This window comes from Thamnophis elegans, chromosome 2 (genome assembly GCF_009769535.1).
Source record: "Thamnophis elegans isolate rThaEle1 chromosome 2, rThaEle1.pri, whole genome shotgun sequence".
Classification (NCBI taxonomy): Eukaryota; Metazoa; Chordata; class Lepidosauria; order Squamata; family Colubridae; genus Thamnophis; species Thamnophis elegans.
Window position 1 is genome coordinate 58774170 of NC_045542.1, and position 288358 is coordinate 59062527.

The 288358-nt window shown below is 38.4% G+C and overlaps 4 protein-coding genes across 15 annotated transcripts; all 4 read right to left on the minus strand.

The window, feature by feature from the left end:
- Positions 1–5791: 5791 nt before the first annotated feature.
- GAS7 (growth arrest specific 7) lies at positions 5792–146342 on the minus strand. 3 transcript variants are annotated; one of them, XM_032209962.1, is made up of 14 exons: positions 145956–146342; positions 77923–78043; positions 36723–36800; positions 32586–32671; positions 26447–26500; positions 20782–20871; positions 17183–17298; positions 14593–14667; positions 13262–13340; positions 11891–12019; positions 10308–10431; positions 8275–8354; positions 6670–6768; positions 5792–6279 (listed from the first exon to the last, which is right to left on the minus strand). In XM_032209962.1, exons 1-14 carry the CDS (start codon positions 146172–146174, stop codon positions 6166–6168), a joined length of 1464 nt encoding a protein of 487 aa, XP_032065853.1. In that variant the 5' UTR covers positions 146175–146342; the 3' UTR covers positions 5792–6165. The 3 variants fall into 3 exon arrangements, with proteins under 3 accessions (XP_032065853.1, XP_032065855.1, XP_032065854.1); XM_032209964.1 differs by lacking the exon at positions 145956–146342 and adding an exon at positions 85293–85380; XM_032209963.1 differs by lacking the exon at positions 145956–146342 and adding an exon at positions 84944–85218.
- Positions 146343–178556: 32214 nt separating this feature from the next.
- On the minus strand, positions 178557–201048 carry LOC116503068 (myosin-1B-like). 4 transcript variants are annotated; one of them, XM_032209220.1, is made up of 38 exons: positions 200845–201048; positions 200282–200425; positions 199800–199956; positions 198218–198245; positions 197778–197895; positions 197592–197684; positions 197438–197501; positions 197212–197310; positions 196999–197102; positions 196761–196899; positions 194662–194780; positions 194428–194577; positions 193793–193963; positions 193296–193587; positions 193079–193149; positions 192534–192621; positions 192325–192442; positions 192074–192197; positions 191853–191989; positions 191451–191706; positions 189831–190073; positions 189572–189748; positions 189337–189482; positions 189154–189244; positions 188683–189072; positions 187286–187412; positions 186436–186554; positions 185534–185730; positions 184009–184192; positions 183722–183887; positions 183251–183375; positions 182701–183009; positions 182406–182609; positions 181853–181978; positions 181593–181763; positions 181390–181494; positions 180229–180324; positions 178557–178709 (listed from the first exon to the last, which is right to left on the minus strand). In XM_032209220.1, exons 1-38 carry the CDS (start codon positions 201046–201048, stop codon positions 178557–178559), a joined length of 5805 nt encoding a protein of 1934 aa, XP_032065111.1. The 4 variants fall into 4 exon arrangements, with proteins under 4 accessions (XP_032065111.1, XP_032065113.1, XP_032065112.1 ...); XM_032209222.1 differs by having other exon boundaries at positions 193079–193132; positions 193291–193587; XM_032209221.1 differs by having other exon boundaries at positions 193079–193132; positions 193285–193587.
- Positions 201049–207752: 6704 nt separating this feature from the next.
- On the minus strand, positions 207753–235741 carry LOC116503069 (myosin-1B-like). Of its 4 annotated transcripts, none has more exons than XM_032209226.1 (38): positions 235538–235741; positions 235312–235455; positions 232402–232558; positions 230220–230247; positions 229405–229501; positions 229188–229280; positions 228985–229048; positions 228810–228908; positions 228604–228707; positions 227932–228070; positions 227327–227445; positions 227080–227229; positions 225850–226020; positions 225240–225536; positions 223874–223933; positions 222703–222790; positions 222493–222610; positions 221139–221262; positions 220792–220928; positions 219764–220019; positions 218971–219213; positions 218698–218874; positions 218463–218608; positions 218288–218378; positions 217810–218199; positions 216927–217053; positions 216425–216543; positions 215723–215919; positions 215221–215404; positions 214934–215099; positions 214213–214337; positions 213408–213716; positions 212888–213091; positions 210157–210282; positions 209903–210073; positions 209709–209813; positions 209389–209484; positions 207753–207908 (listed from the first exon to the last, which is right to left on the minus strand). In XM_032209226.1, the coding sequence occupies exons 1-38, from the start codon at positions 235739–235741 to the stop codon at positions 207753–207755; spliced, it is 5781 nt and encodes a 1926-aa protein (XP_032065117.1). The 4 variants fall into 4 exon arrangements, with proteins under 4 accessions (XP_032065117.1, XP_032065116.1, XP_032065115.1 ...); XM_032209225.1 differs by having other exon boundaries at positions 223874–223935; positions 225245–225536; positions 229384–229501; XM_032209224.1 differs by having other exon boundaries at positions 229384–229501.
- Positions 235742–241514: 5773 nt separating this feature from the next.
- LOC116503067 (myosin-1B) lies at positions 241515–268307 on the minus strand. 4 transcript variants are annotated; one of them, XM_032209216.1, is made up of 38 exons: positions 268125–268307; positions 267860–268003; positions 267613–267769; positions 262992–263019; positions 262779–262896; positions 262597–262689; positions 261249–261312; positions 261078–261176; positions 260874–260977; positions 260488–260626; positions 259892–260010; positions 259157–259306; positions 258864–259034; positions 257998–258301; positions 257837–257898; positions 257345–257432; positions 257131–257248; positions 255533–255656; positions 255315–255451; positions 254953–255208; positions 254123–254365; positions 253850–254026; positions 253615–253760; positions 253439–253529; positions 252961–253350; positions 252492–252618; positions 252187–252305; positions 251741–251937; positions 251110–251293; positions 250841–251006; positions 250320–250444; positions 249682–249990; positions 249386–249589; positions 248577–248702; positions 248320–248490; positions 244474–244578; positions 242665–242760; positions 241515–241670 (listed from the first exon to the last, which is right to left on the minus strand). In XM_032209216.1, the coding sequence occupies exons 1-38, from the start codon at positions 268305–268307 to the stop codon at positions 241515–241517; spliced, it is 5790 nt and encodes a 1929-aa protein (XP_032065107.1). The 4 variants fall into 4 exon arrangements, with proteins under 4 accessions (XP_032065107.1, XP_032065105.1, XP_032065106.1 ...); XM_032209214.1 differs by having other exon boundaries at positions 257837–257933; positions 258021–258301; positions 268098–268307; XM_032209215.1 differs by having other exon boundaries at positions 268098–268307.
- Between the last annotated feature and the right edge of the window lie 20051 nt (positions 268308–288358).

The following is a 288358-nucleotide window of genomic DNA, read 5'->3' on the forward strand; positions in this document are numbered from 1 at the left end:
AACAAAACAGGGCAAGTAATACAGATTTGTCATTCCATATCTCGCAAAAAGAGCAAATAGTGTACCGAAAAGCTAATCCAACTACTTACTGATGTCTCCCATTTATTTACTAAACATTTTCTTTTAATCAATCTGATATTTAAACAGCTCAAACCAAACTCCTTCACGGGTTAATTGCTTGGGTTATTTTTCTCTTGTGTTATCTACAGAATGACTTTTTTTTAAAAAAATCATCTGGCTATTCTGAGACATTGGTCTTGTCTGCCACTTTCCTTTCTTCCAATTTTCTTGAATGGTGGAAACTTAAAGATGTTTTTATGCTGGCCTTTCTCTCCCACTTTCACATCCAACCCTGGGTTAGTAACAGAATATGCCAGCAGGAACCAACTGTGATGGTAGTTGACTACAATGTTATCAAAGTCTAGAAGAAACGTCCATTTTCTTTGATGGCAAGCAGTAGTTGGCTTTACCTTCCCATTTCTCCCTAGACCTGGGCTAAACAGAGCAGAAATGTTTGCTGCGGGCAAGAAAACCTGATAGAAGAAAATGCCCCTTGATAAGATTTAAGAATCTTAATAAGAATCTTAATTTAAGAATCGTCATTCCTGCTGCAGGAGATGAGGGGAAAGAGAGAGGTGTACATAAAATTTGAACTTTTTCATATTTTTATCAGCCTGGGAGAACAATGCCTTAAAAGCATAAGAAATGGTTCTGATTGCCTCCAAAGGTGTGCATCTTACAGCGGGAATTTCAGCATGCTGTGTCATTAATTTAACAACAACACTGTTACTTTTTCCTTCCTTATGAGCCATAAATATTGCCTTCTTAAAGATGAATTCAATTCCGATACAGGAAAATGTAATTCTGAAGAGCAGGTAGGGTAGCACTAAGAAAAGGTAATCTATTTGCTTAGGCTTTTTACCTGTAATAGAACAGAAATAATTTAAAGAAACTTATAATGAGAAACCATACCTATTTTTGACCTTTCTTCACTGAATTCAGGATTGGAAATTCAGTGTTAAGTTTGCTTAGCCCCATTCACAACATGGACATAATATTGAAGTAGGAAAAGCCGAGGTATAGTGTTATATTATGAAGATCACAAGAGAACAGAACTGAGATTACATAACAGAGAATTTGCTATGGTCAGTAGATTTGCTATGGAAGAACCAAACAAACTCTGTGCTCCAGATCTGATCTGTGACAAATCACACTGACAAGCATTGTGAACGAGCTAGATACTAACTAGTCAGCAAAATAAAACAATAAGGATCAGCTATTCATTGTAGGGGCACAATACAGGATGGAAATCCAAACGGAATCCAAAATACCACTTTCTATTTGGATACCACAAAATCTTTAAAGAACATTGTCATATATGAGGAGGTTTCTCAACTCTATGAATATCAATCCTTATATAAAATGTCACCATCTATTTTCAGGGCAGAAGCAACAATAGATTCACGGGAGCCTCCAAATTTCTGAAAGTGCAAAAGTATTTATAGCAAACCTTTGGGAAGGAACCCTCCAAATAGTTTAGTGAGAACAGATTATGTCCACTGAACATGTAATCATGATTGGGGGGGGGAAGCGTGGCATAGTCACAATATTAAATAAGAAGTTCTTCATACTACAACATTACACTGTTGATCTATGCTTGCATTCATCTCTAAAGCTGACATGGAACTCAAAATATGCCAAATATCGCACTTCTAATTTCAGTAATCCAAAGTGCTTCCTTTGCAAAAAGAAAAGCAATTCTCTCTTAATACTTTTCTCTCTAAAATACTTGGTTAGAAAGAGAATTTCACAAAACATTACTATCTTGTGAATCCTGAGAGGAGAATAAATCAAATCTTGAGCATTGGGAATGTTTAAGGAATGGCAGTTATGTAATTAAGAGAGATTAAGCAGCTAGAAACCACATTAAACAAAATCAGGTTGTAAACGTCTGGCTAATCTGATGAAGATCCAAGCTAAATATGAACGGATATAAACATTCCGTGAAGCAAAAGGCACAAAGTACACTTGCAAATCATCCCACAATTGTAAGTCATACCAAAATGTCATGTAACAGGAATGCAGTGAGTAAGATTTGCAAAGAAAAAAAAACCCAGTGGCAAATCCACTGCAATATAAAAGGGTTATAATAACAGGCATATTTAAAGGCAGTGAGGTGTTGAACTTCAAAAACAGAAAAAGAGTCTCACAGGTCTGACATGCTAATCCTCTTGTTCCTCTGCATCCCTAATGGGCTTTCTCATTCTACCTTTTGGAGTCAAGGAAGTCTAGATGTAGACATATCACTAGTCCAAAACACAAATCAGAAAGCAACTGAGCGGTGGAATGTTCCAAAGAGCAAAGCTTAAGAGAAAATATGCAGGTTTCACCCACAACTGCTTTCCATGGTGAAAGAAAACTTCAATGAGACCATTCAAATGAGTTATATCTTGTCCTAGAAAAACAAGAATGGAAAAAGAATACCAAAAGTAGCACCAGTGATTTGAGTCTGATGGGCCAAATAAATTTGAAAGCTCAATGGTTCTGAAGAAGTTGGCAAAAAGACTTCTACCAAGCTAAAACAAAGGGATTGGTGATTATTTTCCTTGAAATAACTACAGGTAGTCCTCGATTTGCAAGTTCATTTAATGACTCATTCAAAGTTACAACGGCACTGAAAAAATGACTTATGCCCATTTTTCACACTTATGACAGCTGAGCATCCCTATGTTTGTGGGATCAAAATTCAGATGCTTGGCAACTGATTCATATTTATAATGGCTGCTGTATCCTGAAGTCATGTGATCCCCTTTTGCAACCTTCTGACAAGCAAAGTCAAGGGGGAAGATTCACTTAACAACCATGTTACTAACTTAACATGCCATGATTCACTTAACAAATGTGGCAAGAAAGGTCATAGCATGGGTCAAAAACTCACTTAACAAATGTCTTTCTTAGCAGGAGAAATTTTGGGCTCAGTTGTGGTCAGAGGTGAAGGATTGCCTGTAATGGATCCCAAATAATAGTTTTTTTAAGTAGAATTGCAAGGAATGCTATTATAAGACTGAAAGCATCTGAGCTTTGCATGTCACATTGAGAGCTGAACTCAAAAAGTACTGAGACCATGGTGGCATGAGGAGTTTTAAGTGATGCAATTAGCATCTTAAGCAATTGCAAGGCTTACAGCCCTGATTTTGGCCCTTAATAGCTCATAGGCCCTTAAAAGACATAGAAATGGTTCCAATATTTTCACCAAAACCTTGAGGAGCACAAAAAGGAGTCTGGTGAACAATGTGTACTTTTATCCTTCATATAAAATAATAATGTTTAGAAGGCACGTAGAACTTAAAAGGAAACATAGATTAAGCTAGTCAGAGAAATACACTGTAGTATTTGAAATAATAACAGCAATACAAATCTATTTACAAACTTCTTTAAAATTTTGGGGATTTTTCTGCAATCAAATCACATTTTGCCATCACCAATCACTGGAGCTTTCAATGAAAGAAGAAAAGAGAAAAGCGTAGTAATGGTTAAGATAATCATGGAAGATAAAAAGAAGAAAAGAGACAATTGTTAGTTGATAGAAAGCAGCAGATAAATGAAAATCAAATGATCCAGACAGTGTTTTACATTTACAATTAAGGTGCTTTGACTATTTTTTTATCTAGAAAAATAAGATGGGTATTTTAAATTCAGTCAGATTTAAAGTGAATCTTAAAATATAATTTGGAAATAGCAATTTTCGTAATATGCCACAAGCAGTTTGCTTGGTGATCGTGAAGAAAGTTGTAGTGGAATGTACAAATAATTGCAGTCCATTTTATCAAAAGAACATATAGTTAAACAGTATCAAGTATGGAAAACAGAAAAAGCCCAGAAAATCAATGGTCAACAACTGAAGGAAGTTCTGAAAACAGACAGTTAGAGAAAGGTTGCAAAGAATACTGAAATATCACAAGCTTCAAAACAGGAAAGGAACTAAATAGATGCCTTAGAAATTCTTTTTTTATTGTTTTTGATCCAGGCCTTAATGTACTCACACATACCAGCAGGATAAATTGTACTTTTTGCAAATCTTGACAGTCAGCTTCTTGGGAAAAAGACAATATATATATATATATATATATATATATATATATATATATATATATATATATATATATATATATATATATTTATTTATTTATTTATTTATTTATTTATTTATTTATTTATTTATTTATTTATTTATTTATTTATTATAAACCTGTGATGCCCTTGGAGATGAAAAAGAGGATTTTGTTGATAATAGAAAACAAGCCGAAGGGAAAGGGAAAAGAATCAATCAAATGAGGGCACATTTGAGTGGTAATTAACTGGAATAGCTTTCTTCATACTGTGTTTAATAATGTAAGCATCAAATAATCCAGAAAAAACAATGCCATCTCTTATCCCAAATTTCCTCCTATATGTTTTTAAATGTAAGAGGCTTAGGTTATCTATATTACATTTTTGTAGTTGCAGTTAAAACCATTACTTTGAAAATAGAAAGGACAAGAGTTATAGTGCTGATGGAAAGTCTGGTAAAAAAAACCCTGACAAATGTATTCCTGGAAAAATAAAGATTTAAGAAATAATGAAATGAATAGTAGATGTTTGTGACACATGTTCAAACAAAATACTTGGCAGTACCAAAAATTTTTTTAAATCCCTGATACTTGAAGCAAATAGTTGTCCTGTACAAACACCATTGCAAGACAAATGAAAAAAGGAGGGGAACAAAGAACATGGTGGTTTTCCCCCAACAGTTTCTGAAATACAGGAGCTAAGGATCAATTGGTAAAGCCTTGAAGTACCATCAAAATAGCTGCATTTCTGAAAATATCTAGCTGTATAATGTGTCTTTGGCTGGATTCATATAGTCACTTCTTAACTCACTTGTGCTGATTTTTGACCATCTGATAGTTTTATAACGAGACTTAATATGGCCTGAACTCTGTTATAAAATAAAACACTTTTTTAAAAAAATAGCTGCCAGAGTGTGGGAACTCAAGAGCCAAAGGCTTGCAAAATCTTCCCCTGTACCTAAGTTCCATTAGAATTTTGCTGTTGTCATCAGTGCAGGGATCTCTGTGACATGAACACAAAATTGGAAATCAGGGAAGACATATTTGGCAGAGTCAAGATCCTAGCCTCTAAATAACCTAACACTCATGTAGGGTTATTTTGCAGATGGAGATGCACTTGGAATATGGTTTCTTACACTCTTCCAAAGGCTCTTGAAGCACACAGGATAAGAGGCAACTGTGTCTTGAAAGTGCTCTTTTTCTATTGGGGGGAAAGTCAATAGTTCCAATTCTCTGATCATTTCTGCAGATCCTGGAGAAGTCAAAAGATCACAAATAGCTTGAGGACTGCAGCCAGTTAAGTACCTGAGACAGTATAAAAGAGGGCCAACCCAAGCGTATTTCTTTGGGTACATTGTCTCCTGACCCACGGCCTCCTTTTCTTTACTCAAACAAGCCTTTTCACTGTAGCCTTGCAATAGTATTTGCAGTTATAGGAGACAATGGTTGTTAAAACATAACACTCTACAAAGATATTATCCTCACAACATCCCTGTGAGGTAGGTAAGCATTATGAACTCCATTTCATAAAGTGTAGGTGGGAGAGGAGGTGGAGGGGGGGAATTTAAAACCACCTCCCCACTCCCGCCTACTTCAGTGGGAACGTTCAGGAGGATCTCCCTACTTCCAGAATCACATTCAAACTCATCCGTCCATAGGTTTGGCACAGCCTTATTTGTGTCTTAACATTACGGTACAAAACAGAGCATCATGCAAGGGGAGTAGCACAAAATAGATAACCACAGAATAGCAAGATTCTTTTTGTACCAGCAAACAGACCCAGCCATTGATCATAGGAGCTGCACGTGCTTGGCTTCTAGGAGCCAGTTTCAAAAAGAAGGAAAAAGAGTAGCTTCTCAACCCTGGAATGTTGGATGTTTAAGGCATAGCACTATAGGAATGGAATAATGATCAAACATGACAGAAATAGTCCCTACAGACAATAATAAATAGATATGGAAGCTGACAGTGGAACATCTCTCCTGTTCCTCCTCTTGAAGCTTTATGGAAATCCCTCGAACTGGGTGGACTCAAAAGCCCACCTGGTCACGGAAGTCTATATCTCCATATCCACAGGTCTGATGTTACCGGTTTTGTGTTCTTTTACCCACAGTTCTCTGTCTTTGGCTGGATCCACTTTCTGAAGCAACTGATCCACAGGTTCCACTGTCTGAAAAACACAAGAGCCACGTGCCATTGTTTTCCCGTATCTACAAATGGATGCCTGGTAGACAGTTAGGAGTATAATATACAGGAGCCCATTTATTTTTCTTCTTCAACATGCAGATCTGCTCTTTTATGTTTAACTTTATGGAATTAGGCATTATAAATGCCCACTTCCAATATGGGTCTTGAATCCTGACCTTATACTGGCAAGAATCTCATTTCAAGAGTGCCACGTGACTAATCCTGACTCAAAGTAAACAATACTTACTGGGAGAGCTATCTGTTTTTATGCAGTCACGTACATAAGCACACAAAGGATTCTATATAAGTTTTCAGATTTCTATAAAGCTCGCCAGTACAGCATGAGAAAGGATTCCAAGATAAGCAGACTCACACTTTGGTTGAACATGTCTGTCTCGTGTCGCAACTGTGTATATTGGCAAAGGTGCTGCCGAATCATTTCCACCCTCTCGACTTCTAGCCTCTCGAGTTCCTGAAATGAAAGAATGAAATACACTCATTAATGGATAAGGAATAAAGCCCCACCACTGTGAAATCAAATATAAAGCAAATGTTTATTCATTTTGATCTGTTTGGGTACTTTGTAATTGCTCCCTAAAGCAAAGGTGGGCAATCCACATAGTGGGACAATTGTTATGGCCCTTGGGAGTCTCAAAAATCATGTCATCAGAATTTGATGGCAAGCCAGGCAAGGTATGATTGTCAATAAAAAAGTAAAATAAAATCAGAAATAGAATATCAAATTCTTTGATAGGTTTAATCCCTTAAAATATCTTATTTTACCGAACTCTAACTTTTAGCAGTACAAGCAAAACAAATCAAAATTTCTCACTATGATACACTATTGTGACTCCCTTTGAATTTTTTTTCCTTTCCTTTCCTTTCCTTTCCTTTCCTTTCCTTTCCCCCACACTTCAAATATAATCCATTGTTCTGACCTGAGTAGACAAATAAATATTTTCTCAAAAATTGTAAAATTGAAGAAAGGAGTATATGTGCTAAATGAGTCAATAATGTGAAAAAAATAGAACTTGTTTTTTGTGTGTGTTTATGTTTGTGCTTTTAAGACAGCTTTTTGATTCCCTGTGACTGTCTAGACTAGTCTCTGCAGTTTTCTTGGCAAGGTTTTTTGAAAGTGGTTCATCACTGACTGATTCTTAGGGCTCAGAGAGTGACTGGTCCAAGGTCACCCAACTGGATTTGTGCCTCAGACGGGACTAGAACTCCCAGTCTCTAGCTTGGTGGCTTAACCACTACACACCAAACTGGTTCTGATCTATTTTACCATGTATTTATTTAACATGGCATCCCACTGGCTATCAAGATGTCTCAGCATTTTATAATATAAAACAATTTTAAAATCAAGACATTAAAACAGTTAAATGGCAATTAGAACAAGCTAGTTGAAAATGTTAGTCATTGCCTTACAACAAAAGAATATATTTTAAAAAGCTTTTTAAAAAAGTTAATAAAAGTGCCAGGCCCCGCAACATTGCAGGCCATGCATTCCAAAGAGCTGAGTTAGCAACCAAAAAGGCTTAATCTTGGCTCACCACAAGACAAGGGCACAGCAACTATTGACAAACCTCCTCACGTGACCTCTTAAAGCATGGAGGTTCATATAGGAAGAGGCATTGCTTCAAGTAGGGGATCTACATAGTGATATGACATAGAGCAATTTCTAGACAGAAGACTAGGAAGTGTAAATGGTAAAGATACAGACTGTTTATAAATATGTAATGTAAATTCATATGCTTCCAAAGGTAGCCCCATTATTTTTTTTAAAATAAGATATTTTAGTCTAAGGAAGGGAAAATATACAACCAAGTTTGAACAAAAATTCAAGTACAGGGATTTTAGTATTGGAAACATGGTTATAAATAAAGTGGGCTAATATATGTAAATTACATTCAAGGTGAAAAAACAACACCTTATTTCTGAAATATGCACTGAAGGACGAGGCTAAAATTTAACTTACCAGAGAGGTGGTTACCATTTCTTCAAACCATTTTGACTGAGCTTGGTTATACAAATCCACACAACGCATGAGATCATCTCCTAAAAAACAAATTCCCAAACCATCATGTGAGTGCGTCTTGCAATTCATTCACCTACCCAAAGGTGCTTTTCTATTAATGTCGGTGCCATTATGATTTCATTTTCTGATCTTTCCTGGGATTGTATTGCAGCTATGCATAATTTTTGTGGAAGACGCTGCTGCTTTAAGGAAATGCTATGTGACAAGACAGGTATTACATAATTGCTTTCCTGTATATCCAAACATTTTTCCTGCCTTTCATATGAAGCCCTGCACTACACAGCCCTGGTAGCTAATTCTAATTAATTAAGAAAAAAAGCAAAAACTAATCTCTTCATCATTAGTAGAAGTGAGAAAGTCACTAAGAAACATATTGCAAATTCAGCTGGCTGGTTGGCATGTCTCATTAACTTCATATTAAGAACATTTAAGAGAAGATGTAGAAACAAACTTCAGTTCTATTATTGCCTACCCCTTTCCCTCCTTTATGGAAATCTCCCTGACCAAAGAATAATGAAAAATAATATTTGACTACAAATGAAAAATTATTGTTTCTTTCCTTTGGAGATTCCAATTTATAAATTGCATTCTAAAGGTTTAGATACTAGTGATCAAATTATACTTATCATAGAATCCTTTGGTGAACAGCGGTGATACAGCTTCCCACAAGGAAGTTAAATATAAAATCCTTCTGAGATTTGATTGCATACTACCTATTTGTGTGTAGTGGATTCGAATTTGAAATAATGAAACAGCCAGTCAGTACTTTATAACACTGTTTCTTAGGCAGAAACAGAAATCTTCAAATTTCTTTTGAAATTTCTTCCCATTCTACCTTGCAGAATTGCACATACATAAATTGTAAGGATGTGTTCAGACTTGCAGAAAGATGTCCTGTTTAAAATTGGACCTCAGCTGGATAAAGCCTGTGTCAACTTCTGTTCACTTCAGGATTCAATGAAACATACAATTTGACCAGCAATAAATAAACTTTGCATGCAGCTGTAAACAGAGGAACACATCAGAAAACTAAATGGGAGGATAATTTAACCAAGAGTAGATGAATCTTCACACAGCTTTGCCTATTGGCAGTTTTGCTGACAGAAACAAACACACTTTTCAGTGGCTTTTGTATGCTTGTTTCTTTCTAACCCAGTAATTCAATGTCTCAAATTGTGCACTGAGATAGAAGAGTAGGATCTATATTAATCGTATACAATAATATATATGTTTTATTGTAAAGCTGACTTAGGTGATAATTTGATTATCTGTCCTGCCATCTACTGTTCAATGCAAGCAATATTTTTTTTTTACAAAAGCAAATATAAGTAATTTCAAACTGAAAAAAATCTAAAGGTTAACTCCAATTCTGTTTGACACACGGTTCAGATAAATACATAAAAAAGAGAAATACTTTAAATTGATTTATCTCTATAGTGAACCAAAATGTCCACATGATTCAATTTAAGAAATATTGGTACAGTGAGGAGATAGGTGGCTTGCCTTCTGCAGCTGATGCTGCCCAAGTATGTTGGACACTCTCAAATCCATTTGACAGGAACAAGGAGGCCTTCCTGGCTGGAGGTATAAGAGATGGTCCAACCCAGCTGAAGATTGTGCTGGACTCATGTCCTCTAATACTGGCTACTTTTCCTTAATTTCCTTACATGCATCTTAAAAGTGAAAGTATGGGATAGCTATAATGGTCTTTATTACAAAGGAACTAAATCCTGGAAACAGGATCAAGATGGCCAGAAGATCCAAACTGGTTTTTCATATATGGTTTATCAGACAAAATATAGATAAAAACAAAGAATGAAGTTTTGATCAATGCCAAAATTTAATGAATCATGCTCTTCTTCCTAGATAAATCAATAGAAGGCTTTTTATACTCCATTTCCCTTTGACATTCAAATTTCCTTGTTTCTGTGTCTTTGTACTTTGCACAGTGTCCTCATTCTACATACACTCACCAGCTTGAGTAGACTTCCGCCTGGCCTTTTTAATTTCCTCTTCTGTCTTGTTGCTCAGTTTTATCTCCAACTGCTGTGTTTTCATCTCTAAATCCTTTTGCCTCTCTGTTAATGCTTTTCGAGCCTTGAAACAAACCAAGAGTCATAAATTTCTTCACAGAAAGAAATATCTATCTGCCTTTTCCTTTCCATAAGATTTATTCTTTTACAGGCTAAATCACTGCAAAAACAGAGTACGTGCTAAGACTTTTGTAGCTAGAACATCAAGGAAATGAACTGGTACTCTATCTCCTGGATGAGACCTTGAGCACCAAACTATTGGGAACCAAAGTACCACCAGTGTCTGAAAAAAAGGTGGTATTTAGGTGACACTATTGAGGAGCCCTAGCGGCACTGTGGTTAAATGCAGTATTGCAGGCAAGCTCTGCCCAGAGCCTGGAGTTCGATCCTGATAGAGCTCAAGGTTGATCTTTCTGAAGTCAGTAAAATGAGGACCCAGACTGTTGGGGGCAATATGCAAATAATGCTAACATTGCAACCCACCCAGAGAGTGCAGTGGTTTTTTAGTCTAAATGTTACTGTTCTTTGGAACCCTATTTTATTTAGTCACTTTAAATCATTGCTGAATAGATTACATTGTATTTTCACAAGCTGGGTCTTTTCAAGGCCTCTTGCCAGCAGAAGCAAAGGATAAAATTATTGACCTATTCATTTCACTTATCAAGTTGTCCAAACTAGTAGCTAAAAATATTCAGTATTGTTTATAGGACACTAGGACAGCATCTTTCGTTATACCTTAGGACATAGGGCATAAAATATATACTAGACAACATGTCTCTATCCTGGCACTTACTTTTCTTCCCAGTGTGACTGTCACTCCACTAGTATAGCCAACCAGACCACTTGGAGTGATGGCTTACAATTTGAAGAACCATATTTTTCTTACAATCACATTACATACATACTATTTTTTTCAAATATCTTCCTGCCTGCCTCTTTCTATATTATCTAGCTATCTGTCTGTCTGCCTGTCTGTCTGTCATCTCTCTCTCTCTCTCTTTTATCCATCCATCCACCTCCCCAGACCCTCCCCACCCACTTATCTATCTATCTATCTATCTATCTATCTATCTATCTATCTATCTATCTATCATCTATCTATCTATCTATCTATCTATCTATCTATCTATCTATCATCTATCTATCTATCGTGTTGGTGCAGTGGCTAGAGTGCAGTACTGATGGCAGTTCAAATCTCACCAGGCTCAAGGTTGACTCAGCCTTCTATCCTTCTGAGGTTGGTAAAATGAGGACTGATTGTTGGAGGCAATATGCTGACTCTGTAAACCACTCAAAGAGAGTTGTAAAGCACTGTGAAGCATTTAGATATCTATCTATCTATCTATCTATCTATCTATCTATCTATCTATCTATCTATCATCTACCTACCTACCTACCTACCTACCTACCAACCAACCAACCAACCAACCAACCAACCAACCAACCAACCAACCAACCAGGATTTCTATGACAAGCTTTTGAGCATGCACACCAGTTTTGCCTTATTTATGAAGAATTCTTACCTTTTCCACTGCTGCATATCTACTAACCAGCTGTTTTCGCAAATCAGCAATATGATGGTCATACTTTTTCATATCTTTCTTGAAGTTTTCACGGAAGTTGAGTAGTGGTTTCTCCACTTCTGCCTGGAGCTGGCATAAAGGAAAAAAGAAAAAAAATATGGTTTAAGAGGGGTGGGGATGGGGGAGAAATACTTGGATTTAGAGTAGGAGAAATGGGAGGAATTCTTCTTCCTTTCTGAATTTTAGAGCCAATTAGTTTCTACACATTGTGGGGTAGCAATAAACAATCTTGGCTAAATACTAAGATAAATCAGTCAGATTGGCTTGTTGTTAAAAGCCAGAAAATATTGATAATATGAACTAATAAACAAGAGAGTTAAAAAAAGTCCAACCTATTTCTATCCTCCTGTCTAGAAAACTATATGGCCTATATGTGCCTGAAGCTATTAGGACTTGAAGTTTACATGAAAAAAAAATGCTATCCCTTTTGCATGGGAGGAAGAACTGGAAAGTGCTGTAGAAAGTTCTGAAAAGTAGGAAAAAGCTAAGTGATATAATCATGGATTTCATATCTGTTTTGATCTTCAGATATCTGTGTGAAGCAAACACTTCAAAGCAAGAGAGGAAGAACATAATCCTGAAGATTTCAAAGCAGTTGCCACTTCAACAATGAGATATATACGGATTTTCTGTTTCTCTCTCTATGTTGAAGGTATGGGGGAAGGGATAGTAAATTTTGAAACAAAAAATGAACACTTAAGATACAATTCAGGATTTGATTCCTGACACTTAGAATAGCCTATTCTAAAATTTCAGCATTTCAGAAAGGAATCAGTTACTTTCTTAACTGTAAATAAGTTACAATCCAAATTGAATGGTTGTCCAAATATCATCAATTATAAAATATTGGGATTGCAATCTTGTATGTGATGATGAAAACAGGAGTTGCTTAAGTAATAAGTAGCCAGTTTTTACTACTATTACCACTACGATTAATATCTTGATGAGCGCTAGGATATTAATTTTTTGGGGGGGGAGGAGAAACTGAAGTAATGATATTGTCCAATCCAGGGTATCAAACTTGTGGTGTTACGTTTTTGCCTTGTGATGTATTGTGACTCCCCCCCCTTTTGCTAAAATGGGGGTAGGCGTGGCCAACGCATGATGCATCTGGCCTGCGGGCCATGAGTGTGACACCCCTGGTCCAATCACTGATAAACATTAGCACATATTTAAATTTATTCTATCACAACCAATAACTTTTCAGAATGAAATTTTGTCAAGATTGGTAATGAACAGTATAATTTCAGGTAATCTCAGGCCCATAAAAACATGATTACATTTGACAACTAAGAGGAAATGATTTGATACCTTAGAGGAAAATTTAAGATGAACCTCTGCTTCATCAGCCATGCTTTTTTTTAGCTGAGACCAAGATTCACCGAGTGTCCTGCAATGCATAAGCCTGGTTAATAAGAAATGACTTCTTCATTAGGATCTGAAACTCATCATTACCACAGCTAATGGGATTAGCTATTAGCCAAAGCATAACGTTTAACATTACTTTCAATAATTCTCTCTCTCTAAATTGAATTCAGTGAAGACATAATCATGATTATCTTTAGAAAAATCTCATCCAACCCTCAGGGTTAATAAATGAAACTCACAATATAAGTCTTAAAACTAATGTTTATTTCAAATAAAACATCAACTTTTTTGTGTTCTTAGTTTTAGATTCAGAAGATGAAAATAATGAAACAGGAGAAATTACAAATCTATGGACTCAAACTTTACCTGTCATATTTACATATTATAACATATCAAGCCAAGAGTTTAGCATATGTGGAATGTGCATGATAAATTTACCAAACTATATTTGAGCACTTTTTACACATACAACAGATGGGTAATTTAGAATAAATATTTCTATAGACACTTAGAATACTTAGGAAGACTATCTTTATTACAACATGTTGAGTAGGCCATCTGAATCCACAAAAACAACAACAATCACAAGTATATCTAGATTAGTTTAGAACCTGAATGGGAAATCATATAAGGAATCAACGCAACATCATGAAAAGAAAGATAGGATGTAAGTGATAAATACATTTCATCCCCAGTTTTCTCCTAAAATGTCTAAACAAGAGCTAAGGATAATCTACTCACTCTGAAATGTAAAGCGCCTTATTAATATATAAGCTGTATATTATAGTACGCCAGTATCTGAAATTACTCAAACAAATTATATTCACAAATATTAGTGTGTCTCTGTATCCCTCTCTGAAAAGGGATGTGTGTGTGTGTATTGCTACTCCATATATGACTGTCCTAAAGGGTTTGAAAGGGTTTATAGTGAATGCTTTTATTTTAAAAATTAACTGCGAAAGCCCCAATGCTTTCACCATATTACTGTATAAAGAGTGACCTTGGGTCAACTATCTTATTTCAATTGCAGCAAATATGAGAACTTTGGACATCATTTAAAAAAAAACCCAACCATTTTGACTAGTTCAATATCTTTGCCATTTCAATTCTTCCTTCATCTGCTATAATATACAGCTTACATATCATAGCCATATATGGAAGAAGAATTAGACAAGATTCATCTTCTTGTAGAAGAAGATGAATCTCCTAATGTTATCAATTCTAGAGCAGGCTTTAATCTGGCAGGTAATTAGAATACAAAAATGCAAATTTACCCTTCTTCCTGGGCAGCCAGGGAGTTCTGTGATAGTTTAGATAGGTTCTTGGCATATTCTTCTTCAATTTTTATTCTGGAAAAAAAAACCCCACCAGTGACATCAGCCAAAAGCTATTATGTATTAGAAATGTAGTTTGTAATAACAATCAAATGCAGTACATTTAGCAACTCGCCTCTTGGAACCTGTATTTTTTATATATTTATAGGTTTACCCACAAAGTTTGCCAAGAAAATTAATGATAATTTAACAATTTCACTAAACTCATGGATTATAATCACAATCCTATATAGGATATCCATGAGTCTAATGAAATTATATAGGTCTGAGTGCTATTGCTGTCCTATATACCTCTGTTAGTGGTAATTGTTCTGTAGTTGATAAAGCAGTGATAAAGAGGGAGGAATAGAATAACTCTTAAATTAATACACAAGATTTGTATTTACCCACTTCTTTCCAAAAGTTTCCAGTGATACTTATTTGTCAAAAAAAGGTCCTTGCATTCATAAAGGAAGAATGAAGAGCAAAGCAAACTTAGATTTACAAGGTCTAGCAAGTACAACCAAATTTCAAGTTAAAGAACATTCCCTGTGCTCTGAAGAGTGAAGATTTGTTGATGCCCACATTTTGTCAAAGGGATGCTAAACAGTTTTTATACTTAAAAGCTCCCTTTGAGTCATGAGAGCATTTCACTATTAATTTGCCAAAGTATAATTGTAGGAAATGAACCGATGCTGCAGCCCTTTTATTTCTCTCTCTCTCTCTGATCAGGCAGACAAGTCCATTCACGGAACAGAATGTTCCAATCGCCACTTGCAAGTTGCTCTCCCTCCTATTATGTGGAAAACGATTTAGAAGAATGCTCTTTTTAGAAGAAAAATGATAAATACCGAGGAGCTATAAATAATAACTGTTTATCTTTTTCTCTTGGTTTATCCTTCCATGTCACACAGACGTTTTAAGTTATTTAAATGACCAGAGCTAATGTGAGCATTTGGGTGGAAGGAGGGGGGGTGGGGGGGGGGGGTGGAGAGATTTCTGAGATCTGTCAAAATCAGCAAGAAGCATGACTCATCTGGACTCGGAATGAACTCAAGCAAATTGTACTCCTCTCTTGCTGTAGCAAATATTTAAATGGGTCCTTCGTAATTATAAGAGCTCTTTTCCGATTTAAAAAAAAAAAACACCTGAGGAAACATAGCGCTTGCTAGTTTTTAATCCATCTGGCCTGGAGCAATGACATTATGAAACAGAGCTCCTGAGATTGAAATTCCTAGGAAAGAGGGGGCTATGGTTTTTGCTAACTCCCTCCCTCTCTCAATTGCTGCACTCCCTGAAAATCAGAAGGAAAATATCCTTGGAAACAATATGAGGATATTGTTGAAGATATTGTTGAAGATAATGGAAATTTCTTAAGATTTAGCATATTTCTGTTGCTACGAACTTTTGACTATTGGTATTTTGCTACATAGAAAAAACATTTTGTTTGTTTTCTCACTGTATATATCTTTCTGTATATAAAGTGAGAGGGCAGAAAATGAGGATATATTTCTGCACACGACAGCTGTAATTTGTTGAAGATGGAGCTGCTTTTGCAGACCAGCCAGAAATTTAAGCTGGTCCAGTATGCAGCAACTCACATCTCACTGATCCATCATGATACTGCTATCTTACTCCATTGCTGTTGCAGATGGATTGGCTACTACTAGATCTCCAAGTACAATTCACAGTACTGGTTGCTATCTTTAAACCCATTAACGGTTTAATGGCTATATATTTCAGAAACTGCCTTTCCCTGATCAAATTTTCTCACCAGATCCTGCCAATCATAGAATACCTACTCAGGACTCTTGGGTACCGTGACAGGAGGAACCCTGCAGGTGGACATTCTCTTTGATAGCTTCCCTCCTATGAAACCCTCAACACAACTCTGGGTCATCCTTACCCTTACACCCTTTCTAGCTTTTCTAGAAGGCCTTTCAGGACTGATTCTGGAACCCTGTATTACTTTTTATTATAATGACACTGATTCTATTTTATAACTGTTTTATTTTTATACTATGTTTTATTGTGTATGTTGTAAACTACATGCAGTTTGTTTGAATTGAGGCAATACACAGTGGGTTCTCAGGTTACAATGATAATTGGGACTGGAATTTCTGCCACTAACTTATATGGCTGCAAAGCAGGAGTGGGCGGCTACGGGTTTGCCTGGGTTGGGAGAACCGGTAGCTAACGTTATGGCCGGTTCAGAGAACCTCCAAATCCCAACCCTGGCTCTAATACCCTTGACCTCATGATGCTGTGATAATTGTAAGCCCTCTGTTACAATGTGAACAGTCACTGAAAGAATGGGTGTAAATCGAGAACTACCTGCATACATTTTAATAAATAGATACATGAAACCATTAGAGTAAAAAAGGGTAACAAACCCGCCCTTCCATTTGCTGTCTAATCTCTGAACATTAGTTGTGTTTAACAGAAAATTCTCCACTAGACTTGTACATGGATAGAATCAGGAGTCTCATTGGAACATAAACCCAAACCACAACAGAGTCAATTTAGCTCATTACTGAGTTTTCTAAGTTACCTTTCTCGAATAAACTCTGCCATTTCTTTCTGCATTTGCTTCCCTTTCAGTTGTTTCTGCAAAAGAATTTCGAATCCCGAGACTGTACTGTTCCCTTGGGGGTCCTTCTTATCAGTCTAAAGAAAATGAACAGCAAAAGTAGGGGCCAGGTGAAATGCGTTAAGAAAATGCAATCACATCTTTATACTGTAACAGGCATTTGCAAATATGCTGGGAGATATCCAGCTGTCATAACACTCTTTCCTCCGTCCTAATAACAGAGATATAATTGGTGCTAACAAATCTGCCAGGATTTCTTAAAAACAAAAAAGGCAAGTCGTGGGTACCTGAGCTTGTTCTTGCATACATGAAACAAGCAATTCAATAGCAAGGGACTTTACAGTCACAAGAATTGACAATGACTATTATAAAAAGAACTCATAATGGGGTGATGGGGATTGTGAGATTGAGATTTGAGATTTGTTTTATTTATATGCCGCCCTATTCCCAGCGGGACTCAGGGCGGCGAACAGCTCAAGGGGGAAAGGGAACACAAAAGTACAAGACAAGCATTTAAAATAGCCAACAGCCACACAGGTCGAGAGGGGAAGGGAGCTCATCAACCCCAGGCCTGCCGACACAGCCAGGTTTTAACGGCTTTTTGGAAGGCCTGGAGAGAGGTGAGGGTCCGAATCTCTGCAGGGAGTTCATTCCAAAGGGCCGGCGCTGCCACAGAGAAGGCCCTCCCCCGGGTCGTAGCCAGATGGCATTGGCTAGTAGGCGGAACCCGGAGGAGGCCAACCCTGTGCGATCTAATGGGTCTTTGGGAGGTAATTGGCAGCAGGCGGTCTCTCAAGTACCCAGGTCCAATACCATGAAGGGCTTTATAAGTGACGACTAGCGCCTTGAAGCGTATCCGGAGACCGATCGGTAGCCAGTGCAGCTCGTGGAGGATAGGTGTAACGTGGGTGTACCGAGGTGCACCCACAATCGCTCGCGCGGCTGCATTCTGGACGAGTTGAAGTCTCCGAATGCTCTTCAAGGGCTGCCCCATGTAGAGCGCATTGCAGTAGTCCAGTCTTGAGGTCACGAGGGCATGAGTGACTGTTGCGAGTGCCTCCCGGTTCAGGTAGGGACGCAACTGGTGCACCAGGCGAACCTGGGCAAATGCCCCCCTGGTCACAGCGACAAATGATGTTCTAAGGTCAGCTGTGGATCCAGGAGGTCTCCCAAGTTACAAGCTCTGTCTGAGGGGCGTAAAATTTTACCCCCCAGCCTGAGTGATGGAATACTAACCAAATTTTTGGGAGGGAAACACAACAGCCACTCGGTCTTGTCTGGATTGAGCACAAGCTTGTTAACCCCCATCCAGACCCTGACAGCCTCCAGGCACTGGGACATCACGTCAACCGCTTCACTGAGTTGGCACGGGGCGGACAGATACAACTGGGTATCGTCCACGTATTGATGGTATTTTATCCCGTGCCGTCGAATGATCTCATCCAGTGGCTTCATGTAGATATTAAACAGGAGGGGGGATAGGACCGAACCCTGAAGAACCCCATATTTCAGGGGCCTAGGGGTCGACCTCTGCCCCACGACCAACACCGACTGTGACCTGTCCGAGAGGTAGGAGGAGAACCACCGAAAAACGGTGCCTCCCACCCCCACCTCTCGTAACCGTCACAGAAGGATACCATGGTCGATGGTATCGAAGGCTGTTGAAAGGTCGAGAAGCACTAGGATGCATAAGCACTAGCTCTCCAGAGATCATCGGTCAGTGCAACCAAACGGTTTCCGTGCTGTAGCCAGGCCTGAATCCAGACTGAAAGGAGTCCAGATAATCGGTTTCATCCAAGGACCGTCGGAGTTGAGAGGCGGAGTTGTACAGGTTGAAGAACTCCCCTGAGGAGTTCAGGGCTCTGGTTAACTGGGAAATTGAAAGAACATTCTGGAAAAAGGCAGTGGCAAACCAATTTAAATTAACAAGAAGTCTCTCTAAACGCAGTCTCCAATTCAAGATATTCTTTACTTTCTTCTTGGAGTTTGCAACTTCTAGGAAATTCTACCTTTTTTTATTATTACAAACATCTTCACCTTCCCTTTTCAAAAGTTCAAGAATGCTTACAACCTGGCATTAAAAATTAAACAAACTTGAAACATGTGGTGAACTCACATCAGGTGGGCAAGTTCAAATCCCAGTAAAGAGCTGAACATACTGAGCTCCAACCTACCTACCTAATGAGGTTATCTATGCCAGATGAAATGCAATAAGAACAAAACTGGTTGTATAGTCCCCCTAGTGGTCAGTAGTGAGTATAAACCATCAGTTTGAATATAGTGAGGCTTCTAATATGAGGCTCAGACAAATTGACATTCATAGGTCATTAATCTGGGAGTTCAAAACAAATGAGAAGGGAGGTACACCATTCATAGTGCATTTGGTAAATTTCACTTTCTCTGTCTCTGCGTCAACCAAAAATCAACCAAGAGTTCTTGATGCTATAAGGTAACATGAAATTGGTTACTTGATTGAGAAAGGTATCAACCTAGACTTATTATTTTATTCAACCATTTAGGCATGATCATGCATATTTAGACACATACTCTTTTCTTACTATAACTGTTTTGGAAACAATCTCTAGTGAATAAGATATAAGGCAAATGAGTTGAATGATACATAAAACACTCTCAGATCTATATGGAATGTTAGGCTCAGATATGGCTAGACACATTTTTATGGCTACAGTGATTACAGACTGGAGTTCATTATCCACTTATATGCAACCACTGTCTCTCAAACATAAACACACACACACACACACACACCCTCTTATCTGGGTCATATGGTGAACAAACAGAACAAAGAAGCAAAAAGACTTTTGCAGGATCCAATCTGGGACGGTTCCCGGGACCAGAAATTTTGAGCTTTCAGCGAAAGGGCTGGAGAGAAGTGCCCCGAAGATTGGCCCCAGCACAAGTACAAAAGAGAAAATCTCTGGTCTTGGTGACCGACCCAGATCCTGCAACATTATCCTGGGATATGTATATTTGGCTTCATTTGTGAGAAAAGACTTTTGACTACCCAATATAAAGCAACTTTCAGATTACTGGTTTTACACCACGGGAAAGTGAGGAGGGAGAATTTATGCTGTGCGAACTCAAAGATGCTGCTCAACATTACTAGATAACACGTGTTCAATCTGTGACTTTTGAAAGGAAGGCTCCTTTTCTCTTCCCCCTTTTCTTCCCTCCCTCCTAATAATAATTGTTTCCCCCCCAACCATTGACATAAAATAGGAATCTGCTGAGTGATCTGCTGCCTGATAGGTGGGGAAATACTTTTTACAGCCTTGAAATGCCCATCTCTTGTTTAGAGCATTTCAGGCTGGAAGGCCAGGAAGTGATTCTGCTTCATTCCAGTCTTCTGGTTTTAAGAGTATAATGATTCTGCTGGATTTCATATGCAAAGAAAAAAAAATAACTTTTTCAGTGTCATGTGCATCAACTTTTAGGCTTGGATTTTATCATGTTTGCTATCAGAGATGTTAGCAATATGTCTCATCCTTTGTAAAGCTCAACTGCTGCAGTAAACAGCATATGGGAAGTTGCTCACTTACCCAGAAATAATCACAGTAGCTCCATTCAGAAGGTTTTAGCAACTGCTGTTCTGGCATTGTGTCAGGATGGGGAAAAGTCACACAATTTATCTAATAAAGAAGAAAGTAATATAAATACGCTGGACATGCAAAGCAATTCAGAAACAGAGAGATGCTACATATGTAGAAGCTGGAAGCTTAAATAGGACATAGATATAGGTAGTTATTAGAGTGATTCTCTCTTCAGCCAGAAGATGTCATCAAAAGCAGGTAGAAAGGGCTTCCTCAGTCCGAATATCTAGAAAAAAGACCCCAAGCAAGATAGAACCACAGTTTGAATTCCTTTTTTTTCCTTCCGAAAAATCTAGAAACCCTTCAAGACAAAGCTATTGCTTACTTACAAAAAAACCATATGTCCAGAACTATTCAGGTAAATTAATTCCAAGAACAGTTAAATCCAAAAAGATGGCATAACACATGAAAGTTGCTTATCAGAATATATTAATCGCAAACACATGGTTATTAAGGCATATTATTCAATTATCCTAACTCAACAGGGCACTAAATTATCTCTGAAAGTTGCTAGGGTATTAGTATTTTCTGAATCCCATGGGTAGATAAAAAATCCACATATAATCTCTTTAGCTGAATGATAAATGCAATATCTGTTTTATGTGATTGTTGATGACGATCTCACATGAGTTATGCATAAATCACTACAGGGAGGTGACTTCTAATCATTTTCAGATATACAGTATATTGTGGATCCTTCAGAGAGAGAGAAAGAAGAACAACTAGGGGTTTCATTCTCATGCTTATTTTTTCTAAAGTATACAACTGATCTCGTCTGGAAAATGTTCACCAGTTAAATTTATGAAGCCTACTGAGAGAACATTTCTTTCCTTCATTTCAGAAAAAAAAGTATACCAAAAAGAATGCCTACGTTTCTAATTATCTTTGTTTTAGAGAAACAAGCTTTGATGAACTTTCCAGAAATACAAAGTACATCAGAATGGTCTTTATATGCCTTTTGAATCACAGAATTATAGAACATTGGACCACTTATGAAGTGGATCTTGTAGATTATCTTGTCCAATCTCCTCTTCAATAGAGGAATCCCTTACAATAGACTTTCCTGCAGATGGCCATCATACCTCCAGCAGATAAGAATCCATCGTCTGCCAAGACAATCTTGTTTCACTGTTAAACAGCTTTTGATATTAGGATGTTTAACCAAATACAAATCCTTTGTATTTAAAACCCATTGCTTCCTATTCTGTCCTTGGAACAACCTGAACAAAACCTACCCCATTTTCTGCATGACTTCCCCCCCCCCCCAGATACGTCAACATAGCTGACAAGTCTCTTTGTTGTCTTCTCTTTCCAGAAAAGAAAAATGCAGGCCTTCTCCATATAATGGAGAATATACTGATATTATCCAATGTTATCAATAATAATTATGCAATTTCGACACTGCTCCAACCACATATGATTCTATGTAGGATGGACATGGAATACAGATGAGCGTTTTTGCACAACAAGAAATAAAAAATGTACAGATTATTTTTGTGAAGCAGCAGGCCTGGTTATTGGAGCTGTCTAGTGTTTCAAGACCTGAAATGTGTGAGCGCGAGGACACTCAAGTATCACCTATTCGCAATTCACCTTTTTTCAGGATCATGCAACAGTGCTCAACTGCAGCACAATCTCAAGAAAAAATTAGCTTGGTTACAAATCAGTGACAGATAGATGCTTCCTGTATATTTCAAAATTCTCTTTTTGCCTTGAAATTCAAAGCACCTAAAAGCCCAAGCATTACCTTCTGATTCTACAGGATGCAATAAACCCAAGATGGTTGTAGCACTTTTATAAGATGGAAAATTTTCCTTCAAGCAGAATAGGCTTTTTAAATCAAGTATTGGAGGAAGATGGATAAATACAGTGTTTTAAGAAAAAAAGGCATTTTGTAACAAATTGCCAAAGAGATGCACCATTGTTCTATTTTTGTAGAGTTATAAGAGTGCCCATGCCCATAAACATTTTTTTTAAAAAAAATGTAAAATACTTCTCAAACGTATCTTTCTATGGTGGCTATATATGCTATGTGGGCAGCATCTAAGAAGCATCTCTGTCCTTCATACTCAACATAAGTGTTTCTGCTTGTAGTGGTACTGCCTATGTTTCTCAGGTTTTAAAAATGTTTTCAAGGACAGAAATGCTACAAATTTGCAAGAAAGTTAGATTGACCAGAATTAGATAGGCAGAAATAAACAGAAAATTGTAAAATTGTTAATTTTAAGACTACTCTTACAACTCTGAACCTACGAAAAATCATTGTCTGTTTCCCACCTGAAAAATAACATCATAGAAAAAAAATAGCACAGTAGCTGGTTATTTTCCTTAAAATGGTTATTTTGCTGTTTTAGGGAAGGAAAAGAAGAATATGTGAAGATCCCTGAAATGAAGATCAAAATCATAATGAGTGCTTCATTCAAGCCTCAGAACAGCATCCTTGGGGACAGTACACAAGCTGTCTAAAAATAGTATCCAAGGCATGTTCTGAAAGACAACATCTTGTCCAACATCTCTTGCTCACAGTTCCTCTCATGGGGATTCCAAGAAATATTGAATGACTTCATTGACAGCCACAACTTCTCTATGAACACTTGTTGGCATCTGAAGGACCTGGCTGCCCAATGAAACATCAGTTGGCCATAATGTGGTTTGGGGGCATTTCCAGATTATTTAAATACCGACTAAATCCTTTTAACAGAGGGTCAGTGTTGAATGTGACCGACTGCCAAAAGCACAATTTCCTATGAACTTGCTGGAGAAGCAAATGCTGAAAGTCACAGTTGCATACCTATTTGGAATGTATGTATGTTGTGCAGGTGTACAACATACATATTGCAGGAAAATGCGAAGGGAATAAGAATAATCTTTATATTCACACATCAAAGGATCTTTGCTGATGTTACTTTGAAACGTTTGCCTAAAGTTAACACTGTTCTGTGTGAAAAAAAAATTGGGCAAGAGTCAAGATATTTCAAGTGTTACAGATTCCTGTTAGCATATGAGTAGGAGGCTGTGTTGTTCCACCTCCAATACTACATGAATAATTTGATTCTTCTTTCCCATTTTCATACACTGTGCACCAGCAGGAACAAGGATAAGGCCTTCCTATCTTGAATGTTGTATTTAACCTCTTAAGGTTCAAGAATTGGTTGCATAAAAAGGCACCTGGTTTGGGACAAAGGATATATATCACTGTTCAACAGCACTACAATGAGGATATATTTATAGATATCTGATTTATCCACTCCATATCTGCAATACTTTAATTGAAGGGATATTTTTATGAGATTATAGTAATGGGAGAATAGGGAACTAATTTTTGACCACAAAAACACTTGCTGGGAAAAATCTAAATGAATTGGTAAGTACTCTGTATTTTCCATAGAAACAAAATAGCTGTTTTCATACCATATTTTAGTATTATGGGAATGAATCCAAGGATGACACCTCCTCCTGTAGGACACCAAACATTTGTACAACCTCTGTTTTTCTTCAACATCGGAAACCCAAATAATGGTTTGTGCCTACCTGGAGACACTGCCATTATTTGGCTGTTCTGATACTAATGCCAACTTATATCTTGTTGATATGCCAAAGTCAGACATTCTGAATTGTGATATACAGGGAAGAAGACAAGATGGAGACAGACAAGTGAGCCTAGCAATAATCAGAGTTAGTACCTCTAGTTCCAAAACATGATTTCGTATTATTTATAAGCAGCATTCTCTGAGACTTTTTGAAAGTCTCCTGATCGTCTGATATATTTTAATATATTTAACAGATTAACAGAGTTTGAGGGGACCTTGTAGGTCATCTAGTCCAACTCCCCCACACACACCCAAGCAGGGGACCCTACACCATTTCTGACAGATGGCAGTCCAGTCTCTTCTTGAAAGCCTCCAGTGATGAAGCTCCCACAACCTCTGAATTTTTTATTCTGAAGCAAGAAAAATCAACATATAGTTTGTGGATTCCAGTTTCTGGAAGTTAGAGGTGAACATCTAAGATACCCAGAAGAACAGAGTTGAAAGAGACCTTGGAGGTCTTTTAGTCTAACCCCCCCCCCCCACCCCAAAAGAAGGAAACTCTGTGCCATTTCAGACATTTTCTTTAGAAGTGATGATATTTCTCAATGCTGATTTTGGAACTTTAGAAAGGAATGGAAGAAAATCTGTAGTACTGGGAGGTGCAAAATCAATCTACTTCAGGAATTAGGATGAAGAATATAATAGTAATAATAAAGTAGAAATTTTCTTTCGTTTCATTTGTGACTTACTGTGATTATTCTGACTTTGTCAGAAAATGGCATTGCTTCAGGCAAATCCAGGAACAATGACTCCAGAAGAACTGTTCAGTAAAGTTAGCCGAGCTGACTTTACTAAACATTTATTCTGGTGTAACAATTCCTGAAGTAGTCTAAAGCACAAATAAACAACAGAGTGAAGGCAACCAAATAAGAATGAAAACCCTTTGTCAAAATTTGGGGCTGTTGTTTTAGTAACCTGCTAATTGGAAATCAATGTAAGGTATTTAGTTTGGTTGCTAACAGTTTCATTGAGAAGTGGAGCAATCTGCCATTCATTCAGTAAATCTGATCCTATTGCAGCCCTTCATCAAAACAAATCCAAAATCACTGTTCCACAATAGAGATGTATTCCAAAATCCAAATGAGCCTGTACTTTCACAGCCCCATTGTAAATCTTAAAAGGTGTAAGTTGATAAAACACTAAAATTACATTTCAAACCTATAAAAACTGAATGGCTATCAAAAGGGAACATCAACACCTATATAAATAATCATTCCACCATATACTAGTTCCCTGGTGGTTCTCTCTCTTACTTGATCAATTGAGGGATGTCATGTTGCTTCAACAGATTTGTTTCCATTATTGTTTGCAGCAAAAAGGCAGAATTCAGGCTTCAACAGAGAAGCATTTATAGCTTTTAAATCACTGCATTCAAATTTTGTACATGTAATCCATTTTTATGAGCGACAATGGAGTGAAGAATAAGTTTACATTGATTTAAAAAACAGAATTCGAAATAGAACATTTCAGCCATCCACACTGTATGTATGTATACTAGACAAAAATAACTGTGTAAACAAATGCACACACACGCACACACAAGCACACACACATAGACAATTGTTTTTCTCTAGCCACTGAAATCTGAAAGGTAAGCCATCGTAGAAAACAGGTTTCATGAAACCTTGGTGTCAACTTTTTCCATTGTGTACACTGTTCACAGGAACACTCCATTCTTTAGATGACTTCACCAGTGATAAATTGTTTGAACTGAATGAACGAAAACTGCTCCAACTGTAATTTAAAAATCCCAGCACACAGAAGGGTCTCCCACCCTCTTTTTTGCTTTCTTTCCTATATCTCTGTGTAACAGGCTTTTTGTTAGCTTCAGCCTTTTAAATATGGCTTCATTGCAGCTACCGCTGAGGAGAGGAAGAACCATGTTTACATCTGGAAAACATGAGGCAGACCCCAGCACACAAAATCCTGTCTTTACCCCCCTCCAGCCTGGCCTGCAGTGCTACTGGCTGACTGGATCACCATAGTAACTGGATTGGTGATTATCACTCCAGGATTCTACTTACCGTAAAGGTGTTCTCCTTATTCTGCTTTCGAGTAGGTGATGGAGACCCAGGACTCTGAGGAGAGAGGCAAGAGGCATCATCAAAACTGCATTCCACATCCGACATGGTATGTTTCTTGAGAAATTGTGTGTGTATATAAGGATATGTGTATGGAGGTGGTGTTTGAAGCTGAACGCAAGCCAATTGTGAGCAGAGTCCCTTCTGCCTGATTCCTGGGTTAGCCTTTTCCCATGTCTGGAAGTGTCACAGCTTGGCAGCTGGGCTTTTGCATGGGAGAGTTCTGTACTGTGATCCTGAAGCAGCACATAAGCTCTGTACAGCCAGATAATTCATTCGAAAGAGGGTGACCCCTCCCCTTCCAATCAGTGCTTTGCTTTGGAATTAACCCTTCAACTGCACGCCAACGCTGGATTTGGACTCTCTCAGTACTAAGTCTAAAGAGTTACCAGAAACTCCATATGTATACACCGCAGTTGATGTGTACAAACAATGTTTTGATTGTAGGTTCAATCACCTTTCATTTTCCCCCCTCCCTTTTTGACGGCTTGGAAAACTCAGTCAGAAGAGGTAAAGACATATTTCCTAGGTAGAGATAGGGAAGCAATTCATTTAACACAAGCTTATTTTAATTTGCATTTTCCAGAATTAAAATCTGCACTGTTTCAATGTCAGGATACAGCTCTCCAAAAGAGTGCATGGGGTGGTCTTTACATTAGTGGAATGATTTGTACAGAAATGCATGCATTAATACAAACAAAACAAAATCCAACACATTTTTAAAAAACAGCTGCCTTGAAACTAAATAAACACAGCTAGCCAGCATTAGGGAAAATATGGTCTTCTAAAATGCAAACTGTTATGAAAATAAGTGAAAATGAACAACATTAAACCCTGAACAAAAGTAACTGCTTCATCCAGCTATAGCTGTCTGCATGTGAAGCTAAAATCACAATGCAGCTGTCCCTCAGGCTTCCTCTACTTATATTTGCAAAAGACTAAAAGCTTTACAAAGCATCCCTTGCATAAAACTGACAGACACAAAATAAACTAAACAAAAAGCACTGGGTGCAACGTTCTATCAAGGAGGCAACGGCTATGTTTTAAGATGATATTTGCTCTGTTACTCCATCTCAAACCCCATGCAATAGTTAACAACAGCACAATGGACATATCTTGCTGCATCCTTAATTGTATCCATTATTCTTGAAAGGTTCATTTATTGTCTATATCTCTTACAAAATAAAGAAATAAATGTACATTGTATTAACCAGCACTACAGAGCAACAAAAAAAATTCAAAAACAGAACCTAACCATCTTGTTTTGAACTGCATAAGATTCTTTAAGGGGCATATTCCCCAGGTTAGAGCATCTCACCAATCCATCCTTATTTGCACTATAGTATAATCTGGAATAGAACATCATCTATCTGGAATAGAACCTCCTCTCTGCTTTCTGGGACAGAATTTCTGCTTTTTCCTTCAAAGCATCCTTATGTAAGGGAATCAGCTTCTCTTAATTTCATTTTAAAACAAAATACATCTTTTATCAATCTTGAATCCAGGATGAATGTGAGAGCCAGGAAACATTTTAATCTCTCACACATTAATATCTTAAAATGACTCAAGGGATTTTTTTTAAAAAATAACACTGTTAGCATTAGTTGTTCACATGTGCAGAAAAGGAATCTCCAAGCAGCAGACCAGCAGTTCTACAATAAAATTAGGGCTGATTGCTAATTTTACCAGGAAGAACCATATAATGAAGAATTCCAAATCCTCTGTTTTCTTTATAATCATTAAGAGCCAGTTTGGGGTAGTGTTGAAGATGTTGGCCCAGAAACAAGAAGACTATGACTTCTAGACCTGCCATAGCATGAAAAAATGTCTGGATGATTTTGGACCAGTGATTTCTCTCAGCTCAATCCACCTCACAGAGTTGTTGGGGGAAGGATACATTAGTAGTATTAAAAAAGGCAGAATAAAAGCAACAACAAAAAAAGATTTGCTTTAAAGCTACCAGCTTTGCCTATATGGAATGCACTTTCATGCTCAATAAACTGCTAGCAGCTTCAGTAGTAAACTTAAATTATCTGAGCTTTCAAACCTGCAAATTGCTTTGGTTAATATCAAAACTTCTTTGAACCAACTATTTGTATCACATTAACTAAGGATATTCCGTTTTCCCAATTCTTTCCAGTTGGCTGACTGGGTCGAGTCTTGCATTTCAAAGCCAGTATAAGAATAATCACTTGAGCCTTGCATGAAAGTATTCTGATGACTGTCTGGCCATTTCAAAGCACCTACAGCTAATATGAATATGAAATCTATGCACTGTATATATAGAGAATAATGAATAATCTATATAGAATAATGTGCTCAGAAATCACCTCATTCTGTGCCATTTAGATATAATCCTCAGTAAATCCAAAGGAAAGACCATTAATTTACATTCTTACATCAAGACCAGATGAACTCAAAATAATCACTATCCTGGGTGCTACAAAACAATGACAACAATGAAGACTAAGATAGACACACGCAAGAAGCATCTACAGAGCAAGGTTCACTTCCAAAGTGTTCAAAGTGGTGAGATTTTCCAGAGACAAAAAGGAAGATATAGAATTAAATTATCCTCTCAGTTTTCACATTTAATTGTTTTACACAACTTCCATTTGTCACTTTCTTTTTCCTATGCTATAGTAGCCATAGACATTGTAAACACTGAGCATAAGAAGCAGCCCTTGCCCTTGATAATTTGGACTGTCCATTGTGTTTACAAGACCACTGACCTCAATAAAGTTACCCAGTAGAAAGGAGGGGGAGGGAATTTGTTTTGATGCCTCAGGAAGGTAATGTAAAAAAAAAGTGTGTGAAAAGCCTGCTGTGAATTGAGTCACATTGTGAAAGGCTAAACATCAGCAGAACCCCCCCCCCCCCCCCCCCCCAGTACCTACTCCAAGAGTTATGGAAAGAAAGAGAAGGGACTAATTTTTGTTCTAAAAACAGAATCTTCATTGTTTGGGATCCATCCAATAAGCATCTTTAACATGCTTCATGCTGCAAAGACAAAATTAATCTATTCTACAGTGACACTGCAAACATTAAAAAAAATACTTGATAATGTTAAGAATAAAGATACTGCCAAGTATTGGAAATCTCAGCTTTGAGTGGTGCCTCTGCTTTTGGTAGCACTTGTAGGGGAAAGACAGAAAAGATTGAGAGGAGAAGAGACTGAGGGCCCATGCAGTGTGGAAGGCCAGCAGAGCTGTTTTGACCAAGTTCTTCGTGTTCTAAAAAATATGACTTGCTGACTCAATCAAAGCTTACAGTAGCATTTTTTTCTGAACCACCATCCTCTTAACAAATTAATTGTGTTGGCAGCACATACTTTCTCTGATTTGCTATTCTACAAAACATTCAAGGGGACTCACAAAATGTTGATGATGACAGTGAACCTTTCAACAACTTATAGGAGCTTCCTAAAAACTGGTGCTTCCTAAGTATACCTTACAGAAAGTACACCTTGCAGATATCTAAGAATTTAACAATGGAAACAAGACAGCTAGTTTGTTTGTTTTTTACAGGGAAGCTTAGGTTGATACTGCTATTTAATGATGTAGCTAGTCTAATTATCCTGAGCAAATAATATTAACTTGCCTACTTTCCTGAATAATGCTGGAATGCAAATATTAAACAATATCCATATCTGTAGAGGAAAGCCAGGACAAAATAAAACTAAATTCTATGAGTTGGAAAATATTGTGTTGGAGGTAGTAGCTTAGACTGATGGTTTTTTTTGTAGTGTTTGGTCTAAGATTGCTGTATCATTCACACAATGTAAACATTTGGTAGATGTAGAACTATATAAATTTCCCCTGACATTTGTCTGACATGCTGTTAATAAATGGAAAAAGGAAGAAATGCTAAGATGCATATCCTAGTCAACGTAGCTATTTATTGAAAGAACATGCAGAGAAAATGCAAAAATCACTTCAAGTACCCTTGTGAAATTGGCCTGCAAGTTCTTTTCATTAACATTTGGGAAGGAGTGACCAAATAATACAATAACAAAAGGATCTGATAGGCTTTAGGAAGAGGTTCATAATTAGATTTCTAATATGCTATTGTAATCTGTGATGTAACATTTCCTCCATTATCACAATGTGAGTATTGTAAATGAGAAACTGAAATTGACACATAAACTTCCAAAATGGTTTTGCAATGTCATGGTTGGAAATGACCAAATGTATTTTATTTCACACAGGTGCAGAATGCAGATTTAAATTTTGGATTCATTGCTGCATTCTAGAATACTGGGTCTTTATAATTCAGCTATATTTAGTCATCATGTCTCACCTTTTAAGACATGCAGAACATTCAAAGCAATTTCCACATCACTCTGGAAATATTGAAGAGAGTGACAGAAGATTCCTAGAATTTGTACTTTATATTTTTATTAATCAGTTGGATGACGAGATGGAATGCAACTGATTAAATCTGCACAATACAATATTAGGGGAAGGGGAGATGGCCAGTATTGTAGAAGACAAAAATAGAATCTTGTTGTAGTAGACCTATGTGCTAAAAATGTTTTTAAAATGAAATTTAACAGAGACTTAAACAAACCTATATACTTAGGAAGCATACATTAAATGTATAGATATAGTTTGGTTTATGTATGGATATGTAATAGTACTTAAGTATTTTGGAATAGTTGTTGATTACAAGTTGAATATGAATCAAGTAGTCTGATGTGGTTGCAATAAATGTTACTACAATTTTAGGTTTCATGGGTACTACAATTTTTACTTTATTCTAAATCGGTTGGCTCACAGTTCAGGCATTGTGTTTAAAGTACTACACTTTAGGAATTCAGATTACCGTAAGTAATGCAGGGTCAGAAAAGGGCAACCAGTGATATTGGGGGACTAAAAACAATAATTTCCATTGGAAAAATTGGGTATATTTAACCTTGAGTAGATTTGAAACAAAGAAAAATAGAAGCGCATTCTCCAAATTCCTGAAGCATGTCACACAACTGAAGGTTAAGACCTGTATTCTACTGTCTCAGAGTGAATGACACAATGTAATGGATTTAAATTTGAATTAAAATGTAAAATGATTATTAGGAAAAAATAGCTAATCATTAAGAGCAAATTTTATGACAATGGAAACTATTATTATCCAGAATAATGATGTCCTTTCCTTTGCTGGATGGGTTCTAGGCAACTACAGTATCTGCCCTAGAAGCTTTAATTTGGATTCCTGCAATTAGCTGGTGGGTGGAGCTAAATTCAGTGGCCTAAATGTCCCTTCTCATTCTGTGATTTTATAAAATCAATTGGAGTTGTTAATGAATAACACTTACAAACATGGCTAGAAACTACAGGGAGCACTGAGTTGCAATTTAGAGATGCAGAGATCATTTCAGGATGATCCTGGTGTTTAGAATGTAAAAAAGTGGAAATTTCTCAAAAGTCTCCTAGCACAGCGACATGCTGGATGGGTGTCAAGGACTGTCATTATCACCACACTGTTATACTGAGCACAAAAATTATACATAGAATTATGAACCATGTATGACCTAAGGATCTAAACCATGTATTTCTGCGAGAAAATTTCAAGTCATCTTTCAACATGCTCTAAAATAGCAATAAAGAAGGCTCATGGAGGATTTCGAATACCCCCACTTCCCGAGTTCACACATATCATAAAAAATGTGAGAAACATAGATTTGATAGTGTAATTGCAATTAAAACATGGACAGAAAGAAAGCACATTGCACAACTTGCCTGAAGAACTTTGTGCTACCAAATGATCACAGATGGCCAAAACTGAATAAGATCAATAGGAGCTTTGACATATAAAAACAGCAGAGAAAGAAAGATGGAGAGAGATAGGAAGTCACATACACAGAGAGTGGTGGCGGGGAGGGAGAATGGTGTTTCAGAACTATAATGACTTTGAGATTTACAGAACAAGCTTGGACTTTGCTGTGGAATAATGGTGATTCACAATTTTTAAATTAAAAAAAAGCAATTTCCAAGCTTCCTTGGACTGGAAGTTACCACGAAACCTGTTCCTAAATAAAGCTAAATTTATTAAGGGAGGAACCCTGAAACACATTATGTGAGTTTACCTGAGGGTCACTGCTGATTTTGCGGAGACTCATGTGGCTTGGCTCTAGCTGGGATGCCAACGTGCCTGGTATGTGATATCCGTTCACTGTAAGAAAAAGACATGAAGTTCAGACCAAAAAGGCAGGAAAGGAGGGGGTGGCTTTTAAGTCACTCTGTTCAAATCAAGTATTTTACTTGACCTTCCCAATGATGATTCACATATTATTTAACACTCTCCAGCACCAATTCAGTAAATGAAATCGTGACCCGACAAATGCGCGAACGCCAAAAGCGCGCCGACAAAAACGCGGCGCTAAAACCGCGATGTCAAAAGCGCGCCGACAACAGCGTGCCAACAAAAGCGTGCCGACAGAAGCGCGATTTAAGTTAAGGTAAGGTTTAGGGTTAGGTTTAGGGCTAGGTTTAGGGTTACAGCGTGCTTCTGTCGGTGCGCTGTTGTCGGCGCGCTTCAGCGCTCATTCGTCGCCGCGCTTTTGTCGGCGCGGTTTTGTCACCGCGGTTTTGTCACCGCGGTTTAGTCAGGCGCGCTTTTGTCGTTCGCGCATTTGTGGTGGAACCAAATGAAATACAGTATTCCACAGATACTATCAACCTCTTTGTTAAATGAAGAAATATTTATTTTATTTTATTTAACCTACTCTGTGCATGTTGGGGGTGGGGAGGAGGGCTCCCAAATGTTTTTTAAACCTAAAGCAGATCACAATTATTACTAAACTAGGCAATAAATAATCCAGCCATTATAAATCAAGTAAAAAAAAAGAAATGTTTTTCTAGATTTTCTAAATGATAAAAAAATGGGGGTTAACCCAAAGGAACCCACAGGAGAAGATTGCATAGCTGAGGAGAAATGAAGGTACTAGGGGAAAGTATCTCTTCAAAAACATTTCCTATATATAACCTGGGATTTGAGGGGTTTTCAAACTCTATTATGAGGGGTTTTCAAACCCTATCTATCAGGCCTGCAGCCATCTTTTCATCTATTCTACTATACCTTTTCTATTGTGGAAAAATGGGAGGGGGGATTGTACGGAGTTAGATACTATGTAGCCATAACAAAATTCTTCCTAGAAAGCCAAGGTCATCCTTTGTCTTCACACCTCTGCACTTGACTGGAACTGTATGGTGGAACTGCCAGCATGGCAGTGGAAGATTGGACCATGTGATGGACTTGTGGGTGTGGGGACAAGATATTGAACTTTCAATTAGGTGTGAAAACGGGGAAGCTTTCAGATTCGGGTTTTCCCAGATGTACCAACATGGATCTCTTAATAAATTAGAACTTTGAGCAATACTTTGCCTTGGACTCTGATTTACTTTTGGGTGCTATGTGGAACCCTGATACTATAAGGATCTGAATGGCTTCTGCAGAAATAGGGGGGGGGACCTTTCTGCATGGAACTACACAACAGAAACTCTTGGCAAATGAATAAGGCTTATTCTCTTGAACAGAGAGGGTTTTTTTCTCCTTAGTCTTTTGAGGAAAGGAGATTCCCCACCCCACCCTTGATCAGCCACTTAGAAAAATTGCTACAAATGTCGCTGAAAAAACAGCATCGAGATGAGAACAGATGACTTAAAGCTCCCTGCAAGGGACTATGGGGGAAAAAAAATTGAACGTATTCAGCCATCCTATCTTACCATGAATGCTGCTCTTTGGGATACAGTGGAAAGGTACAGCGGAAAGGGTGGGACTTGTCAGCTGACATTGAAAAGCCTCACCCTTCTTGATCAGGGATTTTTTAAAGAAAAAAAGTCAAACAGAATAGCAGCTGTCCAGGGCTGCATGTGGCTTATGGGATGCGAATTGGATATGCCTGTCTTGGTATTGAAAATCGTTCCTCGGCATCACCAACAGAACATTGCTGAAATATTTTCAGATTTTGAAACAAAAAGCAACATTAGTTGTTAAAACACACTGAATGGAATGTGATTATTGTAGATAACTCCTTTACTCCCTTTAAAATCGTATGGCAAAATTAGGAAATGAACTGACACACACAGACATGTGTCTCTCTGTGTATGTCTAGCTATCTGTGCATGTAATGTGTATATATATGCATATATGTATGTATGCATAGGGACATGGTGGTTCAGTGACTAAAATGTTGAGCTTGTCGATCAGAAAGGTTGGCAGTTCAGCGGTTCGAATCCCTAGCACCTCATAATGGAGTGAGCTCCCGTTACTTGTTCCAGTTTCTGCCCACCTAGCAATTTGAAAGCACGTAAAAATGCAAGTAGAAAAATAGAAACCACCTGTGGTGGGAAGGTAAAAACATTCTGTGTCCCTTTGGTGTTGAGTCTTGCCAGCCACATGACCACGGAAACCTCTTTGGACAGTGCTGGCTCTTTGGCTTAGAAACGGAGATGAGCAACGCTCTCTATAGAGTCGGAATGACTAGCACATATGTGCGAGGGGAACCTTTACCTTTATGTGTGTATATCACACACACACACACATCACACATATAAATAAACAAATACACTTACATATAGCAATAGCAGTTAGACTTTACTACCTATACACACACACATATGCTATATAATATGTGTACATAATTATAAAGTGATCTCAATTATTTATAGAGAAGAACTACCGGTAAATGTTAGAAAATAAAAATGAGGTCTGGAAGTATCAATAGAAAGGGATTCATTATGAATCCCAGTTCATTATGATTTTGGACTTTCCTTCATGGTTTATTGTTTCGTATCTCTTATAATTTAAAAAGTGGAACAAATGGGGTAGGGAGAGTGACATGAATTCCAAACACAACATTCAAGTATCTCAAATAAACCAAGAACTCAAGCACCTTGCTTTTAGAGACAAAAAAATGAAGGCAATTTATTAAGGATTTTCCAATGACGGAAAGGATTAAAATTGTCAAAGCAATGATTTTTTTTTTTACCAGTAGTAATGTACTGCTGTGAAAGCTGGACACTGACACAAAGGAAGACAATGAATTATGGATCTGGAGATAGTTACTAAGACTGTGAATCAATTCTGGAAGGAATAAAGATTGAATGCTCCTTTGGGAAAATTGAACAGCAAGCACGTACTTTGGTTCAGAAGAGTGGATAATGGAGTAGAAAAAACACTCGGCAAGGAATAGAAGAATGGAAAGGAAACATATAAGGATGGATAATCAGGATCAGGGATATCATAGGAAGATCCTTGCAAGATTGCAGATCCAGAATAGGTCAAGGTGGTAGGCATATGCAGTGGCAATGCAGAAGTCCATTGGTATTTTGAGGGGTTTGGTGACATATTTTGATTTCTCATTCATTTTAAGAAGTCGAGAAGTTTAGACTTTGTTTTGAAGTAACCTGCCTTTTTACTCTTATTTACTGAATAAAAGAGAAGGGGTAGGAGGGAAGGAGGGAGTCTTTATATAGCTGCAAACCTGTGAAAGTCATATGTAACCTAGTCAAATCCAAATCCATGACTATAAAAGGGCCAGAGAGTCATGGTGTCAGGTTTTGATAAAAAATAATAATCTTGGAGTTGTTGTTGTCGTTTGTAGAGACCCTCTGTACAAAACCTAACACTGGGTACTGTGGAAATTGGAGCCTCTCTGCTCTCATGTTTAAGGAGCTCCTGGTAGCTTATTAGAGACCTCATCTTGTTTGGTATATATGCTTTTTATCTTATGCTTTTAAATTTATTTGAATTCATAATCTGATGGTGAGAAGCGAAATGTCTTCAAAAGAAAAAAAAACAAGAAAGTCCAGTTGTTTCCTGAAAAAGCACCTTTGGGACAACCATGACCTGGATGACTGAGAAACTCTACAGACTTTGAGTTCATAACAAAACTTAAAAATCTCTTTATTCGCTTGTGTGCTTATTGTCTCTGGACCCAAAATAACCAACTGACTGGATCCAAAATCACTGCCCTGACTCTTGACAAAACAGCATACTGCATTCAGCAACCGAAGTTTGAACCTGATTTGATGGTACCTAAACATTATTCATATCTCTGCCAAGGAAATTCTGAGCATTCTCCTAGTACTACCTTCTCTCTAACGATAGGCAAATATATCACCGGGATTTTCCCATTTAATGTAGATAGTAAGAGCTTTTATGATCCCTTTCCCTTTTGGAGAAAGTAACTGCATGTGCCTGTGGATGATTTGTCCCCTACCTGTAGGCAAGGAGTTCTTCTGGCTCACCGAATTCTTTGGAGTTCCCGGAACACTGCTTGGTCGCTCCCAAGTAGTCTCTGTTAAAAAATAGTAACAATATCAGTATCAATAGTCACAATCACTAATAAGTGCATGTAAGGCCTTTGTTTTCTACCCCACTCCTATACAACTACACATAATGGTTCTTATAAATGCCAATCAATAAATGCCAATCAATAAAAGTGTTAATTCATGAAGAAATGTGCTCTTTCATATAGAACTGTTCAATGCCAGTTCTTTCAGAGAAAAGGTATTCATTAAGATCCCTTCAGGCAGTCTTCCCACTTAAAGGAGGAAGTTGCTGTACAGGCTCAACAGCCTACTGTGATTCTAGTCAGTTATGTGTCAGATTGAAACACCCTACACGTCTAGACTGTGGAAGTCAGAAAAGCTGGAAGACTACACCTCAATGCCTATAAACTCACAGACTGGGATTGTTTATATCTGTTGTTATATTAGCCAACCACTAACGTTTTCTACAATATGTCAACACTCATTAGAACTGAGCAATCAAACTGTCCTGAAATATGCAAAGGAAAGAGCTTAGGTAGAGTGCATTTCCTGTACAACTGAAGAATCACAATTACGATGTCAACAGACTTTCTTTTAGAAAATAAAATAAGGGTTGTCTGGTTGTTTAGCAGCAACCATGTCCCTTTCACTGATGTACAGTTTTTTTCCCCCCTACTTCAAATCAAGCAGTTTTGTTTTTTTTGGCTGAATGCAAAAATGTGTCTTTATTTAGCTCCTGGAACATGGAAACATTATGTATTTCATCATGCATTTCATAACATCTGGGCTGAGGGAGGATGGAAACAAGTGTTAAGGAATCACTGCAGCTGTTTCCAAATGATAATTGCAAACAACATCTCTGACTGTAGATGGTGCTATCACTTTGAATTAGCACAGACTGCAGCTCCACCTTCCAGGTTATTTTTGCAGATCAGGAGTTGCTGCAAGTATAGATGATTTAAAGCATCTACTTACAGTGTTTGTATTGAGAAGCTGCATGCTTGCTTTCTAAGAGTCAAACAGGTAATATTCAAAGAAGGGAGCAAATCTATATCAAAAATCTACATGTGAAAATGCTACAAAAAAATTAGGGAGGAAAAGCTTGGAAGAAAGGGCACTGATAAGCCAACACACATAATAATTGATTACAGACTACTGAAAAAAATGGAGTTAGATACCAGCAAGATTTGGTGGATGATGGCCAATGGCATTATCCAAAAATATAAATCAAATACCTGCATAGTGTAATACTACACCAGGCCAGCAAAATACTATGCTGACTTGTATTTCTCCTATTATTTTCATTTTAAAAAAAGATTTCCAGTTATTATTTTCTCAAACTTCCTTTTTCTTTGGACACTGATGGATTTGTGCTAATTGCTGATCTGTGTAGCCTGCATAACCAGCTTAGCTCCTGCTTTGTAATCTATCTTGTGGCATCATAATATCAGGTTTTGTGTGTCTCACTGGTTTCACATAATAGTAAACTATAAACATTCAGAATGTCTTTCTGTCAGATCACACAATGTTCACATGGAAAATGGATAAGTATCACTCACTGATTGCACGATTTGTTCTGCTTCTATTGCAACAATAACCCTGTACACTATTTTGCAACTGAATTCCCTCCAAATATCCTGTCACGTATCATAAACACCATCTCCTAGTCCACATTACATAAACGTGAATAAGAGGGCATTAAAAACACAAGGAAGAAAACCATATTAGCTATTGAATACCACTTTCTAAGCTGCTACCTTTTAAAAATATATAAAAGATAAAATCCTTTTAATGTAGATTTTAATACACATTCTACTTTTTCAGAACAATATATTTTAACTGGAAAATCTAAGATTTCATGAAGCAATTCCACAACTCCACTTGCTAAGACTACTGTAGAGATGACAAAGCGTCAATATTAATCATGATACCTATAAAAATACTGCACAGTGGCACTGCCAGTTACATATTGTCCTTTATCTTAAGTGATAAACAAACGATGTGATAACACAGCATAACTAAATCAAAGCTACCATAAACACAGCACCAAAGAAAAGCTCTATATGAATATGTCTTACGTGATTATTCCCATGGTTCTCATGCTTGGACTTTCTTTTCTTTCCAAATTATGTTTGTGGTTGATGGATCACAATCATCCATCATGAAACATTACATTTTAGTATGCTACAATTAGAAAACAGATCTCTGGTTCACATGAAAAAAAAGCCAAACTTTTCACTTGTTTCCAGTGATTCAGATTATGAACCCATTCACCCAGTTAATGTACAAAGATAGACCATAGTTCCTATAGTCATCGTGTAAATGGATGCAAAAGCTGAATTGTGGCTGTGTTAATGGATAAATGTGTTGCCTTTCCAACATTCTGGCTGAGAATACTATGAAGTGTAATACAACACACTTTTATTACTGAGGTTGCCCAGTAGTGGAAGATTCTATTGTATTATATATTTTGTTTGACTGCAGCTGTTTCCCTTATAATATTTGCATTATTCTTAACATATATAACAACAATAGAAATATATAGGAAATATAGGATGGAATGGTCCAGTGGCCTAGAAGTGGAGCTCTTATCTCACAATCAGGAGTTCGATCTTCAGTAGCGGCAGATATTTTTCTCTCTGGGAACAATGAGTAATTAGCTGCTGCATTGAATCCCGCATTTGCGACAGGAAGGGCATCCGGCCAGTAAACACTCTGCTCCATTCAGTTGCCCTGACTCCACCCCAATTTAATGGATTACGGGGTTATTAAAAGAATGTATGTATGTATATGTATATGTGAGTGTGTGTGTGTAACTCTGTGTGTGTGTGTAGGAAAGTTAATTGATCTACAGTCATCTTCTTTCTAGGGCTACTTGAGGCTTTCAAAAGGGGTGCTTTGCAATGGCAAGGAGCACATACAAAACACCTTTTCTCCTATCATAAAAGAAGGTATATAATGTGCAAATCCCAGTTGCTTCAGAAGCTTACCTAGACCTCCCCAAATTGTATGTGTATGCACAGCCCCAGTTTTCAGTACTAGTCATTCAGCAGCCAAACATCCATCATTTTAGTCAGCCTCCTGGAGCTCTGTTAACTAAACACTCTTTTTAAAAAAAATAAAAGCATTGCCGCCAGTGATGCAAAAATATTCTTGGCCCAAGCATTCAAGTGCAAATTATTAGCCTCTGCAGGTTAAAACATAAAATAAAACAGCACTGAAGGCAAACAATTAGCAAGTGTAATATTATTAATGCTAAAATTTGCTTGGCATTCCATTTCCTATTTAACTGTCTGAGTTAGCAGCTTTTATTTTAGACTTGTTTGGAATGTCTGCAGAATGTTGAGATGGTAATAGTGAGTCACAATAGGTTATTGCAGTGCAGAATACAAGTAGTACTTGATTAGCTGTGGAAGCTTTAGCACTTTGTGGGGATGTATAATTTGTGATTTGAAGATGAAAGAAAAACACTGAATAAGTTGTATTTAAGGAGCCTGAAAAATCAACAATTCGGTCTCTGAAATCTTAACTTATCCTGAACTATCTGCTGAAATCTCTACATTCTTCTATTTTCTGCTATTGCTATTTTCCCTTAATTGGATAAAATTAAAATATATCTAGCTATTTTAGGATTAAATTTTGAATTTTTATCCTTTCTGGGTAAACTATTCATCTTATATGTATTTATACATTTACATATGAAGTTCTGATTGCACATAATGTATTTGATGTTAATAAAATGGAATTTAGATATGATATGATTGATAGATAGGCAGGCAGGCAGACAAACAGAAAGACACAAGATCCATTCCAGCAGCTCCTTTCGTGATAAGAAAGTAGATCATACGTTCATGCTATTAAAAAATGGTAATAATTGTTCTCCATGGAAAATTGTAAGGCTATAGCTTTCCAGTTACTCCCAGAAAACATGTCCTTTTTTTAAATAAACAAATATTCAGTCTTCCTGGATTCATAAAGAAAACCATGAGAAATGCAGAGGAATTATATGCCACAGTGGTAACATGAGCAACAAACACTTCTACTATTGTTTTAACACCAAGGGAAGCTTTTGGAATACTCTTGAGAAGTTAATTCTTTGAGAAAATACCCATCTCCACAGGAGAGAATGTTTTGAAAATTGAATTGAGCAAACTACTTATGTACCTCAAATCTGGGGTTATTCTGCAGAAGAATAGTGAAGAGAGCTCTCAGGAGGATCTACCTACTATATGGTATTATATAGGAAATAATGTAGCACCTGAAGGATGTTCACAAACTTTGTAGAACACTTTTCGACCCACAGGAATGGGAGAAGGTAACTAGTTTAGACTTAGATTTACTAGCCAACAAGGAGCAATCCTTTCATATTTTTAAAGGATATATGATTTTGAAATTGTTCGCAAAATGAAACTTGACATTTACACACTGTGATAGTTTTGCCTAGAACAACTAACTGGAAGAGCATCAAATGCTGACAGGATGAAGATCATTAGAGACTCAGAACTGATCTGCATTTTCTGCATGAAGACAGGTCACCCTACAATTTAGGAATGGTAGAAAAGAATGATGTCATCCTCAGCTTGTTGCTGGGAAGGTGACTTCCATCTAATGGTACTTATTCTGCATCAAAGGTAACCTTCTCTCCCTTCGGTCACACATTAGGAAGCCAATCCACCTATTGCACTTCATTCCATCTTACACCAATGCCCCAGTCTCTACTATAGAGGCTGTGCCCTTCTCCAGGTTCCCGCTCTCTACTTTCATGACCATTTCATATGAGTTGTCTGCCTTGAAAGGGTGGACTTTGTTTTTTAGGTTAAGTTGTGGGATGGTGACATGCTGGTTTTTTCTTAATTGGCTGAAAAGTGAGAACTGTTAACAGAATAAAATAGCAATAGCGCTTAGACTTATATATACCGCTTTCCAGTGCTTTTCAGCCCTCTCTAAGTGGCTTTACAGAGTCAACATATTGATCCCAACAATCTGGGTCCTCATTTCACCGACAAAAGGCTGAGTCAACCTTGAGACTCGGTGAGACTTGAACTGATGAACTGCGGGTAGCCGGAAGAAGTAGCCTGCAGTACTGCATTCTAACCACTGTGCCACCATAAAGTTGGAAGGGACTTTGTAGGCCTTCTAGTCCAACCCCCTGGTCAAGCAGGAGACCCTATCCCATTCCAGATAAGAGGTGTCCAGTCTCTTTTTCAAAACCTCCAATAATAGAGCATGTACAATTTCTAGAGGCATGTCGTTCCACTGGTTAATTGTTTTTACTGTTAAGAAATGTTCTGGCTAGATTCTCCACATAACTCTGGTGACTGATAATTGGTTCCCCCCCCCCCCCAATCAGTCCTCAAAGGACATACCACAAAAAAGTGAATGTGTGCTTGTTTTTCTAACATGAGTGGGAGCAGAAAGGGAAGAAAGACAATTCACCATTTAGAGGCTAAATCAAAGTGTGGCCCAGAAGGAAGAAGGGGTTGAAATCTGGAAAGGGTTTTCGGAAGCTGGCTTTATTTCAGCCAGTTTAATTTTATAGAAGGCAAGTTGCTAAAGGCTGAAGTGGGAAAACCCACATGGAAAGAAGAAAGAATTCATCTTCATTTTTATGATTGTTGAAAAAATATAAGGCTGAAGTAAAACATTTAAGTCCTAGCAATCAATTTTTTTGTCCATATTAGAAAAGATGTGACAATTCAAGCAATAAGGGTTGTTTCCCCCCCTCCGCCCCTGGGAGGGGGGATAAATGGTGTGTAAGGGTGAGCAGATAGAATGAACTTTCCTAAAGAAGTTTTGAAAGTTATTTGGATACAGATAGTCCTATTAAAAATAATAAAAATCTAACTTCACATAAGGAACTGCTCGAATGATATGCCAGCACTAATGCAGTGTTCACATCCATGGGAGTGATGACAGTTTTTCAGTGAATTTCATTATTAAATAAATAAATTGGGCCAAGCCTGGTTATTATTTTTTAAACCTTTCACTATTGAATGCTGATCAGTTCTTAGTTTCTACATTCTGTCTGTGTGAATGTGTTTATGATTCAGATCTAGACCTATTGATTTTAATATAGTTGTTGCTTTAAAAGAAGTCAGAAATATTTAACAGGAGCAAGCTCATTTTCTCTTCCTAACCTTAAGGAAATGAATTGTTGAAGGGAATCATAGCACTTTTGTCCCTTCAGAAGTAACATCTTGTATTTTCATGCTTTTACAGAAAAATAATTCAGTCAAACATTCTGAATTTTACACATGAAAAGATGAACTATACTGCCGCTGCTATCGAGCTATTATGTAACCAACAATTCCATGTCAACCTGCAGTGTTACACTGCCGAATAATGGCAGGTACTAAAATAACAAGGCACTCCATATTACATATTAGAAGAATCCTGCTTTTTTTTAAAAAAAGGCTTGTCAAGCCTTATAGAATGATTTTGCACTAAATTATTGTATTTAATTGACTTAACAGCCAAACCCAAGTGAATTATTTTAGCTTGCTCCTGAATATTAGTAAATTTATTCAATATACAAGATGGTATAGTGCCATATAGCACGTGAAATGAGCACCTTGTGGGAAAGGGGATTATGTAAGATGGAGTGGAGAAAAGTTTAATGGCAGAATTGTAAATATAGAGGGAAGTGGGGGGGGGATCCCAGAAGAGACAGGCATGAAAAATATCCAGAGAATCATCCAGCAATTTTCAAAGGAGAGATATCATCTCTACAACACGGCAGACGCATGGTCTCATGTTCAAACTTCGTGCCACTTGTGTGTTGATGTTACATGTACAGAAAAAAGTGGCTTAAACTATGATGCCATGCCCAACAATACAGATTTTTGTCTATCCCCATGCATTCCTATGCCACTCCTTATACTTGGGAATATGGGGAGGACAATCACACTCAGCTGGGTAATTACATATTCCAGTAACTATGTTGACATCAATAAGAATAGGTCCTGTGTGTAAAGATATTCTCCACATAAACAGAAATTTTGTTTGATTTTAAGATTCCTCTATATACTGAGACTTTTATATATATAGGCCTCATTTTGGTGACTTCCACATCATATAGCTAGTGAACATAAGAAAAAGTTGACCATGGAGAAAGGGATTTTTCAGAAACTGTCTTTTATCTCTATGTGATCCATACTTACTAAAGTGATTTTCATCACATTAATCCATGGCTAAAATAAAGCTCCTCTGGAAAAGTGGCAGATAAAACCTCCTATCTCTACTGTGTCTGCTAGTTATAATGTAACCTCACAATCTTTTCAGCAACTTTGTCTGCAGTTATTTAAATTTTTCACCCATTCATGGCTTTCAATAGCACCTTCTGTTCTTCTCAGTGAATGTAACATGACTCACCTCAATTCACCAGAATTTATTTTAGGGAAAAAACCCTAATTAGATAAACTTGACAGATGTGATAAGTGTCAGTAATAAATAATATTAGTACTCCAGTAAAGTGCTACATGCTACATTCAATAAACTGCAAAACATATGCACAATTATAAATACTGTTAAATATAATCCATAAATTGTCTCCTGACAGTGATAAAACTGACAGAATAAATGATTGGCTGAAATTTAGCAGTTCCATTATTCAGCTTAAATTGCTTAATACAATAACAAGCCAAGCAAACCTTCAACCCCTTATCCCACACATTTTTTAAAAAAGTCACCAAGATGATTTTATTCCTTCGCCTTTTTAGCAAGATATTGAAACTAATTAATTGCATGATGTTGCATTAAATATACTTATGCACAGCAACAGCCTCCTCTAAATATTTATTAAATGCAAATAAATCATTATAAAAAAGGGAAATCTCCCTATCTAGATTGGTTAAGTCACTTGCTCTTATTATTTAAAATACAACTCCAGACTTTCAATCATGTTGCTTAACTGTTTACTTAGAACTTTTATACTACTATTTTTTTTTATTTTTTTTTTGCAATTAACTAACTTTGGTATACTCTCCCCCAGTGTCAAATAAGATGGAATGAGTTACACTGTAAAAAGAAAGAAGAAGGAAGGAAGAGGCAATATAGTTATTGTACCTTTTTTAAAGTGGTTGGTCATATAATGTAATGTGGAACACACATATATGAGATATGACAGGATGTGTCTCCTTGGAATCTTTAAGGGAGACTCTAAACCATGTAGTAACAACCCTGCTTCCCTCTTCCCAAAATTTCTGGGAACAGCCTTGTCAGTCATGTTTCCACCAGCCAATTTTCTCCAGAGAAACCCCTCTGTATCCAGGGAGAAGACAAGTGGTTTCTTCATTATAATTTACCCAAGGTGGGGGTGTGACTTCCCCAAGAGTAGTCTTTCTCCAGAATAAATGTAACTGATTTGTTAAGGCCATATCTTTGTTGGGTGTATCAGGGTTAAAGAACAAAAGGACATTGAAAAGGCACCAAAAGCAAAGAGGAAAAAGGAAGAAATGAACAATGATGTCTGCAGCATTAATTTCAATTGCTGTTCTTTCTTACAACTCAAATTGTAATTCATAAAATAAAATCCAGTCCTGATCTGCCTCTAGCCTTCTGATCTGCCTCTAGCCTATGTGGCCCTTATATTTAACCCAGAGGTGATAGAGTTTATTTTCTCATTTAGCTTTCAGCCAGCCAAAAGTCTTCCTAAAAGCAAAAATAAAATGAAGATTGTCAACCTCTTTGATAAAAATTTCACTTTATCAGGATTTCATTTAGCTGACTTCTGGTTGATGTCGCGGTGGGATCGGACATGCAGTATGGATATCCATGCTCCCATGCTGAGTCCTCTTCATCAATGGGCTCTTAAAGGACCCAAAGTCGCCCTGTAGGGGCAGTGAATAAAAAGAAGGGTTCCCTGAGAAGTCACTGAGAGTCGTAACTCTCCTGCCTGACCCGGGGTTTTCTTTCCCTCTCAGCCACAAGGAAAAGGCAGCCTAAACATGGCTGCCATGAAGCTGGGACAACCGAGGAACACCTCAGACTGGTGCTGAAGGGGAGTTAGTGAACAGTGATTGGAACTGGGTAAGAAGATTCTTTTTATTCATGTAGTCCCTAAAATTAAAGGGAAAAAGAAGAAAATCCAGGAAAAGAAACTCCTAGACTTACCTTTTTTAAAGTGGCGAACAACCATAGAGAGAAAAATCCTAGACACAAATAAAGGAACTAAGGGGAGGAAAGCTAAATACATTTTAATGAAAGAAAATTGGATTTTAAACTGGGCAGGTGTTGTTATGGAAAGGCATTAAAATGTACCAGAATTTATTTGAGTATTTAATTTTGTCTGTATAAACTGAATTAAATTTGGATTTTAATTTACCACATTTGAAACAATGCTGAAACCTCTGTTGATGCTGCCATCTACTGGTGAATGGAATATATTACACCCATACAAATCTAGGAAAACTTTGACAAAAGAAACAAGTAACATCTTTTTGAAGGATTGTGGTGATACTAACTGTCCTATAATTAATTACTTTACTATTGTGAGAATAAAGAAGACTTTTAAGTGAAGTAAAGTACCTTTTGTTGTGCAGAAACTGTTTGGACTATTTAAATGGAATTGATTAATAACCCTGAGATGTAAAGCGCTATGATTATTGAACTCTTTGATGAGCAAAACTGGAACAGGATATATTGTTTGTGGATTAAAAGTAGACTTATTAAACTAAGACAATATGCCCTTTCAGGGGAAAATAAGTGAGATTTCAAGAGAAATGGTGTGGGTATTTCAAAGCATTAGGGGTACCATGACAAAGAACCAAAGAGAGATAAAAGACTGAATCCCAAAAAAACCTGGATGTTTTTAAGAAAAGACTGGACAGCCACCTATTTGAAATGGTATAGGGTCTCTTGCTTGAGCAGGGGATTGAACTAGAAGATCTCCAAGGTCCCTTCCAGCTCTATTATGATTGAAATATATTTTAAAAATATATTTTGCACTGAATGCAAAAAAGGGCGAGCAGGAATGTCTGTGGCTAGCTTCATTCCCTTGACCTATTGGCTCAGCTGTGAGTGAAAGAACTTACAACACTTTGATATTTATTCAGATTTCCCCAGTAGAACAGCAAACTTTCTATATTAAGGTGCTTTATATAAATGCAATTGGTTTCTTCTGGAATAATCAACCATATATTGGATCAGAATTATTACTACTGTAGAATGAAAAGAGAAAATATGACTTGTATGCCTTGTCTGCTCCTTTCATAAACTTAACATTTTCAACAATGTGGTTCCCTAAACTAGATAAAGATGAATGTTTATCAAATGCTGAATTTTTAAAAATATACCAATCAGTTTAAAAAGAAATCTATAATGAGCCTCCCTTTTGCTTTTATAATACAGCCATACTATAGATTTGTGATTTGCATTATGATATTAAAAAAGATTGGGTAGCTTTTAAAATTCACATATTATAGTTTACTAAAGAATACCAAACTGACTGACTTTTTTGCTATGACAAATATTTTTATTTACGAAAACATTCCTACTCCATACTTTGGTTAAAATGCTATTTGCAAAAATTTAAAATCCATATTGCAAAAGTAAATCATCAAAACCACACAAATTAAATAGCTTGAACACAACAGGAAATTGATAACTAATTAAATTCAGCAGCAGGAAACAAACAGCGGGAACAACAAACCACGAAAGTGTCAAATTCGGAAACTCTCAACAGTATTTCTTAAAAGTTTGGCATTCAAAGATCAGGAGGGGAGGATGGAGAGTAGAATAAACGTATCCTAGGAGAGTGTAACCATATATCAATACCACTGTGAAGATAATCAAATCCCAAGAAATTCCAAGCAATTGCTGGGGAATTTGGAGGAATAACTCAGAAGATGATTTCAATGGACAGCAGATTTTTCTTTTAAAAAAATCTTAAATCCATTTTACACTTCTGAAAAGACAGGAAATATTGCAGAAATTTGTCTGTGTATGTGTATATATATATACACACACACAGAGTTTCTGATTATAGCAAGGTTCTCCACAGATTAAAAGTATCAACAAAAAGATCATATGGCATCTGCTAAGCTATCAAAAATCTACAAAGCAACATCAAGTTGGTGTGGAAAGTGTAAAAAGAAAGAGAGGACTTTTTATCATCCATAGTGGACTTGTAAAAAAGGAAAGAAATTTAAGATGTAAATTCATTCAATGATGGAAAAGATATTAAGGACTAATAAGGTATTGAAAATGGAATTATTTCTATTGGGTTTTATGGACCCTTTACCGGAAAAGAAATATAGGAAACTAATACTGTGAATAGTAACTGTGGCATTATTCAATGCATAAAAACATTAGTAGACTGAATTATAAAATTACAGATTTTGCAAAAATTGTAAAGTTTAGCAGTTTGGTCAGGGAAAAAATGATAAAAACTTAAGAGTGAAAGCCTTATATGGGCATTCGAAAAAAGAATGAATTTGGGATTTTGGGATTAAAGAGAGTTAAAGAAGCTGAGAAAAATGAGAGGGCAATTACTCATGTGAAGAAGGGAGAAAGTCATACTTCTTTTTTCACTTTTTTATTTCTCTTTTTTGTATTTTTTTTCTTTAATTGTGCTGAAAAGGTTTATTAAAATATTTTTTTAAGTAAGATAGTTTTAACAAAAAGAGCCACATAGCCATACGTCAGCAAATATAAGTTTAACTAAGGGGGCATCAAATGCCTAACAGACTTAAACACAAGACTGACAAATATAAAAATGATTGTTATCACAATGCTCAAAACTTTCTAAAATCTAAATAAGGAAGGTTTGACATTAGTCTAAAATTATTGGATCAGCAGGTTGAGAGAAGGATAATTGGTTCCTTCTTTTCTTTTTCCTTCTTCCTTTTTTAAAAAAATGGTCCCTCCACAGCCTATTATTTCCTATCTTAGAAAATAAAGTACTTCCAATACCGTTGAACTAAATCAGAGCTCTTCCATGAGATTGGCTGCATGGACACAGCACAAGGATCATAGAAGTCATGGGTACTCAAGATTTTGTCTTCAGACAACAGTAACTACTTGATGTAGTTTACACATAATTAAGCAAAAGAAGCAGAAATTGTTATCATCCCTCACCATTCCTATGCTTAGTTAGGACTATTGTGAATTATGGTTCATGACAAATGAGGAAAGCTACAAAGTCTATCTCCTGAAATAGCTTTAAAGGTATGTGTTAGTGAATATCTGGTTTCTTCCTCCAACATTTCTCAAACTACTATTACTACTGTTCCACCACTTCAAGCATCTCAATGAGCCAGGAGCTACTCACAGACAAAAGCATATGAACTTATAATTCCTGGGTTACATGTAACATATCAAGAAATGAATTATGGCCTGCTATATGGCTAGTAAACTTTAATTTAATGCTTTTAAGTGTGAAATTTTGCAGAGAACCTAGAAAGGTGCAGAACATTGAAGGTCAGTGGTAGTTTTATATATTTAATAACCTAGTTACAGACCTATTTAGTGTAATGAGTCTAGTCTTGTTCATGAAAATGAAGGAATGCTTCATGTTGGTCTGAATTGTAAATCATGTGAAATCTTATTCAAAGTAATAAAGGGTGAATCTTGACCGTGATGGGGAATTTTCAAAAGTAGTTTTTGTAAATGCACTAGAAACATCTCTAAGGAGCAACAAGAATAGAATCAAACTGTTTTATGGGTGTTTTATGAATTATTTTTAATGTGAGAAGACTGAACCTAGAGCAGTGATGGCAAACTTTTTTTTAAAGGCATGCCAAAATTGTGTGCACATACCCACACCTCAATGCGCACCGCCCAGCTGTGCATGTGCGCATGACCCCCCGCCTCACGCAGGAGGGGGGTGTTTTCACTCTCCCCATGCTTTGGAGGCTTTCCTGAAGCCTGGGGAAGGTGAAAACAGCCTCCACATTCTTCACAGCTGAGAAAGCTTCTACCCATACAAAAATACCTCCTTGAATGGGGGCAGCCTGCCAGTTCATTTCAGGAACAATGAATGTGGCCTGTGCTGAAGAGATCATCACCAGACTGATATGTTTCTATCAATCTTCCTTTTCCAGGTTTTGTGCTTTTAGTTAGAAAGTTTAAAAAAAAGTTTTCTCCTCAACTCTAGTGCTCAACATGGGCAGAAAGTAGAAGATACTACATTTGTATGTCACTTGAAAGTGGAATTCATATTTCTATTAGGGCTCTTACACTCAAGAACTCCAGAGGCAGAGGGCAAACTAGTGACCAACACATAGCTCTAGCAGGTTAGTAGAAAAATAACCAGGTTATGAGTAGTATCTCATAATCTGACCTACAGCAATTCATCAAGAAAGGAGTTGGACAGGATCTAGAGATCAATGTTGCATCCTTTTCTGGATCACAAGTCACTGTGTCTAGTGATTCATGCACTGGTTATCTCCCAATTGGATTGCTGCAGCACCCTCTATACAGGGCTACCCTTAGGTGTTCAAAACTAAAACTGATACAGAATACAGTGGCATGACAGTTATGGAGGCCTGTCAGGTGCATATATGAGATCACTGCTATAAGAGATGCATTGGTTGTTAGTTTGCTTCTTGTCACCTTTAAAGACCTGTGTTGCTTGGGACCAGGTTAGCTGAGGGAGCATCTTTTTCCAAGAATTTCTACCAGTTCAATCCTATGCAACAGATTGACCATGCTGCAAATTCCCACCAGCCAAAGAGTGTCAACTGGTGGAAACTAGAAAATGGGCTTTTTCTGTTGTAGCCCCTGCCTTATGGAATATTCTTCCTTCACAGATTAGAATCTGGGTTTTGGGCCATCACACCCAAGAGAATTAACCCTAACATAGGGAGTCAATTAATTGGTTTTTGAATTGCCCAACTTGGCCAGTTTATACTGCCCAACTTCAGCCATTATGGTTACACTACTGAGCTATAACTTTGTCTACACTTTGTGCTGGAAATAGGAAAGAAGCCTGGCTAGTTAGATTTTTTGCTCTCTCTTTTCTTGAGATTTAATCTGATTTCCTTTACATATTTCTTTCTGGTCTTCTGGCCATCCATGGTCAGTTTCTCTTTTTCTCTCTCTCTTTCTCATACTGCCTATACTGGAATAGATAGAGCAATGTAAAACATGTCATTGCTATCAAAAGGGGGAAAATCCCACTCTAGCAATTACAAAAAAAGAAAAAAGAAGGAAAGAAAAGAATTGGGCAATTCCACCAAAAATTGCAGTGGAAGTAAATTTGATGTTTAGAAATTATACAATTAAAATAATTCTTAGTTGCTGTTGAAATAAAACCATAGAAAAACATAATTTGAAAACCTCCATCAGGAATTCCCTTCTCTGAACTAATACTCAACTGTCTATTTACAAGCACTTCAAGAAAAAGCAGAATCATTGAAAGAATATTTTCATTCTCCAAGTGCATTCTTGTAGAATGAGTTCTTTATCAAGAATTACCCATTATAGCACTATACTTTGGAGTCCTTGGTGCTCTCTGAGCTTGGTTGTTTGCTTGCAGACATTTTATTATGCCACTAGGTAATATCATTAGTGCTCTGAGCAAACTGCACCCTTGACAGGGAAAGCTACTCCATATAAATAGGGAGCAAAACCCACACCCACCAGCTTTGATGATGTTGTCTAGTTGGGTAATGAAACATCTGCAAGCAAACAACCAGGCTCAGAGAGTACCAAACATACCACAGTTGGACCTTGAGCTCTATATCCTATCAGAAGATTTGTCAAGCTCAGTATTTATCTTAAAATTACAAAGTTTATGTTTGTCCCTAAGGCATCAGCAGGCACTGCTTTAAAATGATTTGCAATTGAAGTGTGAGCTCTGATGTTTACTACAGCATAGTCCCATTCCCTTGTATTGTCTCATCTCATTTTTGGAACTGTTTACCTTCAGAGCACAAATTCTATCACTCATTCCTTCACAAATGGATGGATATAAAGAAGAGACACTTCTCTCTGGATCATAACATTTAAATGCACTCAAAATATTGTTTCATTGCAATTTATTGGTGAAAGTGGTGTACATTCACTGAACTATATCTTTCAGAGATCCTGGAGCACCAGTGAACTGCCAGAGGACTGGAAAAGAGCTGATGTGGTTCCCATCTTCAAAAAAGGAACAAAAATAGATCCAGGAAACTACAGACCTATCAGCCTGACCTCAATACCAGGAAAGATTCTGGAAAAGATAATCAAGCAACGAATTAGCGAACACCTAGAAGTAAACAAAATAATAGCCAAAAGCCACCATGGGTTTGTCAAAAACAGATCATGCCAGACTAATTTTATTGCATGCTTTGACAAAGTGACAAAATCAGTGGACCAGAGGAATGCCATCGATATAGTTTACTTGGACTTCAGTAAGGCATTTGATAAGGTAGACCATAACCTACTACTAGATAACGTAGAAGAATGTGGGTTGGACAGCATCATTACCATATGGATTTGTAACTGGCTGACCAACCGCACTCAACGTGTAGTCCTCAATGGAACTGCATCTACATGGAGGGACGTATGCAGTGGAGTACCCGAAGGCTCTGTTTTAGGCCCAGTACTCTTCAACATCTTCATCAATGATTTGGATGAGGGAATAAATTGGGAACTCATTAAATTTGCAGATGACACCAAGCTGGCACAAATAGCCAACACTCCAGAAGACAGGCTTAAGATACAGAAGGATCTTGACAAACTTGAACATTGGGCACTATCTAATAAAATGAAATTCAAGTGAAAAGAATAAGGTTCTATATTTAGGCAAGAAAAATGAAATGCACAGGTACAGTATAGGTGGTACCTTCCTCAATAGTAGTTAACTGTGAGAGGCATCTTGGAGTCCTAGTGGACAATCATTTAAATATGAGCCAGCAGAGTGCAGCAGCTGCCAAAAAAGTCAACACAGTCCTAGGTTACATAAACAGAGGGATAGAATCAAGATCACATGAAGTGTTAATACCACTTTATAATGCCTTGGTAAGGCCACACGTGGAATACTGCATTCAGTTTTGGTCACCACGATGTAGAAAAGATGTGGGGACCCTAGAAAGAGTGCGGAGAAGAGCAACAAAGATGATTAGGGGACTGGAGATTAAAACATATGAAGAATGGTTGCAGGAACTGGGTATGTCTAGTTTAATGAAAAGAAGGACTAGGGGAGACATGATAGCAGTGTTCCAATATATCAGGTGTTGCTACAAAGAAGAGAGAGTCAAACTATTTTCCAAGGCACCTGAAGGTAGAACAAGAAGTAATGGGTGGAAACCAATCAAGGAGAGAAGCAACTTAGAACTGAGGAGAAATTTCCTGACAGTTAGAACAATTAATCAGTGGAACAGCTTGCCTCCAGAAGTTGTGAATGCCCCAACACTGGAAGTCTTTAAGAAGATGTTGGATAGCCATTTCCGAACGGTATAGGGTTTCCTGCCTAGGCAGGGGGTTGGACTAGAAGACCTCCAAGGTCCCTTCCAACTCTGCTATTTTATTGTATTGTATTATTGTATATTAGCATAGTGTCTTGATTCCCAAATAAAAGGCCCTGCATGATTAACTGTAACTATTATTTCATGTATTGCTCTTTACCTAGATTACAAACTGTATAGTTTTGAGAATATTTATGACAACTCTGCAAAATAACAGTAAAACATTTTAAGATGGCCTGCCAAGATAAGAGGAATACGATAAATAATAGAAGTCTATGGATTTGGCCCTCAATCAACTGTCACCAACAGATGCAGTTTCACTACCAGGAAATCTACTAAGACAGATTTAGATCACTGATTCATCAATTCTGGGTCTAAATAAATCTTCAACTAGTTTGATATCAAGAAGCTTGGCCAAGTAAACTTTACTTTAAGCTAAGCTTTGCTCCTGGAGCAGGGGTGGGTTTCAGCCAGCATTACTACCGATTCACTCATGCGTGCTGGATGCGTGCTGCTCATGCATGCATAATTCAATGCAAATTGTTCTGCCCATGCACAGAACTAAAAAAAAGATGGCAGCGGCCAATTTGGGGGGCGTAGCCAGCCTGGGTCGTTGCCGGTTCTGCAACCCAGATCAGACAGGTAGGAGCCCACCTCTGACATGGAGACTACATGAACTACATCCACATTGCTTGCTTAGCAGTAGTTCAGAAGTTACTACCATTTTTTTTTTTTGGATTAAAAACAACAACTTTCCAGGCTAGCCTTTAGGCCTGCATTTCCCACCTATTTCATTTCTTTGAGACAACTAAGATTGACTAGGTTTTTGCCAGGCATTGCCAACTCCTATGCAGGATTGATCCTAGTTATTAGTAGAATGGCAAATCAGAAATATATTTGGCAGTAATCCTAATACTATCTGCAACATTTTTTTCCTGTCATTATGATCCCAAGAGTTGCTGTTGACAAGATCGGTAAATTATTGCCTATTATTTGCACTCCTTCATGCAACAGGTACTCATTACTCAAAGAGAAAAATAAGTGGTATAAAAAAGGTGACAAACCACCCCAAAAAATTATTTAAAAATTTACAGATCTCCTTTGACACAAGATGACAATATTTTGGAAACATATTATTCCCTAAGTAAATGAGGTGTTTTTAGGTATTACGTTTGAAAACGTGCATGTTTTTCTTGTACAAAAAAAGGTAGTATCTATCCTCTTCCCTAATGAGTAATTAGTTCCTTGTATTTATTTGAGGAAAACCATGCTTTTTATCATCTCAATATGGGTCTGCTTCTAATGAATCTTCACAAGTTAGGAACAAGTGCTACCTTAGTCTTTCATTTATCAAATGCCAGAGCAACCACTTTGTTCTGCTTCTACAATTCAGCAACATCTTATAACATCTTGAAAAGCCTGAAGAAGGAAGGTTTTGAAGAATACTTTTGTTAGTTGATAATATGCTCACCAAAGAAGTGCACTTTCAAATAAGAAGATCACTTGAGCAAGACAATGCAAGCAACAAATATAAAAATAAACCAAAAATGTAAATGCAAATTGCACATGGACACCCTTACTAACTGTTATTAAGATAATTTTGCCTCATTTTACAACTTTTTTTGCCACTTTAAGTGAATCACTGCAGTTGTTAGTAAGTTAGTAACACAGTTGTTAAATGAATCTGGCTTCCCCATTGACTTTGCTTGTCAGAAGGTCACAAAAGATAACCATACGACCCTGGGACACAGCAACCATCATAAGTGTGAAAAACGGTCATAAGTTACTTTTTTCAGTAGTGGTGGAACTTTGAACAGTCCCTAAATGAACTGTTGTAAGTTGAGGGCTACCTGTACTATGGAATTTAATAGATATACCAGTCATTCAATGATTAGCATGCTAGCATCAAGATACAGCAGATGTATTTGCTGGAAAACCAGTCATGGATCCAATTCAATTTCATACAATACAAACTCTTTACCTGCAGTTGATTAAAGCACCATCTATATTTCTTTGGATAGAATTTGTATAAATAGAAACTGAACTAGCAGGAAAGTACTGGTTTAACCAAATAATGTAAAGAAAAAAATAATATCTTTCTGGCAATAAGAGCCAGTTTGATCTAATGGTGAAGGCACCAAATTAGAAAGCAGGAGCCTGTGAGTTCTAGTCTCACTTATCCATGATGTAAGCCAACTGGGTGACCTTGGGCCAGTCACTCTCTCTCAGCCCAACTCACCTCACGGAGTTGTTTTTGTGGGGAAAAATAAGAGAAGGAAGTGTGTTGGATATGTTTGCACCTTGAATTGTTCACAAAAAATAATAAAGATGGGTTATAACCAAGCAAACAAACAAATAAAATCTTGATAATTCAGAATCTGAAGAGAGTTTCAAGCAAGCATTATTTTCCTAAACTAACTGTTTTGAAAGAAAGTGAATGATGAAAAAGACAATCCAATTTCTCTAAGTTAAGCTAATCTGGAGAAAATGCAAAAGCAATCATTTCATTTAATGTAACTTTAATTGCTTTAAGTTGAGACATAAAAAGATATAGTTGCTATGATGAAGCTTAATAATCAGATAAACATATAAAACTTCAAAATGTGGGGAAAAAGAGTAAGGAGGGTAAAGGAGATAGGACATATGCACATACTTTAATATTAGCTCTGAATCAATGCCATGGTGAAATAAAACAAGGAAGCAAAAATCTGAGTTTATGTGATTTTCAGCAAACTCATTTTTAAGGAGAAAAAAAAGCTTTCTTCTAAATATTACTGGCAATGGATTTGAGGAAAAAACATTTTAGCAATATATGTTGGAGTAGCTGGCTGCTTGCGACATTTGGAACACCAAAAGTTTATGCAATAGCATTAGTAAGAGAAACACCCCGTTGCATTTGTACTGTCTAGCAAAACCTCCTGCAATATAATTCTTTAGACTGAACCAGAGCCAAATACAGACCTAGAAGACACTCCCTAGCACTGTTTAATACACATAGCTAACAGTCAACAGGAAAATCCTGGCTAGCCTACAGTCCTCCAGAAAAACAAACTGTACCAAATTAGTCTATATGAACAGATGGGGGTGGGGAGAATAATGATAAAAGTACCTAGGCAACTCAGAGTAGTAGTATTGATGTACTTTTATTCTTCATGCCAGGTTTCGGAGTCAGAAAACACCCCGACCCATAGGAATTGCTTATAGGGAAGATTTCATTAGTCTTTTTATGTAACATGACATCCTGGTCTCACAGAGATAAGCCTTGTGGGTAGTATCCCTATTAGTGCAAAATGAAATTTCAAAACTCTCTTTAAGGCTGAGAATTGCATCTTCTGAGAACAGTTAACGATGAGATTTGAGTTGCTTCATTAAAAAAAAAAATAACTTGCCGTCTTGCCTCAAAGTTAGCTGGCAAAATGTATGGCTCTTTTAACTTCTATTTCTTTATTTTTAAATGGGATTTTAATATTGTGTGTGTGTGTGCGTTATGTGTTCTATCTTGTGTTCCACAGAGCTGGAAGGAAAATATTTATTTATTTAAAGTTAAAGGCTGCCAATTTCTAGATGACTCTGGGTGGTATTCGCTGTAAAGTCAAAAAACAAAACAAAAGAAAGCAAAATATTGAAAGCCTAGACAAATACAATGCTCCCCCCCATTAAAAAAACCCAAAGAAAAACTAACAGGGACGGTAGCTACTCTATCTCCAGACTCAACAAACTGAACTAAAGCATTCTACCAATATTTAATGTATACAATACCTTTTTAAGTATTGTGATTTACATTTCCAATGGTCCAAGTAATTATTTTTCCATTTCAGACTGTGAGATGATAAATGGGGGTGGGATGGAGAAAAAGAGGTAAAAAAAGGTGGTATTTTCAGTTAATATGACTATCTTAAATTTTTTTTTAGTTTACTTTATTGCCATTGCACCTCGTGCAACAAAATCAAATGCCATCTTCAGTGTACATTATAACTATATAACTATAAAAATAAAACACAACACACATCCTTCACATTCTATACAATTGAATTGAAAACCCGATATTGCATTAATATTGCACTATACCGTAGATTTCAATATAGTTACTGCCCTGGGATAGAAGCTGATTTTCAGCCTATTTGTCCTTATTTTTATTATCCTGTACCGTCTGCCAGATGGTAATAGTTGATGGATGAGGTGAGATGGATCTTTAAGAATGTTTTGAACTTTATTTTTTTAAAAAATATATATTTTTTCCAAAACAAACACAACACAAAGAATCCTCCTTCTTTACATACTGTAGAAAGTGGATCAGTTGGTTACAAAAGACTTTCGTGCATCTCTTTCACAGTCATCAACCATAATTTATATTAACTCAAGTATTTTAACTCAGATACATTTATACATATTACCATCATCATACCTCCATTTTCATTTGACTATAATTGTTTAAATGTTGACTATAATTTTTTATATTTTCATAAAATATACCAAGATTTAAACATAACCACATACTGGCATTTCATTTGCTATTTCTAATATCCTCCAATCACACTAAAACCTTATGGCCTATTTTGGCTAAACATCCATAATATTTAGTAACAAAAATGTCTAATCCTCCTTTCCAAATCACTGTTTACAATTTACATCCAATTTCCTTATGTTGTACCCATACATATATATATATGATGTTATCATTATCCCTCCTTTATTTGACTATATATTTATCATAATATTTTCCCTCTAATAATCAAAACTTAACTAAATTTAACTTACTGTATATACTCGAGTATAAGCCTAGTTTTTCAGCCCACTTTTTGGGCTGAAAAAAGCCGCCTCGGCTTATACTCGAGTCAGTGAAAAATTTGCCCGAAATGGAGGAGAAAAAGGGGCGGGGCCATGCCGCTGGGTGACACTCGTGAATGGCCCAGTGCCCCTGTGAGTTTCCCCTCCCTCTGTGTCAGTTTGCCGCGCAGCGCGCACCGCACCATCCCCCCTCCTCACGTTCTAATGTAATGCAGGGCTGTCTTACGATTCCCCTTCCTCCCCCTCCTGCCGCTCTGCAACGATGTCCCACCTCCTCCTTGTTATGGCAAGCAGCCACATAGCGATGTCCCACCTCCTCTGGTACAGTGATCCAATGATAGGAATCACTGTGCCGTGTGTCATAGGAGGCGGGACATCGCTCCCGTGGCTGCACGGGACATCATCATCACAGCGGGACATCAGCATCATGAGGTGAGTGAAGTATTTCATTGAATACACCGCTAGTTTACTGTTTTTCTTTGAAATAAATATTCAAAAACATTATTGGTATCTATTTTTATTTTTGAAATTTACCGGTAGCTGCTGCATTTCCCACCCTAGGCTTATACTCGAGTCAATAACTTTTCCAGTTTTTTTGTGGTAAAATTAGGTGCCTCGGCTTATATTCGGGTCGGCCTATACTCGAGTATATACGGTAGTTCTTTTTTATTAACCTTTATATATAACCAAAAAATTTCTAATCTTCCTTTAATAGGTATCATTCAATATTCATATCCAATTATTACTTATCATAGCAATATGTATGTATACATTATTATCATTATCAATTATTTAACTATATCTATTGTCACTAAATTTCACTAAGTTTAACTAGTTTTAGATTATACACTTTCATCTATCAACCTGTATCTTTCCAGTAGTAAAACAGTCTCATGTCTTCTGCCATTTGTGGTAACAGTCCTCTAATCATATCCTTAATCAAATTGCATGAACTCCTCTTTGCAGCTCATTGCTTATTAAGTCTCTCATATAATTTCAATACCCTTCTTCTGTTTCCTTGATCAGCTTATCTTTAATTTTCCATGGTGTTATCAATGATGTTACTGATAACATTTCTCTCTTTAAATCCATAAATTATTTTGTTTTTTCTTCTTCTATCTCTTGCCATCTGGGGTAGAGTTCCCATCCATTTAATTCCCCTTTCCATATTTCACTCTTTCCATTTCCAGACACAAACCATTCACCACCGATGTCAACAGATTTGATTTCTTCGTGATCATTTTTCTCTTCGGTGTTTAGGACTCTAACCTCCACTTTTTCCACTTGATAAACATCTCCAACTTCTTCATCATATTTTGCTGTTAAATGCTCTAGATTTTCCAACTTCTTTTCTATTCTCTCAGATGTATTTAATAATTTCTGAATTTCAAACATGATCTTTTGCAAACATAAAGTTTCTTTCTGCTGTTGAAATTGTGCCATTATCTCCAGCTGACAAACACTGCTGCTCTGGCTTGGAAGGTTTTTACAAGATTAAGCATAAATTCACAATAAGGTCTTGTTTTCACTTTTCTCTGGTTAAAGATATACTTCAAAAGAACATCTGTATAAACAATTCGTGCTTTTCTTCTTATCACTCTCTATAAACAAAAAGTGAGAGTTTGAAGTGCCTAGCCAGAATGATCGGTGAGGAAAGTAAAAGTGTTTTGTTTCCAATACACAAATCTTCAGCCTCCGAGTAGCAGTGCTGTCTTTCCCTCTGTTGTTTTCTTTGTTTCCTTTTGTATCTTTTTTATATTCCAAATTTAAAAAAGTCAAATTCTTGAATGAAATAGAGAAGAAAAAGGGAAAAACACACGCAGTAATGAAGAAGGAGAATTTTAGTCCATAGGTTGCAAAAATAATTTTTAAAAAAGATAAAAGAAGAAAACTTAATCCATTCGTTTTAAAAGGCTGGCATAAATTCCATCCATGAAAATAGCATTTAAAAAGTAAGACTCTCCAAAACCATATAAAGCTTAATTCCGCCGCTTATTTCTTCTGTTCTCAAATTTAAATTAACTTTAAGTTTTTTGTAGGCAGCCTCTTTTAAAACGGTAAAAATTCCTCACCATCTGAAAACACTTTCTCTTTCCATTTCCTTCTGTTTTCGAGCCGTCCCAACTTCATCAGCCATGGGGCTGTGCTTTTGTCACTAGCTAGAACAACTTCTCCTGGATCGATCAGGGACTTTGCAGTGTCCCTGAGATCAGCAGGACGTAATTTTTCTGTTCACTGTCTCAGCAGCAAAATTGTCAGCAGCGATCTCAGAGCATTGAGATCGCACGTCATCTTGTCATGACATTGGCTTCTCCTCTCCTCAAGAATGTTTTGAACGTTCTTAAGGCAGTGGGAGCTATAAAGCTCTTCCAAAAAGGAGCGAGGACAATCAATGATCCTCTGGGCAATCTGCTACTGTGCAATTGGCAAACCATACACAGATGCAAGTAAGTTAAAAAACTCTCTGTGGTGCAGCGGTAGAAGTTCTTTATTCAGTTGTTTCCTGAGAAGTCTCAGGTAGTACAATCTCTGCTGGTCCCTTTTGGGGCAGTGTGAGTGCTCCAGGTCAGGTCCTCCTTTATGATAACACCCAGAAACTTAAAACTGGCCACTTGTTCCTCACAGTCTCATTATTACCATATTCTTCAGAGTATAAGACGCACCAAGGTTTTGAAGAGGCGAAAAAATTTTAAAAAGTTTTTGCACTGTGCAAACCTCTCAATTAATATCTGTAAAATTTGGGTGCATTGTCCTTTCTGTTGAGTTAAAAAGGTGCGTTTTATACTCTGAAAAGTATGGTAACCAAAGACAGGAGCAACCTAGAACTAAGGAGAAACTTCCTTACAGCAAGAACAATAAACCAGTGGAATGGCTAGTGCTCCATCATTGGAGGCTTTTAAAAAGAGACTGGACAACCATTTGTCTGAAATGATATAGGGTTGAACAGCTTGAACAGGAGGTTAGACTGGAAGACCTCCAAGGTCCCTTCCAACTCTGTTATTTTGTTCTGTTAAATGTAAGGGTCAGTCTCTGCTCAGTGCAAGAATTGCTTGTTCACCATGGCACAAATGGAGAAGTGGGGTACAGATATTCTTTATACAAAACACACACACACATACACACACAAACAGATACAGATACATATACATATATATGTGTGTGTGTGTGTGTGTGCGTGTATGTGTGTGTGTGTTATTTTTCTACAAACGTTGTGTAACCAGAGTTACATTTTTGTACAAATAAAACAATACTCTTAACAATCTTGTAGACTTTTAGTAGTAATACACATATTTTGTTGAATTATAATCTTTCCTTAATTATTCAATATTTCAGGGAACACATATTCTTGCTGTCTCTTGAGTAAGGAGGCAAAGTCTTGTCAATGTCACCCTGTATCTTGAGCTCATGCACTCTCCCAACATTTAACTTCGTAAGTCTCATTCGGAGAGGTTCAACAAAAGCTTTATTACTGTTGGGGATTTATTCTTCACAATTATTAGGAATAGGTATGGGGTTTGCTTGTTTTCTTGCTGTACCTGCCCACACATACACAGAAACACAGAATACTCTTCTTCCCCTGCCCTTTCTTCTCCTTGCAGCCTTCTCTTCTTCCCTACCAGCTACCCAGCCTTTTGTCCCTCCACTGTTTCCTTGCTTTTATGTCATTAAAAGCTAGGAAGCAAGAAAAAAAAGGCCCACAATTTCACCACAGTCCTTGTTAAAACAACACATGAAAACAAAGAAAGATCTACCACTCCACTAATTTACTACTGCACCATGAAAGGAAGGTCCACAATTTTACTGACTGAGCAGCTCAGAACAAATAGCCATGGAGGCAGTGACCAAGCCTGACCAATTGGGATACAGATACTGTTTATTTTGAAATAGGGCAGACTGCACAACACCAGTTTGGCAGCAAAGGTTCTGCTGCAGATAGATTTTGCCTTTGTACTGGACTAGGGAGCAGGCTGAGAAATTCTCTAGAATTTTTTAAGGGGGAGACCACTATACCTTTCCTAAGGAAAAAAAATCTCTATACAGCCACATTGAATAAGGACAGGATATTTGTTGTCAGAAAATGTAAAGGGTATGGAGATGAAAGGTTAGCAACCAGAATAAAAGTATTTTGTGGGAGTAGAAGAACTTAGGTTATGGTATTCAGAAGATAGGTAAGGGAAGCTTGAATGCAAATCATCTAATCATTTTTGATTCAACTGATTGAGTATGGAATCAATTACCTCCTCAAGTCACATGCATGATGTATCAACTCATTAAGAATAATAGATGCTTAATGAACAGTATGAAAACTGTGTGCCATCCCAGTTGTTTGAGATGAACAAAAGGCAGGCATTCAATAAACCAGACCTCAGAATAGCAAAATAAAACACTCTTGGGAATGGCAAAAAAACAACTATTTTTTGTCTAGAGACAGAATGAATGTGTTCTCTGAAGGATTTATCCCTCAACTGTATAGCGCAAGGATCACAGCTGTATTACATCAGTAACAACTATAGGAAAGTCCTCTAATGCAGAAAAATACCTTCCAGCTGAATACACCACCCACACTATAAAAAACTGTAGCCAGCTTCCTAACGTATTGGTCATAAGAACACTTTAACCACTTCCATTCCTTTATTAGTGGACCATGAGAGAAGGAAGTGGGAAGAGGAATCAAATATAGTTTCACTAACTAAATCAACTCAACCACAGAACTAAATCAACTCAACCTTGAATCAGACAATTGTTTGTTGTACTTTAATTAACTACTGTATTAACTTCCTTAGTGTAGTAATCATATAAAGACATAGGCTATCTGGAGGAGACATCAGATATCATTTCCAAATATACAAACAATGAATTATTAATCCACTTTGGCTTTAATCTGAAATTCCATGAATTCAAACAGGTCTCAATGGATAACTGGTCTATGGGAATCTCAACAAGAGGAAACATGCAAGTCAACTCTTGCAGAAATAGTTGCCTTTATTTGTTCTTTACAATGGAAGATAAAAGTGTTACATAGCAGGGAGTTGATGGAAGGTCTGGTGAGTTAGCAGTCAACAGCTATTATCACGCACACCTACTGTATTTTCCACAGGCATCAAACAATTGGATTTGCTCATTAGCTCATTGGATTAGATATAAGAACTATCTATAGTCTGAGGACATTTGGCTAGAATTTCAAGGGCAGGAAAGATAATGTAGCCTTACCATTTTACTGTTTCTACAACTGCCTGTTTTGCAGTGAGAACAATCATGCTTTTCTGCTGCAACAGCTGCACTTGGTATTTTCCCTTGAAAACACATTTCTACAACATTGCTACCACAGCAAACTATCATTTGGAGAGATCCATTGGAGAAAGATCATGGTCAACACTCATTTTTTCAAAGAATCCTGTCAGTATGTATACACAAGCAAGAACATCTTTGATCAACAGTTCCCAGGAGTATTAACACTGCTGTCAGAGTTTGTGAGTTTTCACTGCCCCCCAGTGTTCTGCTTCATCTAGTGCTGAAAACATGTTCAATTATTTCTCTTTTTCTCCACCTGTGAAATGAGTGAAAGTGGGGTGGCATGCTTCATGTTGTGTGATGTTGAAAGCTCTAATCCAAAAATGTCTTATTTATTAGATTTGTTTATATCAATAGACTCTTGGCAGTTAACAAAACCAATGCAATACATACATACTATGATAGATCCATGGTACAAAACCAAAATGTAAAAATAATAAATCAATGTCATAAAAGTGAAGCAATAATAAAAGTAGATTGCCACTTCATTTTCCACGGGGTCTCTGAAACATTTTGTGTTTATGGAAAACCTTATGGAAAGCTTATGGAAAACCACAGATGCCAATCTCAGCTCCTGTGGGCTAATGCATTCCCACTGAGAAGAAGCACCTGTAAGCCTCAGTCTTTCTCACTTATGGAGATGGGGAATGACTAGCCATTTCTCTTGCAATAAATGGACTATATAGTCTAGGTCTATTTTGCAATCTGTACCTGTTTTACACAGACATGACTGCCACTTGCTGCAGTTTTCAGTAATTGCCTTAAGCCAAAAGATATGTTTTTCCTCTTCTGGAAATGAACTGAGATTTTGCCCTGATGCTGATCAAAAGATGTTATTGCTTCATAAATGTGGTTTTATATTAGAAATGCATAATTCTTTGACATGCAATACATAATTAAGTCCACTAGTACTGACAGTTAACATTTATCTCCAATTTACACTGAAGTGTCTCAAAATTCTAAGTCACCAAGAATATTGGACATTTGGAACAGGGCTAGGACACATTCACTGATTTTTGTCCATTAACTTTGCACTTTAGAGTCCCTCTTAAGACATAATGAAAAGGAAAGAAAAAAACATATAGCTCAAGAAAGGTCTTTGGTTGAACCTACCTTGTTTCTCTCTTCAAAAAATGGTTTATGTTGAAATGATCTGACTTCAATCTCAGACATCAGCCTTTAACATTGGGTATTTAACTTCTGTCTCACAGAGGAAAACTATCTCTATATTCATTCCTGCCATTGCATTACGTATGTGCTGTGTCAATCTTGATTTGCTCACAAAAGGACAATTTTCGCAATCTGACCAGTAAAACTACTATTTTACTGAAATTCCAGTAAAGCAGATTTAAATTTGGAATCCCCAACTTGACATAAATTGGCTTGATTCACCCAAAAAAGGAGCCACTGATAATGGCTAAGGAGTTACTTAAAGACAACACAATATCTATGTGGCCCCAAATGATCTCCAGACAGAAATAACACAAGCCACCGTGTGTGTGTGTGTGTGTGTGTGTGTGTGTGTGTGTGTGTGTGTGTGTGTGTATGTGTGTCATATTGAAAAAAGTGTTTTGGGGAATGTAGGATATATATCACAGTGAACTTGGAGAACCTGTTATGGCAAAAGCTAAGGGAAATAATACTTTCGAAATTATGTTACAGGCATGTGGAGATGTCAAAAAGAAATTCCAGTTTATCTTTCCTCTCCCTGTGTAAGACAATCTAAGAGGTGTGAGATGGACAGCAGAAAATATTGTCCACAAATATAAATATAGATGTAGTGTATGTAGGGTTTCCAAAGAGAAACTTCCAGATACTCAATAATACAATTGTGGGATAAATGGTCTTTGATCCTCAGAAATGGTGCCCCAGCTTGTTGCTTATTCTGTACAACCAAATTCTGCATTTTCTGAAGTAATTTTTCTTAAAACTGGAACCACCTTCCTGCATAAGTTGTCCCATCAAAATTCCATAGCAGGTTGTTTCTGAACAGAGGTGAGCCAATTCTGCAGCCATTAAATACTTAAAAGAGGTTGCCTATTTTCAGTTTCAGAAGGGTCATATTAAGGCTGATATTGCGATTGCCATACATTTCTCCATGCTGCTTTCTGCTATTTTCACAAAGCTCACTGTGGAGTGGCATAAATCAGGGACAACTGAAGACAATTTTTCTTCCTTTCAAAGAGCATAAAACACCATATTTTCTTGTAGGAGAAATGGCTGTTTGGCCATCTGAAAAGTGATGTCTACCAAAACATACAGAAGCTAGGAAACAGTTGCCAAAACAGAAATAGGAAAGCATCAGGTTCACTTGTATTAGGAGCAGTTGACAGGAGGACCATAGCTTTCTTTTTAAAACAGGCAGATTCTGCCAGTCTTCCAAAAACTGCAAAAAGTTGTAATTTTTTTCTAAAGGCCACATTATTCCAAGGTTAACAACACAAGATTGAGAACTCCTCATTTTCAAAACAAGCAAATCAGTGGTGGGTTTCAAAATTTTTTTAGAACCTATTCTGTAGGTGTGGCCTGTTTTGTGAGAGTGGCTTGGCAGTCATGTGACCAGGTGGGCATGGCCAACTTGGAAAATGTGGTAAAACTCACTTAATGATGCTCTTGCTTAGCAACCAAAATTTTGGGCTCAGTTGTGGTCATAAGTTCTTTCTTTCTTTCTTTCTTTCTTTCTTTCTTTCTTTCTTTCTTTCTTTCTTTCTTTCTTTCATCTCTCTCTTTCTTTTTCTTTCTTTCCATTTTTTTCTTTCTTTCCTTTTTAATTTCTTTTCTTTCCTTTCTTTTTCTCTCTTTCTGTCTCTGTCTCTCTGTGTGTGTGTGTGTCTGTCTGTCATTCTCTCTCTGTGTCTATTTGTCTGTTTGTCTCTGTGTCTCTCTCTGTGTCTCTGTCTCTCTCTCCTCCCTTCCCATCAGTCATTCTGTGTGTGTGTGTGTGTGTGTGTGTGTGTGTGTGTGTGTCCCACTCACTCTGTGTGTCTGTCTGTCTATCTGTCTCTGTCTCCCTCCTTCCCTCTCTCTCTATCTCTCTGTGTGTGTCTCAGTCTCTCTCCCCTCCCTTCCTCTCTCTGTCACTCTGTGTGTATATGTGTGTGTGTCTGTCTGTCTGCCTCTCACTCACTCACTCACTCACTCACTTAATCACTCACTCTCTGTGTGTGTTCTCTGTGTGTCTGTCTGTCCCTCCCTTCCTCCCTCCCCCTCTGTCTCTCTGTCTCCCTCTGTGTGTCTGTCTGTCTCTCTCTGATTCCCTCCCTCCCCCCTCTTTCTCTGTGTGTCTGTCTGTCTGTCTCTGTCTGTCTCTGTCTCTCTGTCTCTCTCTGTCTCTCTCTCACATACACACACACAGTGTTCCAATCACAGATTAAAAGTACCTGGCAGCGGCGTTTTTCTCTTTGGGGACAGGCCCTCTTCAGAAAGATGAGGCCCTGCTGGTCACCCTCCAATTCCTCGTCTTCTGGCTGTGGCTCCACGCCATGGAAAACATAGGTGCACACACAATTACAGCCCGGAGTAGGATCAAAGCCCCTCTCCCAACTGTTTCCCGCTGTTACAAAGTCTCCGAGGTTGTAATTTATGGGGTGTGCATATGCGCCTATGTTTTCTACGGCGTTGAGCCGTGGCGAGGCTCTGCGCAGCTGGTGATGACTCCGGAGCCCATCCGGGAAGACGAGGAATGCGAGGGGGCCCCTTTCCCCCCGTGGATGGGCTCCGGACCAGCGGAGCCTCATCCTTCTTTTTAACCAGGTGGCTATCAGAAAGAAGAGGGCAGCGCCCGCCACGTGGGCTTGTGCAGCAGCTGAAGAACAGGAGGCGAGGATTCGGCTATTGCACAAGACCATGGGCACATGCTGCCCTCTTCTCTCTGACAGTTGCCTGGTTTGCTGAATCTAGTGCAGCGGTAGGACTGCTCCCTTCGCTGAGAGCTTTGCTGGCAGCTGCTTCTTGCCATCACCGCCGTGCCGGAAACAAGCCAGTCTTTGGAAAGAACCTTCCCCTTCAGAGAGTCCATGCCAGGAGACAAAAGGGGGCGGGCTGGTTTGAATGCAGGTGAGTGGGCAGTTTGGGGCCAGTACCTCCTTTGCTCATTTGGGCAGGCAGAGAAAGAAAGGAGGCTTGTGATAAAGCACCCCTGCCACCAAAGGAGAAGGGAACCACCTTCGCCCTCAACTATTGCATACCTCCTTTCTCCACCCGCCCGAACTAGCAAAGAAGGTGGGCCACTAAACTGCCCATTCGCCCGCATTCAAATCAGCTGACCTCCTCTCTTTCAGCATGGGCTCTCTGGAGGGGGACGGAAGGTCTCTCCCAAGACCTGCTTCCCTTACCTCATGATGCAGTTCTGACTGGGACACATTCTGGCAATGGGGGGGGGGGCTTTCTTGCATGCCTTTGGTGTGCGAGAAAGCCCCCCCCCCCCCGCTCGAACGTTTGAATGAAGGAGGCTGCAGGCTCCTTTGCCCTCGGTTATGCGATCTCCTTTCATTCTCTGCTGCCCGAACGAAAGAATGAGGCAGATGGAGAATGAAAGGAGATCGCGTCGGGCAGGGGGAGCGAGCCAAGTATTCCGGTACTATGCCACTGGTAGATTTGTGAAACCTCTTCTACCGAACCGGTTACAACCAGCAGAAACCCACCCCTGAAGCAAATACATCAGCATTGAGCATGAGATCACCACACTCTGTGAAAGGAGTGTCTTTTCTTGGGTACAAAGCATGTAAGTTTCCATGAGAGGTTCTGATACATCAGAGACAATTGTGTCTATATCATGTACAGAGGTGGGTTGCTACAAGTTCACACCAGTTCGGGCAAACTGGTAGTGGTATTTTGGCGTTGGTCACAAAACCAGCAGTGACCCAGGCTGGCCATGGCCCTGAACCATTTTCCCAGTTGCCACTGCCAGCATGTTTTTTAGTAATTTTTTCATGTTCTACCCATGCGCAGAACAATTTACAATCAATTGCACATGCGCGCAGCAAACTGGCAGCAATGCCGGCAGCAACCCACCTCTGATCATGTACTATTAGGTTCCTCAATAGCAAATATACAAGTAGTTCTCAACTTATGACTGATCGTTTAAGAACCGTTTGGAGTAACCTCGTGCTTTTTGGCCCATAAAGTACCTCTGGTCATAAAATGTCACACTGCCCCCATTCCCCCTGGGTAGTCACATGCCTGTATTTTGAATGCTTGGCAACTGGCTCATATTTACAAGCATTTGCAGTATCCCACAGTCACATATCTGTTATTTGTGAGATTTTTATTGCTGGTTTATGGGGTTTTTTATTGCCAATTTCCAGTAAAAAAAAAAAAACAGTTGGGAGAATGAATTTATTTAATAGTTCCCTTAACCATGATTCCTTTAAACATGTGACTTGTACTTACAAATGCCTGATTTACTTAGTAACCAGTGTAAAAAGAGTCACAAAATCAGATTCAGTCATATGGATGCCTCAACTTATGAACGCCTCAATTTACAACTGAAATTCTATCCCCAAATACGGTCATAATTCAAGGATTACCTGTTTTAGAAACAAAGACATGCTGGCAGTAGTTTCAATGCATTTGTAATATAAGGGAATGTGGAAGGAAAATAGATGTTTGGAAATATGATAGAGAAATATTTCAATACACTCCATCCCTTTAGATTTATATCATATGTCAAAGAGAGAGACTCTAGTTTGGACCTCTTTGCCAAGTTTGAAATAACCTTGGATTAAGAAGGAACAGAAAAAGAACATTAGATTATTTCCTTTTTCAATCCTTTAAACACCCATGGCATGCTGTGAGGAACAGATCTAGCATTCTAGCCCTTTGCCAAAAAAAGTAAAATTTTCCTTTCAGTGCCTTTGCAAAGAACCAGAAGTCACTGAAAACATCCCACAACAGCAATAGACCAGGAACATGAATCAAATTCCCACCAGCAGCAAAGTATATTTTGTGACGGAAGACACAAGGAACCAACTCTGTGAAAGAATTTGAAAGTCTTCCTGTGTGACTGTTTGAAAAGTGGGACACACTCCAGTGCAGCAACATCCATGTAGTATTTCACCACAGGGACAAATTTTATGGTACAGGGCCTTGGTTGAATGTGCTGAAGATGAAACTGTCTTTCAAGGGTTGTTCAGAAACCCCATCTTCTCCCAAAAGGAATAGCCTGGTTTTTAATAAGGATTCATTCTTGGGGACATTCAGTACCTTCGCAAGCAGCAATGTTCTAAGATTAAGTCTTTCCCCAGCTCAACTGAGAGTGCTGATACGACTTTTATGAAAACCTGGAATTAACATACTCTAAGGTTCTCCTCTGGAAGCAGCTCTCAGTAGATGGCAAATAAGAGTTAGACCATAGCAGAATCAAAACAATTCACTTGTCACTGCCCCCAAAACAATGCAGAGAAATCCACTTGTATTTTCTATCTAACAGCTGCTTATTCTAATCATATGGAAATTCTGATTATTGAGCTGAATGGCCCCTGCATTTTCTATTGCATCAATTTTGGGTATTAAAAAAAGCTTACTGCTTTTATATCATCCTTCTATTACTAGCACTTAGTTTACTACTATCAATAACTTAATAAAATCTATCATCTGAGTTGTACAGGTAGCCCTTGATTTATGATTGGTTGCTTAGCAACTTTCAAAGTTACCACCTGCACCAGAGTTAGATGATTAAATGCTCAGCAACTGGCCAGCATTTACAGATGTTTCCAGCATGCAACAATTAGGTGACCACAATTTCTTTTCTTTCTTCTACTGGAAATTGGTGTTTATTTCCAGTTTGTAGCAAAAAAAAGAGAAGAAGACGACGACGAAGAAGCCTTTTGTGGACAATGGATTTGCTTAATGACCATGATGTTTGCTTAACAACTAGTGAAAAAAGGTTATAAAAAGGTTCAGACCTGTGGTGACCTGCTTACCCTGCTGGCATGCCTTACAACCATAATTCAATTATGGTTGTAAGTCAAGGACTACCTATATTATCAAACAATTCAGTATTTATGAATTTAGAATTAAAATCTAGAATATACAGGTTTTTCAAACCCCCATTCTGCCTGGATGCAAGAGGGCAAAGGTTTCTACTTTCCAATTTTGCATGGAACTCCGGACACTACTTTAAAAGGTGCCTTTCAAGATACATCAAAGCTTACAGTTCAACTTCAAGATTTATTTCCAGCAATTCACATCTCAAATGAATAATATTTATAAAGTTGATTTTCAATGCGCCTATACTTTCAGCTGTTTGTGATAAAAGAGAAACATAATTACTGTTAAAAAATCCAGAAATGAAGGTAATATTTTAATTACAGGTCAATGTGAACTCTAAATTAATTTTCAATGTGCTTACACTTAAGATGAAATCTCCAAAACGTTACTACACTGTTCATGCTAAATGGGTGATAATTGTTGCATCTAATATTATTCCACCCGGAATTGCTAGATCTCATTAAACATCAGGCCAAAAGATTTTGATACAGTAAGAATTGCTACACGATAATTTTGCAATTTATGTTTGTTGTTATCCAGCTTTAATTTACAGCAATTTATAGATTTCACTTAGAGCAGCTCATAACAGGAGAACAAAGTAATGCTCCCCAGAGAAGAAAAGATCTATATTTGTACCAGTTAGGAAAACCAACTTCCCTTTTCTCTTTTAAAATCTTAAAGGAAAAAAAACCAAGTTCTCGTTTATACATAATTTGTCTTTTCTTCCCTTTCCCCAGCCTCTGTATTTATGTTTCAACCAGTCAATGCAACTTTTAACCAGTCTAGCATATTGAATGCCAGGCTCTGGCTAGGAATAACCCCCTAGAGCAAATACATTCCAGGCTGACTCCAGACAAAGTCATGCTTAGTGTGTATTGATTTAAGTCCATGGGAAAAGTTAATCATCACTAAAGTCCCACTAGTTTCATTAGCTCTAACTTTAAGCATCACTTGGCCCGAATTCAACCTATTGTTTGTAATGCAGTGCTATAATTTTTTTTTAAGTGTATAGCACATATTTTGTTTTCCTCAGTGTCACAGGGCACTTCTTCTGAGGTAAAATTCATTGGATGTTTTTTTAATTTTAAAGTTCAAACCTCTTTGAAAATAAAGCTACATAAAATCTGATAAAATATATATTTCACTTTGCAATTATGAACTTTGTTCCTGACTAGAAAGTCATAGTTAATTTATAGCTGAAATGCTGTCCCTAACCGTAGTTGATAACCCAAGAAAATCTGAAAAATGGTCTTATCTTAACAAAAATTTGGGGTGGGAGGGGGAGTAAGCTCCCCTCTGTATAGTCTCATGTTGCAGTCAAATATTTTATCCTCTTAAGATTTCCTTCAAGAGATAAGCCCACCCCCATGAAAGTGACTGCATTTTAGGAATACAGAAAGGAGCCTATTGTTCACTTTCTTTATCTACAGATAGTCCTCGATTTATGACAAAAATTGGGAAATGAATTTTGAGATTAAGCAAAGTGGAAATCAAGAACTCCTCATGTGACCAGATACAACATTTTTACCATATTGTTAAGCAAAACAGGCTTACCCTGGTGACTTTGCTTACTGGAAGTTGGCTGGGAAAGTAGAAAATTATGATCATGTAGCCACAAAATGCTGCCGTTGATTGTAAACATGATCACACAGCTGAGGAATGGTGCAAGAGTTGCAACTTCAAGGGCAAATCACTTTTCTCAGTGCCATTGTAATTCCAAACCATCATTAAATGAATAGTTCTCAATAAGGACGAACCTGTACTTCTATTTGAACCAAATTCAGACACGAATGAAGGCAAATATATGTGTCCTAGGATAATGTTGCAGGATCCAATCTGGGTCGGTTACTGGACCAGAGATTTTGTCTTCCGAGATTTCGGATTCATGCAGGAGCCCATCTTCAGGGAACTTCTCTCCAGCTAGAGAGAAGTTCCCTAAAGATGGGCTCCAGCATGAGTCCAAAAACTCGGAAGAGAAAACCTCCGGCCCGGTGACAGACCCAGATTATATCCTGCAAATTCAGATAGCTCTTTTTCCTGACAGTACATACATCCAGAAAGGTTGTGTATGTTGTGTTGGCTGCCACTATCTGATGTATGGAATCATGTGGCCCAGATTTTCTCCTCCTCAGACAAAAGCTGAGCAATTGTCTGTGTTTAGGTGAACAAATGAAAAGCTATCTCACACTCATTTTCTTTGGTCCACAACTTTTTTTCATATCCCTACATCCCATTATTATTCCACATGAAAATAATGTAGCGATACTTTGAATTTATTGCCAAGATAACAGTATAATCTTTGCTCTTCATTTTTATCGCCGGTGATGGTCCTGTTCAGGGCAAGTATGTTTCTTATCAATGCCAGCCTTGATATATTTTATTATAACATTTCATTGATTTGGTGTTTTAGGAAGGTTATATCCCATCTCTCTATGCACAAATGTTGTCCATCTCAGATAGAGAATCAGAATTGTATAATAAGGATTGTAATGTTTAGAATGGGTTATACTTAGAGATACCTATTTTTCTATATCAGGTACCCACATTGAAAAGCATATTTATTTTATTTTATTTAGTATTACATTTGGACTTTACAGAAGGAAGTAAAAACTAATCACTAATCAAAACTAATGAAAACATTTTTTCTTTACCTTTGATGGGAAGTTTATATTTGCTTAGAATAGGAAGTGTTAGGTGTATAAAAGCTAACATTTCATATGATTCCATTCCAATGAAAAGAAACATCTTTGGCAAATATTTATGTAGCAATAATTTATAACAGGCTTCCCTAAAATTCGAGACAAGATTAATCTGGTTGTTGCAAGACTGAGATGAAATCCTGGAAATTTTCCTAAATACAGCTAAAGATAGTCCACAAAGCAGAATTTCCACATAAAATGAAGATTAGGGATTTGTCTCATGTTGAAAAAAAAATCTTGCTTGAGTATGACATTTAATTTTGCAGAATGGAATCTGATTAAGATACAAAACAAGAATAAATACTTCGTAAAGAGGGAAAACCCAAAAAAGGATGTGTTAAATTTTTGCCTGCATTGATGCAAAAGGAACTTGTAATTACAAAATATCCTTCATTCTATGGGATAGATGATATTTCAACAATACAACTATAGTTGCAAAAGTTTCAACACCACACTTTCCTTATTTCAGGTCAACTGTTGACACTACTCCCCTTTTAAGGGGAAACTTCAGTACCTGGTTTGATTCAAACTTGTAGTCTTTAATGTCTAATGATAATTTACCCTCAAGCTGTAGTACATCCTACTGACTTGTGCATTGTGTTTTCTATGAAGCATTGTTTGAGAAGTTTCTTTGCCATTGACGACATTAAACTAGAATAACTCCCATATTTTGATTTTGTTTCCTGTTTTTTCTCTTTATTACTTTTTTTACTTCCTGATAGCATGGATGTAGTTTTCTTTGCAGTAATATATATGGAAGTGATTTCCCATGGTTTTATTTCATTTTTTCCCTAGGCTAGGCTATAGTCCTGGGTTTTTCTAGTGGGGTTTCATTCATGTAGTGATCAGCTCTGACCCACTTAGATTTTTCTAGATGTCTCGGAAAGGAGAAAGGGGGGGGGAAGAGGCGGGGAAATAGAAGTAGTAATAGTAGTATTACAAGTTGAAATAGAAGAATTAGTTCCATCCACACTCATTTTCAGTGAGAGAAGAAAATAAAAACGAATACATTGCATTCTGACATCTGCATATAACATGAAGAAGGATGAGACTCACAGATGTTACATGGTCTAAAATAAGTATCTCCCTTTTTTTTTTCTTCTGTTCAACTGTGCCCAGTTCTCAGACACTGCTTGGGCAAGTCCCTGCAGTTTTCTTGGCAAGGTTTTTCAGAAATGCTTTGACACTGCCTCCTTCATAGGGCTGAGACAAAATGATTGGACCAAGTCACCCAGATAGTTTTGTACCGGGAAGGGGGGGGCCTCTAGAACTCCGTGGCACGACAAAACCGCGGTCCACTAAAGCGTACCCGATTAAAGCGCGTACCTGATGTCATCAGCAGTGCGACAAATACAACCGCGGAGAAAAAAGGGCGCTTTAAAAAGCGCTTTTAAAGCAAGCCGATTCACGTAAAGGTAAGGGTTAGGTTTAGGGTTAGGGTTAGGTTAAGGGTTAGGGTTAGGGTTAGGGTTACGTTAAGCGTTAGGGTTAGGTTTAGGTTAAGGGTTAGCGTTAGGTTTAGCGTTAGGTTAAGGGTTAGGTTTAGGGTTAGGTTTAGGGTTAGGTTAAGGGTTAGGTTTAGGGTTAGGTTTAGGGTTAGGTTTGGGGGGGGTTAGGGTAAGGTTTTTGCATTAATTTTAACTTTACCGCTCACAGTGTGATGTTTTCGTCGCGCTGTGATGATGTCAGGTACGCGCTTTCGTCGAGCGCGCTTTAGTCTACCGCGGTTTTGTGGTGGAACCCTAGAACTCACACACTCATGGTTTCTAGTCCGATGTTTTAGATGATACAACAAACTGGTTGTCTATTTTGCCATTTTATTTAACACTAAAACTGTTCCACACATTAATAGCAGTGTGAAGAGATATGCAGATGTTGTTCCTTTTTTACAGTGTTTCTTGAGCTGTAAAATGCTGTATGGTCACATAGTTTTTCAAGAGAGCTGTAAATCTGTGAAAATGTGAGATATTTCCGATGTCGAAAAATATAAAATCCATGTACTGTCATTAGTTTTGTATTTATTATGGGGAAGCGGGATAGGGCAGGGTGGCCTAAGTATGTGAGACCCAGAAAACCTGGGTCCAAAGACTATGGGGACCCAGCCAGATAGGTAAGCCCAAAGGATTCAATGATGGGGGATGGGGGAAGGATAGGCAAGTGTGGGCAGTGTCCTTGTGGTCATTCGTAAAGGTAGGTGATTGCCAAGCACCCAAAATGTGATCACATGACCATGGGAGCAATGCAACAGCCGTAACTTTTGTCCAGTTCATAAAGCCCTTCATTCAGTGCCGTCATAATTTCAAATGGTTGCTGAATGAATGTCTACTTGTATACTGTACATACAGTGCAAACCTTTGAAACAATGTGCTCCAAACATGAGGAAGCACATAAAAACTCTTTTTTCCCTGCTCTATATAGCAACCGTATATTTTTTCAAATCCATATTGCTGTTTTGGAAATAAGCATGCACACCACTTTGCTATGCTGAAGTCTAGGAAAAAAAGCATATGCTTTAATGATTCATAAGTACTGTCTCGTATCTACTCCCTCATGTATAAAAAAATTGCTGAAAAGTTTTGCATAATCCTACCTGTAACTTCTTCCATCACTTTGATGTGCTAATCCCTTCATTAATTTACCTGCCTTGCAGCAAACATAACTTCTGTTTCCCCATTTTTTGTAATGGGGAAGTGGTGAATTATTTTAACTTTCCAGGGAAAAACAAAAACTGCTTCTGTGCCTCCAAAAAGCTAAGAGAGATGATTACAGATGAACCATGAACCCAAAGAGAAAGGAAAGAAAGGAATTAAAGGATTCTGAAGTTTTTAAGCTCTGTCCATTATGAAAACATTCCTAAATTCTTTTTAACCAGTTATTTCAAGCTCGTTTTCATTTGCTTGGAACTTCTAAACTATAAGTTTGTTCTCCCCAGGAGTTATCCTCTCAAAAATGATTTATATTTTTTGTTTAAGAACATCCAAAATTATTTGGTCACTTGAGAACTGAAAAGGAAACACATAAAACGTAAGCATTTAAATATTTCCAGGTCTGACTCTAAACAGGAAATCAGTAAAATATCATATAATTATTATGGCTGTTTTAGGTGCATCAGATTTAGCTAAGCTTGATTTATGCTAAATATTTTCATAATTTCATAACTACTTGCACATTTACATGCATAGCAACCCAGAAATTGTTACATTCAATTCTTAGACATCCAAATGCAAGATACAAAACAAATAAAGACTTCCTTGAATTGAGTTGACTCCTGATGGCTATATGGATACGGCCAATCAATTTTCTTAGCAATAGCAATAGCACTTAGACTTATATACCCCATTTACAACCCTCTCTAAGCAATCTACAGAGTCAGCATATTGCCCCCAACAATTTGGGTCCTCATTTTACCCACTTCATAAGGATGGAAGGCTGAGTCAACTTTGAGACTGATGGGATTTGAAATGCCAAATTGCAGACAGACAGCAGTCAGCAGAAGTAGCCTGCAGTACTGCATTCTAACCACTGCACCACTGAGGCTCTTAAAAACTATATGGAAGTTGTTTGCCACTGCCTTCTTCTGGAATCCTTTTTTTATTTCCCAGCTTGGACTTCTTCACAGCTTTGCAGTTACGTTCTAAAGGGATCTAGTCCTGCTTAGCTTTTCAACCAAAGTTGGCTAGATGTTGCCACCTGCTATGATGCATAATGCAGGTAATCATCAACTTACAACCATTTATTAAGTGACTGTTCAAAGTTACAGCTGCTCTGATAAAAGTGATTGAGAGCTTATTCTCACAGCATCCTCACAGTCATGTGATCAAAATGTAGACACTTGGCAACTGGCATGCATTTATGACAATTGCAGCATTCTGGGGGGAGGGGGGTGTTATGTGAGTTCCATTTGAGACCTTCCCAGGCAAGCAAAGTTAATAGGGGGAACAGGATTCACTTAACAACCACACAATTCACTTAACAATTGCAGCGATTTGCAAAAATGGTTCTAAAATGGAACAACTCACTTAACAACCACCTTAGCAGCAGAAATTCTGACGCCAATTGTAGTAGTAGGTTAAGGTCTACCTGTAAGTAACTCATCCAAATATGATTCATTTTCTTGTTGAATTAACTTGTTACAAACGTTAACAACTATGAGTGCATAAATTTTATTATCATTTGCTGTGCAATTAATAGATTTGAGCTTTCAAGGATGAGGGGTGGATAAATTCAAAATATGAGCTCCTTTGCAGTAGACTGTTCCATTGGGCTCAGCTCTGTTCAAAATGGCTTTGAGTATGGTTGCTTTGCTGCTTCGTACTTACTGTCTACATTCAATTCCTAATCCCAGTAAAAACCCTTCAGTTTTGGAAGGAAACAAAGTAAGACATACAAAATTCACCAGTTTGAGAATGGAATGTTTTGCAGAACTGCAGACTGTACTGAATCTCTTCTGGTATGTACCACTCCAACAGGCAGTTTTTAAAAATTTCCAGAAGTAAATCCTCTGAATCAGAAGAGGTTCAGAATGTCCCATACCTAGAGTTTTGGCAAGAAGCAGATTTGTTTCCTAGTCTGATACCCAAGGGCAGCCCAAACAACTTCTGGAAACTAGTAAAGTGACTGCTAGAATGGCATGGTTCAGAAGACAGCACAAATCAAGATGGAAAATAGAACATTTTCAAAACATTCTGTCCCAAAATTGTACAGAGAATGTCTGGTAAGAGAACAGAGGATATCACTTTCTTTGGCAAAAAAAGAGAGAGTTGATTTTATTCTGGGAATAATATGAGAACAGATTGGAAATCTAGAGAAAGGCAGATAATCAGGTTGTCTGCAATGACCAGCCAAGAAGCACAGTTATTTTATGGATTGTACAAGAAGGTGTTTGGCTACTCTTCATAGTGTTAAGTTATGTTTTCTCTACCTTTGATGTTAGAGGAAAGGAGCAGAGTTTTCTGAACAAATAAAACTAGCGTGTAAATGAAGCTTACCGTTGGTGAAGGTGTTCACATAGTATCTTCGCCCCTGAGGGGACATATAACTTTGCCAGCCAGGTGGAAGATGACCATTTTGAGAATCTTCTCCAACTTGAGGAATGACCTTCCTAGGCTTCTGTTGAAAGAATGACAGAAAAAGCAAGATTTTACAGAAGAAGTTACAGAATGAAATTCAAGCACACCCTTAAAATTTCCTGGGAACAGAATAGTGCAGTTTGAATACTCAATGCGCTTTAGATTCCAAACATCCCAATTATCTTACCATCTGCAGATTGAGAAATCTATTCAGGCCTTTCATAAAAGGAACATTCTGAGGAAACAGGGAAGATAATGGAATGTTGTGGAACCTGTACTGTAGCAATTCAACAATATTATTGCTTATAGTGGTTGGAAAAGAAACATACTTCATGCCCTGCCTGAAAGGCAAATTCACACACTGTCTATGTTTATAATATCCTTATGCATCAACAACATTGGTAAAATCCACCAACTGGATGAGTTTTAGCAACCAAATGCTGCCCCTATAAAACCATTCTGAGGAATTCAGGGACCAACAGTAATATAAATATTTTGCTGGTGACATTCATCCTAAACTGTTTGTTAGGCTAGATACAATGAAACTGGCTCATGTATTTTCAAATCAACCAAAACCATTGTTCAAGCATTCCGAAAACAACAACACAAGTACCATCTTGCAGATTCACAATTTAAAGCAAGTGAAGCTCAAGATTGTCGCTTTGCTTCTATCCACCTAACACTTTATGATCAGGAAAATACTCAAGCTCCTCACAGTATATTGCTACATCCTCAAGACATATATATTGTCCAACTTCTTCTGTGGTCATTGAAATATACAAACATTGAGATATAGATGGCAGATTTGAGAAAGGAAGAGGCAGGAAATGATGGAAAAAGTAGGATGTGAACCCAGTTGCATCAGAAGCAAGAGAATCTGTGGGGATAGCAAAGCACTTGAACCTATGAGATTATATCCAATTATATTCAGTCAACAGAAGAACTGGTACAGCTGATGTGTGAATTACATCTCTTCCTGCAACTTTCTGAACAACCAAATCTGCTCTGCAGATTTGGCTGTTCAGGAGAAGTGGGAACAGTGGGATCATCCAGGTCAGAAAGGTACACAGTATATTGCATTAGAGAAGATAGCAAAGACAACTCTCATGGCAGAAGCAGACTTCTACTCAAGCTAATGCCACGCATAGTCCCAGTACCAAAGCATAGTGAAAATCATCATCTGTGTGACAAAAGAAGAAATACAATTAAGGGATCCAATATATGCAAGTGGAGCCAACAGCCTTTTTTCAAATCCACAATCATTATTCCCATTATTGCAATTATACAATATAAGTGCATACGGCACCCAGTAACAAGGGAACAAAGTGCTCTGCGAAAGAAAGCAGCCTTATGGATTCTCTTACCAGGCTGCGTGGAATGGGATGGAGAAAACAAACCAATTAGACTTCCAGCTCATCATCTTACAACGTCCCTATGCAACTGCAGTGGAAGAAACAACAAGTTGCAAAGCAAAAACATGGCTGGGCATTGCTCCAAGTTGATTACAAGCAGCTGTGCATTAATAGCTTTTGGCTGTGTCCATTACAGCTGGGAGACACGGGGCCAGCTCTTCTCTGACCAGCTACAGTACTACTCCAGCTTCAAGAGTGGGCTGCAGGGAAAGAAAGGCATAATACTAAGGCCCTTAAGTCTCATTATCACAGTAGCCTAACAGTATTACTCATTATAATGGTATGTGCTGCACATGACTCAGTTCTGCTCTTATGCACAATACTGCTGTTCATTACCAGGTGTTCAAGACTCCATATAAGTCAGGCATTCATGAAAGATTCCACTAGGTCACTGTAATCATGGATTCCACTGCTTTAGAGCTTCTCTGGTGGAAGTAAGATCTCTTCTTTCCCATAAGCAGAACCCACCTTTGGAATCTGAATTCCTGGCAATGATTTGGTTTCTTTACTTCAACTGGAATGTGCTAATACTAAAGGTTCATGCTCCTTTCATAAACAGACTGGCAGTACTGAAGCAGGTAGAACAGGTATATGGGATGCTCTTGAAGAATGAGCCACAATGAAGAATTTCAAGAATTTCCACCAGTGAAGATAGAAAGAGAGATTAAAATTTAGATTTTAATAAAGTTCATTAGCTTCTGTTTTCATTTTACATCTATGGATTGGTCTTACTTAGTAAGCTAAATGACTGCCTCTTCTAGCTCTCTCTAACACATAAGAAGCTTTACAAGTAAACTTTTTCTCCAGCCAGTTCAGCATTGCATACAGTACATTGACTAGTAATTGTTCCCCCAGGATACATTGGATACATACCTTACATTCTGTGCTAAGGTCACTTCAACATTATTACTATTTTAGTTTCTCTAAACCTCAGAAACATTTTGAAGGTGATCAGACTTCAGTGGAAAAAGCAGGCAGGCAAGAAGTAATGAAACAAGGGGAGTTTGACAAAATAAGTATCTGCTTATTTTGCCTGAGCTACTGAAGGGAAGTTGCAGAATTCTCAAGCTTAAAGGACGCAAAATTTGGGAGCTGGGGAGAAGGGTGAGAAAGAATTCCTTCATTTAAAATGTCCCTTTCAAATGAAGCCACTCTACCTCAAAGAAACAACCCCACCCAGTTTCATGGTGGTATCACCTATATAAGGCTAAGTCAAAAATGCTGTAAATCAGGTTAGCTGCATTCCAACATTGCTGGTATTCTGGAAATACAGAGGTCCAGGGTAGTCTGCAACCTGTCACATAAGACCTGTGTGGAAATTCCATTAAAAAAAACTCTTCAGTTTTTATTTCAACATGGCTGCTGGATACTCTTCTATGCACCCAATACATACAACATTGCTTTGGAAGACCGGATTTGTTTTCTCTTCCCTTAGCCAAATAGCAACAGAAAGGAAATATTGGCTGCATGGGTAGAGCAGAGGATGGGCAGCAGTGCTGAAATTCAATTTTTTTACTACCGGTTCTGTGAGCTTGACAGGGGAAGGATACTGTAAAATCCCCATTCCCACCTCATTCTGGGGCCAGTCAGAGATGGGTGGCATTTGCCGCTTCTCCAAACTACTCAAATCTTTTGCTACTGGTTCTCCAGAACCTGTCAGAATCTGCTGAATTTCACCCCTGATGGGCATAGAGGGAAGAGATAATATATTTAAAAAAATGAATTTGTGATCCTACCTCACTTTTAGAGAAACTCAGAACTTATAGACATTGGATTGGGTATTAAACCAAAAGCAAGGCTTTTGAGTAATCAGTTCATTCAGATGGTTAGTAGTCATTGGGTGAGAGGCTTTACGCTGTAAGCAAGGTTTTTGGAAGATGTCAGGCCAATGTTATGTGAGTGCTCTAGTTGCCTCTTGTTTTCCACATATTTTCAATTGGTTTTAACTTTTGTAGCAATTTGGCACTGAGTTACTTGATGGAATACCTGTACCTTCAGGAACTGTTTGGAAACGCCTGTAGAGCTTATATATGCATTACACAAGGAGAAGCTTTTCATGTACAGACTTCTCCCTCGAGAAATGTATTTACCATTGTTATTGCTGTTGTTGTTACTATCATTAATGCCTAAAGATGTTTCTCTAAAGACTTATTTTTGGCTTAATTATTGTTCTTGATCTATTTTGGAATATTATCTGACTAATTTTAGGCTAATGCTTCACGATATTTTATACTGCTTTCTCAGCTTTCAAGGATTATTATAAAGATTTGTGGCTATAGTTACTGTTTTGGTTGTTATTGTACTATTAATTTTTAAATGATGAGCTACTGTGACAGAACTTTTGTATTAAAATGTCTGTAATAAATATTCACACAGAAAAGTTTCTTAAGATGAGTGCCAATTTAGTTTAGTGGTTAAAATGCTGAACTGGAAACTGAGACACTATGAATTCCAGTCCTCTTTCTGGCACAGAAACCATCTGGATGACTTTGGGCCACCTGTTCCCTGTCTCCCTTGGCCCAACCCACCTCATATGGTTATTGCTATGGGGATGGTGCATTATGTATGTCATCATCAATTATACAAAGAACCAAAGATATAAATAAAATAAATATACATTGGAGGGGATGGGGATTGCAGAGGAATATTCAGGTACTATATGGTACTATAACAATTTGACATTAAGCAAACTCTTTTGAGTCAGTGGTGAAATTCAATTTTTTTACCACCGGTTCTGTCGCTGTGGCTTGGTGGGCGTGGCAGGGGAAGGATACTGCAAAATCGCCACTCCAGGGCGAAGGATATTTCAAAAACTCCATTCTCTCCCCACTCTGGGGCCAGCCAGAGGTGGTATTTGCCAGTTCTCAGAACTACTCAAAATTTCTGCTATGGTTCTCCAGAACCTGTCAGAACCTGCTGAATTTCACCCCTGCTTTGAGTTGATAAGAAGAGTCCACCCCACATTCCTTAAAGTCCTTAATTAAATTTCTGGGATTTTATGGACAACTGGAAGAATTAGGCTTTCTTTCCTGAAACCAAGTAGGTTGGATAGTACAGGTCACTTTAATAGAGTACCCTTAAGCCCTCTTTCATTTTTTGTCAACAGAAAATAGGATTGGCCAGTGGGAGGAAAACGAACAACAATAATGCTGAGTTTGGAACCTCTTGTGATAAGGTCATCATTCCATCCATATTCTGGAATCCCAGCAGCGTATTTGGAAGTAGTCACTGTTGCATGACAATCTATAACTGAAAAATCAAGTCTAAAAAATCTACAGCACTGTCCAGTTAGAATCACGAAAATAAATCTGTCTACTTATCCAGTAATTGAAATTTTGCAGCCTCTCTTAGCACCCATCTGTGTACATCTGTCCATGCAAAAAGTGAACAATTTAGCATTCTTCAGAAAGACTCATTTCTACACATATACAATCTGTCCATATGCTGCTTTCCATAACAGCATCATGTGGGGCTGCTACTTTTTGCCAAGAAATTAAACTATACATCAGCCAGCTTGAAGAAAATAATTGGTGTTCCAAGGAGGGCTATAGAAGCAGCAGTGTAGAACTTAAAAAAACAAACTTGTGGAAGGTTTCTGCTTCAAGCAGAATCCAGGCAAATACACAACACATGTACTGTTGAACAGAGTCTGTGACTTTTAAAAGATGCTCAGCTGTTGACAAAAACAGACTGTTATTGCAAGTCTCTTTCTTCTATTCAAGGGTACAGGAAGATATCATCTTACAAGATGAAGGGAAGAACAATCATCAATATGACAATGGCATGTTATACACTATTTTTTTTAAAATTAAAACTACAGGGGGAATGATATAAGGCTGTTGCTTATATGGTTTCTCTTTAAAAAGTTATTCTTCAATGAACATTATCAGTCAACCCTAAAAAATGTAACCACAATGTTTCTGGATTCAAATGAGCCTGGGAATTACTTTTATCTACAAGATTGATTTACTACTCACTATGTAGATCCTGGCTGAGGTTACACGGCAGTATTGGTGAAGTATTGGAAATGTACATATATGTTTCAATTACCTCTGAAAAAGTGTTCCAAGATTAAAACATTGAGACTTCTTATCCTGAATGCAAAAAGAACTTTGGAGGACATAATGATTCATCCATCTCCCTTTCATTTAATATGCACCCAGAATGAATCTTTCAGTTAGAGGCAAAAACTGGGAATAGCACGTTCTACAGGAATTGATTATAATTCTGCTGTGGAATGTTCACATATAACTGCTAAGTTGTTTGTTTGTTTGTTTATCACATTTGGAAGCCACCCATCTCCCTCACAGAGCAATTCGCTACAAATCTCACAGAGAGCTTCTCCAATAGTTCTTGAAAATAGCCTCATTAGGTCATGAGCACAAATCTCTATAAAAAATATTACACAGGATGCCTAAGCGTTGAATATCAGAAGAACTCCCTTGTCACTCCTCCCTCAAAATAGCCCTTGAATTGTGCATCAAAGATGCGGCGAGGAATTTGTCCATTAAGTAATAATGTTTACAATGAAATGAGAGAACGCTGTGTGCCAAAAGTATTGTTTATAACAATTGGATATATAAACACTGAGATCCTCACAGCAAGTCCCAGAAGATGAACTAGCTATTGTAAATGCAGTCTGATAATGCCTATCACTGCACACAGTGCATACTTCATGAAGAAATGGATTGTGAATCTACTATGTAGAACAGAAAATGAGATTCTTCTGTTGTTTGTAACAGAGTCATTTTTTTTTGGTGCAGTTTTCTATGTGGAGGTCTAACAGTATTTCCTCAGTTCTTTGCATATTAGTAGAATTATGGGATGGGAGCGCATGGATATGATATGGGTGTTTTGAATGAACAATGCCGCTATGGCATATTTTAAAAGTCAGCTAGCTTCTTCTGACACAATCTGTTTTAAAAAGATACAGAATATTGCCCTCCCACCATCAATCTCAACCGTCAGGATTTCGCTCTAGGAGTCCAAGGACATATTTTGCTTTAATCATACTCGGCAGCTTCCTGCCAACCCACAAATTTGCCCCAATTTGTTACATGTTCCCAAACACAAAGAATTCACTCTCCCACACAATCCCAACATTTTTTTTCCATCATCATTATTTAGCAAGATCTTTAGCTTGTTTTACAAAGCCTATGTCTACTTCTTTCAGCAATGTTTAGACAGCTCTTTATAAGCGTTTAATGGACACTGCACTAAGCCCGCATTAAAGATACTCTTTTAAATATGCTATTTCTAACAAGTAATGAAATTAGATACATCCTGACCCTTCATACAGTGTGGTCTGTTTTAATCAGAACCACTAAATATCTTACAGTGGTGACTCTCAGAATTTGACCGAGGTCTTCTGCAATTCCCAAATCCATACAGAGTGAAAAAAAACTCAGATAAAAACTGTATCCCAAAGTATAGGTATGACTAAATTTCAAGCTGAATCATCTTCTATAAACATATCAAATCAAAATTTCTCAATGAATCAATTTTATCCCTACAGAATGCCATCTTACCAATGGGAAGTTTTGCCAAACCTCTTGTAGAATCTATGATCCAAGCAGAACTGACTGAAACCTTCCCTTCTGTTTGCAAGATGAGGACGGAAATTACCCACTGCCTGTTCTGCTGTCCAGGCACAATTAAACAGCCAATGCCTTATGTGAAAACTCAGAGGAAGAGCAAACTACTTAAAGGGATCTTTTTCTATGTGTCAACACATTTCAGCACTTCACTCTGTTCTTTGGAAATCAAAAGGGGGCATTCTAGAGACTTTCCAGATGGGAAAGCTAGTGGAAGTCTTGCCAATTTTCAAATGTCTGTGTAGGTGATGGAGAGCACAAAACAAGGGTCTGTATCACTGACCTAGTGCTCCCTATATACAGACAGGCTTTGTCCAGCCTTCCTTGGTCTGGTCCCAGCTTCCTTGGTCCTTTGTATAGCCTGTCTGTCTCCCTACAATCTTTTCCCCTGACTTCATATAAAGCCAAGTCTTTGTACTCAGAATAACCCAACTTCAAAACTGTTGCAAAATTAAACCCCATCACATGATTCAGTGGGCACTGTAAGAAAGCAAGACCTAGCAAATATAGGATGAATTATGTTTGTTTATGCGGTCCTGAAGTGGACTCTTACCTCCACTATTTTCCAAAAGAGGAAAGATAAACAAAAATGTTTGCAGCATTGCCTTTTTAAACAAGAGAAAGAGAACATCCTGCTTTCTGCCATCCTTGTGAATTGACTTTTTAACGTCAATACATAACCAGTGTTATAACATAGTATAGGTATAGTCCTGCTTAGAATCTTTTAGAGAAACACTGTCTATTGACAATGGCCTTGAATTAAAGTGATATGACAGAATGTAAGGATACAGTATATTGTAGCACAAGCTTGAGTTCCACACTTCCTGAAAAAATGTTTGTAGATCTTTTGGTCCAGCATTAATTTTTCTGGAAAAATGTCCAATTCTTCAATATATTATATTACAGTGATGCTGAAAGTCTGAACTGTTATAAACTGTACTATCAGCACAGTGGTGGGTTCCGGATCCCGTTGCAACTGGTACAGTGCAATGGGGCCGGGTTCCCACCACTTGAATGTGTGCAGCACGCGCATGTGTACTTATTGGCCGCAATGCTCCCAGACACCTCCGCAATGCTCCAGCTGCTTGGCAGAGCATCGTGCAGGCACCGTACGCTCCGTGCACATGCATGGAAGCCCCGAAAACTTCAAAAACCGGTAAGGAGCGCAGGTGGGTGGGTGGGCCCTCCGGAGCACTGTACCGGAACGGTACCTGGTGCTCTTGGCAGGCACCGTATGCCCATATCAGGGTGTACCCACCATAACCCACCACTGTTAACAGATGTGTTCTTAAGACACAAAAGAGCTGAAGACAAAGGTCTCAAGGATGCTACCAACCTAACACCAGGGATGGGATTCTACTTGTTCGGACCGATTCGGGTGAACCCCAACAATCAGATGGGCCACCCACATGCCCACACTATTTTAACTTCTCAGCTGATTCGTGAGGCAGAGCAGAGTGCCACGCAAATCAGCTGTGTTACTCCTCTGAAGAAACCTGGAAGTGAAGATTTCTTCAAACTGTGCACACCAGTGGTTGCTCCCAGTTCGGCCAAATCAGTAGTAGCTGTGGCGGGAGGCTCCACCCACCTGCCCGGACCCTTCTGCGCATGCACAGAAGTGTTGCATGCGCACGGGAGTGCACCCGAACCGGTAGTGGAAAAATTGGCAACCCACCACTGATGCATGCGCTTGCAGCAAATCGCACGATCATCAAACTGATTGTTAAACCGGGAGGATCCCACCACTGCCTAACATCAACAATTCCATAACTTCAGGTGTTGATTCAATATGTACAAGATGTACATCATCTTATGCTGGTTACAGTTTCCACATTTCAAAAATTCAGTGTGAACTTCGTCAGAAGCTGCTACTTTCCTTTCCTGATAAATGTAAACTTCTGTTTTAAACCACTTGAAAATATTTATCTCTCTGACAGGTTTATCATATTGACAGTGTATTTTCTAACTGAGATTTGTTTTGATTTTTTAAAAGACTTGTACATGATCATTTTGAAATCAGGAACAGGAATTTAGGAAGGAGAAACAATTCAAACACCTTATAAATCAAATCAATCAACCAATCTTTTCAACTGAAATTTCAAATGTAACATGAGATCCCATTTGATGTGTTTCCCATAGAGAAGATACTTTAGCATCAATTTATTTAAATGCTAGTCATGTCTGTCAACTCAAAATCAAAAGTACTGTAACTTTCAACAACAAAAAAAGAAGAAAGAGAGAGATAAAAAGCCTCCAAAGCTATCGTATACACTGTACCTAGTGTTAATCATTAATTTGGGAAGAGAAATGACCTTCCATTTCATGGATCATTCCACCAACTATTTAAAATATCCTGCTCCAAAAAGGAGGCTTTTGGTGTTTTTTTTAAAAAATATTCTGGTGCTTGTTATATTCTCCCTTTTATTTTTATTCATCCATATTAAAAACAACAACAAAAACTCCATGAAGGCTATACTCCCAGTGGTTGTGTCATACTTTAATTTAATAATGATTTGATTGTATATACCCATTAGTATTCTGCTTAGTCAGTATCAGATTGATACATTTTATAACATTTTGTTCTATAAAATGAACTAGTCATGACAATGACTAGTGCTGCATATGCTGATTATTTAGATGAATCTGCCACGGAAATGGTTTCACATGATTTCCTGATTTATCTTGAAAAAGGATACCCTTCACAGTGAAAGTTCAACACTTGCTCAACAGAAAAAATGCTTCTTATTTACAGGAAACCCCTCATAGAGCACAGGGATCCTAAAGAGGAAACATCTGTGTATGCATAAAGGGAATATATTTTGCACTATGAGATGGCTAATCCTAAGAGTTCACTAGCATCTGCAAATAACTTTAGATATAAAGAGATGTGTAGGCAATACAATACTCTAAAACTGTGAAATATTGCTAGCACAAAACAATGCCTTTTAATAGCCATAGCAGTTAAACATTTAATAATTTACAGAAACATTTAATAATTTACATACTATACTTAAACATTTAGGGGGTGGCATGGTGGTTTAGTGGTTAAGATGCTGGGCTAGTCAGCTGGAAAGCCGGTAGCCCAGGTTCAAGATCTGAGTTCCACGTGACGGGGTGGGCTCCCATCATCGCCCCAGCTCCTGCCAACTGCAGTTCGAAAGCATACAAATACAAGTAGATAAATGGGTACCACTTTGACGGGAAGGTAACATTGTTCTGTGATGTCATCCTGGCCACATGATTGTGGAAATGTATATTTGGACAGCACTGCCTCAATGGCCTTGAAATGGAGATGAGCACTGCCTCCTATAGTCAGCAATGACTAGCAGAGTAAAATCTGCAGGGACTCCTTCACCTTTTTAAACCTTTTACTTCCAATTTTCCAATTTAATAAAATTTGTATGCCGCCCACTCCCTAGGGACTCTTAAACATTTAATTATGAATACAACAAATACAACAAATATTTGGAAACACTGGAATCATTGGTATACTATTCTCTTCTGAGCATCCACTAAATGCCAATTCAGTGTTGCTTCTACGTATAATGAGCAAAATGGTTCTTAGCTAAATAGGCATCATCTTATGCATATAACGTATTTATATGTTAAATATTTCATGCTACTCTCAATTATATGCCATAGTTGAAGTGAAGTAATTAATAAGATTACCTATTCCTCGCAATCTTATCCTTTTCAATAGAAATCCTTAAAAAAGAAGAAGCCCTAAGCATTATAATACAATACAATAGCAGAGTTGGAAGGGACCTTGGAGGTCTTCTAGTCCAACCCCCTGCCTAGGCAGAAAACCCTATAATATTTCAGACAAATGGCTATCCAACATCTTCTTAAAGACTTCCAGTGTTGGGGCATTCACAACTTCAGGAGGCAAGCTGTTCCACTGATTAATTGTTCTAACAGGAAATTTCTCCTCAATTCTAAGTTGCTTCTTTCCTTGATTAGTTTCCACCCATTGCTTCTTGCTCTACCCTCAGGTGCCTTGGAGAATAGTTTGACTCTCTCTTCTTTGTGGCAATCCCTGAGATATTGGAACACTGCTATCATGTCTCCCCTAGCCCTTCTTTTCATTAAACTAGACATACCCAGTTCCTGCAACCGTTCTTCATATGGTTTAGTCTCCAGTCCCCTAATCACCTTTGTTGCTCTTCTCTGCACTCTTTCTAGAGTCTCCACATCTTTTCTCCATCATGGGGACCAAAAGTGAATGCAGTATTCCACGTATGGCCTTACCAAGGCATTATAAAGTGGTATTAACACTTTACGCGATCTTGATTCTATCCCTCTGTTTATGTAGCCTAGAACTGTGTTGGCTTTTTTGGCAGCTGCTACACACTGCTTGCTCATATTTAAATGATTGTCCACTAGGACTCCAAGATCCCTCTCACAGTTACTACTATTGAGGAACGTACCATATATACTGTACCTGTGCATTTCGTTTTTCTTGCCTAAATGTAGAACCTTATTCTTTTCACCATTGAATTTCATTAGATAGTGCCCAATGTTCAAGTTTGTCAAGATCCTTCTGTATCTTTAGCCTGTCTCCTGGAGCGCTGGCTATTCCTGCCAGCTTGGTGTCATCTGCAAATTTAATGAGTTCCCTATTTATTCCCTCATCCAAATCATTGATGAAGATGTTGAAGAGTACTGGGCCTAAAACAGCCTTGGGGTACTCCACTGCATACTTCCCTCCATGTAGATGCAGTTCCATTGAGGACTACACGTTGAGTGCGGTTGGTCAGCCAGTTACAAATCCATCTGGTGATGATGCTGTCCAACCCACATCCTTCTACTTTATCTAGCATTATGGAAATGTAAACTTTAAATAGTTAAATATTTCAAGTCATTTTAACTTTATTTACAAAAAAAGATATAAAAATGGAAAACATACCAGAGGAAAAAAGAACAGAAGCTCCCACATCTTATACTGACTAATACAAAAGACTAATACAAAAGTGCTTCATATCACCGGTTTTATTTTACTAAAATGTTACCATTACAACAATTTCTGCTTTATTTTTATGGTAACAATTCTGAAAATCAGGAAGGGGAAAGCACTGTTTGACCTTATTGTAGGGCTTAATTTTGAGATTCACCTTGGTGTACATATGTACATGCAAAGCACATATACATATACATGTTACTAATCTGTAGAAAAAGAACAAATATAACACATACTATCAGGCTGACCACTGAAATCTGAAACTTTAGGGTCAACTGTTTAAAAAGCTATAAACACAAACCAAAACATCTCACAGCCCTTTATGTACCGGATTGTTTGGTTCACTATAACAAAGCTTTCAAACAATATGTAACATTTATCTTAATTTTGGTGGTGAAGGCTGTCTAAAGAAGTTATATTTTAGCCAACATAGTAAAGCCATTAGCCATTAGACTGCAAAAATAAATAAAAAAATGAAACAAGATGAATCACTTCAGATTTTTTACCATTTGGGGCTGCTTTTTTTCTTTCATATAACCTGAAAGCTGTATCATTCCATTGAAAAACAAACTGAAATCAGAAGGTGCTTCAAAAAAGTATTAGTTTAAGAGTGTGCACATTTCTGCACCTTCAAGTAGAAAACTACTACAGGGGCAAGAATGAAGAAGAAAAACCAATCAAGTATCGTGAATCCTGACCTATGGAAGCTGATACTCCGATTCAATATAAGCAGTTTCTTATTACTCAGATAACAGAAATGATCAATACTGATAGCATATCTATGACATAGTGGCATTTGTCTCATGCTGTAATACAACACATTACAAACAATACATGGACAACTATGTAAATGTATTGTTTGTTGACCAAATCCAATAAAAAAACAATCCAGGGAAAGTCACATGACCCAAGAAATCTCTCCCCACCCCCATAACCAATATTTTGCGGACCCACATGGGAAGTGAAGAATATTTTTATCTCAGTGGTAATGTCCACATCATTCCTCAGCACCCTTAGTTCTCATGTAGCTGAAATTTTAGTTGTTTCTTGCAACTTTATAGAACATTTGGTTTCCATGGCACCAGATATACCATGTGAGATTAAGATTATATTTAGAAACTGGAACAAGGAACATGTGAGCACCCAAATAGATATGCTACTGTTGTTATAGTAACCAACAACTTCTACCTATCAAACTGAGATTTTCCCCCCGTTGATAGAATTCCTCGCTGAACAAAGACCACCCACCTCAGAAATTTTACATTATCAGGAAATAAGCCCAAGCTTCCTTTTATTCCTTAAAGTAATCAACAGAGCCTGAAGCAACGTTACGATTACTATGACTAGATGTCATTTAACAGTTGTATTAGGGTATGTCATGAATGTGATGATATTATGGTGCCACATGACCCCTGATGACCTTTCAGGAATTATTCAGCCAGCTGAATGGTTCTGTGCCAATCGTGTACTACTCTTCCTATGGATGCACTCTTATGATATTGGCAAGATAGCTCAATAAAGGCCTTTGTTGCCCTTCTCAGTTCTATAAAACAATCTGTTGTTGTTGTTTTGCGTAATCCTTGAAGGGAGTCACAAGGCAACAACCAGGCCAGCTGCAAAACAAAAGCTTTATCTATGGCTTGCATCACTCTTTCAGAGAGAAAACAATGCAACCTAACAAGGAGTATGTCCCAGACTTAATAAACCAGAGATATTCTACTCAGCAGATGTCTAGAAAATTGTAAATTCTGATTTCTTCAACATCAGGATGGGAATTAAAGATCTATTAAGTCACCTCCTTCTTAATCCAAAGATTTCAAAGACTTTCCTTCATGCTTTTACCCACACTTCCTACGCCCTAACGAATTAAGAGATTTAATCTATTTACAGTTTCCTTTAGTTATACATCTTTCCAAATAATCATGTGTGTGAGAGAGAGTACATGCCCATATGCAAAAGTAATAGATGTTTATCTCTTACCAGTTTTGGCCCAAGTCATTTTATACACTGAAGCAGATGAGGGCCTATCGCAAGATAATACTTTAAAATGACTTGCTAAACACTTCAGACACCTATGTCCAGATTCTACTGACTCAATAATCATTACCAGCCTTTATGGAGCCATCTGAAGCCTTTTGCTTCAGCTAATACATAAGGTCTCATTCTATTGCTTAGTAATTTGCTCTGCCATTGACAAATAGTGCGAAGTTCTTGTAAACTCATAATTACATCTATATGTGTTTCCTATTTAAACAAGTGTAGGAGGGCCCATTGCTCAATGTTCATGAAACTGTGTGACAACTTGTTTCCTTAATTTTGCCAAGTGCAAAGCTCTTCAGGGAGTTGAAGGATGGCAAATAGCTGCACAGTCTTTATGTTGAAACACCATGCTGAAAAAAATGCATGGGAATATTGCTAAATTACACATAGTCTTCAGTGGCTGATATAAAAGGAAATAGGCAAAATCAATTTCATAATGAAAGATCAATGGTGTATTTTTTCCCTTTCTTATCTGGATTAGAGCTGATGATCAAAAGAATCCCTTATACATCAGAAACTGAGGTAGATATAAGCATGAAAAACCCCAAATTATTAACCATTCCTTTGCGTTTCAGATTTTTCTTCTTAAAATATACATTAAAATCCTGTATATTTTAACAGAAATAGAAACCTTGGCAGGAAAAGCCATAGAGTATAAGATTCAGCTTTGAACTTATATAAACCAGCCATAAGAACTAGGAAAGACACAAGATTTATTAGGAATATATAGTTCCTTTGAAGGAAAAACATTGCCCCATCTCAAAAAAGAAAAAACGGAAAATATCTAAAACATCTTCTCAATATAGAATCTCAATGAGGATCTTCCAATTGTGCAAAACTACAACTATATAAATAAAAAAAATCTTGAAATTCCACATACTATACTTCTTGCAGTAATACTGTTTCATGCTGAAGGTAGAAATCAAATGTCTGTCTATCATATTTGTATAGCCATCCATCTTACAAGAGAGTTAGTCATCTTTGTAAACTTGGGCTGAGAGAATGTGTGTCTGGTCCTAAGTGTTTCCGTACTTGAGAGTGGATTTGACCTTTAGTTGAACTGGGTTTTACACCTTAATCATTATGTAGTACCATTAATTTAGACAACACTTTCACATTCTCTTCACAAGAACTTGCTCTTAGTGTAACATCAAATTTGGCTGCAAGGTAATAGCTAATAAGGCATGATAATAGTCAAAACTAAGAGAAGGAGGAAGGAGAGGCTACATGGCTGCAAAGAGTGTGTTCCTCCGCTTTCATTAGCCAGGTGAAGAGTGTCATGATACTGCTTTCAATCACTCAGCAATAGCTTGCAGGGAAAGGGGATTGTTTTCATTATTTTTTCATTCCTTGCTTAGGTTAACTGTACGTTTGAGTCCTCTGGCTGTGCTACTGGGTAAGAGAAATTAAAACAAATCAGTAGTTTCTCTTATGCTTGCAAGCGAATATGAACTGGGAGATAGAAAAGAAAAAAAACAGAGGAGAACCACACATCAGGGTAAAACAGACATTATAGCAAAGGGCAGAGGCAGTATTCACAGGTTCTGACCAGTTCTGGAGAACCAGTAGTGGAAATTTTGAGTAGTTCGGAGAACCGTAAAATACCACTTCTGACTGGCCACGCCCATATGTATTCTCTGCCTCCCGAGTCCCAAGTGATCAGGAAAGAATGGGGATTTTGCAGTAACCTTCCCCTGGAGTGAAGTGGGAATGGAGATTTTACAATATCCTTCCTCTGCCACGCCCACCAAGTCAAGCCCACCAAACCATGCCATGACCTCCAACCCACACCCACAGAACTGGTAGTAAAAAATGTTGGATCCCATCTCTGGCACAGGAGTATCAAATTGGCAGTCCACGGGCAAGATGCGTCACGCTCAGGCCATGCCCACCACAGCTTCTTGAATGGGAAAAACGTTGCATGACACATCACATGACAGCAATGTGACACGGTGAGTTTGACACCCATGTTATAGCAGTATCTACATGCCTTCCAAAATTTCCTGTTGAAAACAGTGACATCTCTATGCAAGAGTGAATGAACTCCCTCTAGTAAGTCTACTGGATAATTGCAAGGCCAATGTATTACCTGAAATACAATCTGAAGTCATGCATGCAGATCACTCCAAATAAAAGAACATTAGGCAAGGATAAGCAAGTCAAGTATACTCAAGTACTACATAGCATTTACATCATTTATTGGCTCACATTATACCTTTGGAATTACTGACCCAGCAAAGAAGTCAGTGAACCCATGGCAGAAAATCTATAACCTGAAAAAGTAGATGATAATGAAAAGGTGCTTCGTGTAGAGGTTTTTCTTCTAATAAACTGTATCTTTCCACTTCCCACACACACACATAATGGAAAAGGAATAAGAGATCAAGCAGAGGATCATAAAAGTATTTAAAACCCAATGAAGCAAGGCAAAGGGCACTTTTCCTACAAAAATATATGGCAGAGCTTTTGGAAGTATGTTTCAGAAGAATATTCTGCCCTCAACTAAACAGATTTAAAGAAATTAAATCAAAAATAAAAGGAGCCAAACTTTGAGGGGGGAAAACACCACTTTGCCACATTTGCTACCTGCTGGCAAAGTTAATAAGTTCTACTATTAGAAGCAATGAAGTTTGAGGCTTCAGAGATGAATACAGATCATCCAGCAAATGGCAAGGTGATCCCCTCTCTTCCCAGATTCAAAATTGGGAAGAATACCAAGAATTGTTCCCCAGCTGCATTGCCAAGGCACAGACTAGCACTTATCACCACTATGCGCTTTGTTTGCTTTGGAACAACAAAAGGGAAAGGAAAGGGAAGTGTTCAATCTCTACCCATAGTCTTTGTACCAGAAAATGGTCAGAGATGGACATGCTACTTCTGCCTCTAGCTATTAGAATAATCAGTGAGTGGAGCATTTTTCCGATGGGAGTCTGGTCCTATTTCACTTCAGTTTTTCCAAGTGTAAAGTCAGAAATGACAGCTAAGATATTGAAGATGCAAGATGTGCTGGTATGCTTTGCTATAATAAAGATACAAAAAAATATCTTTGTGAAAAGGATAATGCAAAATAAACAGCAGTACATGGTCAGCAAGCACTGATGTTGTTACCTTGTTGGGTAATAAAACATCTGCAAGAAAACAATTAAATTCAGGGACCACCAAGGACTCCTAAGTACACAATTTAACATTAAAGCCTACATTATGTGGGCTATTATGATTGAGCTCCATTACATTTCAATAAATAAAGGACACGTTTGACAATTACTGTTTGATGAAGACTGAAACAAATGAAATATCTAGAGTAAGGGTGTCAAACTCCCACATCTGGTTTAGCAAATGGGAAAAAGTCATGTGACAATGCTGTGATGAGGTGAGTTTGACACCCCTGATCTAGAGACTGAATACTGGGGGTGCGGGTTAAAGTGTACACATATGAAGTAATTTCATAGTAACAATAGGTTAAAAGAAAACTAAAATATTTTTCCCACTTTTGCAATACTTTGGAATAAGGTCTTATATAAAATAGAATGGCATTATTTACTGGGACTCTTGTGAATTGGCAAGAAGTGTAATATGCATATTTATAATCACATAAATTTAGAAAATTTAGCAACATATAAGGTTGTATGTACAAGTGAATTTATATACTTGGAAGACTGGATTTTAAAGAGAACAGGAAAAACCAGACCCACAAAGGGATAGTATATTACATCAGCTTAAAATCCAGAACCACTGGGCCTAGAAAAGTTGTATTAATCTTCATGTGTTGCCAGAAAGAAAAAAAAAAACATCCACTTTGTTCTTTTCCACAGAACAACCCATTCCTTACATTCCTTTCAAGAACTCTTCACACACACACTTACACACACACACAAATTCCATTTCAGAACCTTCCCTTTCCCCTTCCCTTTCTAATTATAAACAAGCCATCTCCTCTATTTAATTTCTTGCCTTTGTGAATTTACACCAAAATACACTAGGCCTAAGATTATAAATCAATTTTAGTACTGGGTGCACATCCTAAAATGCAAGTATAAAATCACCTCTGAACACGTGCAAAGTATTTGGTCTTAAAATTCCTCTGGACAGAGTTTCTGTTGTGGCGGCTGGCAGAATCAGATAGTGAGGAGGTTAGGGAGGAACACAGGCCAATCCTGGGGTTTGAGGAAAACTCAGATGAGGGCTCTGTGTCAGAGGCAGAGAGCAAGCTAGACAGCAGTGAAGACTGTTCCCAGTGTGCGCATGCGCAGAGCTGCCAGAAGACAAGAACAACTAAGGAAGCAAGGTCGACTTGGGAGTAAAGCCACACTTTGGAGGTGATTGGTCCCTCCCATAGGAAACAAAAGAGGAGTGAACGGGGAGTGGGCTTTTGCAGGAAAGCCCATTCCTTCGGTTGTTTCAAGAATGGAAAGTTCTTTTTGTGACTATAAGAGACTTTGTGCCAAGTGTTGCCTTCCCTGGCTTTGGAAACTAGTTATTTGTCAGCTCTCCAAGCGAGATAAGGTTCATGCTGATAACTATTCCTCTGAAATACTGTTTGCCAAGCCTTGCTGACTATGAATGAAAGGAATGAAGGACCAAGACTCTGCTTCATGCTTTTTTAAGGAAGCCTAGGTCAGAACAGTTTCAGACCAAGTTTGCAGTACAAGTGTGAAGCCCATCATGATTTATTTTGCAATTTTCTCCCACCCATCTCTATTCTCGATCACTTTCCTGTCCTAACACCTTGACTTATGATTTCTTTCAAAACAAGTAAACAAATCTGTAAAAACATTTCAGTGGACATTTCTTAACATAATATTACTTGATTCTGGTAGATATCAGAAGAGTTGGAAGACAAATAAAACTATTTCCTTTGAAGAATGTCTTCAGCCATCCACTTTTCTCAAACATCAGAGCGAAACAGCCCATGGTAGCACTACTTAATTTGCCTTTAGTATTTAAAGTTGAAATAAAAAACTCGGGAGAAGTATCTATATTTGTATTGAAAAGAAGTAACTAATCTAGGAGTTATATAACAGCCTGGGTCCCTTTTTTAGCATCTGGGATATAGGTAGTTCTTGACATCACTTTTAGCGACTGTTCAAAGTTATGATGGTCCCCGAAAAAGGGATTTGTGATCCAGATTCAAAGTTCCAATGTTCACACACACCCCACACTCATGATCATGTGACCACATTTTGGGCACTCAGTAACTGGCCTGTTAGATCATGTAATGGAAAGGCACACTCAGGCTAAAGACAACAATAGCTCTTTATTGTAACAGAACAAGTATGTACAATCCAGCAAAGGTTGAGTCTGACGGCAGTCCCGCTGGAACAGAGGACCTTGGTGGAAACCATTATAACTGTAGCTAGTATATAACATGACCCATATTTATGTCATCTGCACCACCCCACGGTCACATGACTGCCAGTAATGATTTTTTGTCATTGACATGTACTTCTGATTTCCAGCAAAAATTGCCCCCTAGTGGTTTGCTTAATGTTCCCTTTATGAGCACCATGTGTGCTGGATGACTGCCACATTCGCTTAGTAAATTCCTCAAAAAAGGTCATAAAATCTGGCACGGACATGTGGTGACCTGCTTTGCAACCATCACTTCTTACAGCTGAAAATTACAATTTCTTGGACTGGGAAACCTTTCCCAGAGTCACTTGTGTCTTAGTGACTGCCGATCTGGATGACTATAACTTGGAAATGAACAACTCATTTGCAATGCAGTGGCACAAGGGATTATAATCATACCTCAGAGTGCCCATGTAACACTGCTATTTTCCAAGCTGTATGGTTGTCCATATACTTCCAGATAGATTTCCAAGAGCTAGTTATGACTCATAAAGCCTTTTTATGGCACAGGGCCTGCTTATCTGTGGGATCACTTGTTTGCAATTACTCCTGTCCGTCAGACAAAGTTTCACAGAGTGGACATGCTCCAGGTGCTGTCACTTAAGTCACTTAAGCAGCGTCATCTGGCAAGACCTATAAGTTATACCTGAAATTCAGGTTAGCCCTGATGCTACTTGCCTTTAGAAAGGGCTCTTATGACCTGGCTTTTCTGACAGACACTGCACCCAGAATTTTGGTGCCTTCCATTATTGTTTTTGAATTATTTTTAGATAAATTGCCTTGTTTTGTTACTTTTGAATGTTTGTTCCTATTGTTTCATTGTGTTTAGCTTTATTTGTGTATGCTGCCCTGAGTTGCAGGTCATTTGGGTGATTGCCTAAATTGACTTGAATAAATTAATCAGCAGACAGCTAGACAGACTATAATGTGATTTAATAAAGAGTCAGATATTATCTAGGAATATTGTTTTGTTGCTTGCAGTGGGCCTCTGTAAAATACAATTCCATGCTTATATTATCATAATTAGCATCACTAATGTAATATGATTAACTTGCTCTGACAAATAAGCAAGGCTTTTTTTTTTAGAAGTTGTGAGCATCTTTCAGTTTTGTATAGGCAAAATTGTAATATAAAACTCATGAAACAAACTAATGATGTTACTATATGCTTGGTAGGTAAGTTGAAATGAAAGTACTGTCATTTTTTAGTACTTCTTGGCTTGGTTTCAGGGTTCCATAAATGAAGTGATTACATTTGCAAAACAGTGGCAGAAAATTTAAGTCAGCAAAAGTTCAGAAACTGCAGGGAGTATTTTTAGTTCCTAGTTGAATAAAGGTAATGTAATTACCCTTCAAATACCCAATCTAATTCGTGGAATAGATCATGCAATTAATTACAAACCTGCATGGATTTAAGGGTGCTACCGACTCTTAATCTTTTGAAGCAGTAAGACTGTTAGTAACAATGCATAAGGGAGAAGCTTTATCCCATTACATCATCTGGCCTGCTGAGCTTCAGGTAGAAACAATTCAGATCTATGATTCACATTCTCTTGAGATTAAGTTCCCATTGAATAAACTTCTACATTACTGATGGGGGTGTTGTTAAATGGACTTAAATAATTTAATGCTGATTCAGACACGTGAATCTTCTTTCACTGAGCTTTTCTTCACAGCCCTATTATGTCTTTCCAATATTTGTATTGCCCTTATTTGGTTTTGCTGAGTGGTGATGCCTTTAAAACTTTCATGTTGGACAATTTAAGAGCAACAAGTCGGAGATTCCTTCAATTTTACTTTCTCTCCCATCTAGCGTTATCTATTAGCAGGAACATTATTTACCAATTATTTTCCCAAATGTGGTCTGGAATTAGAGGTGAAAAAGAAAACAGTCTAGAAGGCTAAACTGGTAGAATTAGCCATAACCAACTCTTGCTCTGGTTTTCACAAATACAAGTATGTATATAGAGGCATTTAACCAGTGGTCATTAGACTGATTTTATTGTCAATAAAATTCACTTTAAAAAAATCAACCAAAAGATCACATCTGATTTAAATTAAACTGTATTTGCAAGTTTGGATTATTTCTGATTTGTGATTAATGCAAACTATAGACACTTATATAGAGGCAACAAAAGTTTTGGTTGCAATTTCCTTTTTCAAAATTTACTTGTTTCTTTCTGATTTCCATACCGACATGTGACCGACAGTTTTGCTAAAACTTGAGGCAGAGGAATGAGATTTTTGTCCAAGGCTCTTAAACAGAGCAGTAGTTCCTTCCAAGTGAAATCTTTAGAAGATACTCATCTGCAAATTGCAGACCATTCTAGGAAGAGGGAAAGAGGTACTTTGTCTGGAATGTGAAGTGCTAAACCTAGTTTTCCCTACTCCCAGTATGAAGTATCACACTAGCTATATTGCATATACACACATTCTCTCTTACATACTTGTGTGCAGAATGATCATTTAAAAGGGCATTCATTTTGCTTGTTTTTCTACATCTAGTTATCTATATCAAATTAAGGGTGGGACTCTAGCACAATTCTTTTTCCTTCTGTCCTTCACAGATTCACACAGATATGCACAGCTACCCACCTCATTTCCTTCCCTTCCTCCCACTTCTACCTCTCCTCCAGACCATAGGATTTGCAGCTGAAGTACAAATCAGTCAGGAAATAGATTGGGCATTATGCTACTTTCCTAAAGTGAACATTCACAAGCCTACAAGATCAAGAGAGTCAACCATTATGGACATACCCACCATAGATAGGAATTAGGAATCATGGTAGACAACAACCCAATGAGTCAGACACAGATTGTGATCTCTGCAGTTTATGGCTACGAAGAAGAAACACAACTGGGAGTAAGATTCTCTGTATTCCCTTAAATGCACGAAGTCTTATTTTTGAGAATCTGTGCATAAAATGAGACAGCAGCGATATTTTGGCTGCCCTAAATTTGAGGAATAAAGGATATGGCATCCCATCTCACTTTTTTCCACACTGTATCTTCCAACCTATGATAATTTGACCAGATGCACCACTGCATCAAAGTCCCGCATGTAGGAATACATCCCAGGTCAACCCAATTTTTAAGGGACAAGTCTAATACTGTTTTTTTTTTTCAAAATTATTATACATTTTTCAAAAGAATGGTTTATAACTAACCTGACTAACTCCGAGAAATGCTCTGGAAAGTACCATTCAAACATTACAGGGGGGAGATGGCTCTGAAAAGCTAAGCTTCTACTGTTGCCCAAGACAAAATGGCTCGGGATCAAAGAGGAGATAAGCCTTAACTGGCCAAAGGGAGCTGGATAAATCCCAGCATTATCAATGTGATGGTGTATAGGGCAAGTCTTGTGTTGCAGGAAAAAGGAGAACAGTATTTTAAAACTAGAACAGCTAAAGATTAATTAATTAAGAGGCTTCTTTGGTGAGCTCAGGATAAGATGATGGCAATGCCATATGGATACATCTTTTTAAAAAATAGCAATAGATCTTTCTGTTGTAGCTAATGGGCAAATTCACTTTTTTCTTCTATAAAGCTATCAGATCTAGGGTGTAAAACAATGAATGACCACTAGATACCGGTAGAAGGATTCTATCACTTTGTTGCACTTACTGGTGGTCCATATTTTTGCAGCCTAGAACTGAGATCACATTTGTATATATTTGAATGCTTTTTATCCAAAATAAATTAACTATTAGTTTTCTTTGAAATCACCCCTTCCTGTCTCTCTCCATTCAACAGTCAAGAATTGTTTTAGGACTCTGAGTGTGCTCTGGGGAAAAAAAAAAAATCAACAGCATTGATCAGGACCCAAAGTTCTCAGCATGACTAAGTTTCTAGCCAGCACCCCAGTCTAGGCATGACTGTAGCAGCTTTGGGCATCCATACAAATTGGTGTAATAAATTTACTGGGCGTCATGGGAATCGTAGCTGTGATTTATCATGAATATGAACTGTCTAATTACTATGGTTTTGCCACAAATCATTCCCTCCATTTTTAGGGTAGTACAGTAAAATGGTTAAAAGTTCACTGAATGACACTGGATTTTTCCCCATTTCATTCTCTGTTTCATAGGGTTGCTATTATACAGCAGTGAAGCACTGAGGCTAACATGAACAGACATCCTTGCCTTGAGCTCCTAGAGAACAGACAGAATGTATATTTCATAAACAAACTCCATTAAAACAAGATTTGAAGTAGCCAGCACTGTTAAAAGTCATTCAGTAAATAATTGCAAAGTGGTTTCCAGTCACTGCTTTACTTACGTGGGTCTTCTAATAGATATGGGTAGGAATACAGGTCATGTTCCAGGTTGCACAATACATTTACTATAAATTGCAGCTATTGACCCATAATAAAATACAGTGGCACACTAATGGACACTTGTCTTGTGGAAAGGAGGTTATAAGAATGGTACCTAAACCGAATTTCTGGATAGATCGCAACCCTTGCATAGTTGAAGAAGGCTGACAATATTGTCAATCAAATACAGTTTCCAAAAACACTATAACCTACTCATGATTCATCTGAGTCCAGTAGTTTCTAGAAGAAATATTATTTGTACATGTTATGAGTATAACAATGCAACAGCCAGACAGCAGAAAGTATTAAGAAATAAGGTGGGTAAAATATCTCATGGGATGGGAAACCTGGTTCTAGGATTCAGCTTAGTATTATGAAGGTGTTTCTTTAGAGTCACCCATTTTATAAGAGCAGTTCATAATATTAACTTGCAAGTATTTATAATTTGTAAATGAATATAATTGCGATACTCCACAGAAGGACATACAATCCCATAAATTTGTAGATTAAACTGCTACCTTTCAGTGAATCTTCCATATCTTGATGTCAGTAGTCATACCCTAGTCCGGGAGTGTAACACTCGATTTCATTGAGGGCCGCATCAGCATTGTGTTTGACCTCGAGAGGTGGGGAGTGGCTAGCTATACATCACTCGTGTCAGGAGTGCCTGTGGTGGCCCGAGAGCTCGGAGAGCAAAAATGGGCTGTTTCCAGGGTGGCCCTGCAGGTCAGATCTAAGCACCCCGTGGGCCGGCTCTGGCTCCTGTGCCTTGAGTTTGGGACCTCTGCCCTAGTCTCTGGTACAAGCATCCATAGCAATAATAGCAGGCAAAGGTTGAAATACATTTATCTGGAAATAACTGCCACCAATTTGATACACCTCAGTCCTCAATTAGATATGCATAGGATTGTGTGTTATTTACAATGCTTAAAAACTATAATCTTATTCTCATAGGAGAATAAATGCCACCAAACTCAATGGGGCTTCTAAACATTTTCAACATAGCCCCTTGGATTCCAATATAGTTTGCCTATAAGAAACAATCTAAAAAATATATATGATCTGCTTCATAAGAGTATTGGCTTAATTAACAACCTAGCTTTTGTCAACCCCATCTCAAATAATAGGAACATTTTAGCAAAAGACGGTGCTGGAACAGTCTATACTTAGTCCTGGATCAATACTAACAGTGAAGCTGCCAAAATTAATGGTATCAGCACACACATAGAAACAGAATTCAAAATATACATTATTTGGTAGTACTTTTGGCAAGATGCCTCATATAAAGCCTATTATTAGGATAGCAGAATATGCTCATACTAACACAATTTGATTTATTTGCATGTTGACATAGTTTTCAGCTCTTGAAATAGTATGCATTATTAAAGTTGTGAAGTGCTCTAGATTTTAATGGGAATAAATACTCTGGAGCACCCAGCAACATATGCATAAGCAGTTGACCGTAACTTCTTACAGCAGTTGCATAATTTTTCAGGATTTCAGGATGCTGTTGCTAAGGCCCACAAGATCTCATGAAAAAACACAGTGACTGTCAGGAGTTGCTGACAAGGCTGCACAAATCCTTCTCCCCTTATGCGCATGTGCACATGCACAAACACACAGCCAAAGTCCTGCACAACTCTTAGAATTAATAAAGCTACACGACTCCATGCTGTCAGGAGTTCCATCTTATTTCTTAATACTTTCTGCCTGTCTGGCTGTTGCATTATTATACTCACAATATGTATAAATAAGATTGCAGAGCTTGAGTAAGAAAAAAACTATAAAGAAAATAAAATGTAAATTACTAAAGTGGTATAAACACATGTGGCAGAGTAAATCCACCCCTTATCAGTAGATTCATGTTAACTACAAATCTCTTATTATTCTGAGCATTTGCATCTGGTGCTCATTTGTTGTGATAAAAAAAAACTAATAATGTATATACTAGTTTGCAGAAAGAATTATGATTTTGAACATTGAAGATTCTCATATTGCAAAACTTTATCTGTTGGCAGGGTAATTGCTGACATTAAAAAATACATTATAGAAAAACAAAAGGTTCAGAGGAATGGAACAATTCCTCCTATTGAATGAGAAAGCTGCAGTGCTCAGGAATTTTTAGTTTACAGTACATTAGTGAACTACTGTAGTAAAAGGAAAAGGAAGATGATTAAGCTTGTCAGAGTCCTCCAAGTTGACACTAACTCTTCCTGGTTAGTATATGGAGACATCCACATACTTTCCTCGACAACAAAATCAAAGCAAGTTGATGTTTGCTAATATCTATGATGTGGGTGGGTGGGTATGTGGGTGTGAAATGCTACCGGTTCGGACCGGTTCGCTCAAACTGGTAGCAAAGGTGCCAGCTGCTCGCCCAAACCAGTAGTTAAAAAAATGCTAGTTAAAAAAAAAAGAGGTTCAGGTGAACCTTTTTTTCCGAAAAAGGTGTGTCTTATACTCCAAAAAATACGGAATATTTCCTGCTTTCTAGCTAATCTAAATTGCACGGTACAGCGAATTCCCCACCCCCCTCGCTGTTCACTGACCTTTGCAGGCTTGCTCGCCCACCCAGATGTCATTTGGATGCTCTGTGCATGCACGGAAAGTTCTTCACATGTGCAGAGGTGGCACGTACAAACAAAGCGAGTATGCACATGCACTCACATTGCTACCAAACTAGTAGCAAAGGAATTCACCCTGTCTTTCTCTGTGTGTGTGTGTGTGTGTGTGTGTGTGTGTGTGTGTCTGTGTGTTTGTGTGTGTGTGTGTGTGTGTGTGATATTTAATTAGAATATAATCCTGGCTACTCCAATGGTCTCCCATTCAAATGTTTACTAGGTTCAACTTTGCTCAGTGTTTTTCCAATATCAGCCAGAGTTGTCTATGTGTTGCTACTTAAAAGGGGATAGCCAAATTTAATAGGATTAATAATTATGGTTATTTGATATCGGTTTAGAAGAGCCAGTTTTGTAAACTAATTAAAGTGTCAGGTAGGAACTAAGAGACCATGACTTCTAGTCCCACCGTAGGTACAATGCCAGGGGCTTCTCCAGCCAATCTCCAAGAATTGGACATGATTGAATGATAGAACGTAAACCTTCAGAAGCAGTATGATGAGGAGCACAACTAGAAGACACTTTTGTCAACCTGTTTTGCTTATTTCCCAAAGACCTCTGATTGGTAATTTTAGAAAGAAAATTCAGGTTTAGTTTCTGGCTTTTGTTCAGGGTCCTGCTAATCATATTCCAAACAGGATGAAGACAGATTAACAGAGTTGGAAGCAGTGGTGGGATTCAGCCAGTGCGCACCTATTCGGGAGAACCGGTTGTTAACTTTCTAAGTAGTTTAGAGAACCGGTTGTTGGAAGAAATCTCCTTTTGTTTTTTCCCACTTTCCAGGGCTAATCCTGTAAGGAAGGCAGGAAGGAAACCTTCTGGTGTTGTTTCTAGCCTAATCTATATTGCTCTACTTACAGAAACTGCCTCTCCAGTTAACCCTTATTACTTTGTAACAGCTCAGGCGAAGCGCCCATTGACCTGACTGATGTTGAGTTGGCCACGCCCACACAGCCACATGATCACAGAGCCATGCCTACCCAGCTGGTCATTAGGGCAGAGAACCGGTTGTTAAATTATTTGAATCCCACCACTGGTCAGAAGGGACTTTATAGGTCATCTAGTCTAACCCCCTGCTCAAGCAGGAGACCCTACATCATTTCTGACAGATGGCAGTCCAATCTCTTCTTGAAAGTCTCAAATGATGAAGCTCCCACAACTTCCGAAAGCAAGCTGTTCCATGGGTTGGTTGTTCTCACTGTCAGAAAGTTCCTCCTTATTTCTAGGTTGAATATCTCTTTGGTCAGTTTCCATCTGTTATTCTTTGTCTGCCCTTCAGGTGCTTTGGAAAATAGACAGAGATAACAAAACCTTTAACGACTATGGGTGAAAAAATGGGACTCCCTAAAGTTCTTGGACTAATTGTGTCACCTGATTCACAATGCATCACTTTTTCAACTGTGGCTGAATGTGAACTGTTCTGTGTGGGTTTTATTTCTGGAGGTTTGGTATGTGACTAATGTACAGTACCAAAGGATAAACAAGACTGATGGGGTAATGCATATTGTCTGAAATTTTGATGCAGTGTGCAGAAGTGACTCATTACATAAGCTTTGTTGTTCATTCAAGTTGAAACACGTACTTCAGATTATAAAAAGTATTTTGTGAAGTTTGGCTTTTATTCACCCACAACAATTTAATGTTTTCTTGAATTTCAACTTGTCTCCTATTCTCAGTTAAGTACTGGAGGATTGCCTTTATCACAAGGATTTGCCAAAGACCCAGCCTTCCCCAACTTGTTAAAACTAGGTGAGCATTTAATCATTGCTAACGTAATCTATGTAAAATACTAGTGCTTGAATAAATAGATATGTAATTTTTACATTCCAAAGAACATTGGGAAAGTGGCAGCCCTATTTGGGGCACTATAATCCTATGAATATATAAATCCTGCAAATACTGAAAAGCCCTCTTTATTTGTTTAGGCTGCTTTTCAAAATGTTCTTGCACATGACAGAATGCTAAAGAAGCAAAGCTAAAAAACAGTGGGCAGCAACCATGCATTTTTCACGAATCCCATGATTACCTTCCACAACATTCTCCAACACACTATTTCATGGAGCAGGTTTTGTAATAGTTCCATCATTTAAATTGTGCAAGGCCTAAATAGCTAGAAAGAGTGGGGTAGAAAATAAGACATTTGACAGAATCAAACTAAACATCAATTGAAAGACCTGCAGCGATATTCCTGAACCTGATGCCCTCCAAAGGCATTCTGAATGAAATGCTCCAATTTCTCAGCAGTACGGACTTTTGCTATGCTAGCAAAAATTTTGGGAACAGCAGCCTCACATCATTGGAAGAGCAAAGGGCATTCGATTGGGGAAGGCCAACACACAGCAAGAATTGGCACACTGCTGATATATGTCAGGGTCACACCCACATAGAGTGAACTTCCCAACACTATTCTTTTTCCCCCCACTCCAGCTGAGTGAACTTCCAACATCAGAAACAAACTTGGCAAAAACAATACTTCGAAATGGCTGGAGAAATAGCATTTGCAGGTAGCAATAGATATACTTTGCCCTCAAAGCCACACTTTTTCAGTATTTTTCAGCCTCGAATCAAGACAAAAATGAACTGAGTGAACTGGGCAAAAATGAAATTTGGAAATAACTGGAGAGTACAGAATTTTCAGGAAAATCCTACAGATAAGGAAATGAGTAAGTCTTCCTCATCTTGGTCTTAGATCAGAATTGCAAGACAAAAATGGAATATCTTTTAGTACAGGGTTATACTGAAGCCCTAAACTAAGAGCCATATATCAAAAATTTCATGCAGGCTTATGGAGGATTATCATTGCCTTTATTGATTTGATTTGTGAGTTGCCCATCTCAACTAGAGGCGACTTCCCTCCCCTTCTTGGTGCTTACAAGTCAAGCAAGATTCTTTTATGTCCAGCAATGCTGATCTAATAGGTTTTTTTTTTTGCAGTTTAATAATGGAAGATGAGCCTTTATAAAATAGTTTTAATATATCACCACATACATTTTGAAAAATATAAATTTTGTTTACATCATTGCAGAATATATCTATACACAGAGTCTCTCTCTCTCTCTCTCTCTCTCTCTCTCTCTCTCTCACACACACACACACACACACACACAGACACACACACACTTTTTTCTTGCCAATTTAATCTTAACTATACCTAGATCTCAGTCTGCTTTCCTGCTTCCATATTTGCTCAATCTTCTCCTCTCTGATTCAGCAATCAGCTACTAGTTTCTATATAACTTTCATCTCCCTTAAAGACTATTTCAAACATAGAAACAATCCAGGAGGACATGCTGCTATTGAGTGATTGCTAATAAACTTTATCTACATAAAAACCAACAGTGGCATAGTATGACTTACTTGCTCTTATGTGGAGAATTTCCTTTGTTTTGGGGAAAACATAGAGACTCCATCTTCTATAACCATAAAATTGACATTCTTCCCCTCATATATAGATACCTTCTAATCTTCCTATATACAATGTGGGCAGAGGTTCAATGTGGAAATAATAGGGCTCCTGGGTGGCCTAAGACAAGTCACCCTCTGTCACAATCTAAACTACTTTTCAGACTTTGAGAATAAGCCAAGATATGTTTATCTGTTATAAACCTTTGGGGATGGCCAGAAAATTAACAAACATTTCTTAGTGCTTTGAAAAGGACTGGATCATTTTCAAAAGTTACCACACTAGACAAAAAACTGTGTTGTCTTAAACCAAATTCATCTTGATTCAACTAGTCAGGCTCAATATTTCCATTTTTTTTAAAAAAAAAGCAAATACAAGGAAGAAATAGAGGAAAAAGACCATATTGATTCTTCTGGAGTGCTTGAGGCTTTCAATACACCAAATAGGCTACTAATTTGGATGCAGGTCTTAGAATATTTCCAAGTATATGATGGCCAGAAGATAATGGGCTGAGTTTCTAGTTGGTTTCACAGCAGTTATGTTTTGGGTTCCATTGGGATAAGTGAATGGATGAGATTTAGAGATATAAAGTATGATGTTATCAGTTTGTATCATGCCACAGAACTTCTCTTTCATCACATCCAGCCAGTTGCAACTTGATATGGACAGCGACACTGAGAGCTTTACTTCCTCTTTCTGCTTATATTACCATGTATATAAATTTTGAATATATGTGTGTGTTTGTGTGTGTAGCAGAATGTAATATAATGAATGCTGTAATATTTTCAAGTTTATCCTTGAAGCAATCCAGAAACATTACTTAGCTCAATAAATGATGGTTCGAATACTCTCTGGAAAACAGGCTATTATGATCTTATTAAGTCAGAATACTATTATTTGTACAGCTCACAATTTCTTTATTTACCTACTTAATAGCATTTATATATAATTCAAATCTTTAAAAAACCCTCTGGACTGCAAATTATTAAAAATTCCAAGCAGTAATTGTAATAGTTTAATTAAATGGCCACTCACCAAAACAAATTTTCAGTGCATTACAAAATGTGAAAAGTTGCAGCCGTACTTCTCGAGGCAGCCTGTGGAATCATGTTTAGAACAACAATCCCTCTGTATATCCCAGCAATACACCATTTTCAGCTTTACAGTTAATAATCAGGACTTTGAATTGGGTTCAGAAACCTACTGATAACTAGTACAGAGACTGCAAGTTAGGTATAACATTGTAATACTAAGATACCCGAATGTTGCATTTGAAATCAACTGGGGCTTCTAGTTCATCTTAAGAAGAAGCTGTACATAGAATATGATAGAACAATCCAACATACCCTATATAGCCCTACATCGAGTATGATGTATTGATTACCATCTTCAGGACTTCTTGAACCCCGTAGAGTCATATCTGATACACGAGTCTAAATCAGTTAAAGATCCCAACTATGAGAGAAAACTATGGTTTCCTCTTTCCAGCAGAAGCCATGAATCCAGGAGGACCCACTGTAATAGAAAACGGCTCCAAGACTGTTTGTGTAGGCTCCTTCTACTTTACGCTTCCTTGTAGTCTTGCTTAATCTCTCCACTGCCCTGTATAAGACCCACTCAGCAGCAGCTATCAAAACAACTCATTTAGCACAGGCTACAATGTTTAGCAAGCCATGCAGTATCTCAACATTTCCCACTTCACCCTAGTGCCCATCGACTATGCTAATTCTGAACAATCAACCCATCACTCTTCTCTCAACCTTCCCTGCACATTCCAATTCTAAATCTTTCCAGAGGACCCATAATTCCCCCACATGTTAACTCAGCCACCCAAGCATTTTAGAGAAGAACTTCACTCTTCTGGACTGGATGTCACTGTGTAGGATCTGTTTTCCGAGCTGGGTTTTCTGCATTGTCTGTCCTTGTCTACATAACAACATCCTCTCAGGCTTCATAAGCTCTTACTCCTGGTCATTTCTGCTTTAGAGACTTACAGTGTCTTCATAGCATTGCTCACTCATCATTGAGGTGATATAAATCATGGTTCTATTATTGTTATTTGGAAGAATAAAATTATATGGAGACAGATGACTCTAGACATCATTATTGTTATTGTGGAAATGACCCCTATATCTGCCACCACAGTCATGATTCCATTTTACTTTATCTTTCAAAAAGGCTCAAGATCAGCTCTCACTTCATATCGCCAAGGTGGCGCAGTGGTTAAATGCAGCACTGCAGGCTGACTGCTAGATCAGCAGTTCAGCGGTTCAAATCTCACCAGCTCAGGTTTGACTCAGCCTTCCATCCTTCCGAGGTGGGTAAAATGAGGACCCGGATTGTTGTTGGGGGCAATATGCTGACTCTGTAAACCGCTTAGAGAGGGCTGAAAGCCCTATGAAGCGGTATATAAAAATCTGCTATTGCTATATCCTTTATACGTTCCCTTTTCCAACTTCCCATTGCCCTTTCTACAACCTCTCAGTCCTCAACCCATCCTCTAGTCCATCCAATCAACTCTTTCTTATCCTTCAGAAGTCATTTTGTAAAAACATTCTCATCAGAAACCCTCCCATGAGCTAAATATTCTTACTAGCTCAGTGATATATTTAAAAAAGTATTTTTCTTGATCCAATTCAAAACTGTTATCTGATATAACTCTTGACAAATTAGAGCTTCTCTCCATATCTGTCCATTCCACACTGTTATCTACACAGCCCATCATACTAAAATCTTTGAGTGGTAGATGAGTAGCTTAGTAATGTAGGAGTGACATTTTTTATTATCTCCCAGTTTTAGAGTATAGTAGGGTGTGTGTGTGTGTGTTTGTTTGTTTGTTTCCCATTGCCTCTTCCAAGAGCTGAGGGGCAGTGATGGTCCAAACTTACCCAGCAGGCTTTGTGCCTAAAGTATATCCCAATTTCTACACTCATGCCACAACCTCTACACCAAACTGGCTCTTTAATTCTTTCATGTCTTTTAATTTCCTTGTATTTTGTTGCTACGCTACATCTTTAAATATAGTCTTTATGGTTTTAATGTAATATTGAATTATTTTGTTTTTAAGGATTTCCTCTGTATTTTTATTTATAACCATGTAGGCTTCTAGCCGAAAATAATAAATGTTACAAAGACATAACAAACAAAATGATTGATTTTATATTAAAACAGAAAGCCCAGTTCTTAATAAAGGCTATGCTGTATTTTGAATTATTGGAAGAAATTAATTCTTTCATAGAACATTCTTCTCTACTGACTCAATATGTCCATTATTTTTGCATATAATGCCACAGTGCTTTGTTTATAATGGGTGACTCTTACTTTTTGCAATGTTTATGTAACAACCTAATCTTAAACTAATTTTACTCCAACACCTCAAGCAGGTAAGTGATTTGACTGATAACACTACTTAAATATTCAAGGATTATTTCAAGCATCAAAAGTGGCATCCCTGGCATTTAAGGTATCTACTTATTCATGTTTGTTGATCATTAAGATTTATTCCTTTTAATATGCATAACCCTGCAGCCTTCACAAAACAGCTTTCACAGCAATTTTATTTTACTTTTTTATTTACAGCATAAAATTCAGGTGACTAAAAATCCTACAAAAAAGGGGGAGCTTACTTCCTATGGAATATGGCAAAATGTCAAATGTTGTTGATAACAAAAGGAAAAGCAACCAATCCTACAAAAATGATGTTGGATGCTATAAATACAGAATTTCACTATAGACAAGAAGCAAGACATAATGGAAAGCTAAAGAGATCAGAATTATGGACAGGAAGTAATAAAATGAGATTCCATTGGAAAAATATAGTTAAGGGAAACATTCGCTAAACATAATTATTCAGCAGAAGGAAGGTCTTAGGAGAAAAAATAATTCCAGCAAGTATAATTCCCCCCTCCTTCCCTGCAGCTGGGAAGCATGTATTACTCTACCAAAATATTGTACAGTAAGTGAGAATATACAATCACACCACTATATAGAAAAGGCACTTTAAGGAAAGAAGCTTCTAATCAAAATCTGAAGTTAACACAATTAACTTTGTGTAAGATTTTATTTTCTGAATTCAAGAAGAAAAATAAAGTGAAATAATAATCTATTTAGAAATAAACAATTTAATATTCTCATGAATGAAGGCGAATGTACATGTCCCAGGATAAAGTTGCAGGATCCAATCTGGGACAAGAGGTCTTCTGAGCTTTCGGACTCATGCTGGAGCCCATCTTCAGGGAACTTCTCTCTAGGCTAGACCGACCCAGATTGGATCCTGCAATTTAATGTTCTTCTCACCGGGAAGGAGGCCAGAGTAGAAGATTCTCCAAAAGGTTTATTTTGGATACAAATATGCACAATTATCTTTTCAGCTGAAATTTCTGAACTTTATCTATTTAAATAATCACACACACAGAGAGAGGGATTGTTTCCTTTCTTGCAAAAAGTGTTCTCAGATCCGCTTTCTCATACGGAAGAGCTGACATGCAAGGGACTCATACAAACATATTACTGTCAAGTAGAAATCAGCACATATCATACATATGATTTAATCATGCATATTATTTAAAAGGGGATGTGAATTTATTGCTCTAATTCAGATACAGTTTGCAGAATTTATGCTGCAGTGTTTACAAATTAAGTGATTGGTAAATAAAGGATTAACCATGCCTCTTCAGTTTGCTGCTTATCCTGCCAAACTGCCCCTTTCTACTGAGGACTATTATACTGTATATGTGGAAGCAACCCGGATTTGGCTCCAAATGTGCTGAATTAGACAAATCAAAACACACCAGCTTTGGCAATGCCTAAATAATTCCTTTAAGTATATTCACTTTGTACAGGAAAAAAGAATAACAGTTGGCTAAAAAGGTTTATAGAAGTGCAAACTGAGCACAATTAGAAAATGTTGTAATTCAAAAGCGTATGAACAGATTAACAATTCATGAGATTGGTCATTTAAACATTCTTCTATGCTGTGCCTTGAAACTTTGGGCACCAATGAAAATTCATGGTTCCATTATCTCAGAAGATGATACTGTATAAAGAGATGAATATAGAAGAACCCCAATAAATGGAGGAGGGGGAGTATTAATATTAGTATTATACATATTGATATATAAAAAATATTTTATAATTATAATGAGTTTATTAAGGTTAGACGTTGGAACACAAAAACTATGTATATATAATTGTATTATTATTGTTAGCACTGTGTAAAAATGCATAGACCCAGTCATTACACTGTCCACAAAATACGTTGGTTGTTAAATAAAAACTGCAAATAAACATATACCAAAAAAAAAAGATGATGATGATACTGTCAACAGATTTGAGTAATGATATGTTCAAAAACACTTTTCTAAATGATTTTAAGATTTTAACAATGAAATTAGCAGTTAAATATAGATCTCAACTGCAACGCTTATTTGTAAGAAATGAGGCAGACCTTCATAGTGAGTGTTATGTATTATGATTTCATTCTCCAGAGGTGAGACTTACAGGAGTATGAACTACAATGAGCAAGTAATAAAATAAAATCTCAAGTCGACATACTTATCTGTGCAGCCAAATGTTTGCATGGATTGTCCTCTACCATATGCGAGGCAGCATACTGGATGAAATGCTTCCAATAAACTGCGGGAAGTCTTATAAAAAGCAAAAACAGCCATGCTGACCATGGGAAAAAAAAACAAGCTTCAAACTAAAAATATGTATTAGTTCAACTCAAGGTTGCCAAAGAGTGTACAAAGTAAAAAAACACACACATACAAAAACAGAAGGAATAAACATGGTTTCAGTTCAGTTTCATGATGCTAGTTATTGAGAGGCTGCAAATCTATCAAATAGAGAAATTAGATGTTTTAAATTTCTAATACTCAAGCAGAACATTGACCCTTTTAAAAGTAGTCTTACATAAGAAACTTTCTTCCATTCACACATACACTTTGATTCGAGTTACTGTGTCTCATACACACGTAACTCAATCAGCTGTGTTATATTTAAACTTAATAATAATTGCTTAAGTATTGCTCAACTGCCAGTAACTCTGGGCAGTCTACAATTGTTAAAAAACATTTAAAACAAGTAACAATACAAAAACATAAAAATAGCACAAAAGAACAAAGATGGCAAAGAAAACTAACGAGACTGGAAGTAGGCGGAAAGAAGGAACAAATGGGCATCAGTCAGTAATCAGTAATAGTAACAAAGTTGGAAGGGACCTTGGAGCTCATCTGGTCCTACCCTCCTGCTCACGCAAGACACCTGTACTAGGGATTCAAACTGCCGACCTTTCTGATGGACAAGCTCAGTGTCTTAGCCACCTAGTCATCCTCACCAAAGGCCCAGGTGAAGAGCCTCATCTTCAGAATCCTTTGAGAGTAGGAACTGTTTGAATATTGGGAAGAGCCTCATTCCAGAGGGCAGGAACTACTACTGAGAATGTTTCTGGGGTCCCGATTGGTGGCATTATTTAATGAATGGAAATTGGAGGGTGTCAAGTCTGCAAGATTGAACTGGACAGGCAGATACTATGGAAGACGGATCGTCCTTCAGACCCAGTGCCATGTAGGGCTCTGTAGGTAGCAACCAGTATCTTGAATTGCATAAATTAACATCTACCTGAAATTTGGGTCATACAAAGCCACAGAAATAAAACAAAAGGCTCACTAATATGCATTCATCTTTTACAATTTACTTCTGACTTTCAGAAAGATGGGCAAAAAACATTTAGAATATTATTTTGGTAAGTCTGCAGTGGCTACTTTTGTAAGAAAAGTTTAGTGTAACTACTTGACACACTCTGGCATTATTATTCTCAGAGGTATCTAATAGGATACAGTCTCAGAAAGGTACACCTTCATTACTACAACATCTTATGGAGCATTATACCATGAACTGTGAAGAAAAGTAAATGTACATATCTGATGATATGTGCTACTATAAAAATTAGAAGTGACATTCAGTGAAGAAGATATGCTCTATTTATTTATAGAGGGCATATTAGCTTCCACAGAGACTGGAATGTTACAGGCTTAATTAGTTTTAATCAACTCAGGTTCAGCTTCTAAAGACTATATGGATATAAGCTCACCACCTTGACCTGACTACTATATAAATCTTCCAATGACGCTCCAGTAATTCCTTTGATCATGTTCATCCACCTTGTTAGATGTCTTCCCTTTTTACTTCCCCCAATTTTACCAAGCATAACCTTTGTTTCCTAGTCCATCATCCACTTGATCACATCTGAAGCAGGCAGCCAAACTTTAGTTGATATCCATGGTACTCTTAGCAAATGCCTCTAATAGAAAGGCATCTCTCTTTCATTCTCTCTGGGTATCAGTTTTCACAGCAACACCTTATGCTGGGGGGAAGCTTTGGTCTTTGTTAATATAAAAGTCATCCTTATTTTGTTTCCTAATATTATCTTTATTTCTCTAACATCCATTTTATCTGTTATTGAGCCCCTCCCCAAAAATTGAACTCCTTTCTTTGTAAGATCAACAAAAAAGATCTCCTGTGAAATTCTGCACAATCAACACAATTAGTTAAAGTCAGAGCTGTTTTAAAGTTACTTGCCTTTGTCTTAAAGCTCTATTTCTTCCTACTATTCTTTGAAACACCAGATAGGCTGGTTCACAGAGTTCCGCTTTAAGAGGCTGGGAAGGGAAACCAGAGCTAGGAACACATCGAAATTTCATATCACCGCAAATTTTTACAGAAACTAGTACCACAAAATCCAGTTCCATCAGCCACTTGGAGAAGAAAGATTTATTTATAACTTATACTTACAAGAAACAAATGAAGATTGCACTGTATTATTCAAGGAATTCATAAAACTATGACTTCAGATATCTTGTGAGCATGTTGACTTGCTTTGTCTTTGACAAATTGCTTAGGAAGCTGGCACAGACGTATGTTTGCAGCATTAGACACTATGTACAGAATTTAACTATCAAACCATCAATGCAGCAAAGTATCCACTATCCTCTTACACATATTTTCTTCCCCTGATGCTTGTTATTCCTAATGCCTATTATGCCAACTTCTGGCTTGTGATTATTCTACAGCAGGGGTGTCAAACTCAAGGCCATGGCCCAGATCCGGCCCACGAGGTACTTAGATCTGGCCCGCAGGGTCACCCTGGAAACAACAAACGACAGGCCCATGTGCTTCTGTCAGTAAAAACTCTGTTTTCAATTGCATGGGGCCCTCCCAAGCTCCATTTTCACAGGCAGAGGGTTGCAGGAGGCCATGGCAGCCAAAAACAGAACTCAGGAGCCCATTTTCGCTGGCAGAGCACTCAGGCCACCACAGGCGCCCCCGATATGAGTGACGTTGAGTTAGCCACGGCTACCCTGGCCACGCCCACCCTCTGAGGTCAAATACAACCCTGATGCTGCCCTCAATGAATTCAAGTTTGACACCCTTGTTCTACAGATTCTGAAATAGGTTGAAGTTTCCTTCCAAGTCTGTCTTTTCCATATACCTGTAGCAATTGTAGTGCATTGTTTACTTTCTAATCCGCCCTCCCTAAAACTTGCAGATCTTCCATTGAGGTAGTGTGGACAGACAAATTATTAGAAAAGATAGGTTCTGGCAAGATCAAGTCATGCTGTCAAGCATTTCGTCTAACACTCTCCTCAAAAGAATACAGTTGCCTACTCCATCTCCCTTGACATAACATACAGATGATTACTACTCAGCTTCAGCTGATGTTAGAAATCCGTGAAATGATTTTTAAGACCTACCTATGTCTGGCTCTGAATTCTGCTTACTCAGGCTGCAAAGAGCTTAACTTCTTTATTTCTGCCCTACCTGGGTGTTAATTGTTCAATATCATTCATAAATTGTTTACACAATATTTTAACCAGAAGCAATAAGCAGAGACTTTTTTTAATCATGGTAAAATATATTCTACAGCAGTTCATAAATGCAATTTAGGTATTCATGATGCCACTTTGATCGTGTTATTGATTTACTTTTATTCAATTGAGAATTTTAAATTGTCTTTTCTGTAATCACATTTTTATATTGCCTATTCAGGAATTACTCTGAGACATTTCTTTAAATTATAGTTCAATCTCTGTTCAAAAGATTCTTTTTCTGAATCTAACAATTATTTAAAAAGTATGATATTAGATATAACTAAGGTCACTTCCCATCTCATCTAGCTACAAACGTCTGGCTAAAGATTTTGTTCAAAGTCTCAAGACCACTTTTTGAACTGTGTCCGGAGAAAACATCACACTGAATCAAAACCTGCAAATATCATGTTTGTGTACTGCAAAGCAGCACCTGGAATAGCAAATCAGACACAACTATATTTTTGTTAGGTCAATGCTTATGTTCAAGATTGGAACTTCGGAAACTTAATTTAAAAAGAAGCATTTAGGACAAATAGTGAAAACAAGTTGATTAATACCATCATGCTGAAACATTGGACAAGAGCAATGGACTATAATGAAAAAGCATAACTTGAAAGATCATGCAACAAATGGCACCTCTTTCATTTACTATAGAGATTGCTCCTCATAATATTAGAGACTATATATTAACCAGGTGATGAATACAGAAAGAAGTTGTACCTGACATAGTTGAAGAGTCAACTGCAATTAATGAATTACCATCAATAGCAGCTACCCTTAGAGGATTCATGTAATGGGTGATTGCACCGGTACCATCAGACCCACCATTTCAGAGTTCCTATTAGTTGTGACAAATGTTATTCTTATTGCATATAAGCTACCACAATGTCTAGACTTGTAAGTATGATAGACTCTATAACTTGATTGGGAGGGGCAAAGTATATAGGTTTATTGTTATCACTGGCTGATTACACATACCTGTGACCTAGTATTATTTAATTACTCTGGGCTGTACAGATACATTATAATTCAGGCTCAATAGAGCTGCTTCTTCTAGAGGTTTCGTTAAAGCATACAGCAGAGAAATCAATTCTTGACACTAGTATTTTCAGCTGATCACCACTAAAGACACAACAGGTGTTTTGTCAAAAGCAGAGGGTACAAAACCCACTAAACACTCAAGTCACATGAATTGGCCTTATCTGAGGCCAACATTTGGCTTCCCTTTTTTGTCTGCATGCTACAAAGATTAACTACAACAAAGCCTTCTATTATAAATAGAGCTTTCCATTGTAATCTAGAGGTCTCTTTTTAATTTTGGAATGGAGGTGGCAAGTACATGCAAGCTCAACTTTTCCCATCTCTTAAAGAGTGAAATTACTGAAATTATTTTTTTCTATAACATCACTGTAAAATTTCACATAACTGCTATACTATTCTGAAAAGGGGAAATCAAGTTTCTGTAATGTTTTTCTTCTTCTGCCTGATAGTTGCCATGGACACGAGATGACTGTGTATATATCTGTGTCTAATTAGCCACCCCCACATTGCACCATAGCAACATAGCTAATATTGTTCTCTAAAGATTTTTTTTTGGGGGGGAAGGATGAGTTTAAACCATATAGATTTATAATGGCTGATATATAAGTAAACAATTGGTTTCTTTAAAAGAATAGTCTTGCATGCATAAAATAGTAAAATAAAAAGAAGACATAAATATTATAATATATATTTAGGAAGTCAGGCCTTGACTATAAAGCCTTTTTTTTTCACCACATTCTTGGCTTGAAAAATGTTTTTGTGAAGGATTAACACAAAAGAATCAAAATATCTTCAAGATGCTACTTTATTGTGCAGTAGCCTGAGATGAAAAATAATAGTCACAAATTAGAGACAAAGCTTGAAGGAAGCCAGCGATCTTATCTTCTATCTTGTATTATCTTTTTTTTTAGTCCATTAACACCAGCTAATTTCTTGCAAAAAGGAACAAAGGAAACATAAGGGACATGATAATAATCCATATGTTATGACACTATCTCCCATAGATATTATATCTGATCTTCATGTTTCTTTCTCTTCTTATAGAATCATTACAAATCATTTAACAAAATGATTTCAAAAACTCATACCCGCTCTACCATTATGAAAAGATGGTACCTACTCCAAGAAATGTTTAGAAAGAAAGAAACAATAAACACTTCAACATCATGTCTTTTATCAAGTCCTATTTTCTGAATATTTCTGACTGGAGTCAATAAGTAGTTATCAAAGTTTATCAAATGTACATACTCTGGTACGTGTAATGATCTCTTCCTTTGCTTGTAGTTTGATTCCCACCAAGTCAATGTCAGTAGAATAACTTTAAATCTTGTTTACTAGAAAATAAATTCCAATAGCTGGGTTGAATTATTTTCCCATGTAATATAGAAATATGTAGACCAAGTTTCTTTCTGTGCCCAGATGTTCCAGTTCTCACTCTGGCTTATGATTCTACCTGCTATGTCAACAAAAGTAACCAAAAAATGTTAAACTAACTTTGAATATACCAGTATCAACTCAGTCCTTTGGTAAAGAGCATTTTCTGTTGCATTCCAAATGCAGCTATGTCAACAAAACTAACCAAGAAATGTTAAACTAACTTTGAATATACCGGTATCAGTATACCAGTATCAACTCAGTCCTTTGGTAAAGAGCATTTTCTGTTGCATTCCAAATGCAGCTAAAAAATTAGCTTCATTATTTCTAATATGCATCTTTAAAAAGTACATAACGAAGAAAAAGGTCATAAAAATGACATCTAAACTGTTATTGTGCTATGATTCTGTATGTTATGAGCCATTCAGAGAAGTTGAATGGTTGGGCAAAAACCTTGGGCCATCTCAGTTTAATATGTTTGTATGAACAAAGCTTTTCTTATTAACTATGCTGTATTTATGCAACTGGAATCTTATGAAATTATTTATTAATAATTAGCATTATTACAGATCTCTATAAACTTGTAAGCTCAGCACTACTACCATAAACAATCATGATAAAATATCTGTATGCAATACAAAATAAACCACACTATCACTCAGTTATCATTTAAATAGTGATTCCATCATCATATTCTGACTATAATGGAAAAGAAATCAATATACAAGTGAACTCTTGCTTAAAAGACAAAGGAAAATTCACATTTTTATCACCAGTTTAAACCTAATTTGTGATGCCTAAAGTGAATAGAATTGGTGACAGGAGACTATTGAAAAATAATAGTATAATGAATCTCATATTCAGACAATATAATGAATTTCATACAATGGCTCCTTTCTCTCCCATTAACAGTAAAGGATTCTCAACTACATACTGGAAATAAGTAACTGCTTCTCATTGAAAAATCAGGATCTAATGGGAAACTAGGGATGAAAAACAGGCATCAAGCTACGGGGACAAGCATATCATATGAAATATTATGACTACCTTTGTTAAAAGCTTATTAAAACCTAAATAAAGAACAAGGGGCAATGCATGAATTGGCATATAAAAAGCAACAATAATTTTCAATGATAGATAAAATGTGATGGTGATCTCCTATCGCCAATTTATTTTTCATTGTAATTTTGTTTTAAACATTACTGCCAAAAAAGATAAAAGCTAACCTGAATAAATAAATAAAAAGAAAAATGGAAAAGTAATTATTAAGACTTCAGTCAGCTTTGTTCATATATCAAGCGCAGCACCTTTTTCAATATCATTCTTGTATCCTGTCATTTTTAAAACCACTTTAAAGATCTATCTCTGTCTTGTCTGGTAAAACATGTTTCTCTTCCCTAACAACTTAAAAAACACTTTCTACCTGTAATGGCAGGCACACTTAAAATTAACTTATGGGTCTACTGTTTACAAATATCTTCACTATGTCCAATGTTAAAGTATTTTGTTCCATTTTCTATTAATAGAATGGAGCAAATTTAAATATTCTTCACCTTTACAATAATTGTAATATTTAGTTCCTTCTGCTTCCCTCTAGTGTCCAACCTTTAAAGTCCAGTCCTATTTTTTAAGGACTCAAAACAAAAACATTTTCTCACCAGAAGGAATATTATCATTAATTCCAAACTTTTAGTTCTAATCCATGTGGGCTTTCATTGGTAACTTTCCAAAATCAACATTCTAATCACCTATTTGCTTTTATTCCCTTCCCCTATCCCCCCAAAAAATTAAGTCCATAACTTGTATTTAATTTTTTTATTTTTATTTTTTGCTAAAGATTGAAGGAAACTCAACTGATGCTGTAAAACCTATTCATCCAAAGATTCCTAAGGGATGAAAAGCAGTTAACAAGTCATTTCCAAAAGACGTTAGAAAAGGAAATATGCAAGCACTGTGTTCTTAAATGTCTCCACTCTTAATCTGCTGGAGACCACAGCCTTAGTCTTCTGTCTAAAGCACTTCAGGGTAATCTCAAGTCCTCTCCTTTTCTGGAGAGGAATGATCAAAGAGCTAGTCTACCTTCTAACTCTTCATTCTGCTATGGTCATCAAGCTCCACTTTTAGAAGAACTGTCTTCACCAATTTTCCACAGAAGTCTTTCTTACCTTCACTTTCTATTGTGCAATACTTCTTATACTCTTCTTCTGCATTGTGTCTCAAATAGCATAGTATAATTGCTAGATCTATCTATATCAGGGTTGTCAAACTCACAGTGTCACGTTGTTGTCACGTGACATATCACAACCTATTCTTCTTCGCTAAACTGTGGGTGGGCATGTTACGCATGTAGCCTATGGGCCACAAGTTTGACCTGATCTATATGCACATACTAGGTTTTTTTTTTTTTCAAGCAAAACAGTATGATCAAAGATGTGGCAAAGATGGAGTAGAATTTTCAGAGTCCGGTAAAGCAACAATAAAATATTTTTTGGTTTCACAGTTGTACAGGTAGACCTTGCTTAGCAATTGCCTCAGAGAGCAACAGTGTATAGTTACAATAGTGATGAATAAGTAACTTTACGATCAATGCCCACATTTACAATTTTTGCAGGTCTGTAAATAAAAAAAATGCTGAAGTAATATTGTAAGCACAATCATGATTTCACTTAATTATTGCTTCACTTAATGACCAAATTGCCAGACCCAGTTGTAGTTGACAAACAAAGACTATTTGTAATTAGAAAGAAAATGAAGGCTTCTGAAAATATATATATATATATATATATATTTATTTGTGCTGATAAATAAATAAAGGGAGACTAGTATAGATCTATTTCAAGCTATTTAGCTCTCATCAGCTAGCCATACTCTTACTGGGATTTGAACCTGGGCTATATGACATACTAGGCAGACTTCTTAGCCATTAGGCCACAGGCTCTTATCCGTTATCAGCGAAGCCAGGGTGAAAGGTATATATTAGATTTTTACAACCCCTGGTAAGCCCCAATTATGGGAGGAAGCTAACTGCTTCCATCATCTGTCAATCGGCTCGTCACAAGAGTCCATCACGACAGAAACCCAACATTTTTACTGTTGCCTTTGTTATATTTGTGTTTTTATTTAAATATATATATATAACTGCTTTTGTTTTATGGAAATTTACAAACTAACTTAATGGAAAGAATATTTAGTAGCATATAAAATTAACAGAGACAGCATTTAGGATTATCCGGAGAAACTCAGCTGTATACAAAAATCCTTATAAACCACAATTCTATATGTTCATTTGACATGAAAACTGGAAAATCTTTTAAGCTAAAGGTAAAATGAAGAGTGTTGCATTGTATTTTTACAACTAAGCAGAACCATCTGCATTCTATATTCTGCACTTGGAGAGTGGATAGTTCTTTGTTTCAGACATAAAACAGCTTAAGCAATACTGCTGCTTAGACCTAAAGGCCCATAGTTCTACAGCCCGGACAGCTTCCAAATTCAGTGCCAGAGAGTTTTTAAAGAATCAAGGTTTTAATTCTGTTCATTCTTCACACCCTTTACCTCTTTTATACTTAAAAGCCTTCTGGAAAGACAAAGATAGCAATATAGCACTAGCTATAGCACTTAGACTTATATACTATTTTACAGTGTTTTACAATCCTCTATAAGCGGTTTACAGAGTTAGCCTATTGCCCCCAACAATTTGGGTCCTCATTTTACCCACCTTGGAAGGATGTAAGGCTGAGTCAACCTTGAGCCTGGTGAGATTTGAACTGCCAAATTGCAGGCAGCCAGCAGGCAGCAGAAGTAGCCTGCAGTACTGCATTCTAACCACTGTGCCATTGTGGCTCAAAGATACTGGATGCATCCAGTTAAAAACAGAGAGGAAGAAGAAAAAATCCTTGTGATGAAGATTATCAACAAGAGTAGAATAGGAGAAAAAGAAAAAAGAAAAGAAAATGTACACCTAAAAGGGGAAATGAGGGTAACATTTAGAGCTCTCTCTCAAACCTGTAGAATCCCTGGCACTGGCTATCATCTAATCAGTTGCCATTCAATAAAGTCACCCCTATATTATCTATAATGGAATTATGACATGAGCCAAATGTTCCAAGAAGGATGGCAAGCAGCCATCCTGGAGGAAGACAAAATAAACCCATGCTGAATCATTTTCTGTAGCACATACAATTTCCCAGCACACTTTAGGTGAACAGTTCAGCCAGAATCAGACCTGGCAGCCAGCATCAAACTCTCCTTTTTATTTCTTTTCAGAATACTGGACATCAAAGAAAAAAATAAAGGAAATAAAGGAAGAAAAAGGAAAAAATTAGAATTGGATTTTCCAAAACAAATAGAAAACTGTAGCACAATTCACCAACAGACATACAGTACTAGAAACAAGTCAAAATTAAGTGTAAAAACTGAGCATAAGTTAATCATTATGAACATTTGCTTCATATGCACTGTTGCACTGACTTTGATGTACAATTGGTCTCACTTAGCAATCTCATTTTCCCACAATCTGTACCTGCTAATACCAAAATTGGATTGTATGGTTCATGCTTCATCATACAGTCTCTCTCAATTAGTGCTTTAGTGCTTTCATCTTTTTTCATGTGAAAGTAACTAACCCCATTATTTTTTGTATAATGCATGTAAATTACTGGCATTTAGGAGTGCATATATTTAACATAACTTTAAATATCTTTAGAAACAGATGTTTAGCCAAAAAAAAAACCCAATGTAAGACCAGTAAGGGATAAATTAAAATTAAGTGGTAATAGACTGCTAAATATATATATATATTCCAGCAGCAATGAATAGGAAATAAATTCAAGGTTGTCCTCTAGAAGTCCTATATAGAAGCAAAAGTAGTCTTGAGCTTGACACAAAACAAATATACATGCCATCTGATGTAATAATTAACCAGTCTAATCATATAGAAAAAGTAAATATTCATTCATTCGTCATAGGGGTACTTTTGGTTTAAAAGATATCCTTATTCTTAAGCAGGTGATAGCGGATTAGAAGTTGGGATGCTGGTGACAACTTTGGCTTGTAGAAAGCTCCCCCCCTGTTGTGAATTGCAGTTCCTAGTTACAGCTGGCAAGATCATAACCCTTAGCCCTATGTGATATGTTTCCATGCGTACCGCAGAGCAAACAAAAAATAAAAATATGATTTCTCTAAATTTGATTCTACCACTTCCTAAGTCAATGCTTGTGTCATGCCATCTGCCTATTTATCTAAGTCACTATTCCACTAACTTCCACATTAATACTGATCTACTGCTAAAAAGAAAAACATCCCATGGTAGAGATTTACAGCAATCATGGCTCTATCAACAATTCAATGTGTATTCATTGATCAATACAACATGGTAGATCAGATTTGCTCAACTTGAACCAAGTTCTATGTACAAAAATTACATATGTCCATATACTGTATAAAAGTGTTTAGATTCCTGTTAGAGGAAATTTACCCTACAGTTTAAAAAGTACTGTTGTCAGCAATAGCGATAAAGGTTACATTTTCTCTATCTCATGGAAACGTCTGGTGTTTGTAATGAAACTATATTCATAGAATCATATCTTAATTTAAAAACATCACCATCAGATGGATTTGTAACTGGTTGACAAATTGTATTAATGAGTTGTCCTTAATGGTACTACATCTACATGGAGGGAAATAAGCAATGGGGTACCATAAGGTTCTGACTTAGGCCCAGTACTCTTCAATATAACAGTAACTGTGAGAGCAACCTTGGAGTCCTAGTGGATGATCACTTAAATATGAGCCAGCAGCGTGCAGCAGCAGCCAAAAAAGCTAATACAATCCTTGGTTGTATAAACAGAGGCATAGACCCAAAATCACATGAAGTGTTAGTATCGCTTTATAAAGTCTTAGTAAGGCCACACCTGGAATACTGAATCCAGTTTTGATCACCACATTATGAAAAAATGTTGAGACTTTGAAAAAAGTGGAAAGAAAAGCAACTAAGATTATTAAAGGCCTGCAGACAAAAATATATGAAGAACAGTTGCAGGAATTGGGTATAAACAGTCTAGAGAAAAGAAGGGCTGGGGTGGGGTGGGGTGGGGGGATGATATCAGCACCTAACCTATCAAATGTTTGGAATTAACTGAAAAGTACTACTTGGTGCACAATTCTATGAACTGTTGAAGACTCCTTTGTGAAACACTGTCAAATGACATGCTGAGTTAGAAGAATCCACACAAATCATTTTAGCTCTGCAATGCAGCTTGGATTTTTAGTATTTTTCTGCTATACATTTTGGGTCATGATGTTTCAATTAACAATAAGCTCAGTTGTTCTGCTGTTGTATGCATTTCTATAAAAATTGCACAATAGAAAGAACATAGCAGAGATACATCACAATGAAAATATGCCACAGTAACTCAAAAATGGGAAGAGAGGAAAGGAGAAAATAATTTCTTTCAGTAATCCTCTAGCCTGTAAGTCTTCAAAACCTACCCAGTGAATTTATGTTAAGAAGCAGAAACCACACATTTATCTCCCAAAATGACATTTACCTTAGTAGGCTCCTTACCAAGAAAAATCAATCAGCAGTATTTTGTATAATATAGCAAGGGTCCTACATTTCATTTTATACAATAACTAAAATATCAATCCTTACTTCAAGAGTATTCTCAACTGCTAACTTCTAATACTTTAGTTACTGTTAAGCTAAAGTACATGCTTGGAGAGAAACACAAAAAACCAGTAGTGTTTAAGATTTCATAATACAGGAAATAATTACGGTATCTTCAAACCTTTGTTCAGTATTGAGGTTTAGGGTTCAAATATATACAAAATGAAGAAATCATCTACTGAAAACTAGACCATCCACAGACTTTCTCACCTGATACCTATTTTCTTAGAACTCCTGCACAAATGTCTTTAAGATATATCTTATCAAATTAACTATGATGAAAGCAGTATAAAAACACAAGTATAAGTAATGAGTAATACAATGTCAGTTACCCATCAAAACCATCAGTTTCTATGCCATATAAACAGAGCTAGTGATGCCATCTTCTTAAAATGAAAGCTCATTCTAATTCCCAGATGAAGCACCATTAATCTGTTGCTCTACAACCTATTTGGAATGTCATTCAGACAATACAGTGATGGTAAGAAAAGTATAATAAAAAAAGTAAATTAATGAAACTGAATAATTTCAGCAATTGTTATTTTAGCCACTACAGGCTTTTTTATTATTAAGCAAGCTTTTGTAGGCTCTAAAGAAATATGCACAGCTAGCTCTCTATTGCAACAAGAGAGGTTCATTTTCCTGAGTTAGAAGCCTAGTTTTGTTCTAGTGAAAAGAATTGCAAAAGCCCACAGCTGCCAATCAAATGAAGCTATAATCCCACACTGTTGTGATGCATATTTATAAGCAAAAATAAAAAAGCAAGCCCTAATAAAATACCTGCAATTATAATCATGCAGCCAATTCAGATGGCATAAGCCAAAGCACTGCATCCTTATAAAAGCAAATCACTGGTTACTGCATATAAAAATGTTCAGTTCTAGAAAATTATGCTGACACTAATAAAATGAATGCATTTTGGGGCAAACTAAATTCATCGTAACTTTGGGAATTCAAATTAATTATGTGAGTGATTGCTCAATAAACTTGAATAAATGAGCAGAGACTTCATTTTTTTTTCCAAGGGATGAAACACACTCCTTTAACATCTAAAACATTTAGTACGTGATCAGTTTGAGAAGGATTGGTTTATATAAACCAACTTCTGTTAGGTATTATTCACACTGTCTAGTCTAGGAATGGGAAGCTTGCAAATCTCCAGCTGTAGCTAAATAACAACTCCCAGCAATATCAGTCAGCATGACTAATGCTGGAGAGTGTGGCTGAAATCCAGTTTCCTCATATCTGACGTACTCTGAAACACAGTCAGATCTGGGCATTGAATACGCGTTGCCTTTCTTATGCTTCTCAGTTTCATGTCCCATTCCTTCAACTCACGAATTTCATGAGGAACCTCTAAATATGCTGAAGCGTAGAAGGGGAAGTGAGACCAGATGACAAAATCAAGCAAAGTACTCCTTTTTTTTTTTTGCTACTATAGAGTTCACCAAAAGGTTACATCTAATGCAGGGGTGGGATTCTACCGGTTCGGCCCGGTTCAGGTTCAGCTCTGAAGATCAGCTGAGAGCGAACCAGTTCGCTCTGACCTTCAGGTGGGCCCGCCCATCCCTGGGCTATACCCACCTATATTTCCTTGTTTTTTAGCTGATAGGTGCATCAGAATGGATTGCCATGCCTCAGCTATTTTCTTGTGAATTGTACACATACACGCAGCGCGCATCAGGCACATGACGTAAAGTGCGTGCTCAGTGAACTGGTTGTTAAACCGGTAGGATTCCATCCTTGATCTAACGACAATATGTGCAAGATTTCTGTACATTCCGGAAGCCACATCATTCTGAAAAGTATAGAATATGGTTTGCCCTGCAGAACATTCTTATCAAACGTTAAGTTAAAGCTGTCAGCACACTAAGATTAGACTAGCACCAGACACTGCTAAGCTTAACAAATGACAAGGGTTACAATGGGAATGAGTGGGCAATAGTTACCGTATATACTCGAGTATAGGCCGACCCGAATATAAGCCGAGGCACCTAATTTTACCACAAAAAAACTGGAAAAGTTATTGACTCGAGTATAAGCCTAGGGTGGGAAATGCAGCAGCTACCGGTAAATTTCAAAAATAAAATAGATACCAATAATGTTTTTGAATATTTATTTCAAAGAAAAACAGTAAACTAGCAGTGTATTCAATGAAATACTTCACTCACCTCATGATGCTGATGTCCCGCTGTGATGATGATGTCCCGTGCAGCCGCGGGAGCGATGTCCCGCCTCCTATGACACACGGCACAGTGATTCCTATCATTGGATCACTGTACCAGAGGAGGTGGGACATCGCTATGTGGCTGCTTGCCATAACAAGGAGGAGGTGGGACATCGTTGCAGAGCGGCAGGAGGGGGAGGAAGGGGAATCGTAAGACAGCCCTGCATTACATTAGAACGTGAGGAGGGGGGATGGTGCGGTGCGCGCTGCACGGCAAACTGACACAGAGGGAGGGGAAACTCACAGGGGCACTGGGCCATTCACGAGTGTCACCCAGCGGCATGGCCCCGCCCCTTTTTCTCCTCCATTTCGGGCAAATTTTTCACTGACTCGAGTATAAGCCGAGGCGGCTGTTTTCAGCCCAAAAAGTGGGCTGAAAAACTAGGCTTATACTCGAGTATATACAGTATATATTCATATTGGCCACCCTTATCCAAACCTCTTTTGATTCTGAAACGAATGATGAATAAATCTCATTTGGTGAACCATTCCTAAGGAATCAGATTTGAAAAGAATTATTTAAAAAAATGTTTTTAGCGCATAAGTCGGCATAATGAGCTAAAGCTAATGCCTGATAAGTAAATGATGAAAGAAAGAAGTCATCTGATTCACAACTTAGGAAAATATTGCAAAACAATAGCCAAATTGTTTGGCAAAAGAGAAAAGCAAAGAAGAACCATATTAAAACTATCATCTTACAGTCAAACTAAATGAGAAATTAAGACATTTTGCAATTGGACCCTAATCGCTTATGTTTTGCATGCTTTCAAACTGAAGAAGCCACAGGTTGGACATGTGTCACTGGGTTATATCTATCCCATAAACTGAGCTACCATTCACCTACCTCAAGGGGCTGGCCCTTCAGATGAGAATAGATATAAAGAAATCTTAACCTTTCCCTCCAGTCTGTCTGAGCACTGCCAACCCATTGCATTTAAAACCTACAGACACCAAGAAAAGTTCTACCATCTCCTCTAACATAGCTTAACTAGACACACCAAATTGGCTTATATACTTAATTCAGATGCACTTTGTACCGTAGTTCCCCAAAAATCTATAAGATACCAAGAAGCAAATGTTTTCCATTTCACTAAACAACTTTATCCCATGGTTCAATATTTCTTGTATTTCCACATTGCTCATCTTGGATATTAGAACTAGTCTGCTAATGTAAGGATAGGCAACCTAATTATCAAAGGTCACATACAACTCCAGTAAGTTATTTGTGCAGCTTCTGATATACCTTCCAACCAGAACTGCTAAAAATGGACAGCACAATTCCATTTTTTTATTTATCTATCTATCTATCTATCTATCTATCTATCTATCTATCTATCTATCTATCTATTTATCTATTTATCTATTTATCTATTTATTTATAAATTTATATTGCTGCACATTCACTTTCAATGACTCTATGCGGCTTACAAAAAAAATAAAAAAACAACATAAGAAAAAAATATTGAAATGGGAAACAGAATGTAGGATATCTGAAAACATTTTTTAAATATTAATAATATTTTATGATGTATATTAATCTTTTTAAAATGAAAAGGGAAAAAAAGAAAAGGCATTTAAGGGTCTCCAGCCATACTGCCCATTGTGACTTTTACCCTTCCAATGTCAAGAATAATTTACAGTTTCCAGCTATCTCTACAGCTATCTCCCATTCTCTAGTGGTCCCCACCCTTCCTGGCTCCGCAGACTTGGTGGCAGCAGCAATGGTGGTGAGGAGGGGATGGTTTTGCATATTCAACCTAGCTCCCATGCATGAGAAAAATAAAGCTTGGTGTGCTTGCCCATGGCTTGCGCAGCATGGTTCCCAACCAGTTCACCACCCAGGGCTTGGGGACTCCTGCTCTAGTGAAAAGGCCTGAATTTATTTCATAGTGTTGGAAGAAATGTCCTTCTGGGTTCAGTTCCAAGTAGGGGGAAAGACACCGGAAACAATGGTGGATGTTTGGAAAGATGGTTGCAATGGTGGACAGGACCGCATGGTTTGAGTCCTGGGGAAAAGTGGGATCACATGCCTTGAAGATCTTGAAGAAAAAGGGCAGAGGTGCTGAGAGTCCCTGGGTTTTATGCCCTCTCTGGGCTTTTGAATTTGAGCTTGTATTCTGAGTGGTTGTCAGACTCCCAAGGGGCAACTCTGCAGGTTGTCTTTTGAGTCCCAAGCTTGGTTGAGCTGTTGCTGGGTGATGATGTAACGAAAGGACTTTGGGATTCCTATTATGGCTCTGCCTGAGGAGGTAGATCTTTGTTATGTAGAATAGATGGCTCAGGCCTTAATGGCCCATTGACAAAGTGGGGGGGGGGCTGAGTTTCTGTCTCCCTTTTAGGAGAACTATTCTGCCCTTTTAATACTTTCTAAAATATTTCATTTTCTAGGAGAGGGGTGGGTTTTTAAATTCCTACAATAGAAAGCAAAAAAAAAAAAAAGATAAGTTTAAATACAAAATTAAATCTCCTTAGATAATAGGTATTCATGGTATTTTGCAGGCCATTTTTGTAATAAATTAGTTCTTTCCTACGACAATGCTACTGAATTAAACTGGGACATACAAAAAATCAGCACAGTATCCTGTGCAGTTCTAGGCAGTGCTGGCCAGAAAAGATGCTTGACAAGGGCATGAAACAGTTGTTCAGACAGAAATGTGCACCAGGGGATCTGGGCAAGCATTTGCAATGGAGTCCATTAGTTTACTAGGGATGAGGTAGTCATCTCCTGTTGTGAAACATCAAAGAGCAAGAAACACTTTGTCTGAGCCACAGGAGAACTGTTGTTATTTAGAAGAGACTGGACTGGGTAAAACAGCTTGTTCTTCTTCCAGACTCACGTAGTTCCCTGTTCTGTGTTCATTCTATGGAAAACATGAGCTTGCTGCTTATATAATCTGTTAAATACGATTGCCATTGGGGTGATACAGTAGGAGGCCTGCTTTGCTTTTGTTTGCATCAGCATTTCCCATTCATTTTCCTTGCTGCCACTTGTTCACAAAGGGGACCAGAGACATTAAATGAGATACATTTTACCACTAGTGTATGTTACAGATTTATAAAATACTGGGTGGGCTAATTTAGTACATCGAGATATAAACAATTATCAGGAAGATTCATTAAAAGTCTCATAGTTATTATTTTCTCAGTTATTATTTCCTGGATTATTCTAGATTTATAGGGTTTAGCAAACAAGGCATGTGAAGACAGATGCATAGTAATTAGCCTGTTTGAAGCTGCAGTATTTTATTTAAGCAAACAATATTACATCTATTCATCTGTCTCAAAGTAGACAGTCCGAACGCCTTTCCAGCTGTTTGATTTTAGCATAAAAATATCATAGCCATTAGCCTCTCCACAATCCAAATGCTCTCCTTGAAACTAGTACACCTGTTGTTCAAATAAAGTTGAAAGATTGTAGTATCAGCAGGATACATTTTTCAACCCTCATATTCTAACATCTTCTATTAGAAAATAGCCATTTTTCTCCAAATGGCTTTTCTTGCAACTGTGTAATTCTGTATTCTGTGGAATACAACCACTGCATAAATGTTATTTGTGCCATTAGGCAGTCTAGGAACAAGTGACAACTCTCCAAGCAGCAGTGGTAATTCTTCATCATAGTTAAAAGTTACCTTTAATCACCTTTCAAGCACTAGGCCCGTGATGGCGAACTTATGTCACAGTGGCACACCGAGCCCTTTCTGCGGGCATGCAAGCCATCGCTCCAGCTCAGCTCCACCACAAATGTGTGCGTGCCTCCCGCTGGTCAGCTGGTTTTCAGGTCTCTGCCGTGCATGTTCGGGGATGGGATGCATGCAGGAGATGTGCATGCATGTGTGGGCCCTGCACGGGGGATCGTGCAAACATGCACAGGGTCGTGTGCGCATGCACAGGGGGGAGCAAGGAAGGTCTCGCTCGCATGTGCAGGGAGTGGGGGCATGCAGTGGTGGTTGAGCATGCATTGCATTATTTATAAATAAATAAATAAATAAATAAATAAATAAATAAATAAATAAATATAATTTATAGGCCGCCCAATCCTGAAGGACTCCGGGCAGCTTACAAAAAGAAGGAAGAAGAAATAATATAAGAAAAGACAGATTTAAAATCACCACACATGCATTCGTCCTGAACGGGGCTGGACCTCAGCAGTGAGGTCAACAGCTCCAGGCCTGCCAGAATAGCGAGGTTTTAATGGCTTTCCTGAAGGCCATGAGAGTGGGTAAGGTCCGGATCTCTGGGGGTAGTTCATTCCAAAGGGTCAGAGCAGCCACAGAGAAGGCTCTCCTCCGGGGAGCCGCCAGCCGACATTGTCTGGCTGACGGCATCTGAAAGAGGCCCAATCTGTGGGATCTCACCGGCTGCAGGGAGGTATGTGGCAGTAGGTGGTTTCGCAGGTATGCTGGCCCTAAGCCATGTAGGGCTTTAAAGGTAATAACCAAGACCTTGAATTGTGTCTGGAGACCAATTGGTAGCCAGTGCAGCTCACGGAGGACAGGTGTAACGTGGGTGTACCTCGGTACACCCAATATCGCTTGCGCGGCTGCATTCTGGACTAGCTGCAGTCTCCGAATGCTTTTCAAGGGTAGCCCCATGTAGAGCGCGTTGCAGTAATCTAGACTTGACGTGACAAGGGCATGAGTGACTGTTTGAAGTGCCTCCCGATCCAAAAAGGGCCGCAATTGGTGCACCAGGCGAACCTGGGCAAAGGCCCCCCTGGTCACAGCCGACAGATGGTGTTCCAGTGTCAGCTGTGAATCCAGGAGGACCCCCAAATTGCGGGCCCTCTCTGAGGGGTGTAAGTTTTCACCTCCCAGGATTAAGGATGGACTGTCTAGGCTGTCCTTCAGGGGCAGCATCCAAAGCCACTCAGTCTTATCGGGATTTAGTACAAGTTTGTTTGTCCCCATCCAGATCCTGACAGCTTCCAGGCATCGGCACATCACGACCGCCGCTACACTGAGCTGGCACAGGGCAGAAAGATACAGTTGCGTATCATCTACATATTGATGGTACTTAACCCTGTGCTGTTGCATGATCTCACCCAGCGGCTTCATGTAGATGTTAAATAGGAGGGGGGACAAGACTGAACCCTGTGGCACACCACATTTAAGGGGCCTAGGGGTCAACCTTTGCCCCCCGACCAACACCAACTGCGACCTGTCAGAGAGGTAAGAGGAGAACCACCGTAAAACGGTGCCTCTCACTCCCACCTCCTCCAGCCATCGCAGAAGGATACCATGGTCGATGGTATCGAAGACCGCTGAGAGGTCAAGAAGCACCAGGATAGAAGAATGTCCTCTATCCCTAGCCCACCAGAGATCATCGGTCAGTGCGACCAAAGCGGTTTCTGTGCTGTACCCAGGCCTGAAACCAGACTGAAAGGAGTCTAGATTATGGGTTAGGGTTAGGGTTAGGCATGCATGTGCTTTCACCACGCGACAACAAAAAGGTTAGCAATCGCTGCACTAGGCTGTTCTTGCCTTACAGATTGATGTAAGAGAAATGCACACAGATTACTAAAACAATGAAACTTTTTCAACATGACTGATACGGGACATCTGGCGTGTCTTGTGATTCTCAACTTTAGTTCATTGCCAAAAGCCCTTCAAGTGAAAGCCAATTTACACCATGATGTCATACAATTGAGAAAACATTATGTGACTCAACCTTGAGATATAAAATTTAACATTCTTATATTTTATACCATTTTAAATTATAAAAGAATAACATATAATAATAACAACTAATAATAAGCTCTTTCATCTTATGATTTTCTACTTCCTATAAGACCGTCAGTACAGTAGGGAACCTTATCATACCCTATGTCCAGAAAGGAAGGTGGGTAAAGGTGGAAAAGGAACCTTATAAAACTTTTTTTTTCATATTCAAAGTTTGGCCTTGCTACATTTCCTGAAACAAAATTAGTCTGGAAGTACTTAAGTTTAAAAAAGAATTAAGCTTGCTGAATTCAGGCTTTTATATTGGACAAGGTGGTGTAGTTTGGAAAGAATCCAAAGGAATGAACCTGCTTAATAGCAGACCCACAGGAAATAATCTTGGACAAGTCTTGTCTGGCAGAATTCGTGGTTTATTTATAAAATCTTTACACTAACCTTCAGGACAGTATTAAAAATCAATAAAACAAAATACCAAATAAAACAGGAAAGACAGAAGATAATTTGAAAATAAGAGGACTTAAAAAGAGCTAGAAATGAGTACATACATTCATACATATATATCCGTGATGACAAACTTATGGCATGCATTCCATAGGTGGCACACAGAGCCCTCTGTGCCAGCACGCGAGCCATCACTCCAGCTCAGCTGCACCACATATGCACGTGCACCTTCCGCCAGCCTGCTACTTTTTGGGTCTCTGCCACCAATGATGTGTGGTGAGGTTTATAGCTGGTGAAGCAAGCGCCCTATGTCGGACACAGCAGCAGGATGTTCGGATGCCCCAGCACTGTGTCCGACATAGAGGCATCCCGCTATGTCCAAAAGCCCTGCCGCATGTCCAAAAGCCCTGCCGCTATGTCCGACATAAAAAAAGTGCCAGCTCGTATGCTAGCAGAGGTGGGTAAAACACACACAGAGACACACACAAATTACTTACAATAATACAATTACTTACAAATTACATTAATTTTGAATTCCTCCCCCTCCCTCCGTATCTTTTCCAGCTGTTTCACAGAGGATTTCAACTCTGCTCTTGTCTGCCATGATGAAAATGTAAAAAATGTAAAAGGAAAAAGGCAAGAGCTGCTGAGGTCAGGCTGGGTTAGCTGCTGCCAGAGTCTCCGATGGATGACTCTGCTTAACTGTTTAAAAAAGCCTCTAAAAAAAGTGCCCTCTACAGGAGGAGGCGAGAGAACCATGTGCCTCATCTACATAAGGAATTTTTCAGCTTTTAACCCTTGCTTAACTCTGCTCGGGTGATCATAAAGATAGACTAAATGAGGCATGTGGTTCTCCCTCCTCCTCCTGTAGAGGGCACTTTTTTAGAGGCTTTTTTAAACAGTTAAGCACTAAGCAGAGTCATCCACTGTGACTCTGGCAGCAACTACCTCAGCCTTTTTCCTTTTACATTTTTTTTCTTTTCATGATGACAGTGGTGAGGCCCTGCCTCCCCTGACTGCACATCACTGTCTGTCGCGCACCCACAGGGGTGGGGCATATGCGGAAGATACATGTGCAGGGAGTGGGGTGCACATGTGGGGGTCATGTGCGCATGTACAGGAGGAGGAGTGTGCGGGGGTGTTGCATGACCATGCATGTGGGCAGGGCACATGGATGAGGGTCACACACACACGCATAGGACAGAGGAAACATGGGAGAGCGTGCATATGTATGGGGGGAGCACAGGGGGTTATGGGTGCCATTGTGCGCGCATGCTTTCAGCACGTGATGACAAAAAGGTTAGCTATCCCATATATATATATATATATATATATATATATATATATATATATATATATATATATATATGATCTCATCATATACACTTGCCAAAAAAATGTGAGATATTAGATAAGAGCGGGATTTCAAGGCACCATAATCAAAAACTAAAATAAAGTTGATGATAAAAAGTTACTTTTGGGTGATTAATAAGTAGGAATTTTAGTATTTTGTAGATTGTTTTATTTTGTTATTAAATGTTTATTTGTTAACATATAATTAACCATGATAACAATAATTAAATGATAGGCTAACTAGTAAAAGTAACGGATATAAATTGTAAATTGGGACTTGGGGAAAAGACCTATAAATTTTATTAATAAATTTTTGTTTAGATCTTGTTATAAAGGTGTAATTTCTTTTGGGTTTGATGAGAAGAGATGTGATATAAATAGTAAATAATTTTTAGCTAACTACAACAATAACAAGGAAATGTTAATGGATAATGTTTAATGATATATACATGTGTTGTATTGGTAAAAGCAAATTGGATACAAGCTTTAAATACTGAGTTGAGGGGGAAAGGGGGGGAATGCTTAGATATCTTATTAATTGATTTTTTTAAAGAATATGTTATAAAGGTGTAATGTTATTGGAGGCTAATTGAAATTGCGAATGAAAGCCAGTAGGTGGTTGTGTCTTTAAATACAAATGATTTCAGATAAAAGCATGTTTAAATAATTGTAGTTAAATGAGAATTGTGTTACATCGATAGTAAAATACATAAAAGATTTTTTATTTAAAATGTACAATTCAATATAAATGAAGTATAAGTAATGATTGTGGGAGAAATGCACGAAATGTATTTGTAATCAATTGACATGCTTTCTACAAGATGTAATGAAGGATGATTTTTTTTGTGTTTTTGTTCAATTAAAACAATAAAAAAACTTTCAAAAAAACCCCTAAAATAAAGCCATACAAGTAAGTCATCGACTTACAATTTCTTTAATGACCTTTCAAAGTTACTTATGACCAGTTCTCACACTTATGAACACTGCAGCATCCCCACAGTCACCGGATCAAACTTTGGGTGCTTGCCAACCAACATGAATTTACAATGGTTGCAGTATCCCAGTGTCCTGGGATTGTCATTTACAACCTTCCTGGGGAGCTTCTGATAAGCAAAATCAATGGTGAAAGGCAGATTTGCTTTATAACCACATTATTCACTTAACAACTGTAGTGATTCATTGAACAACAATGGCAAAAAGTTCATAAAATGGAGCACAAGACATGTCATAACTGTCTTGCTTAGCAACAGAAATTTTGAGCTCAATAGTGGTGGTAAGTTGAGGACTACCTGTATAGAACAACTTGGGTAAAGAACTTTCCAATAGATAGTACTGGAAGATATAGTACTGCATATTGATTTTTATGTAGCAAGTCACAAGAAAGTGGCCTTTCAAAGCCAAACAGTGATGGTGGTATTGCTTGACAATATAAGGTTTATTGATTAGAGAACTAAAATATACTTAAATAGATGAAATTGACCTTCCAGTCCTTTTTAGTTATTATACCCTGCTTTAAATAGTGAGAATTAAAGGGTACACAGTGTTTTCAGTGAGAACTTGATTGCAGTAAATATTCAAATCCCATCCCCATTAATTAACCTGTAGCCTTACAGCAGGATCTTCTCAGTAGTCTCAGGGGTATTTAATCCACTTTTATTAGTTTTAACCAGAATCGGGTTTGTATGTTTTTACCATGTTCAAAAGCCATAGAGCTCTAATTGGCAGCTATTTCTAAGAGATGCCATACTTTGTGTTGAGTCCTGCATTTGATTTGACATTTTAAAAGACTTTCCTGGTTAAGCAGCAAAAGGAACCACACCAAAAGGAGCAATATTTTCATATCTCTTTACTGAGCAAACTGTCCCCATATCAACTGCTGTGTAAAATTTAAACTCGAATTGACTGGTCATTCTCTAGAATAGCAATAGCAATAGCAATAGCAGTAGACTTATATACCGCTTCATAGGCCTTTCAGGCCTCTCTAAGCGGTTTACAGAGAGTCAGCATATTGCCCCCAACAATCTGGGTCCTCATTTTACCCACCTCGGAAGGATGGAAGGCTGAGTCAACCCTGAGCCGGTGAGATTTGAACCGCTGACCTGCTGATCTAGCAGTAGCCTGCAGTGCTGCATTTAACCACTGCGCCACCTTGGCTATAGGGGTGTCACACTTGCAGCATCACATTCTCATCACTTGATGTATCATGACTTTTTTCCCCTTCACTAAAATGGGGGTAGAGGTGGCCAGTGCATGACACATCTGGCTCGTGGGCCGCATGTTCAACACCCTTGCTCTAGAAGATTTGCAAAAGATTAACAAGGGTTTCTAATCTCAGCAGAGGCACATATGTTTGCATGGCTGTGGATAGATGGATGGATGGAGGGAGGGAGGGATGGATGGATGGATGGATGGATGGATAGATGGATAGATGGATAGATGGATAGATGGATAGATAGATGATAGATAGATATTTCTGTGGGGACATACATATGTTTGTATGCTTTCAAAGTTCCATCTTTGTTCCAAACACATATTACTGGGTTAGGAATATGCCTGGTGCCTCATAATTTTATACTTGTTTTCCAAAACCACTATTTGCATTTGTTACCAACTGTTGGACCTTGAGAATCTAGTTAAAAATAAATTAGAACCCACAAGAATAATATCTGTCCATACAGGGTGGGCTGCTGGGGGTTTGCATAGGTTTAGCCGATCCTCTAGTGAAGATTCTGTGCAGTTCAATGAACCCCCAAAATCCCACTCCTGACTGGCCCTGCCCACCCAACCCTTCCCCTCCCAGAAGTCTCCACACAGCCTGTTCATCATGCCAGGTAAGTGCAGGATCTGCACGGAGGCACGGGGGGGGGGGGGGGAATGGGCCTACTTGAGGTTCTGGAAGTCCAGAAATGGGCCTGTTTGGGGTAAGCAGTTTTTGCCCTCCCGGAGGCTCAAAGAAAAGGTCTGGGGCCTGGGGAGGGTGAAAAATGCCTCCCCCCCCCCCCGTGGTACAGGAGGTCAACTAGGCCACAACCACCATATCCATGCCCACCCAGCAACGGGGCAGTGAACCTTTTCTGCAATTTTAAAGCCCACCCCTGCCATAGTTACCTATGAAAAGGGAAGTAAGCCATTCAACTAAGATTCTGCTCTTATCTATCCACAGAATAAAATCCCTGACAAACTTGTCTTTCTTCTTTAGACAACCCATAAGTACAGCTCAGCAAATCCCGGCAAACAGGACGTCCAGTTCCAAAGCGCTCTCATTATTCCTGCAGTTATACATTATGCTTCAAAAAAGAGCTGTCCAACTACAGGAGGAGACAGTAGCTATAAAAAGTCCCGATAGCCTATAGCCGTGCAAAAACTATCCTGCCAGCTGCTTCTTCACATCCATGAAGTTCAAGTTTGACTCAACCCTTCATCCATTCCTAGATGAGCTGCATTTACTAAAAACAGTAAATTCTGTGAAACAATTCATTGGGTAGGCCTGGGTTTAGCAAGCAGAGAACTATGAGCTGATATACACACTGGTTGTGATCACCCAATCCTATAAGACTAGTTCCTTTTTTCCCTCTTCTGAATGAACCTGCCAATCCTTTGCACTGAGAACATACTTCAGATTTTTAGCTTGTGAGAGGGATGCAGGTAATGAGAGCAGAGCTTTCATGTAGTCTTCCCATTACTGTAGTATCACTTACCTTCAGAAGAACATTGTTTCAAAAAAGCAATTAAAATTATCTTGTTCCTGGCATTTGAGAACTAAGGAGCATTGGCTGACTTTCAACTAATTTTCAGACTTTTTAATATTTTGACTTTTTTTTAAGGAGTCTGGATTGTTTTTAATGATATGTTGTTGTTATAAAACACCTGGACTCTGGTGAAGGAGTCATATACAAATTTTGTTTTATATACACATGTGGGTTGGTGGGTGGATGGACGGGTGGGTGTATTGAAACAATTGAAAGTGCCGTCCTATGAGCTGTGACTATTTATTTGGCATAAATCCTACTGAGTACTGAAAAATGTGTTTCTAAACAACTATGCATAGAATTGAATTATCCAACCTTACAGTAAATAAAGCAGTTTAGAGATTAAAATTAAGTTTTCACTATATATCTATGTCTGTCTGTCTGTCTGTCTGTCTATCATCTATCTATCTATCTATCTATCTATCTATCTATCTATCTATCATCTATCTATCTATCTATCTATCTATCTATCTATCTATCTATCTATCTATCTATCTATCATCTATCCACACAGAGAGAGGGGGGAGGGGGGAGGCTAAAGCATACACAACTCTATTTTTCCCCTGTCAGTTCACTTCTTAATTTACTGCCTGAAAGAAAAAGCTGGGATTCAGGATGCATGCTGGCAAGATCTCTTGCCCATTTAAAAGTATGTAGCTCATATCTTGCATCTAAATGAGACACCAGGAAACAGATTGATTAGTTTCTTAAAAATGAAATGAAAATCATTTACTGCAGAAAATATATTTTTACAATTTGGAGCAGAAACCTAGAACAGAAAAAGTGGGTCATGTACCCGAAGGTGCATATTCCATGCACATTTTTCACATGGAACATCTTTCTTCAGTTCTATTCCAGAGGAATATAACATCTTTAATCAGGGATTTTAAAATTCATTAGTTTGATCATTTATTTGTTAATATCAATTATTGAAACTCTGGAATTCAGCCAGACACACCCCCCCCAACCTATTTCTAAGTATTTCTGAATGAAGAAAGCTTGAATACAGTTTGGAGTATCAAGTCTTCTCAATATTGAAGTTACTTTCACACAAAAACATTTCCTGGATGAAAGAAGAGAGAAATGTGCAGGTTCAAGCTTAATATTTACCATGGGTAACCTGATTTACTCAGTACGCTAACCCATTCATTAAATATGGTTTGTTGAATTAATCACGATTGGCTGGGTTCACACAATATATCACTAAACTAAACAACCCATATTATGCCTTAGTACAATTTTTGCATACAGATCATATCTTCTCATAACAATAAATCATGGTATAATGTTGACACTGACTGCAACCCGAGCAGAAAAAATATTCTTTCTGAATAAATCTTTTTCAAACAAATGCTATCTGCAGTCCTCAGCAGTATACAATAATAGAGGAACTGGGCTCTTGCATTAGACTAGGCTTATGAGCTGTGCTGGTGCAATGGTTAGAATGCAGTATTGCAAGCTAACTCTGCCCACTGCCTGGAGTTTGATCCTCACCAGTTCAAGTTTGACGCAACCCTTCATCTTTCCAAGGTTGATAAAATGAGGACCTAGATTGTTGGGAACAATATGCTAACATTTGTAAGCCACTCAGAGAGTGCTATAAACTACTATGGAGCATTATATAAATATAAGGTCAATTACTATTATATTATCTGGGTTACAAACATATGGACAGTTGACATTTTTTGTATCTTTTTACTACCATTTTATGGTCATCCAGATTTTTACAGCCTGGATATGATAGCCCAGTTTTTACAGCACACCCACACACCCTTGTGTGATATGTTGGTGGATATGAGTATGCATTACATCCAAATCAGTGGTGGGATTCAAATTTTTTTACTACCAGTTCTGTGGGAGTGGCTTGGTGGGCATGCATGACTTAATGGGCATGGATTGGTGGGAGTGGCAGGGGAAGGATACTGTAAAATCCCCATTCTCTCCCCACTCCAGGGGAAAGATATAGCAAAATCCCCATTCCCTCTGGATCAGCTGAGACTCGGGAGGCAGAGAATCGATGGGGGCGGGACCAATCAGAGGTGGTATTAACTGGTTCTCCGAACTATTCAAAATTTCTGCTACCGGTTCTCCAGAACTGGTCATAACCTGCTAAATATCACCTCTGATCCACACCAGGATATTTTTAATTTCTAATTATTGCTTTGTCTACATGAGTTTTAAAAACCTACCATCATAATGAATTCTTCAAGCTACCAGATTTTTTTTTTTACTTTTCAGACTCATTCATGGAAGCTGTTCACATCCTTCATTTTAAAAACCTTGATTCCTAATGTCTGGCTTTGAGCCCATTTTGTAGAACCTGACTTCCAAATGAATGGCTGGCTGGTTGGTAGGCTAGTTGGCTGCCTTCCTTCTCTGAAAGCTACACAACCAGGAAGAAGCCTCTTAATAAAGAAAAGAAAGGGTTCCCATTCATTTCTGTTCCATTAACCTCTCTACTGTTCAGATCCCAAGTTTATAAATAAGATCTGGAAGACATCCCAAGAGGACATTGAGACTAACCCACTTCCAGACCAGAACACTATTCCATCACTCGAAAATAGAGACTGTTTCATCAGATCAGTTGTAAAAGAAAGGAGTGAAAACATATATGATTAAAAGCATATGGTCAAAGCAGAGTTATAATTTCCCAACCCCACAGATGTTTTGCCATATCCTCTTCTTTTTGTGTAATCGTCTGGCTTATAATTAGTCTCAACAATATTGTATGAATTTATATGCCTTACAGCATAAATAAGGTAGTAGGCATTATCATCTTAAACAGGCTTAACAGGAACAAACCCATTGAAGGCAATTATATTTTTATGGTGAAACAAACAGCCTCTAATAAGGAGCAGTTCAGAAGCACCAATGAAGAGATCAGATATTAGTGCAGCAGCCAAAGCTTCCAAAACAGGAAAGGGAGTAACTGTCAGGCTACATCAAATTACCCTCCATATGGGAATGTACATGAGTCCTTTCTCAAGTGTCTATTACAACATAGCTCACAGGTTTTGGTTATTTTATTTAAACCTACAAACATAAATATAAAGCTACAACGGTTTTAGTATTAACTTAAAATGGTGCCCATGGAGAATTCAGAGCCAAATGTGCATAACTTTGCAAACTGTCAATTGATAAAGTATTCCATAGAACTTTATCTATTTGTAAAATGAAATTTCTAGGGTTTTCCTTACTTGTTGTAAGGACCAAGCAACAATATTAACAATCACTGCACAATAATCCTGTAAACAATAGTAGTAGGCAGGGCAATTTTCAACAGAAACAACATTTAACTAATTGGGAAGCAAGAATACCTTCACAAAAAGAAAGAATTTAACAAATTCATGCACAGAACTGTATATAGCTTTTCCTACAACACAGCAACTGGCCAACCAATTCAGTGTTTTCATTAGCTTATCAGATGTGGCACAATTGAAAGCCATGATGTACAGCATTATATTAAAAGGTAGAGCCTGAGCTAGCTCCTTGCTAATATTACAGGGGAAGTAAAAGTATCAAGAACAATTATGCCATGCTGACATAAAAATGACACATGCATCATAACATCATCATGCTAATATGGTCACAACACAATGGTCACAATGGTCACAACACAATGCAAAATTATATGAGTACATAATTTGTGATACATACAATATCAATTGTTCCCTCTTATATTGCCCCCACTAGGAGCACCTATTCATACACATCTCAATTTTGTTTGGTGTTTATGGACAAATTTAAAAGGTTGAATATGAAGTTCAAATGAACTCTACAGCCTAGAATTTCATATCACTATGAAGCAAAAGTAAACAAAATAAACCACACCCATTAAAGCAACTGTGTAGTATGGAAGCAGGAGATGCTTATTTGATATGGCCTACAGGGCACACTACAATAGTAATTATTGATATAATGTGTCTGTCCCCCAAATATGTCATAAAGTTCATACAAGCTGAATGTCCAAAAACCATAAAGACATATTATGGTTTATTGGATTTTGATTTAGTGTAAATCTAACCAGTGTGATGTGAAAATAATTGTTGATTTATTGCATTGCAACAAATTCAGCCAACTATGTATCTTTGAACAGTGAAAATCAAGTCACAAAAGATTCCCTGAATGATTCCCTAAACTATTCTTCTCAACCAGATGGTCATTACTGTGGCCACATAAGTGTGTTCTAAGCCACACTAAGCATGATTTAGATTGCTATCCAAAACCACAGACACATTACTTGAAGAGTCATTCCCATCTATATTTCATAAATATGTCCCATTATTTACAACTGCATACCAACGCTAACTTTGTTCCCTAGAAAACATTCCAAATTTGCATGATGGTCAACTAAGACCCATATTGCAGTCAGAATAAGTAATATTATGCCATTACTATTAGCTTGTCTAATTCATCATGGAAACCTATCATTTCTTAGTAGCATGTTGCATTTGTATATGTGCATAGTTCCCCACTAAAACTTAGATGTGCATTCAGTGATTCTGGCTTTGTTAGACGTCCTTGTAGTTTGAACACTATATTTTAAAGTAGGATTACATAAGCCAGAAATTATTTTAAAAGAAATCTACATACAGGTACAGCACAACTTTCGGCAAATCTCCCAGCTGGAATCCAGAGTTAGCAACCTGGTTATGATACAATATCAATTGCTGGGAACATAAGTTAAAGAATGCTATGGTGCTCCTGTCCTGTTTTTTAGTACCGACAGACATTGTTTGGCCTCTGTAGGATTAGAATCCTATTTTACACAGCAGCACTTGTTACATTAGACAATCCTCTGAAAAGGTGAAAGCATTGCCAACAAGCTTTCTAAGCAACTTGTGAAAATACTATATACAACAATACAAATGATGGAATTGACTTAATGGTGCTATAGAACCATATTATAGTGACACCACTCAATTATACTTGCAAAATTGTACACTTTCTAGATTGAGCAGAGCAGTGCTGATACTTATTATTTAAGTCATAAATCTAATCAAAGTAAACAAGTAAACAAGTATATATTTTAATTAGATTATGAACCACAGTACTGAAGTTTAAAAAGAAGATCTTGCATTTCTCCTTTAGTCCAGTAGTGCTCTGTAATAACCTAACAATACATAAATATTGCAGTCTTCCAAAAGAAACTTGGAAAGAGTAAATGTGTGTATTAATATTTGTATCTGCCTGTTTGAACGCATTTATGGTGATCATATTGATGATCTTAACCACAAGAAGGCAAGATGTGCAACCTATGAAGAAGCACCCATTAGAAAAAGAAGCAGCTGGCTGCACAGCACCATATGTGTACTACATGGATATGTGATAACTGATTACAGGGCAAACCAATTCTCTGATTGCACTTTTGCACACCAAACCCCATTTTCATGGGAATACAAACAGCTGCTTTATAAAAACAAATCAGTTGTCTGCTAAGCTAAATGGGAAAAGATTTTCAAAATTTCAAATAAAAGTCTTTCCTGGACCTAACCTGGAGATGCCAGCACTGAATACACCCTTTCCCTAAACTCCTTCCTAGCCAATGGAAGCAATGGCTTGGAAATCTGGGGGAAGGCGGGGGCGTAGTTGAGCCAAACATCTGAAGCTGGATGGAGCAACAGTCTGACTCAGGATAAAGCAGTCTATCTTCCTGAGCAGGAGGGGAAGTTACTCACTGTCATGAGCTGAAATGAGCTTTAGCAGTTTCATACCAAAAGCTCCAACACGAGGAGGGGGGATGGGGAAGAAGGGAACCCTTGATGCACCTTAAGAACTCACTATGTGAGGAGGAAAAAAACAAGGCTCGACCACAAAGTGGAAGGAGAGATGGCAGAGTCCTTGGACAAGCTGGAGAACATCTGTGGTGAGGCGACCCTTACAAGGCAGATAAACCTCCAGGTGGCCTCAACTACTTGCTAAAAGAATGCAAATGACCAGCTTGTCTGCAAGGACTATAAACCCTTCCATTCCCCAGCCTAGTTAGAGCAGAAGAAGCTTCTTAGATGAGAAGCAAAACAACCAGAAAGTCCAGTTGCGTCTTGAGCAAAACGAAAAAAGCATTTTTGGGACATCCACTCCTGGACGACTGAGAATCTCCATAAGACATCTATGAGGTTTGCACAACCTCTGCTTGTCATCCTTGGGAAAAGAAGCCAACAGTCCTTAACCCCCAACTGTTTTTTTGAACCTGAAGTAGCTCCCAGCATGCCTTTGTACAGCCGCCCACCACCACAGCTCTCCTCCACACCCGCTCCGCACCGGGGAGCAGCCCACGCACCAGCTCCCCTCCTCACCGGGTGTTCTTTCCACCCACCCAAGCTACGAAGGAATCCCGTCCCGCCCCTCACACTCAACAGCAAGTCCCCGTTGGCTTCAGTTCCACCTCAGGCTTCAGCCTAACCACCACCACCACCACCCCACACACACACACCCCGCTGCAAATCTTGTAGCTGCTTCCGAGCCCGCGGCCAGGATGCGCGCCCACAAAAACCCCACTCTGCAAAGGGACGTCTGCTCTGCTGCAGCCCACAGAACCGCCCCAAGTGTTTCCCAACCAGCGCTTGCACACGACCAAGAAGAGCAACAGACCCGGCAGCTGCACCCCAGACCAAAGGCGGGGAGCAAACTTCGCCGGACTTCAACAGACAGCCGGGCATCCGAACCACAGGGGGAGAGAAACACCCAGTGACGCCCCCCCCCCTCCGCGATGCCCCCGCGACACGTTTTTCCTCAAGGAGGTTCTGCAGCAATATTGATACCTCCGGCACCCACTCCGGGAGCTCCCCTGAGGCTAGCCAAAGGTGAGCCCACCAATGACTGACCTCTCCCCTTCGTTCTTTTCCCTCCCCCCGCCTCTCACCTCAATGAGCTGGACGTAGCTGGCCGGGAACCATCCCCTCAGCCCTTCGGCCGTCTCCCCTTCCCACCAGCCGCCGTCCGGCCCCGCCTGGAGTACGGTGAGCAGCTCGCCCGCAGCGAAGCGCAGTCCGTGCCGATGCCGCTCCCCGGAGAAGGGGTAGAGGGTTCTGCAACGCGCCCCCAGCACAGGCAACACCCGCTCCTGCCCGGGCGGTGGCATCACACAGCAGCCCCAGCGACTTGCTCAAGAAACTCGGCTGTAGCCGCCACAGGTGCCGAGCTGATCCGCCTCTGGCTGCCGGGAGTCCGCCTGCTTCCCTCTCGACGCTCCCCAGTCAGTCCAACTGGCGGATTGGCCGCCTCGCTTCCCCGCGCCGCCCCCTGGGACAGGCGGACCGCGGCTCCGCGCCCGCCCTCATACTCTCTCTCTCGCACACGCACACACGAGCCAAAGCGGGCCCTCCCCTCTACGTTCGGTTGAGATTGCAATCCTGGACGTGGGGAGGCGAGAGGCAAAAGGAGGACGGGGGCGAGATAACGACGGATCACCGCCGCAAGTTTGCCTTCCTCGCCCCTCGAGGCGGAAAGAGGCTTACAGAAAAGGAACCTGGCGTCGGACTCGCCGTGAAACGCTCTACAGTAGGAGGCAATCTATGCATCCACGGGGCTTTCATTCAGCCAACGCGTGTTTGGTACAGGTGCGCGGGAGAGAGGCAGGCAAAGCCTGGTGCCCATCAATTCAGTTTTACTGTCAGCCATAAGTGTCGGCGAAATAGCAAATAAAAATAAAATTCCGTCCTCCCTTCACAGTGTTCGGTTGAAACAGGCAAGTTGATAAGCCCATTGCTTAACTCTCATTCAGCAAGAAGACACCTGTATAAAATTGTTCTATTCTACCAGAGGAAAAAGAAACCTAAAATATCATTAGAACATAGAAAGATGTCATCCTAGCCTATCAGTGGCTTACCAAATGCTGTACAAATCACCACCACCACCACTACCACTGCAAATGGAAGTTGTAGGTTATATGATGGATACAGTGTTTATTTAGGAACACATTATTTATTTTAGTAAGGGAGAGATCAGGGAGAAAAATCTATGAGGTTGCTAAGACTCCGCTTTAACTTGATGACATGTAATCAACATATTTAAGAAATTGATATGGCTGTCCACGTCACAATAGTGATAGGTGTCACTGGTGCACACTACAGATTCTGTATGTGGCGCTTATTGGCCCATGACAAACAAAATAAGATAATTAACACTGAAATGCAAAGTATATCTCTACATCTTATTGTTACAAATATAATGATTATATTCACAATACATTTGGAATGTATCTACAATGACAGCTAACGAGGATAAACTGTTGACTGATAGAATTTTAATAGTTTTATGAGTTTGTTTTGGAGCAACCATATTTGACAATATCCCATCCACGATCAAAGTCAACATGGATAAGAAAGGTGACAATTTGCTTTTCCTTAACTCTTTTTGTCTCCAGGTGTCCCCCACGTGACTGCAAGGGGTAGAGGGAAGCACGGTGAAAAGAATGGTGGGACTAGGAGATCTTTAACTCAATGAAAAGGTTAATTTATGTAGAGTTTCTGGAGCCACAGATGGTATTATTTATTGGAGCCCAGGTGTGTGTGTGTGTGTGTGTGTGTGTGTGTGTGTGTATACATATGTATGTATGTATGTATGGGCTTTTTTTTAAAAAATGGCTTTTTAAAAAAAAAATGGGGAGCCAGCACTGATAAAATAATGAGATCACCTATAACAGTGGTTCCCAACACTGGTCCGTGAACTGGGACCGGGACCAGCATGTCAGAAACTGGGCCGTACAAACAAGTGAAACCACATCCATGGGAGCAGGCAGCATGCGAAACCATGCCCCCTCTGATCCATGGAAAAATCTCTGTCCATGGAACCAGTTCCTGATGCCCAAAAGGTTGGGAGCCACTTACCTATAACCCCTGAACTTTAGTAATTTGTCCAAGTATACATAAAAGGTAATGATTCCCTTCACACATATGTGCTAGTCGTCCCCGACTCTAGGGGGTGGTGCTCATCTCTGCTTCAAAGCCGAAGGGCAGTGCTGTCCAAAGATGTCTCTGTGGTCAGGTGGCCAGCATGACTAGACGCCAAAGGCACATGGAACGCTGTTACCTTCCCACGAAAGGTGGCCCCTATTTTTCAACTTGGATTTTACATACTTTTGAACTGCTTTGTTGGCAGAAGCTGGGACAAGTAGTGGGAGATCACGGCACTAGGGATTCGAACCACCGAACTGCCGACTTTTCTGATCTGATCGGCAAGCTCAGCATCTTAGCCACTGAGCCACTTAAGTATACATAACTCAGTGTTTAATGAGTACTGAGTGCTCAGTGTATGTGCAGGGAGTAACATTCACCCTGATGGAACCAGAGCCATCCGTATCATCAATGGTTACATTCAGTCTAGAAATTAAGCCTGGAGTTTAATGGGATATTGGCTATCAAGAGGCAAGCTTTGGGACTCTCAGAGGGAAGAATGTTTTAAATTAAATGTTCACAAATTGTAAATTGCATGCTTTGAGAGGGAAGTTACTTTTTTAAAGCTGATCAGGTTTGACAAAGCAAAGTTGGAGCACTGTCCAAACTGACCGCTCACTTGTGTTCTTGCAATCTGGTGGTTAGGAGTTAGAAGTTCAAGGAGACCCAAACTCATTGGTAGCCCCACACTATCCAAACTTGTTGCCATTTAATGGGACAGAGAGGGGCAAAGTATGATGTGAGTTGTGTTAATATAAACAAAGTGGGAATCCTGTCAATCCCATCTTGCTTTGCTTGGGAAAACCAGAAAAAAGGCCTAGGGTGAGTTTTGAGAAATGGCTAATCCCAAAGGTCTAAGCCATCTGTCAAAATTATCCACCAATCACCACAATAGTGTAACTGACAGGTGGTCTTCCATTGGCTGGTGATTTCCAGCATGGCATATGGTAGAGCGTCTGTACCTCTATAGAATGCATGTGTATGTTTTAGTAATGGTTGTTAAATTGTTTATCCTTTTAAATGGGAAAAATAGTATGTAAAAAGCTAAATATGACCAATCTATAGGCAATGGCACAACACAGTCAAAATAAAGGTAAATCAAGAAAGTACGATGGAATTTACATATCTTTTAGTAAATCTTAAACTTGCTCATCTCAAATCCCAATGTAATTACTGGTTTTATCATCGAGATTACAAATGAATTGATAATTTTAGAAAAGACATGGTACTGTAAAGTTTGAAAACCCCTGTTCCAAACCATGCTAAAAATGTATGTATTTATTTATTTATTAGTAATATTTGTATACTTGTCCATCTTTAACTGGATGACTCCTAATCAAAAATTAAAAGACAATATTTTATAATTCAATAAAAATATTAAATGAGAAAAATTAAAAGACATATAAAATCATATGAAAGCTATAAAACTCAACTGATTAAAACTAAAAACAACAAAAACCTGGCACCAAAGTCCTGGTGGAGTTTCTCTTTGTGCAAGACCTATACATATACAGTATTATTCCAACACTATTACTAAAGTAACACATTACAGAATATGACATTATGACAATGTTGCTGTAATATTATGAAAGCATCGTAGGCAGATATGCCAAGGCAAACATTTTATATCAGTGAATAAGAGAGATAAATGGGGCAGGTCAGAACATTTCTTTTTATAAAGGCACACTTTTATTTCCTTAATAAAGTTTTCTATTAGGTAAAGTATACCCCACCCCACCCCATCAATGAGCTGCTGGATTTAGCCCTCTAAGAATAAAGTGACTATTTATAATCTTGAAATGAAAATATTGATGTGCTATTGCTTTGAAGCGTTATCATAATGATAGACTTATATCACTCTGAATTTGCTAACTTGAACTGATGAAATTGATGGCTAACTTATATAAGGAGATGGGAAATCAATTGCTATACTCATTATTGGGTTTTTAAATTTTGCATTGTTATTACAGACCTTCAAGACATAAATCATAATTTACCAGTTGTCGTTATCCTGTAAAATGCATGTTAAGAAGTCAAGGATGTCTCAGAATGATAGTAAAGTGTGAAGCCTTTCGACAAAAGAGGACATTTGTTTAATTTGGACAATGCATATTTAATTTCATGTCTGATAAATTTTACTGTCTATTGTTTTAAAAGTCAGTATCTTGCACATCTCGTTCTAATATAGTCCGAAGGACTCACATTAGGCAAAGATTAGTTTCATCTAAACATGCATACTTTCTCCAAAAGACAGAGAATATGGACATCATAAACTGCTAAACTGAAACCTACATGACAAGAGAGCAGCAAAGTACAGGTGGTCTCGACTTACAACAGTTCATTTAGTGACCGTTCAAAGTTACAATGGCACTGAAAAAGGTGATTTATGATTATTTTTCATAGTTACGACCTTTGCACCATCTCCATAATCATGTGATCCAGATTCAGATCCTGGTGCAACTGGTTCATAGTTATGACCTCTGCTGTCTCCCAGGGTCATGTGATCACCTTTTGTGATTTTCTGACAAGCAAAGTCAATGGGGAAGCCAGATTTGCTTAACAACCAGGTTACTAACTTATCAACTGCAATGATTCACTTAACAACTGTAGCAAGAAAAGTTGTGAAATGTGGCAAAACTCACTTAACAAATGTCTCACTTAACAACAGAAATTTGGGGCTCACTCCAAGTAAGTTGAGAATTGCTTGTAGAAGAGCAATCCAGAAGTAATCCATTTCTTCTCTTAATTAATGCGTTTGTAACAACTGTTACTATTGTGGGTATTTTCTGTTGTATTGATAGTTTTGGTAATCATTTACCAAAGTACTGCCGCACACAATTATTTAAACTGGAGCTTCCTGGACAGATTTAAGGAACAACTTCCCTTTAATTTCAGTTGATTGAAAGTAACTGCTGGTTATCTCAGACTGATTATTCTGATGCGTGTTTGCAGAAAAGTCCATGTTCCTAATGATATAAGCAAGGAAGCCCTGCTTGATAAGATCAGAGACTCTTCCAGTCTATCATCCTGTTTCCTGCAGTAACTTTCTAAGTTCGTCAAAGAAGCCCACCATAGAGTTTTTTTTTCCTTGCACCATTTCCAGTTCTGTGATATCCTTGTATTGCTGAAGAATTGCAAGTGTAAACTCAATTCCAATTTGTTTTATAATGTCATGATATTGGCAGTTCCATTTCCAACTCCAATATCCTATAGATTCAGAGTTGTCCCACGGTGTTTTCATTGAACTGCCCACAAAACACAGCCCCTTGTTAATCATTGCCAACTGAGTTCTATTCTCTATATTTGAGAAGTTGGCTTCTTTGCTTCAGTGTGGATTGTTCTGCAGATATATCTATTGACTTTCATTTGTCACTTTTTTACGCACTCAGCCAGTTGGTAGACATTCCTTTGGAATTTATTCACAGCCTGCTTGGGTTTTAACTCTTTAATAATTTGGTGTTACTTTCAAGCTGTGCTATTTCATTATACACCCTAACTGTAGGCCATTCATGAAAGAAGTTAAATAGCACTTATTTTTCTTTCACACGTCTCATTATTCTACAATTTGACATTATATTAACATTCCCACTAATTTACCTGGAAGAAGTAAACAAACTAGTCTATGATTTTCTGGATTTTTAAAAAAAATAAATCAATGGCTACATTCCAATTTGGTATGAAGGATAGGCTTAAAATAGTATATTACTGATAAAGTTTCATATCTTGTATGTGTTCTGTAGCACAAGTAAAAAAATAAAGTGACAGGCAATTCTTGCCGTAATATGCTATTTCAAAAAGGACCAGGTAGAACTTACATTCTATACCTTCCCATTAGTATTTCCCCTACATTAATATTTCTTCTTTTCACAATTCCATCTACTCCCACTGCTAAGGAATTCTAGGTAAGGAAGTTGGATCTAAGATATCAGGCATTGTTACACTTTGCCCCAAAAGATTCTGCTCTCTACTGAGAAAAGCACCTCCGCATTTTGTTCCATTTATAAAAACTTGACTAGATAAACAACTGAATATTGAAATACAGTCCTTCAGTGCAGCTCGGAGCAGCAGGTTAGTTTAGGTAGCTGAAAACTTTTAGCAATGGAAATCTGCAAATCTGTCCTTGAACATCTCAGTTTGTCTCTCCATTCATATCTGTACCATATCCTTTTAGCATCTGATGGTTGAGACCACTGTCTTAGGATTGGCCTTGCTTTTTCTCAGGATGAATATCATGGAACCTCTTCTACTGCCCTCTTTCTGTTCCTTCTTTGCACTCTTATCATTCCAATCTTTCTGTGTCTTGTTGCTCCTACTTCTGCCTTGTGATCTACCTTTGCCTTGCAATTATTTTTAGCTTTCTTCATTTGACCTTCTCATCTTCAGTTCTCAACTTCTCCATTTTCTTTATTTCTCCTTCAAGTTACATTTCTTTTATCTCCTCTCCATAATTGCATTTGCTAAAGATCTGAAAAGAAGTGTTCTCGTGTCTTTGGCATGTGGAATTGCTTGTCCTCTTGAGATGATCATTTATTAAAATCAGGAATTACCTTCCAGAAATCTATTTTTCCTAAGCTGTAAGAGAGAGACCATGCCCAAATCAGTAAATTAATAACCAAGGTTTCAAGGTTAAGAGCGGACTCAAAATTGGATCACCACAGTTCTGGAACAGCATCACAACCACAATAGACTGGATCTTATTTTGACCATTAAACCATGATTAAAAGGCATGTGGTGTAGTGGTTAGAATGCAGTACTACAGTTACTGCCTGCAGTTTGGCAGTTCGAGTTTCACCAAGCTCAAGGTTGACTCAGCCTTCCATCCTTCCAAGGTCAGTAAAATGAGGACCCAGATCGTTAGGGGAAATATGCTGACTCTGTAAACTGCTTATAGAAGGCTTTAAAGCACTGTGAAGAGGTATATAAATCTAAGTGCTATCACTATTACAAATTGTGAAATGCTGGGCTCTCTTATTTAATTTTGTTCTGACACAGGACTGGATTGACTTCTGAGTATGAATACCTCAGGAGTGGGTTGCTGCTGGTGTTACTGCCAGTTCGCAACATGCACGCAACCCACATGTGTGCATGCGCTGTTCAATGTAAATTGTTCTTTGTGCATGCAAGGAAGCACGTGCAGTCACTAAAATTCCAAAATGGCAGTGCCCAAGTGGCAGTGAGGGAACTGGTTCAGGAGTGTGGCAAGCCTGGGTCGCTGCCAGTTCTGTGAGCCAGGCCTGAATTCCACTACCGGTTCAGCTGAACCAGGCCGAACGGGCAGCAACCCACCTCTGGAATACCTGCCTTTTGACTTTCCCCACTCCCCTTCTATAGCCAAAGGACTTTCAAGACAGCAACAGGTGTAATGTCCATGTGTGCAGCTCTGCCAAATTTCCATACCTCATTTTCATGGCTTCTCTTGGGTGTTTGCATATCCCAATTATTTGAGATTGATTAAGAAGTAGTACAGGATTTCCCTAGCAGTCATCCTTACTAGTGAAATCTTCCAAACCAGTTCCTGATTCATATGCAAAGTGTCCTGAAAGCATTTTAATTTCTACATGCTTTTCCCACAGGTTGATCTCAACATTTCTGGAGGAGGCATGGTCCAGAGTTAGAATGACTAATCCTAACTAGCTGTGAGCTATTAACTTTTCTCCAACCCCGAACTTCTACCATTGTGTGCATATGCAGAAAGGAGAGAAAAAGCTTATTTTAACTTTTATATCATGGCAGCCAACCAGGCAAAGTGTTCCAGACATCCAGCAAGCCTCTCCCTCCTTCCCACCACAATTTTATTCAAAAGCACCAAGTATTTTCCCCTGCAGCTGAAATAGAACTGGAAGATGTGGCAGGTGGTATAGTACATGTTCATAGTACAAGATAACTTACTTTGTTCTGTATCTGGGGCAAGCTGGGAAAACATGAAAGACCTAGTTATAGCCCAGAGTCAAAGATCTGTATTTTGTAGAATTTTGCAACATATTATCCTTTGGTTGGTGCTGAGACTTTGTGATGGGTGAAAATGTGGTCGGCTTCCAAATCACATTAAAATCTCTGTCTGATCAGCAATATGTTATATGCCTGGAGAGCTAGCTTAGATATAAATGTTCAGAAATGAGTATATGCAATACTGTGCAAGAACCTCTGTATTAAACTTGTGCAACAATGTCTGTGTTCCATCTAACATTGTTATCATCAAGTAGTCATCCAAATAACAAAAGCTACAGAAGGTATGTCTTATTATGTTTATTAGTATTTCTGCTGCAAGTTTTTCATTTTGCTTCTTGAAGTTATTTTACATATTGAATTCCACCTTTATTATGACTTCAGTCTCCATCAAAATGCCCTGCCATTTGCCAGTGACTTTCACTTATTCAATAAATCATAATTTTTCTCTGAATACTCTGCCTTCTGTTTGGCCAAGCTTGACTTTTGAGTCTGGAACATAAGGAATGTTGCACTGAATATTATAGTGGTTTGCTAGGCCAATTTAGTTAAACATTCTGCTGCCAATGAGATGGTAATGAAAATTTCACAAGCAGGAAAATATGGCAGCAGCATTCTTTTTATGTGTTCCTGAGTCAGCTGGTATGAAGATGCTTGTTGTCTGTTGATAATGGAAATAAGATACAGTGACATGAATACTAACAATTGATAGATTTATCCTTGAATAATTTGCTTAATTATCTTTGAGTTTGGTGGCCAATATTGTCTCTTGTATAGAGAATTTGAGAGATTAGCTGTGATTTAGTGAGTGAAGAAAAGTCACTTGAGTGAAAAAAGTAGAATATTTTTAAAAAGTATCAACTTTTTATACTTGGTGCACAATTTATACCCTTCTATCACTTCCCTGACTTCTCATTATTTTCTAAATATAATCAAAGGCTTCCTTGCCTGTGCCCTTGATAATTTTGGGTATTGTTTTCCCCAGACCTTCCCTATTCTTTTTGCAGTGCTGCTATTTGTAGAATTGTACACAGCATTCTATGCATGATTGCACCATGGATTTATACATCTATATAGCAATAGCAGTAGACTTATATACCGCTTCATAGGGCTTTCAGCCCTCTCTAAGCGGTTTACAGAGAGTCAGCATATTGCCCCCAACAATCTGGGTCCTCATTTTACCCACCTCGGAAGGATGGAAGGCTGAGTCAACCCTGAGCCGGTGAGATTTGAACCGCTGAACTGCTGATCTAGCAGTAGCCTGCAGTGCTGCATTTAACCACTGCGCCACCTTGGCTCTTATATATCTTACATCTATATAACTATAGAACAATTATTTGTACCGATAGTCCTGATATAAGACAGTATTTGTATCTCAGGGTTAAAATGTGTGGTCCCTTGCATTCTCTGAGCTTGGTTGTTTTCTTTCAGATGTTTCTTACCAAACTAGGTAACATTATCAGTGCAAATGGGGTGGGGTTGCTTTCATTTTATATTTTAGTGACATACTCTTGTCATTTGGTATTAATCTCTGCCTAGCTGGGTGTTGTTTGCTGGTGAGGAAGTGTTTCTATTTCCCTGCTAGCTTTTTGGTTTTCTCTGTTGAATGGTATTTAGATGTTTATATCTATGCTTATGTCTAATCTCTGCTCATCAATACCCAGATGAGCAGAGATTGACACCAAGATTAACATCAGACCAACAATCAAGAAGGAAATAATACCCCAATTAAGGAATTGCCAAACAAACTAACAATAAACAACACTGATGAGAGGTGCTTATGGAATGCTTTGCTCTGTAGTATGGCTCTACCTTCCTTCCCTCTTTAGTGAGTTGTCATCAGTTCAGATTATATACAGTATCTTTGTTTATGTATATAAATGAGTTGTTTTGCACCAACATGTTTTGTACTTTATTATGTATTATGAGTATTATAATATGTATCTCCTCATCTGGAGATAATTTTGTGGAATTCTTCATTATCTTATTTTGTGGTTGTGTCTGCTATGTCTTCTCAATATTTATAAGCTATATATAAGTTTATTAGACTTGTTTTTCCTTTCTTTGAACTACTGAGGAAGAATAGCTATCTTTCTTTCTTTTTCCTAAATGTTAAATTTCTTATGATGATTGATGCTTTCAAATGACTAGATTCCCACAGTGCACCAGGCCTAATTGAATGAAGCTTTGATATCTTATTCAACAAACCAATCTATATATACCACAACTTCTTATCAAGCTTGATATCTTAGACTCACTTTTTGTGTTAGAAAGCCACAGGCCACTAGTGAGATGAAGAGGTTTATGGACAGTAACAAAAAAAAGTAAAGTTCTATATTTAGGCAAGAAAAACAAAATGCACCGGTACAGTATATGTGGTACCTTGCTCAAAAGCTGCCAAAAAAGCCAACACAGTTCTAGGCAGTGACATGTGATGAGGTTTATGGCTGGTGAATCACAGACACAGAGATGGGTTTCAAATTTTTTTAGACTTGTGGACTTCAACTCCAAGAATTCCACAGGTCAGGCATGCTCAGTTCCGATTTAAAGCGACAGCATTTGTTTTTCTCTTTTGCGAAAGAAGTTTCCTTCTTTCTTTTTCTTTTTCTTCTCCCTTCCCCTTCTTCCTCCCTCTCTCCCTCCCTTCCCCCTCTCGCAAACACACACACACACACACACACACACAAACAAATTGGATTGGACTATATCTCCTATCCCCTTCCATCTCACTAACTCTATCTCAAACACACACACACACACACACACACACACACACACACAAAGTTGGATTGGAGGGAGAGCACCAGCGAGGAGACCACAGGAGGAGGCAGGAAGCCAGTCAAAGAGCCATACTGGAGCACACATAATTTCCCCCAGCCCTGGAAGAATCCAGCCCAGCTTCACTGATTACAGGTTTGAAAAGGCAATGTGGCTCTGCCTGCAATCAAACTACACTTTGGGAGGGAGAGCACAAGCGAGCCAGGGTCTTTCCCTCCAGCCTTTGCCCAAAGCCCCTCACCAGGAGGATGAACCGGTTCATCAAATCTACCGAACAGGTTAGAAGAGATTCCACCAGTCGACCCGGAAAGCAGGCCACACCTACAGAAGAGGTTCCAAAATTTTTTGAAACCCACCACTGCTACTGGGTATGTCTAGTCTTCTGAAAAGAAGGACTGGGGTGACATGATAGCAGTGTTCCGATATCTCAGGGGTTGCCACAAAAATGAGGGAGTCAAGCTATTCTCCAAAGCACCTGAGGGTAGAACAAGAAGCAATGGATAGAAACTATGTAATCAAGGAGAAAAGCAACTTAGAACTAAGGAGAAATTTCCTGGCAGTTAGAACACTTAATAAGTGGAACAATTTGCCTCCAGAAGTTGCCTCCAGAATCCCCCAACACTGGAAGTTTTTATGAAGAGATTAGATAACCATTTGGCTGAAGTAGTGTGGGGTTGGACTAGAAGACCTCCAAGGTCCCTTCCAACTCTGTTATTCTATTTGCAATCTATTTGAACAGTTCAGCAGAACATGTAGTAAGGTAGAAATTGAAACGGCTCCTTGCATGAGTTTGTATTCAGCTCCATCTGCTGGGATGGGAATACAGTAAATGAAAATGAAAAAGGGTAACTTTAGGATTGCATTCCATTTAGAATTATCTTTAAGGAAAAGGAAGCCTTCTATAATTCACTTAGGGAATCATTTTCCATAAAACATGGTGAGTAATTATTGCTCTTCCTACTTTATTCAAAGGATTAACACGTACAGATTCAATAATGCCAATGAGAATAAACTATAAAACATCACATTCGAAACAACATGTTTGATTACCAAATGTGGGAACATAAATAACATGAAATTATTGTTACTATTAAATGAAGTTGTAAGTTACCTAGAACTTAGGATGAGTTCCTAAGGAACTTAGGATGAGTTCCAAGGATGAGAAAGGTCTAAAATAAGCAAAATCAACAACAGTTAAAGACATAACAATCTAAGTATATTCAGGAATTAAACATTTATCCAAGAAAAAAAAAAGTCCAGAATGAAGCACAGCAGAATAGAACAAAGGACCATCAGTTTTCCCCAAAGACTTTTAAGAGTTCTTAGTATGATATTGTGAATAAAACAAAGAGGAAATAGTGGGAAAGCTATTTTACAATGACACTACAACAACAGTAAAGAAACATTATCTTGTATTATTCTAATTCCTGAAAGTAGAAGAACATAAACAGAACGCATGTTAATACTTGGAAAGAAGTTATTAAATAAAGGAATTTCAAATTCACAAATCCTAGGTTTTTTAAAAAAAACAAAATCTCTAACTCAGGATATTCAAAGGAAAGAACTAACATAAATCATCCTAAGGGGGGAAAAAGGCAACTAGTGGAGAAAATAAAAATGCTCCATTTATCTTGACAGTGAGAGCAATTGAAGAAGGTAACAGCTTATGCTCCATTGTGGGAGGTTTTCAAGAAAAGATTGGAAAACCATTTGTCTTTGGTGGAATAAAGACTTTTGCCTTGGGGTGGAATAAAGACTTTTGGACTAAAAGATCTCCAAGGTCCCTTCTAGCCCTCTGATTCTATGATTCTGTCCAAACATCTGGCAATACCTTTGAAATCTATTTTAAATCCAAAGTACAAATTTCAACTATGAGATGCATTAATAGTTGCTACAGAGTAATATTAAGGCTTTGGGCTCCTTATTTCACAGAAAGGAAGAGCCCTCCAGGGTTTTTTGATTAAGATGCATTAAAAGAGATTAGGTTATGGGTACAGAAATCTCAGCAGTTGGAAAGTGCCCCTCTTTTAGAATACAATTTTTCCTTCCAGATTTCTAAGACCTTTTCAGTCAGTTACTCATGGCATGTTTAAGAACTGATGAAGAGGCTATTTTCTTAACTGATAATGGAGGAATGCCTGGCAGGTTAGAAAGGGAATCTCCTTCTAAATGCACCCTTATAGTGCATAGTGGAGACCTCACCCTTCTTGCCTCTTGCATTACAATGGCTCTGCTCATATTTCATCTGATGCTTATTGAAATCAGCTGGATTTGAACAGTATAATAACATCCCAACCAATCCAGTTATACTTAAGTCTTGGTTTAGTTGGTGGGCAAACCTTGTTTAAGGTTGAGATAATTGGGTTAATTGAATCCAGACTCCAAATAAGAGTTTCCCCCTCATTTTATCTGGATTTTGCCTACATCCAGACTTCCATTGCTATCTGCATTAGTTCAGTGTAACCCACGTTACACCTATCCTCTGCGAGGTAGAGCTGAGGAATACATCCAATTTCTTGCAGATAAAGTTGCTCGGCTTCGGGCAGATCTGGACTCCAATTGCGCAGAGCCAGCCAAGGCACCAGGGGAGAATCTGGAGCGACATCTCTGGATTGATTTTCAACTCGTTACTCCTGAGGAAGTGGACAAGGCCATGGGAGCTGTGAGTGCCTCCACATGTGTGCTGGACCCGTGCCCCTCCTGGCTGGTTGCGAACAGCAGGGAGGTGATACGGGGCTGGATCCAGGCGGTAGTTATCGCCTCCCTTCGGGAGGGGTTCTTTCCCCCCGCATTAAAGGTGGCGGTGGTGAGACCCCTCCTGAAGAAGCCATCTTTGGATCCAGCCATCTTAAATAACTATCGTCCAGTCTCCAACCTCCCCTTCGTGGGGAAGGTTGTTGAGAAAGTGGTGGCCTCTCAGCTCCGGCGGTCCTTGGATGAAACCGATTATCTAGATTCCTTTCAGTCTGGATTCAGGCCTGGCTACAGCACGGAAACTGCTTTGGTCGCACTGACCGATGATCTCTGGAGAGCCAGGGACGGGGGTCAAGCCTCTGTCCTAGTGCTCCTTGACCTCTCAGCGGCCTTCAATACCATCGACCATGGTATCCTTCTGCGACGACTGCGGGAGGTGGGGGTGGAAGGCACCATCCTTCGGTGGTTCTCCTCTTACCTCTCGGACAGGTCGCAGTTGGTGTTGGTTGGAGGGCAGAGATCGACCCCTAGGCCCCTGAACTATGGGGTGCCGCAGGGTTCGGTCCTGTCCCCCCTCCTGTTTAACATCTACATGAAGCCACTGGGTGAGATCATTCGACGGCACGAGATAAAATATCATCAGTATGCGGACGATACACAGTTGTATCTGTCCGCACTGTGCCAACTCAGTGAAGTGGTTGACGTGATGTGTCAGTGCCTGGAGGCTGTTAAGGTCTGGATGGGGGTTAACAAGCTTGCACTCAATCTGGACAAGACCGAGAGGCTGCTGTGTTTCCCTCCTACCAATTGGCCAAGTATTCCATCTCTCAGGCTGGGGGGTCAAACTGTACGCCCCTCAGACAGGGTTCGCAATTTGGGAGTCCTCCTGGACCCACAGCTGACTTTTGAACACCATTTGTCGGCTGTGACCAGGGGGGCATTTGCCCAGGTTCGCCTGGTGCACCAATTCTATCCCTACCTGAACTGGGAGGCCCTCGCAACAGTCCCTCGTGCCCTTGTGACCTCAAGACTGGACTACTGCAACGTGCTCTACATGGGGCAGCCCTTGAAGAGCATTCGGAGACTTCAGCTTGTCCAGAATGCAGCCGCGCGAGCGATTGTGGGTGCACCTTGGTACACCCACCTTAAACCTATCCTCCGCGAGCTACACTGGCTGCCTATTGGTCTTCGGATATGCTTCAAGGTACTAGTCATCACTTATAAAGCCCTTCATGGTATTGGACCTGGGTACTTGAGAGACCGCCTGCTGCCAATTACCTCCAACAGACCGATTAGATCCCACAGACTAGGCCTCCTCCGAATTCCATCCACCGGCCAATGCCGATTGGCTACCACCCGGAGGAGGGCCTTCTCTGTGGCTGCTCCGGCCCTCTGGAACGAGCTCCCCGTGGAGATTCGGACCCTCACCACCCTTCAGGCTTTCTGCAAAGCCCTTAAAACCTGGCTGTTCCGACAGGCCTGGGGCTGATGAGTTCCCGTCCCCGCTCGAATTGTGTGGCTGTTGATTGTTTTTAAATTGTTGTTGTTGTTTGTCCGTTGTCTTTCTTCCTGTTTATATCCCTCCCCCTTACTTGGTTTGTGAGCCGCCCTGAGTCCCTCTGGGAATAGGGCGGCATAGAAATATAATCAAATCAAATCAGTGTTCAAATCATTTTTTTAAAATTACAATCAGTAAACACAGGCTTCCCAAACCAAATGGCCCTCAGATATGTTGGACTACAAACTTCATCATCCTTAGCCACCACAAGAATAGTAATCCAAAATTACTGGAGGACATCAGATTGTGTAAGAGTGAGTTTCCATGTAGAACTCAAGCCTGTATCCCCTTTCAAATTCATTTTTTTTATTTTGGCTATTGCTTCCTTCACTGAGGAAGTCTGGATCTTCCCACACTGATACTTAAACACTCTCTTCAAGGTAGGGTGATTTTGTTCAGGAAAATAATGCAAGGGGACAATATTCTCCCCAGTAGCATGTAAGACCATTTTTTTAATCAAAACTCCCATCTGTGATTTTGAAGTAGTAATAACAAAACACTGTGATGCATCATAAATCTGTGGCAGGACATGGATCAGAGCAGTCACAGATCTTAACACATTCACAAATTAGTTTTTCACACCCGTTCAAATTACCCCCTGATAGATGTCTTAAATCATTATCATGCAGGAAGTATTGGTTTATTTTGGGGTGCTCTGATGCACATGTAAGGACTAAGACCACTTTTTAAAACCACTAAAATTGAAATTCCATATATGTGATAATACAAAGAATACCATACTAGCTGCTTGTTGTCTATTGGAATTTATATAGGAGGATTTTCTTGTATTTATGCAAAAATATGTGTGTCAGATTTCTGTGGTCTAGTTGTATAGACATGTACTTGTATCTATATGACATAAGCATTTCAGTATTTTTCTCTGAATGGTGTCTCTGTTCAGCAGCCATCTGTATATAAAGCTGCTATTCTCTAAGCATGACCTATGAGTGAAAATCTCTACAATTAAATATAAAATGCCATGTTTGTAAAATGGTAAAAAAAATGAGGCCCTAATTCCTTAAACCCAAGAAATTCAGAATAAATACTGTCATGAAAACTTTAATCCTTCAATATTTGCATTTGGTAATGGATGAATAAGAAATCCTGCCTAGCAGATCACCTTAGATACTGATCTAGGACTTGAACACATCATTAGTATCAGTAGTAGCTGTTATGCTCACATTTAGTTCCTTGATAGGAGCTGTTAATATGCAGACCATTCCTTTAGCTTTTCTCCTTCAGCTAACTCCTCTCTTTAATGCTTTCAACTTCCTTCTTTCTCAGTGATCATAGCTTAATCACGAGATGGATGACAAATAAATTTGATAAATAAATTTATAAGATTTGACTTGTCGCTGAGATCATTCAAGGTCTCAAGATCATGATTACAATGAACAAAAACAAGGATACCAAACTTAAACCTGCAAATAAAATACAAATGTTCCCAAATGCATACATCTATTTACCTTGTAATTAATCGTCAATGAGCTGCTAGGTTTAAATACAACAATGTAGGGATGGAATGCAGGATAGCTAGCCTGATTTACTAGCTTAATTAGTCAAATGTCTAGGTAAAAAACCCTAGAGACCTCAGTATTTAATCTTCCCTTGTAATTTGATAGCAGGAAACATTATAAACAGTTTAAAATTAATGTTCAGTCTATACTAGTATTATATATCCTTCCTATTCAATAAACTGTTTAGCAGCTTTCAGAATTCCATTCCTTGGTTCTTTTAGAATTTCTTTTTTCTTTTCTTTTCTTTCTTTTCTTTTTTTTTTTAATTGTGTGTTTAATGCTTTATAATGGCCAGTAAAAGTTATGATTTTTTGTATTAAATTTGTTGCTCATACTCCCATGCAACTTTCCACCATTTTGTTTATTTTTAATGTTTTCACAGATTTGCAATTTCTGATGTGATATTAAAAAAACAAGTCTATTCCATTATACATTTCTATCCATCAAATACTATATATGTACAAACCCCTACAAGGTATTTGTACACTTTTGCTATTTGCACTATTGTACAGTACAAAAATACAAAATTATTTTAAAGTACTAATTCTTTGAAACCAGACCAGTTTAAAGGTGTGCAGGCCTTTCATATGCAAAATATGTTGAGGGGAAAAACAACATTTCACTTGAAATTGCATTCTTTGCTCTGTTGTTATCACAGATAATGAAAGGTTAAAAATACAGCGTGTTTTTGTTAAAAATACCTACCAAAGTGCTATTGCCAAAAGATACCACAGTTCTTTCTTCTTTTACCTATATTCCTTGGGGAATATAACCTATATTATGGGTCCTATAAGAAACCACTTGAAAATGAATAGGAAGCAACAATGTCAGAGACTGGGGTGGGGGGTGGGAATTTTACTAAAGCAGAACCTAAACTCAAGCAAGAAAAGTAATCAGGTAGATATAATTGGATAATGAAAACTTGTTAAATTGGGAACGGACTTCCGCTTTGCACATTGGGTGGTTTTTTGCCCTCCAGAGGCTTTAGGGAAGCCCCGTAAAGCCTCCGGAGGGAGAAAAAATGTCCCAATGGGCAACCCAGAAGTCCATTTCTGAACTTCTGGTTTGCATATTGGACCAATTTTCACCTTCCTCAGGCTCCTAGAAAGCCTCTGGAGCGTGGGGAGGGCGAGAAACTGATCTACCAGGCCCACTGGAAGTTGAAAAATGGGCCATTTCCGGCCTCCAGAGGGCTTCCAGAGGGATGGGGAGGCTGTTTTCACTCTCCTCGGGCTCCAAGAAAGCCATGCATGCATGCGTGGGGCAGCAGGGAGGGTTCACATGTCCATGTGCAGTGGGCATGGTGTGTGGGGCATTAAATTTTGGAGGTGGCGATATAAGAAACCACTTGAAAACAAATAGGAAACAACAATGTCAGAGGCTGTCTTTGGAGGTGGAGAGTTTACTAAAGCAGAACCTAAATTCAAGCAAGAAAAGTAATCAGATAGATATAATTGGATAATGAAAACTTGTTAAATTGTTTTCGAATACCGAAAAAAATCAATCAAGAATCTATCTTTCTGGTGACAAAACACTGAGGCATCTTCCTACTTTGCATGTGTAAATTAAGCTTTTTGATGTGAAAACACTAATTTCTGACTGAAAAATAACAATAAATAACTGCAGGATCTTGGCAATTAAAAAGACTTTATGTCTTTCAGCTCCCATAATAAAGACTGTAGAAATGGCTTGCCAGATGGATCTGCTAACATACTATAAGATTTCAAGCAACTACCCAAGTAGATTCATACAAATAAAATTGCCTTTTTGATCTTTTCTCCAGTATGCTGCTTCTTGGATGGCATCATTAATCTTGCTGTGTAATTGAATAAGATCCATCCATATTTTTTTGGTGTGTTCAGAAGGCTTGTATTTTGAAACAACAAAGATTTCAAAGATACTAAGCTTTGAAATATATGTCCTTTTATATTTCCTTTGGAATGATTCGTTAGAAAGCTTCTACTTGTAGTGTAAACTACTTGGGAATTAGAAAAGGGGAATGGGGAGTTGTTCAGAGAACGATGGAAAATAATTGTATGTTTTTTTCCCTCCTTATCACAAATAATCCTTAAGAATTTCCTATGTAAGAATCTTGGCATAGTGAACCTGCTCTGTATGCCATTCAGAGGTTGGGATTAGGAGATCTACAAGGATAAAAGGACACCTCAGTTTTTCAGAGTGAGATTCGGCACGTTTTGTTTTTAAAAAATGAGTACAGTTGTATTTTCAACTACACCATCACTAAGCTCTTGTTCATACAATTGGGAAAAATCTGTTTTTATCTATTCCAGAACTGTCTGCATCTCTTTGAGCCTGGTTATCCAATTCTAATTCAACACCACCAATGCTATTCCAGATTGTTGTTGCCTCTAACCACATCATAAGATATTTAAACTGAAAGTGTTAGTAGTTTTTTCCCCCAAAACGAGGGGATAAAGATGTGGATGCAGAGGGGAGATGGATATGTGAATATTTCCATTTTCAATGTTTTAAAAGCCTATACTGTGGTTTAGCTTTTTCAAAACAGTCAAGGTCGGCTTGGTGCTGAAATGTCTTATTTTGGAATCTTGATCTCTGCAATTACAATCTCAAAACAGAAATGCAAAACCAAAACCAAATTATATATCAAAATAAATATTTCTGAGATGTTTGTTAAGATAGATTTCAAAAGGGGGGGGGGTGTTCTGGTTTGATTTGGCTGTCTGACTACTTCATGAGGGAGTGAGGTATTCTTAGTGTAACCATACATCCTATTTGTAGTCAGGAGGTGGCACTAAAATTCTTTTAGAAGCTTTCACTGAGTAATGGATTATTCACTATGACACTGATTCCGCTATCACAGTACTTAATGGTTCAGGGAAGGCACTGTGGAAATAATTGTTTTTCTGTAGTTGGTACTGAGCTGCCTCTGGAGGGCAGAATAAGTCCATCCATAGCATGTTGAAATTAACAGTACTATGTCTTGGAAGTATCCATATTCAACACTTCTTTTGATGCATAGGGAAGGCCTCACATTTCTTGTTGAGTTTGCTTCTATATTTTCTCTAACAGCTGTTTCTGTAACTTCAGCAACTTGTTCTGTGAGATCAGATTCAGTTTCCTTTGCAGTTTTTTTTTAAAAAAATACAATTATTAATATGATTCCAAATACTGCGTTGTAATTAAACTATGAATTTCTGAAGTCAATTAGAGGAAATGTTTTTGACCAAAAGTTAATAAACGACCATTGACTTACCTGAACGGTCCTTCTATGTGTGCTGCGAGGGGAATCCAAGCATGGGTTAACTTTGTCCATTAGCCTAGAGACTGAGTTATGTAAATTGCTGACCACGCCTCCTCTGACCGGATGGGCTCAGTTTCGTGCGAAGTCAGCTGTTTAATGAAGTATAACAAGAACAATACAGTAACATAACAATAACAGTAGCAATAAAGGCCCTAGCCAAAAGGTATACAAACAGTGTCAGAAAGAACACAAGGCAAAAGTAAAACGTCCGGCACAGACCGGTGACACATCAATGAGGACATCCAAGTTCAAGTCACAACCACCCTGGCCAGCCGAAGCTGCGGGCAGGTTTGGATTCCCCTCGCAGCACACATAGAAGGACCGTTCAGGTAAGTCAACGGTCGTTCTCCTGTGTGCTGCTTGGGGAATCCAAGCATGGGACATGCCAAAGCAATTAAGGTCCAGGGCGGGAACTAGGCTGGCCAGGGTCCCCTGCAGGGGGGAGCACCTGTTGCAATACACGCCGCCCAAAAGACGCCTCAGCCGAGGAATACACATCAACCTTGTAATGTCTGATAAATGGTGATGGTGTAGACCAGGTGGCTGCTCTACAGACTTCTTCCACTGAGGCTTGCGCCAACCCAGCCTATGGGAAACCATAGCCGGTCACAAGCCCAGATAAATGGGGAGTGTTGGTTCCCGTGGCGACGGAACTGTGAAACAAGCTGAGAACCCGATGGCTGGACAACACACGGATAAACAACTCTGTAATCCGTGATGTTCTGCCTTTGGCCTTCACAATGCAACGGTCACTGCCTTGTGGACGTTGACATTTACGAAGATTAAGTCCAAAGTAAGTCCAAGTCTTGCGTGGCCAAGGCTGCAGTGGTGGCTGCACTCCTGGTAGAATGAGGGGTGATGCGCCTGGGAACCTGCCGGGATTGACTGTCATAGGCAAGAGCGATGCACGCCTTCAACCACCGCCCTATCGTGTGGGAAGAGACTTTCTGTCCCAGAGAAGATGGTTGAAAGGAAACAAAGCGTGCTTCAGACCGTCTGAAGGACGCTGTACGCTTCACGTAGCAACGAAGAACCCTGCAAACATCCAGGTGATGCCATTGGCGCTCCTGCGGATGAGAAGGGTTGGGATAAAAGTTCGGTAGAATGAGCTCCTGAGCTCTGTGGAACAGCGTGTTGATTTTTGGTAGAAAGGCTGGATCCAAGCGAAGAACGACCCTGTTTGGGTGGAATATGCAGAGATCTGCTCGAACAGACAGAGACGCCAATTCGGAAACCCGTCTGGCCGATGTAATCGCCACCAAGAACACTGTCTTAAGCGTCAACAGACGAAGACTGATGGAAGTAACAGGTTCGAAAGGAGAGTCCATAAATGCCCTGAGCACCAACGACAGATCCCAAGTAGGGTAGTGGTGCACGGTCAGAGGCCGGATGTTGGCTGCCCCTTTCAGGAAGACCTTGACTTGAGAGTGCTGTGACAAGGAGTGCCCCTGACCTCCCTCAATCACTGTGGCAAGGGCCGTGACCTGCCTGCGAAGTGTATTGGGTGCCAAACCTTTATTAAGACCAGATTGCAGAAAGTCCAACACTTGGGGCACCGAATCCTGGAGGGGGTCTGCCCCAGTCCGGCGGCACCACCTGCAGAAGGCTTGCCAGGTAGCCTCGTAAATTCGAGTGGTGGAAGGCCGACGGGCCGCCTGAATCGTGTTGATGACTTCGTTGGAGTACTGAAGGTTCGTCAGAATCGTCCGCTCACGTGCCACTGGGGGTTCGGATGAATGAGGGGCCCCTGATGGAGCTGGATCTGATCATCCGGGATCCGCCACGGGCGGGAGATCGACAGGTGTACCAGGTCCGCATACCAGGTTCGCCGGGACAACATTGGAGCCACCAGGAGGACTTCCGCTCGTTCCGACAGAATCTTCTGGATGACCGCCAGGATCACTGGAAGAGGCGGAAAGGCGTAAAGGAGGCCGGCCGGCCACGGGCTACACAAGGCATCCACTCCCTCCGCTCCGGGAGTCACATACCTGGAGAAGAAGCGGGGCAGCTGCGCATTGTGAGGTTGCGCGAACAGGTCCATCATCGGACAGCCGAACCGGAGGCAAATCTGCTGGAAGAGGTCGGGATGTAACTGCCACTCTGCATGATCCACTGTGGCTCTGCTCAGCCAATCCGCCTGGATGCTGGCTACGCCCAAAATGTGTTCCGCTCGAGGGGACAACAGTCTGGACTCTGCCCAATGATGCAATTTCTCCGCCTCCATCATGAGGGCTCTGGAATGCATGCCCCCTTGGCGGTTGACATGTGCCTTGGAGGCCACATTGTCTGTCAGAATCAGCACGTGTTTGTGAGCCACAATGTCCTGTAATTCTCGCAGGGCCAGTCTGATGGCCCATAGCTCTAGCCAATTGATGCTGTTGGATAACTCCCAGTCCGACCAACACCCCTGTGCCACCCGATCCAGGGCATGGCCGCCCCATCCAAACAGACTGGCTTCTGTCGTAACCTGGATTCTTTCTGGTTCCTTGAATGGGCATCCTTTGAGGATCTTGGAGGACGCCCACCATCAAAGGGATCTGAGGGCTTTGGGCGAAAGATGGACCTTGAGTTGAGAATGACTGGTGTGAGACCTTTGATAAGGAAGCAGGAACCATTGGAGTGGTCGTGCGTGAAACCTGGCCCAGGGAACTATGTCGATGCAAGAAATCATCTTCCCTAACAGCTGAGAGAGCAAGGCCAGTGGCACAAGTCGCAAGGCTGAAACTTGAGCTGCAAGTCGTTGGATGCTCTGACGCCTCTCTAGGGACAGGAAGACCTCACAAGTGGCGGAGTTGATGACGGTCCCTAAGTGAAGCAGTGATGTAGTTGGCTGCAGATGGCTCTTAGGAAGATTCAGGACGAACCCATGCCTCTGCAGGGAGTCCATTGTCACCTGAAGATCCCACAGGGCCTGGTCCCGGGATGGTGACAGGACCAAGATGTTGTCTAAATAGCAATTCACTCTCACCAGAACCGAACAAAGAGAGGCCGCTACCACTGCCAGGAGCTTGGTAAAGGTGCGGGGCACCGATGAAAGGCCGAAAGGCAAGGCCCGGTACTGGAAATGACGGCCCGCAAATTGGAAGCGGAGGAACCGTCGATGAGCTGGATGAATGGGCACATGGAGATACGCCTCCTTGATGTCGATTGATGTCATCATGTCACCTTGGTGGATGGATGCCAGAATGCTCTTTAACGACTGCATCTTGAACCTCTGATACTTGATGTACCAATTGAGTCTTTTTAGATCTAGAATGGCTCGCCACCCTCCTGAGCCCTTGGGCACCAGAAAGAGGATGGAGTAAAACCCTAGACCTTCCTACCCTTCGGGAACTAGTTCTATTGCGCTGATGGAGATGAGATGAAGTATTTCGGCTTCCATTAGGCGCCGCTTCACTGAACACCTGGGAACGGGACACCTGATGAACCGTCTTGGGGGGATGGAGAGAAATTCTAGTGTGAGGCCCAGCCTCACCACCTGAAGGGCCCAGGCGTCGGAGGTGGTTTCCTCCCACTGATGAGCGAAGGCCAGCAGACGCCCGCCCACTATTCCTCCCCCTGCGAGTCACTGGTACCTCCGAAAGGACCGGTTCCCGGAGCCACGAAAGGATATCCTGTTGTGGGATTGCGTCTGGTGCTGTTGGCGCCCCCTATCCCTGGCCTCCCCACGGTCCTGGCCGTGGTCCTGGGACTGGTGAAAACCCCTGTTGTAATTGGGGACAAATGGGGCTGCTGAGTAACCAGAATAGCCTCCCCGAAAGGATTGGCGTCTGTTATATGGTTGCTGCCACCTGGTATTGCGCCCCCCGGAAGAGGGAAGCACCTTGCGTTTGTCCCTGGTCTCTATGAGTATGGGGTCGAGAACGGATCCAAACAAAGCCCCATCCTTGAAGGGCGTGGACGCCAGGCGCCATTTAGACTTAATGTCGGCCTGCCAATGGCGAAGCCACAAGAGGCGCCAAGACGCCACATTGGACACCACAGCACGAGAAGCGAACTTGGCAGCATTAAGTGTGGCATCCGCCGAAAACTCCAAAGCAGCCATGATTTTAGTAACGTCCTGGTGAAGACGCACTTCATCAGGGGATAGTCTCTCTTGCAACTGCTTAAGCCAAAGCACAGAAGTTCTATTAAAGAACGATGCTGCAGTAGCAGCACGCAAGGCCCAGGCCGCAGCCCGATGAGTTTTCCGAATTACTGTTTCAGCTTTACGGTCCTCTCCCTTTAAACCCTCAGAGATTTCAGATGGGATCAGGGCAGGAGATGCCAGGGCTGCCACTGGCTGATCTCTGTTGGGAATTGCAAGATGTTTTCCAGGTCAGGGGTAGAAGTGTACAACTTCCTGTCCCCGTGGCTGGGTGGGGTAACCGCAGTCGGTTGATCCCATTGCTTCTGAATGAGATCCATGAACAGCTTTGGGGAAGGAATCACTTCCTGCAACGCGACTGGCTCTGCAAAGAGGTGCTCAGTAGTGTCAAGGCCTACAGCCGAACTGTCCTTGGAAGCGGCCTCTCCCATGTGGGTAGTGGCCTTAGCTTTAAACAATAAGGATTTGAAAACAGTAGGCCTAAATAGACTAGAAGAATTAGGCTGATCAAAGATTAGGCCCTCATCATCAGAGAACTCCCTATCAATCAGCTCCCCTTCCTCCACCAAGGCCGAATCCTCACTATAAGTAGAGGGAGGAGGAGAAGAAGAAGGCCCTGCTTGCAGATCAGGCAGATCTACATGAGGGGGCGTGATAGGATGGACACTTGCGAACTAGCAATCACCGGGGCCTGGTGCCTTCGAAGCAGCTCGGCATCCACCCCCCCTGGAAATGGCTGCAGAGATCATTTGGTAAATATCAGGGGATAGGCCCTGATCATAGCCTTCCAAGGCCTTAAGCCTGCAGCAGTTGGAGTAAATGTAGCTGAAGGCCCAGCACGAGGCAATAAGAAGGCCGAAGCAGCCTGGGCCTCAGGCAATACAGAGGGGGGTTGGAGCCCCACCCCCCTAGACCAGTTTCAGCAATAACAGGGAGGGATCGATCTGGGGACCAGGTCTGATGCCCTGCAGTCTGGGGAGCAGGCGAAATATGCTGAGGTAAAGGCGCAGGGGGGGGGGGGGAATTCCTGCCTTCCCCTATAGCTTTGGAGGTTGATTTGGACTTATCCTTCTTTTTATGGCTTTTATCAGGGGCCCCGGAGGCTTCCCTGGGCCTCTGGCTGGTTGTTCTAGATGCGGCCCTGCCAGGCCTCGAACTAACCCCCGCCTGGGCAGTACCCTGGTTATCAACAGAGGGCTCAACTGTACCTCCCAGAGAAGAGTGGTCAGCCATTGCAATGATTGGATGCAAAAAGACTCAAAGGGCACAAAGCACAGCGTTCGTTTGCAAGAGAAAGGACCTTGTGGTCAGCAGCAATGCCAGGAACTTTCCCAGGGGAAACAAAGCCGAAGCGAATGAGAAGGGAGGGCCGATGAGTCAGCAGTTCCCCTTTTAAGGCGCAAGGAAAGGCAACGCCCAACCCCTACAGCGCCTGTGCTCCGAACGGCCCCAAAATGGCGGCTGCAACTCCGGCGCCAAATTTCAAACTCAGCAGGGAACGAAAGGTGCTTCCTTGGCTTTACTAGCAATAAACCGGCCAGCGGCGGCAAGCGCACCCTCAGAACGGCCCACAGGACAGCGGTGGGGGAAAAAACCACGGCGCGCATGGCGGGCTGGCCCCATCATTTGCAGCAGGAGCCGCGCCATGAACGGCAGGCATATGCTGGCTCCGAAAACGGCTGTTCGGTGGCTAGGAACGATGCAAGCCGGCACACACAAGCAACCAGATCCCAAGGCCAAATGCGACGAAACTTTCGTTGCCAAACCCCTGCAAGGCTCCAATAGCCTGTGATCAGACACCCAATAGCTAGCAGCGAGCACGGGCAATTGAAATACCCGGGCGAGTTAATGAGGCACGAGGGAACTGGGCAGGCAGCGAACTGCCGCCTCTCCCCTGTTCATCGACAAGCTTCCTCCAATCCAAGAAAAATGCACTCAAGAGAAAAAAATCCAAGATAAGGTATAAATTTGTCTCATTAGTCTGGAGAAGAATTGGTATACGTCTCTTACGGCTGGACTGAGTTAAGAAACTGAGCCCATCCGGTCAGAGGAGGCGTGGTCAGCAATTTACATAACTCAGTCTCTAGGCTAATGGACAAAGTTAACCCATGCTTGTATTCCCCAAGCAGCACACAGGAGAACAATACAGACAGACGACTGACTGACTGACTGACTGACTGACTGACTGACTGACTGACTGACTGACTGAAAATCAAGCATTAAAAATATTTTTGGTCAATATAAACATATATCTTATTTTTATCTAGCATGCTGAAAATCAAACTTTTCTCATTTGATCAGAATTATATTTAATTTAAAAGCATACAAAGGTTTAACAGAAAAGAAAAATATTTTAATACAATACATGAAGAATAGATTATCCCAATATGATCATTCCTTTAAAAAAGTAGGAATATTGATAAACCTTTCAACTAATGTTAAAAAATAGTAATGTCTAATTGGAAAGAAATTTAGTTACCATAATTTTAATTATGTCACAGTAAAGAGAGGGTTAATCTATTCTCCAAAACACCTGTAGGCAGGACAAGAAGTAAGGATGGAAACTTATCAAGGAGAAATCTAATTTAGAACTAAGAAATGTCCTGACAGTGAGAACAATTAGTGGAACGGCTTGACTCCAGATGGACACTCTATCACTGGAGAGCTTTTAAGAAGAATTTGGGTATCCATTTATCTGGAATGGTATTTGGTTTCCTGCTTGAGCAGGGGGTTGGACTAGAAGACCTCTAGGTTTCCCTCTAACTGTTATTCTGTTATGGTGTAGCTGTACCATGTTCTGCCTACTCTTAAGATCTATAGGATCTAAAAGGTAGCTCATAAAAGCCCACATTTCTAATCTGATGATATGAAATCTGAGGGGAGGGAGGAGAGGACACCATATATCATTAAAAGTTCGATCTCTGTTAGTGGATTCATACAAGCAAATCTCCACTTAATGCAGAGCCATTTAGTGATGAATGTTTATGGATAAGATAAAGGATTTATACAGCATTTAGTTGATAAATGTCTTCATACGGTAGTCTTTCTCTGTTTTGAAACTGTAAAACAAATATTAATTCTACAAAGTGGAAAGAGTGATTGTGTGAATTTGCTCTTACAACAGTTCTACATCAATCCATCAAAGATTCTTGGGAAAAGACATTTACGTAACATGTTTTTCTTCTTTTGCCTGTCTCAAGCCTCTCTTTATACTAATCCTTTTTAAAGTTTCAATAAGCTGAGAGGATGACATCTGGGAAACTTCTAGTTCAACTTGATAGCTACTTTCAATTTTCAATTTCAATTTAATAAAATTTGTATGCCGCCCAATCCTGTAGGATTCTGGGTGGCTTACAGAAATGAGATAAAAAATGTAAAAATTTAAAATTAGAAATACAGTTATTAAAATTACACACCATCCATACTGTCTAGATGGGGCTGGAATTGCTCAACAGCCCCATGCCTGCCGGAACAGCCAGGTTTTGGTGGCTTTTCGGAAGGCCGAGAGAGTGGAAAGGGTCCGGATCTTGACGGGTAGATCGTTCCACAGGGCCAGCGCAGCTACAGAGAAGGCCCTCCCCCGAGGGGCCGCCAGCCGGCATTGTCCGGCCAACAGCACCCGGAGGAGGCCCAACCTGTGAGATCTTGTTGGTCGTTGGGAGGTATGTGACAGGAGGTGGTCTCTCAGGTAGCCAGGTCCTAAACCATGTAGGGCTTTAAAAGTAATGACTAGCACCTTGAAGCGCGTTCAGAGACCAATAGGGAGCCAGTGCAGCTCGCGGAGGATGGGTGTAACATGGGTGTATCTAGGTACACAAAGTATCGCTCGCGCGGCTGCATTCTGGGCCAATTGTAGTCTTCGAACACTCTTCAGGGGCAGCCCCATGTAGCACGCATTACAGTAATCCAGCCTTGAGGTGACGAGGGCATGAGTGACCATTCGAAGTGCCTCCTGGTCCAAGTAGGGCTGCAACTGGTGCACCAGGTGAACCTGGGCAAAAGCCCCTCTGATCACAGCCGGCAGATGGTGTTCTAACATCAGCTGTGGGTCCAGGAGGACACCCAGGTTGCAGGCCCTCTCTGAGGGGTGTATAATTTCACCCCCCAGGCTAAGAGATGGAATCTCTGGACTATCTTTGGGAGGCAACATCAATAGCCACTCGGTCTTGTCTGGATTTCATTGATTTTATTCTGCCATCATGTATAAACTACAAATGCTGATATAGCAGAAGAACACAACACTGCATCCACATGTGCATCTGGGGGGAGGGGGGAAGCATGTTGTGACCCTTTCATAAAGCTAGAAACAGCACCTAACACCTCTATACAAATAAGAAAGCACCAGCAATTTGTGATAGCCCACCACTGATACCTGCTTTCGATTCACCTGTCTTGAGGAGCCTTGAGTAGCACCTTGGTTCTCCAGCCTAATTATCACTACCATTACTTGCCTGATATTAGATTGAGAGTTGCTCCTGCTGATCTATACCATAAAAAATGGAACTGAAATAAATGCTTGTGCTCTGTACATAGTAGACATTCCATGGGAGAAGTCAGCATCTTAGCTCCTTCTTTGTTGCCATTGCTATCCCTTTGGAATATTTTTACTATCTGTTCTGTGGGCATGGCTTGGTGGGTGTGGCTTGGTGGGTGTGGCAGGGGAAGGAGGATACTGTAAAATCTCCTTTGTCTCCCCACTCCAGGGGAAGGTTACTGCAAAATCCCCGTTTCCTCCCGATCAGCTGAGACTCGAAAGGCAGAGAATAGTAGATGTGGGGAAAGTCAGAGGTGGTGTTTACCGGTTCTCCAAACTACTCAAAGTTTCCACTACCAGTTCTCCAGAACTGCTCAGAACCTGCTGAATACCACCTTTGCCCTATGCAATACACATTGACTACTTCATTGGCTTACAGCAGGGCTGTCACTCCCGGCCCACAGGCCAGATGCATTACATGCTGGCCACACCCATTCCCAGTTTAACAAAAGGAAAAAGTCCTGATATGATGCCGCCGTGATGATGTGAGTTTGACACCACTGGCTTACAGCAACTTTCCCCATTATGGTGCCCTTCCGATGCAGTGAGTTACAACTCTGATTATGCAAGCTATAATCCAAACAACTGAAGCACAACAGATTGATGAAGATTGGAAAAGGGGAAATGCAGCATAATGATTTATACTATTTTTGACCATGAGCTTACAGAAATATCAAAGTAAGGCAAGCAAGTCACTGAGTTTGGTAAGGACACCAAAAAATATGCCTTAGTATTTGCCAGACCTTTTAGCAGTTTTACTTTAGTGAACTCCAAATGAGACTCTTAAAAGTAAATGAACAATAGCAATGGGATTAGCAGCCAGATGCTTCTACTGGCAAATTCCTCAGCAGTGAGATAACTTGCTCAAAATTAAAGTACTTCTTAAATGCTCCTCAAATTGGTTCTTTCAGAATTGCATTACAGAAACTAAGCTCAGATGTTTCCAGATGGAGGATTGTATTATTTAACTTTCAGCATTAACTTGATCATTAGATCAAGTTTCCTCTATAGAAGCTAGCTATGAAAAACTAAGCGTTCAGAAAGTACAAGAGGGCTACAAAAGAAAAGGCATAACACCAAAAAATATCACTAAAGCCACATGAAGGTTCCCTACTAATCTTAAATAATAACTCTTGAGACTTTATTAATGCCTGCACTTTACTCTTGCTATACAATGTGTATTGGAAGATACATTATATTGCCAAAAGTATTCGCCCACCCATCCCAATAATCAGAATCAGGTGTTCAAATCACTTCCATGGCCACAGGTGTATAAAATCAAGTACCTAGGCATGCAGACTGTTTTTACAAACATTTGTGAAAGAATGGGTCGCTCTCAGGAGCTCAGTGAATTCCAGCATGGAACGGTGATAGGATGCCACCTGTGCAACAAATCCAATGGTGAAATTTCCTCGCTCCTAACTATCCCACAGTCAACTGTTATCTGTATTATAAGAACGTGGAAGTGTTTGGGAACGACAGCAACTCAGCCACAAAGTGGTAGGCCACATAAACTTGTCCAACATCAGTGAGTGACCTCACAAATGCGCTTCTGGAAGAATGGTCAAAAATTCCCATAAACACACTCCTAAACCTTGTGGACAGCCTTCCCAGAAGAGTTGAAGCTGTTATAGCTGCAAAGAGTAGACCAACGTCATATTGAACCCTTTGGATTAGGAATGGGATGTCACTTACAGTAAGTTCATATGCGAGTAAAGGCAGGTGAGCAAATACTTCTGGCAATATAGTGTATGTACATATTCCAAACATCATAGGAGGAACCAACATTTGATGTCAGAATGTGTTCTTCTCAGTATAAAGAACTGAAGTTGAGCTGCAGATGTGATGGATTGCTTGATTATGTGGCATCAATTCATTTCTGACTCCTAGCAATCACAAAGATGGATTTTCTCCATGACAACATATCCCTAATCTGTTCTTTCAAATCTGTGCATTCATCACCATTGTAACTGAACCTATCCATATTGATTACATATTAATCAACTCTTTACATAGTAAAGTTTTATTTCATTTAGTTATTAGATATACTACTGTTGCACTTAAAACAACTCTTTGTGGTTTATTGTCTCAGTTTTGAGGAAACAAATAAAAGCTGATCAGGGAATATTGACTAAAATATACTTTTTTTGAGATGTCTATCCCTGAAAAATACATTTATCCATGTATTTGTCACATCCTGTCAAATAGATGTGCACAAATAGGAAAAGGGAGCTCTTATTTGATTTTAAACATGTTCTTTCAGACCCTGACCTCCTGAGTCATGTCAGACACATGCCTATTTATATAAGGCATTCTCAATGAAGAACAAAGCTGCTCTGTAGGATGATTTCACTTACAGTACTTTGAAAATTGAAAAATGAAAACATTGGTCTCTAAGTTATGGAAAAATCAATACTGGAGTTGGAAACTGTTCCTCTGTTATTTGTTTCTTGGTTCATATTCTATGGCTGCTCATCTCAGTGAATTATTCTGGGCAGCTAACAATTCAGAAAATATATTACAATATTACTTGTTAAGATGTCATCCATAAAAGATAGAGCTAAGAATCAGACATTGCATAGATCTAAAACTACTTTTATTAAAAAACAGACTTTTAAGCCTCAATGTGCTTGCCTTCCTTCCTTCCTTCCTTCCTTCCTTCCTTCCTTCCTTCCTTCCTTCCTTCCTTCCTTCCTTCCTGCCTTCTTCTCATGTGAAATGGAAGGGGAGGCTGTATGAGGCATTTTCATAAACCATTTTCTTGACCTGGGTTCAGGCCTCATTTGTTTGACTGTTGCCTTGGCCATAGACCTTATCTTTGTACTTCAAGACTATCCACTATATTCATTACACCCAGGGGTGGGTTCTGGCAGTTGCTACTGCCGATTCGTTCAAGGTTGTGCTGCGCTGTGTGTGCTTGATGTGTGCTGCGTGCGCATGCACAATGCAACAAAAATGGCCCTGTGCAGAAGGAAAAAACAAGATGGCGGCACCTATGGAAAACTGGTTCAGGGGCGTGGCAAGCCTGGGTCGCTACCAGTTCCAGCAACCCAGGCTACCAAATCACTATCAGTTCGGCCGAACTGGTCCGAACCGGTAGAAACCCACCACTGATTACACCCTTCAGGAGTCTTGTGAAGGAAAGTATTGGACAAACAGACGCATTGCATCTGATTGTGGTTTATAGGTAAAATCCCTGTGGTGTTACCATTGTTTTGCTGCAAGCCGTATCGCATGTTTTCTTATGGAATTCTCTTTCTCAGTTATTGTATAATAACCAGAAAAAGTCTAGCTGATTGGCTGGCAGAAAGGAAAGAACCTTTTAGGCAATGACTACCATTTCATTAACTTTTACTGAAATAAATCTATATGTCCTCCATCTTTGAACATTTATCTTTCATACAGTGTTTCATTTAGTGGTTTCTCATATTTGCTTTTCATTGTTTTAAGTATTGCTTTAATCTCATAATTCAAATATTTCTGTTTCTAAGTGATTTAAAAAATGTTTTGGTGGTATTTGGGGTATTATTTTCTTCTCATTAAGGTATCACTTTAATTTCATAATTAAACTATTTCATTTTAATTTTTATAGTTTTTAAGCAAAGTTTAGATGGTGTTTGTGTGAAAGATGGTGTAGAAATAATATCAGCAAATTTATGAATATACATCCAAGGATGCAATTAATAAACACTATGAGAAACTAGAGATCACTATCAGGTGGCACCAATGTCCTATTACTTGAAAGTATATAATTTGCTGATCAACCAAAGATACTTGGCTAAGTTAGTCTTTATTCCAATTCAGCTGGATTCATAGTTTATCTAAAAATAATTATGTACAAATGAAATCATATCACGGCATTCAAACTGGTGTCTTCTCTGTGTTTTTAATTTCAATTTACATCAACCGTAGCATGGCCCCTGGCAAGTGATTCCTGTACAATATTCATAAATGTTTATCATGTTCAGATAGTGCTATCTCTCCAAGGAGAAGCTTCAGATTTCATATGGGAGAACAAAACCCACAATAAGATCACATCATCTTTATGTATGCTAACATTTCTATCATCTTTATTTTCTAGACACCAAAGACAGAACACAATAATTACAAATCTGGGTGACTAAGAGATTCACATTTTGTGCATTTCTTCAGTCACCTTGGAGCAGACAAGTTTATTCTTCCCCTGGTGTCTGTTTTCCAACTTCTCGAGTCTTCACTCTCAGTTTGTTCACTTGCGATTCTGCAATATCAGCCCTTTCTTCAGCTTCTTCCAGCTCATGCTGAATTTTGCGGAATTTGCTGAGATTAAGATTGGATTGCTCCTCCTGAGAATGAAAAAGGTATGGTTAAAAAATTAGTCTACTTATAAGGTATATATGTCATACAAAAAGGTAACAGACTCAATGGAGAATTGAGTCTCCATTGTGCAATTTTAGCTAAATGAAAAGTTCAGCTTGCCTTTCACAAATTGGGAACATTTAGTATAACAATTCTTTTTGAATAAACTGAATCTAGTCTCTGTTTAATTCTATAAAGTATTTACAAAGCTTTTAAGGTATATTCTATGCAGATGTTTTTTTTTAAATGGCATATATTATTTTGTAGGCAATTAATCTTGATTAGCATTTATTTTGCAGATTTATATAGCTGCCCATCTCAAGAAATGTGCTGAGCAACACACAAACATAAAGATTATTTAATGACATTTTCAAATATAAGTAAAACAAGAAAACATAAAAACTCAACACTGTGAGAGAACAATGGTCACTTGATATCATAGAGCCACTTTGCTGACTCGTCATGAGATACCAAAGGGAAAAACTCTGGAAAAGCTGCTTTTTCAGAGCCTTCTGAAAGGCTAACAGGGATGGGGCTAACCTCATCTCAGAATACAATTATGTTCCTGAGGGCAGGGGGCATAATTGAAAGGCACGCTGTCTGGGTCCTGCCAGATGGAATTCCTTAGTAGACAAGACCCATAGTATATCTCTCCTGGTTGACCTAAGCAACACCTGGAAGAGGTAGTCCTGTGATGGAATGTGCAGCTGAAGAAGGAGGGGTGAAGAATGTCAGCAATAGCACCACAGCTTCTCATGGAGGGGGCAGCACATTCCAGGCAGAGGGCCCTACTGCACAGTCCTTAACTGGATTCAGAGGAAGGAAAAGGTTCAGAATAGCCAAACCTTACAATATCCCAGGGTACATCTATTAGGTTAGAAGGTTATAGCTTTAGTCTGGCAGGTTTCTATCTATTAGGTGTAAGCAAATAAAGAACTCAACTCACTGGGTCATATTTGGGCTTAGGCCTGACAGTTCCTCAATAACCTGGTCCCGTACCAAGTACGGTTTTAAAAGTAGAACCAGCACCTTGAATTGTACCTGGAAGCAGATTGACAGCCAATATAGCTCATGGAACAGAGGTGTAATGAGCCCCATCCTAGGGGTGCACATAGCTGTCTGTCCAGCTACATTTTGCCCAGTGGAAATGTCTGGGACACTATTCAAGCACAGCCCCATGTTGAGTGCATTACAGCAATCTATTCTAGAGATGACTAGGGCATGGATAACTGCAAGAGTAGACCCTCATGGTCCAGGAAGGGACACAACTGATATACCACACAAAGCTGTGAAAAGGGCCTCTAGGCCCCAATTGCCACCTTTTTACTTCAGCAGGAGTTGTGAGTCTACAAAGAGTCCAAGATTATGTACTGGCTCTGCCTGGGGCAGTGCCACTCTATCCAGTACCAAAGATGATAAAATCCCAGATCCAGAGGCCCAAACACCCCAAAACACTCTAATTCATTTGAAATATAATTATTGCTCCATTGCAAATGCATTACTTACAGCTTCTTCATATTGTCTCTTATATGCTTTCACTTTCATTTGCAGTTTGTCTACCAGATCCTGGAGCCTCAGAACATTCTTCCTGTCTTCCTCAGACTAAACAAAATTATGACAAGAAGTGAGTTTCTATCATTTGAATCCCTTTAAATGATTTTCCATATCTACCAGGTTACCCTGAAAATAAGGCAGGGTTTTATTTTCTTTTGACCCACGAAATAAGGAGTTGGCCTTATTGCTGGGGAGGTCCTATTATTTTTGAGGTGCAGATGATGGTGAGCATGGTCACCTCAAGGCTGATGCTGTGTTGCAATATTTTTGGGGAGGTCTTATTTTCGGGGAAACAGAGTATATCTCTATATCTCTTTATACCTTTATCTGTCTATCTGTCTGGTGTCATGTTTAAGGCACCCAGTTAGAAACTGGGAAACCAGAACCTCTAGTGCTGCTTTAGTTATGAAGCCAGCCAGGTGACCTTGGGCCAAACAACATTACCAATCAGGTAACATCAATATGATGGAAAAGGAGTTACTATTTAGTGTCTTTACGAATCTCAACATATGGCTACAATTGAGCCCAAAATTTTTGTTGTTAAGACATTTCTTAAGTGAATTTTGCAACCTTTCCTATCACAGTTAAGTGAATCATTACAATTACTAAGTTAACAGTTGTTAAATGATTCTGACTTTCCCATTAACGTTTTTTGCCAGAAGATGGTCACATGACTCTGGAACACAGCAACAATCATAAATATGAGTTAGTTGCCAAGAGTCTGAAATTTCATCACATGTAACAGTCACAATTGCCATGGTCATAAGTGAAAAACAGTCATGTCACTTTTTCAGTGCCGTTGTAGCTTCGAACAGTCACTAAATGAACTGTTGTAAGTCAAGAACTAGCAATATTATATTGTAAATGGGGATAGAAAGAGGTAAAGGGGTGGATTAAGTTTTATATATGTCAAAATATTCAGGGATTTCAAAATTTTCAGCTAAAATTATGTTCAGGTTTTGGAAAGATAAGATCACCAATAAACATATGCAAATATAACTCATGAAAAAAAAAGCCAGTTCTCTTTTCTCTTTGGTTGATAAATAATTATTGATTGATAAAAGTGGTTTGGTTGGTTGATAAATAACTTCACTCCATGCTTATCACACTTACCTGGTAAGATAGTTCTTTCACTCGTCTCTCATATTTGCGTACACCCTTAATTGCCTCAACACCACGCTTCTGCTCATTCTCAACTTCAGCTTCAAGTTCACGTACCTAAGGGAATCAGGTTGAAAATTAGTCATCATCTATGTCCTATTACATATAACCTTACATACAAGTGTCTATCAACATATACAGAGATAGATACATACTCTTTGCTCTAATTTCTGAAGCTGCTTCTTGCCTCCCCTCATTGCCAGTTGTTCTGCCTCATCAAGACGGTGCTGTAGATCTTTTACAGTCTGTTCTAGATTCTTCTTCATTCTCTCTAGATGGGCACTGGTGTCTTGTTCTTTCTTAAGTTCTTCTGCCATCATGGCTGCCTGTTAATGAAGATGCTATGTTCAAGTGACTACCCTGCTATAAGTATATATAGGATCAGATTTCAAAAGAAGGGCATCAATCAACTCACATCAGTAATGGATTTTTTGGCTTTCTCTTCAGCATTGCGAGCTTCCTGAATAGTGTCCTCCATTTCACCCTGGATTTGGGTAATATCTGTTTCCAGTTTCTTCTTGGTGTTGATCAGGCTGGTGTTCTGTTTAGGCAAAAAATACTGTTAGTTTCTAGTAAACATAAAATGATTAATTTATTTTTTAAAAACCAGGCAATAATGCTCTAAAATAAACCTGTATATTGGAAGAATAATGCCTGCAACCTTATTTTATATCTGTTTATGTAGCCTTATTTTCATATTTCCCTCAGAGTTTCAACAAAGACAAAAGTGTCATAGCATCTAAACTAATACAAAAGAAAAAGGAAGATCAATACTATGTTTACAAATGCTTTATGTAAAGATCTGCAAATATCATTGAAGCATAGTTTTATTGTCTTCCAACAATATCAAAATAACTGAAGAATATTCAACATATTCCACTTTTTCCCTTTACAATAAAGAAATGCTTATGTAGACTTGTCATTCTCAACTACTAATTACAGGAGGATACAAATAATTAGATTCTTACTTGTGTGTGCAGGAGCTGCACACGCTCACTGGCATCCAGAAGCTCCTGTTCAGCCACTTTTCTGGCTCTCTCTGTCTGTTCCAGAGCTGCCCGGAGCTCCTCAATCTCGGCCTGCATTAAGTTTGCTCTGCGCTCAACCATGGATACTTGTTCCTTCAAATCTTCTTGGCCTCGTAAAGAATCATCCAAATGCAGTTGTGTGTCCTGTTAAATAAATTATTTTAAGGTATAACTCTTGAAATCTTAACAATTCTAGTGATTTACTGATGCTTTCTTGAATCTGCCTAGAACCTGCCTTGAGCAATCCTTGTGTGTTCCTGAGGTTCTTTAGTGCTTCAGCACCTTGACGGTTGGCATGGCTCAGTTGGATCTCCATCTCATTCAGATCTCCCTCCATCTTTTTCTTAATTCTCAGGGCATCATTCCTGCTCCTAATCTCAGCATCCAATGTGCTCTGCATGGACTCTATCACCCTCACGTGATTCCTCTTCATTTGATCAATTTCTTCATCTTTTTCTGCAATTCTTCTGTCAATGTCAGCTTTCACCTGGTTAAGCTCCATTTGGACACGCAGGAGTTTGCCTTCTTCATGTTCCAGAGAGGCCTTAAGGAAATCAAGTATATCAGCTGTTACTAAAGTCATCTAAATAACAGCTTTGTTCACACTTGTCAACTGGTTTTCTAAAACGTATTTTAGAGTGCTTTAAAATGCATTTTAAAAAATTGAGCTTTTGTTTTCTTTAAACATAATAACTATCAGGTTTCCGAAAAATGCCCTAATTAATTTATGAACCTCGAACCAAGATTCAAAAGAAATGTTTATGGGTTGACAATAAAACAATTACCTCAGCCTCCTCCAGGGAGGCCTGAAGTTCACATTTCTCCTGTTCAATCTGCTTCTTCACTTTCTCCAGTTCGTGAATGGCTTTTCCTCCCTCAGCAATCTGTTCCGTTAGGTCAGATATCTCCTCTGTTGATTTCACACAAAATAAAGGGTTGGGGGAAATGAGTACCATTTACTAACAGTTTCAGGCTGTATGTTTGGGAAAATAATATTTCCTTGGCTCTTTCAAGCTCATCCATTTGGAACTGATAAGTTAATACTGCATGAGCAGACAACACTTCTACATATGTATATCCTAATCATGAGGAGAATGCCTATATGGGATTATCTTATTGTGCTTGTTACTTGTTGCTCCATAGAAGGTGGTAGAACCATTACATAATCAATTTTTCTCACTTTCGTATCTTTAGTGTCCTAAACAGAAGCTTATAGTAAGAAGCTTATAGACTTGCGCTGAAGCTTATAGACTTACGCTGAAGGTTCTTGTTTTCACGTTTCAGAGTTTCCAGATGATCCAAGGATTCCTCATATGCGTTCTTCATCTTGAAGAGCTCTGTGCTCAGAGACCGAGACTCCTTCTGGGAAGCTTCCAGTTCAGATTGAGCTTCCTCATATTTCTGTTTCCAGTCTGCCAGAATCTGTAAAGGGTCAATGAGTCATCAGTGTCGTACAAATGTGATTAAAAAATAAAATAATAAATTTAATTGGCCCAACGTCTTGGTACAAACTGTTCCTTTTTAATCATCAGGAGCAAAATACCTTATCAAAGTTCTTCTGCTTCTTATCAAGAGCTGCACAAGCTGCATTGGACCTTTCCACGTCAATCATCAGGTCCTCCAATTCATTCTGCAACCTCTGCTTGGTCTTCTCCAAGGAAGCACATTTGGAATTCACAGCTTCTACATGTTCCTCAGCTTCCTGCAGACGCTGAGCAAGCTTTTTCCTGGAGCAATGAATGACTAACTATTAGCTTAGAAAATATAAAGGAAGAAAAGTTCACAATCATATAGCAATAGCAGTTAGACTTATATACCGCTTCATAGGGCTTTCAGCCCTCTCTAAGCGGTTTACAGAGTCAGCATATCGCCCCCACAGTCTGGGTCCTCATTTCACCCACCTCGGAAGGATGGAAGGCTGAGTCAACCTTGAGCCGGTGAGATTAGAACCGCTGAACTGCAGATAACAGTCAGCTGAAGTGGCCTGCAGTACTGCACCCTAGCCACTGCGCCACCACTGCATAAAGACGACACACACTTCTCTGTTATTGGCATGGAAACTATTTCATTTTCAAGCTTTTTAAGAGTTATGTAAATCATTTCTGGATTATGCAAAGGATCTCATGAAGCACTAGTTTGTCATGCAGGACAGATTGAAAAACTGGAAAATGAGAATAGTTATTGGAGAATGGCAAACTCTAAAATAGTTTAAATAATTAAAATTATTTTTTATTTTTTATATTGTCTTCTTGTTAACATTATTTCAGATTTAAGTATCTTATGCAGATATGCAACATTTGAATTCCCAATGATTGATAGCAAATTATGGAATATTTGAGCTGTTTTCATGAAATGTATTGTTTTAATGTGATATAAGATAATAATTGTGATTATCATTTATACTTCCATGTTTTCATTTGATGTCTCATGAATCCTCACACAAATCCCTCATCAGATTCAAATTCCAAATAATATGCTGTTTAAACTTTAATTATAGGAATAAATTAAAACTAAAAACATTTCACTCTAAATGGATAATCAGCATAAAACTTGGATTTGAACTTATTACATTTTTAAAAAGTGAATTATATTTATATGGGCTGTTGCAATGAATTACTATTTTAATTTACAAAAGGTCATACAATTATTGCATAAAATGTTTTACAGAGATTTGCTCACTCTACACAGATACACTTTTTGTCATTTAAATGCAATGTTTGAAGAAAATGGGAAAGGAGATAAATTACAAATAATTTATTTCCATTAAAAAAACATTATTCTGGATTAGTTATTTTGCAAGATTTGGAGTAGTTTACAACAATCCTGCAGTATTAGCCATTATTTTCTTGAACTGTTGCAATTTAAGATAAGAGAATATCTGCAAAACTACTGGACTTTCTTTTTGCTGCAAGCGGAGACTTCTGTGTAGAGAGAAAATAGCTTATAATAGCCCTGCAATGTAATCCACTCTCAGAGATATGGCTAAAATTACTTTCTCTTATGGTAATTATACCTCATTTGTCCTTGTAATTTATTTTTACTACAAAACTATTCCAAGTCCCACATACTTGGCCTCCTCTAACTCTTCAGTGCGCTGAATTGCATCAGTCTCATATTTGGTTCTCCATTGGGCAACCTCGCTGTTGGCTTTGGACATGGCACGCTGTAGCTCAGCTTTGGCTTCCTGCTCTTCCTCAAATTGTTCCCGAAGTAAATCACAATCGTGACGAGCTGATTGCAAGCCATGAGCCAGTGCATTTTTAGCCTAGAGAAATGAAATGTCTTAAATGCTTTCCCCAAATGCAATGGTGGCATTATTAAAGCTCCCATTTGTGTTACTTGTTCTTTCAGGTTTGCATTTTGGCCTTTAGAAGGTAAATCTTTCACTTTTTTAAAATATGGGGGTTGCACATATTACTAGCAATTCCACTTTGTAACAGAGAAAGAAAAAAAAAACACTTTTAAGCATCTTTAACCAGGAAGTTGTAAAGGATACAAATACCCGTATTTTTTGGATTATAAGACGCAGTGGCGTATAAGACGCACCAAAATTTCAAAAAGGTAAGTAAGAAAAAAAAAGTTTTTGCCTTTCTTTAGCCCCCAGCAGCACTCTACAGGCTTCAGCAGGGCTAGAGTAAGGCAAAAAAGCCTCTGTTTTTGCGAAAAACGGCCCATTTCTCATGGGTCATTTTTTGTAAAAATAGAGGCTTTTTTGCCTTGCCCCAACCCTTCTGAAGCCTGCAGAGTGTTGCTGGGGGCTGAGGGAAGGCAAAAAAGCCTCTATTTTTACAAAAAATGACCCATTTTTCACAAAAATGGAATGCGGGGGTGGGGCTTTGGGAGGCAAAAAATGGCTGTATTTGGTGTATAAGAAGCACCAACATTTCTATGCTCTTTTAGGGGAGAAAAGATGTGTCTTATACTCCAAAAATACAAATTTATCACCCATGCCTCTTTGCCTAATACATACCTTTATTTCCTCTTCAAGGTGCCTCTTCAATTCTTCAATCTGCTGGGTGAAGCCTTGTTTGCCTCTTGAAAATTGGGAAATCAGAGAGTCTTTTTCCTCCACTTGGCGAGAAAGTTCACCTGAGAAGCAGAAAATAGAAGACAGGAGATTGACATGACTGAACTACCATAATTGTTGAAGAAAGTACTAATGAATAGCAGCAACTGAAAAATTTTAAAGCTGAGATACATGGCATTTTTATATTAGTTATGTTTTAGGTTGTTTCTAATATCTTACAACACTTGTCACCTAAAATACAAATTTGGGGAGGGGACCTGTCATATTTCCCAGATAAATTCTGTGATACCTCTGATGTTAGTAAAATTTGCATGCCTTATTTAATATGGAGTTGTGAAACATAACTTGCAGCAAGAAAGAAAACCAGGATCATTTTCATATAGGAGTAACTATTTTGTAGTCTACAGTACTTAATTTAGTAAAGTCATTTTTTTTCAGCAGCAACATAAAAATATTTCCTATCACAGGTGACAAACACATCTGTTGTTTTATATTTTGAATTTCATTAGCCAATGTTGTATTCCTTGGATGTTAGCATCTGCTGAGAATAATCATAATCATAAACAATTTTTTTATGGTCATAGACCAGCAGTAGACAAAATTATCACTGTTTACAATAGTGTTAAAATATATTACTACTACTGCTAATAAGTAATAACGTCCATAATAATAAAATACAGGGTAACAAACAGAATGGCTCTTTTTGGCTCTTCTGAGCTTACTTTACCCGCAAACTCAAATACTATTAGTGTAGAATAAACCATTCCTAAAATACTTCAGCATTTCTTCTTACCTGCTTCTGTCTGCAAGCGAGCTTTCTGGGCAGAAAGGTCATTAATTGAACGCTGCTGCTCTTCTGCCTTTGCTTTAATTTCACTCAGCTGATCTTCCAAGGACCGGGATAATTTCTCAAGAGTTGACTGAAATCAGCAAATAGAAACATATTGAACTATTCTGCAAACTACTAAATGAGAACTTTGAAAATCTGGAAGGTAACATGGAACTGCATTACGCAGATGGCATAAAATGTAGCAATTCACATTGGGTGAGACCTGCGTATACCACATATAGTAGCACCTGTTTTACAAACAGTGCATTGGCTTTCAAGTACAATTCAAAAAAGCTTGTTATGACTTGGCATCTACATTTCTGAAGGAATGCCTATTCTGCATGAAATAGAATGGGCATTGATCCAGAATGACTTTAAGAGTGACATCCTTGAATGAAGTCAGTATGGAGAAGCATAAGCATGCTGCTTCTCGGTATATGCCCCTAGGTTATGCAATACTCTACAGCTAGAGATTTGAACAAAGGCCTTCCTGAAAATTTCCCAGAGGGTTCTAAAGACAGATCTTTCTTCTACACTTGAGGAGGAATTGTTATAGGTTTTAGCAATGTGAGAGATTCTTTATATCCATGATGGCGAACCAATGGCACACGTGCCACAGGTGGCATGCGGAGGACTCTCAGCTGGCATGTGAGCCCCAGCTGAGCTCCATGTGCTGCCGGCCAGCTGATTTTCGTATCACTGCAAAGCACTATATATGCCATCAATATACATCCAACAGGAACAGGAAGTACCTCACAGGAACAGATAGAGGTAAATCCTAGAGAGGCAGGAAATGCATCACTGAACAATGGAGATGAATGCTAGAGAGGAATAAAGCTACATACAAGGCTGACAAAGCTCCTGTAACAGCATAGGTATGTTCAGAGGTGTGGTCCCCTCGCACCCCATTTTTTGGTTCCAGGAGGCTTCAGGGAGGCCTGCTAGGCCCAAAATAGGGTGGGGGGGCAGGGTAGGTGGGAGGGGGGCACGCATTGTATTATGGGTGTGAGTACGCATGCATATGCTGTCGTGCATGTGTATACTTGGCACACGAGAACAAAAAGGTTAGCCATCACTTCATTATATGCTATAATTCTGAAAACCATCAGGAATCTTTAGAAGTTGATAGTATAGAAATTATAATTATAATGTTAGTAAGTTATAAATTAGAGCAGACTCATAACTGATCATTATCATCAAAACAGACTAATCCAGCTATTCCTAGGTGAAATTCCCCAGAAAACTACCTGATCTGATGAAGATAATAATTGAACAACTTTACTAATTAGTAAAACATGCCACAGTTCCAAGAGGACGCAGTAGTTCTTACAATTATCTCTCGTGCAGGAAGATACATATACCTTGGTTTTAGAGACAGATTCCATGTTGCTTGCAAGATCATCAATCTCCATCTTCAGTTCACTCTTCTCCTTCTCCAGCTTCTGCTTCACTCGCTGCAGGTTATCAATTTGCTCTGCATATTCAGCTGCACTATCTGCGTGCTTCTTGCGGAGGGCAGCACCCGTGGCTTCATGCTGCAAGGTGGCCTCTTCAAGGTCCCGGCGCATTTTCTGAAATTCTGCCTCACGTTTCTTGTTCATCTCAATCTGAGCTGCCGTTGCCCCACCAGCTTCCTCCAGACGCTCACTGATCTCCTCAAGTTCCCTGGAGAGATCACCCCGCTGTTTCTCTGCTTTGGCGCGAGATGCCCGTTCTGCCTCAATCTCCTCTTCCAATTCCTCAATACGAGCCTAGAGAAAGAGAGGCAACCCTGAAACTGGCTTCCAGATAGCTTAATTCTCCATTCATGAATGAACCACTGCATGACAAACCTGCAGCTCTTTGATTTTCTTCTGAAACTGGGAGCCCAGGGCCTGCTCATCTTCAATCTTGCTCTGCAGTTGGCTGATTTCAAAGTCTTTCCTTTTCATAACAAAACATAATGGTTATTATGCTAAATGTAAACAACTCCACTTAGCACACAAAGGTCCATCGTAATAGACATTACTACTTACTTCTTTAGTTTTTCATCCAGCTGCTGCTTATCATTTTCCAAATCCATTGTAGTTTCCTGAGCTAGTTTCAAATCCCCTTCTAGCTTCCTCTTAGCTCTTTCAAGGTCCATGCGAAGTTTCTTTTCTTGCTCCAGAGATCCTTCAAGCTGAAGACAAAGAGATCAGGGAGATTGTGTCAACACAGCAGTATATCCACCTCAGACCAATTCTTCTCTGGAGATGGTAGCATACTTACATCATCCACTTGCTGTTCCAGCTTAGTCTTTGCTTTGGTCAGAGTGTTCACTTTGTCCTCCTCTGCCTGCAGATCATCCAAGGTCTGTTGATGGGCCTCTTGCAGGGCTTTCTTCTCCTTGGTCAGTTTGGCAATGCTCTCGTCCAAGACCGCCATCTCTTCAGTAAGGTTTTTCACCTTTAAAAATTGAAGAGATAGGGTTAAAATGCAGTGGCAATAGTGGGTAGCAATTTAATTCTGATATATTTTTGAGTAGTACCTTGTTTTCTGTAGCATGCTTCTCCTTTTCAACCTTGGCCAGTGTCAGCTCAAGATCATCAATGTCTTTCTTCAGTTCTGAGCATTCGTCCTCCAGTTTCCTCTTCTTGGATGTCAATTCAGCATTAATTTCTTCTTCATCTTCAGCTCGCTCAGTCAGCTCCTTAATTTTAGCTTCCAGTTGGATTTTGGTTTTGATTAGCTGGTCACATCTCTCCTCGGCATCTGCCAAGCCATCAGATTCCTGAAAGTAGCAAAAGAAAAAGTGTTAATAAAAATATTGTATCTTCTTATTTCCTTAATGATCAAAGGAACAGTTCCAGATCATATCATATATGTTCCTACTGACAAGAAATATCCCCTGTACTTAATGCTAGCATGTTGTTACATAAGCAAATACAGATAGTTCTTGACTTACAACAGTTCATTTAGTGACTATTTGAAGTTACAAAAGTACTGAAAAACCTGACTTATGACCATTTTCCCCACTTACAACTGTTGCAGCCTTCCTGCAATCTCATTATCAAAATTCAAATGCTTGGGAACTGACTCATATTTATGACGGTTGCAATGTCCCAGGGTCATGTGATACCCTTTTGCAGCCTTCTGACACGGAAAGTCAATGGGGAAACCAGATTCACTTAACAACCATGTCACTAACTTAGCAACTGCAATGATTCACTTAACAATTGTGGCAAGAAAAGTCAAACTCATTTAGCAACAGAAATTTTGTGCTCAATTGTGGTTGTAAGTTGAGGACTACCTGTACACATTTCTTTTTTCTTTTAATGAAAACGTACTTTTATGAGTTTTATAATGGATAACCTAAAAGTACACTCTTGAGCTATTTTCATCTCTCTTTGTGTTTTATAGTGCTTATAGCTGGAATCCCTTATTAAAAAAAACTATCTTCCTGATTCCCATTTTCTTTCTGAGATGAATTCTCCTGGCGAAATCATTGTGGGGTGAAAGTTCAGATTTTCATCTCCTGCACAAACATAATAAACAGGCTACAATCTTAGGCATATCTAGGACATTTAAAACAAAGGGTAGATTCAGTTTTCTGCACTTTTTATAGTGTTCTAAATGTACCCCATATAATAACTGGATGCTGGGAAACACAAGAGGAAGAAATAAGATACGGATATTTGTACGGGTCTCAGATACATTCTGATTATAATTGCTTTGACCCTTACTAACAAAACAATTCATAAAATATAATGGTGGGGGTTAGCAAAAGTACAGCACATCACTGAAGTGGAACATGATGAAGCTGGAGGGGAAAAGGCTTGAAGTATGGCTGGGGAGGAGTGGGAGAGAGATATCCATTAAGCAGGAGACGTTATTGAGAAGCTGGATAGAACAATGAGAAATGGATAGAACAATAAAATAAAAAAAGAGTGAGGAAAATATTTTTTTAAAAAATAAATAGTGATTTCTTCTGGGTTTCCATTTGTAATTTAAAATCCATTAGCTCAATGCTGTATGAAAATAAATGAACAAGCTAAACATAATTTCATTTCAAGATTTTCTGCAGTATTGTCTCACATGTAATCTGTACCAACGGACCTCAGAATAAGGTTATGAGAACAAAAAGTTCTAATGTCAGCAAAATTCTTACAGATTGGACTTGGAGCTGCAAGTCATTTTTCTCCTGCATCAGGGACACCATTTTTTCTTCCAATTCCTTCCGTTTGGCTTCCGATTTTACAAGATCCTCCTTTGTTTTCTCAAACTCTTCCTTCATGTTGGCCATTTCCTTCTCTGACTCCGCACTCTTCAGCAGGGGTTTGATCTTGAAGTACAATTTCATCCAAGGCCAGTGCTTTACGTTCATGAATGAACGAACATTGTACTGAATAGTGAAGATGGATTCTCTGGAAGGAGGGCAAATAAAATTTTAAGCATGATTCTACTATCAGCTTGAGATAGTACTGATGCATTTATGATATATTGCCACATTATGCTCATAGCCTTGTTACATTAATGCCATTGTGAGCCTTTATTATAAAAAAATATCTACCTCCTTTCCATCATTTTCTTGAACTCTGATCTCATTAGAAAGCCACGGCACATAGCTTGGGTACGTGTAATAAGCATAGCCAACTTATCATCTCTCATTTCTTCTAGAAGACCAAGAAGGCCAGCTTTGAAGAACACCTTGAGGGGGAAACAAATGCAACGTTTGTGGTCTTTTCAAATAAACCCAATTTGTAATCTTTTTGGGACAGATAGTAATTTTACCTTGGTATGACCAAACCTATATTGAGTATGGTCCACATCAATAGATCCAAGAAGTTTCTCAGAAGCCTTCTTGCTGTCCATGAATTGTCCCTCTGGGATAGCACTTGCATTTAATATTCTATATCTGTTGGAAGAAGCGTAGTTTATGTTTCTAAAGACATTTAAAAATTTTAGCTTCAAGAATTATGAGAGTTAGAGTTACAAATATGTGAGTCACAAAGTGGAAGATGGCTAATATTTAGAGGACCAACCTCTGTTTGAAGTCACCATAAATGATCCTGCTAGGAAATCCCTTTCTGCAAATGCGGATGCCCTCCAGCACACCATTACATCTCAGTTGGTGCAAGACAAGCTCGTGTTCCATGGCACCTTAAACAACATTGGAATGTATTAGCGGTATAGAATTGAACTAAACTATACTAGTGCTGCTTCATGCACAATTAAACTATATAATTCTTACCAGGAGTTTTAGTTTCATTGGGGATGAGGCACCGCACAAAGTGAGGGTGAGTGCTCTTCAGATTGCTCATCAGCTTGTTTAAATTCTCCTGTAGGATTAGAAATATTTGTGACATTTAAAGTAGATTTCATAACTACCAATACTTTTTAAAGAACCTACTTTAAATTATCTATTAGATTTCCAGCCACCTTTCTCCTACAGCTTAACATGGCATTCATAGGTGTAATCACCATAATAATCCCTATGAAGTAAATTAGGTTGAGAAACTAGAGACCAGCTCCAATACACCAATGATCTGAAACCTGGTTCTTTCATAGTCCAACATCTTAATAATCATATGGAGCTCTGTGATTGAGGGAGCAATGAAAGGGAAAAATCTGAAACAAAATCAAGCAATATTGAGTATCCTTTATCATGTTTTTATAGTGTGTAGTTTTGGATCTCTGGGTCATTTTTTCAGAGGAAGGAACTCAGGAATAGATTTTTAAAAAATTTATTTAAAATAGATTTTTATCAGGTTGTACAAATAATAAAATTGTGCTTACCCTAAACAGAGCAGATACGGTCTGGAAGGAAGACCCCTTCTTCTTTCCAGCTTTCTTGCCACCACCACCATCTAAAGAACAACATATATATTACAGAATATATATTACAGAATACATATTACGGAATTAAAATGTTGCGGACAAAATACATCATGTTTATTTATTTACATTTGAAAGGTATGTTCTTTGGATAAATTCTTACCAACATCTGCAGGGCGATCAGCAAAGAGTAATGCCAAGGTCTTCATGGATGATTTCTGGTACAGCTGAATGACACTTTCATTCAATGGGTCCTTGTTTTTTTCCAGCCAGCCGGTAATGTTGTAGTCCACAGTGCCAGCATAGTGCACAAGGGAGAAATGAGCTTCTGCTTTACCTTTCCCAGGCTTAGGCTTTTCAAAGTTCTTGCATTTGCCAAGGTGCTGGTCATAGAGCTTGTTCTTGAAAGAGGTGTCTGTTGCCTTAGGGAACATGCATTCTTCTTCTAGGATGGAGAAAATGCCCATGGGCTGGAGAGAGAGCAAGATAGAGAGATCACTGCAAGAAATACTCTTCATTGTAACAGAAATGAAACTTTTAATATTCAGCATTTAGGAATTGTTAACTGTAGCAAGATGAAATTATCCATTCATTAATTTTACAGATGTGTATTCCATTTCAGGTTTTAAAAACATATATAATCTTGAATGCTTAAAAACATTATTTTTAAAATACCTTCTCAATGAGTTCAATGCAGGCAGCCAGATCCATCCCAAAGTCAATGAACTCCCAGTCAATTCCTTCTTTCTTGTACTCTTCTTGCTCCAGGACAAACATGTGATGGTTGAAAAACTGTTGCAGTTTCTCATTGGTGAAGTTGATGCAAAGCTGCTCCAAGCTATTATACTAGACAATGCAAAGTATTTTGAAAATAACAATTATCCTCACAAGTGTTCCTTTTTCTAGGCTTTCTTAAATATTTTAAGGTTTATGTGAAAGTTACAAATATCTAAGCTCTTTCTTGAATCAGTTCTGCTCATAATATTCTCCACTGTTAAACCTTTATTTTCAATATGCTCTATCATCACTGCATTCAGTACTTTGAAAGCCTATATCTTTGCGGCAGCTGACTTGAATTTATGACCCACACTCTTCCTGCCAAAATATTCTACAATTTCTTCTCTGTGCCAGATATTTCTATTTAAATCATCCTTCCAGTCAACAACTCAAAAATTATTTGCCTACTTTAGTGCCTTGGCATTCAGAACATTGTTGAACTGTATTTCATTCATTCATGCTTAAATATTTTACAATATAAACATCACATCCCTACTCTCCAACACTATGCCATCAAGGGCCAATTTCCTTACATCAAAGATTTCAAATCCAGCAATGTCCAACACTCCTATGAAGTGCTGTCTAGATTGTTTGGTGTCCAACTGCTGGTTGATACGAATAACCATCCATAGAAACATCTTCTCAAAAACAGACTTCGCCAAAGCACCAACACTATTGTACACCTGTGTAGAACAAAAGGGATTATATCAGCATATAATTGGGCTAATTATCCACTCTCTATGAAACCTTTTCTTGTTAATCTTTACCTGCTGAACAGTTTGACCTTTGGTGACAAATTCATTGCCAACTTTGACTCGGGGGTAGCACAGAGCTTTCAGCAAATCTGCTGAGTTGAGGTTCATGAGATAGGCAGCCTTGTCCGCAACTGAGCACAAAAAAAGAGGAAAGATTTGTAAGCAAATTGTACGCTTTCTACATTGGAAAAGCTATGCATAAACAAACATTGTTCATATACTTGAAATATATACTATATATATATAATATATATACTAATATATACTATGAGCCGAGGTGGCGCAGTGGTTAGGGTGCGGTACTGCAGGCCACTTCAGCTGACTGTGATCTTCAGTTCAGCAGTTCAAATTTCACCGGCTCAAGGTCGACTCAGCCTTCCATTCTTCTGAGGTGGGTGAAATGAGGACCCAGACTGTGGGGGCAAGTTGCTGACTCAATTTGCTAAACAAAATTGTAAACCACTTAGAGAGGGCTGAAAGCTCTATGAAGCGGTATATGAGTCTAATAAATAAATAAATAAATAAATATTCAATAATTCTGATTGTAGTGACATACAGGAAGAGAGCCTTCTCTGCTGTTGCCCCTGCCTCTGGAACACTCTTCCCCTCAGAGGTGACGCAGGGCCCCAGTCTCCTGGCCTTTAAGAAAGACATGAAAACATGGCCAAGCAGGCTTGCTTGGGGTGCAGAGGAGCATGCAATCATGGAATTGATTAATGCCCTGAAATTCCTCTCCCCACCTTTTAATTAATGTTTAACAATGTTTGCCTCTTTTACATTTTATATACTTTTAATGTTTTGAATATTTTTTTGTGATTTTTCCTGACTGCTCTGTGAGGAGATGGACAGTTTTAAAATTTGGTGAATGAATGAATGAATGAATGAATGGCATGCTTTACAAGAAATAAATACAGAAAAAGTTAGACCATATTTTCTTAGGATGTCACTGAATTTTTCTATGTCGAGGAGGGAAGAAACGGCTATATCTATCTGAATATAAATTAGCTTCCTAAGGTTAAATGAAAACTATTGCTAAGTGACAACATTTGGTCATCCATTTCTGCTTATTTAATTTCAAATTAGATATTACAATACAGGTAGTCCTTGTTTATCAAGCATTTGTTCAGCGATCATGACAGTGCTGAATAAGGAAACTTGTGAACAATTCTCAAAGTTGTGGCCATTGCAGCCTCCCTGTGTTCATGTGTTCGTGATGAAGATACTTGCTAAACAGCATGGATTTACAATGGTCACAGCATCTCACAGTCACATGGTCAACATTTGTGGTCCTCACAGCCAGCTTCCTACAAGCAAAGTCAATGGGGAAGCTGGCAGGAAGTCACAAGTCCTAGTCATGTATCATCACGCTTAGTGACCTGCAATGGTTTACTTAACAACAACAGCCAATAAACTGCCATTGTTAAGTCAGGCACAGTCACCTGATTTTGCACTTTATAACCACAACACTTAGTAATAAAATTGTCAGTCCTAATTCTAATTTGTGAGTAAGGATTGCCTGTATAATTAGTATGTTATAAAAAACAATATTTAATTTTTGTGCGTAGGACAATAGAAGAAAGCATTATTTTCAAATCCTAATTTATTATCTCTGCAGTACTGAAGTCAAGTCAGATTAATTTCCTACAAGGTGTAATCCATGTCTATCTGCAATGTTTATTTCTTAAAATAAGCATTACATATAAAAACTTCACAAAATAGCAATTGACATATTCTGTCTTTTCTGCATAATTAGGGAGCTGTCATTTACAAATTCATTATTGACTATGTATCCGTCATCTTAATATCAGAAAGATAGGTGGGACAGTCTAGAGAAGAAATTCCCTGGCTTTAGTGCAACTCTGAAATTTATTTATCTTCATTCAAGTTATCAGATCATCTCCTATGAAGTTATTAGAGATGTGAAAGGATGTTTCACTTAAATGACTAACAACACAAATATACACTGCTCAGAAGTTAGCTCCTCCACAGCCTTAGGAACACATTCTTATGCATTAAACTTCAGCTGTTCTAATTAAAACAGCTGAACTTCAAGAGAGATTTTTGTTTCATTTGGTTTGGGCAGGTAATTCCATCACCAACTGTGAAAATACCTTCCGTGCCGTCTGGCTCAGCCTGTTCCTCTCGCTGCTTCTGCTTGAACTTCATGTTCCCATAGTGCATGACGGCTCCCGTCAGCTTGTAAATTGCTGTCTTTTCTTCAGCATTGAAGCCCAGGATGTCAATGGCACTCTGGCAAGGCAATGAAGATAAGTAACTATTCTTCCTATTACTTCAACCTAGAGTACAGTAATAGATTTTTAAATATTTATAGGTATTTGTATCATTTACATCTGTGGCTATCAGCTCCTCTTGATCATTTATGCTGGCAACTGTGATTTCTCCTTGGCTTACAAACGTAAAGTCATATGGGTTCGTAGAGATCAGGAGCAACTCTGAATGAAAAAAATAAAACTTGCTTTATTCAAGATAGAAATTATTTATGGCAACAATGGGATCAAAGTTAGCCTATTGTCATGGGAAGAGTCAAAAGATGCTTTTTACCAATCAGTTCTGGCTTCTGGTTGGACATGATCTGATAAAAGATGTGGTAGCTCCTTTCAGCCTTGAGCTGGAAGGTAACTCTGGACTTCTCTAGCAAATCTGGCAAGAAAGGAGAAGCAAGCAAATAAAGAATGTGAGAAAGAAAAATGGGGAGAGAAGGAAAAAAAATTGAGTGAAAGAAACCCCTTACAATGTAAACCCCTTACATGCAAGCACAATCTCTTACATGTCTCAATGTCAGCAGAAGCCAGCTTGCCTGTGGCACCAAAATGGATTCTAATAAATTTTCCCTTAAAAGAAGAAAAGGAGAATTATCACAAATCCAAGGCTGCATCTTCTGTGTATTTCTACATCATGCCAAGTTTCAACATGGAACTTACAAAACGCGACGAATTGTCATTCCTGACAGTTTTAGCATTTCCAAAGGCCTCCAGTAAAGGGTTGGCACTGATGATTTGATCTTCAAGGGTGCCCTGAAAAGTAATATTCCTGTCAGATTCTGTATCATCAATCCTGCAAAAAATGTCATGTAATCACAGATCATTCTTTTCTGGCGGACAAGCTACCTGCATTTTGCCTTGTTGGGCCGGTTCTTCCTTTTTCTTGTCAGTAGCAGCTGCAACTGTTGCAAAGTACTGAATTACACGTTTTGTGTTCACAGTCTTTCCAGCACCAGATTCTCCACTGTTGACCAAAGGGGCAAACAAAGTGTTAAGATGCAGTTCATCCTCTCCATAACTGAAATTGAGCTAGGACATCAAAAGGATATAAAACCCATGTGACATGGTCATCCACTTTGAAACTTATGAAGTTTATTTATTGAAATATATTACATATTTACTGGTCTAACAATAAAAGTATAAAAATAGACATTTGAAGGAGCACGTAACCAAGATCAAGTTCTAGGGTCCGGAAGTCTACAAGTATTTTTAAAAATTATTATTTAACAATTTGGAGTACTCTGCCAATAAAGCAAATACAGAGCTTAATAAAGAAATGAACTTACGTGATCAGGACAGACTGATTCTCACGATCTGGAAAGAAACATTTTAAAAAATCACAGATTTTTTTAAAAAAATATAGTTCCCTGCGAACTTCCATCAACTGAGTGGGAGCTCATACAACATTAAAATTGCCCACTTAAGCACTATGCCTCTTAAAGAAGAAATATCCCTGAAAAATCAAACATTTATTTGTCGAACATTATAAATGTGCAGTGATGACAATTATGGAATGGAATGTGTCATGAATGAAAGTTAACTATACAGGTGGAATATTCCCTAATCAGCCAAGTTGGGAAATTTCTATAAAGCATTCCTTTTTGCTATAACAGCAATTCTCTGCACTTACAGAGAAATAGAATATGAAGCTCTAGACCAGTGATGGCGAACCTTTTCAGCACCGAGTGCTGAAAAGGGAGCGTGCATGCGCTCATCAGAGCCACAACCTGGAAGAGGGCCTCATATGCACATGCCGGAAAATGAACTTCCAGTTTCTGGTGGGTGCATGTGCGCCGCCCAGCTAGTTGCCCAGCTAGACTGATGCCCATGCACGGACAATGATCACGCAAAAAAAAAAAAAAGGAAGACCAGCTCTTACAGTTTCCAGCACTGGTGCATGCATGAAGGCCAGCTGATCATCATCCGCGCATGCATGCAAGCAAAAAACCCAAGGAGAAACGGGCAACATGGTGCATGTCAGGGAACAGGGTTCCACGTGCCACTTCGGGCACGTGTGCTATAGGTTCACCATCATGCTATAGACCATAGGATTTATTGAACATTCTCTATAAATTGGCAGTTCCATGGATTTCTTTGTACGTAATTCCCCTTACATGTACAAAGAATATCATATGTAAATGTTACTGGCAACTTGGGAGCAGTTACATTTTGGATGCACAAGATACTATACTCAGGCTTTAGCCCTATATGCAAATGATTGAATCAATTAATATTTTGGAATTATAAAATATACTAAACCACAAATTAATAAAATTGACTGCAATTTCACAATACAGAATACTACGGATTTTTTTTTTTGTTAAAATTAATCAAGCATTAGTATCTTGCCTGTCTGTACCCCAAGGGTATTTAACTGACTTAGTCAATCATGCTGGGGGAAATTTAAGAGATGGACATATAAAGACTGCATATATTCAAAGGCCTGACAGAAACATCGAGCCTCAGCTTCATCTTTAAGGTCTTCAGAAATTGAGGTTCCATATCTTAGAGGGGGAAATTGTTGCAGAACTGAAAAAGTGTTAAAGCGGGAAACTGAATCCAAATCTAGAATTTGCTCTTAGTCTCAGATGACAAATTTGACCTATACTGTTTTCATTGGCTTACACATGCAATATTGATTATCCTTTTTCCTTTTTTCCATGACACATTTCATATTTCTTTCTCTGAAAAAATAAAGCAAGCAATTAAGCTACAGGAAACTTATTACTATTAGTAAATGATTAATTTCTATAACTCCACATGATTAAGCACATTAAGCATGTGACCTAAAGGCCACATTGTGTAGGAAGCCCACTGAGGTGACTGGTAAAAATATTCTCCTTCTTTATTAATTAACCATTTACTCACCAGTTAACATGGACTGATATGCATTATCAGAAATGGAGAAGATGTGAGGAGGGGCCTCTTGACGCTTTTTGCCTCTGTAGGCATTTACCACTTCTGGATTATACACTGGAAGCCACTTGTAGGGATTAACAGTGACACAGAAGAGACCTGAGTAAGTCTGCAAAAAATAAAACAGAATTTTATTTACTTTATCTTTCATTGAAAATTTCTTCCAATAGTGTCTTCAATCAAATATTTATGTAAAAATCTATAACATAACCAAATATATAAATATATAACATCTGTTTCCTTGAAACATCAGGAAAAGAATACATAATTTAGAAACAAGCACTGTAGTTACTTTGAAATTAAAGATCAGGTTTACTAATGTATTGATTAACAGTAAACAGGAGAACTTAACGTAAGTTATTTGACGTAAAGGATTCTTAGGAGGTCTTAAAACCAGTCACTGGTAGAAAAATACCACCACAGAATATGCTTACGTAGATCATCCAGGCTGCATAACGCTCTTTGAGATTATACAGGACAGCAGGTTCATGGAGATGAGTCATCATGGCCATGTCCTCAATTTTGTCATATTTGGGAGGATTCCTGGAAAAGACTTGATCATCTTTCACAGTTACAGTCTAGGGAGGAAAAAAAAAAAAAACAGACCTGCATATATCAACTTGGAAAACGGAAAGAAGAAAATTGTAGTAATTGCACTTTATTGTCTCTGTTCAACCTATGAGATCACAATGACCATGTTTTGGGATATTTCTATGAAACAATGTCACCTAGTAGGACCTTTTATCACAGTGCCTATCCTATTGAACTTAATTCCCCCTGAGATTCTGGCTTTGCTTTAGGATCTTGAAAACCCAGTTCTTTCCCTTCACTGTGGGCCAGCACTCAAGATGAACCCATCAAAAATGAAAGTGTTTGAAGGAACTAAACACTGAACTGTATAATTTCCTTTCTGGATGTTGATGGAAGTTTTCTTGTAAGGGATAGGCAACTATAACAATCAGTCAAACAAATAAACAAATGTAGATATTTTACTTACTTCTCCTTCTTCAGTTTTGACAGTAACTTTCCCTGCTTCCCTACTCTGGATACTGCCTTTTATGTAAGCGATCTTAGGATCCACCACAAAAACTGAGTTTTTGGCATCAAAGGGCTTATTTTGGGCCTCAATTCTTTCCTTTTCTGACTTTCGAAGAAAAGAGGCAGCTTCCCCAAATGCTGCCATTTCAGCGTCTGAAGACATAGTTGCAATTTATGTTGCGCAGGAAGAAAACTAAAGGAAAGAAACACACAAACCAATTCATGAAAATGTGGAAATCCTTATTAACTTTTCTTTTGGCCTTTTTTCACAACATGGAATTTGTATCTGTTCTTTGATTTGAACCAAAGCATCTTATTATGTGAAAATAGAAGATCATACTGCTTACAGAAACATTGACTTTCATGTCATAAAACTTTTCATATCCATGAAATCTGTTCCATTATTCATGATATTGGATTATGTAAACCACTGAGGCTGAAAGAGCAGTTGGAATTCATCCACCAAATTACCTGATGAATGTAAACTTTGCTTATGATTGCAAATTCCCCAGGTAATTGAAAGGCAGAATATAAATTAATCAAATAAATAAATATACACGAGATATTTGGGTAAGAAAAATATTTGAAAAATATTAAAATAGAGGTACTAAATTTAAGAAATAAGGATACTATAGCCTAACTTGACAATGCTCACTTGGAAGGTATATTATAATGTTTTTAAAAAAATGAAATGTCCTAATTGTTACAAAAATTTAGTTTACCTCATTATTCTTCACATTTAGATTATCATTAAATTATTTACTCTTTTTCATTGGTGTCATGCATAAACAATTTGACTTTGAAATTTATTAAAGTCCCAATTCAGCAAACTTAAGTTTTTTTCTTTGGAAGTTCACTTAAAATTGGGTATGCAGCCTGCTTGGCTAAAGTAGAATGTCTCCACTATTGAAATTTGAAACATATTTCAATTATTATTATTACACTATTATTTACATCGGGTGGGTGAACAATAGGCCAACACGGCGAGATACTTTACAATAATTCTATATTTCCTCTTGAGATATTATTGCTTACCATCATGGTTAATTTTCAGCACAAACTGTGTCTTAAGGGAAATTTCATGTCAAAATCTTTTGTACATTCCATATTCTTCAGATGATTTCATTGCTTGCATATTAAATCTTATCATGATCCAAAATCTGGACCTCCATCGTAGAGGTGCTTTTGTGGATTTGATCAATGGCTTTGTAGCAATTCAGAGAATTCTTTCAAAAGTTTGGTACCAGTATCTTCGAGGTCACTACCTTAGTTGACTTGTAATGGAATGCAGCCTCAATGCAATCTATGACATACTATACACAGTACACAACCCAAAGGAAGCATATTCCTCCCTGAATTGCATGCATATCAGTCCCTAGTATTTATTTGTCATTAATCTGTCTGTCCCCAACGATGTAATCAATCAGGGTCTTACCTTGTGTGGTACTATGGATTTAAAGGCAGACTCGAGCTGGCCAGTTACTGCAAAGTAAAAATGATAGATCCTTTACAAAACGTCCAGTATGTAGCTTAAGTGGATGAAGTAGATTTTAAATCCCTAGTGACATAGGCAGCCCTGCTCAGTTATGCCAAAACCAACCGGAATGAATTGAGATGTGAAGAATTAGAGTGAGTCCGTATTCCTTTTACACCCTCTTACCTTTAAACTGTTGGTGCAAGGACCTAAGAGGCTGGTCCCAAGGCTACTTATATATGAAGTGATTTGCATGCACAGAACCCTCCTCTTCTTTCTAAGGTCAAAACTGTTTCAGTAATCTTAGCAACTCTTAGCAAGATTCTCATACATATTTGACGCAAATAGATATAATTAGACATATCAACACCATGGATCAGTCTATAAATAATTTGTCAAGGAGAGAGGATTATGTATGAGAATTTATATATTGCACTTCGATTCTGTTAATCGGTTGAAACACAGTAAGTAATAATTCCTGATCTTTATAAAGTGCAATTCAGAGGCAAGAGACTGAATTGAGGTACCTCAAGCACTGGATTGGAAATGTATATTCATGGAAAAGGAACAGGAGGCTAGCAAAAATATTAAACATTAAAAAGATGGGCACAGCCATCAATACAGGTAGAAAGGGAAATGACAATAGGACAAGAAGTAAACTCATGAAAGGGGAGGGTAAAAGAAAGACCGGCCCTAAAGCAAAGTTATAGGGACAGATTAAAGAACACTAACACTAAAAGAGTAAGTGCAACTGGCTTACAAAACCATGTGGGGAAAAAATAAAGGTATTACGAGAAAAAGTGTCTTGAAATAATTTGAAAATAATTTTGTTTCATTTATTGTTAAAATAAGAAAAGAAAGAAAGAATGCAGACTAAGTGAAAATGCTCTGTAAAAAGAGGAGAGTAAATTTTGAGGGAGGTTAATGTGTTCCATAGGTCTGATGTTTCTCAATGAGCAGCTGTGGCTATAGTCTCAAAATTAAAGATGGTAAACTGGTACATGTTTGAGATTACGTATTGCTTGAAAAAATTCCTCCTCTTCAAAAAATTGCTTTCCTTCACATCTGCAGTAAAAATAGCCAACCATAAAAATTCTGGGTCCTAGAAAGACTTCTGAAATATATTTCCTTAACTAAGGGCCATTACTTTTGGCCCAGCTTCATTATAAAGGAGAGAAAAGAAGTTCAGGACTTCTCTCTAGCTGTCATCCGAAGTCACTGCCCCTTTTGGCAAGGTGCCTCTGACTTTGACTGATGGGACCTTAGGGGAAATTGGTGGAATCACATTTAGTATTTGGCACCAACTTAATTTACAGAAGTGTTTGGCATTCAAAGAATCTGAAAGCTGAGAACCAGAAATTCAGCTGGTGAAGGACAGTATTACACTAATGGCCTTTTCAGGTCTGATCTCTTTATAATGAATAACAAAGGGATTTTCTGAATATATATATACAGTGTATGTATGTATGTATATACGTACGCACGCACGTACATACATACATACATACATACATACATACATACATACATACATACAGTATGATGGCCTTGGTAGAGATGAGAAACTATCCTTTTGCAATGTGGCATTGAAAAAGACATAGAAGTTCTGGGTTTCAGCATATCAACATTTATCTTGTTCCCCGAGTTAAAACCCTAATCCTCAGCTAGCATGGGTAAGCCAAGTGTATGAAGGAAGTAGTAATTTAATAATAGTAATATTAATTTAAACAAAAAAAAAACATTTTTCTGGTTTTGATCCAGCAACCTGTTAGCCACAGTGCTTTTTAAAATGCTAATAGGAAAAGAAAGATCTTAGGAGCTCTTAGACAAAAGAAACCAATATACTGTTTGAAGTGTATTCTCCTCTCTGCAAAGAAGCCATTGAACTTCTAACTTCAGATTGTAAGGAAGTGATCCAGCTAAAACAGAGGGTGTTCATGGTGACCTAGATTGGGGAGGGAGTAGAGAATTGGTAGAAGGGAATTCTATTTGTAGCTCAATGTTAAACTAAGGGACCCTTTATGGTCTCTGAGCTTCGGTCTTTTCTTGCAAGTGTTTCATTCATTACCTAGTTAGATAATTAAATGTCTACAAGAAAACAACCAAGCTCAGAGAGCACCAAGGACCACACAGATAGAAAATTGTTGGGGGACCACCTGAGGGTGGTCTCCAGCATTGAGTCTGAAAGCTCTGAAGAATAAATTTCTGGTCCCGGTGATCAAACCAGATTGGATCCTGCAGCATTATCCTGCAACATACATGTTTGCCTTCATTCATGAGAATTGTTTCTCTTATATTTGAATACATGTGAGGGAGACTTGCCACTAGAATGAAGTTAGGCTTTTTTGGAAATTTCTGAATTCATACCAAGCAGAAAAGATTCGCAATAACTGAGCTAGAGCAACAGGCATGGTGAATAAGCCCACTATTGGCAGTGTTGCCCAACCTGGTTTTTATTAGACTACTGTATAATGCACTTTACATGGGACTGCCCTTGAAGAATATCCAGAAGTTTTAACTGGTATAAAATTTATTTATTTTATTAATCAAATGTAGCTGCTCATCTCAGAAGAGGTGGTTCCAAGCAGTGTACAATAATCAAACCAACAGAGCAGGAAGATACTGGTGCTAGTTGTATGATACCATTGCTCTGCAAACTCCATTGGCTTTCGGTATGCTTCTGGGTGCAATTCAAGGTCCTGGATGTCACCACTGAAATCCTTCTTGACTTAGGACTGGGTTACTTACAAGGATTGTTTCTACCCAGTTGTTTCTACCCATCTATCCAATCTGGCAGGAACAGGATGCTGACAGCTAAGATACTGTCAGACAAGGAGTGCCAGCTGACAGAGCCCAGCAGAACAGCCTTTTCTGCCATGGCACCCACCTTTTCAAACTTCATTCCCCCTGAGATTAGATTGGTCCCATCTCTATTAGCCTTTCATAAGACCTTGAGAACCTGACTTAATGCACAAGCTGAGGACCCTGGATGTTGGTCAGAGCCTGGTTGACAGATGAGACAGATGACAGATTAGATTGTACCCAGCTGCTATGTGTTTTTATTCTTGTTTTACAATGTTTCCTGCATTTCTATTTGTTTACTTGTCTAGAGTCAAGTAAAAGTGAGATGTGTGGCTAGATAAATAAAAAAAAATACAATAATACATTTATTTTCTAACCATTATTTATCCAATCATGTTAGAAGACAAATCTATAGAAAATATGTGTTCAGATGAAGTGTCATTATCCACTTATCTGACTTTTGATTCTGGTTGGTTCACAATTCTTTCTGGTTGGTTACTTTGGCAATGTTTTTAAATACATGAAAACAATTTTAGAGAGGGAATCTTCTCTTATTTTGGGTACTGATCTCTGCAAAAGTTAACTGAGAAGTTCTATGATATGGTTACATAAGGGTCAATAAATCTAAGAAAAGAGCTATTTAGTAAATGCAAAACATCTGATTATTTAAATCCTATTCTCTTGTACTTCTAGAAAACGATTGGGGGAATGTAACTTATACATAAATGGATAGTTATCAAAAGATGGAACGGAACAATTTGCCACAGCCAACTCACCATGGCCAACTTGCTGTCGGACAATTTGCCACAGGAGAATTCAATCAATATAAAAGTTAAATCAATGTCAACAGAACATGGCAAATAATAATAAAATAAATAAAGTCAATTCATAAATACAAGAGTTACAATAATTTGGACAAAAATGTGGTCACCAATAATAAAAGTAACTGAACAAAATGATTAATGCAACATTGAATTGCCCAGAAGAGTTGTCCTGCAGTAAGTTGGCTGTGGCAAGTTGTCCCATGAAGTATTGGCCACGGTGAATTGGCTATGGCAAGTTGTCCTGGACCCATCAAAAGCTAACCCAGTAGCATGTTAACCTCCTATTTTCTCTACAATAATCTTGGTTCCAACATCCCTCAGAATCTCCATTTGATTTCTTGCATATGCAGATTCTGTCTTGTATCTCTTCATCTTTCTCTCCATCACAGATTTCTTCCCAGATATACTTCCTAATTACATTATACTATTGCTTGTAATGTTTTCACTTTAAAAATTATGATTGCTCTTAAATCTATTCATGCCTTTTGAATGTAAACTTTAATCTAACTGTTTTGAGTATATGTTCTACAGACAATTCATTCTTGATTAAGCCACAATGTCTCCAATGTTGCAGCACACCTGTGTTAGTCTATATAAGCAAAAGTGAGGAGGAATTTGGTAGCATCTCTTCAGACTGAATTTAACTTTCATGAATTGCAGTTCACTTCATCAGATCCACGGAATGAATTAACTGATGTAAGATTTAAAGTGGTGTGGAATGGAGTGGGAAGGGAGGAAAAATTAGGGTGATTATACAGATTATATGTGGGATATATTATAAAAACCTTATCAGTTAAGAATGTAATATGTTAAACATGTATTATATTTATTTAGGTTTTCTAAGATTTCTTGAAAATTTTGGGTGTGTGAGTTTGGCCATCTCTCGTTCAATTGTACTGTTAAAAATGTTTTTCTTTTTGTTGTTGTTCTAAAATAACTAGAATTTGTAATGGAGTGTCCTGGAATATTGATATTACTGATCAGTTATATTACTTTGCACTTCCTTACTTCTGTCTATGCATTGACAATCCACATACAATGTTTGACATTGGGTGTCAAACTCAATTTCATTGAGGGCCGCGTCAGGGTTGTGTTTGACCTCGGGGGGAGTGGGTGTGGCCAAGGTGGGCATGGCCAGCTAAACATAACTCATGGTGGGGGCACCTGTGTTGGTCCAAGCATTCTGCCAGAGAAAACAGAGCTTGGAAGTATGGTGCATGGCCTTTGCTGTTTCCAGGGTGGCCTCGCAGTCCAGATGTAAGCATCCATGAGTTTGACACCCCTGGTCTATAGTCTTAGAGCACATTTTTCCTTCTATTTGTTGGAAAGTTCATTTTTATTAAGAGAGGGCATGAAAAAGATGCATTAATGTTTGTTACATTATAGGACAAGGTTATAGTGAGAGGAAGGCAATGCAGAAGGGAGAATTATAAAAGCTAAGAAGGAAAGCCAATATAGAAAGCTGTAAAATTATTGTATATTGGTATGTATGTTCTGTGCTTTGTTTTGTCTTATTGTGTTTTTTTTCTTTGCTGTGTCTTTCCTATTGTTTTTAAAGATTAAAACATTTAATGAAAATTATTTTTTAAAAAGATGCATTTAAATGCTTATTAATAATAGGAAAATAAAGAACATAATGTGATTTTTCCAATTGCTATAATCTTTATTTTCTACAAATTGAGGCAAAATAAACAGTAATTACAGGGAGTGACAAAGAGCTTCACATTTTGCGCTTCTCTTCGGTCACTTCGCCATTTCCAGGTGAGTTTATTCTTCGCTTACAACCACCTTCTTATGCACCTCTCGGCTCTTCACCCTGAGTTTGTTCACCTGGGACTCAGCAATGTCAGCCCGTTCCTCAGCTTCTTCCAGCTCATGCTGAATCTTGCGGAATTTGGAAAGGTTCACATTGGATTGTTCCTCCTAAAAATATGATTGAAATTAATTATTATTATTTTCCATTTATTGAAAACACTGGCAAAAATTTAAATAGTATGTTTTTTTTTAAAAAAGAGAAAGGAAATGTAAAGGATTATATTTGTGTCACATCCATTTTTTTTTTTTCCAAATCCAGAAGTGAATCTTTTTCTTCTGTTTCTGGCAAAATAGCAGCAGGAAATTGTTTCCTTGCACCCCATTTTTTCCTCACTGTACATGCTTCAGGATGAAAAGTTCATAAAGCTACCAATCCAAAAATGCAAGTAGATGTTTTAATTTTTCCTCAATAATAGACTATTTTAAAGGTAAAGGAAAAATTAAGTGTTGGAAAACAAAGGAGGATTTAAAAAGATGGAAAATATTTTCCTGCTTAGCTTTATTTTTAGAATATGTTTTTATATGAAGTTAAATAAAAGTTTAAAAAATGGTTCTTCGGAATTTAATAATCTTTGCCTAATTATAGTGTTACATGGATTTTATTAGCATTAAAGATATACTGGAATTACAAATTGAATTCTTACTGCCTATCAGGAAGTAGCTACTGTAAATACTGGTAAATGCAAGAATTAGAAGACATCCCATCTCCCTTTCAACCTTATAAGTCTATGATTACTTATTTTTCATTTTTTTAAATTACCATGCATGCATCGAGAGCCCTTTATCACATGCACACCATTAAGGAGAAGATTAAGGAGAAGATGCCAAGCTAGGCATTCCCTATAACAGGAGATTACTCCCAATGCCATAATTTATACATATTTTGGTTTAATGGAGCAATTTGTAATTATTTACTTAGGAGTCAATGTTGGGAAGAAAGGTAATTGTGTCAGTTTAATAACTGCTGTCCTAGTAGTGAGGAGATGGCAGTATAAACTACCAAATTGCTACCTCAACTGTCAGGAGGCAGGGTCAAGACAAATGACCCAAATGGATCCTGAGGGACATTTCAGATCATCAGTCTTTCCCTTAGAGCTCAGCTGTATACTCCAAGAACCATGGTAGAAATATAGTTCACCCTGAGTGGAATTAATATCCTTAGCATTTAGTGACAAGCATGCATGCTCATATAAAATTAGTACTTAAAATACAATATAAATAGTGTGTGTGTGTTTGTGTGTGTGTGTGTAACATTTTAAATAATTTATATGAATTGATAATTTCATATAAAAATTAGCTATTTAATAACTTCGCAATCACAAAAGCTATGGTATTAGTGCAAGCACCAGGCCTCCCAGGCCTCTGACATCCCCTGAAGGCCTCTCACACAATCCTTCTTGCATCAGTCTTGCATCAGAGCCTCCCACATCCCCTTCTTGCATCAGTCATAATTAGCACTGTGCTTTATGCCCCTCAATTCATTGTGCTATATGCAGGTTAATTTGGTTTCTAATAACCTTTACTCTTTCTCTAGTATTCTCTTCCACAATTCTAGTTCAAGCAACCCCAACTTCAGAAAAATACTTACAGCTTCCTCAGATTGCCTCTTATATGATTTCACCTTCATTTGCAATTTGTCCACCAAATCTTGGAGTCTCAGAACATTCTTCCTGTCTTCCTCAGACTGAACAAAGTAGAAAAAGACATAAAATTATGAGAAAAAATGGATGGATGGAAGGATGGATGGATGGATAGATAGATAGATGATAGATCATACATATTTATAGAGATAGAGACACAGAGAAAGAAGAAAGAGAGATAGAGATATATGGAGATAATATAGAATATAGATAGATAAATATGAATACTGATGATCCTTCAAAGGTATCAAAAACCCTCTTTCCTCACCTGGTAAGTCAGCTCCTTCACTCGTCTCTCATATTTACGAACACCTTTGATGGCATCAGCGCTACGCTTCTGTTCATTCTCAACCTCAGCTTCCAATTCACGCACCTGAAATAAAAATAAACATTTAGCTCGTCCACCAGTAAGCTTTATTATATGGTTATAAATGCATGAAGATGCATACAAGGTATACATACTCTATGCTCCAGTTTTTGGAGCTGCTTCTTGCCACCCTTCAATGCCAGCTGTTCTGCCTCATCAAGACGGTGCTGCAGATCCTTCACACTCTGCTCTAGATTTTTCTTCATCCTCTCCAAATGGGCGCTGGTGTCTTGTTCCTTCTTCAGTTCTTCTGCCATCATAGCTGCCTATTTACAGAGAGATAACTACCATTCAGAAAAACTTTCAGACCAATTTAAAACAGTTTTAAAGGAAAAGTGTTTCAACTCACATCTGTGATGGCTTTCTTGGCCTTGTCTTCTGCATTGCGTGCCTCCTGAATAGATTCCTCCATTTCACTCTGGATTTGTGAAATTTCTGTTTCCAGCTTCTTCTTGGTATTGATCAAGCTGGTATTCTGTTTGGGACAAGAACAGTGTTTTTGTAAAGCAAGAAGACTGACTTTGTCATTTGGATTCCTATTCTTTTGTAAAAAATATTGCTGAATATATTAATAGTTGTACAAATTATGCTATTATAATTATGCTTTATTGTCCTCCTCAAGCTACAGAGGAACAAAAGGTGGCAGAACAGTGTCTCCACTGATTCTACTGTGGGTAGAACCAACTACACTCGGTCAGGCAGAGCTGAGACCTATTATATGAGTATTAAGAACTGGTGCCAAATTTGCTTAATTTCTTGTTTTATCTTCACTAATTATGTTGTAACGGCCTGGGTGGTGGGTGGGGCTCATTTGTTTACCAGGGCTGGTTTCCAGATGTCTGGTAGGCAGGAGGTATCGTCACGTTTATTCATGTTGTGGGGGTGTTTCTCTATTTCAATAGCTTCCATAATTATTTTCTTGTTGAAGTGTTCAGTTTTGGAGATTAATTTGGTTCCTTCAAAATTAATTTCATGTCCTGTAACTTTAAGGTGCTGGAAAAGGGAGGAAGTTTTTCTTTTTTTTCTTACTGCATTCTAGTGTTCTGTGATGCATGCATTTATTCTCCTGTTCGTTTGTCCTATGTATGTTGCAGGGCAGATTGTGCATGGTATTTCGTAGACTCCTTGGTTTCCTAGCTGGATTTTGTCTTTGGGGTTTCTTAGGATGTTGGCTATTTTTTGGTCAGTGCTGAAGGCTGTCTTGATATTGTGTTTGTGGAAAATTTTGCTGATTTTATCTGTGGTGCCTTTGATGTAAGGGAGGAGGGCGATGCCATTGTCCTGTTCTGTGTCTTGGTTTTTGAGGGGAGTCTCCCTTTGGATTAGGTTGGTAATTGTTTTTCTTTGGAATGCTTTGGAGATTAATACTTTTGTGAGAGTGTGCAATATATGTGTGTGTGTGTGTGTATACACACACACACACACACACACAGATATATATATATATATATATATATATATATATATATATATATATATATATATATATATATATATATACACTTAAAGTCACAACCCCTGGTATGCCCAAGTATGGGAGGAAGGTCACACTTCCACTCTCTGTCATTAGGCTCGTCACAAGAGACCATCCAGACAGAAACCCAATATTTTTTACTGTTGCCTTTTTGTTACATTTGTTATATTTATGCTGATAAATAAATAAAGGGAGACTAGTATAGATCTATTTCAAGCTATTTAGCTCTCATCAGCTAGCCATACCCAAGTTTGGGAATCGAACCTGTGCTCCATTGCCTCCCAGGCAGGGAGTTAACCATTTGAGCTACAGAGAACGACTCCTTATCAGCGAGCCAGGGTGGGAGGTATATACTTAAAGTCACAACCCCTGGTATGCCCAAGTATGGGAGGAAGGTCACACTTCCACTTTCTGTCATTAGGCTCGTCACAAGAGACCATCCAGACAGAAACCCAATATTTTTTACTGTTGCCTTTTTGTTACATTTGTTATATTTATGCTGATAAATAAATAAAGCTTGAAATAGATCTATACTAGTCTCCCTTTATTTATTTATCAGCATAAATATAACATATATATATATATATATATATATATATATATATATATATATATATATATATATATATATATATATATACATACACACACACACACACACACACACATACATACATACACATATACACACCCTGTGTGGTGTATGTGTATATATATACATACACATGGATCCGCAGCTGACTTTAGAACATCATTTGTCGGCTGTGACCAGGGGGACTTTTGCCCAGGTTCGCCTGGTGCACCAATTGCGGCCCTACCTGGACCGGAAGGCCCTTCGGATAGTCACTCATGCCCTCGTCACCTCAAGACTGGACTACTGTAACACGCTCTACATGGGGCTGCCTTGAAGAGTGTTCGAAGACTTCAGCTTGTCCAGAACGCAGCCGCGCGAGCGATTGTGGGTGCACCTCGGTACCTATCAGATCCCACAGATTAGGCCTCCTCCAAATTCCATCTGCCGGCCAATGTCGTCTGGCGACTCCTCGGGGGAGGGCCTTCTCTGTGGCTGCTCCGCCCCTCTAGAACGATCTCCCTGTGGACATCCGGACCCTTACTACCCTCCCGGCCTTCCGCAAAGCAGTTAAGACCTGGCTGTTCCGGCAGGCCTGGGGCTGTTGAACTATCCAGCCCCACTCGAGGTTATGGCTGTTGTAGTATTTTAAACTGTTGTTTTTTATTTTATTTTTTGTATCCCCTCCCTTTTTATTGTTAGCCGTCCTGAGTCCCTCGGGAATAGGGCGGCGTACAAACTCAATAAATTGAATTGAATTGAATTGAATATATATATACACACACATATACACATACATATACACATATACACACACACATATATACTAACATACATACGTATTGTATTTGTGCTGATAATTATATACATACATACATACATACATACATACATACATACATACATACACTCACAGACACACACACACTTACCAGTATATATAAAAAATTGCAACCTCTACAAGTTCATATTTATATTTTTCACAATTGCCTTCTTACATTAATGCAGTCATCAATGTTATGATTTCTGACTTACCTGGGTATGGAGGAGCTGCACACGTTCACTGGCATCGAGAAGTTCCTGTTCAGCCACTTTTCTGGCCCTCTCTGTCTGTTCAAGAGCTGCCCGGAGCTCCTCAATTTCAGCCTGCATTAGGTTTGCTCTGCGCTCAATCATGGCCACTTGTTCCTTCAAATCTTCCTGGCTTCTCAAAGCATCATCCAGATGTATTTGGGTATCCTAAAACAGGATATGGCAACATTTGTCTTGGGAAATGATTGTAATACAAGGGAAAAATGCATCTCTTTCTTGAATATCATGTTGGAGGTACTTGATGGAATAAGAGACAATCTCATCTCCACCTCCACCATGCATCCTGCATCCCATTCCTCCCCATCTTTAAATTACAATTTGTATTTTTATACTTGCTGGAAATATTTACTTTTGCAGTTTTATTGTTTTTGATGTTGTAAGTCACCCAGTGTTGCCTGGTGGTAAGCTGGGCAGCAAACAAATTTAATAAATAAATAAATAGAACATAGAAGTAAATATGTACCTTGAGTTGTCCTTGTGTGTTCCTGAGGTTCTTTTGTGCTTCAGCAGCTTGACGGTTGGCATGGCTCAGTTGGATCTCCATCTCATTCAGATCTCCCTCCATCTTCTTCTTAATCCTCAGAGCATCATTCCTGCTCCTAATCTCAGCATCCAATGTGCTCTGCATGGATTCTACCACCCTCAAGTGATTCCTCTTCAGCTGATCAATTTCTTCATCTTTCTCTGCAATTCTTCTGTCAATGTCAGCTTTCACCTGGTTGAGCTCAAGTTGGATGCGCAGGAGTTTGCCCTCTTCATGTTCCAGAGAGGCCTTAAAGCATAAAAGATAAATTTATATAGCCTCCAATAGGAGCTTCCAAAAGTACAAGTTCCCTGGAGAAAAATGGATTCAGACGGTTGTTTTTCCGTGCCCCCGAAGAGGATCAAATTCATCCAATTAATCTATTTTCAGATTTTTTTTGAAAAAAATGAAATATAAAAATGAAATTTTTAATCTTAGAAAAACATTAATTAGCATATGAATGCATGCTATGAAATACTGTAATAATAGACCGATTACTGTCTGCTTGTCATGGTGTCTTCAGATTGGGAGTCAGTATGATACCACATAGAATTTTCTGGCGGCCAAGAACTGCAAAGGCCTTTCATGATCTGATTTAGACTTCCTGCTGGTCAACAAACTATTAGGGAAAATGGGATTGTGTGTTGATCTGGTAAGTGCCCACCTTTTTTCTTACAGTCTTTTAAGTAGCCTGTTTAATTATATAAAACATTACTTGCTTTTCTACTAATAATGACATGATTACCTCAGCCTCTTCTAAAGAAGCCTGGAGTTCACCCTTCTCCTGTTCAATCTGCTTCTTCACTTTCTCTAGTTCATGGATGGCCTTTCCTCCCTCAGCAATCTGTTCCGTTAGGTCAGATATTTCCTCTGTTGATTTTACACAAGATAAAAAACAAATAAATAAGAAAATATGGGCAGCATTGGCAATTTTCATCATTCATCCTTGCTCTTCAATATGTGATTAATATTTGAAATGTTCTGAATTGTTAGATCATTGGCATTAAGCAAAATTGATATTTGCTTTCTTATAAGAACTAATTATCAAAGAGTTTTATAAGTTAAACAAGACAAAAAAAAATACTTTGCATTTTGCCACATCAACCAGGAACATACAGTACATAAGAATAGTACATGTGCATGTTATTCCAGGCTTGAGTTAAAGGACAGTGTGAAGATGTTTCAACCATATAGGATATGTGTATTTCAATACTGTGAAACAGCAGCTAGTTGCTTTTGCTACTATCTTTTTTTTACTACTTTAGAGAAGAAAAACCCTTGAAGGGATTTTCTGCATTGGGTGCTAAAATAATGTGACCATCCGTGGTTATCCCAAGTGAGGTATATTAATTGCCTCAAACAACAAAAGAACTCAAAGGCAGTTCTGCATCATCTGATTTCTTTTCTTAGCTCTCCCAGTAAATAGATTCACAGTTCTATCCATGACTAGAAGAAAAACAGCTTACGCTGGAGGTTCTTGTTCTCGCGCCTCAGAGTTTCCAAGTGATCCAAGGATTCCTCATATGCGTTCTTCATCTTGAAGAGCTCTGTGCTCAGAGACCGAGACTCCTTCTGGGAAGCTTCCAGTTCAGATTGAGCTTCCTCATATTTCTGTTTCCAGTCTGCCAGAATCTGTAAAGGGTCAATGAGTCATCAGTGTCATACAAATGTGATTAAAAAATAAAATAATAAATTTAATTGGCCCAACGTCTCGGTACAAACTGTTCCTTTTTAATCATCAGGAGCAAAATACCTTATCAAAGTTCTTCTGCTTCTTATCAAGAGCTGCACAAGCTGCATTGGACCTTTCCACGTCAATCATCAGGTCCTCCACTTCATTCAGCAACCTCTGCTTGGTCTTCTCCAAGGAAGCACATTTGGAATTCACAGCTTCTACATGTTCCTCAGCTTCCTGCAGACGCTGAGCAAGCTTTTTCCTGTTGGAATATAATTACAGACCATATTTAGGAAGGCCTGGGAACATAATATCTCAACACATTTGTATAAGAGCCTTCTTTCATGTTATCATGTGCAATAATGCCATTTTGTGCCCATCACTCTGACAGCAGCCCAAACCTTGTATCTCAGTGACCTCAGCACTTACATGTAGATAATCAAATGTGTATATATATATATATACAAATTCCCATCACATATTCAAGGTGTATTTTGATGTTTTAATGTTTATGTTAATGATGTCACCATTTCTGTTTCACATACACATTTGTGCCACACACAAACACATTTTCACTTACTTGGCTTCTTCTAACTCTTCTGTGCGCTGGATAGCATCTGTTTCATATTTGGTCCTCCATTGAGCAACTTCACTATTGGCTTTAGACAATGACCGTTGAAGCTCAGCCTTGGCTTCCTGTTCCTCTTCAAACTGTTCCCGGAGCAAGTCACAATCATGGCGAGCTGACTGCAAACCATGCGCCAGGGCATTTTTGGCCTGAAACAAAAATAATAATAATTAGTAAGAGCGATTTTCAGAATTTTGTTTTTATCTTTCTATGTTTTACCTTTACCTTAATATGTTTGTTATGTTTGATATTTTTTATCTAGCTATTTATGTCTGAAATCTCTTTACATTGTGTACTTTGCTTTATTGACAACATTGCTGAAGAGGAGGTGTTTAAAATGTAAAGCAAATATATTAAACTCTCCTAGGTCATAGTCTGAACTTAACTAATACCCAACTTACACAGCAGTTTTTTCTTCATTAATTCTTTTTTATCTATCTATCTATCTATCTATCTATCTATCTATCTATCTATCTATCTATCTATCATCATAATCTATTTGGCTACTGAGCTTAAATTCATGATGCTGGATCTCTAACTACAGTTTAAAATATAAAAACATAACTATAGAAATAATGCACACATTATTCACAGCAATATTGCAGTACCAAAGATGGAGTTAAGATCTATGCAATGCATAGACAAATTTCATACCTTCACTTCCTCCTCAAGCTGCCTCTTCAGTTCCTCAACTTGCTGTGTGAAGGCTTGTTTGCCTCTTGTGAGTTGAGAAATTAATGCATCTTTTTCCTCTACTTGGCGGGACAGTTCACCTAATAAAAGACATTTGATTATCGTTACTTTTATAATGGTCACAAAGAGCAAGAATAACTAATATGTCTTCTTGAAATTAGTAGGATTTATTTTCAACTTCAAACAAGCGTAGAAACGAGAGGGGAACTAGTCTGGTGTGGTGATTAAAAACACTAGGCTAGAAATTGGACTACTGTGAGTTCTAGTCCTCCCTTAGACATGGACCCAGCTGGGTGATTCTTGGCCATACTCTCACTCCTAGAAAGAGGTGAGTGTAAAGAAAATTGCACAAATTTCTCTAGAAAGAAGGAAGAAAGAAAGGAAGGATTCAATTATTATAAATGAACTAATGTTTATAATGGCAAAATAATACAGAATAACACAATTTGTTCCTTTGAGTTACCTGTTTCTGTCTGCAAACGTGCTCTTTGAGCATTGAGGTCATTAATTGTGCGCACATGTTCTTCCTCCTTTGTTTTAACCTCACTGAGCTGGTCTTCTAATGTACGGCTTATCTTCTCAAGATTTGCCTAAATGTAAAATATCGGGGGTGGGGAGTGATCTTTCATATATTGAACACACAGCAGAGACTTTTAATGTTTCTTTAAAGATAAAATGTTTATCTGTATAAAATAGGCAGCCCCCAATGTCTTTTGTCTTCTTCGGATGCTAGCAGTAATACACTTTAATTAAAAAGGAAATTTCACACAGCAGAGAATGGAGAAAATTTACATATTTATATTACAAATCACAAATAGTTCTTTCTGTTTTAGAATATCTCTAGATAATTTTTTGCCCTTTGGAGTTTTAGCAGGAGCAATTCTGATACTATACAAAGGATATAGTACCAGAATTTGCTTCAGAAGGACAGTTAATTACAAAGTAGTTTTTAAAACCCAAGTGCCAAGCTCTTATAACCAATAGATAGCAAGAGTTGTCTTCAGAGTGTAAAGCTGAGGTGGCATGCTCCCATGAGCAGAAATCATGTCTGTCTTGTACAGTTTGTAAATTTTATTCAACATATTGTTTTTTGTAACACACATTTTCTACATATAACTCATACCTAAAAGGTTTGTGGGTATCTTTTAAAATTGTTTTAGAATCTGGAAATTCAACATAAATATTAATTGCTCACTTATGGCACCATACTTTTATACATTCAAATGCTTACATATGCATAAGAATTACTGAAAACTGCTTTGTCCACATTTTTAAATAAACCAAATGATTTGAATTATATCCTGACTTTGCCTAACAGAAACATTGCCTATACTTCTATAGGATACCTTAGATTTAGAGACAGATTCCATATTGCTTGCAAGATCATCTATCTCCAACTTCAGTTCACTCTTCTCCTTCTCCAGCTTCTGCTTCACTCGCTGCAGGTTATCAATTTGTTCCCCAAGTTCAGCTGTACTATCTGCGTGCTTCTTGCGGAGGGCAGCAGCCGTGGCTTCATGCTGCAAGGTGGCCTCTTCAAGGTCCCGGCGCATTTTCTGAAATTCTGCCTCACGTTTCTTGTTCATCTCAATCTGAGCTACAGTTGCCCCACCAGCTTCCTCCAGACGCTCACTGATCTCCTCAAGTTCCCTGGAGAGATCACCCCGCTGTTTCTCTGCTTTGGCGCGAGATGCCCGTTCTGCCTCAATCTCCTCTTCCAATTCTTCAATACGAGCCTAGAGAAAGAGAGGCAACTATGAACCCTGAAACTAGCTTCCAGATAGCTTAATTCTCCATTCATGAATGGACCACTGCATGACAAACCTGCAGCTCCTTGATCTTCTTCTGAAGCTGGGAGCCCAGGGCCTGCTCATCTTCAATCCTGCTCTGCAGTTGGCTGATTTCAAAGTCTTTCCTTATCACAACAAAATATAATGATTAGCAAATAAAAAAACTCCATTTAGCACAAAAAACCCTGATAATAGACATTAATACTTACTTCTTCAGCTTTTCATCCAACTGCTGCTTATCATTTTCCAGATCCATTGTGGATTCCTGAGCTAGTTTCAAATCCCCTTCAAGCTTCCTCTTAGCTCTTTCAAGGTCCATGCGAAGTTTCTTTTCTTGCTCCAGAGACCCTTCAAGCTGAAGACAAAGAGATCAGGGAGATTGTGTCAACACAGCAGTATATCCACCTCAGACCAATTCTTCTCTGGAGATGGTAGCATACTTACATCATCTACTTGCTGTTCCAGCTTAGTCTTTGCTTTGGTCAGAGTGTTCACTTTGTCCTCCTCTGCCTGCAGATCATCCAAGGTCTGTTGATGGGCCTCTTGCAGGGCTTTCTTCTCCTTGGTCAGTTTGGCAATGGTCTCATCCAAGACCGCCATCTCTTCAGTAAGGTTTTTCACCTTTAAGCGTTGAACAAACAGGGTTAAAATGCTCTATGTATTCTGAAATGGCAATAGTGGGTAGCAATTTAATTCTGATATATTTTTGAGTAGTACCTTGTTTTCTGTAGCATGCTTCTCCTTTTCAACCTTGGCCAGTGTCAGCTCAAGATCATCAATGTCTTTCTTCAGTTCTGAGCATTCGTCCTCCAGTTTCCTCTTCTTGGCTGTCAATTCAGCATTCATTTCTTCTTCATCTTCAGCTCGCTCAGTCAGCTCCTTAATTTTAGCTTCCAGTTGGATTTTGGTTTTGATTAGCTGGTCACATCTCTCCTCGGCATCCGCCAAGCCATCAGATTCCTATCAAAGAAAAGTATAGATCATTTAAAAAACAGTTTTCTAATTAAAATATTCACATATATAAAATTCCTATTCTAATGGAAAAAGTAACTTATTACTAAGAAATATGCAGAGGGATCAACTCTCTTTATATTAACTGCAATAGTAATCAAAGGGAAATTGTTCTTGTATATTGAGCAAGTCAATATGGTGCAGAAAATATGTTTACTATTTATTTATTTGTAATGCTACCCAACTGTAACTGTCTCTTTAATAAATATTGGTCGTTAGTTAAATATGAAAATAAGAATAGTTTACCTATTACAATACAATTCTTACATATATTTATGTGTTAGGTCATTGACTTCTTAATTATAACACTGTTTAACAATATTACAGACATAGAATAAGTAAATATGATTTTGAGAGTATGTAGCAATATAAGAAAATATCTTAATAACCCTAACCAAAAACTGCCGTGAAGTTTCATCTGCCAGCTTCAAATTACTGCTTGCTAAACAATACTAGAACATTTAATCAAACAACAATATTTAATATCTAACAGGCTTACAGCTTGGACTTGAAGTTGCAAGTCATTTTTCTCCTGCGTCAGGGACACCATTTTTTCTTCTAGTTCCTTCACTTTGGCTTCTGCCTTGGCAAGATTCTCCTTTGTTTTCTCAAATTCTTCCTTCATGTTGGCCATTTCCTTCTCTGACTCCGCACTCTTCAGCAGGGGCTTGATCTTGAAGTACAATTTCATCCAAGGCCAGTGCTTCACATTCATGAATGAACGAACATTGTACTGAATAGTGAAGATGGATTCTCTGGAAGGAAAGCAAAATAAAACTGATAAGTTAGAATTAATTTGGAATATACATATATAATACAAAATCAAGCTCTTGGCTTAATCCCCAATCTTATCAATTGCAAGATTTGGAAATATTTTAAAATCTGATAACTTTGGCCAATATGTTGTACCATATATCTAATTAATGCAAGATAAGGCATTAGTTGGATATATGGTACAACATATTGGGCAATTGTCATGTCATCAGATTTTAAATACTTCCACATTTATTTCTCTAGGAGTAAATACTTAAACACTTAAAAATGGGATAAGCACAAATAAATCATATTCAACAATTGGATATCTCTAAATTTGCACAAATAGCATTCTGCTTTCTTCACAAAAATGTTACCTTGCATTTATATAATTTTCACTAATGTAAGTTAAAGAATATATGTAAGAAATATAGATTAATGCTAGTATACAAAGCTTTTCAAATACATTTTTAAAAAATGTTTATACAGTTAAATGTGAAATAAATATATATTTAAATGCATAATTTCTGCCATGTTATGCAATGAACTGTCCTGAGGATCTGAGATTTTTAATGGCTACTTATATCATTCATACATGACTTCTCAAATCTACTATTGCTAAATGATGCTAAATGTTCTATACTATATATTATAGTCTGTTCTGCATGCTACAGTGGTTTTCCAAGCATCAATATGTCTGTTGGGTATCAAAGGCGATTCTTATATGTGTCTCTTTGTGTATGTCTCATTTTATTTGTAATAGCAAAACTGTACCTTCGTTCCATCATTTTCTTGAACTCAAACCTTGCTAAGTATCCACGACACATAGCTTGGGTACGTGTAATTAATTGTGCCAGCTTATCATCTCTCATCTCCTCTAGAAGACCCAGAAGCCCAGCTTTGAAGAACACCTGGGGTATGGAAGAGAAAGTATAATAAATATATAATTGCCTCCATAAACAATGTTGCATTCAAACCAGAGGTGGGTTGCTCCCGGTTCAGCCCGGATCGGGTGAACTGGTAGTAGCGGCAACAGGAGGCTCCGCACACACACACGAGCGAACCGGTAGTAAAAAAATGGCAGTCCACCATTGATTCAAACAGTCAAAAAGTCATCTTACCTTAGTGTGGCCAAATTTATACTGGGTATGGTCAACATCAATTGATCCAAGAAGTTTCTCAGAAGCCTTCTTGCTATCTATGAATTGTCCCTCTGGGATGGCACTTGCATTCAGAATTTTGTATCTATTAAAGAAAGCAGAAGCTAAAGTTGCCTAACATTGGAAGCCTTGATATTAAGAAGACATGTAGGGATGAAACTCATTTTGGTAAACATCCAAAGAAACATATATCAACATTTGGACTATCTCCCCTCTCTGCCCTATACACAAACCTAACACAAGCAAATCCATAATATCTATGGGAAGACCAAAACTTGTATACAACATTGAAGCATGTACAAAAGAACATGACTTTTGCATTTTGACACATTTTCATTAACTTGCCAATTTTGCACACATACACGCCCAGCCCCTCAGGTGACATTGTTAATAACCTAAGATCTCTGAATAATGGTATCTATTACTAGGAAAGTTTAGGTCATACTCAAAAGTTCTACTAAGCATTCTGCTTTCAGTTCTGATGACAGCAGAACTGTATACAGTTTCTTCCTGGGTTTTCAGTTTAGAGGACTTGAAGTGTGTCTTTAATGAAGGGGAAATAAGTGTGCACCTGTTTGCTGTTTAATAACAGTCTTTCCAATCAGCATGAGAACAAACTCTCAGACCTACCAGCTTTGGCTACTTCCTTAAAGCAAAGAGATTGGTCAATGTGGTTGAGTTTTCGAAAGGTTTATCAGTGTCAACTTGTCATCATGCTTCTAAATGCTTTTGTTAGTACAAAGTAGTTTATACTGTATCGATATGTTGAATTATTCAAGTCTGTAAAAGTAAACATCTGAAACTCCTGAACCAAATTTGTAATTCTTCTTATCCCCAATTCTATTCTATATAATGAAGAATTATGAATGGAAGTAATAAGATTTTGTTATTTTCTCCCCTAAATTCTTAATATAAATTATATGATTTTATTTAATTAATAAATAAAACAAACAAATAAATATAGTTGTATTCCTGACAACTATATGGACATAACCCTGAAGCTTTCCTGGCAACATTTGCTCAAATAGTTTGCCATTACCTTTTTAGAAATGAGAATTATTGGCCCAAACTCACCCAACTGGCTTCCATATCCAAGGTAGGGTCAGAAAACCTAAGTCTCTCTGCTTCCCACTAGACTATATGACACTATTTACATTCAATCATCCAAGTTTCCTGCCTAGGCAGGGGGTTGGACTAGAAGACCTCTGCTGTTGTATTGTATTATTGTAAATTACTAAAGTGTAAACTGCTGTAAGATGGAGACATTAAAAACAGTTAGAATCCAAATGAGTCAGTAGCTGGAAATCAATCTGACCTCTGTTTGAAATCAGCATAAACAATCCTGCTGGGGAAGCCTTTCCTGCAAATTCGGATACCTTCAAGTACACCATTACATCTCAGTTGATGCAATACAAGGTCATGTTCCATGGAACCTTAGAAAAACCACATGAAAAAAAAAGATGTTACAATATCTACCAAAGGTAGATTACATTTTTCATTTTAAAACCAAAGTTCTGTATCTTACCAGGAGTTTTAGTTTCATTGGGGATGAGGCAGCGCACAAAATGTGGATGAGTGCTCCTCAGATTGCTCATCAGCTTGTTTAAGTTTTCCTGTAGGATTTGAAAACAAAATTATTATTGTGTTTTTTTAAAAGTAAATTTATATACCCTGTTACCCCGAAAATAAGATCTCCCTGAATAATAGCCCCAATTGGGCTTTTGAGTGCATGCGCTAAAATAAGCCCTTCCCTGAAAATAATCCCTCCCAAAAATATTGCAACACACTAGCAGCCATGAGGTGACCACCTCCTGATCTCAAAAATAATAAGATCTGCCCAAAAATAAGGCCATGTGTTTATTTTTTTGGGGGGAGGAGTCTAAGAAAAATATGACCCTATCTTATTTTTGGGAAAACATGGTATTAAGAAAAAAACTAAAGAGTGAGCTCCACAATTTGCCATAGGTAGCCAGAAAAAAACAATATGGTGAACTTTCCCCACATTCTCACAAACAACCTTTTAACTTTTGCCCTATTCTGCATCAAATGACATTTATATTGATATCTTGGTTAACTTTTTAAGGATAGTGCATGTTCTTTACCTTTTGAGAGCATGTTACAGATATTTTAATTAAATGCTCTTGTGATTAAGAAATGTTTAACAACTCAGCGGTTTTAAAAAAAAAAAAAACAGCAGAATTGTGTACTGTATTCACCCTTTATAATCTTGACTGTGATGTATTCCCTTAAGGACCATTGGTAGACTTCTATTGTTCCATAATATTGTGAACTAATATTTGATTGTTCTTATCTTGCTTTTCCTCCTCTGAGGGGGCTAAATATGTCTATTGCTCTATCAGCCTATGGATATTGAAATATGCTTTATGTGAAGTTAATCTATGTAGCCAAGTCAACTGGCAATAGCTTTGCAGTTGGACTCTTGTCCTATGTTCAGTTTTGGTGGACTCTTCTCCTATCTTCTCCCTTGGAAAACCACTGCCAGTCAAGAATCAGGCAATGGCTCTCCCATCTTCAATTCTGCAACTGCCAAAATCTGTATTTTTGTTTGCGGCAGTAAAACATGTTTTCTATCACAGCCCCTCCCCACAGATATCTTCAGTTTATACAGAGAGGCACATCTTTCCTGCACGAGTGTCCTCGAAGAAATAAAGGATAAGATCATCGGATTTCCATACCCTGAAAAGGGCAGACACAGTCTGGAAGGAGGAACCCTTCTTCTTGGCTGCCTTCTTTCCCTCTGGGAAAAAAAGAAGAAAGAAAAGGTGTGGGAACCACAATTAGACAGTTATCTGAGATTTAATAATTTATCCTATAGCACAAGTAACTAACAATAGATATTAGGTGTATCACATTGTTGTGTTACAATTTGTTAAACATGATATATCAATCTTATATGTATGTGATTATAGTTATAAGAACTGCAGTTGGTGAGGCAAGAATTAAAGGAAGACAACACAGTTAGGTAAACTCTGATCAAATGGCAGCCTTAAAGATGGGAAATAGAACAACTAAACTTTCATTGATTTGGAAAAAAAATGGAGGGAAAGGCTTTGTATTTGAAATATTTCTGTGCTCTGTCATTGGCTTATCTTCTATGCAGCTGTGACTTCGTTTATAACTATAGTATGAGCTGCTTATGTATTCACACTACAACCAAATATGTGGGCCATATTTCTGAAGAAAGATTTATTGTAGGGATTGATGTCAAGTCTGTCACTAAACCATACTGTTTGAGTTCACCTTATGCTAATCCAGAACACTGCAGCAACACTGCAGCAACACTGCAGTTTGAACCAGATCATCTCATACATTTATTTGTATTTCTTTGGAAATTATACATTTGGGGTGTTTGTGAGAGAAAATTGAAAGAGCAAATGTAGTGTAGTGGTTAGGTCCTGGACTGAAGCGATTTCAGTAATGTTTTTGGTCAGTGTGGGTCACTTGGCTAATCTTGGTCTGTCATCCCAATCAATCTCATAAGGTTATCATGAGGATAAACCTCTCAGAGAAAAGGTGAAACATAAGTACTTTAGCTAATGTTAATGTTGGGGTTATTTATAGAACATGGGGAAAGGATGTGCCAAGGGTCTTTAGGAGAAGCTAAAAACTATAAAAACTATAAAATATTACATATATATGCAATGTTACTTATTAATCAATTATTAGGAAATATCTGGTTTAAACCATGTTAAGGCAAGCTGCACCTTTAGGGGTTGTTGGGCACATTTGAAATATTGATAATGTCACCATTTGCAAAATGGCTGTTAATGGTTTACCCATTCACAAAATGGTTGCCATTGGGGACATCATCATTTACAAAACAGCAATTTATTTTAAAGGTGTCTTTAGGACACTCTGGACATTGTGCAAGTTATGTGCTTTTTTTCATTTTTAGGTTTACAGATATGAGCTCCTATGCTGAGGATTCCCTAACCTGTATAAAAACAATATCATATGGGGATAGCACTGACATGGGCAGTTGTTTTGACTCTGAATGATGTTTATCGTTCATTATTTCAAGTGTTAAGAATTACCTTCTACTGGACGGTCGGCAAACAGTAAGGCCAAGGTCTTCATAGAAGACTTCTGATACAGACCCACCACGGTTTCATTCAGGGGGTCCTTGTTCTTGTCCAGCCAGCCGCTAATGTTGTAATCAACAGTGCCAGCATAGTGCACAAGGGAGAAATGAGCTTCAGCTTTGCCTTTGGCAGGCTTGGGTTTCTGGAAGTTGTTGCTCTTGCCAAGATGCTGGTCATAGAGCTTGTTCTTGAAAGAGCCGTCTGTTGCCTTGGGGAACATGCACTCTTCTTCCAGGATGGAGAAAATGCCCATGGGCTATAAAACAATGAGGGAAAGACAGTTGGCCACTACATGGACTATTATATACTTACTTCAAATAATTTCATCTTTTGTAATTTTGAATCAAAAACAATGGTTTTCTTGTGATAGTCTATGAAGAAATATGATTAACAGCGCAACAAGCATTCAAAAATTATATTGAGTTAGGGAAGCATTGTTATAAATATATCTGCATCATATATCTTTATAGCTATAATCAGGGATATAGCTCACATGCCAAGGCAGTTAACGGTCATTAGTTGAATTACTGCAAAATTCAATATAATAAATATAAAAATTTGATCAAAACCTTCTCAATGAGTTCAATGCAGGCAGCCAAGTCCATTCCAAAGTCAATGAACTCCCATTCAATTCCTTCTTTCTTGTACTCTTCTTGCTCCAGAACAAACATGTGATGGTTGAAAAACTGTTGCAGTTTCTCATTGGTGAAGTTGATGCAGAGCTGCTCCAAGCTGTTGTACTAGACGTAAGAAAAGAATAAGAATAACAAAGATATATAAGAAAAGAAGGCAGAGTTTTGGTAAAATGAATTAAGATGAATTTGTTTTAAAAACACACAATGTGTTGTCCATTCTTAATTTTGGCATCCAAATGTTTAATTGTAAAGTGTTTTTCATCAGTTTCTCTATGTAACATCAATATTATGCTGAGTTATTAAAAAATATTCTAAGGTTCTGCATTAAGCCCATAACTATTATTCTGAAGACTAATTATACATGCTATAAACCGTGACCTGACAAAAGGGCGAACGACAAATCCACGCCCGACTAAACCGCGTGTTCTAAAGTGCTCCAATGAATGAGCGCTGAATCGCGCCAACAACAGCGCGGCGACAACAGTGCGGAGACAGAAGGGCGCTTTACAACAGCGTGTCAACAGAAAGCCGATTTAACTTAAGGTAAGGGTTAGGTTTAGGGTTAGGGTTAGGTTTAGGGTTAGGGTTAGGGTTAGCGTTACATTTAGGGTTAGGGTTAGGGTTAGGGTTAGTTTTACAGCGTGCTTCTGTCGGCGTGCTTCTGTCGGCGCGCTGTTGTCGGCGCGATTCAGCGCTCATTCGTTGGAGCACTTTAGAACACGCAGTTTTGTCACCGCGGGTTTGTCGGGGGCGGTTTTGTCGTTTGCCCTTTTGTCAGTGAACTGCTATAAACAGAATGATACTATTTTTTGACTAAATAAAATTGCTATATGTTTATTTTCTCTTTTGCATATGAATGGAACTGCTAATTAAATTACTTTCTTTCTTGGTCATGAATTTGCTAACATGTTGCAGAGCTTCCCCAAACTGGCAAGCTGTTCAATTCTGAATATATGTGTGATCAATTATATGTGTGTATATATTGACACATTTTTAGAAGACTGCTGCAATGTTCTTTAAGTCAAAAATCGCAAATAAAAAAAATCTAAGTCTATGTTATGAGCTAACAAAAACATTTCAGAACAAAGATAGTAGAACAAAACTGAGATAGGAAGACTGGGTAACAAAAGCCATCTGCTTGGTCCCAAGGTTTCATTTCCTTACATCAAAGATCTCAAAGCCAGCAATGTCCAGCACACCGATGAAGTGTTGTCTGGATTGTCTGGTATCCAATTGTTGGTTGATACGGACGACCATCCACAAGAACATCTTCTCAAAGACAGCTTTAGCCAGAGCACCCACATTATTGTAGACCTAGAAGAACAAATTGGTGACATATGCAACAAGGAACATTCACATAAAGAGAGTCATTATTTTTTTTAGCTTTCCCTTTGATTTTAGAAAGACTTACCTGCTGGACAGTTTGGCCTTTGGTGACATATTCATTGCCGACCTTGACCCGGGGATAGCATAGAGCTTTCAGAAGATCTGCTGAGTTGAGATTCATGAGGTAGGCAGCCTTGTCAGCAACTGAGCACAGTCAAGAAAGGAAGATATGATCAGTATATATTAGCAAAACTATAATTTCCAACTCTTCTACAAGACCAAAACAGATTCTAATTTTGACAAATAGGCCATCCAGATTTTTTTTCTAAATTGGTTAGCATTTTGAATTATTCATTAGGTTAACAATTGAATTATTGTATTATTGGGGGGAACCCCCCTCTCCCCAACTTCAGTCAGCTTTGTATGGAGTGGGGATAATCACACTCCCAAAGTTTGCAAGAGGTATATCTAGCAAATGGCAAAATAGCAATTTAAAATACATTTTAATTTTTCTATGTATTTCCTTCTAAAGCTAAACTTTTAAAAAGCATCATGTCTTTGTCTAGTAAGGGAAATACTACTAATAAAATGCAATATCCTAGCAGTTCTGAAAACGATATGTTGTACTGCATCCTCCATATCATATTCTGGATCTTAGCATATCATGTTTGTCATTCCGTAGTCAAATACCTTCAGTGCCGTCTGGCTCAGCCTGCTCCTCTCGCTGCTTCTGCTTGAATTTCATATTCCCATAGTGCATGACAGCTCCAGTCAGCTTGTAAATGGCTGTCTTTTCCTCAGCAGTGAAGCCCAGGATGTCAATGGCACTCTGGCAATGAAATCTATAGTCAATACATTGCCTGATATGCTAGATGAAAGCACAATGCTCAAGCCTATTTGGAGTTGGAAAACTTAATATATTCTAGTAACGAGTGACCTGTGATTTTTATTTATTTTATTTTTTTGCTGGCCTTGAAATACTGCATCAAGATAGAAGATCCTTCTGGAAAAGGAGTTAGCAAATCCTTTGGGTTCCCATGATTTCTAACATCCCCACATGGCTTCATCAATGTTTCTGAGATGCACTAAACTATGATGACTCATTATAAAAAGAGAAAAATCTGAAAGGAAGAATATCAAAACCCCTTTTCGTAGTAGTGGCAGCAATAAGTTTGGTTTAAAAGAAAGATGGACTATTGCTATTCCCTGAAGCACTCTGACTGAAACACTAGAGGTTCTTTCTACTGGGACGTTTAAAAAAACTATTTTCACTCCTAACATAATTGGTCCAAAAATGGTATACCAAAAATGGATATGTAATCAAGTTAATATCTCATGTCCTCACTTTTGCAAATTACTTACATCAGTTGCCATCAACTCTTCTTGATCATCAATGCTGGCAACACTGATCTCACCCTGGCTGACAAAATGGAAGTCATATGGGTTGGTAGTAATCAGAAGCATCTCTGCATAAAAAGAAGCACAAGCATGATTTCATTTTCAAGCATCAGCACATTTTTTAATGTTTGATAATCGAAATAGTCCTCCAAATGGATGATTCTCCTTACCAATCAGTTCTGGCCTCTTGTTGGACATGATTTGATAAAAGATATGGTAGCTCCTTTCAGCCTTGAGCTGGAAGGTAACTCTGGACTTCTCCAGCAGATCTGGCAAAACAATAAAGTTGTATTAGTTAAGGAAGAAAGAAAGGATCAAATAAACACACAAAGAAATATCCCTTACATGTTTCAATGTCTGCAGAAGCCAGCTTGCCAGTGGTACCAAAATGGATTCTGATGAATTTGCCCTATAAAGAAGAGAAGGCATAATATTAAAAAAAAATTGGGAGACATAATTTTACTGTTTCAGAGATTAACTTGCAAACAGAGGCAGCATTCAGTTTTTCACACACGAAAGTCTTTGGTCCTATTTTGCACAGGACTTACAAAGCGTGAAGAGTTGTCATTCCTCACAGTCTTGGCATTTCCAAAAGCCTCCAGCAAGGGATTGGCACTGATGATTTGATCTTCAAGGGTGCCCTTCAGTGAAAAAGATCATGATTAATTTCATTTTGTTTCATCACGGAAAATTTCTATGTATTCACTTTTCATCTTTTACAAAAAAAAAAAAAAACCCACACACATGTATTTTGCCTGTTTGAACTGGCTCTTCCTTTTTCTTGTCAGAAGAAACTGCAATTGTTGCGAAGTACTGGATGACACGTTTTGTGTTCACAGTTTTTCCAGCACCAGATTCTCCGCTGTTGATTCAAAGAAGACTTAATTAATGTGTTAGAAATCATTTCATTGAAATTCCAACTCCAGGTCACTAAGAAGTAGGGATGGGGGATAGCCTCATCTGCCCTCAGGCCTGGAAAATCAGAAAGGCCTTCTAAGCCTGACTGAACTGTAGGAAATTGCAGATTTCATTCCACCTAATCTGCCTACCAACAAAATTTATATTAACTCTGGCTCCGCAAAACACAGTAAAAATTCAAAGTTTAGAACCACCTGCCATGGATATGAGTTATTTCTCCTCTGAAACTCTCTCTCATCTGACCCATGCTGCATTTCTTTGGTGTTGTTTTTCGAATCTAATTGTACCTTAAAGTGGGAAGGCCAATTCGAAGAATCTCAATTTCAAATCTTATTGGTGTGTGTGTGTGTGTGTGTAAGAGAGTTATATGACAGTATGCACAAACTTCTATTGTTTTACCTGCTACTGGCCTTCTAGCTAAAATAATTTTCCCATCCTTGTTCTACATACTTCTCTTCTATACATGTTTAACTACAATGATCTCCACTGCAGTTTAGGGAGGAATCCTAACAGGGGCTGCCAAATGTTGTTGAGGAATCATTATTGTTACGGCATTCAAACAGTGATACACAGTAGTCCTGCAGTTTCTTTTAGAACAGTGGGCTAATTGTCCTAATTTTATTTCAAAGAAATCAGTGGACCAGTTAAGAAGGCATACTTACGTGATCAAAATGGATTGATTCTCGCGATCTGAAAAGATTTTTTAAAAAGTTACTTGTGACTTTTTACAATTTTACAGTATGTTGCAAAAAAAACCCACCCCTACATCATTCTGAATATAAAGCAGAAGAAAATCCTCTAAATTTTTGAACTCTCTTATCCCAATACACCACACACACACACACACACACACACACGTGTATTTATGTGTATATGTATGTATATGTATGTGTATGTATGTATATATGTTTGTGTACACATATATGCTGTATCTATGTGTGTATCATAAATCCTAAATAAGTAGTTTTCATCTATTTGTCTTTCATCAGTGACAATTTTAATTTGCAGAACAATGTAATTGTTTTAAGACACCTTGACCACTAGAACTAATTCAGTATTTGACTGTCATCAAAAGGAAAAAAGATTCTAAGGAGGTATGTTTTTATTTATTTTTTCTATTTAAAAGATTTGGAAAGAAGCTGTGCAGAGGGGATCAGAACTCAACCTCTTTTACTACATCAACAGGATAACTGAGGCAGGAAAAGCCAACAGCAGAAACATCATCTTTGAAAAAAGGTCAGATCAGGCTGTGGCCATGGAGGAAACAAAAATCCCTCAGAACTTCCCTCAGTGAATCTGCATGGGCAAGCCATTGGGCAACAGCTGAACAACTTGCTGACTTCTCCTTTCCGTTTACAAAGCTCAGAGCAGAGCTATTCTTAAATCAGATTCTAATTACATCTGATCACTGTTCTTCAGGGGTATTATTTAAAAAACCCAGATGTATGAAGCATTGCCATTCATTATATGGCCTGCATGTATTGCTCCTTGTATAAAGATGTACAGATGCATCGTGTAACATTTTCATAGTCAATGTCCCAGGCTGTGTTTAGATGCCTTATCAAAATCATTCTGTTTCTTCGAATGTGGCAATATTATGTTTTATTGCCTATAGGTAGTGCTCAACTTATGGCCACTTGCTTAATAACTATTCAAAGTTACAATAGACTCCCCCCCCCCAAAGGTATTTAACAATCCAGTTCCAAACTTCCAACAGCTTCCACCCCCCACCCCCCCTCCTGTGGTCCCCTGATTGCATTTCAGAAGCTTGGCGACAGATCCTCATTCATGGCCTTTTGCAGCATCCCACATTCCTGTGATTACAGTTTACATCATTTTTATTGAAAAAAGCATTTATTTCCAATTTTCAGCAAAAATCCCCCATAGCAAACAGCGGATTTGCTTAACAGCCATGGTGTTCTCTTAATGATCAAGATGTTTGCTTAATGTCTCTGTATTTGCTTAACGACTGCTGAAAAAATGGTTGTAAAAGCAGGCCTGGTCACATATGATTCGATTTATGACCATCATGATTTAACAACCATAACAGGCATTATGGTTGATTTGATTGCTCTGCTTGTTTTTTGTTTGATTTTTGTCTGTAGTATTTATTTTGTCATCTATTTGTGGATTTTTTTTACCATTGATGATAATAAATATTTATTTTAGAAACTTTATATTGCCATTTACTCGCACATGGCAACTCAAGCATTATATAAAAATAAAAATAACAAAAGAAAATTAGAAAAAAATAATAAAATAATAGCCCCCACCCCCATCCCAGTGGCAATACATATCCATACACGCCATTTAATGGCCTCCATCCAACTCTGGGTTCCCTAGAACCATTGGCAGAACCAGGTCTTCAGCACCTTCTGGAAGAGTTTAGAGTGGAAGCCAATCTAATCTCTGGGGGAATGCTGTTCCAGAGAGAGGGAGCCACCACAGAGAAGGCTCTTCTTCTGTGTCCTGCCAGATGTATCTCCCTAGACGATACACAACCTTCCTTGCCATTCCACTCTAGTGGGTTACGTAGATGTGACTGGCAAGAGATGGTCCCTCAGATAACCTGTCCCAAGCCATGAAGGGCTTTAAATTCCCTTGAATTGCACCTGAAAGCAAATTGGCAACCAATGCAGTTCCTGAAGGAGAAGTGAAACGTGCACATCAAGAGCTGCACAAAACCATGCAGGCCACTGCATTTTGCACCAACTGAAGCTTCCAGATGCTCTTCAGGGGGAACATCTATTCTTAAGGGTCTGAAAGGAATTCCAAAAGCCATGTTCTTCCTGTTTTCCCTACCTTATTATTCCTCCCCCCCCCCCGAAACATTCATCTACTCACCAGTTAACATGAACTGATACGCATTGTCAGAGATGGAGAAGATGTGGGGAGGGGCCTCTTGACGCTTTTTGCCTCTGTAAGCTGACACCACTTCTGGGTTGTATACTGGCAACCACTTGTAGGGATTGACAGTGACACAGAAGAGACCTGAGTAGGTCTGAAAAAATACAAGGCAAATATCACCATCCATTTGCTTGTTATATTTGTTATTTTCCTTAAAGCCTAAGGAACTGAATCAGAGGTGGGTTGCTTCTGGTTCAGCTCAGATTGGGCAAACCAGTAGTAGCGGTGGCGGAAGGCTCCACCCATCTGCCCCGACACTTCCAGACACTTCTGCACATGTGCAAAAGCAGCATGTGAGTGCGCATGCACATGAGCAAACAGGTAGTAAAAACAAATAGCAACCCACCACTGAACTGAATCATACATAAAAAGGTATATGGAAGGGGAAAAGAGTTGAAAAGGAAAATAAAGAAAGAAATAATAATAAATGATAGATATTTACTGTGTAGCATGAAAGGAGCAGTATCATAATTTCTATACTTTCTAAAGGTTCGTTTTAAAAAATAGACACATAGTACATTCAGTTGTGCAGAAACTGCTACCCTGTTTCCCTAAAAATAAGACCTCCCTGGATAAAAAGCACAAACGGGCTTTTGAGCACATGTGCTAAAATAACCCTCCCCCCAAAATAAGTCCACCCCCAAAAGTTTTAGTTTAGTTTAGTTTTCACTTTATTTGTATGCCGCCCTTTTCCCTGGGGGGACTCAGGGCGGCTCACAGTTCAAAAAGGGGGGGGGGGAAGGACAAACAATTTACAACATAAAGGCACTACATCATTTAAGAACTCAACAGTCATACAATTTGAGTAGGGGTTAGAGTCTTTAACCCCAGGCCAGCCGGGACAGCCAGATTTTAAGGGCAGCGCGGAAGGTCTGGAGGGTGGTGAGGGTCCGGATCTCCACGGGGAGTTCGTTCCAGAGGGTCGGAGCAGCCACCGAGAAGGCTCTCCTCCGGGTAGTTGCCAGTCTACACTGGCTGGCTGATGGAATTCGGAGGAGGCCTAATCTATGCGATCTTATCGGTCTAGTGGAGGTAATTGGCAGTAGGCGGTCTCTCAAGTACCCAGATCCAATACCATGAAGGGCTTTGTAGGTGACAAGTAGCACCTTGAAGCGCACCCGGAGATCAACAGGCAGCCAGTGCAGCTCGCGGAGGATAGGTGTTACGTGGGTGAATCGAGGTGCACCCACGATCGCTCGCGCGGCCGCATTCTGGACCAGCTGAAGTCGCCGAATACTCTTCAAGGGCAGCCCCATGTAGAGCACATTGCAGTACTCCAGCCTAGAGGTCACAAGGGCACGAGTGACTGTTGTGAGGGCCTCCCGGTTCAGGTAGGGACGCAACTGGTGCACCAGGCGAACCTGGGCAAATGCCCCCCTGGTTACAGCTGACAAATGGTGTTCAAAAGTCAGCTGAGGGTCCAGGAGGACTCCCAAGTTGCGAACCCTATCTGAGGGGCGTACAATTTGACCCCCCAGTCTGAGAGATGGAACACTTGGCCAATTCGTGGGAGGGAAGCACAACAGCCACTCGGTCTTTTCTGGATTGAGCACAAGCTTGTTAACCCCCATCCAGTCTCTAACAGCCTCAAGACCCTGGCTCATCAAGTCCATCGCTTCATTGAGTTGGCACGGGGCGGACAGATACAACTGTGTATCATCCGCATACTGATGGTATTTTATCCCGTGCCGTCGGATGATCTCACCCAGCGGTTTCATGTAGATATTGAAAAGAAGGGGGGACAGGACCAAACCCTGTGGCACCCCATGCGTTAGGGGCCTAGGGGTCGATCTCTGCCCTCCGACTAACACCGACTGCGACCTGTCCGAGAGGTAAGAGGAGAACCACCGTAAAACAGTGCCTCCCACCCCCACCTCCCACAGTCGTCGCAGAAGGATACCATGGTCGATGGTATCGAAAGCCGCCGAGAGGTCAAGGAGCACCAGGATGGAGGCATGGCCTCCATCCCTGGCTCTCCAGAGATCATCAGTCAACGCGACCAAAGTGGTTTCTGTGCTGTAGCCAGGTCTGAAGCCGGACTGGATTGCAACACAGCACAGCAGAAGCCATGAGGTGACCACGCTCTCGCCGCCTCCAGCACCTCAAAAATAATAAGACCTTCCTGAAAATAAGGCCAAGCGCCTTATTTCAGGGAAACATGGTATATCAGCTTATAAGAAGTGCAGAGACCACGCACAGAGGCCTCCCATATTATTTATGTGCATAATATAGTCCACCTTTTGTCTATATGAATGCAGAAATATGTGATCACCAAACTGACTAATAGATTATTCTGACAATGCAAATTTATAGCCTGAGTCAGGGGTGGGTTTCGGCTTCTTCTACTGCCAGTTTGCTCAGCGATGTGCTTTGGGCACATGCGTACTTGATGCGTGCATGTGCAGTTGGTAAAAAATGCTTCTGTGCAAGCGCAGAAGCAAAAAACAAGATGGCAGCACAATAGAACCGGTTCGGCGGCATGGCCAGCCAAATTACTACCTACTCAGCCAAATCGGGCCAAACAGGTAGGAACCCACCTCTGGTCTGAGGGGTATTTCACCAGGCTTTTTGTTGACTGATGCAATCAAAATTGGACACTATTTTTTATGAATTTTGTTTGGATCAGTTTATCTTACTATATGATAGTTATTCTAAACATGTTCATTTCTAGACCCCATGTGAAAACATGAAGTAATCAGTTGACTCTATTATCATTAAAATCTCTATTGGATATTTGTTCAGATTTTTCATGAGCTTTACTGGTTTTAAGAGATTATACATGCATTATTTGAGTCCGCAGTATTGCACTAGCAGAAAGCAGCAAACAGAAACAATGGCTGCACTCACGTAGATCATCCAGGCTGCATAACGCTCTTTGAGGTTATATAGGACAGCAGGTTCATTGAGGTGGGTCATCATGGCCATGTCCTCAATTTTGTCAAATTTGGGAGGGTTCATAGGAAAGATTTGGTCATCCTTTACAGTTACATTCTAGGAAAGAAAAGATATTGATAAGTAGACCTGGTCTAATAAAGGCTAACTTTTGACAATATGTTTCTTGTTCTTTACTCACTTCTCCTTTTTCAGTCTTGACTACGACTTTCCCTGCATCTTTACTTTGTACAACGCCTTTCACATAGGCTTCCTTAGCATTCACCACATAAACCGAGGTCTTGGCATCAAAGGGCTTGTTCTGGGATTCAATTCTCTCCTTTTCTGACTTCCGGAGATAAGCGGCAGCTTCCCCGAAAATTGCCATTTCAGCGTCTGACGACATGGCTGCAGTTTACAGGGCACACCGCAGCAGAGAAAACTACATGGAGGAAAGATGGTCTATCAGCTTATAGGTACAGTGCAAACTTTTCTAAAAGGCTAAATCATTAGTTTTTGTCTCTTTTGCAACCTTCCGCCTGGTGGACTTAGCAACTGTTTATGATTACAAGACCCTTCTAGATTGTCTTCCTTTGATGAAAACAACATTCCCCGCTAGAAGGAACCTGTGTTTTCTTTTCTGGAAGAAGAGAAATTGACCAAGTATAAGATGGGTCATTTCAGTTCCATTAGAAACTTGTGGATATTAATAAATCAGCATATGGTATGAGTCCCTCTACTGTCGTCATTATTATCTTCAACTTTTTATTCAAGAAAAAGTTTTACTCTTTGTCCAAAAGAAAAAAATATATAAACTATGGATGAATAAACAAAAGCAGAAGTGTAAGAGCTCAGACTAGATATATATAGAGGGGCGGGCAGAGGGGGGGCAGAGGAGGAAAAGAGGGGGAGGAGGGAGATCTATCTATCATCTGAAAGAAAAAATAACTCAGCATACAGCAGAACAGCATCCTATTTCCCTATTTGTAATCTGTAATCAATTACTTTGGTTAAGTGTAGGTAACAAAGCAGGACTCTGCTGAGAACTCAGCACATGTTTTATAAATAAAAAGAAAAGAGTGAAGTGGAAAAGGAAGTGGTATATATATGTGGGTGAAAAAATGTGATTTATGTACTCAGAACAACTATAAAATATTATCATACCATATAAAATATTTAATTCCTTTTTTAATAATGTATATTGTAATTATTATGTATTCCAACAGGTGATGAGTATTCTAACGAAGGAACTCTGAATTTAATCAGCAACAGAAACTACTCCTATCTCCTGCCTCCAGGCTGTTTTTCTTTTGAACTGGGCATATGCCATTATATTTTTACCCTACTGTTTTGAAAAAGAGACGTTCGTGAGCGTTTTGCGTCTATGAAATTAAATATTGCTTGCTTTATCCTTGGCATTAGAAATATTCCAGTCTCTTATCAAAAATTTGAAAGTGACAGTACAGAAGCCTGCTTTGTGATGTATCCTGCCGTGTTTGAAAGTAAAGCATCTTCCAAAAAATTGTAACTAGGAAACCATAATCTTCATGGCCAGCAAAATGAAACATCTTCATTAGGGGGTCACAGAGATCCAGCCCAAGATTTGTGCCTTGCTGACTTGAGTTCTGAAATAAAATCCAGTGTTCCATCACTTTTTAAGTATCATAGTTTTATATTTTATTTTTTTTAAAAAAAAATCATTTTTGGGGGATCCATTTATATTTAATGCTTACATTTAAAAAATAAATAAATATTTTGCTTATATTCTTTTTATTCTTCCTAGCTGCTTGTAGAGAGATGGGCAGAAAACAATTTTAATAAATGAAAATAAAAATAAATAAATAAATAAAATCTCAATTTTAAAAAATATTTGTTTATCTTTACTACGTGTTAGATGTTACACGTTGATCACATTTTCAAATGCAGTTTTATCTATATTATGGGGATCATAATATTATCTACATTGGGAGCATTGTAATGTTATCTATCTATCTATTATGGGTACTAGCACTGTTATGCCTTACCTCACCTTCTGCAAAGAAGTTACAGGCAGCCTTGAGGCGGGCCAGAACTACCCGAACAATTTAGAAAAAACAAAAATGATGATGATGAGGATGATTCTCTTTGTAATCCAAGATTTCCAAAGTTCCAAGAATATGTTGATATAAAGAATGGAAATGTACAGACATATTCAAGAACAGGTGTAATGTCCCCAGAGAAGTTAGTTCCAGAGGTGGCAAGATGGCCCTGGGATGTGTAAGATCCCAGGCCTACCCATGATCCTGCCCTCCAATTCCAAGTTCATTCTTCACATGACTTACCTTGAAGCTCTAGGCAAAGCTCAGGCAGATCAAAGATAAAGCAGGTCCCAGAAACTCTTTTATAATATCCGCTCGGCCCTAGCACCTCCTCTGCCACAGGTCAAATATTTCTGGCCAAGTATTGTTTTGGCAAAGTTGACTGCAAACATAATTCTTACTCATATTATCCCTGGATATATTTAGAGTTGAGCCACTGCATTCCTAAAAGTGCCTGTATCATTTCTAAATATATTTGATGGAAGTCATTAACTTACAACATTTTCAATAAAAGCCATCTTAACCGAAAAGGGCTACTGACCGCCCCCACCACCACTGAAAAATCAGTTTTTAAAAAGTGATTTCAATGACTTTTGATCACATTTAAATAGCTTGTATAACATTGAAGTGACTCCCCCCGCCCCCCCAAGCCATTTTCATTGATACTTTGCAGAAGGGAAAGCATAACTGGCTACTATGCTACTGACAGAGAGTCACAGCTACTATAATTGTCAAATATTTTATTCCAATCTGATTGTGATATGTCTAAAAACCTACTGTGCAATAAATCATTTTCGCTGGAATGGGAAAACCTGTCTACTATTTTCAGACAACGTCTGATAAATAGTCATGATGACGAGGAAGGAATAGGAGACTTGGGGCTCTTGGCATGCCTTCTATGATTACCAAGACAGTATTCGCACACCCTTTGGACCATGCTTAGAATTTGAGTTATAAAGAGCATGTGTTCTGTAAGAGCGTGCAAGAGAAGAGGCTGGGAAGAGATACTTATGCCTTGCAATAGCAAGCCAAAGGTTATTGAGAAAGAAATATGATGATGATGGAAAAATAAAAGAGTATAAGGAGCTTGAGGCTCTCAAATGCTGCAAGAAGGATTTGGTGTGGTTTGCCAAGTCCTAAGTGGCAAACTCAAACTTCCCTTTAACGTGTCCTTTCTTGGGCGCAATTTTGGGAAGCTCCGCATCAGGTTAATTTGCTTCATTGTTCCCCTTCCAGGATCTATGCCACTCTTTTTCCATGTTCTCCCCACCTTTACATAGGCATTTCTTGTTCATTCCCCCTCAGTGTTTGTGACGTTACTGTAGGAATGGGGGCTGCTTGCAATATTCCTTCCTTTCCATTTGTTTAAGTCGTGGAATGTAGTAAAGAGACGGATACCCAAGAGGAAGGGGGCGCATTCCAGAGGAGTAAAAGGCCACTCGGTCCAAATGTGATTTGTTAGAGAAAGAGGCTGAAAACAGACCCTCCCTAGTAATTCCTGGAGTACATGGTAGAATATATGGTAGATGTGGATAGTAGAGTGCTCAGTTTGGCAAGATTTTGTCTACAGGTGTGAAATAATAAAATAACTCTATTTGGAAAAATCTCCATTTGTTGTTTTTGGTTTGGAGTCTGGACGTGTAGTGGGTTATTGTTTAACCCAGTATTGTTTCTCTAAGAGATGTGTTGGCCATCAAATAGGTATGTAATGCAAGAATTTCCTCTTCCTTAATCCTTAGCACAACCAAATATAAAATTATACATTATTTAGCACTGATCTACTTTACAAGCAGTGGAAATTTTTGCTTAGATCTTTAGAGCACTTTTTCATTTTCTTAATCAGTTATTGTTCATTCCTCAGAGATTAAAACGCATAGAATTTTGTCAAAACTCTGGAGAAATCTACTTATCTTATTGCTTGCAACAGATGAGAGCGAGAGAGAGAGAGAGAGAGAGAGAAAGAAGAAGAAGAAGAAGAAGAAGAAGAAGAAGAAGAAGAAGAAGAAGAAGAAGAAGAAGAAGAAGAAATGTGCAACTAACTGCACATTTTTTCTATCCTACTTGCAGTTAATGTCAGTTTCATTTGTGCTTAGCCAATTTTTATTGTAATGTAGGGGCTTTTTTTAAAGATTAAGTACTAGATAACAATGCCAAAACAAAAACAAAAAACAATTCAGGCTAAAGTAATATCACTTACAGCCGGGAACTCCAAACTTAGCAATTTTGAGACTTGTGGACTTCAACTCCCAGAATTCCCTAGCCAGCATGTCTGGCTGAAGAATTCTGGGAGTTGAAGTCCACAAGTTTTAAAGTTACCAGCCTCTGACTTACAGAATTACAGATGGTGTATGACTGACACCAAAAATAGCCCTTCCCCAACTGATTCCATATGTGAGTTCACAATTATGTATTTTTCTCCCCTCTTATGTGTGAGTTGAATATTTTAGTAATACAATCCAATATACAAATTGTTTTCCCAACTGCTAAAATGTATTTTCTTATTAAAACGATATATAGTTTTGTAATTTCTTTTTTGATATCTATTAAATCACTATTCAAATTTCGGTTCTCCAAGATCTAATCATCACTTTGGAAAAAGAGCAATACTATTTGTATAATAAAGCTTAGTTTGTTCATTTATAATGTTCCCCCTATTGAATATGAAATGTATTGTTATTCCATGTTATTTTCATTTTAATTACTAATCAGTCTCTATATACCAGGATAGTACTGAAAACTATTTGGTTAGGGATATATGATGGCTGTGCACTGTATAACTATAAAGAAGGAATATATTATGTTTTCTACAGTGAAAAAACAAAAGGAAAAATGAAAACTTGGATTACTTGGATACTTTATACAATTCTAAGAAATATGGCTAAGTAATGAAAGTCTTATATTGAAGCATCCTTACTTCTTAATGTATTTTCATTGGATTTAGTATAAAAATAAAAATATGTTCTGTTTATGCCGATGTAAACTTTACCCATTTCATTAAAAAAAATACAAACTGTCTTTCCATTAAAATCTGTGAAACATATATTGCAAAATTGAAAGTTAATAGCCTAAATCAAATTCAGTTTTTGATTACTACATCAATACTTCCATGTAGTTTTCTTGATAACAAGGTAGCAGTAATTTGTCACTGCTACTTCTATAGTTTTCCCCCTTTTATTTTTTTACTTCCTAGTCTACCTTTTCGGTAATCTGCTACAAATAAGCTCCAATTCTACATAGCTTTTCAGAGATCAGGTACTATATTCTGCAACATATTTAATTCTACTGCCAAGATAATTCTATTACCAAGGGAAATCCAATTTTATGTAAATTATTATAATCCTTATGGAAATTACATTATGGGCATTATATAGATAATATATTTCTATATATTTATTTCATTTATTTTTTCATTTATTTGGGATTTATAGGCCGCCCTTTTCCCTAAGGGGACTCAGGGCGGCTTACATTCATAGGAAAAGGGGGGTGCAATACAGAGACATAAACAATATGTGAATAAAATAAACAGTAAAAACACAACTTTCATTCAACACTCAACACTCGGGTGGGGCGAATTAGAAACTTATCCCTAGATAAGTTTATAACTTAGATATTAATAAAACTCAGTTAAATATACACATCCTACAGAGTGGTGAAATTCATTTTTTTTTACTACTAGTTCTGTGGGCATGACGTGATGGGCATGGCAGGGGAAGGATACTGCAAAATCTCTAGTCCCTCCCCACTCCAAGGGAAGATTATTGCAAAATCTCCATTCCCATCCCACTCTGGGGCCAGCCAAAGGCGGTATTTGCCGGTTCTCTGAATTACTCAAAATTTCCGCTACCAGTTCTCCAGAACCTGTCAGAACCTGCTGAATTTCACCCCTACATCCTACAGGCAGAAAATTAGAATTGCATAAATCATCTGCAGTTTCTAGCATTAAGTAGAATGAAAGAAAAGTCACAACAGTTTTTAGTATGCAAATTCTCTATCATCTTTATTTTCTATATATTAAGGAAAGATAAACAGTAATTACAGGAAGTGACAAAGAGCATCACATTTTGCGCTTCTCTTCGGTCACTTCGCCATTTCCAGGTGAGTTTATTCTTCACTTACAACCACCTTCTTATGCACTTCTCGGCTCTTCACCCTGAGTTTGTTCACCTGGGACTCAGCAATGTCAGCCCGTTCCTCAGCTTCTTCCAGCTCATGCTGAATCTTGCGGAACTTGGAAAGGTTCACATTGGATTGTTCCTCCTGGAAAAGCATACAATTATTCCAATTTAATTCCCAGTAATTGTAAAAAAAGAATACATAATATTTCTTCTGAATTCCTCTGAAGAACCTTTTTTTAAAAATATATTTTTATCTTCAAAACAAACCTAAAAATCCTCCTTCTTTACATACTGTAGAAAGTGTACCAGTTGGTTACAAAAGGCTTTTGTGCATCTCTTCCATCATCATCAAATATAATTCATATTAATTCTAATATCTTAATTCAGATATTTATTATATTACCATCATCATACCTCCACTTTTATTTGACTATGATTATTTAAATGTCCTTCATCATAAAATATACCAACATTTAATACATAGCCACACACTGGCATTTCATTTACTTATTTATAAAATCCTCCATTACCATTAAATCCTCATATCCTATTCTAGCTAAACATCCATAATATTTAATACCAAAATTTTCTAATCCTCCTTTCCAAATCCCTGTTTACCATTTACATCCAATTCCCTCATATTGTACTCATAGCATGTATATAATTGATTATCATTATCCTTTCTTTATTTGACTATATCCTATATCATAACATTTTCCCCCTAATAATTAAAACTTGGCTGTGCCTAATTTTGTTCTTTTTATTGTTATTGTTATTAATAACCTTTATATATAGTCCAAAAGTATTTCTAACCTTCCCTTCATGGGTAACATTCAATATTCATATCCAACATTTTTAAGGGCCTAAAATTAATCTGAAATATCAAACTAGAAGCATAAGCAGAATCTCATGAGGTTACAAAGATTAACATTAATTCCATGAAGGTCTTCATTCATCCAAAGTGCATAAGAATAGGCTGACACTTTACAAGCTCTCATATAAATACGATTTTATATTCACAAGCAATATAAAATGGGACCTTTTCAGAAGGAACCTTCATTATTTTATGTCCTACGCATAGTGTGTTTTAATTGTGCAGAGAGAGTTTTTGGAACTAGGTCTTCCTGTGAACCTACCGCCTCTTCAGCTTGTCTCTTGTATGCTTTCACTTTAAGCTGTAGTTTATCGACCAGATCCTGGAGCCTCAGAACATTTTTCCGGTCTTCTTCAGACTATATATATTTAAAGGATATAAAGAATGGAGAGAGTAAGTATGCAAATTATTTAAACCTTTATTTGTTTTTCCTAAGAGTTTTTTTTAAAAAAGTTTTTTTTTAATTTTTATTTTCATACAAGTAACCACAAGTAGACCATTACATCTTAACCAGCACTATTTTGTGTTATCCAATATTATATCAGTTCCTTTTACCATCAACCCACAGAACTATCATTTGCTCTTCTGCTTTCCATACACCATATTATACCTGATCCGCTGCCATCCTGCTTTCTCTCCCTTTCTCCTCCTCCCAACTCCTTTCTTCCTTCTACCATCCCGCTCTTCTCTACTTCCCCTTCCTCTCTCCTCTTCCTCTCTCCTCTTTCCACTCCTTCTCTCTCGCCTACTCTTTTCCTCCCCTCTGCTCCCTCTCTCCTAACCCCTCTCTTCCTCCTCTCATCTTCCTTTCTCTCTCTTCCACTCTCTCCACTTAGCTTACATGGTGTATTTCATTGTGTAAGCAAGCTCCATTTAATATTGATGGTATAAATGATTACATTTCAATAAACATTTTTATATTAATAATTTTAATATACATCCTATTTTTAAAGGTATGCATATATAGCAATTCCATTGTTATCCTCCCCAGCTCCAAGGCATATTTTTTGGGCAAGGTGCAGTTCAGGTTTCCAGCTATCCTCATAATAATATTACATAGTTATACAGTTTATTAGACTTGTATGTTCAATTTATTAGACTTGTATGCCGCCCTATTCCCAAGGGGACTCAGGGCGGCTAACAAACCAAGGGGGAATGGGGACAATACAAGCAAAACAAACAAAACGAAAAAACAATACGGAAAACAGAATTAAAAAACTCCTCAACAGTCACAACAAATTCGAGTGGGGCTGGGAACTCATCAGCCCCAGGCCTGCCGGAACAGCCAGGTCTTAACAGCTTTGCGAAAAGCCTGAAGGGTGGTGAGGGTCCGAATCTCCACGGGGAGATCGTTCCAGAGGGCCGGAGCAGCCACAGAGAAGGCTCTCCCCCAGGTGGTCGACAGTCGACATTGGCTAGCAGATGGAATCCGGAGGAGGCCTAATCTGTGGGATCTAATTGGTTGTAGGGAGGTAATTGGCAGGAGGCGGTCTCTCAAGTACCCAGGTCCAATACCATGTAGGGCTTTAAAAGTAACGACTAGCACCTTGAAGCGCATCCGGAGCCCAATAGGCAGCCAGTGCAGCTCGCGGAGGATAGGTGTAACATGGGTATACCAGGGTGCACCCACAATTGCTCACGTGGCTGCATTCTGGACAAGCTGAAGTCTCCGAATGCTCTTCAAGGGCTGCCCCATGTAGAGCGCATTACAGTAGTCCAGTCTTGAGGTCACAAGGGCGTGAGTGACTGTTCTTACATGCCCCAAATTTTTAAATCTCTTCTTATAGTCTCAGTTATTTTTCCTCTTTAAGAGTATATTTCAAGTTCCCCATCCATTTTTATCCCATATATTTTCTCATGTGATACTTATCCTTATCTATAACCAAATATTCATTTCCCATTCATCTGTTGGCGCCTATCAAGTAATACACTATCCTCATTCAAATATGTTAGCTTACATTTAATTATCTTTTCATTAGAGTCCTTGCTATTCAATTATTACAATTCAATTAGGCTGCTACTTAATTTTTTTCTAAAAGTTTTTGAAATAAATGACAGTTTCCATTCTCACCTGATAAGTTAGTTCCTTTACTCTTCTCTCATATTTCCGTACACCTTTGATAGCCTCTGCACTACGCTTCTGCTCGTTCTCAAACTCAGACTCCAGTTCACGAACCTGACATTAAAAAGAAAATTAAAACATGTAAGGCTAGCAATCGAGATTCCCACTAAATTATGAAAATGCATGTGGAAACTTGGTTATAAGGATTAGCTACACATAGCTATAGATGAATGCTTCTATGTTTCTAATTTTTCTAATTATCTTTTCCCAACTTTGTTTGATATGATTTGCTCCAATCCTCTTTTCTTTACTTTCTTAGCAGCATTCAACAAAGCATTAAAAGAGTGCGGCATGTGGGAAAGGTGTTTGGCTTTTAAGACTCTCCACATGTAGAGATCTTAGTCTAAAATAATGTGTAGCCTTGGTTGCATTTGTCCATTCCTTGCAAAAATGTTTTGAAACTGAACGGCATTTTCCTTAACATCACAGGCAATGCTATACATTTCATGGGTACAAATGAGGCAGGTAACCCTGTTTTATATTATGAAAAAGTGTTACAGAAAAGCCTTAATTGTGTACAGCCATGGTATCAATCAATATTGATGGTTCCATCTAGTGACACCATGGTATATTGACAAATGCAGTTTTGAAGGTAGAAGGAGTAAATAGTAAAAAGCATGAATTTACAAAGAGAAGAAGGAAAAATAGATATGTGACACTAATAGAAGGGAGAAGGATATGAATGAAGGTGGGAACTGGAAGCTTTTTCATCAATATTTCTGGTTGAGCAAGAAGAAGAAGTAGGGCCTTGGAAATCAAACACAATCTACAGGGCGGGGCATAACCTTTTCCTAGGGGGTCACAGCAACACTTGTAATAACAACACAAATAATTCATACACCATTCGAAAGCCCATCAAAAACTGAGTTTATTGACACGATTTAATAGTCAGTATGACCACCATTAGCCCTTCGAACAGCATTCAAACGAGGTGGATAAGAACACAACAAATCTTCAAACAGTTCCGTTCTATTTTCCAGATTTTTCAACACAGTTTCCAAATTCATTCTCAAAGTTTCAACCGAATATCAATTTTGACCTTGCTCCTGAATCATCAGAGCTTCCACTTCATCCTTAATTATGGCCCCAATGTTCTCTGCCGGATTGAGATCTGGCGAATTTCCCGGCCAGACGTCATTGCCCCAAAATTCGACATTGTTTTCCTTTAACAATTGCTGAGTCGCATTTGCACGCATGCAAGGAGCTTTGTCATGAAGAAAGACAGCCTCACCAACCACCAAGACATTGTCTGGATCACTGAGAAATGGAATGACATTCTCCAATAAAATTTTCTCACGGAAATAACTGCCATCCCAGGATTCCCCTTTATCCTTCAAAACCCAATGCAGTTTCTTGGCTGTGAAAATGACGAAAATCCCGATGCAAGTCGGATTGCGAACGATTTGTCGATATCGTTCATGTTTGGCGATGTCGTCGACGTCTTTAGCCCAAATTCGATCGTTCTGGAAATTCAGTTTTCGAATGGCATAAACGAAGAATTCGTCAGATGGCGCCAAATGAAGAAAATCTTCCTCGGTCCATTCAGACAACCAATCGCACAACCAAAGCCGATCTTGAACGTGTGTTTGAGTTTTCAATGGTTTGCAAATGACGTGGAATGGCTTCAAACCTTCTCGTTCTCGATATCGGCCGATTGTCCTTTGATCAACTCGTTTTCCACGAATTTGAAGGATTTCTTGGGCCACTTTTCGGTTTCCTTTTCGTTGTTTGCGACTGCCAGTTGCAATGATGGCTTTGCTTTCTTGGGACAGTTGCAGAGGACGCCCTTCTCCAAATTTTGTGAAACATTCTTGGGCTGTTTTGTTCCAATTATCAGTAACCCAATCCGGATGACGTTTCAATTTGTTTGCAATCCATTTTCGATTGATAAACGTCGCTCCAGCATCGCGAGCCTCTCGAAAGGCAATGCATTTTATTCTGTCAATGATCCTTTGTTCTTCCGAATTGAATTTTCCAGCCATTCTTAAAGCAAATTTAACATTTAATAGCTCATTCAATTCAGTTTTTTATGGGCTTTAAAATGAGGTGTCGCGGAAGTTGTAAACTGCTGTCGATCTTGCTGTGACCCCCTAGGAAAAGGTTATGCCCCGCCCTGTACATCCATGGTGTTATTAAGAAGGCTTTGGACTATGTGACAATGGTCAATTCCTGGGAAGATACTGTTGTACGAATAGATCTCATTTTGTAGGAATAGATTATATAAGATTATATCTTACAAAATATGGGGAAAATGTTTGCATTCTCCATCTTATCAGGAGTGTGTTAAACTGTAATAAAATTAAGGGGGTGGCAAATGCCCAGACACAAAAAGACAGCCAAGAACTGAGCCAAGAAAGTAGAGATACACAGTGTCCAAGAAATACCACCAGAAAGCTAGAGGGTGTCATGTCAAATGTCAGAGGTTTCTATTCCAACAGACAGAGTATTGAAAATAAACAGGGAGATAGGACTTACTTACTTACTACAATAGGAGAGTAATGCTAATTAGGACATAGCACTGAAACACTACAGGTTTTTCAAAGGAACAAACTCAACAGAAAGGGTGGAAGCATTGCACTGCGTGTAAAGAAACATGTATTTCTACATAAATTCAGGAATTAGGATTTATTTCCAAAGGAAAACAATTTGGACCCAGGAAATCCTGAATGAGAAAAGTATCCAGAAAGCACAATCACAATAATCTACATAAAAAGGGGAAAAAATAGCATGGATCCAGCATAAGACAACATACAAAGAATTATAACATAGTGAAAATACAGAAACCTCACATTTGCTCATACTGATGATGTTACCTCGTTCGGTAATGAAATGTCTATAATTAAGCAGCCCAACTCAGAAAACACCCAGAAAGAAAAGGGATATGTACAGGAAAATGGAAGAATGCTAAATCCCCAAAGAACATAAATAGCCTAAGAAACTGTGGCAGAAAGGCTGAAACTCAGTAGGAGTAAAGGCTGGCTAGCAAGAAATATTTTAAAAAGCACATTAAAAAGTTATTTGTGTACATTAGAAGCCAAAAGGAAACCCAGAGTGATAGATCTGTTGTGAGAAAAAGGGAAATGGATTATCACCATTATGCCACTGGAGGAAAAAGGGAACAGTAAACCAGACCTCCTTAAACCAGACAAGAAGAACATAAAGAGAAACAAGTTGATTAGAATGAATTCAGATCTCTAGGGCAGATAAATGACTTTCTACGGTAATGAAAGAATAAATGAAGGTGATCACAGAACTTCTTGCAATAATTCCTGAAAAATCCTGCAAGCTGATTAAATCTCAAAATACGAGAGGCACGAATGACACAGAGGTTTTTGGAATGACACCAAGAGGAAGTATGTCAAAGGATGGCTGGAATTATGTCATGAGAAAGGTTGCAGATGAAAAATCTGCAGAAAGAGGAAAAAATAGGATAAAATAAAGTTATTCTATAATGTGTACAGAGATAAAAAGACTGTGGCAAACAACGTAGTTAAGGAAAATAAATAATAATTCAAAGGAGGAAAAAAGGTGGTAAAATTTTAATGGAAATTAAAGAAATATTTTAGGAGTCAGTGAAAAGGATTAAAAAGTGGGGGAGGGGGAATAAGTGTGATGAAAAAAAATGTGGGGAGCACACCTTGGGATATGTAGGGCAACTTTATGTTGGGCAGACCATGTGCAGACCATATTTTTGCTCTTTGACATTTCTCTGAATTTCCAGGTAATGTTACACAAAGAGAAAGCAGATCAAAAGTTCATAGTACATGCAATTGCTCATATATGAATAATACATACCCTAGCCTCCAATTTCTGGATCTGTTTTTTCCCTCCTTTCAGGGCTAGTTGCTCTGCCTCATCAAGACGGTGTTGCAGATCCTTCACAGTCTGGTCCAGATTCTTCTTCATCCTTTCAAGATGGGCACTGGTGTCTTGTTCCTTCTTCAGTTCTTCAGCCATCATGGCTGCCTAATAATAAATGAACCAAACAGATGAGAGTAAAGAATGCCTGGTGTAAATTGTTTTTTTTTCCATCAAAAATTCATTTTACTAACATCAGTGATGGCTTTCTTGGCCTTTTCTTCAGCATTGCGTGCCTCCTGAATAGTCTCCTCCATTTCACTCTGCATCTGGGCAATGTCTGTTTCCAGCTTCTTCTTGGTGTTGATCAGGCTAGTGTTCTGTTTAAAAATAATGTGGTCAATCGTTTTTCAAAAAAGGCAGAAGCCACAAGTATGTATACAGAGAGAGAGACTAAATGATTGATATTGAAGAACTGAAATTATCTATCCAATCCAGGAATGGAATGAAAATAAATGACTGCTAGAACTGCTAGAACATATATATATGACAACACAAAACAACAATGGACACACAACCAGCACCATTCAACACCAATCTATCAATCATGATACAATCACACAACCAATCATTCCACTTACTGAAACAAAGCCAGCACTCCACACACACACACAAACACACACCAAGATTTATAGAAAGATGTCAGCAGCTCTGACCACACTTTAAACCCAAGACCCAGCCTGAGGATGGCGAGTGAGACCTCGCCAAAACATTGCCAAGACAATCTCAATCTTACATGGGAAAAGACCTGAATACAACAAGACCAGCATATTCATACATACATACAGACAGACATACATGCATGCACGCACGCACGGACGCAGGCACATACACATATTATTGGCTTTTCTAATTTTGTATTAAAACTCTTCATTTTGGATACATTCCAAAAGTATTGAACATACACTATCTAACCATTTGGGATTTACCAAAGTGTCCCAAAGTAGTTAGGAAGCACAAATATATTTCCACTTTTGCTATTTTCAAGATAAAACTTATTTACCTGGGTGTGGAGGAGCTGCACACGTTCACTGGCATCCAGAAGCTCCTGTTCAGCCACTTTTCTGGCCCTCTCTGTCTGTTCAAGAGCTGCCCGGAGCTCCTCAATCTCGGCCTGCATTAGGTTTGCTCTGCGCTCAATCATGGCCACTTGTTCCTTCAAATCTTCCTGGCTTCTCAAAGCATCATCCAGATGTATTTGGGTATCCTAAAACAGGTTTTTGCAATATTTGTCTTTGAAAATAGTTGTGACAAAAATAAAATATCAACTGTGTCTTGAATATAGAAATAAATATGTACCTTGAGCAGTCCTTGTGTGTTCCTGAGATTCTTTAATGTTTCAGCAGCTTGACGGTTGGCATGGTTGAGTTGGATCTCCATCTCATTCAGATCTCCCTCCATCTTCTTCTTAAGCCTCAGGGCATCATTCCTGCTCCTAATCTCAGCATCCAATGTGCTCTGCATGGATTCTACCACCCTCAGGTGATTCCTCTTCAGCTGATCAATTTCTTCATCCTTTTCTGCAATTCTTCTGTCGATGTCAGCTTTCACCTGGTTGAGCTCAAGTTGGATGCGCAGGAGTTTGCCCTCTTCATGTTCCAGAGAGGCCTTAAAAGTAAAAAGACAATAAAGCAAACATTATGGAGCTATCATCTGAAAAATTATTAAGTAAGAATATCCTACCAATGGAATCATTTAGTTCACTGCCTACTGCCTAGAGTGTGTGTGTATGTATGTATGTATATGTATGTATGTATGTATGTATGTGTATGTGTATGTGTATGTATGTATGTATGTATGTATGTATGTATGTGTATATATACATATACATACATATATACATATACATACATACATACATACATACATATATATATATATATATATATATATATATATATATATATATGCATGCTATAAAATAATTATATAATTACCTCAGCTTCTTCTAGGGCGCTCTGGAGATCTCCTTTCTCTTGCTCAATCTGCTTCTTCACTTTCTCCAACTCATGAATAGCTTTTCCACCCTCAGCAACTTGCTCCGTGAGGTCAGAAATTTCCTCTATTGGTGTGACACAAAATACAGTGAAAAAGTAGAACATCAAAGAGAAATCTTGCTGTACAAAATGTTACAAAATGTTATCCAGCTTTTAACACTAATACAAGTTCTACTGTTCATATTAATGCCTTACATTTGATGGGTTGAAGGCATCAGCAGCTTAAGACAACCACGTGAGGAAGATATTACTATCCACATGATGTTTTACAACATCCCTCACCATTGCTTAACTTGGCTGGTGGTGCAAGAAGTTAGATTTCAGTAACACCTGGTGTAGGTGCTCCCCATCTTCCCCATCTTTCATCAAAATAAATAGGACTAGATGGAAGCGAAGTAGAAACTTCCCAGTAGAAAACCATGATTAGGGTTGAGTGAGACCATATATGAGCATGGGCTTACGTTGCAAGTTTTTGTTTTCACGCTTCAGAGTTTCCAGGTGATCCAAAGATTCCTCATATGCGTTCTTCATCTTGAAGAGTTCTGTGCTCAGAGACCGAGACTCCTTCTGAGAAGCTTCCAGTTCAGACTGTGTCTCCTCGTATTTTTGTTTCCAGTCTGCTAAAATCTAAAAACAAAAAAAGAGCAAGAAATAAGTTTATTAAACTTAAAACTTGTGTACAGTGCATTTCACTTTTAAAACAACGAGTTTGAACAGCAGCTCCCATTACTTTATCAAAGTTCTTCTGCTTCTTATCAAGAGCTGCACAAGCTGCATTGGACCTTTCCACATCAATCATCAGGTCCTCCACTTCATTCAGCAACCTCTGCTTGGTCTTCTCCAAGGAAGCACATTTGGAATTCACAGCTTCTACATGTTCCTCAGCTTCCTGCAGACGCTGAGCAAGCTTCTTCCTGAAGAAACATAAACCCAATGTTCCATAGTAGTAAAATATTTGATTTGGCTGAACAAGCTGTCTAGTGAATAGTCTCATTTCAATCATTCTGCTTCAGCTTCAGTAAAATTTAGGATAAATAGGTTTGCAAAATCTCAGGAGTCTTATCCCAAGACACACAATAAAATATGTTGTCTTTGTCTTGTCCCCCCCTTTCCCTTGTCTTTTGTGAGCCACCCGGAGTCCTCCGGGAGTGGGCGGCATACAAGAGTGGGCGGCATACAAGAGTGGGCGGCATACAAGACAAATAAATAAATAAAAATAAAAATAAATATTGTTCGGTGAACAATGTTTGATTAATGAACTATCTTTATTGCTGCAAACACCCCTTTCTGAAAAGTCACACATCTAACTCTATTCATACTATAAATTTATTAGAAAGTTTCAATATGTTTATTGAACGTACTTAGCTTCCTCCAGTTCCTCAGTCCGCTGAATGGCATCAGTCTCATATTTTGTCCTCCATGTAGCAACTTCACTGTTTGCCTTGGACAGGGCACGTTGTAGTTCAGCCTTGGCTTCCTGCTCCTCTTCATATTGCTCTCGAAGGAGGTCACAGTCATGTCGAGCCGATTGCAAGCCATGAGCCAGGGCATTCTTGGCCTGTAGAGTTAACCAATATTAGAAGTTCTGCAAATTGTCAGGTCATCAAACATAATTAAGAATCATCTTCCAGGATAAGATTTCACAAGAAATGAGAACAGAAAGAAAGGAACATAGAAAAATTCAATAAAAACACACACAAAGGCTAGTGTGGTATTAGGAAATCTTCTGAAGCATCCCAGGAAGTTCTGTGTGTACTTCTGGTAGAGTTAAAGATAATAAAAGATATGCATAATTCAACTTATGTACCTTTATCTCTTCCTCAAGATGTCGCTTCAGTTCCTCAATTTGTTGAGTAAATGCTTGCTTACTTCTGGAGAGCTGGGAGATCAAAGAGTCTTTTTCTTCCACTTGTCGTGAGAGCTCACCTATAGCAAGGAACATATGACATGTTTGGAATAAAAGTCACATTAACATTTTCTCAGCTGAGGGAGCTTCAGGATTCAGCTCAATTCATTTCAAAAATCAATTTGTGAATCCAATTTAGCAAGACTCTTCACATTAGGGACAAAAAGAAACAAAATAATTTCCCAAAATATATTTCATCATTTTACCTGATTCTGTTTGTAGGCGAGCTCTTTGAGCATTGAGGTCATTAATGGTACGCATATGCTCTTCGTCCTTTGTTTTAAATTCGCTTAGCTGATCCTCTAGTGTGCGGCACATCTTTTCAAGATTGGCCTAAGCAGCATGGAAAAAGAGAAAAGGACAATCTTTTACATGATTCCACTGGACCAATCATTTATCTTCACTACTAGACACTACAATGTTCAATATTTAGTAATGATACCTGAAGTGTTTAAGAAAACAGAACAGCCTCCAGAAATAAAGTGGGATAGATGGCACATCTTGTATAGCACAAACAAATTGGGATTTATGAACATTTAAATTATGTACACACACACATACACACACACCATGAAATAATGACAAGGAAGACAATTTTAACTTCAGTATATAACAAAGAAACTTAGGTATAAAGCCAGCATCTTTTCACTTACTATTTGATTTATTACAGCATACCTTAGCTTTAGAGACAGATTCCATATTGCTTGCAAGATCATCAATCTCCATCTTCAGCTCACTCTTCTCCTTCTCCAGCTTCTGCTTCACTCGCTGCAGGTTATCAATTTGTTCCCCAAGTTCAGCTGCACTATCTGCGTGCTTCTTGCGGAGGGCAGCAGCCATGGCTTCATGCTGCAAGGTGGCCTCTTCAAGGTCCCGGCGCATTTTCTGAAATTCTGCCTCACGTTTCTTGTTCATCTCAATCTGAGCTACAGTTGCTCCACCAGCTTCCTCCAGACGCTCACTGATCTCCTCAAGTTCCCTGGAGAGATCACCCCGCTGTTTCTCTGCTTTGGCGCGAGATGCCCGTTCTGCCTCAATCTCCTCTTCCAATTCCTCAATACGAGCCTAGAGAAAGAGAGGCAACCATGAACCCTGAAACTGGCTTCCAGAGCACTTAATTATCCATTCATGAACAAACCACTGCATGTCAGACCTGCAGCTCCTTGATCTTCTTCTGAAGCTGGGAGCCCAGGACTTGCTCATCTTCAATCCTGCTTTGCAGTTGGTTGATTTCAAAGTCTTTCCTTATCACAACAAAATATAATGATTAGCAAATAAAAAAACTCCATTTAGCACAAAAAAACCCTGATAATAGACATTAATACTTACTTCTTCAGCTTTTCATCCAGCTGCTGCTTATCATTTTCCAGATCCATTGTGGATTCCTGAGCTAGCTTCAAATCCCCTTCTAGCTTCCTCTTAGCTCTTTCAAGGTCCATGCGAAGTTTCTTTTCTTGCTCCAGAGACCCTTCAAGCTGAAGACAAAGAGATCAGGGAGATTGTGTCAACACAGCAATATATCCACCTCAGACCAATTCTTCTCTGGAGATGGTAGCATACTTACATCATCCACTTGCTGTTCCAGCTTCGTCTTTGCTTTGGTCAGAGTGTTCACTTTGTCCTCCTCTGCCTGCAGATCATCCAAGGTCTGTTGATGGGCCTCTTGCAGGGCTTTCTTCTCCTTGGTCAGTTTGGCAATGGTCTCGTCCAAGACCGCCATCTCTTCAGTAAGGTTTTTCACCTTTAAGCGTTGAAGAGACAGGGTTAAAATGCTCTATGTATTCTGAAATGGCAATAGTGGGTAGCAATTTAATTCTGATATATTTTTGAGTAGTACCTTGTTTTCTGTAGCATGCTTCTCCTTTTCAACCTTGGCCAGTGTCAGCTCAAGATCATCAATGTCTTTCTTCAGTTCTGAGCATTCGTCCTCCAGTTTCCTCTTCTTGGCTGTCAATTCAGCATTCATTTCTTCTTCATCTTCAGCTCGCTCAGTCAGCTCCTTAATTTTAGCTTCCAGTTGGATTTTGGTTTTGATTAGCTGGTCACATCTCTCCTCGGCATCTGCCAAGCCATCAGATTCCTATCAAAGAAAAGTATAGATCATTTTTTTAAAAAAGTTTCCTAATTAAAATATTCACACATATACAAAATTTCCTCATCTAATGGAAAAAGTCACATTTCACTAAGAAATATACATTGGATCAGCTCTCAGTGGTTTTTGGAACAATAAACAAAAATAAATATTTTCTGTATATTGGATAAAAATCAATGTAATGCAGAATTTCTTTATTTATTTGATTTTTGATGCCACCTAACTCCAACTGCCTTCTTAATAAATTGATAATATTAGTTCATACAATATAAAAACAAATATAGTTTATCTGTTACTTGATGTCTTTATATACCTTTATATACTGTCAATGATGAAACAGTATTAAGATGTATTAAGATTTAAGATTTATTAAGATGTATTAAGTATTAAGTATTAAGATGATGAAACAGTATTAAGATGTAATAAGGTATTTAATATATGTTACAACAAGGGTGAATTTCTAAATAATCCCAGATTTCCATAGATTTCCCCTGTAATCTATAAATGATTGCTTACTAAACTATGCTGGACTAGCCAATAAAAGAACAATATTTAATATCATTTTATGTGCTTACAGCTTGGACTTGGAGTTGCAAGTCATTCTTTTCCTGCATTAGGGACACCATTTTTTCTTCTAGCTCCTTCACTTTGGCTTCTGCCTTGGCAAGATTCTCCTTTGTTTTCTCAAACTCTTCCTTCATATTGGCCATTTCCTTCTCTGACTCCGCGCTCTTCAGCAGGGGCTTGATCTTGAAGTACAATTTCATCCATGGCCAATGTTTGACATTCATGAATGAACGGACACTGTACTGAATAGTGAAGATAGCCTCCCTATCAACAAAGTTAAGAAGTGTGCCTTAAATTACGTGTAATAAACACAGATCCACCAATCAAAGCTTTCTGACCGAATTGATTTAAATAATTATGGGATCCTCACCTCCTTTGTAACATTTTCTGATACTCTGTTCTTGCTAAGAAACCACGACACATAGCTTGGGTGCGTGTTATCAGGTGGGCCAACTTATCATCTCTCATTTCTTCTAGGAGACCTAAAAGACCAGCCTTAAAGAACACCTGAAAAAAAAGCATTACCAATTGTCATATGTAAGCACTACAAAATACAAAACAGTATTTAGGATAAAAACTTATATATACCTTGGTGTGTCCAAATTTATACTGGGTATGGTCCACATCAATGGATCCAAGAAGTTTCTCAGAAGCTTTCTTGCTATCAATGAACTGGCCCTCTGGAATGGCACTTGCATTCAGAATTTTGTATCTAGTAGAAAAAAATATCACCTATAAATCTTCCTATGTAATGCCTAATAGTTTTTTACAATTATTTGTCCTCAGTAAAAGAAAATTGAACATAAATATGAAATGCTATAAAATATTTATTCATCTCTCAACATGGGCTTAGGTGGTTTGGGTGGGTCTCCTTTTAGTGAAAGATTAGTAGAAATAAGTTGGGTTGTTTTGTTGTCTCTTCTGTGTGAGTACTCTGCTGGATATTATTATTTTGAGGTGGTGGTGAGTATGTTTAGTTTGTGAAGCTGCCCAGATCATTTGGGAATTGAGCAGCCTAGAAATGTGAGAAATAAATAAATATGGCTTGTCAAGTTTTTGATAACCAATTATACCTAAAAGCATTAGACTCAACAGAAGTTTCTTTAACTAGATTTATTGTAACAAGAAAGATATTAGATTACAAAAGTCTCAACAGTAAAGTTTGCTCTTTTTCCCCAATTTCTGAAGCTATAGAAATTCAATCCTGCTAAGGTGGGAACTTTTTTCAGTCTCTTGACTTCTAAGTAAACTGGTGAAAAGAGCATATGTATATATATATATTTGGTCTGGAGTTCCAGAATGGAAAACTCTCTTAAACTCTAAAACATACCATTACACTGAGAAAATAAGAGAGTTCAATTCTAAAGTCATTTATATTTAATGCATTGTTCTAAGGTTACAAGCCAAGGATATGTAAGAAGGTTTCCAAGGTGTCATGGGACAGGCTGGATCTTTCCTTCAAAAAGAGATAAATTTGTCATTGGAGGAAAATACCATGCTTACACATCCTTTACCAGCACTCTTGCTCTCTAAAGGAATGATAAACATGACCAACAAGGTAATATTTTGATTCGGCAGAACCTAAAGTCACTCACCCCTAAACCAAGACAACATTTACAATTTCCTTCCTGTTATTTTCAATGGAAGAAAAACTGTCAAAAAGAATAAAAATCTGAAAAGGGAGAAATGAGCAAAACTCCTGTTCATCCTCCGCCAATGTGCTATTCTGCCTATCGATATGATTGCTGTTTTCAATTAATCTAATCCTTTAATATCTTGAATCTATTTGAATGTTAAATTAGGATAGAAGTACAATATCACAGAGAGTTACTATGACAAATAATTGGGATAGATAGATAGATAGATAGATAGATAGATAGATAGATAGATAGATAGATAGATAGACAGACAGACAGACAGACAGACAGACAGACAGACAGACATACGATAGATGGATGGATGGATGGATGGATGGATGGATGGATGGATGGATGGATAGATAGATAGATAGATAGATAGATAGATAGATAGATAGATAGATAGATATATGAGAGAGTGGGAGGGAAGAAGAAGAGGGTGGGAGAGGGAAAGGGAAAGGAAGAGGGGGAAAGAGGAGGGAGGAGAAAGAGAGGAAACACACATAGAGAGAGAGATGTAAGGAACCCTTATAAGAAGGTCAAGCTGACCTCTGTTTGAAATCAGCATAAATGATCCTACTGGGAAATCCCTTTCTGCAAATGCGGATGCCTTCCAGTACACCATTGCATCTCAGCTGATGAAGCACAAGTTCATGATCCATAGCACCTTTAAAAAAGATGATTAAAAAAAGAATCAGGACCAAACCACATAGAGAGGGACAAGCATTGTAAAATGTCTATCATAACCTCAACAATGCCTTACCAGGCGTTTTTGTTTCATTGGGAATAATGCAACGCACAAAGTGTGGGTGAGTACTTCTCAGGTTGGACATCAGTTTGTTTAAGTTCTCCTATAGATCCAGAAAAGAAGCATTTCTGTACAAAATTCCAAACAAATCAATGTATTCCTATAAAGGAAAATCATGAATCCAAACAAGCAGGGGTATATAGCTCTATTGAATGCAAATGAATTCTAGTCATTGGATGGATTAAAAATAAGACGAACAACAATATTCAAACTCCACGAAGACCTAACATATTGTTGTGGCCCGCTAGCAGCCAGCGGAGCTGTCAGCAGAGTCGGACAGTGACAAGGTTGGGAGGAACATGGGAAGAATCATTTTAATTTGCGAATTCTAAAAATTCAGTCCAATTCAATATCTTTCTTAAATACACAAATGAGTTGTTGGATTATTACTACATAATATATTTTCCCTTACTCACAAAGGAATCCCAGTATAGCATTTTACCATACCCTGAAAAGTGCAGACACAGTCTGGAAAGAAGAACCCTTCTTCTTCGCAGCCTTCTTGCCCTCTAAAATTGAAATGAATAGAAAAAAATAAATAAACCTCACATTTCTTGAACATTTTTTCTCATTCAAGGGGAAAAAAATCCTTTCATTATAGTTCTCACCTTCTAAAGGGCGATCAGCAAACAACAAAGCTAAAGTCTTCATTGAGGATTTCTGGTAGAGTCCTACCACGGTGTCATTCAAGGGATCCTTGTTCTTCTCCAACCAGCCACTGATATTATAATCCACAGTGCCAGCATAGTGTACCAAGGCAAAGTGGGCCTCAGCCTTGCCTTTGGCAGGCTTGGGTTTCTGGAAGTTGCTTGATTTGCCAAGATGCTGGTCATAAAGTTTGTTCTTGAAGGACGTGTCTGTTGCCTTTGGGAACATGCACTCTTCTTCCAGGATGGAGAAAATGCCCATGGGCTACAAAGAACAATGACATGGTTGCTTAGACAGCATCTGGAGAGAATATTGAACTTTGGAATAACATGCTTCTTCAAGCAAGTATATACAGACAAGTAAAATCAGAACAGCGATGCTGAAAAGCAATGAAATATAAACATGGAGACACACTCTCTCATTGAAAAGTAGACTACATCTTCTAAATTATACTTCAATAAGCAACTATGAATATCTAACATGGCTTCATACTTATTATATGATATATTCCAATTATACTTTTATTTTTATGTCAAGAATTGGTTTGAGCATATTATTAAAAATTGATTAGGATCCTCTATAATTCTATGTATTCTTTACCAGGTTGTCCTTCTAATAAAGCCATTAGAAAAGCTGAGAGCTAAACTTTCTAGAAAAATAATAATAAAGGAAAGGGAGCAGTCAAAAACTGTAATGGGCAGGACAAAACAAGAGTATGGTATATGTAGTTTCAGTTTGTATTTTCATCAATTATTTTTGAGAGAAACCTAAAGCACTTCTTATCCCATCTGAAATATGTATCAGTTATGTCTACTATAAAATGAACCTTCTCAATGAGCTCAATGCAGGCAGCCAGATCCATCCCAAAGTCAATGAATTCCCATTCAATTCCTTCCTTCTTGTACTCTTCTTGCTCCAGGACAAACATGTGATGGTTAAAAAACTGTTGCAGTTTCTCATTGGTGAAGTTGATGCAAAGCTGCTCCAAGCTGTTATACTATAAGAAAAGAAGGGAAAGTTTTGGTAAGATGAATTAAGATGAAATAAATTTGATTGGGTAAAGCAAAACACTGTTCCTCTTATCTGTTAATATGTACATCTTTCTCCCAGTTTCCTTACATCAAAGATCTCAAAGCCAGCAATATCCAGCACACCAATGAAATATTGTCTGGCTTGTTTGGTATCCAATTGTTGGTTGATGCGAATGACCATCCACAAGAACATCTTCTCATAGACGGCCTTACCCAAAGCACCAACATTATTGTAGACCTAGAATAAGAAGACAATGGCAAAAATCGGTATGTATAAGGGATATTTTAAATTAATAATTATTCCAATTTTAGATACAGCATATGTATGTGTATACATATACACACACTCTCATATATGGACATACATACATACATACATACATACATACGCATGTATGTGAAAGAGAAATAAAGATGAAGAACAACTAAAGATATAGCGGTGCTAATAAAATATGAAAATATACAAATATATATATGAAATGAATAAGCTTTGTAGAAACTAAAAATATATCCATAAAATATTTATATAGATCTAGCTCAATCATTTAACATATTTTTAAATCTATTGATGTAGATCATCTACTGCTCCATCTTCCCAGTTTGGTACAATTGGTTAGTTCGGTTATAATTACATAAGAATCTTAGATTCTTGATGTTCTATTATTCAGGTGCCTTAGCCTATAGAATATAGCTAAGAAAGAAAAATGGATTTTATCATTATTAATTACAGTTTTGAATATTGATGCTACAAGGATTATAGTTATAATTACATTCACCTTGGGGGATGCCAGGATTTGTGAGAGTTGGTTTAATGTAACATTACCTGCTGGACAGTTTGGCCTTTGGTGACATATTCATTGCCGACTTTGACCCGGGGATAGCACAGAGCTTTCAACAGATCTGCTGAGTTGAGATTCATGAGGTAGGCAGCCTTGTCAGCAACTGAAATAGGCAAGAAAGAGTTTTGAGTTAGAGTCTTTTTTAAATTATAAATCCCACTGTATCCATGCAATTTGGAACAGTTAACTAATAAACATGAAAATCAGTACAATTTTGGAAAAAGTACAAAAGAGACTTTTGGTTACTGTTGGCTGAGTTCTACTTGCCCAATGATGGGAATGTTCATTCTCTAAAATTATAGCTTCACTTACCAAAAAGTGATTTTTGAAAAAGAAGAAAAATGTTACAAGAGTATTTACTATAATATCAGTAAAAAAAAAATGTGAAAACTTCCTCCTTCTTAAATACTAATAAATAGATGATAGCATAATATTTTTATGGTCTACTATCTATTCCAATTGATCAATATGAGTATACTTCTAGATAACGCTAGGGAAGCATGGGATGTGTTTCTGCAAAATAATGTCCTATTTTGTTCTGAATTATTTTAAATGATTTTGCCATAATTTTTTCAAATACCTTCCGTGCCGTCTGGCTCAGCTTGCTCCTCCCGCTGCTTCTGCTTGAACTTCATGTTCCCGTAGTGCATGACAGCTCCAGTCAGCTTGTAAATGGCTGTCTTTTCCTCAGCAGTGAAGCCCAGGATGTCAATGGCTTCCTATTAATTCAAGCAATAGAAAGGATTCTGTCTAACCCATCACTGAGCCACCTTGAGGGTTCAAACTCACTTGAAATCATTTTGGCAAGTACAGTAGTCTGCAGTTGTCTCCACCAGTGTTCCTCTTGGAACATTATGCCTCTCATCGTATTCCCAAATCTCACATACACTCAAACATTTAAACCAAATATTATTGTCTGTCTAATCAAATTACAATTTTATGTTCCCGATTCTGCAAATTACTTACGTCAGTTGCCATTAACTCTTCCTGATCATTAATGCTGGCAACACTGATCTCACCCTGGCTGACAAAATGGAAGTCATATGGGTTGGTAGTAATCAGAAGCATCTCTGCATAAAAAGAAGCACAAACATGATTCAGTTTCAAGCATCAGCACATTTTTAATGTTTAATAGTGGAAATAGTCTTCCAAATGGATGATTCTCCTTACCGATCAGTTCTGGCCTCTTGTTGGACATGATCTGATAAAAGATATGGTAGCTCCTTTCAGCCTTGAGCTGGAAGGTAACTCTGGACTTCTCCAGCAGATCTGGCAAAACAATGAAGTTGAATTAGTTAAGGAAGGAAGGGTCAAATAAACACACAAAGAAATATCCCTTACATGTCTCAATGTCTGCAGAAGCCAGCTTGCCAGTGGCACCAAAATGGATTCTGATGAATTTGCCCTGTGGAGAAAATAGTATTTAATTTAATAAATTCTCAATGTATTTATTTAACTCTACAATAGGATGTTACAAAGATCTCTCCTTTTAATAGCAGGAATTTCAGTCTCTGGCTACAGAATATATGGAATTTTTTTTAAATAGTAATTTTTTAAACTTAATTTGTGTCAGAGGTTTTAAGGAAAAAAAGTGAATGAGTTTACCATTTTAAGAATACAAAATTTTAAATATGCCATATGTTAAACTTTATTTTAATAATATTCATGATACAATAATTATTAAACTTTAATAAAATTGTAAAATGTGAGTGAACTAAAGGAGAAAAACAGTTGAGGTTTGTCTATGGAGATTCATAGTCATCCAGGTCCTAAAGGTGTTGTTCAAAAGGCAAGAAAGAAAGAAAGAAAGAAAGAAAGAAAGAAAGAAAGAAAGAAGGAAAGGAGGGAGGGAGGGAGGGAGGGAGGGATGGAGGGAGGGAGGGAGGGAAGGCCAGTTGCCTTTTGAATAACACCTTCGGGACAACAGTTGAAGTTTATTATATAGGAGAAACAAAAAGTGGGTTGATATGATAGTAATGATTGATAAATAATATTTTTATTCTTCATTTAATGAGATGAGATGAATGTGAACGTGAAATATTGCAAATAATAATTGCAATCAATTTCTTTCCTTTTCAAAGACCAGAGTCACAGTGCACCATGTTAAACAGGAAAGGAGGGCTAAGCTTCCTTAAACTGGTCCTGGGTTTCAGTGTTCCAAATGGGACTTGGCCTATGGATGGACCTCTTCATCAGCATCCATGGGGATGGGGAAGGGGGGCAGGCAAGGAAGGACAGAATGACTGAAGTGGCATTGTCCTATTGTCCTGACAGAAGGCCTTCCCCTTTTGTAAGTGCATTGTGATGTCATAGACACATCTCAAAGGGGTGGAGCTTGCAGTTCAATAACACAACACTCAGGGATGGGATTCTACCAGTTTGGAGTGGTTTGGGCAAAGCTGTAGCTCCGAAGTACAGCTGGGAGCGCGCATTCAGCAAACTGGTTGTTAAACCAATAGGATCCCACTCCTGACAAAACTGCTTATGTTATTTTGATGCTGCTGCATAGGTTTGATGTGAGGCATTCTTAGCCTGAAAAACAAGTACAATAACATTGTAGCTTGTCAAAAAGGTTCCCTTCCCAAACACAACCTTGTTGTCTCTAATTCATTGTCATCTTTAGTGGGATGCTAAGAAGATTTGCACAAAAAGAATTATACTCCCACACATGTTTCAAACTGTAACTTACAAAGCGAGATGAATTGTCATTCCTCACAGTCTTGGCATTTCCAAAAGCTTCCAACAAGGGGTTGGCACTGATGATTTGATCTTCAAGGGTGCCCTGTAAAAGTAGAATTACTAAGTCAACCTTTATACATAATGAAATTGTCAGAAAGGAATGTATAATCTTCTCCAAAAGCCGTACTTTACCTTTAACTTGCCAGTTTGCTGTGGTTCATCCTTCTTCTTGTCACTAGTTGCAGCAATTGTTGCGAAGTACTGAATGACACGTTTCGTGTTCACAGTCTTTCCAGCACCAGATTCTCCGCTGTTAAAACCGAGTAAAAGACCAGGCTGTTAGCCAATATATTGCTCTGTGAAACTTCTGATGACCAGAAATATGATTATTGGAGGTGTACTCACGTGATCAGGATTGACTGATTCTCGCGATCTAGAAAGCAAAGAAACAAAGAAGTAATCCTAGCAGAAATAAATGTTTGTGTTGATTTTGTATTATGTTTATTAATAGTTAGAATCTGACTTGTTCATTTCTGTTACCAATCTTGAGCACGAAATCAGCTGATTTGTTGATAATCATGTAAAGTTTCTAATATACATGCCATAACTTCTATCATACAGTGCCCATGTAACTTACACTGCTTCCTTTCAAAGAAGACTCTAATACTATATACTGAATATAATACAATACTGAATTATAAACATTCTAATTTTATCTATTTATTTATTATTTCAATCTCAAATTCATGACTGGGTGATTAATAGTGTTAAAAGAAAATATAAAAGCCTAAAAAACAATACCCACCCATGCACATAAAAACAGTGACTGAGGTTAAAAAAAAAGTCTATGTTGACTATCATAAGTCAACATGAGCAATACATGGGCTCAGGCCCATTACTCAATTCGCAGATCTGATGATAATAATAATAATAATAATAATAATAATAATAATAATAATAACAACAACAACAACAACAACAACAACAATAACAACAACAACAACCCCTCTGAGGAGCTTTACCTTGTCGTGGTGGAGGTGCTTGCATGCTCTAATGATTCTAAAGGCTATGCTGAACAGGTGCAACCATATCAGACAGGTCTCAGGTGAAGGGCCAGACAAAATTTGTTCTACAACCCATTCAAATATGGTGAATATGAAAAAAATGAAATTTATGCCAGCTGAACCATCGCCCGGATTAACAAGGGTTCCGTTGGATGCTATGGCTCCTGGGCATTCTGCGCAAAATGAGCTACAGGGCTCAGCTCCCTCTGCTAGGCAACGAGGACATGGAGCTGACAAGCTACTGGAAGAAAAAGTGAAAAAGCGAAAAATCTGGACTAGGGAAGAAAACATCTCTCTTATGAAAGCTTACTATCAGTCTGAGACAGCAAAATGTGGATTTCAAAAATGAATGTATCAGATTTGGAAGGTGAACCACATGACTGTGATATCAGTGAACAAAGGCTAATGGACCAACAACATGTAATCCTAAGCCACAAATTTTTCACTTCAGCAGAATTAACAGAAATCGAAGAGAAAGCAACTAATGGTCTGAGTATACCAAGAAAGAAGAGTAGCATCAAAAATGATTTGCAGACTCAAAAGCAAACTGAGGAAGAAAGGGAGGAAGAGGATGCTGAAATGGATGAAGATAAAGAACAAGGAAGCACTGAAGAACAAACACCAACAGATATTGCTCAATTATCTGAGAAAATAAAGCATCAAATGGAAGATGCTGAAAGAACACGTTTGCCAAAGCTGAACCAAGTGAACCGGAAAGGATTGAGAAACGTATTTAAAAAAGGCAATGAGGCTGTGCAAACCATTCAAACCACTACATTAGCTGAAACAAACCAGCTGATGTATGCAGCAGCCTTCATAGCCACCAAAGAATTGGGTTTGAAAATACAAAAGAACCAAAGAGGCAAGAAAAGGAAGCCTAAATGGAAAATTCGGTTGGAATTGAAGATCAAAAAATTTTGTGGAGACTTGAGTAATTTGAAGAACCTAAGGCAAGGTCAACTAAAGAACAAGCAGGTCAAAAGCAACCTGGAAGCAAGATACGATTTGGAGAATAAAGAGATTGCGATAGTAATTGAAGAGCTGAAGCAGAGGGTTGTTGCCGTTGCTGAAAAGATTAAAAGATATGGAAACCGAGTAACTTAATTCAAGGAAAACTCACAGTGCAGAGCAAATCAGCATGAGTTTTATAAGAGCTTAGAAAGTGGAGATGGAGTAACAACAAATGAAAAGCCTGATAAAGAGAAAGCTCTGAAATTCTGGAAGAATTTGTGGGAAAACAACAAGAAGCACAACAGAAATGCAAAATGGATCAAACAGATTGAGGATTCTATTAAAGTGCATAAAACGGAAGATGTGAAAATAACAAAAGAAATGGTGCAAAGACAGTCAAAAAAAGTGAAGAACCTGAGTGCATCTGGACCAGATGAGTTACATGGCTTCTGGTTAAAGGCACTTAAAAGTGTGCACAAAAGATTGGCAGCCCAAATGAACCAGATCTTAAAAAAAACTGAAAATGATGAATGGATGACAACTGGAAGGACATTTTTTAGCCAAAAAGATAAAGGAAAAGGAAAGGATCCTGGAAACTATAGGCCAATCACCTGTTTGCCAACAACATACAAGATCCTTACTGGTATTATTGCAAACCAAATTTATGGATACTTGGAAAGAAATAACTTGCTTCCTATAGAACAGAAAGGATGCTGCAAAAATGCAAGAAGAACAAAAGACCAACTGCTGATTGACAAACTAATCCTAAAGAATTCAAAGAAAAGACAAACCAACCTGTTCATGGCTTGGATAGACTATAAGAAAGCATTTGATTCAGTTCCCCATAGCTGGATCCAGCTATCTTTGGCATCAGCAGCAACATACAAAAATTCATGGAAACTTTAATGAACCTCTGGAAAACAAAGCTTATAGCTAATGAAGAAGTACTGGGTGAAATTGAAATTAAATGAGGCATTTTCCAGGGCAATTCCCTTTCACCCCTACTTTTTATACTCTCAATGCTATCACTGACAATCATTTTGAAGAAGATGAACTATGGATATGAACTTGCAAAGAAATGACTGAAAATTTCGCACTTGGTGTACATGGATGATTTGAAGCTGTTTCATAAAACAAAAGCTGAACTGGATTTATTAATTGAAAGCACAAAATAATTTAGCCAAGACATTTGTATACAGTTTGGAATTGACAAATGTGCAACAATGGCAACCAAAGCAAGCAAGGTCATAGAAGATGATGGAATAGAACTTGAGAATGAAGAAATGATAAAGGCAGTAAAACCAGAAGAAGGCTACAAGTACTTGGGGATTTTAGAGGCTTCTGACTTAAAGCATAATATAGTCAAGGAATTAACTTCAGCCAAGTACATTCGACGAATTCGCAAGATATTAAAGTCCAAATTGAGTGGAGGAAACATCATAAAAGCCATAAATACCTGGGCTATAGCTGTGATTCTATACTCTGCAGGAATAATTGACTGGACCAGATGGAGTTGGACAATTTGGACAGAAAAACAAGGAAGCTTATGACAATGAATCATGCTTTGCACCCTAAAAGTGATGTTGACTGATTATATCTACCTAGAGCAAAGTGTGGTCGAGGACTCCTACAAGTAAAACAGACTGTGAAAGAAGTAAAACACAACTTGAATGATTACATCCAGAAAAGTGAAGAACCAATGATTAAATAAATAAAGGAGACCTTCTAAAGACAACTAAGTGAAAAGCTGAATATAAGAAAGAAGTAATTGAGAAGTGAGCTGAAAACTGGAAAAACAAAGCTATGCATAACCAAATACTTGAAAAGTATTGAAGGCAAAGCTGACCAAAAGCTAACTTGGAACTGGTTAAGATCAGGAGCACTGAAAAAAGAAACAGAAGGCTTTATTTTGGCAGCTCAAGAACAAGCCTTAGCCACAAACTGCATGAAGGCAAAAATTCAACATGTTACCACCAACAGCAAATGTTGCCTCTGTAATGAAAAAGATGAGACAGTCGACCACTTGATCAGTGGGTGCAGCAAAATTTCACAAACTGACTACCTACAATGCCGTGACTGCGTTGCTAAGATCATTCACTGGAAATTGTGCCAAAAGTTTGGATTTGAGTACAGCAAAAACCACTGGGAACATCAGGTCCAGAAGGTTTTAGAGAATGAGAAAGTCAAGATCTTGTGGGATTTCAGAATTCAGACTGACAGGCACTTGGCCCACAACACACCTGACATAACAATAGTTGAAAAGAAAAAAGTATGGTTCATTGACATTGCAATACCTGGAGATGCACAAATTGAAGATAAACAGCAAGAAAAAATCACAAAGTACTGGGACTTGCAAATTGAAGTTGAGCGACTGTGGAAAAAGAAATTGTGTGTTGTCCCGATTGTAATTGGAGCCCTTGGAGCAATACCTAAAGGGCTACCTCGCTATTTGGAAATTTTAAATTTATCAGACTTGAACATTCTGATTCTACAAAAAACCACCCTACTTGGAACAGCTTATATCCTCCGATGTTACCTTAACAGTTCCTAGGTCCTTGGTTAGGACTCGAGCTGTTGAGCTACCAACCAGCCCCAAAGGCTGTGAATCTCACCAAAGATTAACCACATAATAATAGGAATGTCCTAAATATTGTCACAAAGCTAACTGAATTTATGGGGAGTTTGGCTCAGAGGTGGGTTGATCCAGATCGGGTGAACTAGTAGTAGCACTGGCAGGAGGCTCTGCCCACCTTCCCGGACGCTTCTGCGCATGCACAGAAGCATTGCCTGCGTGCACAAGCATGCACGAGAGCACACCTGAACTGGTAGTAAAAAAAATTGGCAACCCACCACTGGTTTGATTCCACTGAAATTGAATAACAATGAATAAGTGGCCATTGTTATACTTTCTGGAAAGGTGAAAGACTCAGTCTGGAAATTCCAGAAGCCATTTTCTTCCTTTTTCCCCCAACCTTGTTTTTGTCAGAATACTCATCTACTTATCTTCTTACCAGTTAACATGAACTGATATGCATTGTCAGAGATGGTGAAGATATGAGGAGGGGCCTCTTGGCGTTTTTTCCCTCTATATGCATTAACCACCTCTGGGTTGTACACTGGCAACCACTTGTAGGGATTGACTGTGACACAGAAGAGACCTGAATATGTCTGGAAAGAAAAGACAAGTTAGTAATTGTTTGCTTGTGGACATAAAATATTTGGTTGTGAATTCAATGACAATGTTCAGATTCATCTTACATAAATCATCCAGGCTGCATAACGCTCTTTGAGGTTATACAGGACAGCAGGTTCATTGAGGTGGGTCATCATGGCCATGTCCTCAATTTTGTCAAATTTGGGTGGGTTCATTGGAAAGACTTGGTCATCTTTAACAGTTACAGTCTGCAAGGGAACAAAAGGTATTTCAGTCAAAAGCATTCAGAGGATGATGATAACAAAGCCTTACTTTTCCCTTGTGTGGTGTTTTTCTACTTACCTCTCCACCTGCACCTTCTTTCTTAACTGTGACTTTCCCCGCTTCCCTGCTCTGGACAACACCTTTTACAAAGGAAACCTTAGGATCCACCACAAAGACAGATGTCTTGGCATCAAAGGGCTTGTTTTGAGCTTCAATTCTCTCTTTCTCTGACTTGCGGAGAAAGGGGGCAGCAACCCCAAAAGCTGCCATCTCACTGTCAGATGACATGGCTGCAGCTTAACAGAGAGCACTGGGGAAGAAAGAAACAACTCATATGGCGATCATAACTTTAATGTGCTGCTTCATGCAATCTCCTACTTTGCTATCTCAGGTTATCTTAATCTAATTTGAAGAAAAGTCCTTTTCATCCATGAAAGGAATGCATATCTACTAATAAGTGGATAAGCAATTATTGCAAGAAATAGGGAATCAGTGCACATTATGAAAAAGTTTGTGTGCTATTCAATTTCATTGAAAAATGTGCATGACTGGCTGGCACACTTAACCACTGTTTATTAAATTAATCTAATTAATTTTAAATTTCCATGACATGTTGAACCTTCTAGTAATTAAGCCTGGATTTCCCCAACTGGCTAAAATGTAACTGTCTAGTTCATGGTTCAGTATATTAGATGAACACAATCACTGAAAATAATGATGAACTGGGTTATATGTTCAGAATACAATACTTATAAAGCCAATGTGCACAAATTCTTCTTCCTCTTATTTAAATAGTGATGGTCTGCAGTTTTCTCTATCATCATGGAAGCCTGGGGAGAAGTTGATGAAACTGTCTGCTGGTGGGAAAAAGTAACAGATCTGAAGAGACTTCATGAAAGCAAATGCTAATGAAAAGGGCAAAGGCAAAGAAAGTAATAGATGCCCCAGAGGTTGATTAATGACCCGGGGCAACCCTCCTGCCACTTTCTAGTTCTCCCCAAGCACATCTCATACCCACAACACCCTCCCCCTGACTTCATTCCTAATGTTGCAATTTGGCAGTGTTGGAATAAGGACATTCAAATATTACTTTTATACAGAACTCTTGGTGACAACTTAAAGCTGCCTCACTCAACATAAGTGTCATGAAGACAAGGGGAGATATTCTTGTTGTCTAGGCATGATTGTACTGGGCTTAAGTGCCAGTGAAGACAGATCTTTAATGATCAGGTTCTTCCCAGCTGACACTTTTGTAATGCCTATACCTCAGCCTTTTAATTTTAATGGAAACTGCATTATACTATATGTATCCTGCATCTAATGCAGTCATTGTTTCTTTGGTTTAAAAAAAAATCCTCCTTTTTCCTTAGCAAAAGATATGAAGAGAAAACAGTTTCCTTGTGGATGATAACATTGAGAGGTTTTTGTCAAGAGCCAGTCTCTAAAAATAGAGAAACCATAAACCATAGAAACCAAAAATTTGATTGTAGTTGGCATACATCACAGAATAAGTTAAATATGTATCCTACTGACCAATATAGTCTTTGGCTTCTAAATTTCAATTCTATTTCTCTGCTTCTCTATCTTTTGTTTATTCTAGTTGTTGTTGCAGAAATCCTAACCCTTATTGTTTGATAGGAAGAATTGCATGCTTAAGTTGTACTGGCAATGCAGAAGACTATTGTTATTTTGAGTTTAGTGACATATTTTTATTTCTCCTTCATATTAAGAAAAGTCTAGAAGTTTAGAGCTCATTCTTAACTCTCCTGCATGGTTTTTTGCTTTTGCTTGCTGAATAAAGGAGGGATGGGGATCTTTACATAGCTGCAAAACTGTGAAATTTTAGACTTTCCGTTCCCATCCCAGAATCATGTAGTGCCTAGTCAAGATCAGGTTTTACAATCTTATCCATACCAGGGTTATTAAATCATGGTGACTTTTTATTATAAACATCATGGGGTTGTTGTTGTTTGTTGAAGGTTTCTGCACAAAACGTAGCATTGGCACCTTGGGAACTAGATACCCAGGGTGGGGTGGGTTGTAGGTATCTCTGCTGTTGTCATTAAGGAGCTTCTCATAAGAGATGTTGATATCATCTTGCTTGGTATGTTTGATTTTTATGTCATGCTTTTAAATCTGTTTGCTACAGTTAAATAATAATGCTTAACATCTCTTTATTCACTGGTGTGCTCATCTGTGGATCCAAAAGAACCAGTTGCCTGGATACCCGATCACCGCCTTGAGTCTTGGTAAAACATAGGCCTACAATTAGGATCAAGCTCTTTGTTTATGTGAAACAAAGCATCTTTAAAGCCAGGGCTACAAACTCAGCTAGAAATTTTTTTTGGAAAAAAAAACTATTTTGAAGTAAAGAAACAAAACACAACACAATTTCCGCTATGTTTTTGAAGACTCGGTCAAAAGTGAAAGGTCATTATAAATCAATGTGACTACTAGCCAAATATGAACAAAGATATTCCATTATTGTTTTTTTTTTAATTGCCACTCTTCATCTTTTGTGAGAATAAACGGGTTTGCAGACTCTTGTCACATGCTTAGAAGAGCAGGAACTGCTCAAAATGCTTAACAGATGTCAAGACGAAACACTAATAAAAGATCAGATCTTACAATCTGAGTAAAATCTCTACAAAAGGCATCTTGCGTGGCATTAATAAGGAAGAGTCAAAACTGTCTGTTCAGCTCAGTACCCAGAAAACAAACCCATTGAATCCCTCAAGAGCGAGTGTAAATAGCCTCTTACCTCCTGATGAAGAGAGTAGGTGGAATTCAGGCTCAGCACTGGCCAATGCTGCAAAACAAAAGGTCAATCTCTTCTTACTGATGGTTTGGCTTTGTTTATTAAGCCATTCAGCTACAAGCCACTGATTAGAGCTGAATGAATAGATTTGAGATCCCTCCGATCCAAGTAAATCCTCTCACTTTAACAACAGGGCATAAGAATCAACCAGTATGAATGGAATGTATGGGTGCTTCACCCATTCAGACCTTGCCGCCGCTGCCCAGCACTTACCTACTACTATCTTAAGAAGGACAAGGCAGGTTTGGTCCTTGAAACACTTTTATACTGTTGGATGAACATAAGAGCTACTCCATGCCCACCCCATCGCCATTCTTCACTGGAGGCATTTTTGGCTAACCTTTTCCAGTAAAGCATTGTTTGGCAAACTTGACTAAAGACATAATTGTCATTTGACATAGCTGGATATAATTAGAAATATTTGATGTCTCTCATACTGAGTAAATGCCCTATAAATAATGTCACTGAGGATCTAAAGAAGAGAATCTGGACTATTCAAGAAAGCCAGAGCATGGAATAAGGGCCTCTTAAGTTCCATCACTTAATGGCATCCTAAACACAGGTTTTAGTCCAATATCAACATTTAGGTCATCTGGCAACAGAAATAGGGTTCTTTGTTGGGAAGTACTCATGAGAAAATATTTGCAAAATGAATCTCAAGTCTCAAAAATGATTTTTTTTAAATGATAAATCTTCTATTATTATTATAGGTATTTCTGGAATTTCTCTTCTAATACCTTGGCAAAGTAAGTGTTCCATCTTAAGACTGATTTATATGACCATTGGATTCAGAAGCAATTTATAGTCATTTTATATGTATGTGTAATGCAGCAGAAGATAACTTTTTGTCTGCATGAAGCTCATCGCCATGTTAAAAACGCACACTTAAAATATATTGTTCTGTATCTCTTTTAATATATTAAAATATAAACATTTGGGGTTCTTCTGTAATATTAAATTTACTATTTTACTAAAGGTTATAAGAAACACATATTTTAAAAGTGTATACATACATAATAAGATATCATATGTACAGAAGAAGTTGGATGCTAAACCACAACTATGCATCTACCATTAAGAAATATTTATGTGGGACTGTGTTGGCACACACTTATTGTGGAGTCCTTGGCGCTCTCTGAGCTTGGCTGTATTCTTGCATATATTTCATTACCTAACTAGATAACAACTAGGTAACATATAGTGCTGGAAAGGAATGGAGTTTCCTCTCTCTTTATATATAGTGCTTTGCCCTATGGTGGTGAGAGAGTCCTTTTCTTCTAGGTAGTTCCTTGATTATTGTTTATTGTTTGAGTCTTTGTCTGAGTTGATAGTTCCTTCATTGTTCACTGCTTGATTATTATAGGCTGGTATTAATCCTGGTGTTAATCTCTCCTTATATTGCTGTTGATTGCTGGTGAGGAGGTATGTTGATCCTTTGGTTTTCTTTTTAGTTTTTCTATTGCCTCTAACACTGCCATACATCAAAAATATTTCAGAAATAAATAACAGCTTATTACAACCACATGATATCGTAGCACACAAACCATTTAAAGTTCTGGAAAAATGATAGTAAACCAAAAGCTCCAGTAGCCCCAGAAGAAAAAACAGAAGTTATCTATAATATACAGTGTAAGAATTGCTACATCCACTATTACACACAGACAGGCAGAAGTCTAACAGAACATTTCCATGAACTCAAAGTATCAGTCCAAAACATCATGGTGAAAGCTCCTTAATTTCACAACACATAGATGGATTTAAGCATAGTTTCAACTGGGAAATTGTGAGCATCTTAGATAAAACTAAATTGAAAAGTGCTAGAGAATTCCTGGAAACCTGACACTCCAACAAATCAGCCATCAACAGGCACATAGAGATAAACAACATTTACATACTATTCAAAAGAGACAATATAATAATACACTGTACAGATAGCTCTGTACTTGATTATGACTTCTATATTTTAAAACATTATGTAATGTGGAGAATTTAAGAGAAGAGTCACAAGAATGATCAAGGTGCTCAGATATTGGCTTAACTTTATAAATTAAAAAGTTGTCTGGTGTTCTGTGTTATTTCATGATCACATCTACTTTTGTCTTGTAAGTAATATCCAAGTAATACATCTGTAACAGAGAGGGACAGTGCATAATAGTAACACCTGAGCACCAGACTCAAGCCCAGTTTGGTATGTTCTGAAAGATACAAATGTGGATAATTGAACTGAATATAGTCAATGGTAAAGGGGTCAGAATTTCCAAGTGTTTTTCATTTTTGGTGGGTATCATTTTTGTTTTTTAACCAGGTAAAATCTGTTTTATACATACTGTTTTTAGATGTCTCTCCAACTACAAAAGAGCAAGGGAATAAAGAAGAATCTGGTCACGAAAATAAAACAATTAAAATTCATATCAGACTTAAAAAACAAGACATTTATTACATGCATACATAAATAGATTCTTATTGAAATACCTGTGATATTATCTGAGAGGCTAGCTGCATGATTTGGATTCAATTAATACTCTAGCATCAATTCAGAGAGTAGCTACAGATGGATGCCATTTTCAGGAGTCTTTGAGAAGTTCTAAGAATCATTGTGGAGACATGGAAAATTCTTAGCAACTCAAAACATTAAAACCCATTTGAATTACTGAAGCCAACATTTTAGAAGTCTCCATCCAGGAACAGAAGGAAGAGGTCTCTGTTGGGATTTCTCAGATGAGACTTCTATTATATAATCATTCCACTTTATTTACGGAATTACAAGGATCCAAATAGTATTCCATTTGTAACTTGGGCTTTCTTGTCAATTCCTTCTTTTTTCTACCACCCAAAAATGGTTTAAATGTGGACTACTAGACTAAGTATTGTTTTCAAAACATATGTCAAAGTAAAACGTTCTCAGACCATTAGCCATCCTTTTTCTTCTTTTTGAAAAGACTTATGTTACTCTCAAAAACAGGGAGGTGTTTTTTAAAATTTATTACACCATCTTCATAGTATCCCCTTGCCTATTAAGGTAAATTGTTTGTTGTAAACAGAAGCCCAGCCTGAAGTCTATGCAGAGGTGAGATGAACTGGGAAGATGTGTTCATAATGAGATGTGGAAGGCAAGATGAGAAATTTAAGAGAACAAGTTAATTAATTAATTAATTGAACCATTTTGATCTGATGTTTGGAATCAGATATGACAAATACAACTAATAAATGTCATTGTTTCTCTATCATTTCTAGTCCTTTCCAGGTATTTTTAGCCATCATAAGATGAAGAAGAGCAAGATGTCAAGTTATGAAGGTCAACAGCTGAAAGCGTATCACTTTCTAATAACCGATAAAAGGGAAGATCTTTGTGTTTATGTTAGTGTATGATTTGAAAATATTTCCCAGGCATTTCAGACTTTGGCTGAATCCACCACTTTCCTGCTCTTTAGTGAATGAATCCAACTTTTTTAGACTTCTGTCACAACTTAGAAAAAAAGATTGTACTGTTTTAAGTCTCATCTTAATTTGAATGAGTGGATTCTTTAAAGCAGCAGCATTTATAAGCTGATATAGAACCTAGAAAAAAGGCCAGATTCTTTTAATGAATAGAAGATCCGTGCTTGGAACATGTGAAAAATGCATCTTCCAATCATTTTCAAAACATCTGAAATGATTGTCTAGTGATATGATTATATTGGTTTCTCCCATTCCAATTTTCTTTGGCAGACTTCCCAAGAGGAAAATATATTAAGGTTTAAGGAAGTAACACATAAATAGTTCTCTTATTTCCAGAAGCTCTATACTGATGGAATTTAACTTAACCCCCTTTGGAAAATTTATGTTAGATTTACAACCTGTAAGGAAGTGTAACCATTGGAGTATATATCAATAGGTTGGTTGGACACAAACTTTGTAATTTTATTTTGTAAAAGTAATACTCCTTTTTTTTCAAATTGAATTAAAAGAAAAAAACTTTACAGTATCTCGGTACTCAACAGCTTTGAAACTTTCCAAATTGATTTGTTCCAGGTGGCACGATTAGTACCAAAAATGACAAGAAGCAATTTTTTTCCCATAAAAAATTATGTACTGAATCACAAGAAACAAGTTCTAACTTGTGCATTGAGTACCAAACAATGAGTACCAGGCCAAAAGTTTTGCATCAAAATACATTGAGTAACAAATTCCAGAACAGGTTAGAATTTTGAGCTCTTTTTAGCATCTCTAAAAGAATGCTTCCTTTTCAGAAATGAATTGCAAATTGTCTATAGAAGAAGGCTGGAACTGTAAGAAACCATGATCTAAGACATTCTGTTGAAGTTTTCCCCCTTCCAAATATCTCTTTCCTATAGGCATTCCCAGTTCTGGGTACAAAAATCCAGACAGTTATTAGGAGGGATTAGCAAAGGGTTAAGCCAGTGGTGGGTTTCTGCTGGGTTGCACTGGCTCAAGAGAACTGGTTGGTGAAATTTACCGATCCAGTGAGAGGAGGTTCGACCGGTGGATCCGGAAGTAACTTCCGGAATGCTTGCCCTGGCTGTCCTGTCGCAGCTCGCTCACTCCCCTGCCCGTCTGCACTAAACTAGCCCAGCCTGCCACTCACTGATTGGCTAGAGTCCAGCCAATCAGTGAGTGGGCTGGGGATGACCCGTTTAAAAGTGTGGCGCTTGTTCCCAAGCAGCTGTCACATTGTGCTTGCTGATCGGTCCTCCCTTCACTTCGATTCACCTTCCAGCAGCTTGCTGCTTCCCTTAGGTAAGCAACTAAGTGTGAGGGGCGGCGGCGGGAGGCTAGCTTATGCCAGGTCATGGCTTTTGTGAGGAAAGGCCTTCCAGGTCTTGCCTTGTGATAGCTGCGAGCTGGCATTCACCATATGGCCGAAAGCGGGGGTGCGGGCTAGCTTTCTCGAGGGAATGCCTTCAGGCCTTGCCTCGTGAAAGCCATTAGCTGGCATATGCTGCATGGCTGAAAGCGGGTGGATGGCGGCAGCGGCAGTGGCAGGCTAGCTTTTGTGGCCGAAAGTGGGTGGGCAGCAGGCTAGAGTACGCCGCATGGCCAAAAGCGGGTGGGTGGCAGTGGCCAAAAGCCGCAAGCTGGCATATGCCATGCAACCGAAAGCCCCCCACCCCCCTCTCCAGCCTCGCCTGGCTGGCTACGCCTGCCAGGTGGCATGCCTAGCTAACCAACAACCCTTGTCCCTCCACTCTGGTAAGTTTACCTGTCATTCTGCCTCGTTGCCTGCTGCTCCCAGCTGCACACTGGCATATGGCACGTGGCAAAAAGCGGGTGGACAGCGGTGGCAGGCTAGCTTTCCTGAAGGCCTTCCCACACGAAAGCCATGAGCTGGCATATGCCGCGTGGCCGAAAGCGGGTGGGCAGCGGCGGCGGCCTAGCTTTTGCGAGGGAAAGCCAATTGGTGAATTATGCTGGCTTCATTTCCAACAAGTTTCAGCTGCAGGTGGAAAAAGCAAGTGCCATGTATTTTCCTTAACATAACATGCAGGAAAGCAAGGATGAATATGTTTAGGAGAATATCTGGATATGTTTCAAATTTCTCAAACGACCTGTCCAAAGTGTGGAGATGTTCTACATATTTGTCCTTTAACTATGCTTTTCCAAATACAGAAGGTGCATGGGGTGAAGAAAGAGAGAGAGAGAGAGATATCTTCCTCCCCCACTTCATCCCACATTCCTCCTCAATGCCTGTGATCTGTCATCAGGCTAGCCATCATAGAGGTGAGGAGTTGACGGTGTAATAGGTGGGAGTGATCAATATTGAGAGAGCTCCACCTTCACGACCTACTGAGGAAGAATGGATGCAGGTTTTGAGTCTGGCTAGTCTAAAGAAAAGAAGAATTAGGGGTGACAGGATAGCAGTATTCCAGTATTTGAGGGGCTGCCACAAAGAGGGGGTCAAATTATTCTCCAAAGCATTACAGGACAGGACAAGAAATAATGGTTAGAAACTAATCAAAGAGATAAGCAACCTCGAATTAAGGAGAAACTTGTTAACAGTGAGGACAATTAACCCGTGGAACAGCTTTGCCTTCAGAAGTTGTGGGTGCTTCATCACTGGAAGTTTTTAAGAAGAGACTGGACAGTCACTTGTCTGAGTTGGTATAGGGTCTCCTGCTTGAGGAGGGGGCTGGACTAGAAGACCTCCAAGGATCTGATCTATTCTATTCTATTCTGTTCTGCAAGACATGAACTATTCCCTCTGTAAACAAGATCCCTGCCTTTCCTAGTTGGTGGAAGCTTCCAGAGAAATGACAGGAGCTATGGTCAGAACCAGGGGTGAGTTTCTGCCATTTCAATGCGTGTGCGTGCACAGTTGCCTGTAAATAGGTCTGTGCATGCGCACAACGTTAAAAATGTCAAAAAAATGCCGCAATGACTGGGGTTCAGGGGCATGGTGAGCCTGCCGTCCCTACCAGTTCGGCAACCCAGTCACAATTTCCACTACCAGTTCACCTGAACCGATGCAAACTGGTAGCAACCCACCTCTGGTTGGGAGAGGGAGAGTGTAGTGCTTCTAACCTTGAAAAAGGCAGCATGTGTCCCCTACCAAAGATATTGCTGTAATCTGGATAATTTGGAGAACTATTATGCAATCTCCAGCTTCATTATAAGATCATTGAGAAAGTGGTAGGACTGTGGAAGTGAAAGACTTCAAAGGAAACAAAAAAGTCCTTCCTCTTTTAAGACAAGTTTATGGCCATACCACCAAAACCCATTGATCACTCTCATGGATGGTCTTTGGGTTTTTTTTTTTTTTTTGGTATTTATTGTACATTTATAGGCCGCCCTTTTCCCTGATGGGAGTGTAACCCTCCTGGTCATCCTTGTCCTCAAGTGCCTTTGTTACCATCAACCATGGTACCTTCCTGAGCCATTTCCAAAGTTGAGAACAGAAGCCACAATGTAACAGTGGTTCTCCTCCTTTTGAAGCCAGTTTAATTCAGTGTTAGCGGAAGGGGAAAATTTGAGCCCTAAGCCCTGTTGCAGGATGATGGAGGGTTTGTACAGCATCTGCTGCTATTTAACATCAGGGAGCTGATCCATTGACATGGAATCAGGAATCATTAGCATGCTGAACATTACAAGCACTCTGAGCTAGAATATGCAAGTATTCCTTGTTTAGCAGCTGCCTCAGGTACAAATACAATGGTAAATAAGCAGTAGTAAAAGTGTTTAAAATATATACATTTCTGACCAATGCATGCACTTTCTCCTCCTGACAACAATGTACAACAAAGTGAAAGTAATGCTGGCATTGTTGCATGAGATAATTTTATCTTAATGAGATCACAGAAATTAGCTATTCTTTCTTACTTTTACTGAGATAATTAGAACTGCAGAAAAAACAATTGCTACCAGTCTGTCTTTCACAGAAGACCTGTATACTGCATGAGACAGAAAGAGGGTTGTGAAAATATCTACAGACTCCTCACATCCTGGGCATAAACTGTTTCATCTTCTATGCTCAAAACAATGCTATAGGGCACTGCACATCAGAACAAATAGACAGAAGGACAATTTTTCACCCTGCCATCACTCTGCTAAACAACTAATTCCCACAACACTGTTAAACTATCTAGAAAGGCAGTATCACCATCATTATTCTCATCTTCCCTATTCCCTACCCCCTTGTCTTCTTATGACTATAACTTTGTTGCTTGTATCTTATGATTTATATTGTTTACTTAGTATCCTAGTAGGATGTATGTTGATGGCTTATTTAGTATGCATGATTCTCACTAAGTGTTGTATCTAATGTTTTATGATGAATATATTTTTACAATGACTATGATAATGATCTATCACTATTGTTGTATGAACGCTGAGTGCTTATGCGTCGGAGACAAATTCCTTGTGTGCCTAATTACACTTGGCCAATAAATAATTCTATTTCTAATTTTAATTAAAAGTTTGTGTGGGTCCTATAGTTATTCATATATGATATTAGGGAGATATAATTCCAAACAAGGTCTAAATCGTTTCAAATTATTTTTAAAAGTATTCATCATGTGTATCAGTATGGAGCTCTCCTTCATTTACATTCCCATCATCCACAATCCCTGTAAATATCAGCAGGTAGATAGAAAATTCAAATACCCTATAACAAAAGAACACTAAGACTTAATACAGTTTATTATATAATTTATTTATAAGGATTGCCTAAGTTCAGGATTGACCCTGAATATTAACTTGTAACTATACATCAGACATCAGTCACAAGTTACAGCAACTAAGGAACATGACTTTCTGCTTCTTGCAGTGACTCACCCCTCACCCACTCCTGTAATGTGAGAAGCAACTGCTTTTTTCGACCAGGGAACCTGTTAGTATTGCCAAAAGTCAAGGCAATCAAGGTTCACGTCAATGTCAATCCCTTGACATTGGTCTTGGTTTCTGGCAATTTTATATTATCTACTGTTTTTAATAAGGATTCATAATTGCATGAATATCTATCTCTATATCTATTTCTATCTCTCTATATATAATGTCTGCAAATTATTCAATACTGAAATTTTACACTAGTGGAATACTTGGTTGAACACTATTTCTGAAGAGTTAAACATTGTTTTGCAAATCATTTCAGGCAGTGAAAAGTTAATTACTAAAAGTCATGGGCCGATCCTTGTAAGTTTACACAGATAGAAAAATATCATAAATGTCATGGAATCCTTTTTCTGTATAACTGCAGTTTGAGTTTAGCATTTTCTCTAAAATATTTAGTTCTGGGAAAAGGCCAGAAAAGGAAAGAACTCTTCTTAATATATTACTTATTATGAGAGGATTTTGTATTGTCTAAAAATGTAGAATGCAGTATCTTCAATTAAAGCGTCCTTATATTTCACCATTTGCCCCAGACATATTTGTTAAAAATCCCGAGTTACTGTTAGAACTGAAATGGTTTTTGAATGGTTACAAACCTATAGGAACAAAAAAAAGTTTTGGTTTTCACAGACAGTTCAGAAGTATTGTTAATGCAGGTATTAACTATTTGCAATTGTAGAATATAACAAAAGGATTTTTAAAAGGTACCATAAAAATCTATGGCACCTAGATTTCAAATCATGTTCTTCTAACTGAAAAAGTTTCTATTTCTCAGCAACATCCATTCTTTCATCCAAACTAAACAAGCTGCAAATCAGATAAACTCAATTTTTAAAGTAGAAAAAAGAACTTTTGGTTTTGAACATTGTTAAGATTGAATTTGAAACGTAATTCTGTACTCGATGAACATATCATTGCTAAACTGTCTAAACTTTTATTGAAAAGTCACCGTGCTTGTTTTAAAAATATTTAAAACATTTAAAAACATTTAAAACTAAATGTTCCTCACTTTCAAATTGCTTAAATAGCAGTAAAGTAGGCTGGAAATTTTATGAAATAAATTAACACTGCACTGATTACTTTGTAACAGGAGAAAATGTGGCCTCTTCATAATAACAGAAAACTCCACTGAATCATATCAAAGGCCTGTTAATGTCAACATCCTAGATCTGTATTGGCCAACTATGCACATGGGGAAAGTTCAGAAAGAAGACATGAAAACAAGGATCCTCTTGTGCTATTTTTTTCCCCAGAAACTATATTGCTTCTGATCCCCTGAGGATACAGCAATCATTGTAATTAGCTGCAATTATCCTCATTTATGTGTCAATTTCTGTTTCAAAGCTGTTCAGCTTGATGCCGTGCCATAGCACTTCTGATCCATCGGCATTCCTTTCAGTGGGCATTGATTTTCATTTGCTGTGTCTGCTCCACTGCTAGTTAACATCAGGAATCAGTACTGTAAAGAAAAGAAAAGAAAAGAAAAGAAAAGAAAAGAAAAGAAAAGAAAAGAAAAACATAGTTTCTCATTGCAGAACAGGATGTTACAATACACAAATCTTGCCTGAAAAATTGTATTGATTTATCATTCAATTGAATCTTTTTCCAATAACAAAACTTCAGTCAAAATAGCCTGATCAAATATATACTTTAAATAGCAGAATTGATTTTCAGAATGAAAATGTTATTCATATATAAGGGAAGATGCTACCCCAGTACCATTCTTGCTTTTGGTTTTCTAGTTTTGTACTTACTGTAATCTTGTTGATATTTTAGTATTTATGACTTTAATTGTAAGCTGCACAGAATGATTTTTTAATGTGAGAAGGGCAGCATGTGAATTTAATAAATAAATAATATGAATAATATGAGATAAAAGCAGATAAAGCTTGGGAATTATTGAACTCTCTGAAATTAAGTTGAACTCAGGTGAGTAGTGGTGACATTCACTTTGGGTGATACTGTATTAGTGGAGAGAAGGAACTCTGCTTGCGATGGCGACATGCTTTTTCCTGCATAGCTAATAGCAGCTTTCAGTAGACCATCCTGCCTTTATGATCGATATGAAATTACTTCCCCAAGCAGAGGAACATATGCAACAACTACTGTACAGACTATAAGCTGATCTGCCATTCCCTAATTCTGCCAGAACATACTCGTATAATCAGTTTTACATGACATGTCTGCATGAAACTGAACTGATACAGCCAAGGCAGTTTAAAGTCATCTTAGCAGTTTCAAATTTAAAACGGCATGTACTGTCTTCTTTAAACACGTTAACCATGGCCGTGATACAGTAGGCTTCACTGGTGATTATGTTGATGAAGTAATTCCAGGAAGTGGAATCTCTTTGACTCTGATTGGACAATTTAAGCTGTCTCTTCTCCTCCAGTCATTGGAAAGTACCCACTATGATCATTTCAGCTTGAGCAATAGGAGAGAGAACACACCTGGCTTTCTCAGAGGGCATTTGCTTAACCAGTGCTTTCTCAAATGCAGGCTTTTTATAAACACAGGCTTAGTGCTCTTTTAAAAGAGTGGTACACTGGGCATAAATATAAGGTTCATGCACTGTTGAGAGAACACTAATACTATGTTGCATTGAAGGTTTATTTAAAGAGAGAAATAGAGACATACAAGTTCTGCCAGGTGTGTGTTGTTGCTTCTGCCACCAATGGATACATTGCAGGTTGTCTGCTACTTCTGTGGCTGTAATTGTGTGTGTGTGTGTGTGTGTTCTCTTTGGGGAGTAGTGCCATTTTGCTGACTGTATGAATCACTTCTGGGTGCTAACAGCCACATTCACTTGCAACCATCACCACCATTCCCTTTCAGCACCAGCCAAGGATAGGATTCACTTTTTACTGAAGGCTGACTCTGCTTTCAACTCACACACCCCCCTCCTTCCTACCCTTTATCTGAGTAGCTTTGACAAAGATCTAGCATATTTTTTAAGAATGTGCATGCAAAAGGGTGGGACTTGGATTGCAAGGTTGCACTCACCATCATGTAAGGTTTAATACATGCAGTTTAGTTTTCCGAGCTTTCGGACTCGTGCTAGAGACCATCACATTCTGGTGACATAGAGGTCCCCTGAGAAAGGGCTCCAGCATGAGCCCGAAAGCTTGAAAGACTAAACCTCTGGTCCCAGTAACTGACCCTATTGGATCCCATACTATTATTATATTTACATTCATTTGTGGTTTGATGCATATACCCCAGGGATGGCCGAATTGTGACTTATTGGGGAAATTGACAGGCGGCTAAACCAGATGTTTTAAGCACCCACAGTCACTAATCCCTCTCTTCCTCCTCCCAATTAAAGGGGTTTGTAGGCTTTGACTACTGACACTTGATAGCACAGGGAATGAAACTAAGGAAACCCACAAACAACTTTTATTTATTTTTCTCACTGTGGATAGCACCTCTCATCAGGCTCATTGTTGAGAGCTTCAAAGAGCTTCAAAATGAAAGCAGAACAATTTATGTCAGCCCACTTTGCCTCTTGCTTACTGATTTATTTCTGTATGTGTGCATGTAGTCTGGTATGAAAACAAACACCACAAGAATGACTGGAATTTTATTGTTGTAGGGAATAATATCAGAGTCTTGGAAATCTGCCAATTTTCCTCTTTTCTCTTTCCCCTCCACCACGGAGAATCAAGCTGTTATTAGTTTCAGTCTGTTTCTTGTATTGGGATGAGGAAAGCAAAGGAAAAGAGACACTGAACTAATTTACCAGGATAGTTATATTGACAAGGTATATATTTGTAAGACAATAAGGAATTGTGAGTGAATATTTATTTATTCATTTATATTTCATACTACTTACCCACCGATCTACCGCAGGGAGAGGCTCTGGATGGTTTATAATTTAATTAAAAAATAAAACATTAAAATCAGAATAATTTAGGGTTAAAATAATTATAATTATAAATAATTATATGAATTTCATATGAAATACTGGGGTGGATACAATTTAGATTTATACACATGTTGCTCGTTAATATTTTCATTTACGTCTAGAAATTATCTCTTGTCACTTCTATTTCAATTAGATATACAGCTGCACTTCCAGGAAATGAGAGCTTCAGCATTTCAGATGAAGATAAATACAAACAACTGACTTGGTTTCTTCATAATCTGTTTCATACATAAAAGCCAACCACTGTCACTTGCTTACAATATTTCAAAGTACTTACCCTGGGTAATAAGAGAAGCTTTACATTTCTTGTGAATTTGAAGCAATACAGAGAAATTGTGATTCCGAAGTGATTTGAAGCAATAAAGAGAAATTCTTACTGTCTTCAGTTCTGTAGCTGATATTTTATAATGCTATCATCAACTTTCATTTCCAAAGCATTCCAATCTATTAGTGTAACAGTTCTTTTTACAAAGATCTCACTTCCATTGGGTGAACCATAAAATTATCATTTAAATGTCTTATTATTAGTTTAATTAGCCGTGTGGAAGCTAATTAAAACTCCTATCAATGTGAGAGATACATTTCCCTGTTGTACACGTTCCATACAGTTCCTCCCATTTTGTAGCTTCTTGTTTGACAGCCTTTTCAGTTGGGTCAAAGGACTCAGCAACAGGGCATGGAGAGAGCTGTGATATAGAAGTTTACATAAGTAGTGGTATTGCTTTCTCACGCCTTTTCACCTCAGAGACACATCAGATCTTACATTACTGTGAAAGTCCCTCATTTGGGGCCGATAAGAAGGGTTCCTCTCCTAGCCTCAGTATCAAATAAACTGATATCCAGCTGAAATGTGATTTTTTTCCCCAAGCTGTTGAAAGAAATGAATGGGGTTTTTTGCCTGCTTTAATAGTACTGAAATTGTCACAAGAAAATGCCGAAGAAATCATTCTCTTGAACCAAGCAACAGAAAATAAGCTGAAGGCCGTGAGGTTTTTCAAGGGGCAAGTTGCAGGATGATCATATTTTCCAGAAAGGTATATTCATTGTCTCTGATTGAGTAACATTGGCACATCAGCCTTCTCCAAGAAGTCACCTCAGACTTGTCATCTAGTCCAGTATCTTTATAGGTTGTGATGTGCCAAGTTTGTGCCTAAAATGATTCAAGTTGCTAAACAGACTTGTCTACTCTAGCTTATGTTCCTAATAGAGTACAGGATTATGCAGATCAAGTTTCCAGTTGGCATACTGAGCAATAATAGATAATCATGAAAGAGGGGTCTCCTTAAGATCGTTTTGGTATCCGTATCCGTCACGGCTCAGAAGAGTAGACTTGTATCATGAGAAAGATTTATATGCTCCTATTTCTCATCCCATATTCCCTCCTCCTATTGACACCTCTGAAAGATTCAATATTTATATGCCATGGAAAAGACATATCAGATAAATTGTTAAATATTAAAGGTAAAGGTTCCCCTTGCACATATCTGCTAGTCATTCCCGATTCTAGGAGGTGTTGCTCATCTCCATTTCAAAGCTGAAGAGCCAGCGCTTTTCGAAGACATCTCTATGGTCATGTGGTCGACATGACTAAATGCCGAAAGAGCACAGAATGCTGTTACCTTCCCATCAAAGTGGTCCCTATTTTTCTACTTGCATTTTTACATGCTTTCAAATTGCTAGGTTGGCAGAATCTGGGACAAATAACAGGAGTTCACTTCACTATGTGGAGCTAGGGATTTGAACTGCTGAACTTACAACCTTCTGATTGACAAGCTCAGCACCTTAGCCACTGAACCACCACATCCCAATTGAGCCACCACATCCCAATGTTGTATATTAGGAGCATTTTAATGCAAATTTTGAATGTAACAAAAATTAATAATTAGGGCTGCCACAATATTTGACTTTCTGTACTTGAAGGGCAGTCATAGAGAAGAGGGGGTTGACTTATTCGCCAGAGAACCTGAGATTGGACAAGAAGGAATGGCTGAAAATTCATTAAAGAGTGATCCAGCCTCAAAATAAAGAAAAAATTCCTGACAGTGAGAATTATTAGTCAGCTTGCCTTCTGGAGTTGTAGGTGTTCTATTGCTGGAGGTTTTCAAGAAAAGATTAGAACTCCATTTGTCCAAAATGGTATGAAGTTCCTGCCTTAAGCTGGGGTTAGACTAGAAGACCTCCAAGGTCCCTTCCAGCCCCATGATGCTCTGTTCTATGTTTCAACAATGAAGTTGCATGTGCAGCAGGGTTAAGGAGACCGAGATGGAGATCAGCAATACAGTGGTGTTGCATCACAAGCACTGAATCTTTTCTACACATATGGCAAATTTCTGTGAATGTTGTGGCAACAATGGATTCTGGAATTCAGTTCAATGCTCAAAATACAATAAGAAGCAGATCTGAAATCTCCAGAGTTTGACAACACACTCTTAGTTGTGGGTTATAAGATTACAAGGTGGAAATATATGATTTGATTAAAACTGGGTAAGTTAAAACAGATTTCATTAATATAGCCTTCCTCCATTGTTTTTGTTCCATTATTTCAGCATGAATTCAGTATAATATAATGCAGCGTTTTCTGAACTAGAGGAACACCAGCTTTACAACTCAATATCTGTGTAGTGCAAGCAGTGTTTAAGCATTTTATTGGGATGCAAATTAATTATTGAAAAATACTCATAAAAGAATAATTCCACATCAGTGGTGTCAAACTCGTGGCATCACATTATCATCATGTGATCTATTGTGACTTTTTCCTCCCTTTGCTAAAATGGGAGTGGGTGTGGCCAGCACATGATGCATCCGACCCATGGGTCACGAGTTTAACATCCCTGCTCTATACGGATGTGGAAAATATTAAAATAAAGAAAATTTTAAAAGTTTAAAGTATGGTGAAGTAGAAATATAAAATGCAATATGACATGAAATGATGAATGAAAGATGATATCCTGTGAGATCTTGAAATAGTTAATGTTTAATAGGTGTTTCTAAGAAATGGTGAATTAATGGTGGATCACTGAAAGGAAAGCAAAAGGAATAAGAGCAAGAAAAAGAGATAGATATAATTATATAAAATGATGCAAGAAGAAAAATGTTCTTGTATGGAACAATGAACCATGGAAAGCTATTTTAAAAAATCTATTAGGAGGAGGAAGGAGGGAGGAAAAGTTGGGGAGGAGAATTTCAACTCCTTCAATTATAGCAATATTATTAACTAAATATTAAACACAATCTCAAAAATAAAATATCTATCAAAATATTTTAATAACTTTGAAACATTCTTTTTTTAATGTCGTTATTTTCCTCGGAGCATTGCCTAATTAAGAAGTAACTAATCTTTTTATGTATTTCTTGGGTTAACATGTTAGTTTGATAATACTCAACATTGAGCAATAATTACAATTTTTGCTATAATCAATGAAGCTCCCTTAGTTGTATAAATATTCAAAAATAGTAGACTCTGAATCTGACATTAGTATGAAAGGACCATCTGTTCTTGCAAATGCATACCCAATAAAGATATTGCTATAATAGTCTGCTGTGAATTATGTTTTTACATACATACATACATACATACATGCATGCATGCATGCATGCATGCATGCATACATTGTGATGAACAAAAAAACACTTGAAAGGCCAGAAGATCCTATCATTGTATGAAAACATTTATACAAAATGTATGTTGGAAATGTGAACAACATGAAGGAAGATTTTGTCATGCTTGGCGGACATGTAAAAAAAATGGATTCAAAGACACATTTATTAATTTATATCCCGCTTTTACCAATAATGCAAGGTGGAAAACCTGATTATAAAATGTAAAGTATACAAAATATGTTTAAAGCGATTAACATTAAAAATTATTGAAGAAATGTTTAACCATTAGTGTATTTTCCTCAGACAGGGTTGTCTTCTTTCTGAAAGTTGTAGTCTCATTTTGAAATAAGAGGAGCTTACAGGAAAACAAGGCTGTGGCAGTGGTAAAGGCTGTTCTATCTGAAATTGACAGCACAGAGGGCACTGATATTGGTCTACTACAAGTGGTAACTCAGGCTCAGTAGAAGGTCTTCCCCTCTCAGAAATACATCTATCCAAGTATTAAGTTCTGCATCAGCCACTAACTCATAGCAAAGGGATAGGGATTACTGTCCGCCCCGTGCCAACTCAATGAAGCGGTGGACGTGATGAACCGGGGTCTTGAGGCTGTTAAAGACTGGATGAGAGCTAACAAACTGGTACTCAACCCGGACAAGACCGAGTGGCTGTTGTGTTTTACTCCCAACAATTTGGCCAACGTTCCATCACTCAGGCTGGGGGGTCAAAATTTATACCCCTCAGACAGGGTCCGCAACTTGGGAGTCCTCCTGGATCCACAGCTGAGTTTCGACCATCACTTGTCAGCTGTGACCAGGGGGGCATTTGCCCAGGTTCGCCTGGTGCGCCAGTTGCGGCCCTACCTGAACCGGAAGGCCCTCACAACAGTCACTCGAGCCCTTGTGATCTCTAGGCTGGAATACTGCAATGTGCTCTACATGGGGCTGCCCCTGAAGAGCATCCGGCGACTTCAGCTAGTCCAGAATGCAGCCGCGCGAGTGATTGTGGGTGCACCACGGTTCGCCCACATAACACCGATCCTCCGTGAGCTGCGCTGGCTACCTGTTGATCTCCGGGTGCACTTCAAGGTCCTACTTACCATTCATAAAGCGCTCCATGGTAGTGGATCTGGCTATTTGAGAGACCGCCTTCTGCCAATTACCTCCCTTCGTCCCATCAGATCGCATAGAGTAGGCCTCCTCCGAATTCCATCCGCCAGTCAGTGCCGACTGGCGACTACGCGGAGGAGAGCCTTCTCAGTTGCAGCTCCGACGCTATGAAACAATCTCCCCATGGAGATCCGCACCCTCACCACCGTCCAGGCCTTCCGCACAGCCCTCAAGATCTGGCTATCCCGTCAGGCCTGGGGATAAGACTTTACTCTCGCCCCTCCCAAATGTTGAGTGAATGTTGTGTTTTACCGCTAATTATTTTTACTCACATTTTCTTTTTGTGTTTTGTCCTGCACTTCCCTCCCCTATTATTGTAAGCCGCCCTGAGTCCCCTCAGGGAAAAGGGCGGCCTATAAATGTTTAATAAAAGTAAAAAGTAAGTCATTTGGGAGACTGAGAGTGATCAGAGGCACTGTTTCACAAATAATCAATTATAAGGCTTTGTTTGTAAGGTTGGGCTTGGCGGATAATTTGGAGGAGGTGTTATGGTAATAGTGTCCAAACT

What these genes read in the sequence shown, in the direction of transcription:
- GAS7 (XM_032209962.1), bottom strand. Translation starts at nt 146,174, where the DNA reads ATGCCACCGCCCGGGCAGGAGCGGGTGTTGCCTGTGCTGGGGGCGCGT. An exon ending in TGTGAACACCTTCACCAACG is followed by an intron (nt 36,801 to 77,922) that starts GTAAGCTTCATT and finishes ATTTTTTAACAG; the next exon opens with AGACTACTTGGGAGCGACCA. An exon ending in GAAGAACTCCTTGCCTACAG is followed by an intron (nt 32,672 to 36,722) that starts GTAGGGGACAAA and finishes TTTTTCTTACAG; the next exon opens with TGAACGGATATCACATACCA.
- LOC116503068 (XM_032209219.1), bottom strand. Translation starts at nt 201,048, where the DNA reads ATGTCTTCAGACGCTGAAATGGCAGCATTTGGGGAAGCTGCCTCTTTT. An exon ending in ATGACAATTCGTCGCGTTTT is followed by an intron (nt 197,502 to 197,591) that starts GTAAGTTCCATG and finishes TCTTCTTTTAAG; the next exon opens with GGAAAATTTATTAGAATCCA. An exon ending in CCGTATCTGCTCTGTTTAGG is followed by an intron (nt 192,622 to 193,078) that starts GTAAGCACAATT and finishes CTAATCCTACAG; the next exon opens with GAGAATTTAAACAAGCTGAT.
- LOC116503069 (XM_032209223.1), bottom strand. Translation starts at nt 235,741, where the DNA reads ATGTCGTCAGACGCTGAAATGGCAATTTTCGGGGAAGCTGCCGCTTAT. An exon ending in GCATTGAACTCATTGAGAAG is followed by an intron (nt 225,537 to 225,849) that starts GTTTTGATCAAA and finishes ATTGTTTTATAG; the next exon opens with CCCATGGGCATTTTCTCCAT. An exon ending in TGAAGGAGCTGACTTACCAG is followed by an intron (nt 209,485 to 209,708) that starts GTGAGGAAAGAG and finishes TACTTTGTTCAG; the next exon opens with TCTGAGGAAGACAGGAAGAA.
- LOC116503067 (XM_032209214.1), bottom strand. Translation starts at nt 268,307, where the DNA reads ATGTCATCTGACAGTGAGATGGCAGCTTTTGGGGTTGCTGCCCCCTTT. An exon ending in ATATCAGTTCATGTTAACTG is followed by an intron (nt 263,020 to 267,612) that starts GTAAGAAGATAA and finishes TTTGCTTTCTAG; the next exon opens with ATCGCGAGAATCAGTCAATC. An exon ending in GCATTGAGCTCATTGAGAAG is followed by an intron (nt 258,302 to 258,863) that starts GTTCATTTTATA and finishes TGTTCTTTGTAG; the next exon opens with CCCATGGGCATTTTCTCCAT.